The sequence below is a fragment of the Scyliorhinus canicula genome, chromosome 17 (assembly GCF_902713615.1).
Source record: "Scyliorhinus canicula chromosome 17, sScyCan1.1, whole genome shotgun sequence".
NCBI classification, from domain to species: domain Eukaryota; kingdom Metazoa; phylum Chordata; class Chondrichthyes; order Carcharhiniformes; family Scyliorhinidae; genus Scyliorhinus; species Scyliorhinus canicula.
Genome location: NC_052162.1, coordinates 24,293,906 through 24,582,263, shown reverse-complemented (window position 1 = coordinate 24,582,263; position 288,358 = coordinate 24,293,906). Strand labels below are relative to the sequence as shown.

Sequence of the window (288,358 nt, the reverse complement as noted above, 5' to 3'; positions counted from 1 at the left end):
GGGGGGGGGGGGGGGTGGACACGGTGAGACCTGGCTCTGCGGGCAGCCTGCAGATTCCTCGGGGGGGGGGGGGGTGGACACGGTGAGACCTGGCTCTGCGGGCAGCCTGCAGAGTCCTCGGGGGACATGGGGGGATCTGGCTCTGCGGGCAGCCTGCAGAGTCCTCGGGGACATGGGGGGATCTGGCCCTGGGGGTACCCCCACGGTTTTGTGGCCCGTGATCGGGGCCCATCGATCTGTGGGCGGGTCTGTGCCGTGGGGCCATTCTTTCCCTCCGCGCCGGCTGCTGTAATGGTCCGCCATGGCCAGCGCGGAGAAGAACCCCCCTGCGCATGCACTGGGATCATGCCAGTACACGCTGGCGCTCCCGCACATGCGCGAACTCGCGCCGGCCGGTGGAGGTCCTTCGGCACCGGTTGGCACGGCAGCAACCTCACCGGCGCCCTGAAGGTGAGGAGGATTCCGTACCTTCCAGGCGGCCCGATGCCAGAGTGGTTCACGCTACTCCTCGGCGCCGGTACGGCCCGCCCCGCTGGGTAGGGGAGAATCCCGCCCATGGGGTATGAGGGATTGGGACTGGTGGAGAGCCTAGGATGGGCAGTGGTGTTGATACTGGGAGAAATGGGGTATTAGGGATTGGGACTGGTGGAGGGCCTAGGAAGGGCAGTGGTGTTGATACTGGGAAAAGTTAGACAGCTTTGACAAAGAGTCATCGGACAAGGAACTTTAAATCTCTGCCTTCAGCTTCCAAGTCTTTCTGTGGAGCTTCACTTTGGTAATTTCCTTTCTGCGCCTGCACTTCTGGAGCTGCTTTTCAGATCAGACTGCTTTGCCGAACTCTCTCATTATTTCAGAATTTTAGGTTTTCCCTCTTCATATTCTGTGAGGTTTTGGCTTTTTCCACATGCTACCATTAAGGTGTTGGTTCGATAGGTCTGAAGAAGCCTTCATAGTCATAAGTATGTTAATTGTAAGTCTTTATTGACTCTGAGAACTATTTGCAACTATATAGTAAAGAATACAAGGAAGGATCTGCCAAGTACACCTTGCTGATGCGCATGGCTCTGTCCAACACTCAACTGACCCTGGGTGCGAGTCATGTGCTTTCTCACATCCCTGTGTGATTGCTGATGCACTCAGTTCCACATTAACCTGAAATGTGCCAGATCCTTATACTACAAATGTTACACATACCTGGCAGTCCATACATGCTTTCAAGCTCCAGAAGACCAATGCCTTCCCGAGCTTCCTTCATTATTCAGATCTTGAGCTGTTAGAATTTTTTTTTCTGAGAAGATGCACAGTCTATTACATCTTTGGTCTCTTGTCCTATGTGAGTTTACCCTTTAAACATAAGAGTTATTAAAATTAAATTGTCTGATTTAACTTCATCCCTGCAATCCATGACCTTTGCTATTCTCATATATGTAATGTGATTTGCACTGGCCTATTATTTAGAATTATATTATGTGCTGCAATATTTTTTCCCTGCAAGGTAAATGCTTCTTGGACAAAAGTAGAACAATTTCCACCTTCAACCTCTCTACGTATTTGCTTATATTTCCATGTTAAGAATGGCTGATTTAGCAGCTAGAAATTCATAAAATGTGCTGCGCAGTTGTTGTAGTTCTACATTGCCACCTTTAACAACTTGGAAAATATTAAGGTAGATAAGTCCCCAGGGCCTGACAGGATCTACCCCAGAATACTGAAGGAGGATAGAGGGGAAATTGCTGAGGCCTTGACAAAAATCTTTGGATCCTCACTGTCTTCAGGTGATGTCCCGGAGGACTGGAGAATAGCCAATGTTGTTCCTTTGTTTAAGAAGGGTTGCAAGGATAATCCAGGTAACTACAGGCCGGTGAGCCTTTCGTCAGTGGTCGGGAAATTTACTGGAGAGAATTCTTCGAGACAGGGTCTACTCCCATTTGGAAGCAAATGGACGTATTGGTGAGAGGCAGCACGGTTTTGTGAAGGGGAGGTCGTGTCTCACTAACTTGATAGAGTTTTTCAAAGAGGTCACAAAGATGATTGATGCAGGTAGGGCAGTGGATGTTGTCTATATGGACTTCAGTAGGCCTTTGACAAGGTCCCTCATGGTAAACTGGTACAAAAGGTGAAGTCACACGGGATCAGGGGTGAGCTGGCAAGATGGATACAGAACTGGCTAGGTCATAGAAGGCAGAGAGTAGCAATGGAAGGGTGCTTTTCTAATTGGAGGGATGTGACTAGTGGTGTTCTGCACGGATCGGTGCTGGGACCTTTGCTGTTCATAGTATATATAAATGATTTGGAGGAAAATGTAACTAGTCTGATTAGTAAGTTTGCAGACGACGCAAAGGTTGGTGGAATTGCGGATGGCGATGAGGACTGTCAGAGGATACAGCAGGATTTAGATCGTTTGGAGACTTGGGCGGAGAGATGGCAGATGGAGTTTAATCCGGACAAATGTGAGGTAATGCATTTTGGAAGGTCTAATGCAAGTAGGGAATATACAGTGAATGGTAGAACCCTCAAGAGTATTGAAAGTCAGAGAGATCTAGGTGTACAGGTCCACAGGTCATTGAAAGGGGCAACACAGGTGGCGAAGGTAGTCAAGAAGGCATACGGCATGCTTGCCTTCATTGGCCGGGGCATTGAGTATAAGAATTGGCAAGTCATGTTGCAGCTGTATAGAACCTTAGTTAGGCTACACTTGGAGTACAGTGTTCAATTCTGGTCGCCACACTACCAGAAGGATGTGGAGGCTTGAGAGGGTGCAGAAGAGATTTACTAGGATGTTGCCTGGTATGGAGGGCAATAGCTATGAGGAGCGGCTGAATAAACTCGGTTTATTTTCACTGGAACGACGGAGGTTGAGGGGTGACCTGATAGAGGTCTACAAAATTATGAGGGGCATAGACAGAGTGGATAGTCAGAGGCTTTTCCCCAGGGTAGAGGGGTCAATTACTAGGGGGCATAGGTTTAAGGTGCGAGGGGCAAGGTATAGAGTAGATGTACGAGGCAAGTTTTTTACACAGAGGGTAGTGGGTGCCTGGAACTCGCTATCGGAGGAGGTGGTGGAAGCAGGGACGATAGTGACATTTAAGGGGCATCTTTTTAAAAATAAATTTAGAATACCCAATTCATTTTTCCAATTAAGGGGCAATTTAGCACAGCCAATCCACCTACCCTGCACATCTTTGGGTTGTGGGGGCGAAACCCACGCAAACACGGGGAGAATGTGCAAACTTCACACGGACAGTGACCCAGAGCCGGGATCAAACCTGGGACCTCGGCGCCGTGAGGCAGCAGGGCTAACCCACTGCGCCACCGTGCTGCCCTTAAGGGGCATCTTGACAAATACATGAATAGGATGAGAATAGAGGGATACGGACCCCGGAAGTGTAGAAGATTGTAGTTTAGACGGGCAGCATGGCCGGCAGGGGCTTGGCGGGCCGAAGGGCCTGTTCCTGTGCTGTACTTTTCTTTGTTCTTTGTTCTTTGTAAAATCAACACCCATATATATCTTGTTCACCTGCAGAGCTGACCTTTCTGCCATGTTTTGATTGCTTGCAAGAGCTTTCTTCTGGGTCCTTTCCCAAGTCATCATGATAGTTGAGCTTTGGCAATTAATGATTTTTGCCACATTCTTTGGGATAAACTTTCACCTTCACTGCCTAGAATCAGGCCTGGGCAGATTGCCTGCCCCTTTAGGAAACCTGTCCAATTTTTATCTCATTACTTTCAGTGGAATTAAAGTCAGGCACGTTTGGCGCCTGGCAGACCATCAGCCTCCTTCAATAACCACTCAGACAAAGGTGAAAGTTTGCTTCTTTATTTCCCAGTTCAAGATTGTGGAATACCCCCAATTAGCTGAAACATGGCCCATAATTTCCGTGGAGTGGCAATAAGAGTCAGATTGTCATTCTGCTTTTATTTACTGTGGTGAATGTATTCACCTAAGTATGAACTGTCTGTATAGTGCTGTGACCTATGACCAGGAAATGATAATATGGTCTACTTCCAGGTACTGTTCTGGAACCCCGGTGGGCTCCGTCTCTGGCTCCACCCTCCCCGGGGCGATATATAGACCGGCCACCTGTGGGTGGCACTCATTTGTACAGTAGACACTGGCAGGAAAGTTCCTGGATAATAAAGCCTTATGTTCACTTGTTCTCACAGTCTTGCAGTGAATTGATGGTTAATCACCTACTGACCTGGAAAATAAAACTGCTCCTTTCCTGGACCTTTTGACTCAGGCTACGCAAGAATAGTGTAGTGCAGTGGGTTCCTGGAGTCCAGACAGGAATAATGTAGTGCAGTGGGTTCATGGGGCCTAGACAGGATTAGTGCAGTGCAGTCGATTCCTGGGGCCCATATGGATTGGATTGGATTTGTTTATTGTCACGTGTACCGAGGTACAGTGAAAAGTATTTTTTTGCAAGCAGCTCAACAGATCATTCAGTACATGGGAAGAAAAGGGAATTAAACATGCCCTGGGGCTGTGAGAAGTTGGAGAACTTTTGGGAGGCAGCGTTCTGGAACTTATTAAAGATTGTAGGGGCTAAGATGAAGCCAGACCCTATGTTGGCGATCTTTGCGGTGTCAAGGAGTTGCTGGAGGAGAAGGAGGCCGATATTGTGGCCTTCACCTCTCCGATTTCCCTGCGAAAGATACTTTTGAGTTGGAGGTCGGCCTCGCTGCTGGGGATTGCGGCATTGTTGGGAGACTTGTACGAGTTTTTCAGGTTGGAGAAAATCAAATTTGCCCTAAGGGGATCGGAGGAGGGCTTTGAGGTACAGTGAAGGCCTTTCATGGTTATATTTGAGGAGCTGTTGCGAGGTTGGGGGGTAGTAAATGGGGGAAAAATTGTACAAACTGTATACTCTGTTGTGTTATGTTGAATATGTTTGGAATAAAGTATCTTTAAAAAAAAAAATAGTAGTTAAGTGTACTGTTGCAATGTATTATAGTCTCTCTTATTGGTGTTTTATTTTAAGTTAATAAATATTCTTTACTAATTCACTACAAGGCTGTACTATTTCTTTTTTTAAAATGTATTTTATTACAGACAGGTTACAGCGAGCAAACACCCCAGGAAACATACTTCCCAATAATCAACTATACAGTCTGTACAGATTTTTCCTCTTTTTCACCCCCACTCCCCCGCGGCGAACAGCTCCTCAAACACGGTCACAAACATCCCCCACCTTTCCTCAAACTCCCTTGAAGATCCCCTTAACTTATACTTTATATTCTCTAATCGCAGGAAGTCACACAAGTCACCCAACCAAGCCGCTACCCCCAGTGGCGATGCCGACTGCCACTCCAGCAAAATTCGCCGCTGTGCAATCAGAGAGGCGAAGGTCAAGACATCAACCTTCCTCCTCTCCATGAGCTCCGGCTTCTCTGAGACCCCAAATATCGGCACCAAAGGGTTTGGGTCCATCTCCTCCTCCACTATCCTTGGCTATGACTGCGAACATTTCCGTCCAGAATCTTCCCAATTTTTCGCAACCCCAAAACATGTGCGTGTGATTCGCTGGCCCCCGCCCACACCTCTCACACTTATCTGCTACCCCCTGAAAGAACCCAATCATTCTCGCCCGAGTCAAATGCACCCTGTGCACCACCTTAAACTGTATCAGGCTCATCCTTGCACATGAGGAGGTCCCGTTTACCCTTCGTAGTACCTCACTGCATACTCTCCAATTGATCTCCATTCCCAACTCCGCTTCCCATTTCTTTTTGATCTTCACCACCCGCTAAGGCTGGACTATTTCTGACTGTTGTGCATATCTTTTCTCACATTATACCAAATTAACATAGTACATCACTAAGAACCGGTGTTCCAAGTTATACTTCTGGGTTTTGGGATACCCTTGCATTTAACATCAGTGAGGTTCAGAACAGTGGCACTAACTACTGTAAAACAGGTAAGTTTGAAGGTCCAGCCACTTCCAGAAGACTGGGAGAAGATAGGTTTGTAAGATGAATGGGTAGGAAGCGATCGAGTGGTGTCAGGTAGCCAGCGGGGTGGTCAGTGGAGGAGGTGGGTGGTGAATTGGGGGGTTCGGGTGGTCAGTTTGAGTGTTTGGCATGGACGCTTGCAGAGAAGGGAAGGCAGTTGGGGGGGGGGGGGGGGGGGGGTTGGGGTGGTAGTCAGGAGGTCCTCTGCTGGGGTCGGGGATTTCTGAGGGACCCAATAGAGAAAAGGGGTGGAGTTTGGGGAAATTGGGGGAGTCTCTTGGGGATCAGGGAGGTAGTCAGGGTGGGGGGCTACTGTGGGGGTTGGGACATTGTCAGGAGGTAGGGATTAGTTGGGGGGGGGCTGTAGTGGTGTGGGCTTAGTCGGGGGGCCCTGTAGGAGTTGCAGAGTTGAGGGGAGTCGCATGGGGGGGGGGGGGGGGGGATGTTGTCTGTACTATAGTGGCTCTAATTCTAAATTTCCCTGGGTAACTATTAATCTGAGACAGTCGGAAACATCCAAAATTTGCAATTTATATTGTACCTTTGGACGATTTCCATTTCAGGATAATTGGCCCACAGAGGTTTGAACCCTCTGGGCAATTGCCGTGTAATCCTTAACTGAGGGCTTTTGGTGCAGGCCGGGGTGGGCGCTCCCCAGTGTATCTTTGGCATATCCCGCAATTACGATGTCGCAGAGGTTGAGGCCCAGGATATACTTTCCATGATTCTGTCTGTTGAAACTTACAGATATTGAGCAGTGGAACAGGCTTCTGCAAGCCAGTTTCTTGATTCCTTTTACTGCATTTCACTGTTGGGTGCAAAAAAATGTCACCATCCGTAGCAGAATAAAATTGCTAATGAAATATCACGATTGGACAATTTTCTCTCATTCCACGTTAGCATGTGTACCATCCAGAGTCAAAGCATCTGTGCTGTCATTTCAATTTCATTTTATTAAATGCTGGAGCTAAGAAAATTTGACAATGCTCTTTGTGGAAACAAGGATCATGATGTATCATTACCCTCCCGCCAGTTCAAAATGATACAGGCAGCGCACAAACTTAGTGCAACCTGCTTATCTCCAGACTGCGCGGCATGTAGCCCAGTGCTGTTGACCGGCTGTGTGCTCAACAATGGGCCCAGGTTCATGCAGAGTTAGTATGAGTTAAAACGAGCCTGCATTTCCTCAGGTCAACAGAGGTGCATTCCAGCAACAACAAGTGACTCAACTATTTCCGAAAGGGTTTATCGTAAGGAATGAAGATTACCGATGGACAGAGGCGAGAGAACGGGTTTCCAAGTCCCCCCTTGCATGCGCTGTGGGAGAGATGTTGGGGGAAATTCTCTGGCCGCAATGCAGCTGGCGCACATCCTGTTTTGCAGGGAGAATAGCGGGCGAGCGCCTGAACGAGGTTTGCTCCCGGCTCGATGCAGCTGACGTAAATGGATTAGCGTGATCACGATCTCGCGCAATCAGATTAGCGGATTTAAATCACCATTTGAATAACCTTGGTCAATTCCAAGCCGGATTCTTCCAGCTCACCGTATTCTCCCCACCCCTTACCACCCCTGCATCACCCGCTGGCGCAGTGTGAGGCTGGTGGGAATCATTACTCTCCACCACTGTAGACCAGAAATGTTGACCATGCCGGGGGCTCAGAGGTAATTGGCATCCTCGTGACAAGGCCTTGGCACTGTCAGGGTGCCAGGTTGGCACTGCCAAGCGATGGGGCCATGAAGTGGGGTGACCCCATAGTGGGGTGTGGCTCACCTGGGAGGGGGAGCTTCTGGTGCTGGCGATTTTGATGGGGGGGGGCAGCCTGATGCGAGCTAGAAGGGTGGAGGGTGGGATCTGATGGGACATCCTTTGGGGAGGCCCTGATGCCAGCAATCCTTGGAGGGGGCAGGAAGAGGGCGTTGATGTCGGTGAGGATGGTGCTTGGGGTTAGTGGGAGGGGGTTCACTGAACCCCAGATGCCTGTGACGTTGGGGGGGGTGGGGGAGTCGGGTTCCACTCCTGACTCGAAAAATTGACTAAGCGTGGAAAGATCGTGATGGGAATCACGTTGGAACAACCAGCACAACTGGCACCTGTTTTCCCACCCAAAATTACACATAGTCATTTTTTGGGAGTATTCCGCTCATCATATTTCTGTAGGGACTCAGGAGACAGATATATAACATAGAACATACAGTGCAGAAGGAGGCCATTCGGCCCATCGAGTCTGCACCGACCCATTTAAACCCTTACATCCACCCTATCGCCATAACCCAATGCCCCCTCCTAACCTTTTTGGACACTAAGGGCAATTTATCATGGCCAATCCACCTAACCTGCACGTCTTTGGACTGTGGGAGGAAACCGGAGCACCCGGAGGAAACCCACACAGACACGGGCAGAACGTGCAGACTCCGCACAGACAGTGACCCAGCGGGGAATTGAACCTGGGACCCTTGTGCTGTGAAGCCACAGTGCTATCCACTCGTGCTACCGTGCTATACATGACAAAGAGAATGGGAACAGGGAGGCCTGGAGGGCTCTCCCTGCTGAACACATGGACATACGCATTGGGAGCAGGAGTAGGACATTCAGCCCCTCGAGCCTGCTCTGGTATTAGACAATATGATGGCTGATCTGATTGTAGCCTTAATGCCACTTTCCCGATATCTTCTCCCTCAAGGGGAACCCTCCTTTTGTCATCCATCCTGTCAATCCCTCTTAGTATCTTATGGGCGCGATTCACCCAAAAAATGACGAAGGGTGCAATTCAGCGGAGAAAAGTTAAAGTCGATTTTTGGATGTGTTTGGCAGAGTGTTTTTGGAGGCTGCAGCTCCAGGATTCACCCCACTATTCACCGGCACTTTGCCGTGTTTTTGCCCTTTGGGGAGTTTATCCCCACCGAGGCCAAACTTTAATCGATTTCGCTCGCCAGCAGGAACTCGCAGATCGGGGGTGTCGTTTTGTCCAGAAACCCATTCTCTTCACCCCTCCTTTCCGTTTCCCTGCTATATTGACTCCCCCTTAACCTTCCCAAACCTTGTCAAGCCCACTGGAAACCCCCTCATCCTCCAGTGGGCAAGGCACCCCCGTCCAGGCCTGACCCCTGGCAGTTCCAACCTGGCACCCGGGCACCCTGGTGCTGCCAGTACTTCCAGGGTGGCACCACCAGGTTGCATGGGTGGCACTGACAGGGTGCCAGGATGTCAATGCCAAGGTGTCGGAGTGCCGGGGAAGTGCCAGGGTACCACCCTGCCCTATCCCCCATGGCCGTTCACTCTCGGGCGCTGGTACATACAACCCCCGGGTATTTAAATGAGCTTAATGGCTCAGCTCATTTAAATTTTCAAATCTGGATCATGCTAGTGAGAGACATCCTGTGAGTGACCTTGCCAACAACAACAGTGGTTTGTGCCTTGTGGTAACATTACTGGATTTAAAAAAAGTTTCTATAAGGACTGTTGCCTAAAAAAGGTGTTTATTTGTTAGACCAAGTAATTATCTGTTGGGGAAATGTTGTGTAAGACTAATTTTTAACAATGTAAATATAATCTTGTGTGTTGAAATTTTCTTTTCTTTCATTAATAAATTACTTAATTTTCTATTTAAAATCTCCAAAAGGTGTAATTGGAATTTTTGATTCCTGAATTCAGCACAGATACACCTAACAGAGTACAAATTGAAAATTGTTGTGATAGCTTGCCAAGTTTCCGTTTGGGATTTTGTTGGCATGGCACATACCACCTGCCACATCATAACATGCTGACCATGTTGCAAAAATACAACTGGTTCAATAGTTCATAAATTCATAAGCTAGAGGTGCAGAATTAGGTCATTTGGCCCATCAAGTCTGCTCTGCCATTCGATCATGGCTGATCTCATCCTGGCTTTAACTCCACCTACCTGCCCATTCTCCATAACCCTTCAACCCATTACCAATTAAAAATCTAACTCCTCCTCAAATTTACTCACCGTCCCAACATTCACTGCACTCTGGGGTAGTAAATTCCACAGATTCATAACCTTTTAGGAGGCGTATTTTCTCCTCAACGCTGTTTTAAATTAGCTACCTCTTATCCTAAGACTATGACCTCTCATTCCAGAATGCCATCAAGAAGAAGCATCCGCTCCACGACTGCTTTATCCGTACCTCATATCATCTTGCATCCCTCAATAATGCCCTTTAGGGAAGGAAATCTGTCATCCGTTACCCGGTTGGGCCCACACGTGACTCCAGGCCCACAGCAAAGTGGCGGAATCTGAACTGCCCTCTGAAATGGCCGAGCAAGCCACTCAGTTCAATGGCAATTAGGGATGGGCAACAAATGCTGACCTTGTCAGTGGTACCCAGAACCCATGAATGAAGGGAAGGAAATGATGCTGCAAGATGATAACACCATCTCACGGAATTGGGTCAGAAGGTAAGTGTCCATGGCAACAGTTGAGTATAGTCTGTTGCAAACAGGAATGTTAGCCCTGCCTTGCAAGACAGAAACTTTTTGTCACACAGAACAGGTTAGTAATGCAACAGTAATGAGAGAGAGAGCTTTTAACACAGCATGGGTTGTTTTGTGGTACAATGAAGATTGGAACTATAAAGGGAACCTGCTGTGCCAAGCCGCACATAAACACTTTTCTCGCTCACTCTTGTTGTCACATTATGTTTGTGTCCATTTTTTGCACATAATATTTAAAAGTTTTCAGTTGGTGCCTCAAATCCTTTTGACTTGACTGCATTAGCTCTAACAAAGAAGCATCTGAAAGCATCCTAAGCTGATTGAATTTGAATGGATACTGCATTAACGCGGTATTACAGATTCTGAAGGGAGTACAGTAATAAAAACAAGCTGGTGCTGCTACCGATACCCACCTCTTAAGCTGAGTTATAGCATGGAATTTATTCACTCAAATATGCCTGTATTGGTGTTTATGTCCCATACAAACCCAGTGGACTAAGAAGGAAAGGCAGCACCGTTCTCGACCTGTAATGTCCCTGGACTCCAGATTATGCTGCTCACAGGTGGGATGTGCTTTCAGCCTGTCTATATTTTCTACATTGCTGGTCTGTGTGGACTATTCCCTCATAGCAGGAAAGGTTCATGGCAGAAAGTTGTCTTTTGAGACTTCTGAGTAACCGCACGTGAGCAGTTGTTTAAGTGGGGCCACCGGTGGAATTGGAGCATGATCAGACCCAACGCAGCATGAAACCACTTCCATTGTATCATTGGGGCATTCTAAAAAAGAACAGCGTGGTTCAGTGTCTGACCACTGTTGTGTTATGTACTCTTGGATAACACAGGCTGCAACTCGATGCAGCTTTGACCAAAAGATACTCCAGACTTTGAAGTAAGTTCAATGTGATTTATTGAACCATTAGCACAGTTCTCTATGAGTTCTACGCTCCTGCTAATCTTACTATAGTAACTCAGTCTAACTAACCAGTCTGCTCTTAGCCATGTGGTGGGTGTGATGCTTCTGATCTGCCCCTGTCCTACTCTCCGTCACCTGTTGAAAGAGACAGAGCATGTGTGCCCTGTCCTTATATATGGGTTGTACAATGCTCCCTTGTGGTAGTCGCACCTCTAGGTGTCTTGACTGCCCATTGGTCGTGTCCTATTCTATGTGTTCATTAGCTGTATGTCTGCATGTCATGGCGTCTCTGGTGCTCCCTCTAGTGTTTACTTAGTCGTAGTGTATTTACATTAACCCCTTGTGTATTTACAGTGATGCATATCACCACAACCATGAGTGTTCAGTGTCATGGACCCCCTGCCTCTTCTCAGCTTTCAGTCTGAGCCGGCTGAGTCATATAAGAGGAAGGTGACAGAAGTGTGTCACCTTGACGAGAGCAAGAAGGGAGTGTGTGTTTAGTAACCGAGGAAGCTAGCAGTGGTGGAACAAGGATTGAATTTAAACTATATACAATACTTTACTCACGGTGGTAACTGTCCGTAATCCAGTACCCATTGGAACAACCAACAACTCTGGGCCCTGCTTAGGCCGGCTTTATATGTTGGTCTAACGAGCTCCAGCTGGTTGGCCTCTGCCCCGTCTTCCTGGGAAGCTTGTATGCCACGGGTCCCATGGAGAGATCAACACTTGTTTCCCTGTAGTCCTCATGGTAGTTATGACACCCCTACCCCCGAAAGTCTGAAAGCCCCCCTTCAGCTGCCAATGGTGGGGGTCTCCTGCGCCACTTCGCCCGAGGCAGTGCTTCAGCTTGTTACGGTTCTGGGTCGGACGGTATATATAGGTTCATCGACTGCCTCTTCCTGGCTGATCTCCGAAGTGTTATCGGTGGGACCTTGATCCTGGACATAACGTCATCCATCTGCACGGATACTTTCGTGTCCATTTCCGAGCCGGAGTCTTTCTCCCCCTGCTGGTCCGGATGCTGGGATGTAGATGGCTGGATCCTTTGACTGAGGGATGGTTCCCAGCACGGAGGAGGCATCAACGCCGCCGGTTAGGTGTTGTCGAGTGTGGGCTCCCACTTCATGACGTGGTCCAAATATTCCCGCTGAATTCTCCCCTGAATTTTAATTTTGTAGGAGACTGGTCGTGCTCTCCCCAGCACGGCACCAGGGAGCCAAAGTGTCCCGGCTCCAAAGCTACGCATCCACTGAGTCAATCTGCTGCCCTGGCATCCTCCAATCATGGTGTCGCTTCTTCACCTCCCATTGCACTTCCACTGGAGCTGGTTTAGCACAGTGGGCTAAACAGCTGGCTTGTAATGCAGAACAAGGCCAGCAGCGGGGGTTCAATTCCCGTACCAGCCTCCTCAAACAGGCGCCGGAATGTGGCGACTAGGGGCTTTTCACAGTAACTTAATTGAAGCCTACTCGTGACAATAAGCAATTATTATTACTTTCCCACCGAGGTTCGGAAAAGTGAGGCTCAACCGGATTCTAAACCTTTGGCCCATCAGCACTTCTGAAGGGGCTACCCCCCTTCATCACGTCTGGCACTGTGCGGTAATCAAAAAGGAAGCGCACCAGTTATGTGTCCATGGAGCTCATGATTTGCTTTTTTAATGCCCCTACTTAAAGTCTGGGCCATTATTCCCGCCAGGGAGATGAGGGATGGTACGCAACAGTTTTGATGTGTCGGATGCCATTTTACAAACGTGACGAACTCCTCACCTGTGAAGGGCGTCCAATTGTCCGTCACCAGGACCGCAGGAATCCCGTGTGTGCTGAATGAGCACCTGAGCATTTCTACCATGGCCTTAGACGTGGTCGAGGCCATCCTTTGTACAACAAGCCACTTTGAGTGGGCGCCCACAATGACGAGGAACATGGACCCAATGAAAGGCCCTGTGAATTCCTTGTGCAGTCACACCCATGGGCATCCCAGCCATTCCCATCGAAGAAGGGAGACCGCTTGCGGAGGCTTCTGATGCTTGTGACACACTGGACAGCTGCATACGACCCTCAAAATGTCCCTATCTATGCCACCAGACATAACTGTGGGCCAGCATCTTTACTGTGTAAGTCCTTCAGAAGGAATGCTATCACTTCCTCCACCACTGACGGGGACAGGGAAATCATGGGTAATGGTAGAAGACTGAGAGCGTCGGCACAGGCAATCTGTGCGGGTGATGTTAAAACGGCAAAATCTGATGCAATGGATGGATTCCATTATCTTTCCTCTATGGCCCTGCCGAGTAGGGGCTTGTGTCAGTCACAATAGAGAAGTGCCTCCCATAAACACATTGGTGGAATTTCTCAACTCCAAATATTACCGGCAAGTTCTCCTTCTCGATTTGAACATATCGTCACTCAGCGTCCGGCAGGGTCCTCGAGGCGAAAGCGATGGGGTGTTCAGTGCCATAGTCCCATCTGTGGGCCAGCAACACCCCAATGTCATGAGGGAGGCATCACACCGAAGGATTAGCGGCTGAGTTGGATCATAGTAAGTGAGGAACAGTGAGGATGACAGACGTTCCTTTACCCCAGTGAATGCTTTGTCTTGTGAGGCACCCCAAAACCACCCTGGCCCTTTTTCAACATTGTGTGAAGCAGAGCCAATAAGGGTTGGCGATGAACTTTACATAATAATTTACCAGGCCTAGAAACCACCGGAGTTCTGTGGTTTTCTTCGGGGTCGGGGCTCTTTTTATGGCCTGAAATTTGTCCTCCACTGGGTGTAGACCATCCCTATCCACCCAATATCTGGGTGTAGACCATCCCTGTCCACCCTGTATCTGGGTGTAGACAATCCCTGTCCTCCCTGTATCTGGGTGTAGACCATCCCTGTCCACCCTGTATCTGGGTGTAGACAATCCCTGTCCACCCTGTATCTGGGTGTAGACAATCCCTGTCCACCCTGTATCTGGGAGTAGACCATCCCTGTCCACCCTGTATCTGGGTGTAGACCATCCCTGTCCACCCTGTATCTGGGTGTAGACCAACCTGTCCACCCTGTATCTGGGTGTAGACCACCCTGTCCACCCTGTATCTGGGGGTAGACCATCCCTGTCCACCCTGTATCTGGGGGTAAACCATCCCTGTCCACCCTGTATCTGTGGGTAGACCATCCCTGCCCACCCTGTATCTGGGGGTAAACCATCCCTGTCGACCCTATATCTGGATGTAGACCATCCCTGTCCACCCTGTATCTGGGTGTAGACCATCCCTGTCCACCCTGTATCTGAGGGTAGACCATCCCTGTCCACCCTGTATCTGGGTGTAGACCATCCCTGTCCACCCTGTATCTGGGTGTAGACCATCCCTGTCCACCCTGTATCTGGGGGTAAACCATCCCTGACCACCCTGTATCTGTGGGTAGACCATCCCTGTCCACCCTGTATCTGGGGGTAAACCATCCCTGTCCACCCACCCTGTATCTGTGGGTAGACCATCCCTGTCCACCCTGTATCTGGGTGTAGACCATCCCTGTCCACCCTGTATCTGGGGGTAAACCATCCCTGTCCACCCACCCTGTATCTGTGGGTAGACCATCCCTGTCCACCCTGTATCTGGGTGTAGACCATCCCTGTCCACCCTGTATCTGGGTGTAGACCATCCCTGTCCACCCTGTATCAGGGTGTAGACCATCCCTGTCCACCCTGTATCTGGATGTAGACCATCCCTGTCCACCCTGTACCTGGGTGTAGACCATCCCTGCCCACCCTGTATCTGAGGGTAGACCATCCCTGTCGACCCTGTATCTGGGTGTAGACCATCCCTGCCCACCCTGTATCTGAGGGTAGACCATCCCTGTCCACCCTGTATCTGGGGGTAAACCATCCCTGCCCACCCTGTATCTGGGGGTAAACCATCCCTGTCCACCCTGTATCTGGGTGTAGACCATCCCTGTCCACCCTGTATCTGGGTGAAGACCATCCCTGTCCACCCTGTATCTGGGTGTAGACCATCCCTGTCCACCCTGTATCTGGGTGTAGACCATCCCTGACCACCCTGTATCTGGGGGTAAACCATCCCTGTCCACCCTGTATCTGTGGGTAGACCATCCCTGTCCACCCTGTATCTGGGGGTAGACCATCCCTGTCCACCCTGTATCTGGGTGTAGACCATCCCTGTCCACCCTGTATCTGGGTGTAGACCATCCCTGTCCACCCTGTATCTGGATGTAGACCATCCCTGTCCACCCTGTATCTGGGTGTAGACCATCCCTGTCCACCCTGTATCTGGGTGTAGACCATCCCTGTCGACCCTGTATCTGGGTGTAGACCATCCCTGTCCACCCTGTATCTGGGGGTAGACTATCCCTGTCCACCCTGTATCTGGGTGTAGATCATCCCTGTCCACCCTGTATCTGGGTGAAGACCATCCCTGTCCACCCTGTATCTGGGTGAAGACCATCCCTGTCCACCCTGTATCTGGGTGTAGACCATCCTTGTCCACCCTGTATCTTGGTGTAGACCATCCCTGTCCACCCTGTATCTGGGGGTAGACCATCCCTGTCCACCCTGTATTGGGTGTAGACCATCCCTGTCCACCCTGTATTGGGTGTAGACCATCCCTGTCCACCCTGTATCTTGGTGTAGACCATCCCTGTCCACCCTGTATTGGGTGTAGACCTTCCCTGTCCACCCTGTATCTGGGTGTAGACCATCCCTGTCCACCCTGTATCTGGGTGTAGACCATCCCTGTCCACCCTGTATCTGGGTGTAGACCATCCCTGTCCACCCTGTATCTGGGTGTAGACCATCCCTGTCCACCCTGTATCTGGGTGTAGACCATCCCTGTCCACCCTGTATCTGGGTGTAGACCATCCCTGTCCACCCTGTATCTGGATGTAGACCATCCCTGTCCACCCTGTATCTGGGTGTAGACCATCCCTGTCCACCCTGTATCTGGGTGTAGACCATCCCTGTCCACCCTGTATCTGGGTGTAGACCATCCCTGTCCACCCTGTATCTGGATGTAGACCATCCCTGTCTACCCTGTATCCCAAATAAGTCACCGCTCTTGCTCGGAACACACAATTGGTCCTCTTCAGCCGAGCACCCATTTGGGAAAACCACCTGACCACTTCCTGCAGGTCGCCCATGATGAGCACATTATCAAGATAGACGGTCACCTTCAGCAGACCCTGGAGTATACTTTTTATTACTCGTTGGAAATTTGCCTGGGCCGATGAGACCCCAAACGGGAGGTGGGTGTATTCAAATAACCCTCTATGAGTGTTTATGATTGCAAATTTTCTGGATTCTGGATGCTGGATCTGGCTCCAGCTGTAAATAGGCATGGCTCATGTTGAGTTTCGTAAAGGAACACCTTCCAGCCAGTTTTGCACACAAATCTTACACTCTGGGCATCAGGTACTGGTCCCAGCAAGAAGCTCTGTTTACCAGGAGCATGTATTCCCGCAGAGTCAGACAGATTTGTTGGGCTTCATTACTGGTCCATGGGTGTAGCCACTTCGTAAATTGTACAGGGCGTATAATCCCCAGATCCTTCAGACACTGTTGTTCCACGTCAATGTTGGCAAGCAATGTGTAGGGGACTGGCCTTACTATAAAGTACCAGGTTTGAGCAACAGGATCCACGTAGATATGGGCTTGGCCCCTTTTATTCTACCTAGGCCCTCGTGGAACACTTCAGGGTATTTGCCCAGGATTTCACACAGACAACCAGTGCCCATCCAAAATCCTGTTGCTAGTTAAAATGGAGGCGTCACAACCAGTCACACCCCAGAACATTGGGCCTCGGTCCCCGTACCATAACCAAGGGGAGTTGGATTGACAGTTGTCCGTGTGTTACCGGAGCTACAGTGGTCCCCACAACAGTCTCAATGGCTCACCGGCATAGGTGGCCAACCTTGCCTTGATGAAGTGTAACATCTGTGGCATGATCCTGTGTGAAATTACCAAATGTCTGATGTTCCACGATGGAGATGGCAGCTCCAGTGACAATTTCCATCACTACAGAATGATCATTAACTTGTAACTTAACCCGGAAAGGTGCTACCTTCAGGGCCGTGACGCAGTTCAACTGCATCAGATAGTCCTCATCATCTAGGGTGGCCACGAGCAAGGCCCTGGCACGCAGCAATCTCGGCGGCTACTTTGGACAGCATTCACTGTGCCAAACCTGATGGCTGTGGTGCTCATGTGTCCTCCAACCACACATTTGGCAATGCGGCTGACTCTCACTTTTTTACTTTGTGGAGGTATCCCGCAGGTTTGCCGTGGCTCCCGAGTGCTTGGCCAGGCTGCGGAATTGTTTCTGGACCTGCCCTTTGGGAGGTGACTTGGCCTGGCCGGCATTGCCCTCTGATGCATTTGGAGTTTGAAACAGAGGACGGGCCAAACTATGGATGCCATAGTTCATGGACCCCTGCACCATGTTGTCTGTGTGTTCACGGGACAGTGACAGTTCAATGGCCCATTTTAAGTCTAAAGTAGGCTCGGCCACCAGCATCCTCTGAGTGGCTGTGTTGGTTATCCCACAAACCAGCCTATTCCTCAACATTTCACAGAGGGACGGACCGAACTCGCAATGTTCTGCCAGTCACCTGAATGAATCAAAAGGTGACTGATTCACCTGGAGACCACACCGCCATGTTAAACCTATACCGCTGCATGATAATGGGTCATAATGTTCAGGTACCAATGCAACCAGCTCATCAAACGATTTGGAGCCAGTGCAGCCGGGTAAATGAGACTCTTTACAATTCCAAAACTCGGGTCTGGAAGGGATACATCATGCATTCCGCGTACTGGCTCCAAGCTTCCAGGCCCACATCGAAGGCTTCTAGCTTACCAAACAGAAACATCTTGAACATTATATCCACCCATTCCGGGATAGTAATCGTGTTGGGCGGTTCCACAAACAAGTCCGGAGTCACTTTGTCCTCATTGCCAGTTTTGTAACTATACTCTGCCCATGGCAGTAACTCTCCACAATCCAGTCTCCATTGGGACAACCAATAACTCCAGGCTCTGCTTGGTCTGGCTTTTATTTGTAAGTGTAACAAGCGCTAGCTGGGTGCCTCTGCCCCCTACCGGGGAAGCTCGTACTCCACGAATCCCACGGGTAGATCGCCATTGGTTTCCCCATGGTCCTCCGGGGGTTTATAACAGTCGGGAATGTGGTTGAGCAGGAAAAAAAAAGTGAACCTGTTAATCTGGATGGTAACTTGTGTCTCCTCAAGGGTCAACTTGATTCAACAGGGTAACACCCTTGCCTTTAGACAAAAGGTCATAAAGCCCCACTGCAGAACTTAGACCCAAAATATAGGCTGATATTTCAGGACCGTACTGAGGAAGCATTGCCTCTACTTAGGTACTACCTTTCAGATGAATCTGGGTGCTCTCTCTATGCTTGCTGGCCATGATGTGGAGATGCCGGCGTTGGACTGGAAGTTGGACAGTAAGAAGTCTTACAACACCAAGTTCAAGTCCAACAGGTTTGTTTTGAATCGCCAGCTTTCGGAGCTAAGAAAGCTAGTGATTTGAAACAAACCAGTTGGACTTTAACCTGGTGTTGTAAGACTTCTTACTATGCTTGCTGGTACACATGGCTCTGTCCAACACTAGACTGACCCTGGGTGGGTTCATATGGTTTCTTTTTTAAAAAAAACATTTAAAGTACCCAATTCATATTTTTCCAATGGGGCAATTTAGCATGGCCAATTCACCTACCCTGCACATCTTTTGGGGTTGTGGGGGTGAGACCCATGCAAACACGGGAAGAATGTGCAAACTCCCCACGGACATTGACCCGGGCCGGGATCAAACCCGGGTCCTCAGCACCGTGAGGCAGCAATGCTAACCACTGCATCACCCACGGGTCGTATGGTTTCTTACATAATTTTGTGGGTGCCACTGTAGTCAGTCTCACATTAACCCTGTATGTGCCAAATCTTTATATTACACCTCCTCCAGGTCTTTATGCAATTTTAAGTGATTATAGTTGACCTTCTGTCTTACATTGTTATTACTATCATACATCAACCACAACCCCCCTCCCCAACCCCCACCTCTTCATGTCCTTGAATTCAAAGATTCAAGTTGCCAGGATGCTTTGTAACCTTTCCATATCTCGTTTGTACTATGGTTGCAGGAGTGGTAGATTCTGTTGCTGTTGGGTCTTCCTGTAGGTTTGGAGCTTGTTTTTATCCTTTTCTTCCATTCTTTTGTGTTGAACCACACTTGGTCGGCTCAGCTGTTGCACTGGTGGGTTGTCGCTGCCCTCACTTATTTCCTGCAGGTCAAACAAGCATTGTGTGAATCATCTCCTTGCCATTTCTTTTGCCACTGTCTAGGTTGTGGTGGAGGATCAGCATTCCTGTGATTAGAATGAGGTTTAGTGGTACACTCATCTCTGCGCTTCACTGTAGGACATGGACGTCTGCTACCAGGTTCCAGCAGCTTTTGTGGCTTTGGCATGCTGGCTGGAGTTGCAGTGCATATTGTGTCGTTGCAGCATTGACCTGTTGTACTGTCCTTGGAGCTGGAGCTTGAGGCTCATTGGAACCCTGCTCACTCTGTTTCATATCCTCCACTGGAGATGTTGTGGCTCCCTCCTGGGAAGTTGGCTAGTCTCAACATTCCAGAACCTGTAACAAGATTCATAGAATCATAGAATTTACAGTGCAGAAGGAGGCTATTTGGCCCATCGAGTCTGCACCGGCCCTTAGAAACAGCACCCTACTCAAGCCCACGTATCTACCCTAACCCCAGAACCCAGTAACCCCCACTTAACCTTTTTGGACACTAAGGGCAATTTATCATGGCCAATCCACCTAACCCGCACATCTTTGGATTGTGGGAGGAAACCGGAGCACCCGGAGGAAACCCACGCAGAGACGGGGAGAAGGTGCAGACTACGCACAGACTGTGACCCAGCTGGCAATCGAACCTGGGACCCTGGAGCTGTGAAGAAATTGTGCTAACCACTACGCTACCGTGCTGCCCTTGACTGCTCTGCAAAGAGAGAAGACAGTTTTGAACTGAAGTCTCGGTCAGAGTACTCTTTTTTGCTTGGGTACTTGGATACTTTCAGTTCTGTATGATTGAGCGAAGCACTGCATAGGGTCAACTCCACCTCCACGTGCGCAAGGCTCAGCCTGACGCAACTAAAAGTGGAACACAGAGCCCACTTAATAAGAACCCATATGAGTAGGTTCTTCCCGGAGGTGGAGGATAGATGTGAACGGTGCCAAGGAGGGCCAGCCAACCATGCCCACATGTTCTGGTCTTGCCCCAGACTTGTGGAGTACTGGACAGCCTTCTTCGAGACAATGTCCAAAGTGGTGGGGGTGAGGGTGGAGACATGCCCGATAGTGGCGGTCTTCGGGGTCTCGGACCAGCCAGATCTATTCCTGGGGAGGAGTGCGGACGCCCTTGCCTTTGCCTCCCTGATTGCCCGACGTAGAATCCTGTTTGGCTGGCGGTCAGCAGCACCGCCCAGAGCTGCAGACTGGCTGTCTGACCTCACGGAATCTCTCCAAATGGAGAAAATCAAATTTACCATCCGAGGGTCAGACTACGGCTTCCACAGAACGTGGGAGCCATTAACCCATTTGTTCCTGGACCTGTTTGTGGCCAACAAACAAGCAGAAGAATAGCCAGGTAGCCAAGAACCAGGGGAAAGTAGCCAAAGCATGAGAGGGAGAGCTAGACCAGGAGGGGAGGGGCAGCTAAATCTAAGAAGAAGGAAAGGTGAACCACGAGGGCGGGGGGGGGGGGGGGGGGGGGGGGGGGCAAGAGGGAAGAGACAGGGAACAACAGAGGAGAGCCAGGTAGGTGGTGGTGGGGGGGGGGGGGGGGGGCAGGGAACCATTAACAAACTTGGCATCCACAGGAACAGAGAAAAAGGAGAATACAGGCGGAAGACGGGAGGGCCGGCTGAAGCGGAAGTGACCACGAGATGACAACGGCAGCGAAATCCGTCTAGGAACATAGAACATAATCACCCTACTCAAACCCACGTATCCACCCTATACCCGTAACCCAACAACCCCCCCCTTAACCTTACTTTTATTAGGACACTACGGGCAATTTAGCATGGCCAATCCACCTAACCCGCACATCTTTGGACTGTGGGAGGAAACCGGAGCACCCAGAGGAAACCCACGAGGAAACGGAGGAGAAGCAATGAAAATGAAATGAAAATGGCTTATTGTCACAAGTAGGCTTCAAATGAAGTTACTGTGAAAAGCCCCTAGTCGCCACATTCCGGCACCTGTTCAGGGAGGCTGGTACGGGAATTGAACCGTGCTGCTGGTCTGCCTTGGTAGCCAGCGATTTAGCCCTGTGCTAAACAGCCCCCAGCAAGGGACAACACCGGCACCAGACCCATTCAAGTATTGCCCTCCGTAATTGTCTCTCCGACACCTAAATGTATATCTACCCCCCCCCCCCCCCTCCCGCAAACAGATTCCTACTTATGTGTGTAAATATGTTGCCAAGTGTACAGAGTTGCTGCAGTTGAGCGGGTGCATAATTGCCGACCAGTTATTTGATTTGATTTTGTATTTCTCTCGTGTTGTTACTTTTTTCCTCTTTTTTTTTTCCCCTTTGTGATTTGTGTGTGTGTGCCCTTCTCTTCCTATATATCATATCCTGCGTACATAATGGCAAATATACTTTGTTCAAAAACCCATTAAAAAACATTGTTTAAAAAAAAAGTTCTGTATGATTAGCAACAGGGGTTGTCTTGACATCATCTGTAGTTTTGAGGAGATCCAGGGCTATGCAGGAACCCTGCTCAAGAGAGGGAAAGGCTGGTTATGGATGGCGCAGATCAGCTCGAAGATTTGTTTGCTGTCATACCTCAGTGGTTCCAGGATCATACCCATGACTGGACGTTAGATCCTAAGAGCCCATAAAGTTGTATGGCTGTTGTTCAAAGCCTGAGGTCTTTTAGCCATGGTTCGTTGTCCAACAGGATTGTCAGGCAGGTTCCTGTGTCCAATTTGAAATTTGTTAAGTGCCCAGTGACTAAAATATCCTGTCCATGGCTAGAAAGTCAGAAGACGGAGCCATTGATTTTTGTTGGGAATTTCCATTCCCACCTGGAGAGTCCTGCCTGGCATGTTTCGGTGCCAACTTGAAGAATTGGGTTTTAACAATGTGTTTTTTCAAACAGCAGTTCTGACTCTGAATCATTAATGATTTCTCAGGACTTGTAGCCTGGAGTTTTAAAAGTTTTAGCTCACCTCTGCTTGGACTGCTGACTTGGCACACTGGGATTTTATGCTGGACTTACAAAAGAGATTCAATGGAGTCTTCTGCTGCAGTAAGGAATTTTAAATTTCTGCCTCCAGCTTCCAAGATTTTCTTTGGAACGTTTTCTGTCTGTTTTTCCGGTGTGACTGAAGTTATACACAAGTAAAAAAACGGCCAGTGAAGTGAGGTGTGTGCTGATTGTTCACAGCATTTACCGTAGGAGCCGTGCACTCCCTCTACATCCAATAAAGCGCAAATGTTTTTGTTTCTACCACTTGAAGTTGATGACAGTTATATTAATATTTGAATGATAAAGCATTTTCTGTAACTTTTTATGAAATATTTCGCGTATATTAAATGTATTTAATCTTATGCAAGGGTCATAGTTAGGGAACATGCCCAATTTCAACCTTGTTGCCCATTGAGATGAAAGAGGGCCACTCATGTGGCCCACTCACTACCCCACGTTGCCCATCATTGTTGTAGAGTGTTGGCTTGGTAGGTATGATTAGGTGGTGGTATAGTGATATTGTCACTGGGCTGGTAATCCAGAGACCCAGAATAATTCTCCAGTGACCTGGGCTCGAATCCCACCATGGCAGATGGTTAACTTTGAATTCAATAAAAACCTGGAATTAAAGATCTAATGATGACCATAAAACAATTGTCGTGAAAACCCATCTAGTTCACTGATGTCCTTTAGGAAAGGGATTCTATTTGGGGGCAGTGGAGGCGACACAGGGGGGAAGTGGGGGGCTCGGTGGAGGCCCTGCTGCGGGGGAACCACTGGTTTGTCCCAGGGAACATTGATGGCGGGTTCCTGGGGTGGCACAGGGCGGGCATTAGGAAGTTGGGAGACCTGTTCATTGACGGGAGGTTCGCGAGCCTGGGTGAGCTGGAGGAGAAGTTTGAGCTCCCCCCGGGGAATATGTTCAGGTACCTTCAGGTCAAGGCGTTTGCTAGGCGGCAGGTGGAGGCGTTCCCTTCGCTGCCCCCGCCGGGAGTAAGGGATAGGGTGCTTTCGGGGGTGTGGGTCAGGGATGGGAAGGTGTCTGACATCTACCAGGTGATGCAGGAGGTGGAGGAGGCGTCGGTAGAAGAGCTGAAGGCTAAGTGGGAAGTGGAGCTGGGGGAGCAGATTGAGGAGGGGACATGGGCGGATGCCCTGGAGAGGGTGAACTCCTCCTCTTCATGTGCGAGGCTTAGCCTCATCCAGTTCAAGGTACTGCACAGGGCTCATATGTCCGGGACGATGATGAGCAGGTTTTTTGGGGGTGAGGACAGGTGCATCAGGTGTTCGGGGAGCCCAGCGAACCATGCCCATATGTTTTGTGCATGCCTGGCACTGGAGGGATTCTGGAAGGGGGTAGCGAGGACAGTGTCGAGGGTGGTGGGATCCAGGGTCAAGCCAGGATGGGGACTCACGATATTTGGGATTGGGGTGGAGCCGGTAGTGCAGGAGGTGAAAGAGGCCGGTGTTTTGGCCTTTCCATCCCTAGTAGCCCGGCGGAGGATCGTGTTGCAATGGAAGGATGCGAGACCCCCAAGCATGGAGACCTGGATCAATGACATGGCGGGATTCATTAAGCTGGAGAAGGTCAAATTTGCCCTGAGGGGGTCGGTACAAGGGTTCTTTAGGCGGTGGCAGCCTTTCCTCGACTTTCTGTCTCAACGATAAGGAACTAGGTCAGCAGCAGCAGCAACCCGAGGGGAGGGGGGGAAAAGGGGGGGGGGGGGAGTATTGTTTATGTTAATTTAATTATTGATAAATTTTATTTTGTTGTTTATTGAGTTTGGGAGGGTGGGGGGGGGTTCGTTATATGCGGTGTTACGGGTGCTGGTGGGGTGTTTATTATTGTTATTATTATTATTGTTCTGTTATACATTTTCCAAAATTTTTAAATAAAAGTTATTTTTTTAAAAAAGCGATTATGGATGATCCCTAATTCCTTTTCGTCATTGTTTGTGTAAACATGCGGGCTAATGTTTGGGGTTTGGTGGGAGGATGGGATGGTTGTTTTTGATATGAGGATTGACATATTTGTTACTGATTATTGTTTATTGTTGGTGGGTGTAAATTTGGGAGAAAATGTGAAAAAGGAGGAGAATAAAGAAATAGTAAAAAAAAAAGGAAAGGGATTCTGCCATCTGGCCCCCATGTGACTCATAAGACCATAGACCATAAGACATAGGAGCGGAAGTAAGGCCATTCGGCCCATCGAGTCCACTCCACCATTCAATCATGGTTGATTTCAACTCCATTTACCCGCTCTCTCCCCATAGCCCTTAATTCCTCGAGAAATCAAGAATTTATCAATTTCTGTCTTAAAGACACTCAATGTCCTGGCCTCCACCGCCCTCTGTGGCAATGAATTCCACAGACCTACCACTCTCTGGCTGAAGAAATTTCTCCTCATCTCTGTTCTAAAGTGACTCCCTTTTATTCTAAGGCTGTGCCCCCGCGTCCTAGTCTCCCCTGCTAATGGAAACAACTTCCCTACGTCCATCCTATCCAAGCCATTCATTATCTTGTAAGTTTCTATTAGATCTCCCCTCAACCTCCTAAACTCCAATGAATATAATCCCACGATCCTCAGACGTTCATCGTATGTTAGGCCTACCATTCCTGGGATCATCCGTGTGAATCTCCGCTGGACCCGCTCCAGTGCCAGTATGTCCTTCCTGAGGTATGGGGCCCAAAATTGCTCACAGTATTCTAAATGGGGCCTAACTAGTGCTTTATAAAGCCTCAGAAGTACATCCCTGCTTTTATATTCCAAGCCTCTTGAGATAAATGACAACATTACATTTGCTTTCTTAATTACGGACTCAACCTGCAAGTTTACCTTTAGAGAATCCTGGACTAGGACTCCCAAGTCCCTTTGCACTTTAGCATTATGAATTTTGTCACCGTTTAGAAAATAGTCCATGCCTCTATTCTTTTTTCCAAAGTGCAAGACCTCGCACTTGCCCACGTTGAATTTCATCAGCCACTTCTTGGACCATTCTCCTAAACTGTCTAAATCTTTCTGCAGCCTCCCCACCTCCTCAATACTACCTGCCCCTCCACCTATCTCAAGATCCATAATAATGCAAACAGATACATGGAGACACCACCATCTGTATCTATCCCTCCAAGTCACAAACCATTCTGACTTGGAACTATATCACCGTTCCTTCATTGTCATTGGGTCAAAATCATGAAGCCCAATTTCTAACAGCGCTTTGGGTGTACCTACACCACATGGATTGCAGCAATTCAAGATGGCAGCTTGCCATTATCTTCCCAGAGTAATTAGGGATGGGCAATAAATGCTGAGCTTGTCACCGATTCTCCCATTGCATTAATGCAGAAAAATAAAATCTTAGTTTGTGTGATTAATCAATTAATGTAGGCTTCAGCTCTTTAAATTTCAAATGCACACCACCATCTCCATAACAATACTGGATTGCAGGCATGAAGATTCGATCTGTACTCCCAGTGTTGCTTTGGCACAAATGGCAGAATATATTTTGGGGGCTGTATAGAACTATATGGTGGATTTATTATTCCAGCAGAATCTCCATTCCACAAGTGGTAGGGTGAGCAGGGACTAAGGGGGCGATTCTCCGCACTCACGACGGTGCGGAGAATAGCGGGGGTCGTAAATTTTTACGGCCACGCTGGTCTGACGCCCTCCCGCTATTCTCCCCCCCCCCAACGCCCGCCTCCCGACACGAATCGCTGCCCGCCGTTTTTGTACGGCGAGCAGCGATTCTCAGCTGGCCGATGGGCCGAATTCCAAGCCCTTTACGACCGTTTTTAGGAACGTCAAACACACCTGGTCTGACCGTTCGTAAAAACGGCCGTAAAGTCGCGATCTGGGGAACCATGGCACCGATTGGCACGGCAGTACCACGGCCGTGCCAAGGGTGCCATGGGCCCGTGATCGGTGGGCACCGATCGTGGGCAGCGGGTACTTACCCCGCGCACTCTTTCTCCTTCCGCCACCCCGTTGTATCCATTCGCGGGGCGGCTGAGGGGCATACTGGCCCGCGCATGCGCGGGTTTCACGCAAATGCGTGATGACGTCATCCGCGCATGCGCGGGTTGGAGTCTTCCAATCCGCGCATGCGCGGCTGACGTCATGTGACGCGTCAGCCATCGCAAACTCTGGCAAGCGGGTTTAACGAAATTCATTAAGCCCGCGATGCCGGAGTTCACGGCCGCGGCATGCTAGCCCCGACCGGGGACCAGAATCGGTTCCCGGTCGGGGGGGAGGGGAGGCTGGCGTCAAACCCGCCAGTTTTTGACGCCAGCCTCACGATTTCTCCCGGGTTCGGAGAATCACGCCCTAAGTGTTTCCTGAAGAAACTTCTGTGTTCTTCTGTTCCAGTTACTTTGATGCCATAGCTCCAGTGAAAATCTAAGCTTTTCCATAAAATTGCTGAGTCGAGCAAAATGACTGCACACCAAAAGCACGATACTGCCGACACTGGAGATCTGACATCAAAACAGAGAGCCCTGGAAAAACTCAGCAGAAACAGAGAGACAGTGGGCGTGATTCTCTGGAAAGATTTACAAGTGTGGAAACTGCCGCTAGCTTCCCGGCGCTCGGCCCAGCGAGGTCAGCACACTATTCAACATTAATTTGTCCACTTAACGAGGCCCCACAGGCTTCTCACGCAAATGAAGGCTCGCCAGCCGGTTCGCTGGCACTGTGAATGTCAGACCCCCCGCTAACTTAAGCTGCACTTGCTCAGCCAACCCCGGTCAGCCGGCGAGGAGACCGGCTCCAAGATTAGGCAATGCGGATCTGGGGAGGTTCCTAGATGCAGTGGAGCCCAGGACAGATGTCCTGTCCCCATGAGGGTCCCAGAGGACGAGCCACAGGGCAGCCAGGGCTGTCCAGGATAAGGCGGCGGCGGCTGTAAGCTCCAGGAATGTAGCCAGGGGAACTGATCTCCAGTGCCGGAAAAAGGTCAACGACCTACACAGGGCAGCACGAGTGAGTAGACACCAATGCTCCCTCCCCCACCCCCGAGACCTTTTCGCCCCCACACAATCAACCCACCCCAACTCTCCATGAGGTCCCAACCCTCGCTTCACCCCCCCTGCCTTCAACCCTCCCTTCACCCCCCTCTCCCTTTAACCCCTCACATCTCTTCCTCCCCCCCACCCCAAACCCCTCCACTGTGAACCACGCATGTGGTTAATGATGCCCTCTCTGTGTCTCCTCAGGAAAAGCTCTCCAACAATCGGCGGGCGTGCCCAGACTCACGGAGGTGTGGCGGCATAAGAACCCTCACCTCCTTCGAGGAACAGGTGCTGGAGGTGGTGGTGTGGCCTAGGACAGGACGGCCACCCATGCAGAGGTTGGCAGAAGGTGCAGAGGTGAGGAACCACCAGGCTCCACCTACAGGACCTGTCAAACGTGAGTTGTTATTAACTGACTGACTGACCCATCCCTCCCACTGACCACATGTCCATTCTCCCACAGGTCCTCCAGCTGATGGCACCGGCCCATCCTGGGTGGTCCCCTCTCCAGCCTCCCAGGATGGAGAGCTCCGAGGAAGATACGATTGAGGCATCTCAGCTGTCATCCTCACCCTCCACCAGCGCGGACACATGCACCTCGGTGGGAAACGTTAGTGGTCAGGCTTCTGGGGTACAATCTGCTGAGCACCAGACTGCTGCTGATGTACATCTGGTGGAGGCAGGAACCCCCCCAGGCGAGACAGCAGTCAGACGTCTGCTCAATCCCAGCACACGGCTGGGTCCCAGCCTGATGCTGAGCCTCTGGTGCAGGGCTAACTGGAGCTGATGGAGATGTTAGAGTGCGGCTGGGACATATAGACGGAGATGTCAGTGATACTCCAGCAGGTCCATAGCCGCTTGGAGGAGTCCCAGAGGCTACGGGCGCAGGAGATGTCACCAGCAATGTGTGGCACTGAGGCCAACACTGCTGAAAATTGCTCTCCATTTTCTCATGGTCAATCCTTATGTACAAATTGCCAACCTTGCCTTTCTACAAACAGTTACTGCACAGCAGATGCAACCAATTAGTTGTCACTTCTTTTTGTACTTAGCTCTTGAAATGTGAATACCGCTGGAAAAGGTTGGCATTTATTGCTCATCTCTATTTGCTCTTGGGAAGCCTGTTGGTAAGCCTGCTCCTTGAAGTGCTATCTTGTGTGCCACCTTGTCCTCCAAGAGAGAGAGGACAGAATGTTAGCAATTGTGCAGCACTATGTTTGGTTAATGTGTCTGCCACAGTAATTTTAGAGTACCTAATTCATTTTTTTCCAATTAAGGGGCAATTTAGCATGGCCAATCCACCTACCCTGCACATCTTTGGGTTGTGGGGGCGAAACCAACGCAAACATGGAGAGAATGTGCAAACTCCACACGGGCAGTGACCCAGAGCCGGGATTGAACCTGGGACCTCGGCGCCGTGAGGCAGCAATGCTAACCACTGTGCCACCGTGCTGCCCGTGCCTGCCACAGCTGAATAGCTTGAAGTATTTGGAGACCGCAGGGTGTGAAGCTGGCAGGGTTGGTAGGTGTGTGAGTGTGAGTATTTGGGTGGTGCGTGTAAGTCCTGAGTGCTGTACACAATAAAAGAGAACATGGACAAGGTTGCTTGCAATTTCTGAACCATGTAGAGGAAACGACTTGCTGCATCATGGGGAAGCCAGTTGTGATGGGACTTGTGACATCTGACATTACTTTGAGAATATTGAGAATGGTGGTGCGATTCTGCCTTATGCCCCTCGTTGACCTCCAACGCACCATTCTCCTACTTGGCGTTTTTGGAACCCTTTTCCTTAAAAGGCAGTGAAATAGAGTCTGTGAATATATTCGAGGCAGAGGTAGATAGATTCTTGATAAACAAGAGGGTGAAGGGTTACTGGGGCTAGGCAGGAGATTACAGTTAGATTAGCCGTGATTTTATTGAATGGCGGAGCAGGCTGGAAGTGCCAAAAGGCCTACTCCAGCTACCAGCACGTATGTTCGCGTGATAAGCAAGTTGCAGATGGGGTGACCTTGGACTTCCCATTTCCAATTCAGTCGCCCCCGCTTCCCTCACACTAACCTGCCCCTTGTGGGTTTCTGCTCTCAACCACCCAGGAACTGTCATCTGCCCAACAACAGGAGCCTCAGAAAGAGAAAAGAGAACAAAAGCACGGTACTGATGAAAAGGCCCCTTCCATTGATCTGACACACGCAGCCACCAGCACAGATACTGGCTTTGTACATACCTCGGATCTGGAGCAAGAGTTGCGAAGAGGATGTGGTGAGGCATCTGGGCATGAATGGCCGGACGTGCTGTTGGGTCAGTTGTGGGGGTGTTGTACGTTGAGCAGCATGTGGGCTGATGAAGCGATGTGTAAGGTATTTCCTGCGACGATTAATTCACTGTAAGAAGTCTTACAACACCAGGTTAAAGTCCAACAGGTTTGTTTCAAACACGAACTTTCGGAGCGCAGCTCCTTCCTCGCCATTCACCTGAGGAAGGAGCTGCGCTCCGAAAGCTCGTGTTTGAAACAAACCATTTGGACTTTAACCTGGTGATGTAAGATTAATTCACTGACCTTGACCATGAACATGAGGTCATTTGACTTCTTGCGGCATTGTTGCCAGGTCCTTGGCATGAGACTTGAAGAGTTGATCTCCATGCCCAATAATCTCCATTGCTGCAGTTTGAAACCATCTGTCTGCCCTGGCATTGACTTTACAATAAATTACATAACAGCAACATTTTTGTTCAGTTTCCTTTGAGGTGCAGCCTACCTTTAATAAGAGCAGGCTGAACCACACCATCATCAAGCAGCACCTTCGGGCACCCTCGCGATGAGTAAAGGCAGCATGGGGCCTTGGAGGACAGAGTTGCAGTGGTGGAGCTGCTTATAGCAACACCACAATCAGGCAGATGAGGTGGGTACATGAAAATGGCGGAGCCCCCACCTCAATCTGCACATGCAGATGACTTGTGTCCTCCACACCCCAAAACGAGGGCAACTCAATCTTTAGTCCTGTGAATTAGGTGCCTACACTGTACAGTTCTAGACCAGGCACAAGAGAAGATTAAGTATTTCTCCTTGATGACTGCTGCACATCATCTGGTGATTGGTGTGAGTGTAAAATGGAAGCAGCCCACTCAATCAACTGGTAGAATCTTGATTTAATCAAATCGTGTAATGAGCCCCATGAGATCCACAGGGATACCCTGATGGTTCTCCCTGTTGGATTTGTGGAATATTCGCCTGCCTGCTCATGGGCGGAGGCCCACTCAGCTGGGGTTCATCAGAATAAAGGCCGGTCCGGACTGGTCTGGGACTGCGCTATGTAAATAGTTTGCTGCCGTGGGAAGACTTAATGTGATCTTGATTAAAACCTATGTTCACCTTACCGCTGGCTTCCTGGGTCTTAATACTGGCAACGAGGTAAAAGTAAATCTGGACATCCCTGTCACTCCGGATGTTTACCGTGCAGCAACGGGTAGAACCAACTTTTTTAAATGCCGCTTTTTGGGAAAACTGGAGGCCTTTGATGCAGGCTTCGAAAATTGGGCTCAATACATGAGAGTACTTTTTCCAGGCCAACGTCATCTTGCAAGAGGACCGACAGAAGGTAATCCTCCTGGCAACCTGTGGGGCTCCAACCTTCTGCATTATAAAAAGCCTCATGTACACAGCTGCTCTGGTTTCGAGATTGTTTGATGAATTAGTAGCGCTGGTATCGAACCATTATGATCCGAAACTGTCAATAATCATGCAACGGTACCGGTTCAACATTGCTGTTTGAACTCTGCGGGGAGTAGGTTAGGGATTTCTTGACTCGACTCCGATGACTGGCTGAGCATTGCGAGTTTGGGCCATCCCTCTCCGAGATGCTGAGGGATTGACTCGTGTGTGGAATTAATAACATGGCCACACAGAGGCCACACAGCAGAGCCTACGCTGGATTAAAAAGGGCCATTGGGCTAGAGCTGTCCAGCGAAAACACAGAAAAAGGGGTTCAGGAACTCTTAAGGTTCCATGGACTAAAGTGTCCATAGTTTTGCTCGACCTCCATAACGGACCTCAGTGGCATCTCAGGGCAGTGCCCAAACGGCCAGGTCACCAACACAACAGGCACCACTTATGTGGACCCAGAGACCAAACCCAGGTACATCAGGGCATGGCCAGTCCCATGTGCCTCGCTCACTCAGGTGGATGTCGGGTTGCAGCATCAAGTTTAGGCATAGAACATAGAACATAGAACAGTACAGCACAGAACAGGCCCTTCGGCCCTCGATGTTGTGCCGAACAATGATCACCCCACTTAAACCCACGTAACCCGTATACCTGTAACCCAACAATCCCCCCATTAACCTTACACTACGGGCAATTTAGCATGGCCAATCTACCTAACCCGCACATCTTTGGACTGTGGGAGGAAACCGGAGCACCCGGAGGAAACCCACGCACACACGGGGAGGACGTGCAGACTCCACACAGACAGTGACCCAGCCGGGAATCGAACCTGGGACCCTGGAGCTGTGAAGCATTGATGCTAACCACCATGCTACCGTGAGGCCCCCAAATACGTCATCATACGTATATTGCATCATACGTCCTGTGCAATTTGCAGAGTGGGCCATGCCTGTGTTCCCGGTGATGAAGCCGGACATGTCTATTTGCCTCCATAGGAACTATAAACTAACTGTAAACAGGTCATCCCATCTGGACCATTACCCTATGCCTCGTGTGGAGGACTTGAATGCAAAACTGGCTGGAGGATGCTTGTTCACCAAACTGGGCATGAGCCACACATACCTTCAGTTAGAATTGGACACTGCATTGTGGAAGTATATGACTATAAATAAACAGAGGGGCTAATTGAATACACTCGCCTTCCCTTTGGGGTCTCTTCCACCTGAGTAATTTTTCAGAGGGTGATGGAAGGTATTCTCCAGGGGCTACCCAATGTGGCGGTGTGTTTCGACGATGTACTCATCACGGAGACCACTGATGAGGAACACATGGACAAACTGGAAGAGGTCCTCAGACGACTTTCCCAAGCAGGCGTTCACCTGAAGAGAGATAAATGCATCTTCCAAGCAAGGCTGTGAGGTACTTGCGGTATAGGGTGGATAAGGACAGTTTGAACCCTCTGGCGGAGAAAGTTCAGGCCATAAAAGGGGCCCCTACGCGACAAAATGACACAGAATTGAGATCATTTCTGGGTCTTGAAATGTATTCCAAACGGGCCCACCTGCTGACACCACTTCACATTTGTTGAGGAAGAATAACCTTTTGTTGTCACAAGTATGAAGTTACTGGGAAAAGCCCCTCGTCGCCATATTCTGGTGCATGTTTGGGTAAGCTGGTACAGGAATTGAACCTGCGCTGCTGGCCTTGTTTGTCACAAACCAGCTGTTGAGTCCACTGAGCTAAACCAGCGACTGGGGCCTGGGGCACTCCAAAGGAGGCAGCATTCACAGGAGTGAAAGGGCGGCACGGTAGCACAGTGGTTAGCATTGTTGCTTCACAGCACCAAGGTCCCAGGTTCGATTCCCGGCTTGGGTCACTGTCTGTGCAGAGTCTGCACGTTCTCCCCATTTCTGTGTGGGTTTCCTCCGGGTGCTCTGGTTTCCACCCACAAGTCCTGAAAGACGTGTTGTTAGGTGAATTAAACATTCTAAATTCGCCCTCAGTGTACCCGAACAGGCGCTGGAATATGGCAACTAGGGGCTTTTCACAGTAACTTCATTGCAGTGTTAATGTAAGCCTACTTGCGACACTAATAAAGGTTAAAACAAGATTAATCAATGTACGTGGTGAGTGCCTACAAATCATGATATTAAACAGTAAAGGGCCTGATTCTCCGATTTTGAGGCTATGTCCGAAGCATGTGTCTAGTCTTCCGACCAAAAGGCTGGCGCGGCGTCTGCACCGATGCTCCGCCCCGGTGCGGGGCTAGCAGCCACGCCACGTAAAGCCCCCGGCTTTACTTGCAGATACGGACGGAGAATTGCCGGGTCCGTGACCTCGCACGTGCACGGCGGTGACCTGTAGTGGTCGGGCCGTACAACATGGCGCCGGCCACTCGCCGACCTATAATTGCAGTGGCAAAGTTGACCACCGCCTAAAAAAATTAACAACACAGGGACACACCTTGCAATCCAGTAAGTCTGCGTTGGTTTTTAACCTCTACATGAGCAATAGTCCTGATCTCAAATGTGCATTCTGTTCCCATATCTCTTTATTTCCCATTTCATTCAACCAACTGTTGTTACGAACCTCACGGATGTTAAAGGCAGGAATTTCCCAAACCCAGGAACGTAGCTTGGGACACCGATTCTTAATGGTTTATATTTTCAATTTGGTATAGTGTGAGAAAAGATGTGCAACCCAGGGAGGAACAGTCCTTGTTGTAATCAATTAATAAAGAACATTTATTAACTTAAAAGAAACACAAATCAAACAAGACTACAATACACCAGAACAGTACGCAAAGTACTTTAAGACAATTTGCTATGGTAATGCCACTACTTGTTACAGGTTTGGCTGCAGAAAACTGATTGCACTCTTATGGTCAGGCAAAATCCAATGAGAGAAAGGGGCCATGGTTGCTAGAATTACTTAGGAAATGGAATTAGTGCTGCTTTCCGACATGCATTCTGAACAGTTTTGGGGCATCCTTAATTGGCGTATTCTGTTCGCCCAACACAAAATGAGTGAGCGCCTGCTTCGTGACATATTGGAAACTTCACTGTTGTTTTTTATTCTTGCATGCCTTGTGTCACGGGTAAGGCCAGCATTTGTTGCCCATCCCCATTTTCCCTTGAACTGAATGGCTTGCCAGGCCATTTTGAGAGGGCAATTAAGACTTAATTGCATTGCTGTGAATTTGGAGTCATATGTAGGCCACTTAAGGACAGATTTCCTACCCTAAAGGGCATTAGTGAGCCCAATTAGTTTCTGAGACAATCAATGCTATTTTCATGGTCACCATTACTGAGACTGACCTTCAAGTCCAGATTTTTCATTCATCGAATATAAATCCCACCATCTGCCACAGTGGGATGTGAATATGTAACTCCAGAGCATTAGACTGGGATTACTAGTCCAGTGATTTTACTGCTAAACCACCACTCCCCATTTTGAGATGCACAATCCAATTTCTCGACCAATATGTGTAAGCTTTGGGCGAGGATAGGATCCTTCACAGATCCAGAACCTGCCAGTACTCCTGATTTATACTCGCACGATAAGAGTGGCCGATAGAGTGAAATACCAAGATGCTATCAGAGGCTACAGTGCCAGTATAAATCAATGCCCCGTGAATGGGGTATGGGGAAGGAAATCTGAAAATGTTTTGCTGCGGAGTGGGGGCCAGAACCTGATGGAATTATTCTGTGATCAAAAACTGGAAGAACAGTTCTCCATAATTAAGACCCAAATTGAAATGCCAAGAAATACGTGGCATTGAAAGGTTTGAAGAATAACTGATATTTTCCTGTAAGGTAAGAAACCTGAAATAGAGACAGTAAATATTGGAAGTATGTAAGGGGTACAGTCAGATAGGTAGTACTTAGACTGTAGACTCCTCAGTAGAATGCCCTATGTTTTTGATTAAAGGAGGGATGCCTCAATGAGAATGAAACTAACACCCACGAGACTCTATTAGGTATTTGATTGCATTTTGTGTGCGAGAGTGTAGGCTGCAAATTGCATGACTCACTCAACGAAATAGTTTCCTCAGACGTTGCTTTCTTTGCCCTTTCCCTTCAGATGTTGCTAAAATTGAAAGTTGCAAGAAAGGAAAATGAAAATAGCACGGCTTTGCTCTGTGCTGTTTCCGTTAGGTGTTTCTGTTCCTTTAAATGCAACAAAAATCACTCCTGTATCAAGAAACATCATTGAGCCTGAGACCAGGTGTGGAGGCATCTTGGTCTCTAAATAGTCTGCCGATTTTTGTTCAGTTCCTGAGAGAGAGAGGGAGAAAGAGCAGAGTGTGAGAGAAAGAAAGAAGAGTGAGAGCAAGCGTTTTGAAAATTTGAAACATTCTGCTGAGAATTTTTCACAAAATCTGCAGGACAGTTGCTGTTTTTTACTGAAACTGATCTGTCCCATCTTGGCAGTGATAAAAAAATATATGAACTAGCATTGGGTTAATTTATTAGATAAACTACATCCTCATAAACAGTCAGGTTTTGTTGTACATTCATTCAACAATTAGAGAGCCTGATTACATTTCATCACCAGTCTTCGATTTCATCCATTGATAACACACAAGGTACAGCAATAACGGGTGTCATTACAAATGGTTCTGTTGGCAAGTTCCTGATTTTGGTTATGTTGCTGTGCAGAGAAGTTGCTGTCTGCAGAGAAAACATTTGGAAGGAGAACTTCTCTCCAGAGTATGTTAGGGGTCAGCCCACAGTGCAACCCTAGATCCAGGTCCGTTGGACTAGTTTTTGTGCCAGAAGACCGCGGAAGACTGGTTTGGCTCATTTTCTTTTTCGTTGTTGATAGCAAGTGGAAGATTAAAAATTAGCATCCAGCAGGTTTACAGATTTAGTTTTAGCCTAAATCATGGCAATAGTTAAAGGGAGTTAACATTTTTTGAGACATGACCTGGATTGCAAGGCATTACACCGGGATGAGGGGTCACAGCAATGACATTTGCTGTTGTACTCCAGTGATGATCTGATTATAGTTTCTAGGGCCAGTGGAAAGGCACCTAATCTGGATGGAGAACGTAAACATAAGCACCACTATGGCCATGTTCCATGTGGTCAGTGATGTTCACAATTAGAGGGTAGGTTACAATTTCTCCATTAATCTTGACCATGTCCTCACTCCCACTCTGGGAGGTAAGAGCTAAGGTTGATGCATTTTAATGGAGTGGAGGCAAAGGCAGTAAGAACAGTCTGAATTTTTAAGACTTGCATTCAACCGTATCATAGACAAGTGACAAGTCTTCTATCAATTGTTAAGAATCCAAAATGAAATGAAATTGGGCATTCCAAACCTCGTCCCCAATTAGGATGAGTTCATTGTAAAATATTCATCATCTGGAAGTAATCAGCATTAACTTTGAAATCACCCTCCAAGACCCTTTAAGGAGTGGTTGGTGTGCAAAATTGACCTCCACTCTTGGCTTTAGGGCATCTTATAGAGGTGGAGTTCAAACTTCTAGTTGGGGCATTGTGAAATAAACTTTATTCTTCATCTCACAAATACCAAATGGGATTGTTTGATACTGTCAGTGCTTGCCCAGAATTGAAAGCATTCTATTTTCCAGTACTGACTTCAGGACTTTGAACAAAGCAAAAATTTTCCACCTATTAATTGGCAATATAATAAAATTAATTAAGCGATTAGTCAGTCATCACACTGCCTCGTTCCTGCTCACTGTTCGTGGTCCATTTGACAGTTATGGATTACTTAATGCCACAATGAGGCCCCGATTCCATTCCAGTCAGAATGGGGTTTGGACCTCATGCTTTTGGTGTTAATCTGATCCACATGCTAGCCATCTCACCATCTAGGCTAACCGGCTTGGTTTGGTCAGCAACATCAGGAAGAGAACTGTCATGGCCCAAAATGCTCCTCAAGCACTATCAATATTGACACCAGAGGTTATTGATAGCTTCACATATCTAGGCTCCACAATCACCAGCAATCTGTCACTTGATGCTGAAATAAACAAACACATCGCAAAAGCTGCAGCTGTTAAGTCCAAGCTGAGTAAGAGAGTGTGAAATAATAGCAACCTGACTGAGAATACCAAACTGCGAGTCTATAAAGCCTGCCTCTTCCTTCTGATCCTCTGTGGTGGTGAGACTTGAACAACATAATCTAGGCAGGAGAAAAAGCTGAACAGCTTCCACCTTCACCGTCTCAGATGCATCCTCAGCCAGGTTCATCGGATCAATGTCGGCCATATATCCAAAGACCATCTGTACGGTGAATAGGTCACTGGGTCATGACCTCCTGAGATACGAAGATGGCGGACATTGGCACTGACAACTGTGAGACTACTGCTGACGGCTGTGACCTCTGGGGTCTGACTATTTGGAAAGGCATTGGAAGAGGCGAGCAGAAATTAAAAGCTCACCTGGCCAAGAAGATGGCCAGGGAAAAAAAAAGAGGTCAGAGAATCGTGCACCTTTTTAGCCCACTGTCTTCCTCTGCCACTAATGAGGAAGAGACTGCCATGTCAGTGGGACTCCTGAGTCACACCAGGCGATGCCGAACAAAGTGTTGACCACTACAATACCAAGCATCATCTCATAAGATGGAAGGCAGCCACCACTGATGCCAAGATTGAGGGAGCTTCAGATATAGAATGAGTGGTTACAAGGAGGGATGGAGAGAGAAAATTCAGCTTTTCCAATCCCTTAAATTTCACTGCATCCTTGGGCCCAAGCTACCTCCTGTTGGTCTTGGATGATACCAACCACGTGGAGACACAACTGAGGAATGGAAAGACATTAATCTCAAAAGAGAGGTAATAGGCCTTCTTGAATTGTGAGCCATGTTTAGTATCTCATAAATTCCCACTATTAAAAACATATTTCACAGATTGTCCCAACCAAGCATGAACGTTTGATTGCAATAGGATCTTGCCCATTGGTCTTCTACTCACAGACACAATACAACACAGCACGGAAAATAAAGTAAATACAGTGGAGGTGAGTGATTTTTAAAAAATTTTCTTAGCACATGTATGTTGCTGGCAAGGCCAGCATTGTTGCCCACCGCTAACTTCCCACTGAGAAGGTAAAACAAGGACAAAAATTCATCGACACCACAAGAATTGAATTTGTTTCTCAGCACCATTGGTATCTCGATCACCTGACCTTGTTTTTCTTTGTATGATGGTGCCCAATGAAGTAAAAATGAATAAGAATTAGACATGGCGGGGTGAGGTGGCTAGCTCAGAAAACAATGAGAAGGTAGGCTGTCCTTTGAGAGGGGAGGTGGGTGGTAATTATGGTTCCTGGAGAGTTGGTTGAGCACTCATGCCCAGATGAATGTTTTTTAAAAGATAAATCATTTTCACCTCACTGCATGCTGATGGCAGATGCTCGGGGTCCTGAAGAAGCCTCACCTGGTAAGATCCCAGGAATTGTCAGCAGATTTGAAGAATGGGACATTCAGCAGGCCTTGGGCACCTAACTTATATATTGCAGGTATAATGTGATAACTCTGTTTGGTGACTAAGAGATCTGGAGGCCAGTACAGTTGAACACTTATTGGTAACCCATTACTAGACATCTCCAAGGTACGTTCCTGCCCAGGAGCTGTCTCCATGCTGGCTTCATCCAGACTCTCCAACACACAGTCTATCATCATGTGACTCTCTACACCATACCACAGACTGTTCCCAGTCCCACGGGCACTGTGGTTAGCACTGTTGTTATTAAGCTATTTTTCTGGTAGGAACAGCTGGTTTTCAAACAGTCGTGTCAGATTGGACCCGGGTTCGATTCCCGGCTTGGGTCACTGTCTGTGTGGAGTCTGCACATTCTGCCTGTGCCTGCGTGGGTTTCCTCCGGGTGCTCCAGTTTCCTCCCACAAGTCCCAAAAGACGTGCTGTTAGGTGAATTGGAGATTCTAAATTCTCCCTCAATGTACCCAAACAGGCGCTGGAATATGGAAACAAGGGGATATTCACAGTAACTTCATTGCACTGTTAATGTAAGCCTACTTGAAATTAAATGAAAAATGAAAATCGCTTATTGTCACAAGGGGGCTTCAAATGAAGTTACTGTGAAAAGCCCCTAGTCGCCACATTCCGGCGCCTGTTCGGGGAGGCTGGTATGGGAATTGAACCGTGCTGCTGGCCTGCCTTGGTCTGCTTTCAAAGCCAGCGATTTAGCCCTGTGTGCTAAACCAGCCCCTACTTGTGACACTTATAGGGTGATGGTTAGATTCTCTCTTTCATCATTAACTGGCACTAGTGTGCGACAAATGTTACTTGCCACTTGTCGCGCCAAGCCTGGATATTGTCCAGGTCTTGCTGCATTTGGATATGGGTGTGGGCTTAAAAGGGGTGCTATTTCCAAGGGCCGGGTGCAGACTCAATGGCCCGAATGGCTTCCTTCTGCACTGTAAATTCTATGATTCCATGAGTGACTCTGGTGGAACCCAAACTGAGCATCTTGAGCAGGTTATTGCTGAATAAATGCCGCTTGATAGCACTGTTGATGACCCCTTCCATTACTTTGCTGATGATCGGGAATATACTGATGAGACAGTAATTGGCCGGGTTGGATTTGTCCTGTTTTTTGTGTACAGGACATATCTGGGTAATTTTCCACATTGCTGGATAGATGCCAGTGTTATAGTTGTATTGGAGTGAATTGCATTGGCTGAAGACTGACATCTGTGATGTTGGGGACCTCTGGAGGAGGACGAGATGGATCATCCACTCAGCACTTCTGGATGAAGACTGTTGCGAATGCTTCAGCCTTATCTTTTGCACCAAGGTGCTGGGCTCCTCCATTGCTGAGGATGGATATATTTATGGAGCCTCCTCCACCAGTAAGTCTTTTAATTGTTCACCACCACTCATGGCTGGATATGGCAATACTGAAGAGCTTAGATCTGATCTGTTGGTGGGGAATTGCTTATCTCTGTCCATTACTTGCTGTTTATGCTGTTTGGCACACAAGTAGTTCTGTGTTGTAGCTTCACCAGGCTGACACCTCATTTTTAGGTATGCCTCGTGTTGCTCCAACATACCCTCCTGTACTGCTCATTGAACCAGTGTTGACTCCCTGGCTTGGTGGTAAAGGTAGACTGGGGGATATGCTGGGCCATGAGGTTGCAGATTGAGGTTGAGTACAATTCTGCTGCTGCTGATGGCCCACAGCACCTCATGGATGCCCAGTTTTGGGTTGTAAGATCTGTTTGAAGTCTATCCCATTTAGCACGGTGGTAGTGATGAATGACATCCTCAATGTGAAGGCGGTGGTCATTCAACAGATACTATCATGGACAGATGCATCTGTGGCAGTCAGGTTGGCAAGAATGAGATCAAGTATGTTTTTCCCCCTTGTTGGTTCCCTCACCACCTGCTGCAGTCCCAGCCTAGCAGCTATGTCCTTTAGGACCTGCCCAATTCAGTCTGTAGTGGTATTACTGAGCTATTATTGGTATTGGACATTGAAATGAAATGAAATGAAAATCGCTTATTGTCACGAGTAGGCTTCAAATGAAGTTACTTCATGAAAAGCCCCTAGTCGCCACATTCCGGCGCCTGTTCGGGGAGGCTGTTACGGGAATCGAACCGTGTTGCTGGCCTGCCTTGGTCTGCTTTCAAAGCCAGCGACTTAGCCCTGTGCTAAACAGCCCCTAAGTCCCCCACTCAGAGTATATTCTGCACCCTTGCCACCCTCAGCACTTCCTCCAAGTGGTGTTCAACATGAAGCAGTACTGATTCATCGGCTGAGAGGGAACGGTATGTGGTAATCAGCAGGACGTTTCCTTGCCCATGTTTGATCTGATGCTATGCGACTTCATGTTGATTCCCAGCTGTAGACCACTGTTCCACCACCGCTTCTCGGTCTGTCCTGCTGGTGAGACAGGACATACCCCAGGAATGGTGATGGTGGTGTCTGGGACATTATCTGTAAGGTATGATTCTGTGGCTATGACTATGTCAGGCTGTTGCTTGCTTAATCTGTGAGGCAGCTCTCCCAATTTTGGTACAAGGCCCTAGATGTTAGTGAACATAGAACATACAGTTCAGAAGGAGGCCATTCAGCCCATCGAGTCTGCACCGACCCACTTAAGTCCTCATTTCCACCCCATCCCCGCAACCCAATAACCCCTCCTAATCTTTTTGGACACTAAGGGCAATTTAGCATGGCCAATCCACGTAACCTGCACGTCTTTGGACTGTGGGAGGAAACCGGAGCACCCGGAGGAAACCCACGCAGACACGTGGAGAACGTGTGGAGTCTGCACAGACAGTGCCCCAGTGTGGAATCGAACCTGGGACCCTGGTGCTGTGAAGCCACAGTGCTAGCCACGTGTGCTACCGTGCAGCCCATAGTAAGGAGGATTTACAGGGTTGACAGGGCCGGGTTTGCCATCATCATTTCCGATGCCTAGGTTGATGCCAGGTGGTCCGTCTGGTTTCGTCCCATTCCCTTTGGAGACAATGTTCATGCCATTCATTCCTAGAATCTACATGGATTTAGTTTTTCCACAGGGTCCACCATGTTCTGCCTGGAAGTTGAGAATTCAAAAATCTAACTTTCATTTCCACTTGTGTCACAATTTTAGCCAAATATTTCTTTCCTCTCTTATTTTGAAAATATTTTTCAAGCTCAGTAACCAATCACTCAGCGAGTTCACTTGTCCTTGTTTCAGAGTTATCGGCCAAACTCTTATACAGTTTTAGCAACTTCACCTGGGCTTTCAGTTCCTTTTGGAGTCTTTCTTGCTTGATCACTGACTGCTCTTGCGACTCTTTCAATTCATTCATCAGCTCTTCAATACCAGGGTATTCATCGTGAACCTGTTGATGAGTTGTGTGTGTCCCTGTGTACTGACAGTAAGCAGATCCCGATAACGCAGAGATAGACTTAGACATACATTCTGCACCAACCAGATCACTGCGGAGGTGGGGTTTTGAGGTGCAGTTTGTTTCTTTCTGCTCTAATTACTGCTGCAGGATCGAAAGACTGAAAGTGAGGAAAGCCACAGAGTTGATGATATGGCCCTTTCGCATCGAGCATTTATGGAAATGTGGGCAATGCTTTTTTGTCTTTTGAAGAAAAGGAAATACTTCTTCTATTTGTTTTTGGCTTGTGCGTTGCCGCTTTCTTTGTCTGCCCAGCAACAAGGTGGCGTGACGTGAGTGTCCGAGCAATGGGAGAGCTGGAGGTTGTGCATTCATAGGCAAATAGGGGGCAGAACACAATCGTCTCAAGCTGGCTGTGCACAAGTTAACAAAGTTGGGCTCCGACAGTATTTGAAGCTCTGCTACCCGATGGCTTTTGCAAAGTAATAAACAAGCAAAGGCTCGAGGCTTAAATAGATATTTAAGCAGGCAGCCATTAACGTGAAACGGATTATCATGTGAATTCTCACACAGGCTAAACAGAAACGCTGAAAGGCTGGAGGAAGCTCCTATGTATTTGCATCCAGAAACGTGTGCAATCTGGGCACAAAATAAATGCACGGCCCAAGAGATCACAAATTTGTAAATGGATTATGTGCAAGGTGTGCTGCAAATTTACCAAAATCTCATCAACAAAATCTTGTCATCGCTTTTAAAACATCCCAAGGTGCCTCGAAATAGCATTGTTAAATAGGATTTGAAAAAGAGCTGCAAAATGAGACATTAGGACAGATGGACGAAAGCTTGCCAAAGGCATAGGTTTGAGATGTATCTTAAAGGAGGAAAGAGAGGTAGAGAGAGAGATGAAAAGTTTCAGGGAGGAGCTGAGGGCTTCCAATGGAACATTTAAAATCTGACATAGACAGAGAATTTACAGTGCAGAAGGAGGCCATCCGGCCCATCGAGTCTGCACTGGCCTTGGATAGAGTGAGGAAAGCCATTTAAGCCCACACCTCCGCCCCATACCTGTAACCGAATAACCCCACCCAACCCCTTTGAACACTCAGGGCAATTTGGCATGGCCAATCCACCTAATCTGCACATCTTTGGAATGTGGGAAGAAACCAGAGCACCCGGAGGAAACCCCCGAAGACACAGGAATGTGCAGACTATGCACAGACAGTGACCCAAGTTGGGAATCGAACCTGGGACCCTGGAGCTGTGAAGCGACATTGCTACCCACTGTGCTACCGTGCCGACATGCGCAAGAGGTCTGTCAGCCTTGTTGTTACGAGGGAAAGGGAAGGAGTTGGTTGATACCCAGGGAATCGTCTTTGTGACATGGGCCAAAGATGGTTTTGGTCCTCCCAACATTTAGAGAACTCCTACCCTGTACTGGGTGTCAGACAAGCACTATGACCATTTAGAGACAGTGGAGGTTGGAGAGAGGTGGTGGTGAGGGAGAGCTGTTCTGTGGAGCGTGTCAATCAATCCCTGCATCAAACACACCTCCAACTATAGAACAAACCCACTCTCAGATCACATCTGTGAGTTACCTGCATTTACATTCGTTCAGAGCCTCCCTTCAAATTGTGATCAGATTTTCACTGCGTAGATACCTGTAGTTAGCCGAAACAGAAGCATAACTGCTGTACTGTTATCATTCTGTTACTGCAGACAGACATTTTACAGCTAATTTCAGAAGAAAAAAATCTTTAGCGGGCATTAGTCCTGCTTTATATTATAAATGGAGGAGGAGGAGGAACAGGAGATAGAGAAATGGAAACAGGAGGCCCTGAGAGTGAAACACTGCCAGTGGAAGCAGTACCAAACAAGCAAGTACCTAGCCTGGAAGGTACAAAGACCTCGACTGACATTCCAGGAGATGTCTGACTGGCTGACTGTGCGATGACTGCCCTTTACAAATGAGGCTAGTGGTTGACTCTCAGACATACTCGCCATTGACTTCAAAATCCAATCCATAGCAGAGTCTTGACTGTAGAAATGAAGGTCACCACAATCCTCAACTTTTATGGATCTGGTCCATGGGGGATGTGCAGGATGGAATTGTATATGACAGATGATCGCACTGTAGGGCTGGAGATTAACTGTGCCCATAGAGAAGCGTTTCAACGGGCTTTTCGAGAGTGTTGTTCTTTAGAGGGAGTGCTGAGGGTTTTGGCAAAGGTTGGAATCATGACGGGTACAGACTTGGAGGGCTGAAGGGCCTGTTACTGTGCTGTATTGTTCTTAGTTGGCTGCAATTTGTTTCTTATTCATTCGATGTGGGTGTTTCTGGCTGGGCCAGCATTTATTTACCATCTCCAATTTTGAATTGGGGGGCTTGCTAGGCCATTTCAGAGGGCATTTAAGAGTGCTGCAGATCTGGAGTCACATATAGACCCGATCAGGTAAAGATGGCAGATTTCCTTCCCTAAAGGGATTAGTGAACCAGATGGATTGTTGCTCTGCTGGGATTCGAACCTGCCTTCTCAGATTATTGCCCTGGATCTCTGGATTACTAGTCCACTGATAATACCACCATACCACCGCCTCTCCCTAATTTGATGCAGTTAGATCTGGCATTGTCCTTGTAAAAAGATCCTGGATTGTGCCAGCTGGAATTTATGGAATCTAGGCAAGTGACGCATCTGCTTGTGGCATTGCATCAGAATGGAAATATGTTCTGTATTAGTGCATTATTGGGAATACTTAAGTGTAATTGTTATAAATGGTTTTTTATGTAGTCAGAAAAAGTTACACAATGTTCAACTATGCCAAGAGATTTCTACGGGACTTCAAAGGAGGTTCTATGCAGTTTTATGGCAAATTAAAAATTTCCGTAGAAATGTGAACAACAATTTACAATAAACCTTTATCAAACATTAGTCAATGTTAGGAATGATTGAAAATCCGAGTTAAAATATTGCAAACTTGATTGTGTTCCAATTATGTTCAAACTTCCATGACCATTTATGCTGATTTACGTCCACTTTGCTTTGGGCATACGTTCCTGAGATTGGCAGGGAACCTGAACATAAATTGACATCAACAAAATAGGCCCAGGACAGCGCAGGAATGGGTGCCTGGCAGGAAATTCCAGGACAAACTGGGCAATGTGAAGGTTGTTCATTCCAATGCAGGGCATCTGTGACTATTAAAGGTTCCTAAGTTTTCAGGAAGTGACTTAACCTTTTGTGACCCAAAATTGTAAAGTCCCAGGCTAGCAACCACTCGGACTGTAAGAAAACTCCAATTTATTATTACGCCTCCTACTCCCCGAAGGGTCTCCCGCGCTCGGCCCACACTTGGGCCGGGGTTTTATGTACCAGAGGCCCCTGGGTTAAGGGAGTGGGTCTGCCCCCTCACCTAGGGAGATGGTACACAGGTGAGGCCACAGGGACTCTGAAGTTGCAGATCTCTTGGCCCCCGGTCGGGTTATGACACCACCTCCCCCCCAAGTCCAATACATTCTCCCTCTCAATGGCAGGTGGTGGGGGGGGTCCTTTTGCCTGCTTTGCTTAAGGCTGTCTCTCGAACGCCCACTGTTCAGGATCCTGAGAGGTATAGCGAACTGGGGAGCGTCATTTGTGGGCCGAACGCCTGGGTGGTTCCACTATGCTCAGCCTGGTGGTCGCTGTCGGACCCGTTTCGACTGCTGTAGGCAAAGTCTACATGTCCGACACTGGGCTGGGCTGGATGAGTCAACCCCCTGTATCGCCACATCGAGGGGCTCATCGGCCTCACTGGGTATCAGAGCTGCCTGCTCCAGAGGAAGGAGTACCACCAGTCATGCGGGCTTTGGTGTGTCCCCGAGGATCTGCAAGGCTCAGCTGCGAGGTCGTTCGTGTGTCTGTATGATTCTTTACCTTGTACCCGCGCAGAATATGAGACCAGCCCTGATCACTTTACTGTGATCCCCAGGATCCAAAACGCCTTGTCGGCGAAATTCCAGACGTAGACGGCGTCACCCGGTACAAATTCCCTGGTTCACTGTGTCTCTACGTATTCCTGCTGGTCACGCGTCCTTCCCCGATATGTCTGGCAAGGCGGGGCTCAACCGCTTGTGCACAGCCAACGTCCCATTCACATTTTCGAGGGTTCCACTCCGGTGGTGGCATGTGATGTGGTTCTGTAGTAGAAAAGGAAAGGAAAGGAAAGGGACGAGGCAGGTCTCTGGGGAACCGGAGCTCTGTTTCCGCATGCCGAGCTTAAATGTTTGCACTGCCCGTTCGGCCAGACCGTTGGATGATGGGTCGTAAGGTGCATGACAGATCCCATTTTAGGAAGCCGACCAATTCCGTACTTGTAAAAGCGGTGCTTCGAGAAGTCTGAGGATACCAAAGGGTTGTCTGAGCCGCTCAGTGGTGGCTCGCGATGTCGTTGTGGTGATGGGGTGGGCGTCCATCCATTTTGAATGTACGTCTGTGGTAATTAGACACATTGCTCCTTAAAAAGGTCCCACAGAATCTACATGGAGGCGGGACCATGTTCGGCCCAGCCAATCCCATCCTTGTCGCCAGTGTAACATCCCAGGCAAGTGACCAATCGGAAGCGATGGCTGTAAGAAAACGCCAATTTATTATACTTATATTACAGCTTCTACACCCCAAACGGTCTCCTGCCCCAACCCACACATGGGCTGAGGTTTTTATGTCCCAGAGGCTAGGAGATCGTACTCAGGTGAGGCCACATGGTCTCTGAGGTTGCAGACCCCTTGTCCTCCAGTCAGATAATAACAATAATATTAAGATCTGCCAAGATTAGGTATGGAATAATGGATGCTCAGCAGCCAGTTACAGGCTGGATTCCCATCTTGAAATGCACGGCAAATTTTATAAAGCTGCTCTCCTGGTTTGGATCCTCAATAAACGAGACTATAGAAGTTGGTCCACTGGTGTTAGAACCCTATCTCCATCCCACACTTAGATCCAGTTAGTATCTACGCTTGAAGTCCTGCCTCACTATGATTCTCCTATAGAGTAATGGATTGGTGGGAGTGAACCACAGGTTGTAATCTAATTGAGGGAATCAGGGAATATGTTTATAGAATAATGGAAACTCTGGGATGAATATACACAGATGAAAATGATGGTCAGAAACAAAACAAGGTTTATCATGCCTTGTCCCAGACAACAACCTAATTTAAGCATTCTGATGGTGTACAATGGACTAATATGCAGCCCAGAGTGAGTTGTAGGCTGGAATCTAATTGAGACGGTCTGATAGATTACTTGCACACCCACACATTTTCCACATGCATCACAGAATTGGGTAGGTGGGTTCAAATGTCATGATTGCCGATCTCTTGATTCAGCATTGAAGGAATTTGTAAATGTTTTCAAGGCTTGAGAACATGCACAGCCCTCATTATGCATCTAATTCGAATAGAAATTAAGTCAAGTCGGCCTCACAAAGAACTCTCTGTACTTTCTGGCCTCCTCAGACTTTGTTTGCTGATTCTCGGCAGAAGATGCTTTCTGGTTTACATGCTGCTCGCTACTGAACTGCGATTCTCAAAGTTCAGACTGGAGTGCTTTGTGCAACTTGCATTTTGCTGCTCTTGTCAAAGTGTTGTTTCCGTGTAATTGCCTATGCAGCTACTTACCGCTGGAATTTTGCAATATCACAAGAACAGAAAATGCAAGAACATCCAACTTCTGTTGCACCTAATCTGTAGCAACAACATTTTTATTGACAAATTGAGCTCAGCGTGGGCATTCCATTGGAGCTACCAATGGTTGTCATGTACTTGGAGGGGGGGGGGGGGGGCGAAGAGGAGATCAAACAAAACAAAGAAAAGGTAGGGCTTGCACCCCCAGCATCTGGCACCCATTCGGCATCATTCCAGGGAGTAGGTTTTTCATCCTCATCACACCAACTGAGCCTTTCTGAGGATACCTGCCCTCAATGTCACTGCGTCACGGCGGGCTACTGCCAAGTTGTGTTATTTACTGGGGCCAAACTATAGGAAAAGGCTCAATTTAACCAGCGTGTTGCACCCGGCGAGGATCTGGGCACACCGGTTAAACAGTGGGAAAGGCCAAAATCGAGATTCGCGCCGGACGTGAATCAGTTTGTTATCTAACCAGCCCGCTCCGGATCACCCGCAAATACAGCAAGCATATCATTAACTCTCATTTGCATTAGTTTCCGTCTCATTAGCGAGATTGAAGTTGAATGCAACGGCCTCCCGGGAATTAACCAGCTCCCCAGGGAGAAATTACACGGGCAGCATTTAGAACTCCTTTTTAAAAACATGAAGCTGGCACAATGGCTGCTGAGGGCAACTGAGGAGGTGAGTAGGGTCCATTTTCCGGCATGCAGTTCAAGGACACTGAACTGAACTGGGTTGGGGTCATCTGTGAGGCCTTCAAGCCATCTTTAACTATTGTGGAGACCCATAACAGGGACAACTACAGCTGCTGCCTGTCAGTCCTACCAAACACTTCCAGGACACAGCCCTGCTCTTGGTTCTGTGCTGATGGTTACTTTAACTTCCTCTGACTGTGAGCAGCCTCTAACTTCACAGGTGAAGGCTATTGCTAATAAGGAATTGGCCTCGTTTGTTGTGAGAGCACTTCACAGCTATAGATTGGTGGAAGATGGGGATTACAGCTATGACGGGTCAATGGTGGTCTCTTGGGTGGCGGAGGGCGAGATCGACTCCGGATGGCCCGGCCCCATCAGATGAAGATCCTGCGAGATAATGTACATGTGGTCAGTGAGGGAGAAGGATCATTTGGTCTGACATGAGCAACTCACTTGAGACAGGTCAGCTGGACCAGGAGATCCCGCTTCTGGCCAATGGCATGCTCCCTCCACCACCGTGAAACACATGACAGGCAGGCTGTGGGATAATTCCCGCCCACTGGTTCAGTTCAATGACCTTTCATCAAGGCAGTTCATGACGAAAGGTCATGGACCTGAAATGTTAACTCTCCACAGATCACAGAATCCCTACAATACAGAATAACTTTAGCCGCTACGGGAATTGAACCTGCGCTGTTGGCCTCACTCTGCATCACAAACCAGCTGTCAGCCAACTGAGCTAAACTGGCTCCACCTCCTCACCTTGCCCCTCGCCTGAGATGTGGTGATCCTCAGGTTAAATCACCACCAGTCAGCTGTCTCTGTCAAAGGGGAAAACAGCCTATGGTCATCTGGGACTATGGTGACATTACTTTACTTACAGTGCAGAAGGAGGCCATTCAGCCCATCGAGTCTGCACTGACCCTCTGAAAGAGTACCGAACCCAAGGTCACTCCCCTGCCTTATTCCAATAATCTCTTAACCAAACCTACAGATCTTCTTTGGACTGCATAATTCTGGGCAGCACAATTTAAGAATGGTGTGAAGACATTAGAGTGGGTGGAAAAAGTTTTACAAGGTTGGCTGCAGGGTTTACGAAGTGCAGCTGCCAAGATAGAGAAGCTGGTTATAATAACTTACACGGGGCAGGTTCAATTGTTTTCCCCATGTGGCTGGCGGAGTATGAGCTAGCTCACTAACTACAGGGCTAATAATCATGTTGTATAAAAGGTCGGCCAGATAGGAACCAGCACAGAGAGAGAACCTGGTGAGGTTCAACCGGGCCCTTTGTAAATAGTACGTTTTTTAAATAAATGTCTTCTTTTGTTTACTGTTCTGACTCGCCTCACCGTCTGTGGTGATATGACTAGGAGGTTTATGGTACCCATCTGCCATTGGTGCAGAACAAGCGCTGCCCATTGGCTCAGGCCGGTCATGTGCCTCTCGGCTGGTTGGTTGAGACTAGTCATGTGACTGCTCACTGATTGGTTGGGAGGCAAGTAGTCCCGCCTACGAGGCGTGGTATAAGAACCCGTAGGACCTGGCAGTCGGCCTTTCTCTGTAAGTCAACTGCCGGGCACACAACTAGCCGATTAAAGCCTAATGTTTGGATCTTCATCTTGACTCGTGTCCAATTGATGGTACATCACCGTCATTAAAGGAACAGAAGGTTGAGAGGAGATTTTATTTAGGTGTTCAAAATCACAAGGTATCTGGCCAGAGTAGTTAGGAAGAATCTATTTCGGGACTTCCGGTTGCGGCTATGACCAGCTAAGTCGCACATTTGGCAGCTCCTGCGACAAAGGTGTTTAAGGGCCGATTGGAGGGCCCCGACGGTACTGTAAAGACGAATCCCGGTGGGGGAAGGCTCCCTGAGGAGAGTGAGACCAACTTTATGGTCGGTACTCGGAGTGGGGCGACAAAAAAAGCAGCAGCAGCTCCCCGAAAAAAGCGGGGGAAGAGGACCAAAATGGCGGCCGGTGGCGCGCTAGAAGATTGGAGAAAATGGGCGGAGGAGCAGCAGGCCGCTCTCCTCCGGTGTTTTACGGAGCTGAAAGTGGAACTCTTAGAGTCCATGAACGCGACGACCACAAGGCTGATGGGGGCCCAGGCGACCCAAGAGGCGTCGATAAGAGAGCTGCAGCAGGAGATGGCGGTGAGGGAGGAGGAAGCCACGGTCCTCGTGGGAAAGGTGGAGGTGCACGAGGCACTCCACCTGAAATGGCAGAGCCGCTTTGAGGAGCTGGACACTCGAATGAGGCGGAAGAACTTGAGGATCCTGGGCCTAGCAGAAGGCCTGGAGGGGCCTGATCTCCCGAAATATGTAGCGGAGATGCTGAGCTCCCTGATGGGAGAGGGGGCCGGTCCATCGCCCCTGGAGCTGGAAGAAGCATATCGGGTCATGGCTAGGCGGCCTAGGGCGAACGAGCCCCCGAGGGCGGTGCTGGTGCGATTCCAGCGTTTCTGTGATCGGGAGAAAGTGCTGAGGTGGGCCAAGAGGGAGAAAAGCAGCAAATGGGAGAATTCGACGGTGCGGATATATCAGGACTGGAGTGCGGAGGTGGCAAAGCGGCGGGCCCGGTTTAACCGGACGAAGGCGGTGCTGCACGCAAAGAGGATCAAGTTCGGAATGCTGCAGCCAGCGCGTTTGTGGGTCACCTACAAGGACCAGCACCATTACTTTGAGACCCCAGAGGAGGCATGGACTTTTGTTCGGGAGGAAAAGCTGGACCTGAACTAGAACTTGGGAACGCCGGCGGTCGAGGCCGCCCGAGTACCCTTGACTGATCAAGTGGCCCATGTGTTTCTCAGGCCAGGTCGGAACTTGGTTAAAGTTGATGGATCGTTTGGTTTCTTTGAAACTTGTGTTATGGGGGGTTTCTTTGTTCCTTTTTGTGTGTCTCTTCCCGTTGCCAACTTCCCTTAATTATTGTTGTTGTAGGGGGGGCTTTTTTTTTTTTTTTTTTTACTGCTTTTTGATCTGTTCTTTAAGGGTTATGGTTACTGTTCTGTTCGATGGAGGGTGATGGTTAAATACGTTATTATTGGGTAGTTATTTAGTTATGCAGGCATAGTTATGTATTTATGTATTTATTTGAGATTTGTTATTTATATTGTTATATTGTTAAGTTGGGGAGGCGGGACGGGGGGGGTGCAAGTTGGTTATGCGTGTTTTCTTTTTCTCTTTTCTCTTCCTCTCGTTTTAAGGGGGCTTTTTTATGGGCTTGGATGGGGACGGGGGTGGAATTGAAGATGGCGGGGTAGGGTGTGGCCGGGCGAAAGCGCGGGCTTTCCCCTGTTTCCCGCGCGCGGGACGGAGGAAGGGGGAGGAGAGAAGAGTGGGGTGTGGCCAGCAATGGCGGCTTTTCCCGCGCTGAAGCGGGGTCAGAGAGGGATGGCAAGGGGGGGGGAGGCCCCTCCCCCCCCACATCGGGAGGAGTCGGAGTGTGGCAGGGGCAGCCGGGTCAGCGAAAACCAGCTGACTCTCGGGAGTACGATGGTGGATACACCGCGGCTAGGAGGGGTCCTAGCCAGGGGGGGGGGGGGGGGGGGAAGGGGGGTTAGGGGGGGATACCGGGTTGCTGCTGGAAAGGCCGAGGACGGGAAGGGAAGAACGGGAGGAGAGTGGGGGAGGGGCCATCGCCATGGGGAACGGGTCAGAAGGGGAGGGTCGACCCGGGGCGAACAGGGGACAGGACATGGCTAACAGACAGGGGAAAGGGACGGGTCGCTCCGCGACCCGGTTGATTACTTGGAACGTGAGGGGGCTGAATGGGCCGGTCAAGAGATCAAGGGTTTTTTCACACCTAAAGGGACTGCAGGCGGATGTGGCAATGTTGCAGGAGACTCACTTGAGAGTAGTAGACCAGGTACGCCTGAGAAGGGGGTGGGTGGGACAGGTGTTCCACTCAGGCTTGGACGTAAAGAACCGGGGGGTGGCGATTTTGGTGGGAAAGAGGGTGTCGTTTGTGGCGGCGCAGGTGGTAGCAGATAAGGAGGGTAGGTACGTGATGGTGAAGGGTAGGCTGCAGGGAGAGAATGTGGTGCTGGTGAATGTGTATGCCCCGAATTGGGATGACGCGGGTTTTATGAGGCGCCTGTTGGGCCTCATTCCGGGTCTGGAGGCAGGGGGCCTGATCATGGGGGGGGACTTCAATACAGTGCTCGACCCTGGGCTGGACAGATCGAGTTCCAGGACGAATAGGAGGCCGGCAGCGGCAGAGGTGCTAAGGGAGTTCATGGAGCAGATGGGGGGGGTAGACCCTTGGAGATTTGGCAGGCCAAGGGCGAGGGAGTATTCTTTTTTCTCCCACGTCCACAGGGTGTACTCCAGAATAGACTTTTTTGTACTGAGCAGGGGGCTGATTTCGAGAGTGCAGGACACGGAGTACTCGGCCATTGCGATTTCGGACCATGCACCACACTGGGTAGAGGTAGAACTGGGGGAAGCACGGGACCAGCGCCCGTTGTGGCGCCTGGATGTGGGGCTGCTGGCGGACGATGAGGTGTGCGGAAGGGTCCGGAAGGGCATTGAGAGATATCTGGGCACGAACGACACGGGCGAGGTGAAGGTGGGGGTAGTCTGGGAGGCCCTGAAAGCAGTGATCAGAGGAGAGCTGATCTCCATAAGGGCACACAGAGAAAGGAAGGAGAGGCAGGAGAGGGAGAGACTGGTGGGGGAACTTATAGAAGTGGACAGGAGATATGCGGAGACACCAGAGGAGGGGCTGTTGAGGGAGCGGCGCAGTTTACAGGCCCAGTTTGACCTACTGACCACTAGGAAGGCGGAGACGCAATGGAGAAGGGCACAGGGCGCGGTCTATGAGTACGGGGAAAAGGCGAGCAGGATGCTGGCACACCAGCTGCGCAAGCGAGATGCAGCCAGAGAGATTGGGGGAGTGAGAGAGAAGGGAGGGAACGTAGTGCAGAAGGGGCAAGAGGTGAACGGGGTCTTCAGGGATTTCTACAGGGAATTGTACCGGTCTGAACCGCCCAGGAGGAGGGGGGGAATGGAGAACTTCCTCGATAGATTGGAGTTCCCAAAGGTCCAGGAGGAACGGGTGGAGGGGCTGGGGGCGCCGATAGAGCTGCAGGAGCTAGTTAAAGGGATAGGCCAGATGCAGGCGGGGAAGGCGCCGGGGCCGGATGGGTTCCCGGTGGAATTTTATAAGAAGTATGTGGACTTGGTGGGTCCAGTGCTGGTGCGAGCCTTCAATGAGGCGCGAGAGGGGGGGGGTTCTGCCCCCGACAATGTCACAGGCCCTGATCTCCTTGATCCTGAAGCGGGACAAAGACCCTGTACAGTGCGGGTCCTACAGGCCTATCTCCCTCTTGAATGTAGATGCCAAACTGTTGGCAAAGGTCCTGGCAACCAGAATAGAGGATTGTGTGCCAGGGGTAATCCATGAGGACCAGACGGGGTTCGTAAAGGGACGACAACTTAACACAAATGTCCGGAGACTGTTGAATGTGATTATGATGCCAGCAGTGGAGGGGGAGGCTGAGATAGTGGTAGCACTGGATGCGGAGAAGGCATTTGATAGGGTGGAGTGGGAATACCTGTGGGAGACGCTGGAACGGTTTGGGTTTGGGGAGGGATTTATCAAGTGGGTGAGGCTGCTGTATTCGGCCCCGATGGCGAGTGTGGTTACAAACGGGAGGAGGTCAGAGTATTTTGGGCTCCATCGAGGTACCAGGCAGGGATGCCCCCTATCCCCCTTACTATTTGCATTAGCGATCGAGCCGTTGGCGATGGCACTGAGGGGTTCAGGGGGGTGGAGAGGACTGACAAGGGGAGGGGAGGAACATCGGGTATCACTCTATGCGGATGATTTGTTGTTGTATGTGGCAGACCCGGAAGGGGGAATGTCGGAGGTAATGGAAATACTAGCGGAGTTTGGGGACTTTTCGGGATATAAATTAAATGTGGGTAAAAGTGAGGTCTTTGTGATACACCCGGGAGATCAGGGGGAGGGAATTGGGCGGCTCCCCTTTAAGAGAGCAGTAAAGAGCTTCAGGTACTTGGGGGTGCAGGTGGCAAGGAACTGGGGGACCCTCCACAAGCTGAACTTTTCAAGGCTGGTGGAGCAGATGGAGGAGGAGTTCAAGAGGTGGGACATGGTACCGCTGTCGCTAGCAGGGAGGGTGCAGTCAGTCAAAATGACGGTCCTCCCGAGGTTCTTGTTTCTGTTCCAGTGCTTGCCCATCTTTCTCCCCAGGGCCTTCTTCAAGAAGGTAACTAGCAGCATTATGGGCTATGTGTGGGCACATGGCACCCCTAGAGTGAGAAGGATTTTCTTGGAACGGAGTAGGGACAGTGGAGGATTAGCGCTACCCAATCTTTCCGGATACTACTGGGCGGCGAACGCATCGATGGTGCGCAAGTGGGTGATGGAGGGGGAGGGGGCAGCTTGGAAACGTATGGAAAGGGCGTCCTGCGGCAATACAAGCCTGGGGGCGCTAGTAACGGCACCATGGCCGCTCCCCCCCACAAGGTATACCACGAGTCCGGTAGTGGCGGCCACCCTTAAAATCTGGGGGCAGTGGAGGCGACACAGGGGGGAAGTGGGGGGTCTGATGGCGGCGCCACTGAGAGGGAACCACAGATTTGTCCCGGGGAACACTGGCGGGGGATTCCAGAGCTGGCACAGGGCGGGCATCAGGCAACTGAGGGACATGTTCATAGAGGGGAGGTTTGCGAGCCTGGGAGAGCTGGAGGAGAAATTTGAGCTCCCCCCGGGGAACACGTTTAGATACCTGCAGGTGAAGGCATTTGCCAGACGACAGGTGGAAGGATTTCCCTTGCTTCCCGATAGAGGGGTGAGTGATAGGGTGCTGTCAGGGGTCTGGGTCGGAGAAGGGAAGGTCTTGGACATCTACAAAATAATGCAGGAGGTGGAGGAGGTATCGATAGAGGAGCTGAAAGACAAGTGGGAAGCGGAGCTGGGAGAGCAGATAGAAGATGGGACATGGGCGGATGCCTTAGAGAGGGTCAATTCGTCGTCGTCGTGCGCAAGGTTGGGCCTCATCCAATTTAAGGTGCTGCACAGAGCCCATATGACGGGGACTAGGATGAGTCGGTTCTTCGGGGGTGAGGACAGGTGTGTTAGGTGTTCGGGAAGCCCTGCGAACCATGTACATATGTTCTGGATGTGCCCAGCACTGGAAGAGTTCTGGGAGGGGGTGGCGGGGACGGTATCGAGAGTGGTGGGAACCAGGGTCAAACCAGGGTGGGGGCTAGCGATTTTTGGGGTTGGGGTGGAGCCAGGAGTACAGGAGGCAGGGGAGGCCGGAATATTGGCCTTTGCGTCCTTGGTAGCTCGGAGAAGGATCTTGATTCAGTGGAGGGACACAAGGCCACCAAGTGTTAACACCTGGTTAAACGACATGGCAAGCTTCATCCAATTGGAAAGAATTAAATTCGCCCTGAGAGGGTCGGTACAGAGGTTCTTCCGGCGGTGGCAGCCCTTCCTTGACTTTCTGGATCAGAGATAGGAACTGGAGGCCGAAACAGCAGCAACCCGGGGAGAAAGGGGGGGGGGGGGGGGGAAGGGAGGGGGGGGGGATAGCAACGAAGGGAGCACGTCAGCGGGGGGTCGCGGGCAATGACTGCCCGAGGCCATCAGTAGAAAGGGAAAAACGGTTTGGTTGCTAGACTGGTAGCGCGGGGGGGGGGGGGGGGGGGGAGGGTGGGGGGGTGCGCGCGGGGGAGGGCGTGGGAGGATTTTCAAGGGGGATTTGTTGTGTTATAATTTAAAATGTAGTAGGGGTAAATGTTTGTATCAAAAAATTTCAAATCAACCAAAGGTGACAGAAGTCCCGAAAGACGTGCTTGTTAGGTGAAATTCTGAATTCTCCCTCAGTGTACCCGAACAGTTACTGTGTGGGGCCGGAGTGTGGGGATTTTCACAGTAACTTCATTGCAGTGTTAATGTAAGCCTACTTGTGACACTAATAATTATTGTTATTATTACGCAATGAAGAGTGAGGCGGAGGCAGATTCAATTTTGGATTTTACAAGGCATTGGATGATTACCTGAAGAGAAACAGAATTACAAGGCTACGCGGAAAAGGCAGGGAAGTGGGACTAGCTGAGTTGGTCTTCCAGAGAGTTGCCACTAACTGAATGGCCCCCTTCTGTGTTATAACCATTTTATGATTTGATGTCAGTGTTCCCTTGTGCCGGCTGACCTTCTTCTTCTCGGTGGCAGAGGTCATGGGTTTGAAAAGTGCTAAGAAACCTTGGCGAGTTGCTGCAGTGCATTTTGTAGATAGTACATACTGTAGCCATGGTGCTTTGGTGAAGAGGGAATGAATGCTTGCGGTGAATGGAATGTCAATCAAGCAGACTGCTTTATCCTGGATAGTATCAAGCTTCCTGTGTATTGTTGACATTGTACTCATCCAAGCAAGTGGGGATTATTCCATCACACTCTTGACTTCTGCCTTGTAGATAGTCGACAGGTTTTGAGGAGTCAGGAGGTGAACTACTCACCACATCATTTCCAGCCTCTGGCCTGCTCTTGCAGCCACAGTATTTATATGGCTGGTCCAATTCAACTTCTGCTCAACAGTGACCTCCAGGATTGAAGGTGGGGTTTTCAGTGATGGGAATGCCTTCACCAAATTTAAGGTGATCATTGCCTTGAGCTTGTGCGGCACCAATGTTACCTACCACTTCTCAGCCCAAGTCGGAGAGATGTCCCGGTTTTGCTGCATGTGAGAAATAATTTCAACACCTTTTTTCTGCCTGTTAGAATGTTTTTACTGACAGATTGCTATTACCAGGAGACTGTGTAGATCAAGTAGAATAATTCCTTTGTGTTGACTGCTTTCCGTAGATTGTGCCTTTTGAGTTATAATGCACTTTGCAATAATAACGCACGCAAGGCTTGAAAAATTCTACTCATGCCACATTGTCTAGCTGCAGTGTAGAAAATGTTAATTGCATGTATGACGCAAAAGGAAGGTTCTTCTCATAAACAAGAGGCTTTTCCACAAAAGCTACAAAGTGCAGCCTAATTCATCACCATTGTCATCGCCTGAACCGACCTCAAGAACTTGCTTTCATGTTCCACGAACAAACCTGCCTGGATAACAAAAGGGGCAATGGACTCTACTTACAGCATGCCCAGGACTAAATGCACTTTGCTACATATAAACAGGTCTTCTCGAAGTCTGCTTACAGACACAGGAAAGAGATAAGTGTTTACTTGCAAGCCTGTGCTTCGGTCAAATACTTGATAACAGATAAAGGCTGTTCACAGGCAATGGGAAATGGACAAACTATTTGAATACTGTGAATTGCAGAGTGACTATTATTCTCCACGTAAATCATCTTAATCCATCCATTAAGTCTGGGACTCTTGTTGGTTACCATTGTTCTTAATATAAACTATTTGAATACCTCAAATAGTTACAACCTATAACTCATTCCACAATCCTTTATTCCATTATAAAGAGAGTTGAACTTACGCATTTAATTCTAGTTTGCAACCTATTCCATTATTTTTTATATCAATTATTTGTACTTGTTCTTTTAGAGTTCAGTATCTGTTTCCCAGATATCGACAGTTCTCTACATAAACAATATTATTCCAGCCTGTACATTCCTGGGTATCGATTGTTCTTTTTAAGCTGAAAGTTACAATTATTTACATGAGCAGATGAAATGCTTAAGATGTTCCGATGACCTATTGCAGTGTATTATTTTAAACACGAGACGGGGGCTGGATTCTCCGTTGGCGGGATCCTATCTTTCGCCAGCAGTGCACTCACGCCCGTGGATTTCCCGATGGCGTGGGGGTGCCCACAATGGAAAACAATGGAGAATCCCGCTGCTAGCGGGGGCGCGCTGCCCCCGAAAACGGCGCGGAAGGACGGAGAATCCCGCCCAGGGATTCTCATCGAAACCCATTTGGTTATTTGTATGTCAATACGCCAACAATAACTTTTAGCCTTAAAAATTGCATCCAATGTCTGGCAAAGATTAAGACAGGGAACTCAAACGTCATTCAAACATTCGAATTAGAAGCAGCAGTAGGCCATTTGGCCATTCCCCCCCCCCCTCCGCAATTTAATAAGGTTGTGTCTGATTTAATAGTAACCTCAACTCTACATTCTGCCTACCTGCCCTAACCTTTGACTCCCTTGTCAGTCACAAATCTATCCCCACAGTGCAGAAGGAGGCCATTCATCCCATCAAGTTTGCACGACCCTGCAAATGAGAACTCTACATATTTACACTCCCCCGTCCACCCCGTCCTATCCCCCGTAACCCCAGAACCTAACCTGCACATCCCTGGCCATCAAAGGACAATTTAGCATGGCCAATCCACCTAACCCACACATCTTTGGACTGGGGAGGAAACCTGAGTCCCAGAGGAAGCCCACGCAGACACGGGGAGAACATGCAGACTCCGCACAGATAGTCACCCAAGGACAGAATTGAACCAGGGCCCCTGGCGCTGAGAGGCAGCAGTGTACACTCTCAATGCCGTACACTCTCAATACCATACACTCTCAACAGTGTACACTCTCAATGCCGTACACTCTCAACAGTGTACACTCTCAATGCCATACACTCTCAATGCCGTACACTCTCAATGCCGTACACTCTCAATGCCGTACACTCTCAATGCCGTACACTCTCAATGCCGTACACTCTCAATGCCGTACACTCTCAATGCCGTACACTCTCAACAGTGTACACTCTCAATGCCATACACTCTCAATGCCGTACACTCTCAATGCCGTACACTCTCAATGCCATACACTCTCAATGCCGTACACTCTCAATGCCGTACAATCTCAATGCCGTACACTCTCAATGCCGTACACTCTCAATGCCGTACACTCTCAATGCCATACACTCTCAATGCTGTACACTCTCAATGCCGTACACGCTCAACAGCGTACACTCTCAATGCCGTACACTCTCAATGCCGTACACTCTCAATGCCGTACACTCTCAATGCCGTACACTCTCAATGCCGCACACTCTCAATGCCGTACACTCTCAATGCCGCACACTCTCAATGCCGTACACTCTCAATGCCGTACACTCTCAATGCCGTACACTCTCAATGCCGTACACTCTCAATGCCGTACACTCTCAATGCCGTACACTCTCAATGCCGTACACTCTCAATGCCGTACACTCTCACTGGCGTACACTCTCAACGGCGTACACTCTCAATGCCATACACTCTCAATGCCGTACACTCTCAATGCCATACACTCTCAATGCCGTACACTCTCAATGCCGTACACTCTCAATGCCGTACACTCTCAATGCCGTACACTCTCAATGCCATACACTCTCAACGGCGTACACTCTCAACAGCGTACACTCTCAATGCCGTACACTCTCAATGCCGTACACTCTCAATGCCGTACACTCTCAATGCCATACACTCTCAATGCCATACACTCTCAATGCCGTACACTCTCAATGCCGTACACTCTCAATGCCGTACACTCTCAATGCCGTACACTCTCAATGCCGTACACTCTCCATGCCGTACACTCTCAATGCCGTACACTCTCAATGCCGTACACTCTCAATGCCATACACTCTCAATGCCGTACACTCTCAATGCCATACACTCTCACTGGCGTACACTCTCACTGGCGTACACTCTCAATGCCGTACACTCTCAATGCCGCACACTCTCAATGCCATACACTCTCAATGCCGTACACTCTCAATGCCGTACACTCTCAATGCCGTACACTCTCACTGGCGTACACTCTCAATGCCGTACACTCTCACTGGCGTACACTCTCAATGCCGTACACTCTCAATGCCGCACACTCTCAATGCCGTACACTCTCAATGCCGTACACTCTCAATGCCATACACTCTCAATGCCGTACACTCTCAACGGCGTAAACTCTCAATGCCGTACACTCTCAATGCCGTACACTCTCAATGCCGTACACTCTCAATGCCGTACACTCTCAATGCCGTACACTCTCAATGCCGTACACTCACAATGGTGTACACTCTCAATGCCATACACTCTCAATGCCGTACAACTCAATGCCGTACACTCTCAATGGTGTACACTCTCAATGCCGTACACTCTCAATGCCGTACACGCTCAACAGCGTACACTCTCAATGCCGTACACTCTCAATGCCGTACACTCTCAATGCCGTACACTCTCAATGCCGTACACTCTCAATGCCGTACACTCTCAATGCCGCACACTCTCAATGCCATACACTCTCAATGCCGTACACTCTCAATGCCGTACACTCTCAATGCCGTACACTCTCAACGGCGTAAACTCTCAATGCCGTACACTCTCAATGCCATACACTCTCAATGCCGTACACTCTCAATGCCGTACACTCTCAATGCCGTACACTCTCAATGCCGTACACTCTCAATGCCGTACACTCTCAACGGCGTAAACTCTCAATGCCGTACACTCTCAATGCCATACACTCTCAATGCCGTACACTCTCAATGCCGTACACTCTCAATGCCATACACTCTCAACGGCGTAAACTCTCAATGGCGTACACTCTCAATGGCGTACACTCTCAATGCCGTACACTCTCAATGCCGTACACTCTCAATGCCGTACACTCTCAATGCCATACACTCTCAACGGCGTAAACTCTCAATGGCGTACACTCTCAACAGCGTACACTCTCAATGCCGTACACTCTCAATGCCGTACACTCTCAATGCCGTACACTCTCAATGCCGTACACTCTCAATGCCGTACACTCTCAATGCCGTACACTCTCAATGCCGTACACTCTCAATGCCGTACACTCTCAACAGTGTACACTCTCAATGCCATACACTCTCAATGCCGTACACTCTCAATGCCGTACACTCTCAATGCCGTACACTCTCAATGCCATACACTCTCAATGCCGTACACTCTCAATGCCGTACACTCTCAATGCCGTACACTCTCAATGCCGTACACTCTCAATGCCGTACACTCTCAATGCCGTACACTCTCAATGCCGCACACTCTCAATGCCGTACACTCTCAATGCCGTACACTCTCAATGCCGCACACTCTCAATGCCGTACACTCTCAATGCCGTACACTCTCAATGCCGTACACTCTCAATGCCGTACACTCTCAATGCCGTACACTCTCACTGGCGTACACTCTCAACGGCGTACACTCTCAATGCCGTACACTCTCACTGGCGTACACGCTCAACAGCGTACACTCTCAATGCCGTACACTCTCAATGCCGTACACTCTCAATGCCGTACACTCTCAATGCCGTACACTCTCAATGCCATACACTCTCACTGGCGTACACTCTCAACAGCATACCCTCTCAACAGCGTACACTCTCAACAGCATACCCTCTCAACAGCGTACACTCTCAACAGCATACCTTCTCAACAGTGTACACTCTCAAAGCCGTACACTCGCAACGGCATACACTGAACAGCGTACACTCTCAACAGTGTACACTCTCAAAGCCGTACAATCGCAACGGCGTACACTCTCAATGGCGTACACTCTCAACAGCGTACACTCGCAACGGCGTACACTCTCAACGGCGTACACTCTCAACAGCATACACTGAACAGCGTACCCTCTCAACAGTGTACACTCTCAAAGCCGTACACTCGCAACGGCATACGCTCTCAACGGCGTACACTCTCAACGGCGTACACTCTCAAAGCCGTACAATCGCAACGGCGTACACTCTCAATGGCGTACACTCTCAAAGCTGTACACTCGCAACGGCGTACACTCTCAAAGCCGTACACTCTCAATGGCGTACACTCTCAACAGTGTACACTCGCAACGGCGTACACTCTCAACGGCGTACACTCTCAACAGCATACACTGAACAGCGTACCCTCTCAACAGTGTACACTCTCAAAGCCGTACACTCGCAACGGCGTACACTCTCAAAGCCGTACACTCTCAATGGCGTACACTCTCAACAGTGTACACTCGCAACGGCATACGCTCTAAACGGCGTACACTCTCAACAGCGTACACACTCAACAGTGTACACTCTCAACGGGGTAAACTCTCAACAGCGTACACTCTCAACAGTGTACACTCTCAAAGCCGTACACTCTCAACTGCGTACACTCTCAACAGCGTACACTCTCAACAGTATTAGATGTTGTGTTTAATGTCCTTTGCACCTATACTGTACTTCTAAATCCCTTTGCTCTTCCACAGCAGCAAGCCAAGTAACATTCCAAATATAATTATTGTTGTTATTTTCTTGACCAAAATGTATCGCTGACATTGACTTCCTTCCAATCCCCTATCTTATCAATAGCCCTTTGTGGCTACTATGTTTTTCTAAAGAAATAAGTACCCCTCCTATTTTGGCATTATATAAAAATGTTGACCCCATTTAGCCATCACACCTATATCTTCCTGTAACCCAAGACACTCAACCTCATAGTTAACCACCTGGCCAATCTTTGCATCATCCGCAAACTTACTGATCCTACCCCTAAATGGTCATCTTAAGACCATAAGACTTAGGAGCAATATTAGGCCATTCGGCCCATCGTGTATGCTCCGCCATTCAATCATGGCTGATATGTGTCTCATCCGTATTCTCCTGCCTTCTACACATAACCCCTGATCCTCTTATTAATCAAGAACCTACCTTTCTCTGTCTTAAAGACACTCAGTGATTTGGCCTCCACAGCCTTCTGTGGCAAAGAGTTCCACAGATTCACCACCTTCTGGCTGAAAAAAATCCTCCTCATCTCTGTTTTAAAGGATTGTTCCTTCATTCTGAGGATGTGGCCTCGGGTTCTAGTTTTTCCTACTAGTGGAAACATCCTTTCCATGTCCACACTATCCCGGCCTCGCAGAATCCTGTAAATTTCAATAAGGTCCCCCCTCATCCTTCTAAACTCCAACGAGTATAGACCCTGTGTCCTCAACTGCTCCTCCTAGTGCTAGCTGTTCATTCCAGGGATCATTCTTGTGAACCTCCTCTGGACCCTTTCCAAGGCCAGCACATCCTTCCTTAAATACAAGGCCCAAAACTGTTCACAATACTGTGACCAGAGCCTTATACAGCCTCAGAAGTACATCCCTGCTCTTGTATTCTAGCCCTCTCGACATGAATGCTAACATTACATTTGCCTTCCTAACTGCCGACTGAACCTGCACGTTAACATTAAGAGAATCTTGAACTTGGACTCCTAAGTCCTTTTGTGCCTCTGATTTCCTAAGCCTTTTCCCTGTAAATGACAAATAATAGGGTTCCCAGCACAAATTCCTATGGTGTGCCACTGGACGCTGGCTTCCAGTCACTAAAGCTGTCGTCTGTCATCACCCTCTGTCTCCTACAGCTAAGCAAATTTTGAATCCCCCTTATCAAATTACCCTGTATTCCATGTGCATTTGCCTTCTTTATAAGTCTCCCCTGTGAACCTTGTCAAAGGCTTTGCTGAAATCCATGTTAACTACATCAACTACACTACCCTCATCTACACACCTGATCACATGCTCAAAGAATTCAATCAAATTTGTTTTCCCTGATCTCCCTCTGTAAAATCCATGCTGACTATTCCTGATCAAACCTTGCCTGTCCATGTGGGTATAGATTCTCTCATTCAGAATTTTTTCCAATAGCTTCCCTACCACTGATGTGCAACTCACTGGTCTGTAGTTCACTGGCTTATCTCTACAAAAAATAGTGGGACCACATGAACTATTCTCCAGTCCTTTGGCACCTCCCCTGTGGCCAAAGAGGAATAAAAAATTTGGGTCAGAGCCTCTGCAATCTTCTCCCTCGCCTCCCACAGCATCCTGGGACACGATTCATCCGGACCTGGAGATTTGTCCACTTTGAACCTGCAGTTGATAGGACACAGGCGTGAGATTCAGGAGGGGATGACAGCAATATCCAGCGAGTGCATTGTCGATTGGGGGTGTCCCAAACGGTACAGGCTCTGGAGATGGCGCTGACACTGCATGGCACCTGAGGACAACACGGCTAGACTGGAGTGAAAACCTGGAGCGCGATGCCAGTGCCTTGAGTGTCTTCAGTCCGTGCCAACCTTGGCTGAGGCCTTGACATCAGGTCCCAGTCGTGGACGGACATGTTCCAGATGCAGGTGGACATTGCTGAGGCGCTGCAGAGCATGGCCCAATCACTGAGGAGCATCGCTGAGGGCGTCAACACCATGGTGCCGATACTGGCGCCTCCAGAACTTGCAGAGCCAGATGATGCAGAGACTTCTGGAGCTCACACCAGCTGTTCCTCCATCCATGGAGACTCCCAGGGCTCCATCAGGGAGGAAAAAGCACTGGAGGCCAACCAGTGGCCTGCCATGAAGGAGATGATGATGCTCTCTAGTTCTTCTGAATACCCCCCGCCCCTACCTCCTGACACCATTACATCTCAAGGTAGCGGGCAGAATAGGTTGGCAGGGTGATGCCAGTGACACTGGTAAGTCAGCTGGGGCCTCTTACATAAGAACATAAGAACATAAGAACTAGGAGCAGTAGGCCATCTGGCCCCTCGAGCCTGCTCCGCCATTTAATGAGATCATGGCTGATCTTTTGTGGACTCAGCTCCACTTTCCGGCCTGAACACCATAACCCTTAATCCCTTTATTCTTCAAAACACTATCTATCTACCTTAAAAACATTTAATGAAGGAGCCTCAACTGCTTCACTGGGCAAGGAATTCCATAGATTCACAACCCTTTGGGTGACGAAGTTCCTCCTAAACTCAATCCTAAATCTACTTCCCCTTATTTTGAGGCTCCAGGCCTTCCAGAAGACATCCGCCAACGGCATCAAAAGCTATAGAGCGTGTAAAGCAGATAATTTCCAACTCTGATGTGTATCCGGAGCACACCTACATGTAGTAGCAGACCACGAAAAATCAAGGAGAGGATCACTGACTGGGCACTGGTGGGTGAGGTGGGTAGACACTATCTGTACCTAGGGGGAAAGGAAATGTCAAATGTTCACAAGAAAGCATGTTATACTTGATATATGTGAAACCTCTGTCACGTTAACCTTCACAGCGGGCCTACCTGCACCCCCACCCCAGTTGCTTTCCGCTCCCCCCACCCCCGCCAACCCCGGGCACAGTGGCCCAAGATCGAAAGCCCCCAATGCCGTCCCCATTCAGAGAATAGGGGCGGGATTCTCCCAGCCTGGGGATGGGCCGGAGAATCCCTGCGACTGGGCCACGCCGCCCCGACGCCGGCACGTGATTCTCCGTTTGGCGCAGCGCCAGTCGCGGGCCGCTGTACGCAGCCGGCCCGCTGATTCTCCGGCACGGATGGGCCGAGCGGCTGCTCCAAAATGGCAGAGACCCGCCTGCGCGTTCACACCTGGTCGCAGCCAGCGGGAACTCTGCACGCAGCGTTGGGGGGCGGCCTGTGAGGGGGGAGGGGGCTCCATCCCCGGGGGGGGGGGGCTCCGATGGGGTCTCGCCTGCGATCGGGGCCCACCGATCGGCGGACCTGCCTCTCGCTCCCCGGACCTATTTTCCTGCGTGCCAGCCCTTGAATCCCTGCACCATGTTACGTCGGGGCCGGCATGTTGAGGGAGGCCACCACGCATGCGCGAGTTCCGGGGCGCCGGGATGGGAGGCTGGAGCGGCGTGAACTGCTCCAGCGCCGTGCTGGCCCCCTGTAGGGGCCAGAATCGGTGCTCCCAGCGGCGGCGTTTCCGATGGCATGAACAGTCTGCCGCCGAATGGGAGAATCCCACCCTGGGTGTGAGTGTGCTGTCGGCAGAAAGACAGGAGTCAGACTTTAGCAGAAACTGAGCAGCTCCAGAACTAACTTCACAACGAGTTATCATCATTCTCCTGCCTTGTATATTGACCCTCTGACAATGCTGACACAGGCCCATCAATCTGGGGTGATGTCACACAGGCACATGGAGGGTGGAACAAGGTAGTTGGCGCCGATCTTTGAGTCGTGGAACTCCACAGATTCTCCGTTCGCACCGGCACTTAGTCTCAGAAACGGAGAATCCAGCCCATAGTCTCCCAAATGGAAAATCCAGCCCAATATATTTATTTAAAATATGAATGCTCATTATATCATTAGCTCCGAGGCATCACTGACATTGAGTTTGATGAAAGTATTAGTGCATACGGGCAGCGATTTCATGCGCAAAGTTCACATATGACTGTTCAACACAGTTGTCCTTCTCAACCTGTCTGTAGCCTTTGATGTGGTTGACCACACCAGTCTCCTTCAATCCACTGTCGTCCAGTTGGGTGGACTGGTTCCATTTTTAACTATCTAATTACAGCTAGAGAATCACTTGCACCATTACCTCTGGTGTACCCCAAATATTTAGCCTGGGCCGCCTCCTATTTCTCATCTGCATGCTGCCCCTCGGTGATATAATCTGAAAGCACAGTGTTAGTTTTCACACATATACTGACCCCCGCTCTATCTCTCCACCACCACTCTAAACTCTTTTGCTGTTGCCAAATGATCAGATTGCTTATCCGATATCCGGTACTAGATGAGCAGAAATTCCCTCCAATTAAATATTGGGAAGACTGAATCCATTGTTCTTAGTCCCTGCTCCAAGCTCCGTTCCATGGTTGCTCGCTCCATCCATCCCCCTGGCAACAGTCTGAGATTCAGTCTGCTCGCAATCTTGGTCTTAGCATTGATATTGAGATGAAATTCTAAACCTCATCGTCATGCCACCACTAGGATTGCTTAAACCTCTGCAACATGCCCTGACTTCACTCTTGTCTCAGTTCATCTGCTCCTGAAACCCAAATTCACACCTTCATTATCTCCAGACTTGACTATTCCATTGGGCTCCTGTCTGCTCTCCCACATTCTACCCTCTGTTAACTTGAGGACATCCAAAACTTCGTTGACCCACATTGGCCCCCGGCCAAGCAGCATCTTGAATTTTTGAAATTCTCATCCTTTTCAAATCCCTCCAAGACCCGTCCTTCCCTACCTCTGGAATCTCCTCCAGCCCCACGAGCATTTGAGATCTCTGCCTCCTCTAATTCGGGCCTCTTGTGCAACTTCAATTTTAATCCCTTCACCAATGGTGGCAGCTCCTTCAGTTGCCGAGGTACCAACCTCTGGAATACTCTCCCTACACCTCTCCGCTTCCCTACCTTACTGCTTTCTTCAAGACACTCTTTAAAAGTTACCACTTGGACTAAACTTTCAGTCAGCTGACATAGTGTTGCTTTCTCTGGCTCCATGTCACACTTTTACTTTCTAATGCTTCTATGAAGCACCTTGGGAGGTTTCACTGTGTTAAAGGTGCTACATAAATATACTTTGTTGTTGTACTGTTCTCTTTGTTCACTCAAAGCAGCTAAACCGCCGTGTAAAAGAACTGTGTGCACAGGTATTCAGTACAACCACTATTATGTGCTCGTGTATGATTTCATTTGCTGAGCATAATTTTTACTCTATAAAGTTGGATTAAAGAGGCGGGTGAGATACCCAAAGGACCTCCACTGATATTAATCCATCTCCGTCACGTGTCTGTGTTCAGTAACTCCTTCCAGCTCACGCTGTGCTTTAATCACAGTCCAGCAGCCTGTGTGAGGAGCTGTACTTTACTGATATTAATCCATCTGTCTTAGTCTGTTGGGCTCAATTACCTCTCCCAGCCAGAAATTGGAATCCTATGTTAACGGCTGTTTCATACTGATTTTAGTGCATCCTGCTTGGGCTGTGAAGTTAGGGACTGATTCCAAACAATTCTCCCGACGGTTTTTTGTCATTATCCAAGGTATTATCCCCTTTAACACACCAGGAAGGCAGTTTTACCAACAGACCAAACCTCCTATGAATTGAAACTTCTGCCACCATCTTATAAATGGGATAGTATGCCACAGAGCTAACAATTGTTCTTCAATGATGGTATAACATGGAGATCATGTCGGGCACCCACTACCCTCTTTATGCCAGTCTAATATATTCAGGGTGAAACAGATACATTTATAAATAAAATAATTACACAGAAACAGAGAGACAGATGAAAATATTGAGGGGTGGAATACTTGGGAAAATAAAAAAGGATTGGCTCACTGCTCAAGGGCATGAATTATCATACTGAGAAAATGTTAGTCTAATCATCCTCAAGGTTTTTGGAGAAACAGCTTTCCTAAACGTTCTAACCTAATTTTTTTTGTATGAAACAATATTTCTGCCCAATGCAATTGCTGAAAAATAATTTGAAGACATTGAACATAAATCTGAAAGCGCCTTTGTGCGAAAATGCTTTTATGTCACAAGCAGTAAGCTTGGTACATTAACTGTCTTCCTTGCAAGACTGTCCTCTGATGAGTCAGCCACTGAATTTGCTAACACTAGCTGGTAATCACAAAAATTCTGAATAAGTGTTGGAAAGTAGTTGGATTTTACCGAGAACCACCCGCCTCCAAATGACCTCACTAAACTGGGCTCAGTGGTAGCAATCTCACCTATACATGGGAAGACTGGTGTGTTTGAGGTTCGTACCAGAGACTCAAGCACAAAGTCCGGGCTGACTGAGGGAACGCTGCATTGAAGGAGATGCCATCTTTCGGATGAGACATTAAAAGCCTGTCCTCTCAAGTGGATGTAAAAGATCTTATGGCACATCTTCAAAGATGAGCAGTCAATTCGCATTGCCCTGGCAAACATTAATCATAGAATCTCTACAGTGCGGAAAGAAGCCATTCAACCCATCGAGTCTGCACTGACCCTCCGAAAGAGTACCCCACCCAGGCCCAACCCCCCACCCTATCTCTGTAATCCTAACAAACCTCTGGACACTAAGGGGCAATTCAACAAGGCCAAGGCACCTAACCCCCGGACTGTGGGCGGAAACAGGAGAGAACCCGGGGGAAAGACACGAGGAGAATGTGCAAATTCCACCCAGACTGTCCTCCGAGGTCAGAATTGAACCCGGGACCCTGGTGCAGTGATGCAGCAGTGCTAACCACTGTGCCACCCCGCAACTAATATCACGATAACAGAGTACCTGGTCATTATTTCACTGCTCTTTGTGGGACCTTACTGTGTGCAAATTGGTTACAGTATTTCCTTCATTGCAACCTTGCACACACTTTCAAAGTATGTAATTGACTGTAAAGTGTTTAATTACATGTTGAAGCCATAAAAGGTGCAATATTAATGTACATTCCTTCTTTTTTCTTTCCACCAGGAATGGTAGGTTTTGGGATCACAGTGAGACACTCAGTCCAGTATCTACTATCCGCACAATGATTTCTCTCCGACAAATACATTCCTTTATTTTTGCATAATTTCCCATGGTGATTCATTAAAAGACATCGTAAACTTCACAGCATTACTCCCTTTACAAGCAGCCTGAACTACAGAACTGTGGTGAATGTAACTTGGGTTGGATTATGAGGAGAGGTTGAGTAGACTGGGACTGTACTCGTTGGAATTTAGAAGGATGAGGGGGGATCTTATAGAAACATTTAAAATTATGAAGGGAATAGATAGGATAGATGCGGGCAGGTTGTTTCCACTGGCGGGTGACAGCAGAACTAGGGGGCATAGCCTCAAAATAAGGGGAAGTAGATTTAGGACTGAGTTTAGGAGGAACTTCTTCACCCAAAGGGTTGTGAATCTATGGAATTCCTTGCCCAGTGAAGCAGTTGAGGCTCCTTCATTACATGTTTTTAAGGTAAAGATAGATAGTTTTTTGAAGAATAAAGGGATTAAGGGTTATGGTGTTCGGGCCGGAAAGTGGAGCTGAGTCCACAAAAGATCAGCCATGATCTCATTGAATGGCGGAGCAGGCTCGAGGGGCCAGATGGCCTACTCCTGCTCCTAGTTCTTATGTTCTTATGTTCTTATGTAATTCACACGGTATCTTTGTAAGTGCAGTAGCGCTATCCGACCACTAGGGGGAGTAGCTCTGGGAATGCTCAGGAGTTTGTACAGGGCTCCACCCTTGGCTCCGCCCACGACTCCTCCCCCTTGTGCTGCTGTATAAATACCCTTGTCCAGAGTCAGCCTGCAGTTCACCGAGAGTTCATCAACGGGTAACAGGCTGGCTCTATAGTAAGTAGATTAAAACCACTGTTCATATCGGAAAGCATGTGTCTGGTGAATTGATGGTCCCATCAAGAACTACATGCAGATTCTTTCTATGTACAAGCTGCATGTTGCCATTTGTCTGTTTTCCCAGTTACCTCCTTGATTCAGGGGAAGTACGTGTGGGTACGTGCATGTGCGTGTGTGCATGCGTATGTTTGTGCGTCAATCAAGGTCACCATGCACCTACTTTTGTAGAAGAAAAACGTATTAAGATGGGAACTGGAGGAGGTCCAGAAAGCAGCATACTCTCCTCGATTTTTGAAGAGCAAAAATACAAAGCATTTGAAGAACAGAAAACAGGCCATTTAGTCCAACAGTTCTATGCTGGAATTTATGCTCCACATGGATATCCTCCCACCGCTCTTCTTCTGACACCATCAGATAGCTCCTTTTATTTTCTTTCTCCTCTGCTTATCCAGCCGTCCTCTCAGTTTATTACCTCTTGCCCCTTGTGTCAATGAGTTTCACATCCTGACCACTCTCTCTGGGTCAAGCAGGATTTCCCAAACATTTTGAGCCGTGGAGCCCCGACTGACCTTCCAAGAGCTTTGGGGGACCCCAACCGTTCTCATAATGTCAATGCCCCTTTTGCCAATAAATAGTTGTGAACACAGAAATCAAATGAAAAAGTATTTTCTAGCTCTATCGAGTATAGGAATTATTAGGAGTATTAGGAATTAGGAAGAGGCACACAATCACAAATACATTCGCCAATGCCTTGACCCCTGGCCAAGCCACACTCCCATGGTACCTTAACACCGTGTTCTTCAAACTTTTTTTCCGGGGACCCATTTTTACCAACCAGCCAACCTTCGGGACCCAACCGGCCGACCTTCGCAACCCACGCCAGCCGACCTTCGCGACCCACGCCGGCCGACCTTCGCAACCCACGCCGACCGACCTGAGCGACCTATGCCGGCCGACCGGCGCGATCCACCATTTTGTCTTACCTTGTTTGCTGCTGACAAAAATGCAGGAAATGGTTTTGGGTCCCTTTAAAAATAAAATGAGTAAAATAATTGAAAAAAATGAATAAACCCCCTTCCGAAACTTGTAAAAAAAAAGAATAAAATAAATGAAAAAATGAATAAAACCCCCCCGAACGTGTAAAAAAAACTAAAATGAATAAAAGAAATGAATAAAAACCACTATAGAACCTAGAACATAGAAAAATACAGCACAGAACAGGCCCTTCGGCCCACGATGTTGTGCCGAACCTTTGTCCTAGATTAATCATAGATTATCATAGAATTTACAGTGCAGAAGGAGGCCATTCGGCCCATCGAGTCTGCACCGGCTCTTGGAAAGAGCACCCTACCCAAGGTCAATATCTCCACCCTATCCCCATAACCCAGTAACCACACCCAACACTAAGGGCAATTTTGGACACTAAGGGCAATTTATCATGGCCAATCCACCTAACGTGCACATCTTTGGACTGTGGGAGGAAACCTGAGCAGCTGGAGGAAACCCACACAAAAACGGGGAGGATGTGCAGACTCCGCACAGACAGTGACCCAAGTTGGAATCGAACCTGGGACCCTGGAGCTGTGAAGCGATTGTGCTATCCACAATGCTACTGTGCTGCCCTTAAGAACAAATTAATCTACACTCCATCATTCTACCGTAATCCATGTATCCTATCTGAAAGCTGCTTGAAGGTCCCTAATGTTTCCGACTCAACTACTTCCACAGGCAGTGCATTCCATGCCCCCACTGCTCTCTGGGTAAAGAACCTACCTATGACATTCCCCCTATATCTTCCATCATTCACCTTAAATTTTTGTCTCCTTGTAATGGTTTGTTCCACCCGTGGGAAAAGTCTCTGACTGTCTACTCTATCTATTCCCCTGATCATCTTATAAACCACTATCAAGTCGCCCCTCATCCTTCTCCGTTCTAATGAGAAAAGGCCTAGCACCCTCAACCTTTCCTCGTATGACCTACTCTCCATTCCAGGCAACATCCTGGTAAATCTCTTTTGTACCTTTTCCAAAGCTTCCACATCCTTCCTAAAATGAGGCGACCAGAACTGCACACAATACTCCAAATGTGGCCTTACCAAGGTTTTGTACAGCTGTATCATCACCTCACGGCTCTTAAATTCAATCCCTCTGCTAATGAACGCTAGCACACCATAGGCCTTCTTCACAGCTCTATCCACTTGAGTGGCAACTTTCAAAGATCTATGAACATAGACCCCAAGATCTCTCTGCTCCTCCACATTGCCAAGAACCCTACTGTTCACCCTGTATTCCGCATTCATATTTTTCCTTCCAAAATGGACAACCTCACCCTTTTCAGGGTTAAACTCCATCTGCCACTTCTCAGCCCAGCTCTGCATCCTATCTATGTCTCTTTGCAGCTGACAACAGCCCTCCTCACTATCCACAACTCCACCAATCTTCGTATTGTCTGCAAATTTACTGACCCACCCTTCAACTCCCTCATCCAAGTCATTAATGAATATCACAAACAGCAGAGGACCCAGAACTGATCCCTGCTGTATGCCACTGGTAACTGGGTTCCAGGCTGAATATTTGCCATCCACCACCACTCTCTGACTTCTATTGGTCAGCCAGTTCGTTATCCAACTGGCCAAATTTCCCACTATCCCATGCCTCCTTACTTTGTGCATAAGCCTACCATGGGGAACCTTATCAAATGCCTTACTAAAATCCATGTACACTACATCCACTGTTTTACCTTCATCCACATGCTTGGTCACCTCCTCAAAGAATTCAACAAGACTTGTAAGACAAGACCTACCCCTCACAAATCCGTGCTGACTATCCCTAATCAAGCGGTGTCTTTCCAGATGCTCAGAAATCCTATCCCTCAGTACCCTTTCCATTACTTTGCCTACCACCGAAGTAAGACTAACTGGCCTGTAATTCCCAGGGTTATCCCTATTCCCTTTTTTGAACAGGGGGACGATATTCGCCACTCTCCAATCCTCTGGTACCACCCCTGTTGACAGCGAGGACGAAAAGATCATTGCAAAACAAAAAGCTGCAACCGCTTAAAAAAATAGCGGCCGCACTGCGCATGCGGCCCGATCAGCGGGCACGCATGCGCAATGCGGCCAAATTTTGTTTTGTAACTTGTTCGCGGCCGCTTGCAGCTGGCGTTATGAAAAGCCGGCTGCTGCGTGGGGATTTGCGCGATTGGGAACGCCGCGGACAACGGCTCCGCGACCCTCCCGACACCCGCCGTGACCCACCCGCAGGTCGCAGCCCCAACTTTGAAGAACACTGTCTTAACATTGACCCTTGGAAGTGGCATTCAGTTTCAGAGTGAGTATTCTGGCAATAATTAAAAAGTTCTCTTATTAAAAAATATTTAAGTTTTACCTTTGCCATTTTTGATGGGAGGAATGATGCCTGAAAGCTGATTGTCATATTGGATACACGCACCTACCCTCTCCTTCACACACACATACACACGCACACACTCCCCTCTCTCTCACACAAACTGACCTCTCTCTCCCACATAGTCATCCATCCCGCTCACAGACACACCCCTCTCTATCTCTCACACACACACTCACCACTCTCACTCACACATCATCCCTCTCTCACCCACACACCCATCTCTCTCACTCACACAATCACCTCGCCCGCTCACATGCTCTTCCTCCCCCTCACCCCCTCTCTCTCAATCACGGACACTCACTCCTCACACTCACACACACATGCCTCTCTCTGAGGCCTGAAGCCACCCTGCTCCTTTGCCAAGGCCCTGCCACGACCCGTGGACCATGTTCCTGCTTCTTAATGTCACCACTCCTCTAGACATTGTAAGGATCCTTTCTGTTGATTCCCTTATTTCCTCTTTCTTTACTTTTGCTGTTATCATTTTGATCCATGGATATTTAATGTCCAGACATCCTTCAGCCAAGCAGCAGAGAGAATGAGGAATTCAAAAATTTGTAACATACTACATGGTGCTGGGTTTCCGAACAAGATAACTTAGACTTTTTGGTACCCAAGATATGGGATGGGACTGGGCTTGATTGGTTGGCTGGTAGTCAATGAATTGGCCAAAAGGCCGTATTCTGCCCGGTAACAGGTGGTGATTGGATCTTGCCTGAGTGGGTGATTTCCAGAGACGTACGGAAAGCAGAGTTGAGAGCTGGGCACTCAGGGGAAGGATCTACTCCTTCTCTCGACAGAAAGGCTGTGAGGTGATGCATTTCTGAATCTACGGAGACCTGAATGAATCTACAGTGAAAACCTCAAACTGAAATCAAAATCTGAAGAGGAGATAGGTGTTAGAAACATTCGTCTGCAACAAAGACTCTTATCTTTAGACTTTCATCCTTATTATTTTCACCCCACTCCTCCATTCTGTGTTTGTCTGCCTTTTGTGTGTGTGTGTGTGTGTGTGTGAGTGTGCGTGTGTGCGAGTATGTGTGAGTGTGTGTGAGTGTGTGTGTGAGTGTACGTGTGTGTGTGTGTGTGAGTGTGCGTGTGTGTGTGTGTGAGTATGTGTGTGTGAGTATGTGTGAATGTGTGTGAGTGTGTGTGTGAGTGTACGTGTGCGCAAGTATGTGTGAGTGTGTGTGAGTGTACGTGTGTGTGAGTGTGCGTGTGTGTGAGTGTGCGTGTGTGCGAGTATGTGTGAGTGTGTGTGAGTGTGTGTGTGAGTGTACGTGTGTGTGTGTGTGTGTGTGAGTGTGTGTGAGTATGTGTGTGTATGTGTGTAGAGGGTGGGAGCAAATTAAAGTGGGGGGACTAAGAATTAGATTATTGTTAACCAGTCGTATTTACTTCATATTTCATTATAGTTCTTATGATGATTACATTTACAAACCTGGTGACTGTAATTATTGGGCAGCCAAGGGCCAAAGAATTCCGATATTTTTTTGAGAATTATTGGTGAATTCAATTTTGTTGTGACTCCGGAGCAAGTGGGGCTGGAATTCACTGCGCTCTATCCCAGGGTGTCATAACAACAACTCCGCTGCTCCATGCTGCCTCCTTCTCGCCACTTCTCACTGCTTCTTTTTGCCGTGGGCGACTTCTTCAGGATCAATCCTTGCTGTTGGCCACAGGCTTTTCTGCCCAGCAGCAGTGAGATGGAATACATCAAATGGGCCAATCAAAGACAAGCCTCTCAGAGCACTGGATGCTGATAGGCTGACTAGTCTGTCTATCAGCATCCAGTGGCTCCAAGAGGCCTTGTTCTGATTGGTCTTTTTCACTGCTGTAATTACTGTTGAAATTGGTCAGTTGCCCCTTTTGAACCGATGTTTGTTGGTAATCTGATGGCCACCAGCTCCACGGATCCACTGGAGACCCTTCGCGGACCCCTGGGGGTCCACGGATACTGGTTTGGAAACCCCTGGGTAAAGAATTTCACCTGGATTCCATATTGTGGCTACTGGTGCCTATCTTATTCTTACATCTAATTTTGCCCACAGCTGGAAACATCTTCTCTGCATCAACACTATCAAACCCTTTCCTAAACTCGAAGGCCACTCAGCCTTCTTTCCAGAGAAAAGAACTCCAGTCAGTTTAATCTTTCCTCTTAGAGATATATAAATATATATAAATAATAGGGACATGACTTTGAAAAGGAAGCAAAAGATGGGGAGCAGGAAATCAGGCTGCACCTCAGGGTTACTCTCACACTCATTCTTCCAATAACACACTTACTGACACTATGGGAGCGAGTTACATTTTTAATGAACATTTCCTGAATGTATTAATACAAAAATACAAATCAAATAAACAACTGCCCCCCCCCCCCCAGATTTTAACAGTGACCAGTTCCTTGAAATACATGACAAATGGCTGCCACCCTGTGTCAAAACACCCAATCGACCCTCTCTATGTGTATTTAATTTTCTCAAGGTACAAATGGATGTCATCAAGTCCCCCAGCCACACCGAGGCACTGGGTGGAGAATCTCACCTCCACTCCAACAGAACTGGCCTGCGAGCAATCAGCGAGGCGAAGGCTAAGTCATCGGTCCCCGCATCGTCTGCAGCTCCAGCAGATATAGGAGCGATTTAACGGCCTCATCGCACCTGACTTAGTGACACGACGAGGCCTTTGCATCTTGCAAGGGGCCTTTATCAAGATTCACCGCGCTCGAAACAGAATCTTGCAAGACATCGTGATCTAGGTTTCACCCTTGCTGGGCAAGATCCAGATTGGTATACCAATACCAGGGTAGTAGTACTTCTGCAGGCACATGGGCACCTATGCATGGACAGGCCGCACCTTGGTCCTGGCACTCTGTCAGTGCCGCCCTGGCGCTGCCAGCGTGCTGGTGTGGCACTGCCAGGCTGGCTTTGGCGCTGCCAGGGTGCCAGGCTCGCAATGCCAAGATGCCTGAGTGCCAGGTTGCCTGTGCCAGGGATTGGGCCCGGGGGTCCATTGCCTTTAAGAGGTGAGGTGAGGGCCCCGTAGGAGGTATATTGGCTGCAGTGGTGGCTGGTGGGGGGCATCTCGAGGCTGCGCGTCCCGCTCTGCAAGCCATCTTCCTGCACTGGTGAGTTGGATGGACACGGAGCATCACTGCCGCAGCCGGAAAGGCAGCCATACAGCTGCGTATGCCGCTGACTGCCCACTGTGAACTTAGGGTCATGGGTCGTATAGGTGACCCCCAGACCAGCCCTCTAGGTGGCCTCTGACCCCGGCCAACTATCAGCTATACGGGCATGCTCCAGCACAACCAGTGCCATCTTGTTGGCTGTGATGTGTGTGAGTGGGGATTGTACTGTGTATATGAAGCTGCAGCTTGTCAGCCTCCCGAGTGTCAATCACGGAGCCGGAGAATCCTGCACCGTTTCTCATTGGTATAGATTGTGTTCCATGTGGCGCCGGTGGTAGCCCCTCAACAGCTGCTGAATCAATCCAGGTTCGACGCCAGTTTTGCTGTCGTGAATGTCCACAAATTCTACATCGGCGTCAACACTTTGTTTCAGAAACAAAGAAGCTCGCCCCATGTAGCTCATAGCACATTGCATTATTCATCCTCAACCCTGCGAGCCGTTAGAACCAGCCTTGGAAATTTAAGAAGTGAGCGTAAACAGAGTTCGCCGGGTGGAACACGGGCCATAGGTCGGGAGCAGGTGAACATGGAACTGGAGATTGAGACCACACCCATTGACAGTTAATGGAGGTAGCCCTCTGGGGCCCAGTTTTTAAATGAAGGGTAATTTCTGAACACAAAAGTTTGTTCATGTAATTGGGAATGTACTGGTCAGCTTTTATCATGTGGTTGGTGATTCCACAACCAGCTCGTAGGGTGTACTGATGCACGTATAGGACAATCGGTGTGCAATCAATCAGTCCCTGGAAATCCTGCTAGCTGATACCGTGCCCTCCTGCTGTTGTTCCTGTCATGTAGTTGCTTTCCATTGCTAGCAATGAATCATACATCTGCGGACTGGAGGCAGATGTTGCTGATATCACCACTGCTAAGTGCCAGAACCTGAGCTGAACATTTTAAGGATTATCATAACTTTTGCAGCGACTGGTCGTGCCACATCTGCTCTGGAATGCGGTTGGTGGACATTCTGAATTCATGGCACAACTCTTTCACTACCTTCCTGATGAGCTTTAGCCTTTGAGCGCATTGGTTCTTGCTGGGCATTAACTTTACTCTGGTGATGTAGCTTTGCTTCCCTGGCCTCTGCGCTGCCCTCCTCACCCTCTTCTTTTCTGAGAGACTGCCATTTGTTGAAGGAGTAGGAGAACCAAAGTGAAACTCCAAAACTGACCTGCAAGGCGCCATCTTTCACTAAGTTCCACTGACATGCAAGTAGTAAAGCTAATCGCTCTCGATAAAGACGGACGTACATTTTTACAGCGTAGAGTCTTTCATAATCTCTGCCCTTCACAGCCAGTGAAGGACATTTCAAGTGTAGGGACAGTAAGAAGTCTTACAACACCAGGTTAAAATCCAACAGGTTTGTTTCAAACACTAGCTTTCGGAGCGCAGCTCCTTCCTCAGGTGAATGAAGAGGTATGTTCCAGAAACATGTATATAGACAAAGTCAAAGCATTGTCTTGCATCTTTTACTTTGTCTATATATATGTTTCTGGATCATACCTCTTCATTCACCTGAGGAAGGAGCTGCGCTCCGAAAGCTAGTGATTTGAAACAAACCTATTGGACTTTAACCTGGTGTTGTAAGACTTCTTACCGTGCTCACCCCAGTCCAACGCCAGCATCTCCACATCAAGTGTAGGGAGTCTTACATGCACATTATTGCTGGCCCCTTTCATCGTCGAGGTAAAGGCTCAGCTTATGCAACCGTTGTTAACTGATCCGTTTAAGACAGGAGATTCCTCTACTTGGCTCCGGCCTCACCAGAAAACTGTGCCATGGGCAAAAAGGACAAAAATCCAGCATTAAAGAGCTCTGTCCCCTTTTCCATTCTGTTTTCCACCCAATGGTACACATGGGGTGTTAACGAGACTAAAATCCTCTCCAAAACCTTCACTAGCATGGCTTCCCACTGTTCAAGTAAACACGGTATAAAACATGGAATATGGAATCATGGAATAGAATAGAAACAATGCAGAAGGAGGCCATTCGTCCCATCAAGTCTGCATGGCCCTCTCTGTACCTAGGCCCACTCCCGTGCCCCATCCCCATAACTCCACCCAACCTTTTGGACACTAAGAGGCAATTTAGCATGGTCAATCCACCTAACCTGCGCACCTTTGGACTGTGGGAGGAAACTGGAGCACCTGGAGGAAACCCACGCAGACACGGGGAGAACATGCAAACTCCACACAGGCAGTCACTCGAGGCTGGAATTGAACCTGGGTCCATGACGCTGTGAGGCAGCTGTGCTAACCATCGTACCACCGTGCTGACCCAACTTGAAGAGCTTGAAAGAAAAACAGATCAGCCATGTTCTTAATGAATGGAGGAGCAGATTTGAGGGGCAGAATGGATTATTTATGTTTCTATTTCACATGTTCACATGCCATTGTGACACTTTGCCAGAATCTGAGTGACAATGAATGAAATATTTCATGTGCTGTGAAAAGAGGGGAAGTTGGCTTTAATAATAATAATCTTTTTTATTGTCACAAGTAGGCTTACATTGACACTGCAATGAAGTTACTGTGAAAATCCCCAAGTCGCAATACACCGGCGAGTGCTCGGGTACACTGAGGAAGAAATTCAGAATGTCTAATTCACCTAGCAAGCACGCCTTTCAAGACTTGTGGGAGGAAACCGGAGCATCCGGAGGAAATGCACGCCGACACGGGGAGAAAGTGCATATTCTGCACAGACAGTGACCCAAATCTGGGACCCTGGCGTGTGAAGCAACACTGCTAACCACTGTGCGTTAAATAACTGGCTCGATACCTGTCTGGAAATTCCTTCACCAGTTGGATTCACCAGCAGATTTGCATGTCGTATATAGCAGCATGATGCAAATCTCCTCTATGCACTTCATGGATGCTCAACTTTGCAACTTCAAGGTCAACGTAGGTGGCAGCCACTATTTCCACTTGAACATTGTGACACTAGATTTAATCTCCAGGCATGGAATGGACATGCAGTGGGTGGACAGACATGTTGAATAATTACTTTGCCTCAGTATTTAAAGTAGTCAATGACGATAGCTTGCCGGAAGTCCCGAGGACATTAATAGTAGTTCTGGGACAGGGGCTAAATAAAATTATCGTAAGTAAAACATCGATTCTGAGGAAATTAATGGGACTAAAGCGTAACAAATTCCCAGGACCTGACAGTTTCCATCCAAGGGTGTTAAATTAAGGAGGGGTGCACATTGTTAGGATGCCCTAACTATAACCTTTCAGAGTTCCCTAGATTCAGGAGTCGTCCCTCTGGACTGGAAAATTGCTCATGTCACTCTGCTTTTTAAGAAATACAGACCAGTTAGCCTAACATCTGTGGTGAGGAAATTGTTGGAGTCTATAATCAAGGATGGAGTAACTGAACACCTAAAAAACTTTCAGTTAATCAGGCAGACCCAGCATGGATTCATGAGGTGACTAAGGTAGTGGACAAGGGAATGTCTATGGATGTTATCCTTATGGATTCCAGAAGGCATTTGATGAAGCCCTATATAAAAGACTGTCAACTAAGGTAGGAGCCCACAGAATTGGGCTTCGACTGACAAGGCTCAACAATTGGTTGAGTGGCAGGTAGCAGAAAGTAGGGATAATGGGTAGTACTTAAATTGGCAGGATGTGACTAGTGATGTCCCACAGGGATCTGTGTTAGGGCCTCAGTTGTTTACATTATCACATGAACGACTTAGGTAATGGCAAAGAAAATCATATATCCAAATTTGCTGAATACACAAAGTTGGGTGGCATTGGGTGGCAGGGGTGCGCGACTGGCAGGAAATGTGAATTTCAATGACAGGAGAACTCTAGCCACTTTTTCCACTGGTTGGAGATACTAGAACTAGGGGGCATAGTCTAGAAGTTAGGGCCGGACTATTCAGGAGAGATGTTCAGGAGGCTCTTCTACACATAAAGGGTGGTAGAAGTTTGGAACGCGCTTCCACAAACGGCATCAATGCTAGATCAGTTGTTACTTTAAAATCTGCGATGGATAAATTTTTGTTAAGCAAAGATATTAACAGATGTTGGCCAAAGGCAGGCACATGGAGTTTGGCCACAGAATAGCCATGATCTCATTGAACGGCGGAGCAGGCTCAAGGTTGAATGGCCCAATCCTGTTCCTGTGTTCCGATGTTCCATTGCTGCTGGCAGAAGAGCTGGGCATCATAAGGACACTGTTAGCAAACAGCCCATCCTAGTGGACACCCCATGGCACCCTACGTTATAGGGATTCTATGAAATTAATAATAAGCTACACTGCAGTGCCAGAACAGAAGCTGTCTGCTATTTCACTTTGACCAGACAATTTTCATCCCATTTCTTTATGGTGCTTTTGGACCGAAGCCCTAGTTATGGAAGGTCAGCAGCATGTATTGCTCACTGCACTTTCAATCCCCTATATAACTTAGATACCAGAAAAGTGGCACAAGGTATTCCAAACAATTTGATTTAAAAGCAAACTGAGCTAGAGATTGTTAGTGAGGACGGGAATACTTTCAGGATTCTAGTGCAGTAGTAAAACCCTCTACGACAAAGTGAAGCTCAATGCAGAATACAGCTCCCTGTACTTATGTCCCAATCTCAGAAGTGCATCCCCTCATAGTACCAAATTAGAAGGTGTTTTATGGTGGAGGCCCAAGCCCACTATGAATTAGATAGCCTAAACTCATGTCCATAAGGCCCCTACAGTAAACCCATGGAGGAGAATTTAATCCAATTACCATGAGCTGGCTTGTAAACCTCCAGCTGAAAAGCTGGCACCTAACCCACCTTGTCCACCACCTTCCTCCACAATTTGCGATTTTTAAAAGGATCACTATTATTCAATTTTTAACTGCGTTCGTTCAGTCATAACATGAAAAATGTGAATTATTCGCTTGATGCCTAACACACACTTGGTAGCAGTAGTATCTTCTGAAAAAACTCTGCGAAAGAGTTTTTGAGAGGCAAACCTGTTTATGTATTTATGATGAAGAACATCTGATCTGTTTCCTACATCAGAAAGGCTGCCCAGAGAGTTTAATATTGTAGAATACCACAAGGAGGATTAGATTACACAGAGTTTTATCTATTTTGTGTATGAGTGAACCAGCAATAAAGAATGAACATTGTATCATGTAGCGATATTTTAGGAATGTGTTAGAGGGAACCTGAAGAAGCTTCCACAAATGGGATGGGAAACAATCGGCTTGTAAGCTTGTTTCTTACCCATTGAATTTTGTAGAATGCAAAACATGCAACCGATTCATCTATTTTACCCTAACTATCACCCAAGACTAATTTATATCCTGGCGTGGGTTATGAATGTGTGTGAGAGAGAGAGAGGAGTGTAGTTGAGAGCAAGGAAAAGATCTTCTGATTTCTATACCAAGCAGGTTCCAGAAACAGCATGTGTTCTACCCGGGAGTGCAATCAAGGGTCTGTTTCGAAAACAAGAGGTTTGTCAGATTTCTGCTGCAATAAAGGAGCCAACTGCAATACAAGCTTAGCCAAACACCATTCTGTAACCAGCCAGTGATACGTTGAGGTGGCCAGCAGGGAATTGTCTTTGTCTTGCTGCCCTTAGATACAAATTTTGTCCCTTCATTTTGTCCAAAATTGTGTTGTATGATAAAGAGAGAAGCTAGAAATGGTGTACCTTCCTCCTGGAGTGGAGTGTGATAAAATCATCCTCAAAAGGCCACCTCTGTCTGCCAGTATTCGCTGCCCAGTGTACAGAGAGTGAGTTATGCCAGCAGCTGTATTAGGAGGCACACTGTCGATGCGCTGACAACCCCTGCTGCCCTTAGCTCAGTCCCAAAGAGAATTGTTATGGACTGGGTTCATTCTGTGTCATTATAAGGGCCTATATTAGGAAACAGATGCTCGTTGACTGGTAGCACGCACACTCTCACACTTAGTTCCTTCATCACCCACATACTATTAATCAGTGAGCAGCTGTTTCCTCCGCCGAATTCAGCAAGCTGGATTCTGCTGGCAAAGTCTTGTGTTTCAGTTACTGGTTCTTCAGAAATCAGCCTTATTTGCTTTTGAGTATGAAGGGGTGCGTGATCATGTTCCTTCCCGTTGGCTCTGACAATGAGCTGTTACCAACCTTACCAGTGTGCCAACACTGCGAAAACCGCATTGCGATGGCACTCAGCCCCTTCGGAAGCGGTAGAGGGAAAGGAGAGATGAGAGTGATTGAAAATAACAAGTCCTCTGTTTCTTTAAAAATAAGGTGCATCTTCTGATCGTGTGAGCTCAGACCCCAGAGAAGCTTTTTAAAAATACAATTGCCAGTTTTTCTGCTCAGTTATCAATCATGTCAAAAATAAAGCCCAGTCCACAAACAATCAAGCACAGTCCTGTCATGGTAGAAGCTTTGCCATACAACAGCTGTTTATTAATCTACCAGAGGGTCTCACAAGAAATGTGTCTTCCACCACATTATCCCTCTGCAGCTTGAAGCTAAAACTCTGGTCTCACACCAAAAACAATAAATATTCTAATGAACAATTGAAGGGACTAACATAATTATCCTATAAAAAAATAAACATCCGAGCTTAGGCATCATCTATTATCAGGCTAGATTTGCTTCCATTTGACTTGTAATAATAATGTGGCTGTATTGGGAAAGGGTAGAGCGTGATAAACTATTTCCACTGGTTGGTCAATCTAGAATATAGGCCACAAATTATAGCCAGGCCTTTCAGTAGCAGAGTCAGAAAACAGTTCCACATGTAGGGGGTCTGAGAAGTTTAGAACTCTCTTCCTTGAATGGTAGTTGGAGTTGAGTCACATGTTAAGTTTAAAACTGAGGTTGGTAGAGTTACATTGATCAAAGGTATTAAGGGATATGGGGTAAAGATGGGCTTATGGAATTGGACTGCACGTCTGCCATGATATCAGTGAACGGTAGAACAAGTGGGAGGTATCACGAAAAGCAAGCTTGTAAGTACAGTAAGCGGTTAGGAAGGCAAATGGTATGTTGGCCTTCATTGCAAGAGGACTTGAGTACAGCAGCAAGGATATCTTACTGCAGTTATACAGGGCCTTGGTGAGACCACATCTGGAATGCAGTGTGCCGTTTTGGTCTTCTTACCTCAGAAATTATATACTTACCATGGATGGGGGGCAGCGTAGGTTCACCAGACTGAAGCATCAGATAGATTTCCAGACGCTAAAGGGGGCAAGTGATATTGGGAGAACAGGAATATTGGGTTGAGATCATGATGAATGGCGGAGCAGGCTTGATAGGCCGAATGGCCTACTCCTGCTCCTATTTCTATATTTCCTGTTCTTATGTTTCTATCTGAGGCTATGGACCATTCTGAATGTTTAAACCAATGTATCTATCCAATGGGATGGCGGGTGATTCTGGAGGTGCCCACAAAACTGGCCGGAATGGTGGGAACTCAAACCCAATTCCGCACTTGGTAATTCATTCATTATGCGCGGGTGAGTATTGGGCTGAATCACCTGGTGAGTTGGGAGATCATTCGGCCAGCCACCATCAGCTGGTGGGGTCAAAGGTCCAGGTTCCATATTTAAACGTCAGGGATGGTTCAAGGAAGCACACCAAGCTCACGACTCTGGACTGGGAGGTGGTTGAACAGGAGGCCAGTGTGGCTTAGCGTCCAAAGTGCCATTCAGTGCAGGAAGAGGATGAATGATCTCATCCGCCCTACCAGGGTAAGTCATCTTCAGTATCAAACTCTCATTGTTTCATGTACGTAAATGGCTACTGGATCTTCATGGATCTCACACATCCATTAGCAGGTGGCACAAAGTAACACTCATTCTATCGCAGAGACTTTCACATCACCAAGATCCCATCTATCATGTTGCTCACACTCCATCCTCTGGCCCTTCTGGGGGTTGGGGGACGGGGTGGGGGGATGGTCACCACACACAGGTGACATACACCTCACCCAACCTTTGCTCCATACCTCTGATCACATGCCTTCCTTTCAGACTAAGCTGACACACAACTAGTGCGAAGGAGCCCAGACGGGGTAGGGACGGCCGACATCATTTCCCTCACTCAGTTTCAGGATGCTGCACTTCAGCTGGCTGGGGAGGACACTGATTGCTGCTGTTAGATCGGCCTCTCCCAACAACCTTGTACAGATTACAGCTCCATCACTTCATCCATCCCTGGCAATCACAGTGAGCCGCAGGCAACCTTATACACCTCATCCTCACCAGCTGAAACCCTATTCTCTATTTTCTGGGCAACAGCACTTCAAGGTCCACAAGGCAGCAGTTTGAGCCCCAGGAACACAGCCGAGGAGGAAGCTCAGGAAGAACCACACAGCACTCACCTGCACCATCCTCCAGTGCAGAGACATACACCTCGGTGGAACAGAGCTCGAGATTAGACAAGGCCTCACTTTCTGGAGAACACCCTCAGTGACATGTCTTTGCAGCAATTTGAGGCTGGGGCAGTCCAAGTCTCTGGCACTTGGAGGGCTGCTGAAGAACTGCCATCCAATCAGTCCCAGTCAGATGATGACCCTCAGGAACTGGCGGCCAACTCAAAACGGGAGGTACAATGACAGCCAGAAGAACATCAGGCAGCGATTCGGACGTTACTCAGCAGATTGGAGCAAACGATGACAGAGTCCATTTGTGTTTTGTCTGATGTTGTGACTCCGATATGCAAACGACTGCAGGTCACCATGGGAAGGTCGTCAATCACATGGAGACCATAGTCCAGCAGACCCTGCTAGATTTACACCTGGCCTTGCACTCCACGGCCACACAGCCTAATGGAAGCCATCAGGAAGTGGGCGATAAGGGAAGAAGGCACCTTGACCTCCCTCGAGGCGCCCCATCTCTTGTAGGAATCAGCCTAGGGCCCTTGGATACCCAAGGGGCAGATACACATCAGCAGGGCCCCTGCATCAGCAGGGGCCTCCTCTCAGGATACTCTACGGTTGTGCAGCTGTTCACAGTCCCCTCTGCCTGTGACTGCATTCACTCCAACAGAGGTTGCTTCTGCCCCTGAGCACGAGACACTTATCAGGCCCTCCAGGCCTCGGCCCACCAGGGAACATCTGCCAAGGTCACCACAGACATCAGGATGCAGCAGTCAGAAGACTGCCTCTATCTCTGCTGAGGATGCCAGGGTGAATGTTTTGGTCAACTGAAGGCATTATGAGTTTGTCTAAGGATCCCCAAGTTTAAAACTAGATTTCCCTGAGTAATTCCTTTATTTTTTTTGTTATGCTGGCTTCTGCAATACTTCAACTGTTGAAAAAAATGAAAATGAAAATCGCTTATTGTCATGAGTAGGCTTCAATGAAGTTACTGTGAAAAGCCCCTAGTCGCCACATTCCGGCGCCTGTTCAGGGAGGCTGGTACGGGAATTGAACAGTGCTGCTGGCCTGCCTTGGTCTGCTTTAAAAGCCAGCGATTTAGCCCAGTGTGCTAAACAAGCCCCTGTTGCATTTAAACAAAGACCCCCCCCCCCCCCCCCACCGGTTTAAGGTGATAGTTGATCTGATCCAAGGACACCCCTGGTGTTTTGTGCTATTTAGTTTGGTCCAGTGATGACATATTATGATGGACTTGGCTGGAAGCCAATCGGCTACTTTCATTTCCCAGGACTGGTCTAGTTCTTGATCTTGATTGTTGTAGGGAGTTCCAGAAGACTCGGCAGGGAAGTACGGACTCCATTTTGAGTTAGTTTCATTGAACCAGAAGAGGGGAGGCACAGGTTTGAACTCTCTCTCTCATCTAATTCCTGATGATAAAGTCATGTGTCTCTAGCCAGCCTGTGGGAGTTTCACTTCTGATTAAAAGGCTGCAAACAGTACGGATTGTTTGAAAACCTTCTTTTAACTTGGAAGATCCAGGCCTGCAGCAGATAAGCGGAGTGGCCATAAAACCTTCTTTTAAATGCCAAGGTAGAGAACTCTAATGTTATCTCAAGGAGACTGAGAGTCAATCTGGAAAACGCATGTGAGAATTGAACAGACCTGAGGGGCATCTTCTATGTGAAAGCCTGGGTCAGTAAAAGTGAAAGTAATTCCCCAGAGGAAGCCTTACAGCTTGAGCGTTCTAACTGAAGGTTCCAGCCAGAAGTTCCAAACCAACAGGTGGTTTCAGCACTCCATGTCCTGAGAAGTTAGTCGGCTACATCAGCAACAAAAACATGTATCTCTTGTCTCTTTTAATCCCCATTATTTTGACCCTTTTCCTTCCCTCTGTGCTTGGGCAGAGGGTAAGATGGTAAAAGGGGAATAATAAGATTAGCAGGCCATTGTTCTAGTATCACTATTACATGTTTATCTCTGTTCTTGTTCTAAATAAAGTTATAACATTTTCCTCCTTTCTAATTAAGCTGACTCCTGGAGTGGAATTCTCCGCCCCCCCGCAGGGTCGGGGAATCGCCCGGAGCCTTCGTAAATCCCGCCCCCGCCGTGGCCGGAATTCTCCGCCACCCGGGAATTGGCGGGAGTGGGAATCGCTCCCCGCCGGTCGGCGGGCTCTCCGCTGCGATTCTCCGGCCCGCGATGGGCCGAAGTCCCGCCGCTGTCAGGCCTCTCCCGCCGACGTGGTTTAAACCACGTCTGTGCTGGCGGGAGCAGGCGGCGCGAGCGGGCCCCGGAGTCCTGGTGGTGGCGCGGGGTGATTGGAGCCCTGGGGGTGCCCCCACGGTAGCCTGGTCCACGATCGGGGCCCACCGATCGGCGGGCGGGCCTGTGCCGTGGGGACACTCTTTTTCTTCCGCCGCCGCCACGGCCTCCACCATGCCGACCGGCGAAGGCCTTTCGGCCAGCCCCGACGCCGGCCGGCGTGGTGCTAAAGGCCGTTGGTGACAGTCGGCGGAGCGGGAGCCACTCCGGCGTGGGCCTCAATTCCGCATCTTTCGGGCGGCCCGACGCCGGAGTGGTTGGCGCCACTCTGCTACGCCGGGACCCCCCCGCCCCGCCGGGTAGGGAAGAATACCGCCCCTGTTCACTGTCACAGCACCGACAAGCAAGAGGGTGCCCCCAGCATTGCACTCCTCCCACATTGCCGCAGACCCCTCCCAATCAGATTCACTGTTACTATCATTTTCAGCCAACATCATTATTGTGGTGCAGCATGATGGTGGATCTTCATCTTTATTTCCAGTTAGAATTTGACGCCTCCTCTCTCACTGTCAGTGTACCAGATATATACCCCAATTCTAACAACGTGAAGATAGAGCTCCCTCCTGTTGTTTTTCGGCCTCTCACAATAATACTGGATCCCATCGACGTTGTGGTAGACTTTCCTACATCCCCCCCAACCCAATATTCCCCAAGCCATCACTTGTGACGTTCCCATGACCCATGTGGACCTCTACCCATCCTATTTAGAGGGTGTGTGCATGGCCACCTACTGAGGTGAATCCCACGCCCCCCCCCTTTCCCCCCAGGAAAGCTTCACATCTCTGTCCCTTTTATGATGTGTTTCCAATCTACAGGCTACAGATGCCTCCAGTTACCATCACCATTCCACCTGCAGCTCAGTGCAGAGACAACCATGTCCAGGGACAGTATCGGTGCAACAGCCCTGCACACCAATCTGTGCATTTTCTCCTGTGGAGCACAAAGCTCTTGCCTCTCCTTGCTGCACCATGCTCCCATAGATTCCTCCTGCTGCGTGCCCACTGAACCCTTGGGCTGTCTCCTACCTCAGACGACGAGGTCCACAGATCCCCTGGATTGCCTGTTATCTGTGACTCCTTTCCACGGCGCCACAGGAGTCTCTGTACTCAGTGACTCCTGACTGCAAGCAACAGACTAAAGGCTTTGACTTTCAAACGTTCCCCACTGCCATGAGGGCTAAGGGCTACTGTGTCCCCTCCCAAACCAGACACACCAGCTCCCCCCCACCCCCCTGGCCCGAGTGTCTGTGCCACACAAACAACCCCCCCCCCCGCCACCCCTCCAATTCTAGAGTCTGCGTGCATCCATTTCCAGTCAAAGACAGTGGGCAATAGCTCCCAGGTGCATTCTCCATGTCAATAACTCAACCAATCAGAACAAACTGGTCAACCAATTAACCCTATTTCTCATGTAGTATAAATTATTACTTTGTTAGAAATTGATAATTATGCATCATTCTTGATGAATGAAAGATGTAAAAGATTCAACGGCATGTCTCTATTTTCAGCAATACCAAAGTTGTATTACCAAACAAAAGTTTGAATTTCCTCAACTCCACTATTTTCATGTGTTGGTGTTTAATGCTGAGATGCATTAAAGTACTTTTCATTTAGAGAAATTGCCATGATGTATATAAAACTGTATGAAAATGTGGTGAGACCTCTCTATTATGATTTGAACTGTGTAAATGTCAAGTGCTTTTTAATTTTGAAAATACGTCTCCTGCTTTTGAAAGTTAAAACAATCTAAATACCTGCTGCATTCCATCAATTAACAAGCAATCTGCATTGAAATGGAAAAGAAACATCATCTGGTCTTCCATTGTCTGTGAGCTGTAATGGTATGTCTTGATAATATTATTAATACTTGGCTGTGTTTCAAAAGCTACAGAACCATTAATCTCAGTCGAGTGCTCTATTCACTTTGACCAACAGTTTTAAGAGATTATAAAAGGATTATCTATCATCAACGTGGTAAGTAAATAAATGTTTGGCTATTTTCACAACAGATTGACCACTTGAGGGGATTTACATTTTTTAATGCATTTTTATGAATGAGAGTTTCTTTCAGTACGAAATGTGTTTGAATGACAGCTCTAACAGATAAAGGGAAGTTTAATGTCTAGTGTCTATTTCAAAGACATCCTAAGGTATCCTCATGTTTGATGCTGGGTGAGTGGCTGTGGTGGATATATGGGGAGCATGGGGGAGGCTTGGAGGCTATTAGTAGGCATGGAAAAGGCATGAGGGACATGAGGGGGCATGGAGAGAGCCATGGGGATATGAGGGCGGAAGAAGGGAGACTAGTCTCAGACTAGTTCGGCACAACATCGTGGGCCGAAGGGCCTGTACTGTGCTGTACAGTTCTATGTTCTATGAAGGGAGAATGAGGGGTGCATGAGGGTGAGGATTGAGAGTTTGGACGTATAAGAACAATATTGGAAGCTGGGCTATTGCCCTTACGATCTGAAGGGGGTCGTCCATTCTCTCCGCCTTCGCACCCACACTCCTCCGACACTGCATTGTGGCCTCACGAAACCCAAGCCCTCCCTTCCCTTTTCTGTTTGAGATAAAAATCTGGCGGGGATGGGGTTTGGAGACAGGCTCGGTTTCGGAAGTCAGAAACAGGCCTGACTGACATTTGCTTGACCCAAGACAAATATCCATGCCCTGTTCTACTATTTCCTTCTGCGACTCTGTGTCCAACCTTCTCTGACGAGGATCCTGTGAAAGCACCTTGGGATGTTTTACTGCATTCAAGGGGACACAGAAATGCGAGATGTTGCTGCAGTGGCAAAATCAGAGGTGCACTTTTTTCTGGGTAGTACTGTCACCTGCTCCCTTCATTGCGTAAGCTGGTAGGTCACGCAGAAAATACAAGGATTCTAATCCTTTAAAATGTAACAAGGAATTTCTCAATGATGCACATGACAAGAGTCCTGCACAGTGAGGAACAGATCTCAGTGGTCCCAAGTTTAAGTCCCAGTTTGTGTTGTGTTCAGCAGGGTGCCAGTCATTCAACATCACCCCGAGTTAAAGGCGAGGTTACATGTTATCCAAAGGTTCCTGCTGGAAATTGAGCATTGGAAGACAGGATTGAGTTAACCAAGCCCAAGTCAGCACCTTCAGGAACGGAGGGAGGTTTAGGGGGTTGTGGGTTGGGTATTAGGGGGGGGGGGGGTTGGATTGTGCGCAGAGGTGGTGCAGTGATACTTGGACGGGCAGAAAGAAAATGCTGACACACACACAAACAGGTGAGTTGTTTTTCGAGAATCTTGGCAAGCATCAATGAAAATAAGAGACAGCCTAAAGGTCTGGGAATTTTCCAGCACAAGGAAAGGTCAAAGTTTGAACTCACTCCCACTGAAAACAAAGGGAGCTTTAACTTTGACTGTTTCTCACTTATTATCTGATGATCCAGTGACCTTGTGTTTCCTTTATGTACAGCTGGCTGCACAGTGGAGATCTAGTGCATTACCACCAGTGAAATTTTACTTTGTTCTTTGATCTGGTTCACTGTATGTTAAATTGAAAAACAAGTCCTTTCCCATATACCAAACTCTTAAAGGCGTAATGCTCAACTAAGTAATTTTTCGAACATTGTGTCTGTTGTTGTGCCTGGTTTGGAAAATTCCATCTCAGAGGGACCCAAACTTCTACTGCCTTTTCATAGAATCATAGAATTTACAGTGCAGAAGGAGGCCATTCGGCCCATCGAGTCTGCACCGGCTCTTGGAAAGAGCACCCTACCCAAGGTCAACACCTCCACCCTATCCCCATAACCCAGTAACCCCACCCAACACTAAGGGCAATTTTGGACACTAATGGCAATTTAGCATGGCCAATCCACCTGACCTGCACATCTTTGGACTGTGGGAGAAAACTGGAGCACCCGGAGGAAACCCACGCACACCCGGGGAGGATGTGCAGACTCCGCACAGACAGTGACCCAAGCCGGAATTGAACCTGGGACCCTGGAGCTGTGAAGCGATTGTGCTATCCACAATGCTACCGTGCTGCCTTTTGGTGGAGTTGGGTTGCTATTGGGGTGAGTGGTGATGTTCCTTTGGGAGGGCTACAGATTGGGAGCCTCGGTTAGGTGGTATCCTCAGGGTGCTCAGGTCTCTTTTTATTCATTCATAGGATGTGAGCGTCACTGACGAGATCAGCATTTATTGCCCACTCCTAATTGCCCTTGAGAAGGTGGTGGTGAGCTGCCTTCTCCTACCGCTGCAGTGTATGTGGTGTAGGTCCATCCACAGTGCTGTAAGGGAGCGTGTTGCAGAATTATAACCCCAGCGGCAGTGAAGGAATGGCAATATATTTCCAAATCAGGATAGTGTGTGACTTGGAGGGAATCTACAGGTGGTGATGTTCCCATGGGCGGGATTTTCTGCCCCCCACCCACTCCCCCAGCGTGTTTTGCAGTTTGTAGGATGCACCTCGCCATTGGCCGGCAGTGGGACCTCCCGGTGCCGCCGATGTCAATGGCTCTTTCCGTTGCTTGCACCCTCCGCTGCCAGCGAACCCACAGCGCGGCGGGGGGGGGTGGGGTTGCTATCGGGGTTACAAAACGATCATCTTCTGTGAGGAAAGCATTCACCTGGAAAAAGGGACAATATTATTCTCCATTCTTTGGGTGGGCCTGTCAACAATGGTACATGGTGGCTGTCCAACACCACTCGTTCCTTCCACCAGCAACACTCGGAATTCTAACAGGAGTCATATGCTCACTACACACACTCTGCCTGAATTCTGCTTCCAGTTAAAATTCTCCCATGTGGATTTGTATACACTCAAAGTATGTTTATTTGTTGCTGACCATGTAAGTGTATATAGATAGATACAGGTGTGTGTGTGTGTTGTCTGCATGTGTGTGGGTGTGCATATTATGCCTGTGTCTGCATTTAGTTATATCTGTATATATGTCTCCATAATATTTGTTTATGTGTGGTCTGGGCAAGTACTTGCTTACAAGGACAAAAAAAGCCAAGTTCCTGTTTTATGATATTTGTATTTATATTTGCGAGGATTTGCATTTCTGCACGGCTGTACGCCACTAGCAACCACCCTTGGCAAAACACATTTTGCCCAAAATGAGAATTAAAAATAATGTACAGTCTGTTTTTTCAATACAAATGGCTTTGTTACTCCAGTATTGGCATGAGCGTTTCCCAGAATCAAGCTCACAAAATAAATATAAATCAAAATGGCCATTTATTTCATCCCAGCGACTTTATCTAGGGGCTGGTTTAGCATAGTGGGCTAAACAGCTGGCTTGTAATGCAGGACAAGACCAGCAGCGCGGGTTCAATTCCCGTAGCGGCCTCGCGAACAAGCGCTGGAATGTGGCTTTTCACAGTAACTTCATTGAAGCCTACTTGTGACAGTAGCAATTATTATTATTATCCACTGGGATAAAAATAATATTGTTACCATCGCTCTTATATTGATAACCCTCTTTGTTATTGGACTAGTGATCCCCGAGTGATCCCAAGATACTTGCTGAAAGAAACCAATTGGGTGAGTCGATCACTTCATATTGGGTGAACTGTTTAATGACTACCCCCATAGCTGGCCCTGGTCCTCCCTCTATCATTAAAACTACTTTTTCGACAAAGCTTTTGGTCATCCCTCCCAGTGTGGCTCAGTGTCAAATTTTATTTGAAAATACTTCTGTGAAGTGTCTTGGGACATTTTATTATAAAGGCACAATATAGATGCCTGCTGTTATTCAGAGCAGCTTTGTGCTATAAGCAGAGTACTTTGAGCAAGATGTTATTAACTCTTCACACACTCCAAACAGCGCCTCTATGTATCGATCACCAACCACCCGTGGTAATCTTTGTCAGTTAGATGGCACTGTTCTTCACCTGCCAGTTTTGTGAATACTTACTGCTATGTGCAAGATATTACTAAAATGTTGACCTTGTGAATGAGGGTTGTGATGCTATCTTTCTTGGAGTGCGGAACATTAGTACCTAGCTTTTGGGGCTGGTTTAGCACAGGACTAAATCGCTGGCTTTGAAAACAGACCAAGGCAGGCCAGCAGCACGGTTCAATTCCCGCACTAGCCTACCCGAACAGGCGCTGGATTGTGGCGACTAGGGGCTTTTCACAGTAACTTCACTTGAAGCCTACTTGTGACAATTAGCGATTTTCATTTCATTTCATTTCTATAGAGCAAGGTGCTGCATGTGTACAAAGGAGGGTAAGAGCAAATGTTTTGCTCACCAGAGAGTTCACTTACCCATCCCAAAGGCTCCACACATGCGCCTTGGAGCACAGCGTTAAAAGGTAGGTGACCTGCTGAATACCTGAGTCTCCCTCACTGCTACCATTGCATATGAAGAATCATAGAATCATTACAATGCAGAAGGAGGCCATTCAGCCCATCGCGTCTGCACCAACCCTTTGAAAGAGCACTCCCCGTGAGCCCACAATCCCACCCCATCCCTGTAACCCAATAACCCCACCTGACCTAACCTAAGGGGCAACTTAGTATGGCCAATCCACCTAACCTGTACATCTTTGGACTGTGGGAGGAAACCGGAGCACCTGGAGGAAACCCACGCAGACACGGGGAGAACGTGCAGACTCCACCCAGACAGTGACCCAAGGCTGGAATTGAACCCGGGTCCCTGGTGCTGTGGGGCACTGTGCCACCGTAGGGAACGGATCAGTGATCAATCTTCACCCCGCCTTTACCCAACAAGAGCTGCTGGCTTGATCAATTCTGAATCACCAGTTGGCCTCCCTGCACACTTTCCCTCTCTGGAACATATGGAAATTAAGAGAGAGGGTTTGTCTTACAGAATTCAATTAAGCCACCCATTGCTGCTGCCAACACTTCTGGCTGCCCACCCTTCCCAAACAAACAAATACAAAATCCCAAATCTCTTTTTCGTGCAGACAATTTCCCTTTAAATAAAATGTAGACTGGCCACTCCTTTCACCATTGTCATTCTTAATAGATGAAGTTTTTCTTCCCTAGGTCTCCAGGCATTTAATGGATATTGGCCTTCTCATTCAAGTCAAGGTTTTGCTTTATTTAAACAAATATAACACTTCAGCATCTGTGTACTGACTGATAAAAATCTTTATTGCTACCTTACATACAGATGGTTTTTATGACATTACACTCACGAAAACAATTCACTATCTGGGTGAGCCAAACATTTCTTGTTTAAATTGCAGTTAGAAGCAGTTCCCCTCATGTTCCTATACACAATACAATTGACGAACAGGTGGCATTATTTAAAAACCTTACCTCACAGTTCAATTGTCATCGCACTGAATGTAAACATTATATCAAGTAGATGATGGGAAAATAATTGGAAATCCTAAACACTTTCAGTAAGTGACACTGGAAAAGCCATTAATTCAGCAAAGAGATGCACATCAACCCAGTAAATACAGGTTTGATTAGTCTTACATATCCTCATCCTTATTTTCCATTTATCTTGTAGGCATGGTATTTTTATACTACACGCATGACGGGGAATCTTTCATCACTTCTTGCCCCTTGGAAAATGAGCTTATGTGACTATCTGAGCAAACTTAGCTCTAAATTGATTGACAAATTGCAAAGGGGATGGGGAGGTGGGGTGGAGGCAGAACTACCTCTCTCACTCACATCATAGGCATGTAGCCTGTTTCATATCAACCCAAAGTTCAGAGGCTGGGTCATAGAACCGTAGGCTCCATGCAGAAGGAAGCCAGTCGGCCTATCGAAACTGCTCCGAAACCTCCGAAAGACCACCCTACCCAGGCCTACTCTCCTGTCCACACCACCCCCTAATTTGCACCTCCCTTGACACTAAGAGGCAATTTAGTATGGCTAATCCACCTAACCTGCACATTTTTGGATTTTTGGAGGAAATCAGAGCACCTGAAGGAAACCCACACAGACACGGGGAGAACATGCAACCTCCACACAATCAAACCCAGATCCCTGGCACTGTGAGGCAGCAGTTCTAACCACAGTGCCACCGTGCCCTGTACCCTGTAAATTAGGACAACAATGAGAACGGAGGTGGGGTGCATCCCATTCTCATTGGACTTGAGTATCTCACTGGATTGCAATCCAGTTTTTAAAGTCCCAAACCTCCATGCCAGGGCCTGAAAATTCCTAACTTAGTTTTATAGGCTGCTCCTGGTTAAGTGGCGGACCATTCTGTCCTTACTGATCTTGTTCCAGATGGGATAGCTCATTTTAATCTACTCATCTCTCTCAATTCTCAAACCCTGCCTGTAGGAAGTGATGTGTGCCAAATCTAATACGATCTGAATGGAAGCAACATGTGCAAAGTTGGAGAAAGAACTGGACCCACTCCTTCTTGCTCAGATGTGACGGGTTCATTGAAAACAGGTCGAGAGAAATGATATATTCTGTGAGATTGTGATATTGTTTACTTCAAATGTAGGCCTTGAGCCTTTGTTGCACCCTGTGGTCCAGTCCTTGTTATCAACTAGTAGCAGGCAAGAACCTGACACCCTGATGGTCCATCTGTTGGCATGAGTCTGACTCCCTTTGACTACTAATGGGGATGTTTCTGAGCCAACAAGGCACACATTTTTTGTACAGGGGATTTAGGCATTCAGTGCACCTTACTGAGATCAGAGACAACTGAATAACAGCTGTTTCACTACCAGTGCAGTTTTTCATGCTGTCATATTTTGTCCCTGCTGCCCACAGCTATGATAGGTATACAGTATAATCAAGCCATGTAAATATGCACGCAGCAGATAAGGCACATGCGCAGAAGATGGTGCTGAGCTTAGGCTAAGTTAGCTTTTACCCAGTCTGCACTTTACCCAAATTTTATTTTTTAACAATATCCATGAACATGCAGCACGGTAGCATAGTGGGTAGCACAATTGCTTCACAGCTCCAGGGTCCCAGGTTCTATTCCGGCTTGGGTCACTGTCTGTGCGGAGTCTGCACATCCTCCCCGTGTGTGCGTGGGTTTCCTCCGGATGCTCCGGTTTCCTCCCACAGGCCAAAGACGTGCAGGTTAGGTGGATTGGCCATGATAAATTGCCCTTAGTGTCCAAAATTGCCTTTAGTGTTGGGTGGGGTTACTGGTTTACGGGGATAGGGTGGAGGTGTTGACCTTGGGTAGGGTGCCCTTTCCAAGAGCCGGTGCAGATGCGATGGGCCGAATGGCCTCCTTCTGCACTGTAAATTCTATGTTTCTATGAACATGAAACTCCAGAGCAACCGGGAAAATACACGGTCAACAAAAGGTTACATTTTCTTTTGTTATTCTTCCAGCTGTCTAGATACACATTAGCAGCTCTGCGCAGCAGGAGATTCTTCCACATATCCTGTCTTATTTGAACACAACACCATGACACATCCTGGCCAAGTGATTTTACAGTACGGTAAGCAGAGTTCCAATCAGTTTTCTATAAAGCAGCCACACAACCAGCTTGTTTAATCCTCCCAGGAGAAGAAAAGGCTTAGTCACGTAAACCTCTGTTCCCTATTCACTCCAACTAACAATATCAGTCTTTGTACTGCATCTAAACTGAAATTTTAAATTAATATTAAGGTCATCCCAATTAGGCATTGTTTACAATGTTCTGAATATCAAATGTGGGCAAATCAGGTACCGAGTAAAAACATGGTGGTGGTGGTGGGGCGGGGGAGGGGGTCAGATTGTAAAAACAGAACAATCAAGAGTGAAATTAGAAAATGCTGAGTGTGTTGAGAGTGCTATTTACAAGGTATCGGAGAGTGGGGTGTGCTCAAGTTAGGCGTGGAAGACTGAATGGCAAGGCAGAAATGGAAGTGGTTAATAACGCTAGTCATAAGATAGGGTGGCAAGATCAAAGCACGAAGCGGTGAGATTTGAAACAACATAGAGTGCAAGTCTAAGGACACGTAACAGAAGGGAGACCAGAGATTGACTGACAAAGGAAGGGGTTAGGATGGTCGAAAAAAAAAATTGCGGAACATTTTCTGCTTTTGTGTGGCTATTTTCTGCTTTACATTTTCTTGGTACATGATGGTCAAGAGACCATATTCTCATTGTAATATTAAAGCTGCAATAATCAGTAGTCATGTAGAAACTACTGTTTTCTCTCCAGGGCAAGAGCCACTAAACTTGTTGCACTCTGCACCAGCCAGTGGCAACTTTAATAAAGGCAGAGGGAGTCACAGAATCACAGAATTTACAGTGCAGAAGGAGGCCATTTGGACCATCGAGTCTGCACCGGCCCTAGGAAAGATCATCCCACCAAAGCCCACATCCCACCCTATCCCCCTCACCCTGCCTCACCTTTTTCTGGATATTAAGGACGATTTAACATGGCCAATCCACCTAACTTGCACATCTTTAGACTGTGGGAGGTGTTTTGTTATGCTCTTGACGTAGCATAAGCTGCTTCCTTGATGTGCTCTCTGACAAAGGCAGGTTCAGACTTGGAGATAGCTTTAACATATTTATTAAACTGTTAACCATTCTCCTACTTGGATTCGACTCTCCTGTTAATCCTGCTGTAGCTACTCAGACTATCTAACTAGTCTGCTACAATCCACGTGGTGGGTGTGATGTGTTTCAAATCAACCCTGTGTACTCATTGAGCGTCTCCACTGGAAAGAGGAAGATCATGCGTGCTGCGTCCTTGTATATGGGTTGTATAATGCCCCCCTGTGGTAGTGTCACCTCTCTATTGGTTGAATGTCTGTGTGTCATGTCTCTGGTGCTCCCTCTAGTGCAGGGGTGGGCAAACTTTTCCGTGCAAGGGCCACATTCAGAAATTCACAATTTTAAAGGGCCGCATAGTATATTAAGTAAAAATAATTACTTCACCCGGTTATGATTCTGGGTGCTTCATATAGAACATAGAACATAGAACAGTACAGCACAGAACAGGCCCTTCAGCCCTCGATGTTGAACCGAGCAATGATCACCCTACTCAAGTCAACGTATCCACCCTATACCAGTAAGTAACCCAACAGCCCCCCCCAATTAACCTTAAAAAAAAAAATTAAAACTTTTTTATTTTTTTATTTTTTTTAATGACTTGGTGGGCCGCATAAAGACCTTTGGCGGGCCGCATGCGGCCCGCGGGCCGTAGTTTGCCCACCCCTGCTCTAGTGTCTATCTAGTCTAAGTGTATTTACATTAACCCCTTGTGTATTTACAGTGATGCATATCACCACAGGAGGTAACCGGAACACCCGGAGAAAACTTACGCAGACACAGGGAGAATGGGCAGACTCCGTACAGGCAGTGACCCTAGCTGGAAATCGAACCTGGGACCCTGGAGCTGTGAAGCAACTGTGCTAACACTGTGCTACCATGCCATCCACAAAGTCAGACGAGTAACAATAAGATGTTTATTTATAATACTTCCTATTTACAAAGGGGCCCGGTTAGACTTCACCGGGTCCTCTCTCTCTGTTGGTCGCTTCCTATCTGACCTCATATACATCTAGTAATAGCCCCGTAGTTAGCCAACTGGAGGAAAACAATCAACCCAGCCCATGCGTTCTGTTACAGCAACATTTCACAATTCTTGAGGAAAGGTGAACTGGTACAAATTGGCAATCCTCATCATGGGAACCTGTCTTAAATGTTATGCTATCCTGATCACCACCAGGTTTTGCACTGTGCAAACCCACCTTCCAGCCACATCCCCAACAGAAAACATGCCAGAGGTTTTCCATTAGAAGTTGCTCAGAGTGATGCCAGTGGTGGTGTTGTCTGCAGTCAAGGTGTGGATGTTATTAATGTTTTGCAGTTCTGGAAAATAATGAATTGTATTTGTAAGATGTGACAGACTTTGATTTCAACAGTGGGAATGAAAATGGAAGGAAAAATGTGGAGATAAGAGTGTTATCTCAGGGAGATCAAGAGAGAGAAAAATCAGAAAAATAAGGGGAGGGATTCTCCGCCCCACCGCACCTGTTTTCTGGGGAATCCCCGGGCGTGGGTGGGCTGCTGCCGGAATGGAGAATCCCGACAGCGGAGAATCCAGCACAAGGACTATGGGCTGGATTCTCTGTCAGTGGGACCCTCCGTTTCACCGGCAGTGCACTCACGCCCATGTGGGGGGTGCCCACAACGGGAAACCCCATTGGCCGGCGACCGGGACGGAGGATCCCGCTGCAGGCGGGGGGGGGCGTGCCGCAGGAGAATAGGGGTTCGGCGGGACGGAGAATCCTGCCCTATATCAATAACATTGAGGGAAGAAAGTCTGATTTCAACAGAGGAGGAAACTCCCATAATAAACTGGAAATGTTGTTGTATCCTATTCAATGATGCTAATGAGGTACTGGAAGTATCTCCATGGACAGGAGAACAGTATTTAAGTCCTGGATGGAGTTGAGAGTGAAGAGTTGTTGAGGGGGGAAGAACGATACTGAGACTAGTAGCGGCATCTTTAGTAATGGAGGAAATATGAGAGTTTAATTTAAGATCAGGAAAGGTAACAAACCGTAAGAAACATTTGAGGCACTACCATTGAAGATGGAACCTGGTCTTATTCTTGGACAATAAGAAAAACACAATGATCAGGATTTTACCAGGAGCAACAGGTCCTGGTGTCAGAACCGAAAGTAGGTGGTATGGGTGTGCGACTTGGTGCCAAGTGCGAACTAAATATTTGTAGAGCTGACCAATTAGTGGCCAGGAGGAGGAGAGCCAGCTAATTAGATGGCCCAGGCAGATGCTGGCACCATCTTTAAAAGATAGCGAGCAGGACTTGTAAATGCTGCATCTCCACGGGGAGTAGCGAGGTGGGAGTGGATTAAGTCACACAAACAGGCTGTACACCAGATGATTGTCAGTAAGTTGCACAAATATCTGCTACCACCCCGAGAAAATCAGCCAGCCAGTCATGGATACAAGCTTAGGTGCAGTTCCTGCTCAGAAACACAAGGCAGGTAACCCATCAATTGTTGTGGTGGTGAGCAGATTGTTAACATCCATAAAGGACAATATTCACACACAGGGAGAGAAGCACTCTCCATTACATAGGGAACTTAACCTTTCATCTCTACTTGTGTGACTGCAGGTTTGAAGTGGTAACCGATCATTGGCCACTGGCAAAACCGGTTTAATAATCCACATCGCGAGCCACCTGCTTAAATAGACTGTCAGATACTCAAACTGCAAGTGTATGAGTTCCATATTGAGTAACAGCCAGACAAAATCAATCTAGTGGACTATCTTTCGCACCATCCATTGCCAACAATCAGTTCTACTAGTCACAAAGACAAGCTTGTTCAACAAATCTTTCAGCTCATGTGCACCACTTTGTTGGATTCATACAGAAGTTTGCACCTGTAATGGTGAATGTTTGCCACAGTTCTGGCTTAAACAGCAATGGAAGAGGGGAAAATGGGTTATTGTTGTAATAATATCAAGTGTCACCGGTGAAGTTGAAGATTCCCAGGTTATGTTTACGTTTACACTTTTGAAAACATACCACTGAAACAAATGGTCCATTTTGGAAGTCTGAATATTCTATTTATTGAACACAGTCAGAAGTCTTACAACACCAGGTTAAAGTCCAACATGTTTGTTTCAAACACTAGCTTTCGGAGCACTGCTCCTTCCTCAGTCCCAATGAGAAAAATGGAATGGGTCGGGGGGATTTCTGAATCATGCCACGCTCTTGGCGCTCATCCACTGATTCGCTCGCCCGGGGAAACTTAATCACTACAATCATTGGGGAGCTCCATGTAAACATTTCCCCAGCATTGCCCAGCATTGCCCAGCACGGCCCAGCATTGCCCAACACGGCCCAGCGCGGCCCAGCACGGCCCAGCACGGCCCAGCATGGCCCAGCATTGCCCAGCATGGCCCAGCATGGCCCAGCACGGCCCAGCACGGCCCAGCATGGCCCAGCACGGCCCAGCACGGCCCAGCATTGCCCAGCACGGCCCAGCATTGCCCAGCATTGCCCAGCATTGCCCAGCACGGCCCAGCATGGCCCAGCATTGCCCAGCACGGCCCAGCACGGCCCAGCATTGCCCAGCATGGCCCAGCATGGCCCAGCACGGCCCAGCATTGCCCAGCATGGCCCAGCACGGCCCAGCATGGCCCAGCATTGCCCAGCACGGCCCAGAATTGCCCAGCATGGCCCAGCATTGCCCAGCATTGCCCAGCACGGCCCAGCACGGCCCAGCATTGCCCAGCATTGCCCAGCATTGCCCAGCATTGCCCAGCACGGCCCAGCACGGCCCAGCACGGCCCAGCATGGCCCAGCATTGCCCAGCACGGCCCAGCATTGCCCAGCATGGCCCAGCATTGCCCAGCAAGGCCCAGCATTGCCCAGCACGGCCCAGCATTGCCCAGCATGGCCCAGCATTGCCCAGCACGGCCCAGCATTGCCCAGCACGGCCCAGCATGGCCCAGCATTGCCCAGCATGGCCCAGAACGGCCCAGCATTGCCCAGCATGGCCCAGCACGGCCCAGCATTGCCCAGCACGGCCCAGCATTGCCCAGCATGGCCCAGCATTGCCCAGCATGGCCCAGCATTGCCCAGCATTGCCCAGCATGGCCCAGCATTGCCCAGCACGGCCCAGCATTGCCCAGCACGGCCCAGCACGGCCCAGCATTGCCCAGCACGGCCCAGCATTGCTCAGCATTGCCCAGCACGGCCCAGCATTGCCCAGCATTGCCCAGCATTGCCCAGCACGGCCCAGCATTGCCCAGCATTGCCCAGCATGGCCCAGCACTGCCCAGCACTGCCCAGCATTGCCCAGCACGGCCCAGCACGGCCCAGCATTGCCCAGCATGGCCCAGCATTGCCCAGCACGGCCCAGCATTGCCCAGCACGGCCCAGCATTGCCCAGCATTCCCCAGGACGGCCCAGCATTGCCCAGCACGGCCCAGCACGGCCCAGCATGGCCCAGCACGGCCCAGCATTGCCCAGCACGGCCCAGCATGGCCCAGCATGGCCCAGCACGGCCCAGCATTGCCCAGCATTGCCCAGCATGGCCCAGCATGGCCCAGCATTGCCCAGCACGGCCCAGCCCAGCCCAGCATGGCCCAGCATGGCCCAGCATGGCCCAGCACGGCCCAGCACGGCCCAGCATTGCCCAGCATTGCCCAGTACGGCCCAGCACGGCCCACCACTTATTCCAGATCCATTGGAGGGGATGGCAACATGAAGGCCAACACTGCGTTGTGCAGAGGGAGTCCTGACCAGACTCCTGGATGGGGTGCAGCAGAGGCGGGAAGTCTTGTACCCACAATCCGGGAGGCGGCCCACCAGCAGGGTCACCACCCCTCACTGGGAGCCAATAGCTACCTTGGTGAGGGTCAGCACCCTCCAGAAGCTGACGGGGCAGCAGGGTAGGAAGAAGCTGAAAGATCTTCTTTGCCCGGCCAGGGTAGATCTGCCACCTCCAGTCTCTCCTTGCCCCCCCCCCCCCCCCCCCCCCTCACCCACTCTCGCACCTCCAAAGTGATCCATTGATCTTACGGGTTGCCCGCAGGTGACAAAGCCCTTCTCCATCCCCGTCCCCATGTCATAATATACATCCATGTATATGATGGAGTGCAGACAGGCAGTGATTGACACACAGGATGACCAGTAAGCTCACAGAACACAGCAGCCAATCACCAGACAGGACACGACCACTATAATGCCAGAGGGCACCAGTTTTCCCACTCTCTCAGGATCCAGCCTCTGAGACAGTCAGAGCTCGTGAGCATAGTCAGTGCAAACACCATGTGGTAGTCAGTAAGTCTGGTCAGGCTAGCCTCAGGTCTCCAGTCAAGTCAGCATAGTGTCAACCCACAGTTGAACATGTAAATTAGTTAGATGTTAAATAAAATCGTGTTGCATCTCATCAAGTGTTGGAAGTCTGTCTCTCTCTACACTGCATCAAACACAGTCCACATAGACCCAGCCTGCCTAACACATCATGGTACCAGGTTTGGATGCTGAAAATTGACGGACCTACCTTGAGCGAATTAGTGTTGACCAGCAAACAGCCATCCGGTGACATGGACAACGTCTGCCCTCCTCCGCAGCTCCGCATCGCCGGCAACCTCGGTGCAAATTGGAAGATCTTCAAACAGAAGTTCCAACTCTATCTCAAAGCCACCGACCTCGAGGCCGCATCGGATGCCAGGAAAATCGTACTATTCCTCTCCACAGCCGGGGACCACACCATCCACATCTACAACTCCCTTACATTCGCTGAAGGCGAAGACAAGACAAAGTTTAAAACAGTCCTGCTGAAGTTCGACAGCCACTGTGACATTGAGGTGAATGAGAGCTTTGAACGGTACGTTTTCCAGCAGAGGCTTCAGGGTAGGGATGAACCTTTTCAATCCTTTTGACCCATCTCTGCATCCTCGCGCAGTCATGTAACTATGACTCGACAGCTGATTCCATGATCAGGGATCAGATCATTTTCGGGGTCCACTCCGATTCCCTTTGCCAGCAGCTCCTGAAAGTCAAGCAGCTCACCCTCACCGTCGCCATCGAAACGTGCGTTCTCCACGAGCACGCTAACAACCGGTACTCCCACATCAGGGCGGCAGAAACGGCAAAGCTAACCCCCCACGAGGCAGAACGGGTGCAGGCCATCGCACAAATGCAGGGCCTGAGTCTTGATGAGAGTGGCCATTTCGCGCGCTATTGCCGGGCTCCAGCGCATGCGCGCCACGACCGAGGGGACGGCGAGACCGAGGACCAGCCTGCGCAGGTGCGTACATCATTCGACCGCACTGTGCATGCGCATTGGCGCACGGAACGCGCTGACGTTGGCGTCATGACATGTCCAAATTGTGGCTCTGGCCATTTAAAGCGGCAATGTCCGGCAAAATCACGACGGTGTCTACAGTGTGGCAAGCTTGGCCACTACGCAGCCCTTTGCAGATCTGCTCCACTGCCCAGCATCCAGCGATCCCAGCCACGGCGCAGAAGCAGCTGTTCGATACAGCAGGCCATGCCAGACTCCGACCCCGACAGCCCGCCAGATCCTGACGCTGAGTGCCTCAAATCCCCATTCCGGGTGGGCATTATTACTAAGCATGCGCTGCCTTTCTCAAAGATGGTGAAACAGCTCCCAATCCTAAGCGTGGATCCTGATGATGAGTGGTGTGCTGCCCTCACAGTTAACAAGGCTCGCATCCGTTTCAAGCTGGGCACCGGCGCATCAGCTAATCTCATTTTGAAATCCGATCTGAACACCATCTGCGTCAGACCAAGCATTCTTCCACCGGCCTGCCAGCTCCTTGACTACAATGGCAATGCCATTGCTGCCAGTGGCTCATGCCAACTCGGAGTTTCCAATAGCTCACGTAAAGCGATGCTGCGATTTGAGATCGTAGGACCTGACAGAGCATCCCTGTTCGGTGCTCGGGCCTGCAAACTCCTGAACCTGGTTCAGCGAGTCCACACCATGTCATCCTCACAGGCGACGACCTCACCTGATGAAAACTTCCGGGTTCAAATTGATGACATCATAGCACAGTACCATAGCGTGTTCGAAGGTATGGGCACACTCCCATACCGATACAAAATCCTGCTGAAACCAAACGCCACCCCTGTGGTTCACGCACCAGGTCGGGTGCCGACACCCCTCAAGGACCGCCTCAAGCAGCAATTACAGGGCCTCCAGGACCAAGGCATCATATCTAAGGTCACAGAATCCACGGACTGGGTCAGCTCCATGGTCTGCGTCAAGAAGCCGTCAGGGGAGCTTCGAATCTGTATCTACCCCAAAGATTTAAACAGCAACATCATGAGGGAACATTACCCGATACCAAAATGAGAAGAGTTGACCAGCGAGATGGCTCATGCCAAATTCTTTACGAAGCTGGACGCCTCCAAGGGGTTCTGGCAAATACAGCTGGACGTATCCAGTCGCAAGCTGTCCACATTCAATACCCCATTCGGTGGCTACTGCTACAACCGGATGCCTTTTGGCATCATCTCTGCCTCAGAGGTATTTCACCGCATAATGGAACAGATGATGGAGGGCATCGAGGGGGTGCGAGTGTACGTCGACGATGTCATAATCTGGTCCACAACTCCTCAAGAACACATCGATCGCCTCAAGTGGGTATTCCACAGGATCTACGAGCATGGCCTCCAACTCAACAGGGCCAAATGCTGATTCGGTCAATCAGAAATCAAACTCCTTGGCGACCACATCTCGCAGCAAGGCGTGCAGCCAGATGCTGACAAGGTTTCAGCGATCAACGCCATGAAAACCCCAGAGGACAAGAAGGCGGTCCTCCGCTTTCTAGGGATGGTCAACTTCCTTGGGAATTTCATTCCCAACATGGCCTCCCAAACCACAGCCCTCCACCATCTCATCAGAAAGTCGACGGAATTCCCGTGGCTGCCCACTCACGAGACAGAATGGCGTGAGCTGAGGGCAAAACTCACCAAAGCCCCGGCGCTGGCGTTTTCCGACCCCGCCAAGGAGACAGAAATATCCACTGGCGCGAGCCAGGGCGGTATTGGGGCGGCGCTCCTCCAACGGGATGAGTCCTCCTCCTGGGCCCCAGTTGCGTATGCCTCCAGAGCCATGACGCCCACTGAGCAACGGTATTCTCAGATTGAGAAGGAATGCCTGGGCCTCCTAACGGGAATCGACAAGTTCCACGACTATGTGTATGGCCTCCCTAAATTCACGGTTGAAACGGACCACAGGCCATTGGTCCACATCATCCAAAAAGACCTCAATGACATGACACCACGGTTACAACGCATCCTTCTCAAGCTCCGCCGCTACGATTTTGAACTGGTCTACACCCCAGTCAAAGAACTAATTGTTGCAGATGCCCTTTCCAGGTCTATCACCACACCGTGTGAGGAAACTGACATTGTATGTCAAATCGACACGCAGGTGCAATTCTGTGCCTCCAACTTTCCCGCCTCTGATGAGAGGGTCATTCAAATTCGTGAGGAAACGGCCAGGGATCCTCTGCTCCAGCGGGTGATGCAGCACCTCACGAATGGCTGGCAGAAGGGACAGTGTCCCCAGTTTTACAATGTCAAGGATGATCTGACGGTGATAGACGGCATTCTCATGAAGCTTGACAGAATTGTGATCCCGCATAGCATGCGAGCTATGGTGCTCGACCAAATCCACGAGGGTCACCTGGGGGTCGAGAAATGTCGACGCAGAGCTCAGGAGGCAGTCTACTGGCCGGGCATCAGCCAGGACGTTGCCAACACAGTCCTCAATTGTCGTACATGTCAAAAATATCAGCCAGCTCAACCTAAAGAAACTCTGCAGCAACATGAGATAGTGACCTCCCCATGATCCAAAGTCAGTGTCGACCTTTTCCACGCCAAGGGGCGCGACTTTGTCCTCCTAGTCGACTACTTCTCCAATTACCCCGAAGTGGTGAGACTGTCCGACCTCACGTTGGCGGCGGTGATTAAGGCTTGCAAAGAAACATTTGCCAGGCATGGGATACCACTCACGGTGAAGAGTGACAACGGCCCCTGTTTTTACAGCCAGGAAGGGTCTGATTTTGCCCGGCTATACAACTTTCGGCACGTCACATCCAGCCCCCACTACCCGCAGTCAAACGTGAAGGTCGAGAAAAGGGTCCACATCGTCAAAAGATTACAATGTAAGTCTGACTCAAGCTCCGAGTTCAACCTGGCGCTGTTGGCATACAGAGCGACCCCGCTGTCCACTGGGTTGTTTCCAGCACAGCTGCTCATGTACCGCACTCTGCGAACAACGGTTCCAGCCATCCACATACCAGACCTTGTGATGGAACCATCAATTCACCATACACGTGTTTTCCGATATGAATATAGGCTTTAATCTACTTACTACAGAGCCAGCCTGTTACCCATTGATGAACTCTCGGTGAACTGCAGGCTGACTCCGGACAAGGGTATTTATACAGCAGCACAAGGGGGAAGAGTCATGGGCGGAGCCAAGGGTGGAGCCCTGTACAAGCTCCTGAGCATTCCCAGAGCTACTCCCCCTAGTGGTCGGATGACGCTACTGCGCTTACAAAGATACAGTGTGAATTACCATGTTACATTCACCACACCTTGACAGCTTCTCGGTCATACAGAAGATGCAGAAGTCTCGGGCCCAACAGAAATCAGCACACGACGCTCATGCTACAGATCTCCCTGAGCTGGTCCCAACTGACCGAGTTTGTGTAAGCTGCCTGACGGCGGCTTGTCCGCCACAGCTGTGGTCATGCAAGCGGCCGCAAGATCGTTCCTCGTTCGCATGGCTGATTGCTCTTTCCTACGGCGCAACAGGCAGGCGCTGTGCAGACTTCCACGCCTGCCACCAAACCGTGATGTCCCACCTCACATACTGCTTCCTCCGGACGCGCCCTGCCACGAGGCCACTGATCTACCAGCAATCCTGCCGACCTCTCCGACCACCGCATTGAATTTCATAGAATTTACAGCGCAGGAGGCCATTCGGCCCATCGAGTCTGCACCGGCTCCTGGAAAGAGCACCCAACCCAAGGTCAACACCTCCACCCTATCCCCATAACCCAGTAACCCCACCCAACACTAAGGGCAATTTTGGACACTAAGGGCAATTTATCATGGCCAATCCACCTAACCCGCACATCTTTGGACTGTCAGAGGAAACCGGAGCACCCGGAGGAAACCCACGCAGACACGGGGAGGATGTGCAGACTCCGCACAGACAGTGACCCAAGACGGAATCAAACCTGGGACCCTGGAGCTGTGATGCAATTGTGCTATCCACAATGCTACCATGCTGCCCATCCAAGTGCAGGCGGCCCCTGCTCCACCCTTGAGGCGGTCCCAGATATGCCACTCCTCAACCATCTGAACTGGCAGGACCCTCCCCCACAATCTGTGTCTCTGCAGGACAAACTCGAACACAACTGGCGTGAGGGGGCACAGCCACCCGGAGTCATGCGGAAGCTTCTGAACATGACCCTACATGAGGAAGGGGTCCTTTAGCTGGCTGGGGTGGACTCTGGCTGTGCCTGTACTGATGGCGAATTGGGGGCACCATGCAGAAGTGAGAACCCGAAGGACAATCATTCTTTAAGCGTCACCTGAGTAAACATGTTGCATAATTTATCCCCCGTGATGCGCTAATGCCTGCCCCCTTCCCTTGCAGGGCAATCAGCGAGCAGCCCGGAACATCCTTGTGCCCCTTGTAATCACCAGACCGCGCAGTTCTGAGGGAGACTTAGAATCATAGAATCAATACAGTGCAGAAGGAGGCCATTTGGCCCATTGAGTCTGCAATGACCCTCTGAAAGAGTACCCTAATGACTTGGCTCATTGCCTTGCCCTATCCCGTTAACCTCATCTAACCGGCACATCTTTGGACGCTAAGGGGCAATTTAGTACGGCCAGTTTACCTAACCTGCACATCTTTGGACTGGGGGAGGAAACCAGAGCACCCGGAAGAAAACCACACTGACGAGGAGAGAAAGAGCAAACTCCACATAGAGTCACCCAAGGCAGGAATTGAACCCGGGTTCCTAGAGCAGTGAGGCAGCAGTGCTAACCACAGTGCCACCATGCTGCCCCTTCTTGGACTTCTTGAATATAACCATTGAAGAGGCAGCACATCTGCCACCTGCAGCCTCCACCAGCGTGGATACTCACCCCTCAGCGGGATTACCTGGTAGGCAAGCTTCTGGTTCAATCACTGGTCAGCACCTCACAGTTGATGATCCACAGCAGATGGAGGCAGGGAGTCCCCGGAATCTGGGGAGGGGTAGATGCTGGGGTCCTGGACACTGCGGAGCCCCGGGCTGGTGGAACCGCAAAGGTAGAGAATCAGGAAGAGATCTCAGCATCCCTCAGACTGCAAGGCCGACTGGAGGATTCCAATCACCTGCTATCCGAGGAGATGTTTTTTAAAATCTCATTTACGGCTGTGGGCATCGCTGGTTAGGCCAGCATTTATTGCTCGACCCGAGTTGCCCTTCAGAAGGTGGTGGTGAGTTGCCTTCTTGAATCGCTGCGGTCCTTGAAGTGTAGGTACACCAACCATGCTGTTAGGGAGGGAGTTCCAATATGTTGCCCCAATGTCAGTGAAGGAACGGTGATATATTTCCCAAGTCAGGCTGGTGAGTGACTTGAAGGGGAACCTTCAGGTGGTGGGGTTATGTGGTATCTGCTGCCCTTGTCCTTCACCGTCACTCCTACGCAATGAGGCCAACACTGCAAGGGTGGCGTCTGCAGTGGAGGCCTTGGTGCAGGACGTGTACTCGGTGGGGGGTTGTCCATTCCATGGCTGAGGGCTTCAGTTGCATGGTGCAGGTGCTAGTGAGAATCCACGAGTGTCAGAGAAGTAGACTGCGAGGCTTCAGGATCTCACTCCAGCTGCCCCTCTCTCCCATGGAGGAACACAGGGACCCCCCGGGCACCTAAAAGGAAGAAGATCAGTTGGAGCGTAGCCTGGCACCCTCCATCCAGGGAACTCTGGGATATCCAACCCATCTGACACCCTCCTGCCTGTGAGCGACACACCTCCAGCCCCGTACACCAAGCAGGGCAGCACTGCAACATCTCTGCTGCTCAAGAGTTTCCCAGACTCTCAACGCCCAGGCCGCCCAGGGGACACCCTCCAAATTCATCTCAGGCATAGGGTGTGAAAGGCCCACTGATAGGGTCCATGATTCTCCAAAATCATTTTCTGAAAAGCGAAGAAAAACAAAGTGAGCGGAGATGATTCCTGAGAAAGCACTGCCCCTCAACCCTCCACCATGCACTTCCCCCTTAGTGGTTGTCTCTCCACTATGTCTCACACCTTCCCCTCTCACACTGGGATATCCCCACTCCTGTCCCTCTTCAGTCCACGTGGATTACGCACCTGGACACTCGAGGGTCTGACTGATATTCATTGATAGTCAATAGAGCTCAACCCGTTGGCCCTCAGAGTGCTGCCTGAGTGTGAGATTATGCGCACAGTTCAGTTTTGCTTTACCAAGTGAGAGGTTTTTCATTATTCATGAGGGAGGGGGCTGCCAACGCAGCGATGGTGCGTAAGTGGGTAATGGACGGGGAAGGGGCAGCATGAAAGAGGATGGAGGTGGCGTCCTGTGTGGGCACGAGCCTGGAGACGCTGGTAACGGCGCCGTTGCCGCTCCCTCCAATGAGGTATACCACAAGCCCGGTGGTGGCGGCTACCCTCAAAATTTGGGGGCAATGGAGACGACATAGGGGAAAAGTGGGGGGCTCGATGGAGGCCCCGATACGGGGGAACCATCGGTTTGTCCCAGGGAGCATTGATGGCGGGTTTCTGGGCTGGCACAGGGCAGGGGTTAGGAGGTTGCGGGACCTGTTTGTGGAGGGGAGGTTCGCGAGCTTGGGGGAGTTAGAGGGGAAGTTTGGGCTCCCCCGGGGAACATGTTTAGGTACATGCAGGTGAGGGCGTTTGCCAGGCAGCAGGTGGAGGGGTTCCCCTTGCTGCCCCCATGAGGGGTGAGGGATCGGTTGCTCTCGGGGGTGTTGGTTGGAGGAGGGAGGATTTCGGACATATACCGGGTAATGCAGGAGGTAGACGAGGTCTCGGTGGAGGAACTGAAGGGTAAATGGGAAGAGTAGCTGGGTGAGGAGATTGAGGAAGGGACGTGGGCGGATGCCCTGGAGAGAGTGAATTCCTCCTCTTCCTGTGTGAGGCTTAGCCTCATACAGTTCAAGGTGCTGCATAGGGCCCACATGACTGGGACGAGGATGAGTAGGATTTTCGGGGGCGAGGACAGGTGTGCTAGGTGCTCGGGGAGCCCAGCGAACCACGGCCATATGTTTTGGGCGTGCCCAGCGCTAGGGGAGTTTTGGAAGGGGGTAGCAAGGACGGTGTCGAGGGTGGTGGGATCCAGGGTCAGGCCAGGCTGGGGACTCGCAATTTCTGGGGTTGTAGTGGAGCCGGGAGTGCAGGAGGCAAAAGAGGCCGGTGTTCTGGCCTTTGCGTCCCTAGTAGCCCAGCGGAGGATCTTGCTCCAATGGAAGGATGCGAGGCCCCCAAGCGTGGAGGCCTGGATCAATGATATGGCGGGGTTCATTAAATTGGAGAAGGTGAAATTTGCCCTGAGGGGATCAGTACAAGGGTTCTTTAGGCGGTGGCAGCCTTTCCTGGACTTCCTGGCGGAATGGTAGGAAATAGGCCGGCAGCAGCAGCAACCCGGGGGGGGGGGGGGGGGGGAGGAAGGCTGGGGGTTTGGATCGGTGGGAGGGAGAACTGTGTACATGGGGTTGTGGGATGTGGCGGGTGATATCTCTTTCTCTTGTTGTTTGGGTGTTCTTTTGTTTTTTTCTTTTGTTAGTAGTTGCTTTTGAAGTTGGGTGGGCATTGTTCTTGAGGTGTTACCATGGTTGTTTTGTTAATAGAGTTCAGATGTTTATATTTTGTAAAAATTTCAATAAAAGTTATAAAAAAAAAAAATTCATGAGGGAGGGATGCAACCCTTTCCTGAGGCACCCACTCTGCCCTTGCAGCTTGGTTTCTCATGGGACCCCACCCAGGAACCTCAGTTTCCCCCAATATCCCCCTCAGGGGTGAAGCGGCCAGATTCACACTTCTGTAAACCTGCTGTAAATGACGGCGGCGTGACGTGATGCTGGTGCCTGGTGAATATTCCATGAGGGGTGAAGATCTGGAGAGAATGCTCGCTGATGACATGCATTCATGAGCGAAGCATCTCAGGCTCCCCTTGTGGCATCTTTTGCCGCCATTTTACCACCCCTCCTGCCTCCCAGCCCGTCTCCAATGGGCTGTTAAAATCCCAGCCACTGTTTGAAGAATTAGTCATAACCCTGGTCCTCTGTTCACACTCTCTGCAGTCCCCCTGTCTGAACACATAAATAGGTGGCAACCCTATTGAACTTAATAATAATAATATACATATTGAACTGAATTTGTCCCTTTAGCAGATGAATCTTCATCTCAGATGAATGACCCAAGGACTACCTCTCTGGCAGACAAGATTCTCTTTGTGTGTTGTGCTTGGATGCAATAATGAAATCCTAGTCTGGTTCTCAAAGGCTTAGTAACCAGCTGAGCGCACACAGATGGATCCCATGTTTCAAACTCACTCCTTGACAGGAAACTGAACTTCTGACCAAAGCTGAGAGGTGAGAGCAGTGTTTGTATTCCTCAGCTGCAGCCTCAGGCTGCATGTTTCATTCCCTAATATCACCCTGATTGAATAAACAGTCCGCGGAAAAGATGAAAAGAAAAGCCTCTCAATCTTCGCTTTGCTTACTTCTGCCAAGACTGTTTGATGTTGTGAGCAGAGTTGTAATGAATTACTGGAGCTCTTGACTGTGATGCTTTTGGATGCTCCCAAGATCCTCGTTTAAAGCAGGGCCTCTTATTTATGGTTTGCAACAATAGAGTCTTATCGGGACCCTCAAAGATGAATTCCAAAATTCCAACTCGACCTGGGAAAAAAAAACATAAAACGCAAACGTTGTTTTCAAGCACAACTAATCCGTTGCAAGCTTGCCACAAACAAATAAAATGATCCATTGCATTTTGCCATACAGCAAATGGAGACCTCTCCACTTTGGCAAAAAATAGATTCTTACTGACTGATTCAATTAATCGTCCAATATCAGCACTCCCTTTCTTGACTTATTGCGATTTCTCAAAAAAAGCATTTATTTATTTTAAAAATCCAACTTTTGGCATGGATCAGAGTGCCTCCCTCTGGTTAGCTGCACAGCTGATTCACTTCTGGGTCTTTATGTGTCTGAATGGGGTGGATCCGAGATTAATAAATCTGGTTGAAAGCAGAATTAGTACTGTCACTGAAAGTGCGTTAAGACTGGTCCTTAGTTGAAAATTATATTTGAGGAACCTCATATGGCTTTCAGTGGCCACTTTATTTGCAGCACGTTTGTTACGATCCCAGCTGATGCTACCACTGGACAGTAATGGAAGCCTGGCTCAATCGATCGCAAATTCTAATTATTTGGAAACCTGGATGAACAGTCCCTGGGCTGCCAATTAACATTTAACAAAAGAATAAACTGTTTATTAAACAGGAAAAGCTTAACTGTAATACACTACTCTACTCACCTTCACAAGTATATGCAGATTGATAAGGATTATGGAAGTTACAAAATATCTCAAATTCTAATGTTCTCGGTTAGTACACAGTCCTTGTAAACCAATAGGCAAAATGTAGTCAGACACACCACGCTCTGAAATCAAGTGTCAGATGCCAGCCAATATAACTTCCACGGATTTCTCATCAGATCAGCGCCCCCCCCCCCCCCCTCCCTGCCCCCACCTCCCCCTGATGTTTATCATTCTGTGAGTCAACTGCTGAATCTGACTCCCAGACGAGAGTTTCCTAAATCCACTCTCAAAAAAACACACCTTGGAATAATTTCCCAAACAACGTTTCCTCTCAGACGCCTTCACCAAGGATCCACTTCCAGGATTTCAATCGCTCCTTTCAGCATTCCTCTGCCTTGGATTGCTATGTGCATTCAATCTTCCACACAATCTTTCCGGAACCCAACCATGCCGACAGAACACGACTGCTTCGCAGGCCGTATTAAGATGTCACCAAAATGTTGATTTACCCCTGATGTCTGACTTCTCACTTTAAATCTGGTTCCTACAGCTGTCTCCTTAGAGACACTTTCTCTGCCTTTTAGTTTAACTTTACCCAACAGAACCTTGTACAACTTCTTGTTCTTTGCTCCTTTAACAAATCTGCTCCCTTGTCCTGACCTAATTGTCCTGGGTCCAACTTAAAAATAAACTCAAAAGTTTTTTCTAACCTACGGCCGCCCCATTACTAACCAAGAACCCAGTTTTCCTATAAACCTTGGGCACGATCTAACGGAAACGTTTCTAAGTATGGTAGCAACCAGGCGCTGCCGCGAGCTTCCCAAGTGGTTGGCCCAGCAAGGCCGTCACTGGTATCAAACATTAATTGGTCCACAGGCCCCACAGGCATCACGCCACAAGTAACTGTCCCGCCGGCTGATGATTGGGGCTGCGCTCACCGCCCCCCCCCCCCCCCCCCCCCCCCGCTAACGAAGGGGAACAGCATTTAAACTGATCCCGCAGAGGTAATGCCACACAACAGGCAGCCATGCCACCAAGGAGACCGACTCCGAGCTTTGGGGAGTCCGACCAGGCCTCCAGCTGGATGCGGCAGAGTCGGAATGGGATACCCTGTTCCCCCGAGGGGCTTAGTGGGTCAGCCACAGGGCAGCCAGTGCTGGCTGGGAGGAAGTGGCGGCAGCCATCAGCGCAGGGAGCGCGACCCAGAGGACCGCTACACCGTGCCGCAAAAAGCTGAATGACATCCACCAGGAGGCCAATGGTTGAGTTGGCATCTGCTCCTGGCACCAGTCCTGCCTGTCAACCCACCACCTTTTTCTGACAACCATGCGCCTTGCACCGTCTCTACCCAGTACCATGCTGTGCCCACCCCATCCATGTCCAGCATTGATGCTTACCCATGCCACCCCCCCCCCCCCCCCCCCCCCCCCCCTTCCAGTGCCTGCTCTGTGCAGTCCATAATGCCCTCTGTGTCCCGCAGGAAAGACTGGCTCATAACAGATGGGAGAAGGCCCGGATGGGCGGCGGGGTGCCGGACATCAGAGTCCTCACCCCCTACGAGGAACGGGATTTGGAGGTTGTGGCGGTGGCCAGGAACGGATTGGTCACCAACGTTGAGATTGGTCTGCGCCGCAGAGGTGGGTAACCACTGGCCCCCACTCAGAAGACCAATCACATGTGAGTTGAACCTGCCAGCATGTTAATCCTTTCCCCCACTGACCACATGTCTATTCTCCCACAGGATCTCCATCTGCTATCGCTAGCCCAACCGGGGTGGTCCTCCCCATGGTCCTTTCCCAAGGGAAGACCACGGAGGAGAGCTCCGAGAATGACCACAATGGTCAAGGCACAACCATCACCCGCACCCTCCACCAGCGCAGAGACACGGTGGGGAAAAAGTAGTGGACAGGCTTCTGGGGCACATTCTGCACCACACAATTGTTGATGCTCATCGCATGCAGTCAGCTACCGTACACTGCACATTTGTTTGGGTTGTGGGGGTGAGACCCACGCAGACACGGGGAGAATGTGCAAACTTCACACGAGCAGTGATGTGGGGCCGAGATCAAACCCGGTCTTCAGCACCGTGAAGCAGCAGTGCTAACCACTGCGCCATTGAGCCCCCCCTTTCTTTCTGAATCCGAACACCGTCATTAATAACATCTGAGTTCTTTTTCCCATGAACTTTTTTCATAATTTTCCATGTAGTTGAACCCACCACGCTATGTGCTAACCTGCTTTATTTCCCATTAACCATTATACTTGCTGTAGTTTTACCCATCCCTTCCACCCACTTTCAAGTTTAAAGTCCTTGTGACCATCCTATTTATCCTTTCCACTGGAACACTGGTCCCAGATCGGTTCAGGTGGAGACCATCCCAACAGATCCCTCCTGTCCCAATACTGATGCCAGTGCCCCATGAAATGGAACCCCTCTTTCCCGCACCACTTCTTTAGCCACATGTTTACTTCCCTAATTTTCTCATCCCTATGCCAACTCGCACATGGCTCGGGTAGCAATCCAGAGATTATAACCTTTGAGGGCCTATTCTTTAATTTCATTCCTAGTGTCTGATAATCCTTCAATGGGTCCTCTTTCCTAGTCTTCCCCATATTGTTTATCCCAACATGGACCACAACAACTGGATCCTCCCCCTCGCACTCCGCATTGGTCAGCGGTTTCTGTACTGGCGTCTTTAGCCAGGTCCTAAGCGGGTACCCCTTATCACACAAGAGCCAACCAGTCACCGTGGCATGTCCCTTGAAGATGCTGGGGATCTCCAAGTGTCCCAGGATGTAGCTGCCATGCACATTTCCTGGGAAGCTTGCACACACAAGTCGCACACAAGTTGGACATTCAGGGGTTGGAACCCCTTCCTGTTGATACAGGGTGTTCCCTGATGCCCTGGTGCGCACACGGTGACATGCGTGCCACCTATTACTCCCAGGACCTGGGGCATCCCGGTGATGGTGGAGAATCCTGCTGCCCAGGCATCCTGTTGGGCTTGGTCAAGGTCAAAGTTTATATAGTCAGCTGCCCAGACAAACAGGCCATCCATGACTTTGCAGAAGCGCTTGTGGGCTGTTGGTTGGGATACACTGCTCAAGTCCTCGCTCGAACCCTGTAATGATCCTGAGGTGTAAAGGTTCAGGGCTGCGGTGACCTTGACGGCCACCAGGAGTGGGTATCCACCTCCTCCATGTGATGCCACATCTGTAACGACATGGCATAAGTGCCGCACCATCCCCTTGCTGAGGCAGAGCCTCCTGCAGTACACGCTGTCCGTCATCAGGGCAGCACGGTAGCTCAGTAGGTAGCACTATTGCTTCATAGTGCCAGAGTCGCAGGTTTGATTCCCAGCTTGGGTCACTGTGTGTGTGGAGTCTGCACGCTCTCCCCGTGTCTGCGTGGGTTTCCTCTGGGTGCTCCGGTTTCCTCCTCCTTGTCTCGAAAGACGTGCTGTTTGGTGAATTGGATATTCTGAATTCTCCCTCTGTGTAACCGAACAGTGCCAGAATATGGCGACTAGGGGCTTTTCACGGTAACTTCACTGCAGTGTTATGTCAGCCTACTTGTGACAATAAAGATTATGTTATTGTTATCTGACCGAATGACCAGTGATGCCTGTACACCTTGGGCTGCCTCTGGCCTCCCCCTCTGGGTCCCCCTCTGGCCTGATGGGTGGCCGGGTCCTCAGGATGTGGGGCAGGGCCCTGCACATGGGCCACCACCTGAAGCCTGTGCAGACGCTGCTGCTGCGGCCTTCTCCAGTGTCCGGACTGCCAGCAGCACCACGCGGGCGGCTTCCGCGGGGTCCGAGATATCATCCATCCCGCGTAATATCTGTAAGGTTTAGGAGAGGGTGTGAGACTGACAACCAGCGGTGTCTTCCACCCTGTGACCCTCCATTCTCCCTCATCTCAGCAACCCCCCCCCCCAGTCCCTGCCACCCGACACGCCCTGTTCACGCACCCCCGGCTGCAACAGGAGCCCCTGCTCACCGGACCCCACATCCTGTATCCCAGACACCTGCACGTAATTGTCCTGATCGGGCGCTAGTCCCCTCCCTTGTGCAGACACCCACCCTCTGGTCGCCACGATGACCCCGGTGGAGGGTCCAGCCCCTGGATATTCGGGTGTTGGCCGCTGTGTCTACGGTGTTGCCTTCCGCAATGTGCAGGCACAGTGTCCAGGTATCACGTTCTGACTGGGATGCTGGGCAATAACTCCCACTTGCTACATGGCACGCCTACCCAAGGGGATCCACTTGGGAGGTGTGAAGTGCTCACTTAACCACGATTGCCAATTCCCTGTTAGAAATAGCCTTCAGCTGCGCAGCCAGAGGCCTCCGGGGTCAGTGGGAGTTATTGGTGTGCGATGGGGCAGACAGGTAGAGGCTGGGATTGCCCCTGGAATGGGAGCACACGATCCAGGGGGTGGCATGGTGGACACGCGGGTGCTGAAACACCCACCTCCACCCCGCCCCCACCACCAACGGTGAGACACTCCAACCGAGACTGGCCCCTGATGGGCTGCTCCCCACCCTTAGCGCCGGGGCAGAAACCCCCAGTGCCCCCGGGCTCATTGCCCGGGAGTGAAGATGGTTATTCACCACCTTGGATCCCCACGCAGCCCGTCCGCCAACTTCATTTTTTCAGAGGGTTTACTAATTGGTGTCCGACCACTTGCTGGGGAGGCGGTTAGATCACGTGTACTCCTTAGATAGGGGGTGGCTCCCGTTAATTAGGCGTGGTTTATTTAAATGAGAACAAAGTACCACAGTGAGCAGGTTTAGCCACGTGTTTTGCCGGCACGCGCAGTGCTGAGATATACACGGCTATAAAACGTGACTCGTGTTTGATAAGGGGCTCAATGGAAAACACGCGGGCGAGGACGCACAGAGCCCCATTTGTACACTGACGAGCACCAGATCTCCGAGTCACCTCAAGCCCAAATGGACAATGGGAAGGTCCCCGCACCCCCACCTCATGCAGGGCATCTCTGGCCCAATCGCAACCGTGTAGAAAATGCCAGCTTCGTGCCTTGGCAGTGCCAACCTAGCACCCTGGCAGATCCCCTGCCAACTGGAAGTGCCCCCTGGTCATCTTGGTAGTGCCAGGCTGGCACCCAAGTGTCACTGCCAGCCTGCCAGGGTGCCAGACTAGCAGTACCAGGGTGCATAGGTGGCATCAGCAGTACCAGGATACCATCCTGCCCAAAGGGCATGCACGTGGCGGCCCCTGATCCCCTGGGTGACCCCCATGAGTGCCATTCCATCTGTTAAAAAGTGGTCCCACAATAGGCAGTATTTACATTGCAGAGTCTTGCGAGATCACGTTAGATCTCGCTCGGCATTTTGAGCTGGGTAGATCTCGAGAGCGGGTTCTCCCGGTTTCTATCAGCTTTGCTGTGCCATGGCAAGCTACTTTTCAGGAGCAGCGGGGCCGTTTTTGGCATCTCCCACAATCTACCGGCCTTGTCGGGCTCTCGCTTGAGCACAACGCGGCCATTAAATCATGCCCTAAGTGCAGGTTAAACCAATCAGAAACTCCCCAGGGCCCAAAAAAGTGACAAGTATAGTTAGATAGTGGTTAGGAACTCACCGACAGAGCCGAGATGAAACTCCCAGCCAAACCCACCTGAAATGACACGTAGAAATGTTTCCATTCGATCGCTCCCCTTAGATTACGTAAAAATACCTGTTTCCTGACAGAATCATAAAATCCAGTCATTGCCTCACTCCAACTTTAAACAATAAAGAGCTGTGTTACTTTAACCCATTATACTATTTCCTCTATTTTCCTATTATGAATTCTGTGTGAGGTGGAGGATATTAATACAGTGGAATAACAGACTCCACCTTAAACATCCAATGCCATCGTCAAGCCTTCCCTTCTTTACTCGATAGGGCTGCTTTATTGAATGTGTGCTCCCAGTAGGGAGTCTCACCACCCAATAGTGCCTATTGGGAAACCTCTCTTGATGGACAGAACATCAAGGGAAGGTATCAATATGGCCTGAGGAGTGCCCCGAATACAGATTCTGTTCGTCCCAACAACGTGCCTCAGTTGTAACTTCCAAAGAGCAATAGTACACCAGTGTGAAAGCGTTTCACCTTCTACTCTAACCACCCTGTGACATGCTTGGCAAAATCACTGATTTGCTGCAGGTTTGGTGCTATCGGTCTCAGAGCTTGACTGAAACCATTGAACTTATTTAATTTCATATCATCTATGACCCTTTCAGCCAGCGGACATTGGGGTCTTTAATTCTCTCATTCTAGGGTGGACTTGGATTGATGTTCCAGTGGCAGTATTTCACATTTAACCACAAAACCAATTTGCCAATGTATAAGCCAAATGTTGTGAATGCTGGAAGTCAAATGAAGTTTAAATTACTTGATGGATATTCTCATGGCTTCGATGAGTTCTGGCCAGTTCTGGTGATATTGAAAGCATAGCGGTTGTGCATTTCTATGATTACGTTCTTTGTGGATATGCAGAATAATGAATAGCTGAGTCCCAGGAAAACTAAACAAGTCCTTGTGTATTCTCCAACACCTACTGATTGCAACACAAAGGTAGCACTTAAGGGGAGGCGGTGGTGCAGTGGCATTTGTAATGTTTTTGTCAGATGGCCTGATTTATATTACAAGAACACTTGTAGCTAAAGCTGTAAACAATTTATTAACATGAACTGTGGGTCAACTATTTACAAAGCAACAGATGAATAACAGTATGAACATGCACAAACAATCTCTCTCTTCCTTGCTTTCCAGTCAGTCTGAGGTCACCTGATTCTAACATTCACTTATCACGCAGCACGATAGCACAGTGGTTAGCACAATTGCTTCACAGCTCCAGGGTCCCAGGTTCGATTCCCGGCTTGGGTCACTGTCTGTGCGGAGTCTGCACGTTCTCCCCGTGTCTGCGTGGGTTTCCTCCGGGTGCTCCGGTTTCCTCCCACAGTCCAAAGATGTGCAGGTTAGGTGGATTGGCCATGCTAAATTGCCCTGAGTGTCCAAAATTGCCCTTAATGTTGGGTGGGCTTACAGGGTTATGGGGATAGGGTGGGGGTGTGGGCTTGGGTAAGGTGCTCTTTCCAAGAGCCAGTGCGGACTCGATGCGCCAAATGGCCTGCTTCTGCACTGTACATTCTATGAAATAACTAGTGAGACTCCTAGTGGTCAGACGGTGAATTACAACACAACCATGATATCACTCCATCCCCTTTCCTTTGAAGGAATAAATTAATACATCACCATCAGTATATTTTCAGGTGATATCATGTGAGTCAAACAGTATTTTATTTTAATTTCTAAAACTGGTTTAACAAAATATATATATATATCATATATTACACAAGAACAGGAAGCATAGAATGTACAAATAGTCAAAATCTATAAATTGAGTCTATCAGGTTTTCTTCAGACTCTGGTTGATCTTCTCAAAGTTTGACCTTGCTGCTCAGAACTTGTAGATTCAATGTTCTCCACCACATTCACATGCTCAGGAACTGCTGAACTATCTGACACTGCAGCTGACATTGATTCTGACATAGATTCGTCATCCATCATGTTGTGAAAATCTTTTCTGGTTTTCAAGAGTGCGCAACGATTTCTTCTTAGAACTAACCCTTTGTGTCTGTATATTGTACCAACGAGGTGCTACATCTTCAAGTACATTGGCTTTTCTTGACCAAGTGCCTGAATCTTCTACGCTCACAATGCCATCACTGCTCAGAGGTGGTAAAGTTCTGGGCACTCTATCATAGAACTGCTTTTGGTTTGCTTTAATGTTTTGCAATTCCTGCAGTACCACTGCATTCTCCTCCTTTTGCCCCAAGTATGCAACTTCTATACATGAGTAACTCTGCTGGCGATCTACCATGTGACAATGGTAACACTTTGTAACGTGATTTCATGAGGTATGGATCAGATTGGCTTTCCATTTCTTTCTGTAATGTTTGTTTTACACTATGTACACTTTTTTCACAAGGATCTTTGGGATCCATGCCCATACGAGCATAATCATTTTTTGTTCCACACGTACCATGGGATTTACCCCATTGGTAGGTTCTTCTACCTTCTCGATAATTTATGGTTTTGGGTGGTAGGGTAGAAATGAGATTGACATGCAGATCTACATCTTCAGAAATTTCACTACTAATAGTTTGTATTGGTGCCTTAGTTAATGCATCTTCTTCAAATTGTATCTCATTGGCGAACGGTAGTGCACTAAAATCAGTGAACGCATGGTTGAATTTGCTGATCATATTCTCAGAATCATTCTGGTGAAGCCTTGTTGGGAAGAAACTGGGCCGGGATCTCCCCTACCCGGCGGGGCGGGGGGTCCCGGTGTGTTGGAGTGGCGTGAACCACTCCAGCACCTTTAGGGGCCAGGCCACCGCGGGGGCAACCCGAGGGGTCAGATCGCCCCACGACCCCCCCGCAGGACCCCGGCGCCTGCCCGCGCCGCCAATCCCGCCGGTAAGGTAGGTGGTTTAATCCACGCCGGCGGGAGAGGCTTGTCAGTGGCGGGACTTCGGCCCATCGCGGGCTGGACAATCGTCGTGGGGGGCCCACCAACCGGCGCGCCGCGATTCCCGCCCACACCGAATCTCGGGTGGCGGAGAATTCGGGACACGGCAGGGGCAGGATTGACGCCGGCCCCGGGCGATTCTCTGACCCTGCCGGGGAGGGGGGGGGGGGGGGGGGGGGGGGGGGGTCGGAGAAGCCCACCCCTGGTTCACAGCACTTAAATTAAACTGAAACATGTTTTTCTGCGCAAAGACAAAATTCACAATGCAGGATGATGTGATCACTGAGTATCCTCAGATGTTTGTTGAAATCGGCAACCGGATTCAAGGTCAAAGGGTTCAGAGGAGAGCAAGCTTACTGCAAGCTTTGTCCAGTAGCCTATGCTCAAAGGGTGGAAGTAGAACAAGAGTTTGTGGTGATCTCTGTGAGGGGTTTCCAGGATGGAATGTGTAGTGATTACAAAGATACACAAAGCTCTTTTGATGAGCTAAACTAATTTTATTAACGCTACTAAATTTACGTTCGACATTTATCTGCCAAATGTCTATCTGCAACCTGAGTTTGACAATGAGGCCAAGTCATATTTGACTATTTACAAACCCACGGATCTTTTTCAGTTTCTTTGGCTGCCATCTGGCTTTTCTTAAGCCCCCGGATGTTTTCAAGGGGTAATGAATCAAATTTTGCAAGGAATTCGGGGAGTAATTGTTGATTGGTTATTTTGGCTCCAAACAGGCAGACCCATGACGAGACCGAAAAAGTTGCCGCAACGTTTGGAACAGCATGGAGTTTGGGCGAAAGCACACAAATGTGAAATGCTACAGATCCCTGTAGAGTATATGGGTCACAGGGTAGGCAAGGGTGGGTTGCATCCTACCAAGAGTAAGGTTCAAGCAATGAGAATTATGCTACACCCTCAGGGTCTCTCTGAGTTCAGGGGCTGGATTCTCCGGTCCCCCAGCCGTGTGTTTCTCGGCGGCGCCCAGTTCTCTGGTGGCGGGTTCTCTCCTTCCGCCGCTTCTTAATGGGATTTCCCATCCAAGCCACTCCACACCACCGGGAAACCCATTGGCGGGGGTGCGCTGCCAGCGGGAAAAGAGAATCGCAATGGCCGAAGAATTCTGGCTCAGGTCTTTTTTTTTGCGTTTAGTAGATTTATACGGTAAATCCATACAATTGCATGCAATTGAGGAAAGGTGCTCCATAGAACCGGACAAGGGAGTGTGACAAAACCTCAGGTTGTGTGAAAGTCACTTTGTAGATGCTGGTATATTGCAAAAATATGAAGTTGTCATGTGATGCCTCTCCATATTGAATAGGTGCTGTGATCTCTCATGTGTTGGTCAATGGTGAGGAGAGACCAACTGCATTTGCCTCATGCCCCCGCAGTGTCGGTGAGGGGAATTTGATGGAATGTTAAACATTTGTCTTTGATTTTTGGAGTAAGAAGATTTCATAGAATCTCTACAGTGCAGAAGGAGGCCATTCAGCCCATCATGTCTGCACAAACCCTCTGAAAGAGCAGCCTAAATGGGTCCACTCCCCCTGCCCTATTACCGTAACCCCATCTAACCTGCACATCTTTGGACTTCGGGAGGAAACCGGAGCACCCGGAGGAAACCCACACAGACACGGGGAAAAAGTGCAAACTCCACACAGTCACCCAAGGCTGGAATTGAACCCGGACCCCTGGTGCTGTGAGGCAACAGTGCTAATCACTTGCCACATTGCAGCTCCCGAAAACTGTAGAGTCAAAGTTTCACAATCAAAATCGATCATGACCCGTTGACGGCTATTTTGAACCCATGTCTCCAGTATCCACTTTAGCTGCAGTCAGAATGTAGAAATGGGCATTGATTTTGTCTGCTCATCAGTAAGACATTAAGTGGAGACAATCAGAAGAGCATTGTAATTCTGATGTGATGTCCAAATTACCATCCCCATCAAAGGTACAGCCAACAGGGAGCTGTATTTTTCTTTTCATGCACAGACGAGTTGCCAGCCACAGAAGATTACATTGATAGAACAACTTGTAAGGCCCTATGTTGGCAAGGACATTTGACTACATTGCAAATGGGTGGCCAACACAGATACTGGATGTAGAAATCAGGTCTCATTAATGCAAAAGAATGAGTTGTCAGTTGATAAAGGTGGTATTTGGTGGGGAACCAGTGTTATTATTTCTGAAAGGTATTTATTACGGTTCGTAGAATCCCTACAGTGCAGAAAGAGGGCCATTCAGCCCATTGGGGCAGCACCAACCCTTTGAATGCGCACTCTACCCATCCACCCGCCCTAACTCCAAAACATAACCTGCACACGCCTGGGCACTAAGCGGCAATTGATGATGGCCAATCGGCCTAACCTGCACAACTTTGGACTGTGGGAGGGAACCGGAGCACCTCAAGGAAACCCATGCAGACATGAGGAGAACGTGCCAACTCCACATCGCCACCCAAGGCTGGAATTGAATCTGGGACACTGGCGCTGTGAGGCAGCAGTGCTAACCACTGTGAAATTGTGCCAACCTATGTTGTCTTCATGATCAACCCTTTGGATTAAACTTGACTAAGAGTACAGTGAGAGGCTGTCTTTGGTGGCCAGGGTTAGATAAGTCGATAGTGTGGAGTATGTTAAACAATAGAAAACAATCCACCATTAGTACCTTTGTTACCATGGAAATTACGAGCTGAAGTGTGGCACAGGCTGCACTTAGATTTTCAGAATTTGAAGGGAAACAATGATTCATTGTGATAGATAACTAATCAAAGTGGATCAAGGGGTTCTAATGAATTGAGCAACAAAGAGTAAAATTCTTGATATTTTGTGCAGCTTGTAGCTGCTTGTGACTTCTCAAAAGAGCAGAGCTCACAGTAAAACTGCTAAGAACGCCCTTGTTAAGAAAATGCTAGAAACATTATGGGGGAAACGTCTTACATCATTGAAACACCAACAGGCATTTTAGAAAGTTACGCTAAAACACCTCACACAGTAACGGTAGAATGCCAGCTGAATTGTGTCTTAGAAGAGAATCGAGAACAAGAGTTTTCATTGCTGAAGCCACATTCAGCACAGTCAGTGGAAGACATAACAATATCGGCAAAAAGAGAGTCATGGTACGGGTAGAGCTAAAGAAAGAGTGTCTGACGTTCAACCAGCAGGTTAGAGTGAAAGCTCATCATAAGTGGTTGAAGTGCCTACCAGGAAGATTCAGTCAGAGATGGACAGACATGTCTGATGAAGTGGAAAACCCAATTGAAAATCAGTCCATGTTGGAGATGACTTCTCCCTTCAGACTCAGGTCAAAATGAGTCAAGATTCTTTCCAAGCTCGGAATGTTTAGGTCAAGAAAGGAGATACCCTCTTTGGAGTAGGAAACCAGTGGTTAAGCTGAATTTATAAATAACTGAGAAACAAGAAATGTACATAAACTGTAGGGAATTTGAACTTTTGTATATGGTTGCATGATGTTTTATGTGCTTGCATGTTATTGTAGTCTAAAGGTCAACAGAGCAAGGGTTAATGTCGGACTGGAGAATAGCACCTGCCCACAGTATTATGTATAGAGTCACATGGTAATAGAATCAGAGAACATTCTAGAAACAGCCTGCATGGAGATCAACAGTATGACATTAACTTGGATCTGTAAATAGTTAAAGATTCATCATAAATGATTCATGTTTAAACATGTAAGTCTCAAGATCTCATCATTGAGACACCACAGCCAAACCTAAAACGGTGAAGCACCATCATGCAACAATGTAACTTTTTCATTATGGTGGAAGAGAACACTTTATATGTACGCTCTGCTGCTCCATTTGAAGCAGGATGATATGATGCATTTTGCCCCATTCATCCTCATGAATGTTGCTAATTATTCTGAACAGAACTGAGGTCTGTTGTCAAACACAGTTTCCTCTGGGAACTCATAAACAGCAAACAAAGTATACTAAATTTTGTTTGATTCATTGGAAACACCTCAACCCATATTGAATGGCTATATATCACAATGAACAGCCTCTGCCGCAATCTAGCTGGCTATTTCCATGTTGCAAAGATTCTGATCTTTTCTATTACTTGACGTACTCTACACCGTTTCACAGTGTCTTCTTGTGGACATTTGTGTATGAGTGTAAGTAGAAAAGAAACCAGAATAAACCAGGTTCAGTTGGTACTTGACACTTTTATGTGGCGCACTTTCTCTTCCATCCTGAAAGGATGTCACATCCGCGTGCTAAAGCAATCTCAGTGTTGCCTCCCAGGGAGAAGCGTTTTGACTAATTTGCAACTGCTCTTTATGAAGGAAAGAAAAGTACCTTGTATTACAAAATATGAACAGATGTCCGTGGAATAAATTACAGGCATATTGAGATCCCTACTGTGCAAAAAATCTCATCAACCATCGTCACAGTGTCACAGTGCAGATGGTGTAAATCAGCTAGAAGGATGGAAGACACTTTGCTATTAAGGGAGTTACACCATCAAGTCTTTTTAAGAATCAGTTTGAAAGAATTTAACTAACTGTTTTCCTATTGTACTACTCTTCCCAGATTTTTCCCACCTTTTTCATTTTATGATTTGATTTTTAAATTTTTAAAATTATTTTACATTTATTCACAACTGTGAACAAAATTAAGTCAGAAATTGAAACCAATGCAAGTTTTGATTGCTGTATAAACTCCCCTTAAACAAGGATAGACGTTGCAAAATAATCCTTTTCTTTCCTTTTACTGTCCCCTAGTGTTTACAGTTCATTATCACAATCAGCTAACAAAATACTCATTATTTGTACAATAATCTTCACATCTCAAGCTCAATAAAAATACATTGAAAGCCTAAAAATGATGTGTAACGATCCTCAGGTCTGTGGTTAATGCAATATAATATCCCTCCTGTAATATATTTTGTGTGAGATTGAGAGGAATGATTTATGTCAATTATTCTTATTAAATTAGCAGAGCAGAGGGTTATCATGACAAAAACACACCAATCTCTTCCTGCTTGAACTTTCCCCTCACTCAAAACCATCTGATTCTACAACGCCTGGAAAGATAACCAGTCCTGTAATAGGGTGACAGAACATTTGTTAGATTTACTTTAATTCGCTCCCTCTGCAACCCAATAGAGCTATCATTTTATTGCATTTCTTATGCACAGGCTACCTCACTTGGTTCTTCCATAACTTCAGCTCAGTGTCTGATCTCCCTTCTTCAAACCATCTTGCAGATGCACCCTTGTTAGCTGACCTCCCTCCCCCCCCAAAAAAAAACATATATATTGTGTAGGAGTTGCACAGCCCTGTTGGGCAAGGGGTGGCGGTGGTGTAGGAAAATAGCAGAGTGCTCTCCAATGCAGTCCTGTCACCGGTCAGCACTGTTTTCTAGTCCCAAGACCAGACGTAGAGCAGCCACCCACCACTGTTTGCCAGGCAGTCCATTTAAATACTTAAGGACCCTAGTCAGGTCGATTCTTCGGGCTCGCCCGCATTGAGCTGATGGTGCAGCACATCCCCCTGCCTGGGGAGGAAGCATGCTTCATGGAAGCAGCCTTCCTGCGGTCATCCACTAGGGGGCAGGGGAAGTCATCTAAACCGGCAGCTCCATGTCCCAAAGAGGCTCAACACAGAGAGACACCCTCTCGATCCTCTCGAGCCTGTCCCAGCAGCGGCCACCTCTCCAGGAGGAACAGCCAGCCCACTGATTCAGCGAGCAGCACTGGATGCCCGCTTGCCATTCTTAATTGAATGACAATCCCGGAGATGGCCCGTTCCGAGGCTTCCCCTGGTAAAATCATGAATCTGACCCCGTCCTGGCAAAAGTGACCTCCAAACAAAATCCTTACATTGTAGTCCTGAAATCCACTGGATAAATCTGGCCTATTGCATCAGTCTTTTATGTGGTTAAGGGGGGGGGGGGGGGGGGGGGGAGTGGGGTTGCATCTCCGTCACTCTCTAGATTTTGAGCTCCAGCACAGATTCTGCCAATTTGCCAAGGCACGAGACCAAAGTCAACATTATCTAGAAATTCTGAGGTTCGAACTCCTTTTACCTTTCGTTCCTCAAGATTTAAATCACAGTCAGCTGCGCAGTTGCAAAAAAGACTTTGCTAAATAGTTGCAGCTTGCAGGGCACGAAATCTACCAAATATTGGCAGTAATAGCCCGGCAAGTTCAGGCATGTTTTAGAGGCTTTAGAAATTGGTTTACAATCTCCTCTTGACTCTGCTCCAGGTTTGGCCAAGGTGTCGACAGACGGATGCATATTTGGTGCAAATGCTGGGGTTGTTTGTTCTGGTTCTTTGTCTTCCTTAGCCTTGTCCACGCCCAGAATGTCTTGACGAAGGGGCACACAGTGTGGTAAACCACTGGATTGCATTGTGTTGTGCTGTTAATGCCTGGGCTTGTCCAGGCTGGCTCCGCCTGTGGCTCCGCCTGTGACTCCTCCCCTCGGGCTCATGTATAATGGTGGCAAGTCTCCGCTTCTCCGACCCAGTTCGGGACCAGAGGCAGGAGGCTTGCTGTTTAGTGTATTAAAGCCTCAGTTACGTTCTTCGCTCATCGTGTGTTTATTGATGGTGTAGTAATCCACAGGAGGCAGGAGTTCCGTCACCACACCAATATTTATTTACAATAACGGTATTACAGGAGCAGCTACAAACAGTGCTGCTAGCAGCCCAGTCAACTTAAGACTGGCTCACAAAGCCTACACAGGTGATTATATGGGCCCCCTCAATGAGTTATCATTGAGGGAGCTCATACTCCAATTGGCCAACCAATAAAGCCAATTGGAGTTCATTACACCCCTCCCCCCAAGGTCCGAGGAATTCCTGCCAGCTGGCATTCCTCTGAGCTTCTTCCTGCTCCTCATGTCTGGGTCTGTCACCTCTGTGTCGTCCGCCGGGTCGTTCTCCGAAGTGGGCGAGGTGTACCTTATAGGTGCCCGTCTTTTCCTTGACGACCTCCTTGGAAGTTATTCTTCCTCTTCCTCGGGGAGAGGTGTCGCGGCGGCCTCGTCGAGTGTGTCCATCTCTGACTCTGATGACTGGATGACGGGGTCTGGAGAAATTGCTCGGGGCTGGGGTGTGGGTTTCCTTTCCGTCTGGGCTATCCCAGCTTGAGGCGGTCCTGCTTCGCCTGCCTCCAGGTGTGGTTCCGCTGCCCTTATTTGGTCTAGGTGTTTCTTCAGCACCTTACCTCCTATTGAAACCTCAGAGGATATGGGCCCTGTTTGGGACTCTAGCGTGCCTTTGACCCACGTTGGTCCATTCCCATAATTCTTGACCCAAACCGGTGCCCCCACCTGGAAATGTCTCTGCTGCCGACTATTATCATGCCCCCTGCGTTGGGCCTCCTGATGTTTCTCCACTTTCCCCGTTAAATTTGGGAAAAGGAGACTCAGCCTCATTCGCAGCCGCCTTCCCATTAAAAGTTCAGCTGGCGGTATGCCCATTGTGGAATGCGGTGTGGTGCTGTAATCAAACAGCCAGCGGGAGAGCTTTGTGTCTATTGACGCTGCCGGCTGCTTCTTGAGTCCCGCTTTAAGTGTCTGGACCGCTCTCTCTGCCAGGCCGTTGGTCGCTGGATGGTAAGGGGCCGTTTTGATGTGACGGACTCCGTTTTCCTTCAGGAATTTTCCAAATTCCCCACTTGTGAATGCCGTTCCATTGTCCGACACCGATACCTCCGGAAGTCCCTGTGTTGCAAACGAGGCCCTGAGCTTTTCCATTGTCGATGCTGTGCTTGCCGTGTTTACCCGGTGGACGTCCAGCCATTTGAAGTGGGCGTCCACTATCACCAAAAACATTGGGCCCATGAAAAGGGCCGGCATGGTCAATATGCAGGTGGGTCCACGGTCTGCCTGGCCATTCCCACGGGTGCAATGGCGCCGCTGGTGGCACACTTTGCCCCTGTTGGCACTCCTGGCACTGACGTACCAAGGCTGCTATGTCTGTGTCCAAACCTGGCCACCAAACGTAGCTTCGAGGTAGCATCTTCGTTTTAGACACCCCTGGGTGTCCGTGATGTAACTTAGTTAAGATTGCCTAACGGCCCTGAGCTGGGATGATTACCCGGGCTCCCCATAATAGGATACCATCTTCTACGGTTATTTGGTCCCTCCTGCTCCAGTATGGGTGCATCTGGGGCTCCACTAGTCTTTCTAGTTCCCCTGTTAGCAGTAAATGCTTCATCTTGGCTAAAACTGGGTCTTTTTGCGTCCACAACCGAATATGTTGTGTGTCTACTGGTAGGGTGTCCAAAAAATTTAGAGTCATTACTGGCTCCTCTACTTTTGGTATTTGCGGCGGAGTGTCCGGGAGGGGAAGTCTGCTCAAAGCATCTGCATGTGCTACTCGCGTTCCCGGTCTGTGCTCCAGAACGTATCTGTATGCCGCCAGTAGCAACGCCCAGCGTTGGATTCTAGCTGATGCAATCGGGGGTATTGACTTGTCTTCTTTTAATAACCCTAATAACGGCTTATGGTCCGTCACTATGGTGAATTTCCGCCCATACAGATACTGGTGAAATTTTTTTACTGCGAATATCACCGCCAGTCCTTCCTTCTCGATTTGGGCGTACTTCCTCTCAGCCATCGCCAAGGTCCTCGAAGCATAGGCTATTGGCTGTTCTTCCCCATTCCTTCCTCTATGGGCTAAGACGGCTCCTACCCCGTATGGGGATGCATCACAAGTGACCACCAACTCCTTCCTTGGGTCATAATGCTCTAGGACATTTTCGGATGACAGCTGTTCCTTAATGTCCCTAAATGCTCGGTTTTGGCGGGTGGACCATTTCCATTCTTGCCCCTTTTTTAGTAGCTGGTGGAGGGGTTCTAGGATGGACGCCCTATTTTCAATAAATTTTCCATAATAGGTTATCAACCCTAGAAATGATTGTAACACCTGGACCGTGGTGGGAGCTGGGGCTTCTTTTATTGCCCTTACTCTGTCTTCTAATGGATGTAAGCCTGACTCGTCTACTTTATATCCCAGGTACGTCACTTGTGGGGCCAGAAAAACACATTTTTCCCTTTTTAGCCGTACTCCTGCCTTTGCGAAACACCTGAGCACTTCCTCCAGGTTCCTTAAGTGTTCCCTGTTTGTCCTACCCGTGATTAAGACATCGTCCAAATAAATCGCCACCTGCGGTAGTCCCTGCAGAATATTTCCCATCGTATGCTGGAATATAGCGCAGGCTGATGACACTTCAAAAGGTAGCCTAGTATAACGAAAAAGGCCCTTCAGGGTGTTGATCGTAGCGAACTTTTGGGAGCCCTTGTCCAGTTTTAACTGCAGGTAGGCATGGCTCATGTCTAGTTTTGTGAACAAAAGCCCACCTGCCAATTTGGCATACAGGTCGTCTATTTTCGGGATTGGGTAGTTGTCCAGCAGTGCATATTTGTTTACTGTCTGATTGAAATCTCCACAAAGACGTATCGAGCTGTCTGGCTTCAAAATTGGTACCACCGGCACTGCCCATTCCGAGAATTGTACTGGTCTGATAATGCCGTCGCGCCGTAACCTTTCTATTTCGTCATCTACTTTCTTTCTTAATGCAAAAGGTACCGGCCTGGCCTTACAAAATTTCGGAAGGGCTTCTGGGTCTACGTGCAAAGTTGCTTTGGCGCCTATGATTTCCCCCAAACCTTCCTGGAAGACCTCCGGGTATTTTTGGAGTACTCCACTCAACTGCCCACTTCAACTCTGGAAAATTTTTCATCCAATCTAATTTTAGGTCTTTCAGCCAGTTCTGTCCAATTAAGCTCGGTCCGGAGCCCTCTACCTCAACGGTAGTCTGAGCAATTGTTTCTCATATTCCACAGGTACATGAGTCGTGCCTAGAACTTCCAGGGGTTCCCCCGTGTAGGTTTTAAGTTTTGTCGATGTTTTTGCTAGGGTTAGTGGCTGGAGTCCATCTTTGATTTTTCTAAATGCTGCCACTCCCATTACTGATACGGCCGCACCCGTGCCTATTTCCATTATTGTCGGCCGCCCATTCACCCGTGGGGTAATCCTAATGGGTTCTGCTTTCTTCGTTGTAATATTATATAACTGTTCCCCTTCGGAGGAGGATGGGGCGTCTAGGTTGTGTACTTCCCTGCGTCCCCACCTGCTATTCCTCTTTTGCCACCTCCTTCTAGGGTTTCTGTCGTTGTTACCCCACTCTGTCTGGTGCCAGAAACGGTCCTTCTCTGTTGGGGGAGCCTCAGCCGGTACTTCCCTCTGTCTCCAGTTAGTCATGGCAGACTTGGGGGCAGTTCTGGGGTTTTCCTTTTTCCCTCTATTCCTCAGGTTTTTCCTGAGAGCGGCTATCTGGTAGCAGGACCCGTTGTGGTAGTCCCTCTTACAGGTATCTACCTCCATTGGCGTGCCCTGTAGTTCCTGCGCCCCATTTGCTGCCTTTTCTAGGGACAGTGCGAGCTGTAACGCTTGCCTGCAGTCTAGCTCCGTTTCCGCCAACAGGCGTTTCTGTATTGTGAGGTCGTTTATACCACACACTAACCGGTCCCGAAGCATTTCATTTAGCGTCGGGCCGAACTCACATTTTTCCGCCAGCCTTCTCAGGCGGGTCAAGAAATTCGTGACTGACTCCCTGTCTTCCCGCTTCGCTGTGTAGAATCTGTACCTACGCAAAATAAGGGGTGGTTTTGGGTCATAGTGCTCTTTCACCAATTCCGTTACTTCTTGGAAAGTTTTCGTGTCTGGCGCATCGGGATAAGTCAGACTACGTATAATGGCGAAAGCGGAGGGTCCACACGCCGACAGCAGGATAAGCCGTCTCCTTTCGTCCATCAGTATATCATTTGCCCGGAAGAAGTAACACATTCTCTCCACATACTGGGACCAGTCCTCAATAGCCGGGTCGAATGCCTCTAACCTCCCAAAAAACGGCATTTTTAAAATGGCAAGGCTTACCCTCCGAGTGCGGCAGCTGGTCTCCGCAAAATTCGTAGTTTACCTCGTCGCCACTGTAGTAATCCACGGGAGGCAGGAGTTCCGTCACCACACCAATATTTATTTACAATAACGATATTACAGGAGCAGCTACAAACAGTGCTGCTAGCAGTCCAGTCAACTTAAGACTGGCTCACAAAGCCTACACAGGTGATTATATGGGCTATCATTGAGGGAGCTCATACTCCAATTGGCCAACCAATAAAGCCACTTGGAGTTCATTACAGATGGCATATCACACAATCTCTGCCAGTCTGATAAAAACCCTCCACAGCCATTGACACAGGAGGGACTGCAGGATGTAGCGGATGGAGGAAAACAATATTCTCATTTAATTTGCTACGGTTCCTTTCTCTTGGATGATCTGGGTGATTATTGTGGGTGCCCCTTTAAAAGGGGGCCAGTGAAAAGGGTAGCAATCTGGTTAGTAATTCATGTCCTGATCTCTGACCCATGTGGGGACTGAGGAACAGTGGTTGTTTGTGCTGTTGGGAATGAATCCGTTTGAGACTGTGTGGACTGAAGAAGAGAGAGGAAATAGGGGGAAAAAGAATACCAGACACTCACCTGGCACCATTTATTCTTGCTTTGCAGGAAAACTGACATCCCCAGGCCAAAAGATGTTAAAAGTACATCACCGTCCTCCTAAAAATAAAATAAAACGTATTGATTGTTGTGGTGAAATATAAACCTACTAATTCACACTGTGTTCCAGTATATGTATTGTGTCCTTGTGGGCTCTGTATGTGAGCCGTTGCGCGGCTCTGCCCATAGGGGGAGATGAGGAGTTTGAACTTGGCTCCATCCTTGGCTCCGCCCATGGCTCCTCCCACTAACCGGAAGTATAAAGCTTTGCAGTCGTGAGCCTGCTGCCAGTTCATCTTGTCACGTCCTCCCCGACGCGCTCCATGCTATTAGGTCCCTCCTATGCACAGCCACCAACCAGACCCCTCACGAACGGCTATTTGTTGTTTCTAGGGGCACTACCACGGGGGTTTCGCTCCCAGCATGGTTGAAGACACCAAGTCTGGTTCTCCTCCGGTAGCACATCCGGGCACACAAAACTGACCCACTCATAGAAAGAGTGCTCCTATTCCACTCCAACCCCCAATACGCTTTCATCGAATACCCTGACGGCCGTCAGGACACTGTTTCCCTCCGGGACCTTGCGCCTGCAGGATCCAATCCCACCACTACTACCGCCGAGGTACCCCTCACACTACACCCCGCACAACACTCCGCGCCCTGCACCCCCACTCCTACAGGTTCACTGCCCGTGCTCCGCGCCCCCGCGTGTATGGGTTTCCGGTGCTCCCCGTCGCCAGTCGAACCAGTCGGGTATGAAGCTCGGACCGAATCACCCCCGGAGTCCACTATCGTACCCTCACCGACCGCCCCCACCCAGCCACCCGAAAAGGCTGCAACCCCGGTGCTTCGCCGATCGCAAAGGACGACTTAGCCGCTGGACCGGCTCAATTTGTAGACCCATCACCCCCGCCGGAGTTGATTTTTTTAATAGGGGATGAATGTGGTGAATTATAAACCTACTAATTCACACTGTGTTCCAGTATATGTATTGTGTCCTTGTGGGCTCTGTATCCGAGCCGTTGCGCGGCTCTGCCCATAGGGGGAGATGAGGAGTTTGTACTGGGCTCCACCCTTGGCTCCGCCCATGGCTCCACCCATAGCTCCTCCCACTAACCAGAAGTATAAAGCTTTGCAGTTGTGAGCCTGCTGCCAGTTCATCCCGTCGCAGGCAGACTCTGTTGTAAGATTATTAAAACCACTGTTCACTTCCAATCACGTGTCTTGTGAATTGATGGTCACATCAATTTAATAATCTTAGGAAACTTAAAGAAAACTACTATGGAATCAGCCCTCAAACCTGATCGACTAGATCTCGACCTGCAGGCTGCAGAGGCGAAATAAATCTTTCTACACTGGCTCAGATGTTTCAAGGCCTACCTGGCTGAATCAAGCACTTCAGAAACTACGGAGGAGCAGAAACTCAGACTACTGCACGCAAGGGTGAGCCACCGTATCTGTACTCAACTTAACAGTACTTCCTCGTATATGGAGGCCCTGGCCATGCTCGATCGAATGTACGTGAGGCCCATCAACGAGGTCTACGCGCGCCACATTTTTACGACCCGCCGCCAGTGCCCCGCGGAGTCGCTGGAAGAATTCCTGCGCGATTTAAAAGCCTTAGCTCGGGACTGCAATTATCAAGCTGTATCAGCCGCCCAACATATGGAGCTCGCTGTCCGAGATGTGTACGTGGCAGGGTTCAGGTCAAACTATGTGCGCCAGCGGTTGCTTGAAAAAGGGGCCCAGAACTTGGAGGACACTGTAGAGTTAGCTACAATCATGGAGGTCTCGTTCCGCAGCCTCACCTCGTTCCCCGCGGACCAAGCAACCCCATCATGGGCCCCCGACCAGCGACTGCCCCAGGCCTGCGCCGTGCGGCCACCCACCCACTACGCAGCTCCAGTGTGCCATTTCTGTGGGCAGCCCCAACACCCACGGCAGCACTGCCCGGCCCGCAACGCGACCTGAAGCAGCTGCGGTCGCAAAGGACACTATGTCCGGGTCTGCCTGCCGAAGAAATCCCCCACTCCAAACTCTCCCGCAGCCCAGAGCACTCGCTTCCAAAACTCTCAGGCCCGCAGGCCCCGAAATGCTGCGGCCTGAATGCCGACTCCGCCCCCACCCGACACATGCGACTCATGGGGGCCGCCATCTTGGCAACCCTCCTCCACGCGGCCGGCCATGTGTGACTCATGGGGGCGACCATCTTGGACGCCATCTTCCTCGCCGCCCGCCACGTGCGATTCACGGGGCGGCCATCTTGGGATCCAGCCTCTTCAAACACTGAAATTCATCTCAACGACTACGACCTCAGCTGACAGTCATCACGGGGCCACTCCAGCACAGCTGATCGAGCCGCCAACTACCCACAACTCAGCGTGGTTACGTTGGACCAGTCACGTCCGAAACACCTCCGCAACTCGATGATGACCTTTAAAATCAATGGGTACTGTACACCGTACCTTTTCGACTCCGGGAGCACAGAGAGCTTCGTACACCCAGATCTGGTAAGATGCTGTTCGCTCCCTATCTTCCATGCACGGCAAACTATCTCCCTCGCTTTGGGCTCACACTCTGTTCACCTCCAAGGGCGCACCGTCGCGACCCTAACGATTCAGGGCGCCAGCTACTCAAACTTCCAGCTATACGTACTCCCCGAACACTGCGCCCCACTCTTACTGGGACTCGACATCCAGTGTAACCTCAAAAGCCTCACACTCAGCTTCGGCGGGCCCCTACCTCCACTCACTATCTGCAGTCTAGCGACGCTAAAAATCGACCCCCCTCCACTCTTTGCCAATCTCACTCCGGACTGCAAACCCGTAGCCACTCGCAGCAGGCGGTACAGCCTGCAGGACAGTGTGTTTATCAGAACCGAAGTCCATAGGCTCCTACGTGAGGGGATCATAGAGGCCAGTAATAGCCCCTGGAGAGCTCAGGTGGTAGTCATCAAGACCAGGGAAAAATTCCGAATGGTAGTGGACTATAGCCAAACCATTAACCGGTTCACGCTCCTTGATGCGTACCCCCTCCCCAGGATTGCAGACATGGTGAATCAGATCGGCCAGTATCGTATCTTCTCCACGGTGGATCTGAAGTTTGCATACCGCCAGCTCACAATCCGCCCGGAGGACCGCCACTACACGGCGTTCGAGGCAGATGGCCGCCTCTTCCATTTCCTCCGGGTTCCCTTTGGCGTCACGAATGGGGTCTCGGTGTTCCAATGAGCAATGGACCGAATGGTGGACCAGTACGGGCTGCGGGCCACGTTTCCGTACTTGGACATCTGCGGCCATGATCAGCAGGACCACGACGCTAATCTCCATCGATTTCTCCAGACTGCCCAGAAACTCAACCTCACGTATAACACGGAGAAATGCGTTTTCCGCACGACCAGGCTAGCCATCCTCGGCTATGTCGTGGAAAACGGAGTCCTGGGCCCAGACCCGGAACGTATTTGTCTCCCTCTCCCTCATTGTCCCAGGGCCCTCAAAAGATGCCTGGGATTTTTCTCATATTATGCCCAGTGGGTCCCTCATTATGGGGACAAAGCCCGCTCACTATTTAAGGCCACACTCTTTCCTCTGTCAGATGAGGCTCGCCAGGCCTTCACCTGCATCAAGGTGGACATCGCCAAAGCGGCCATGCGGGCGGTGGATGAATCCGTCACCTTTCAGGTAGAGAGCGATGCCTCAGAGGTCGCTCTCGCCGCCACTCTAAATCAGGCAGGGAGACCAGTCGCCTTTTTCTCCCGAGCCCTCTCCGCTTCGGAACTTCGACACTCCTCAGTTGAAAAGGAAGCACAAGCCATCGTGGAAGCTATACGACACAGGAGGCACTACCTCGCAGGTAGGAGGTTCACCCTCATCACCGACCAAAGATCAGTTGCCTTCATGTTTGACAACTCACAAAGGGGCAAAATTAAAAATGATAAGATCCTACGGTGGAGGATCGAACTCTCCACCTACAAATACGATATTATGTATCGACCGGGTAAGTTCAACGAGCCCCAGATGCCCTGTCCCGCGGCACGTGCGCCAGCGCGCAAGACGACCGCCTGAAAGCTATCCACAATGACCTCTGCCATCCGGGGGTCACCCGGCTCGCCCACTACAACAGAGCCTGAAATCTGCCTTACTCCACCGAGGAGGTAAAAGCCATCACCAGAGATTGCCTGATCTGTGCGGAGTGCAAACCGCACTTCTATAGACCAGACAGGGCCCACCTGGTAAAGGCCACCCGGCCCTTTGAACGCCTGAGCATCAATTTCAAAGGGCCACTCCCCTCGACCAATCGGAATGTGTACTTCCTGAACGTCATCGACGGGTTCCCCGCTTCCCCTTTGCCATCCCGTGCCCCGATATGACCTCCCACACAGTCATCAGAGCCCTGCACAGTATCTTCACCCTGTTCGGGTTCCCCAGCTACGTGCACAGCGATAGGGGTTTGTCCTTTATGAGCGACGAGCTGCGTCAGTACCTGCTCCACAAGGGCATCGCCTCGAGCAGGACTACCAGCTACAACCCCAGGGGGAACGGGCAGGTGGAGAGGGAGAACGCGACGGTCTGGAAGACCGTCCTACTGACCCTCCGGTCCAGGAATCTCCCGACCTCCCATTGGCAGGGAGTCCTCCCTGACGCGCTCCATGCTATTAGGTCCCTCCTATGCACAGCCACCAACCAGACCCCTCACGAACGGCTATTTGTTTTTTCTAGGGGCACTACCACAGGGGTTTCACTCCCAGCATGGTTGAAGACACCAAGTCCGGTTCTCCTCCGGTAGCACATCCGGGCACACAAAACTGACCCACTCGTAGAAAGAGTGCTCCTAACCCACTCCAACCCCCAATACGCTTTCATCGAATACCCTGACGGCCGTCAGGACACTGTTTCCCTCCGGGACCTTGCGCCTGCAGGATCCAATCCCAGCACTACTACCGCCGAGGTACCCCTCACACTACACCCCGCACAACACTCCGCGCCCTGCACCCCCACTCCTACAAGTTCACTGCCCGTGCTCTGCGCCCCCGCGTGTATGGGTTTCCGGCGCTCCCCGTCGCCAGTCGAACCAGTCGGGTACGAAGCTCGGACCGAATCACCCCCGGAGTCCACTATCGTACCCTCACCGACCGCCGCCACCCAGCCACCCAAAAAGGCTGCAACCCCGGTGCTTCGCCGATCGCAAAGGACGACTTAGCCGCTGGACCGGCTCAATTTGTAGACCCATCACCCCCGCCGGACTTGATTTTTTTACAGGGGGTGAATGTGGTGAATTATAAACCTACTAATTCACACTGTGTTCCAGTATATGTATTGTGTCCTTGTGGGCTCTGTATCCGAGCTGTTGTGCGGCTCTGCCCATAGGGGGAGATGAGGAGTTTGTACTGGGCTCCACCCTTGGCTCCACCCACGGCTCCACCCATAGCTCCTCCCACTAACCAGAAGTATAAAGCTTTGCAGTTGTGAGCCTGCTGCCAGTTCATCTCGTCGCAGGCAGACTCTGTTGTAAGATTATTAAAACCACTGTTCACTTCCAATCACGTGTTTTGTGAATTGATGGTCACATCAATTGTTTTCAGAACAAATTCTATTGGGAAATGTTTTTGCGAAGTTCATTCAAATGGTTAAGAAGAAAAATCACAGAACATTATTTAACCCAGAAAGACATTAAAGTTGGTCATTCCAAATAAATTATTTAGTAACAATTATTTAAAGGTGGGAAAATACCGATCACATGAATGGGTTTGATCAACAGATAGAAGTTAAAATAGGATATCATTGCTCTCCCTCTACACCAATTATAGCAGCCATAAGTACAGTTAAGTTGGGAGTGCTGTAGAATTAATTTTATTTAGATTATTACCTGCTCTTACGAGTTCAATTTCCCCTGTTTTAAAAAAAATCTTAGTACCTGGCTGGTAATCTTCTTTCCAAACTCTCAGAAATAAAGGGCGTGTTTCTCCATCGGCCGACGCCGGAATCGGGAAACACAATTGGGCGGAGAATTCGCCCGTGGCTACTGAGGGTAGGGGAGGGGGTACAAACAATGTCCAACATCGCTAGAGTGTGCTGATAATTGTGCCGCTGGCCGGGTTGGCGGGGGGGGGGGGGTCTGCCAGGGTTGGGGGGAGTAGCGGGAGCCGGCTCGGAGGTGGGTGGTGGGATCGGGGAGGCCGAGCACAGACCGCCATTGCCACAGCCTGCAAGGCAGCCATGCGACTGCGCACGCCGCTGACTGCCCACTGAGAACTTAGCGCCATGGGTGGCCCACCCACGTCACCCCCTAGGTACTCTCTGGCCCTAGCCGACCCATCAACGGGATGGGTGTGCTCCAGTGCAACCAGTGCCATCACCTTAGCTGGGATGAGGGCATGCATCGGAATTGCGCAAGTTCTTCATGGCGCTGGTGCTAGCCCATTAATGGAACCTTAATTGCTCCGGGACCGTCACTGCTTTCTTCCGATCGGAACAATCGCGATTCAGTCTCAGCGTCAGCACTTAATTTCTCAAATGGAGACTTTGGCACCAAGTCTTTGTTCCATAAATCTTTTCTCACATTTAAGAACCTATAAGAAATCCTTGAACAGCTGTACTGATAATTCACAATGAATTCATCAGCGTTAAATATCTTGCCAATAGATTACTATATTCCAAGCACCGATTTAAGACAATTGACAACAGAAGCAATGTGACACAAGAAAATTCTTTTTTACACAGTGAGTGGTTATGATCTGGAATGCACTGCCTGAGAGTGTCGTGGAGGCAGATTCTCTTTCAAAAGAGATAAAGAACCAGGATAAGCAGAGGAAAGGTTTGCAGGGGTATGGGGGGGAAATGGAAAGTGGTGTTTGAGCAGATTGTCACTGGACTACGAATCGAGAGGCCTAGTTTAATGCTCAGGGAAATGGGGTCAAATCCTACCAGGGCAGCTGATAGATCTAAAATTCAATTAGTAACAAAAAAAATAATCTGGAACTGAAAGCTTGTCTCAATAAGGGTGGTCATTAATCCCGGAGGACAGAATCAGAAGCCTTGGGGTGGGAGATCGGATATCGTTGGGATGGGGAGGTGGGATGTTGGAGGGCTTGGCAGAGAGTGGGAAGGAGATTGGGAGGGTGTTGTCCAGTCACAGACGGTTGTGACGTTGGATTCTACAGGAAAGACATGTAACCCCTGGATGCGGAAGATCTTGGCTCCAAGTAACTGCAAGTATGGGAAATCAAGCCAGCAAGAGTTAAATTTAAAGTGGTCCATAGGTATGAGGCATGTAGACTTGTTCTATTATTTAAATGATCAACCTGCCTCCTGGGAGCAGGCCAACTTTCCAAGCAGCTCCTAACCCCACCTCTTTTAAAAATGGAGATTGCAATTGTAATCCAGATTTCACAGAATCACAAAATAGTTACATCACAGAAGGAGGTCACTGTGCCTGCACCAACTCCCCGAATGAGCAATCCCCTTAGCACTATTCTCCCACCTTCTCCTCTTCATCCTGCACATTCTTCCTTTTTAAATAAGTCGATTGAAACAGCCTTCACCGCACTCAGGCATTCCAGATACCAACCACTCGCTGCACAAAAAAATGTCGCATTTGCTTCGTTTGGCAATTACTTTAAATCAGTGCCCTGTCTTTTATTATTCTTTCACAAGTGGGAACAGTTTCTCGAAGAAAAGCAGTCCTAACTTCTCCAATCTGTTCTATCTAACACTCTAACCTCCCTCTTGATTTGAACTTTCCTGTTTTTGCATTAATTTATAGAAATTCTCATACAAATGTAAGTTGTTCTCCTACCCCAACGTATCATAACATAGAACATACAGTGCAGAAGGAGGCCATTCAGCTCATCAAGTCTGCTCCGACCCACTTAAGCCTTCACTTCCACCCTATCCATGTCACCCAATAACCCCTCCTAACCTTTTTGGTCACGAAGGGCAATTTAGCATGGCCAATCCACCTAACCTGCACGTCTTTGGACTGTGGGAGGAAACTGGAGCACCCGGAGGAAACCCACACAAACAAGGGGAGAACGTGCAGACTCCGCACAGACAGTGACCCGGCGGGGAAATCGAACCTGTGACCCTGGCGTTGTGAAGCCACAGTGCTATCCACTTGTGCTACCGTGCTGCCCTAAATTGTCGATTCATGGCTAACAGTTGTATTGCTAAGGGGCAGGAGGATACATTGTTCGCTTGCTCATCCATAAAGCAATACAATTTGGTATCTTCTATCACTTATATTTGGAGCTGTATTGAGGATGTGCAAGGAGTTATAGGTACAACAGCTCATTTTCTTTTTACCTCAGTAATACAGTAAAATATGTTTTGCTAAAAGTGTGGACTTGTGATTTCCGAACTAGAAACAACAGTGCTAGAAAGTTGAACAAATGTTTAACCTCTGCCATACTTCTTTCCCGATTCTGGCCTGGACTTCCCAGAGCTAGTTACAGACGTTTCGTCCACTGTAACCCTTGCAGTTCCTTTCCCCTTTTTCGTTTGCTGAAGAAAGAGAATAAAATAGTTTAGAGTTTTTTCTACGCGAATCTCGTGGAACTATTACTAGACTTTCCAGCCTCTAAAGCAACTCCCCAACCCTCACCCACAAAGCCCAACCATTTCTCTACAAAAAATGGAAAATTCTGCAGATGCTGGAAAACTGAAATAATGAAATGAAATGAAAATCGCTTCTTGTCACAAGTAGGCTTCAAATGAAGTTACTGTGAAAAGACCCGAGTCGCCACATTCCAGCCCCTGTTCAGGGAGGCCGGTACTGGAATTGAACCCGCGCTGCTGGCCTGCCTTGGTCTGCTTCAAAAGTCAGCGATTTAGCCCTGTGCTAAACCAGCCCCTAAAAACAGAGACTGGGATTTTCTGCCGGCACAAAAGCCATTTGGACACTCACGTTGGATTCCTCACCCCCTCCAGTTTTCCCGCCCACAGAATACCCCCCTCCCCCTCTCCAGGCCCCCCCTGCCCTCCCCTTTGTTTCTCTCTCCACAGATCCAGCCTATTTGCATGATCCCACCAAGGAAGCCTGGTAATGAGTTTCCCAAGGATGATGAAAGCTGCCCCAAGCTCTAATCTTCCTTTCTGCCTTCACTTTGGAAAAGCTTTGGACTCGGGTTGTGAGGACTCAGTCAGCAACCAATATCGCATCAGTGAGTGGTATTGCTCCATCAACATTCCCTTTATATCTGGTCAAACGTTTACGGAATTCTCTGGTCATTGGGATTCCCTGTTCCCGCCGGCAGCACGCACCCCCGCCCGTGGGCTTCCTGGCATCGCGCAGTGCCTTCCATTGACAGCAGCGGGAACAGAGAATCCTGCCGCCAACAAATGGCGCGTCACCGAGAAACACTTAGCTGTGGGTCCGGAGAATCCAGCCCATTAGATTATTTAGCAAGGAGAGAGGCAATGAGTAGGAAACTATAGACCGGTTAGCTTGACCTCTGTGGTGGTGATGTTGTTGGAATCAATCATTAGAGTGGAGAAAATTTGGAAAGACAAAGCTCAATCCACCATTGTCAGCATGATTTTACAAAGGGAAAGTCAAGGGTTGGACGTCAGGTTAGGCTTGTGTCCACTGGAGTGTGGAAGAGTGAGAGGTAACTTGATTGAAACCTGTAAGATCCTGAGGGTGGATGTGGAGAGGATGTTTCTTCTTTCATAGAATTTACAGTGCAGAAGGAGGCCATTCGGCCCATCGAGTCTGCACCGGCTCTTGGAAAGAGCACCCTACCCAAGGTCAACACCTCCACCCTATCCCCATAACCCAGTAACCCCACCCAACACTAAGGGCAATTTTGGATACTAAGGCAATTTATCATGGCCAATCCACCTAACCTGCACATCTTTGGACTGTGGAAGGAAACCGGAGAACCAGCAGAGGGCAGCAGAGCAGAGCTACTGATCAGCTGTTCTGGGGAAATTTGCATACGTGCAGTGCGGTCAGCCTAAGTTGAAGGTGGTTTGTGGAGGGGCTGTTGGCAAGTGACAGTTAAACCCGAAACACTTTGTGAGTGTTTCCCACCCTACCTCCTCCTCTAACCAACCCCCCCACCCCACGGTGGTTGGGAAGCGGGAGCAGGGGCCTGTCGTGAAGGTGAGTGAGTGCCTTTAAATTTGCTTACCTTTCAGCGGGATCAGGGTTTGAGGTAATATCAGGTAAGCTCTTCCGTTCTTTTTCTTTTTCTTGTTTTTTTTTAATCTAGAGGGGATGTCAGGGAAGGCAGTACAATGCTCCTCCTGCAGAATGTTTGAGGTGAGGGACGCCGTCAGTGTCCCTGCTGATTTCATCTGTGGGAAGTGCACCCAACTCCAGCTCCTCAAAAACCGTGTTAGGGACCTGGAGCTTGAGCTGGATGAACTTCGGATCATTCGGGAGGCAGAGGGGGTCATAGATAGGAGCTTCAGGGAAGTAGTTACACCAAAGACTGGAGATAGATGGGTAACTGTAAGAGGGATTGGGAAGAAGCAGTCAGTGCAGGGACCCCCTGCGGTCGTTCCCCTGAGTAACAAGTATACCGTTTTGGATACTTGTGGGGGGGACGACTTACCAGGGGTAAGCCATGGGGTACGGGCCTCTGGCACGGAGTCTGTCCCTGTTGCTCAGAAGGGAAGGGGGGAAAGGAGTAGAACATTAGTAATTGGGGACTCAATAGTCAGGGGCACAGATAGGAGATTTTGTGGGAGCGAGAGAGACTCACGTTTGGTATGTTGCCTCCCAGGTGCAAGGGTACGTGATGTCTCGGATCGTGTTTTCCGGGTCCTTAAGGGGGAGGGGGAGCAGCCCCAAGTCGTAGTCCACATTGGCACTAACGACATAGGTAGGAAAGGGGACAAGGATGTCAGGCAGGCCTTTAGGGAGCTAGGGTGGAAGCTCAGAGCGAGAACAAACAGAGTTGTTATCTCTGGGTTGTTGCCCGTGCCACGTGATAGTGAGATGAGGAATAGGGAGAGAGAGCAATTAAACACGTGGCTACAGGGATGGTGCAGGCGGGAGGGATTCAGATTTCTGGATAACTGGGGCTCTTTCTGGGGAAGGTGGGACCTCTATAGACAGGATGGTCTACATCTGAACCTGAGGGGCACCAATATCCTGGGGGGGAGATTTGTTAGTACTCTTTGGGGGGGTTTAAACTAATTCAGCAGGGGCATGGGAACCTGGATTGTAGTTTTGGGGTGCGAGAGATTGAGAGTAGAGAGGTCAGGAGCACAGTTTTGACTTCGCAAGAGGGCGACAGTGTTCAGGTCTGTGGTTTGAAGTGTGTCTATTTCAATGCCAGGAGTATACGAAATAAGGTAGGGGAACTGGCAGCATGGGTTGGTACCTGGGACTTCGATGTTGTGGCCATTTCAGAGACATGGATAGAGCAGGGACAGGAATGGTTGTTGCAGGTTCCGGGGTTTAGGTGCTTTAGTAAGGTCAGAGAAGGGGGCAAAAGAGGGGGAGGTGTGGCGCTGCTAGTCAAGGACAGTATTACGGTGGTAGAAAGGATGCAAGATGGGGACTCTTCTTCCGAGGTAGTATGGGCTGAGGTTAGAAACAGGAAAGGAGAGGTCACCCTGTTGGGAGTTTTCTATAGGCCACCTAATAGTTCGAGAGATGTAGAGGAAAGGATGGCGAAGATGATTCTGGAAAAGAGCGAAAGTAACAGGGTAGTTGTTATGGGAGACTTTAACTTTCCTAATATTGACTGGAAAAGATATAGTTCGAGTACATTGGATGGGTCGTTCTTTGTACAATGTGTGCAGGAGGGTTTTCTGACACAATATGTTGACAGGCCAACAAGAGGTGAGGCCACTTTGGATTTGGTTTTGGGTAATGAACCAGGCCAGGTGTTAGATCTGGAGGTAGGTGAACACTTTGGAGACAGTGACCACAATTCGGTGACCTTTACGTTAGTGATGGAAAGGGATAAGTATACCCCGCAGAGCAAGAGTTATAGCTGGGGGAAGGGCAATTATGATGCCATTAGACATGACTTAGGATGTGTTGGTTGGAGAAGTAGGCTGCAAGGGTTGGGCACACTGGATATGTGGAGCTTGTTCAAGGAACAGCTATTGCATGTTCTTGATAAGTACGTACCAGTCAGGCAGGGAGGAAGGGGTCGAGCGAGGGAACCGTGGTTTACCAAAGAAGTGGAATCTCTTGTTAAGAGGAAGAAGGAGGCCTATGTGAAGATGAGGCGTGAAGTTTCAGTTGGGGCGCTTGATAGTTACAAGGAAGCGAGGAAGGATCTAAAGAGAGAGCTGAGACGAGCAAGGAGGGGACATGAGAAGTCTTTGGCAGGTAGGATCAAGGAAAACCCAAAAGCTTTCTATAGGTATGTCAGGAATAAAAGAATGACTAAGGTAAGAGTAGGGCCAGTCAAGGACAGTGGTGGGAAGTTGTGTGTGGAGGCTGAGGAGATAAGCGAGATACTAAATGAATACTTTTCGTCAGTATTCACTCAAGAAAAAGATAATATTGTGGAGGAGAATGCTGAGACCCAGGCTATTAGAATAGATGGCATTGAGGTGCGTAGGGAAGAAGTGTTGGCAATTCTGGACAAGGTGAAAATAGATAAGTCCCCGGGGCCGGATGGGATTTATCCTAGGATTCTCTGGGAAGCCAGGGAAGAGATTGCTGAGCCTTTGGCTTTGATTTTTAGGTCATCATTGGCTACAGGAATAGTGCCAGAGGACTGGAGGATAGCAAATGTGGTCCCTTTGTTCAAGAAGGGGAGTAGAGATAACCCCGGTAACTATAGGCCGGTGAGCCTAACGTCTGTGGTGGGTAAAGTCTTGGAGAGGATTATAAAAGATACGATTTATAATCATCTAGATAGGAATAATATGATTAGGGATAGTCAGCATGGTTTTGTGAAGGGTAGGTCATGCCTCACAAACCTTATCGAGTTCTTTGAGAAGGTGACTGAACAGGTAGACGAGGGTAGAGCAGTTGATGTGGTGTATATGGACTTCAGTAAAGCGTTTGATAAGGTTCCCCACGGTCGGCTATTGCAGAAAATACGGAGGCTGGGGATTGAGGGTGATTTAGAGATGTGGATCAGAAATTGGCTAGTTGAAAGAAGACAGAGAGTGGTAGTTGATGGGAAATGTTCAGAATGGAGTTCAGTTACGAGTGGCGTACCACAAGGATCTGTTCTGGGGCCGTTGCTGTTTGTCATTTTTATAAATGACCTAGAGGAGGGCGCAGAAGGATGGGTGAGTAAATTTGCAGACGACACTAAAGTCGGTGGAGTTGTAGACAGTGCGGAAGGATGTTGCAGGTTACAGAGGGACATAGATAAGCTGCAGAGCTGGGCTGAGAGGTGGCAAATGGAGTTTAATGTGGAGAAGTGTGAGGTGATTCACTTTGGAAAGAATAACAGAAATGCGGAATATTTGGCTAATGGTAAAATTCTTGGTAGTGTGGATGAGCAGAGGGATCTCGGTGTCCATGTACATAGATCCCTGAAAGTTGCCACCCAGGTTGATAGGGTTGTGAAGAAGGCCTATGGTGTGTTGGCCTTTATTGGTAGAGGGATTGAGTTCCGGAGCCATGAGGTCATGATGCAGCTGTACCAAACTCTGGTACGGCCGCATTTGGAGTATTGCGTACAGTTCTGGTCGCCTCATTATAGGAAGGACGTGGAAGCTTTGGAACGGGTGCAGAGGAGATTTACCAGGATGTTGCCTGGTATGGAGGGAAAATCTTATGAGGAAAGGCTGATGGACTTGAGGTTGTTTTCGTTAGAGAGAAGAAGGTTAAGAGGTGACTTAATAGAGGCATACAAAATGATCAGAGGGTTAGATAGGGTGGACAGCGAGAGCCTTCTCCCGCGGATGGAGGTGGCTAGCACGAGGGGACATAGCCTTAAATTGAGGGGTAATAGATATAGGACAGAGGTCAGAGGTGGGTTTTTTACGCAAAGAGTGGTGAGGCCGTGGAATGCCCTACCTGCAACAGTAGTGAACTCGCCAACATTGAGGGCATTTAAAAATTTATTGGATAAGCATATGGATGATAAGGGCATAGTGTAGGTTAGATGGCCTTTAGTTTTTTTTTCCATGTCGGTGCAACATCGAGGGCCGAAGGGCCTGTACTGCGCTGTATCGTTCTATGTTCTATGTTCTATGTTCTATGACCCGGAGGAAACCCACGCACACATGGGCAGGATGTGCAGACTCCGCACAGACAGTGACCCAAGCCGGAATCAAACCTGGGACCCTGGAGCTGTGAAGCATTTGTGCTATCCACAATGCTACCGTGCTGCCCCCTGGGAGAATTAAAACTAGGGGTCAGTGTTTAAAAGTAAGGGCACAGTAAGAAGTCTTACAGCACCAGGTTAAAGTCCATCAGGTTTATTTGGTATCATTAGCTTTCAGAGCGCAGCTCCATCAGGTGAGGCTCCAGTCCAACGCCGGCATCTCCACATCATTAAAGGTAAGGGGTCACCCATTTAAAATGGAGGTGAGGCAATGTTCTTCTCTCAGAGGGTTGAGAGTCTTTGGAACTCTCTTCCTGACAAGGTAGTGGAAGCAGAGGCTTTGAATATTTTTAAGGCCGAGGTGGATAGTGACTTGGTAAACAAGGGGGTGTTAGGTTATCAGGGGTGGGCGGGATGCAGATATGAGCTTACTATCAGATCAGCCATGATCTTATTAAATGGCGGAGCTGGCTAGAGGGGCCTACTCTTGCTCCTTGTACAAAGTATGTAAGCCCCAAATACAGATAGCGCGCCTGAGGAGGCCCAGCCCATTTTAGTTTATCGTAAATTGTCTCCAATGTGCACCCAGACTGAGGCCAGCAGGTGGGATAGGGAATTCAACAACACCAGGCCTCAGCGAAGGCCCACAGGATTTCTCCCAGCAGTCAATGACACTGGGGGATGGTGGAATGTTGGGGGGGTTGGAGGTCGCGTCGGGCTCAATCAGAAGCTGTGAGGGGGTGGGGGGGGGGGGGGGAGGGGGGGGGGGGGTACCAGAGGCTTTTGACTTCCTTGTAAGGCCCAGAATATCCTTGAAGAAAATGTATCAATTGACCTTGCTGCCCAGCTTTTGAACGACAGCCTAACTCCTGACAGGTTACTCCTGACAGGGAAAGCATTGATGCTTGCCTTCCCAGGCCTCCAATTAAAAATGCAGAACAGGTCCCAACAACAACATAGGCCCTGATCTCCGGATTTAAAAAGGGTCCCACTGCCTTCCTCAGGGTGTCAGGCTCACTGAAGAGAAGGTTAAGATCAGACACAGTAAAAAGGCAGCAAGCTCAGAGTGAGTAAAGTTCCCGCCAGGCAGAGGGAGTTAAAATCGGGGCCCGAGCAACTGCAGGGATGGTCTGAGGAATGAACACATCGCCTTGAAGCAACGAAGATACTCTTGTGAAAATGATTGCCTCATGAGCAACCGGGGGGTGGGGGGGGGGGGGTTTGTTTTACGTCACACCCATGCTGAACCTGACCCGAGGGTGTGAAACACTGACGCAGAGAACAAGAATAGCGGTGAGTGCAGCTGTAAAGCAGCAAAATTGCAAAATGCACATCAAATCATTACTGTAAAAACAAATTGTTTATCTTCTTGAACCACTATTAACAAATCCGATCCACTTGTTCATGGTGACTCATCTAATGTGCTGATTTCGAAAAGTTAATGGATATAATGCAGAAAACGTCATCCTGCTGGTTATGTTCAGAACATAATGGGGAATTTTCCAATGCTATTGTCCCATCTGGGTGCTTGCCATCAAACACAGGGCTGTAACATCGATTTACCAACTATCTGATCCCAGCAGGCATAAATCCTCATTGGAAACTCAAAACCATGTCCATTCCAGACGGCACTTAAAGATAAATCCACCAATGTAAAATAGATTACACTGGACATTGAAAGTGTAATAAACCTACTGAAAAAATAGTTAATAACAAACCTTTCACATCATTTTAAAACTTTTAGAAATAAAAGTTAGTATTAAATAACTTTAGGGGCTGGTTTAGCTCACTGGGCTAAATCGCTGGCTTTTAAAGCCGACCAAGCAGGCCAGCAGCACGGTTCGATTCCCGTACCAGCCTCCCCAAACAGGCGCAGGATTGTGGCGACTAGGGGCTTTTCACAGTAACTTCATTGAAGCCTACTCGTGACAATAAGCGATTTTCATTTCATTTTTCATTTTCATAAACAAAGGAACTCAAAAGAATACAAAAAGATTCAATCTTACATAAAAACATCTTTCATATAATTTTAAAGGTTTAGAAATAAAAGGAAATTTATTTAAAATAAACAAATCATATATGTGTAATAAAATATATTTCAATTATACCTTCGACTATTTTATAGCATCTGCACAGAAACTACAATATAAAGTACAAGGATTGCTGAAAAAAGGGACATGTTGAAGTTTGCCATCTTGCACAGCCATTTGCTGACTCATTCCTCAGGTACAATTAGGGTCATGCTGCCTGGTTTAAATTTCAAACAATGCTTGTCAGTTAACTATCAGTTAGTATCAACTGATGCATCCTCCATAACAATGTCTCTACTAATCAGAGTTAACTTGCCAACCAATCAGCATTCTCTTCTCACACAGTATAAATTGTTGTTTTCCCCTTATATTGAGATACTTGTAAAGTGGCCTGATGAGTAAAAGACAAAAAGTTTCAACATGCCCCTCTTTTCAGCAATACAGTACTCACATCCTGTACTACCAATTGACTATAAATATAAGCAGTTGATGTAACAACTATCATTTTTTAATTGAATCGCAGAGGGGCTGCAGGATTTAATGCCCATCACAGTTCACTTCCATTGCAGAAAATCCATTAGAGAATTCCACTATGGGGAATCTGGTGGGATATATGCTAACTCTTGGCAAATGGTAGAATTTAAAAACTCAATAAAATATCTGGAATTAAGTCTTATGATGACCATGAAACCATTGTCGATTGTCGTAAAAATGACCATCTGGTTCACTAATGTCCTTCAGGGAAGGAAATCTGCCATCATTACCGGATCTGGTCTACATGTGACTCCAGACACAGCAATGTTTTGACTCTTAAATACCCTCTGAAATGGCTGAACAAGTCACTCAGTTGTGTCAAAACCACTATGAATGGAACACAAAGGAATAAAACTAAATGAACCGCTCGGCATCAACCTTGGAACCGAAACAACGATACAAATCCCAGCTCTGTCAACCCTGCAAATTCCTCCTTATTAGCAGCTGGGAGCTTGTGTCAAAATTGGGAGAGCTGTCTCCCAGACTAGTCATTCAACAGCCTGATGCAGAATCATACCTTACAGATAAAGTCCCAGACATCACCATCACCTATCCTGCGTATGTCCTGTGCCGTCGGCAGGACAGAGCCAGCAGAGATGGCAACACAGTGGTATACAGATGGGATGGAGATGCCCCGGGAGTCCTGAACATCAACTCTAGATCCTATGAAGTCTCAGGTCAAACATGGGCAAGGGAACCGCCATTGTCCCCCTTCAGCTGATGAATCTGTACTCCTCCTGCAGGAGGCACTGAGGGTGGCAAGTGCACCGAGTGTACTCCAGATGGGGAACGTCAATGTCCATCACCAACAGTGGCTCAGTAGTACCACCACAGGCTGAGTTAGCCAGGTAAAGGACATTGCTGCTAGAATGGGACTATGGGTGAAGGAACAAACAAAAGGGAAAAACATACTAGACCGCATCCTCGCCAACCTGCCTGCCACAAATGTATCTGTCCATGACTGTATCGGTAGCAGCGACCACCACACAGTCCTTGTGGAGACAAAGTCCCGTCTTCACTTTGAGGATATCGTCTATCGTGTTGTCTGACACTACCACCGTGCTAAATGGGATAGACATCAAACAGATCTAACAACTCAAAGCAGGGCATCAGCATGGTTCGGCGCGGTAGCGGGAGTTTCACCCAGCGCTGCTGCTAGCTCCCCACTGGTCCTGCAATTGTTGAGGGGCTGGTGCTGATTTTTCCATCGCAAACCTCCCGCAAATTTTCTGTTTGAGCCGGCACTTAGCCCAGCCCACGCTATTTTATAGGTTGTCATGTAAAAACGATACAATAGCTAATATGATTCAGCAAGAATGACTTAGGGTGAGATTCTCCATTTGGGAGACAAAGGACGCGATTCTCCGGTCTCGTTGCGTCTCGCTCGAGTAAATCTAGTCCATTGAATAACAGGAGAGGCCGAAAACGAGAATCGCGCCAGGCGGCAGTTTGCAATGCAACCGGCCAACTCCCCTAAGCGAAATCGGGATCTCGCCGCAGCATGGCGAGAAACCAATTATCACCACTTAAACCCTATTTCCATACAATTAATGGGAGCGACCCCACATCAAATGGCCTCCAGTCATTCATCGGCCTCCCCAACACGTGGTCACGCTGGCACCGATTAGTACTCCTTTTGAAAAACGTGAATCTGGCGGAAGGGCTTCTATGGGGGGGGGGGGCCGAGGAGGTGAGTAGCCCACAGGCAAAGCGCCCGGGTTGCTGGGCTTGCCAATGCTCGTACGGGTGTGGGGGACCCTCAGCTGGGGGTTGGGGGTCCCTCCGCAGGGGAGGGCCACCATGGAAGTGTAGGGGTGAGGCAATGGGGGGGGTCAACCACACGCGGCCCCACCGTGCCAATCCCTGGATCACGTGTACCCGTTCCTGGGGCAACCCTTGACGCTGCCCCACTGACCACCCATTATCCCCTCCAACTGACGAGGCCTCTAGCCGTGCAGCTGAAGGCTATTGCAACTCCACAAACGCAGCAGCCAACGTCTGTACACCCAGGGGATAGGACACAGCTCCGGGGACATGTCCACAGTTAGAGGGTGGGTGAGTGGCAAGGGGAGAGGACCAGTGCCCAGTCCAGATGCCGTTATGAGCGGGTGTCCGGGTACAGGGTCTGAGGTCCAGTGAGGGGCGCCGTTTTTTTGCGCCAGTCTTCTGGTGCCAACCGCTCCGGTGCGGGGCTGTCTCCCAAAGGTGGGGAGAATTATGCCTGGGCATAACGTGCTGGGTGTGAGGGAGGGGGGGGGGGGACATCAATGGGGGAATGGAGGGTCCTGGGGTGGGAGCCACCACTGTCTGTCAGCAAATACCCTCTCCCAATGCCTTACAGATATTGAACGCCATGGCAGGGATTTCAGACCCAGAACTTGCCCTAGTGGTGCTGCTGCTGGGCTGGACAGCCAGAAGTCGGAGATGGCAGCAGCGTCTGCAGATGCTCGAGGTGGCAGACCATGTGCTGGACCCCACCCCACACCCCGAGGACCTGGACACCCATCAGGCCAGGGTGAGACCCAGTGGGGGAGTCCCGCGACGGCCCAGGCTGTACGGGCGTCGCTGGTCATTTGAAAAAAAGACATGCAGAATATGCCGCAAGAGAATCCACCTCAACAAGGAGGTGGTGTGGCATCTGTGCCATGCCCTCGCCGACATGATACCACATAAAGGAGGAGGATACCCACTCCCGGTGGCCGTCAAGGTCACTGCAGCTCTGAACAGGGCTCGAGTGGGGACCTGTGTGGTATCTCACAGGCCACACCCATAGGTGCATCCAGCAAGTCACAGATACCCTGTTTGCCCGGGCGGAAATTGACATCATCTTTGACATGGACCAAGCCCACGAAGATCTCTGGGCAGCAGGTTTCTCCGCCATCGCCAGGATGCCCCTTGTCCGGGAGCAATAGATGGAACGTATGTTGCCCCGTGCTCACTGGGCCATCTGGGAATGCCCGACGTTAACAGAAAGGGGTTCCACTCCCTCAGCATTCAGCTTGTGTGCAACAACCAGATGACGATAATGCATGTGTGTGCATACTTCCCAGAGAGAATCCACAACAATTACATCGTCGGGCAGTCAGACAACAGCTGGAGGTGTTTGTCACCTCCTCACTGGCGTCATCAGCCTGCGAGATGCCACACTTGAGTGGGTACCCTTCACAGAGAAGGGAGCTTCAGATGGGCTGAACAGCCCCAGGTTCCCTTGGATGGAGGGCCCTGGGCTGTGCTCCTGCCAATCCTCACCCCTTTGGGTGCCCAGGGGCCACTATGCTCCTCCCCGAGAAGTCAACCCTCCAGCCACTGTTCTCCCTCAAATACATCTGGAATCTCAGAGCACCCCAAGATGTAACTGTCATGGCGCTCCCCGGGAAACGGGCGCACACCTGCATTATGCGCATCATGTGGTCACAAATGAGTTGGACATTGAGGAAGTGGAATTCCTTGCAAAAGTCATCCCATACGGTTCATAAATGGCGTTGCATGATGCCATGGAGACCGCAGCGCCATGTAGGTGCAGTCTATCAAACCCTGCACCTGGGGAATGCCTGCTGAGCGGGCGAAGCCCATGGCACTGCCGTCCTGGTTCACCTGGTCCTGGTTCAAGTTTACATGAACGTGGGCACTCGCACAAAACGCATCTGTAATCAAAGGGCATTTGTGTGCAGCTGACTGGGAACTGACGCACAGATCAGTGAGGGGAGAAGGTCCGGACTGAGTGCACATTAATGACACATTAATATATTAAAATTGGGTCCCGGGCTCCTGCGATGGGTTTCGTGAGGGGGGCAGAAAATCAGAAATCCCAATCATGCCGGAGCGAATCGTGGTTTTCCGATACCCTCCGGATTCTGAGCCCTTTCTCACTGATGGTTAGTACGGGTTAAAATTGCCTCCGATGTTTAAAGCAGAGATTGATAGATTTCTGATTAACAATAACATAAAGGGTTATGGGGATAGTGGGTGTAAAGGGCATTGAAGCCATGATCGGATTGAATGGCGGAGAGGCCCGAGGGGCTGAATGGCCTACTCCTGTTCCTATGTTCCTCTGTGTTTGTGGCCCTCTGAGGTAATGTAGCTTGTCAACACTCACTATCAACATTCAGACATTAAAAAAGACTATTTGAATAGCTCCTATACTCCAGCATAACTATGTGATCTTCAGGAACGGGAAAGCAAGACCATAAAACAGATTAGAAAATGTCATTATTACAGGTATCAAAGACATCTTCCTGGTGACCCTTTTCTGTTTTGGATGTTCCAAAGTGACACACTGAATCTGAAGAGCATCTGTCAACAAAAGACAATACACAGTTAAGAGACTACAATCTGACGTGACACATCCATCAATTGTTAGAAATAGGAGCAGAATTAAGCTATTGAGCCCCTCGAACCTGCTCCAACATTCAATAAAATCATGGCTGATCTGACTGTGACCTTAACTCCACTTTCCTGCCTGTCTCCCCCACATTCCACCTCTTCCCGCTCCCCCCTCCCCCCATTATCTTAACCCCCTTATAGATCGGCCAACTCAGCTTTGATTATATTCATTGGCACAGCCTCCACTGTTCTCTGGGGTCGTGAATTCCAAAGATTAACAGCCCTTTGAGAGAAAAAAAATCCTCCTCCTCTCCAACTTAAACGGGCAATCCCTTATTTTGAAACTGTGCACCCTCATGAAGGAAGTCCCTTACAGCTAGTTGAACTGTCAATGGATAAACATTGCTTCTGCGCGTGCTCTTTCAACATCAAGCAGCTTCAGGCCTTCATGCAAAGGAGCAAATATTTCCAGCAAGTTTCATTCTTTATGCTGTATGAATGAAGGCTGGAGGCCCAGTTGCAGACATCACTGCCCTGAGGCAGGACACCGTGGATTTTGACAATGTTATCAAGGCTTCCCTGACACCTATTTTAGCCTGAAGCAAAACTTAGTAATAGAAAGTTCACGTGTTAACCAAAGGTCACAGTTGAGGGAATCAGTTGAATTATTTTTAACCAACCTATATCGCCAAGCTAGCTCTTGAAGACAGGACACTGAAGGAGGAGCTCATCCATGATTGCATAATCATGGGCAACCGAGATGAAAAACTCTCTGACTTTCTGCACATCACCTTACTTTAGACTAAGCGGTCCAGTGTGCAAGGCAGGCTGAGTTCAGGGAACTAAACTGGCCTACAATTCGATTAACTCCGAACCTTCACATGACTCAGTTGACTGGGCAGGTGCATGGATCGTGACCCCCCCCCCCCCCCCCCCCCCCCTCACCCACATGAAAGCTTACCAAATTGGGCAAACGGGTAGGAAACTCCGCAGTGCCAGTTATTTTGAGATGCTTACGTTGAAGAGCAACATAGGCGCCCAGCAAGGGGTGCGGAATGGTTCCAGTACAGGAAGACTGGACATTTCTAGCATTTCTATAAATCCAACGACTTCAACCGAGGTAGAAGAGAAGGAAATATTTCTGAAACACAGTCCATCCAAGGAATTGGATATCAAGGCAACGATGAAAGTTTCTAGGGGAAGTTAATAGTCTTAGTCAAGCCCATTGGTCAGTTACAGTGCAAGTTAAAGGCATCAATACAACCTTTAAAATGGATACTGGAGCTGGCATCAACATACTGACAAATGATCTCGACTGACTCCAGTCTAATTACAAGGCCCAAAACGGCCAATAAAAGGCAGGCTAATCGTTCTCTTCATTACAAGGGGCGACAGATCATTGATTCTTATTATGTTGTCCATAATCAACAGACATCCTTATTGAGTGGACTTGTTGGCATACTTCTAGAAATTCTGGGAAAATCAGATGATGATTGATGTTTGAGCAATTCAATGGGCAGGATTCCCCCTTCTGGGGACTAAGACCCCACGCCAGCGGGAAAACCGGCAACCGCTCCGGCGTCAACAGCCCCCGAAAGTGAGGAATTCTTCAAGTTTTCGGGGGCTAGTTTGATGCCGGAGGGGTTGGCGCCATTCCAGCCGGCGCCGAAGGCAGTGGGGAGTTTGGGGCGGGGCTTCAGCGGACTAGGATTGTACCAACAGAGAGGAAGTGGGGGGATTGGACCAAGAGAGGGGTGGTTTGGGCAGGGAGAAATGGGGCGGGAGTTGGTGGTCTTGCACCGGTGGGGAGGGTATGTCCAGTGTCTGGCTTGGGTGTGTGCTTGGTTGGCAAAGTGTGGGGGTCCCTTGGGGGATTGTGGTTGTGCCGTGCGGGACCGGCCTGGCTTTGACAAATGCTTACCATCGAGTTAGAAGGGCTTTTCTCATTCTAACTATTTCAGAGTAACGATCAGGGTAAAACTAGCAGAACCATCTTAATGTAATCGCTTTGTCAGATGGTCCCCAGCCCAGCGCAGTCGTTATGGGGATGTTAGCCCATCAGGACAATTGGCAGGTTTTGTAACGGGCAACAAAACAAGTCCACACCCAGTTGTAGAGAAAAACAAAAATTATTTTATTTAACTCATTAACTATTATGGCCGGCACGGTGGTGAAATGGTTAGCACTGCTGCCTCATGGTGCCGAGGACAATCCCGGCCCTGGGTCACTCTCCGTGTGGAATTTGCACATTCTCCCCGTGTCTGCGTGGGTCTCACCCCTACAAATCCAAAGATGTGCAGGGTAGGTGGATTGGCCACAATAAATTGTCCCTTAATTGGAATTTAAACCAAACTATTATCATAGAATCCATACGGGTAGCACGGTGGCCTAGTGGTTAGCACAACCGCCTCACGGCGCTGAGGTCCCAGGTTCGATCCCGGCTCTGGGTCACTGTCCGTGTGGAGTTTGCACATTCTCCCCGTGTCTGCGTGGGTTTCGCCCCCACAACCCAAAAATGTGCACAGTAGGTGGATTGGCCACGCTAAATTGCCCCTTAATTGGAAAAAATAATTGGGTATTCTAAATTTATAAAAAAAAAATAAAAAAATTATAGAATCCATACAGTGCAGAAGGAGGCCATTCAGCCCATCGAGTCTGCACTGCGGAAACAATGCGCGGAGTCGCTTTATCCTCTCTGAAAAGTCTGAGTAAGGGTTTATGATCTGAAACCAACGTAAAATGGCGGCTGTAGACATACTGATGAAAGTGTTTCCCGGCAAACATCATCACCAGGCCTTCCTTCTCTACTTGCTTGTATTTTTTTTCCTCTGCAGCCAACATATTTGAGGCAAAAGCTATTGGCCGTTCCCTTCCGTCCTCCATTTGACGCGACACAGTATCATAGGGGGAAGTGTCAAATGCGTTAAACAAGGGATTGGCAGGATCAAAATGGGTGAGTACCCCGGAAGGCAACTTACCTCTTACCTGCCGGAAAGCAGCTTCCTGAGGCCGGTCCAAAGTCCAAATGTGATCCTTTTTCAAAAGGAGGTGCAAGGGAGCCAATGTGGTGGCCAAGTTTGAAAGGAACTTCCCGTAAAACTAATGAGACTGAGGAAAGATCGAAGCTCCGAGGCATTCATCGGGGTGGCGTCCTGCTGGATGGCATGGACCTTCTCTGCCACGATCCACCCGATGGCCAAGGTAGACCACCACCTTTGCATTAAACATACACTTGGCTCTCTGTGGGCTCTGTGGGCAGACACCAGCTTCAGCAAACTGCTTGAACACAGCCTCCAGGCTACCCAAGCGGTTCTCTTCAGAAGCACCCATGACCAGCATGTCATCTAAATGAGCAGCTACGGACGGGAGCCCCCTCAGGGTGCCCCCCCATCATGCATTGAAATATAGTGCAGGTGGAAGACACTCAGAAAGGTAGCCGTGTATATTCGTATAGGTCCCAGTGTGTGTTGATGATGATATACTTGCGAGAGGCAGGATCCAACTCAAGCTGCAAAGAGGCATGGCTCATGTCAGGCTTCATGATCAAATGGCCCCAGAGAGCTTGGTGTAGAGGTCCTCAATGCAGTGAATGGGGTAGCGGCCTTACCGCAAAACCGCGTTTACTGTTAACTTGTAGTCTCCGCAAAAATGAACCATTTTGTCCAGCTTCATGACTGGTATCGCCAGCGCTGCCCAATCAGTGAAACAGAAGGCCTGATGATACCCAAGGCCTCCAACCAACTGAGCTCTGTCTCCGCCGTTTTGAGCAAGGCACCGGGGGCCGGGCGAGCCCGGAAATATCGAGGGTCTTCTGGGTCGACGTGTAAGTGGGTCATGGCCCCGTTTATCCTCCCCAATCTGTGCTTGAACACTTTGGGGTATTTCCCCAACACCTCGGCCAAACCACTGGAATCTGTCTGAAGAATGTGCTGCCACTGCAGCTGGAGGTGACACAGCCAGTCACAGCCCAACACGTTGGGCCCATGCCCTTTTACCAAGATGAGTGAGACGCGCCGATTGGTGCCCATAAACCATTGGAGTCAGAGTAATATCCAACAGCTCGCCTGTGTACGTAGCCAATCTGGCCTGGGTACTTGCCAAATCCAGGCTCTGAACTCCCATCTCAATGCAGTCAAACGTCTGCTAGCTGATCTCGGAAACAGCTGAGCCGGCGTCCAACTCCAAGTCTAGCAGGTGTCCATTCACACGGACCGCAATCTTAATGGGGGTTCATCTAAGTGAAAAGTATGGGTCCTGGGCTGGTGGCGGCTTCTGCCGTGGCATCAGCCACACCGGGATCGGCAAACACAATTCCCACAGTGACCTGGCTCCCCGCTATGTACTCCGGGGAAGACTCAATCTTTGGCCAGTAGGACGGGCCTTTACGATATTCGGCCCAGAGAAAGGTGGCGGGACAGGGAGGGACCCCAGGCAGGGAGAGGGTGTGTCCTCAGGCATTCAACTCGATCCCTTGCATGTCCTGCACTCCTCGTTCCACGTTTTCGCAGGTGAGCACAATCTGCCCAGCATGCTGCAAAATTAGGGAAGGTTGGGCCAGCAGCTTCTTCTGTGAGATCGCATTGAATATGTCACAAACCAAGCGGTCATGCAGCATTTCAGATAAGGTGGCACCATTGTGCAGAACTGAGCAATTTTTCACAGCCTCGATTAAAAACACGGTGATGGACTCACCAGGGGTCCTTACAGCGATGTTACACTGGTACCAGTGTACTATTACCGACAGGATTGGATTAAAATGTTGCCCCACTCACTCCACAAGCTCATCAAAAATGTCTGAGGCCGCTGGTTAGGGAAGGTTCCATATCACTCTGAACGTATGTGCGCCATAGACAGTAAGTAAAATGACTACCTGACGGTCTGGCAATATTATTGGCCTTGAGAAAGTACCGCATTCTCTGTGCGTACTGATTCCAATCTTCCAGTCCGGCATCAAACACATCCAAATGTCCAAAAAGAGGCACGATGAAAGAAAATTTCCAACCTGTACCCAAGAAAAAAAGGGAGGTGGCTCAGAGCGCCAATAGCGAACCAGTCTTCAACCTCATCGCCAGTTTTGCAACGGGTGCCAAGTTGCAGAGAAAAACAAAAACTTATTTGATTTCATGCACTAACTATTATGTACAGCTCCAGTAGTTCCTGCCTGGGTCTTCTCTAATCAGTGCCTGACTGACTGACTCTATATTTATACAAAGGAACATGAGCTTTGTTAAGGGCCTCCCCTTATTAGGGAGCTCGTATTCTGTAAACTCCACGGGGTATAGATCACCTCTACGTTATAAGACCCGTCAGGGTTATAACAGTGGGTAAACCCTTTTGTCGGAACTTCCTTGAGGGATACCCCAGCGCATCATTAGTACCTCCCAAATGTGACACCGGGGAGCCAGGAAGATATAGGACATATCGTAAGGGGCGTGACAGGGTAAATACTGAGAGGATGTTTCCCCCTCATGGCAGAGTCTAGGACCAGAGGGTATAGTCTCAGAATAAACGGAATGATGAGGAATTTCTTCTCTTAGCACCACGTCCGTAAGTCTTTGGAACCTTAGTCAGAGAGCTGTGAGGGCAGAATTCCTGTGTATATTTAAGGCTGAGGTAGCTAGATTCTTGATGAGTAAGGGAATCAAGGATTACGAAACAAAGGCAGGAAAGTGCACGTGAGAAATGTTGGATCAGCCATGATCCCATTGAGTGGCAGAGTAGGCAACTCCTGTTTCTATTTCTTATGGTCTATGGTCTTATCATTTCATATTGTTGTTAAAAAGCAGATAATATGCATGCGGAAAGGTGTAGAGTAAGGGATAATAGAATGGACAAAAAGAATCAATTACATAGATGATGTCTTACTCAGTCAGTTTACTCTAATATTTTTGGATGTCGTATGAACTAAACCTGTTCTAAGCAATTTCTTATGAGGAGAGGTTGAGTATGTTGGGCCTGTACTCATTGGAGTTTAGAAGAATGAGAGGTGACCTTATTGGGACATATCAGATTCTCAGGGGGCTTGACAGGGTAGATGCAGGAAGATGTTTCCTCGTGTGAGAGAGTCTAGAACCAGAGGACATTATCTCAGAGTAAGGTTAAAACAGAAATGAAGAGAAATTTTCTTCTCTCAGAGATAGTGAATTTGTGGAATTCTTTACTGTAGAGAGCTGCAGAGTCTGGGTTGTTAAGTATGTTCAAATTTGAGATAGACAGGTCATTAATCAGTAAAGGAATTAAGGGTTATGGAGATAAGGCAGGAAAGTGGAGTAGATTGGATTATATTGGGGATGGTTCTCTATTGCCCGATGCTGGTAGCGGATTTCCTGATACAGCGGAGAGTAGCCCCCCCCCCCCCCCCCCCCCCCCCCCCCCGCTGGCCATGCGCTGATCCCTACAGTGGGAAATCCTCATGATGGGATTTGGTGCAAGCGTGGCCCTGATGCAGTGGACCCCATGGTGGGTAAATGGGGTCAATGCATAACTGCAGTGCCCGCCCCAACAAATCCATTTGAAGGCTACCCTTCCCCCCAAATCTCAAATCCTGCCCCCAAGCCGACCCCACCAAAGACCCCCAAGCCCCAATCAGATGCCCCCCCCCATCAGGATCCCTATCAGACCCCCCATCAGAGACCCCCCAAAAGGGACCCCCTCTGTTGGGGATCTCTGATTGGGGTCTGATGGGGGGGAGGGCTTGATTGGGTGGGGAGGGGGGGTTTCTGAGTGGGGTTGAAGGCTGCCAGACCTCGGTATTGAGGCACCTGCTCGAAATGACAGCCAGATACTGAGAAACCGACAGTTTTCTCCGGCAAACTTTCCTCCAAGCATAATTCAGCATAGTAAAGTAAAGGGAATCACACCTGGGCACCTCTCCTATTACCAGCAGAGACCAGTATCCGCTGGTGGGAGCATTTCCCGTTCTCCAGAACGGGAAGTCCAGCCCCAGATCATAGAACATAGAACATAGAACAGTACAGCACAGAACAGGCCCTTCGGCCCTCAATGTTGTGCCGAGCCATGATCACCCTACTCAAACCCACGTATCCACCCTATACCCGTAACCCAACAACTCCCCCCTTAACTCTGGGCCTCACGGTAGCATGGTGGTTAGCATCAATGCTTCACAGCTCCAGGGTCCCAGGTTCGATTCCCGGCTGGGTCACTGTCTGTGTGGAGTCTGCACATCCTCCCCGTGTGTGCGTGGGTTTCCTCCGGGTGCTCCGGTTTCCTCCCACAGTCCAAAGATGTGCGGGTTAGGTGGATTGGCCATGCTAAATTGCCCGTAGTGTAAGGTTAATGGGGGGATTGTTGGGTTACGGGTTACGTGGGTTTAAGTAGGGTGATCATTGCTCGGCACAACATCGAGGGCCGAAGGGCCTGTTCTGTGCTGTACTGTTCTATGTTCTATGTTCTATGTAACCTTACTTTTATTAGGACACTACGGGCAATTTAGCATGGCCAATCCACCTAACCCGCACATCTTTGGACTGTGGGAGGAAACCGGAGCACCCGGAGGAAACCCACGCACACAGGGGGAGGATGTGCAGACTCCACGCAGACAGTGACCCAGCCGGGAATCGAACCTGGGACCCTGGAGCTGTGAAGCATTTATGCTAACCACCATGCTACCCTGCTGCCCCAATCATCAATCAGCCATGATCTCATTGAATGGTGGAGCAGACTCGATGGGCCGAGTGACCAATATCTGCTCCAATGTCATAAGGCCTTGTGGTCAACATGCCAGAATATGACGACTGTTTGTCTAAGGGAAGATAGATCACGTATACCAATAAACCAAGATCCACCCCAAGAGTCCACAGATCAGGGGGAACCATCCTAAACACAGTCATGTGCTTAGAAATCAATGTATTCACATTAGGAACTTAGGATCAAATTGAATATGAAAAATAAGGTGAGTCCTCTTTAATGTTAACTTTTAATTCTGATTTATTTTAACTGTACCCATTGGGTCTCAATGTATATTCTCCAGCAGGAAACGGAATTATGTAGCACCGGAAAGTTTGATGTTTGAACTTTGCTCAGAGCTGAGTGCACTGATCTCGCCAAAGCAGCAATGGCGATGCCACCTCTGAACTAGGGAGAAGAGAAATAAACCAGTTAGGATTTCTGCTCTCGGCTGCCATTCAATGGTAAATGCTTTTGCACAGAGCATCAGGTGAGGAGTAGGTCAGACTGGATGTGATGCCTACTTATGAAGTAATGTCGTGCAGGCTCATCGTGCCTATGCTCAAACATGAACGTGACCATTTCAGTGAGGGGACTGGAGAGCACCTGCCACTGGCAAAGCTGCAATCCAGCACCTTGATGTCTGCGGTTTATATACAATATCTAAACTTGAATGTAGGAGGGTTGGTGGGGTGGAAATAGTGAGGAGGGTAGACTCAGATTACAGGAGGATATAGACGGGCTGGTCAGATGGGCGGATCAGTGTCAAACAGAATTCAATCCGGATTAAGCGTGAGGTGGTGCACTTGGGAGGACAAACAAGTCAAGGGAATACATATTAAACAGCAGGACCCTGGGAAGCACCAAGGATCAGAGGGACCTAGGTGTGCCTGTGCACCCATCCCTTAAGGAGGCAAGGCAGGTGAATAATGTGGTTAGGAAGGCATATGGTATAGAACATAGAATTTACAGTGCAGAAGGAGGCCATTCGGCCCATCGAGTCTGCACCAGCTCCTGGAAAGAGCACCCTACCCAAGGTTAACACCTCCACCCTATCCCCATAACCCAGTAACCCCACCCAACACTAAGGGCAATTTTGGACATTAAGGGCAATTTATCATGGCCAATCCACCTAACCTGCACATCTTTGGACCGTGGGAGGAAACCGGAGCACCCGGAGGAAACCCACGCACACACGGGGAGGACGTGCAGACTCCACACAGACAGTGACCGAAGCCGGAATCGAACCTGGGACCCTGGAGCTGTGAAGCGATTGTGCTATCCACAATGCTGCCGTGCTGCCTTTATTAGCTGAAGCATAGAGTAAGAGCAGGGTGGTTATGCTGGAACTGTGGAGAACGTGATTGGGCCACAGTTAGAGTATTGTGTGCAGTTCTGGAATCCACATTATAGGAGGGATAAGATAGCAATGGAAAGGTTGCAGAGGAGATTCACCAGGATGTTGCCTGGGCTGGAGAGTTTTAGCTAGGAAGAGAGATTGGATTGACAGGGTTGTTTCCCTTGGAGCAGTGGAAACTGAGGGAGGATATGATTGAGATGTATAAAATTGAGAGGTATAGATAGAGTAGACAGAGCAAACGTTTCCCCTTGGTGGAGGGATCAATGCCCGGGGGTACAGATTTAAGGTAATGGGCAGGAGGTTTACAGCGAATGTGAGGAAAAATATTTTCACCCAAAGGGTGGTGGGGGTCTGGAATTCACTGCCTGAAAGGGTGGTGGAGGCAGAGAGTCTCATAACATTTAAGAAGGCTTACAAGGCCAAGTACTGGAAAATGGGATTAGAATAGTTAGGTGGTTGTTTTTGCCCAGCACAGAGGTGACGGGCCGAAGGGCCTTTTCTGTTCTGCAGAAGTCAATGCTTTAATGAGAGGAAAGAGCCGACGAAACATTATTGGCAAGAACTTGGGCTCAATATACAAGTGTTGTTAGGGATTTAAAATGTTCTCCATGACAGGTGTGCTGGTATGAAGCACACTTGATGCTATCTTGCAAAGCTGTTTGTGCATAAGCAGCCAATGTTTACTGGAGCGATGCAGAGTAGGCAGTCCATGATGTCAATGCTGCTTTTTCACAGCTCCAAACTCCAGCCAATGCCTTGTCTTAACCTAGCGCAGCTAAATAAACATTAGGGAGAATGAAGAAGCCCACTCCAGCACTATTTAAAAGCAACAACTTAGAGTTAGATTGCAGGGTGATTTCTTCACCTAATTGATACAGTTCTACCCAGTTTTGATACATTCCGTCCTTGTTTCAAAACTCGACAGGGGGTGGGGGTGGCAGGTGCGGAATTACCTTTTGCTGACTGCAAGTCCTCTGCACACATCAGTTGCTCCTAAAACTGGGTGCAGGAGCAGGACCTTTCCTTGAAATGCAGAATGGCCTGGAGAATGTGCAAAGGGTAGAGCAGGCCAAGCTTCAGGAGAGGGAGTGGTGGGGTGAGGTCAGATCTCCGACCTGAACCACAGTGACAAAATGTGAAATGGCCATGCTTCAGTAAGGAGGTCCTCCCTGAAATTTTGGCATCTGTAGCAGCCGCAAAAAGAACCTCAAGAGTAAGGCAAGGAAAACATTTTAGTTAAAACATTTACAGTGGCTGTGGCTATTAATTTATATACATGTGTTTCCTTCAGGGCTGCCAGCAGAGATTTTTTCTTTTTTCCAATGAAGGGGCAATCAATGTATCCAACTTCTCGCTCTGCATGCCCATTAATGTTCCCCCGCATTTGGGTGCATCTGAGTGCTCTGCAACGTTACCTGTCCACTATCTCACCAACTGGTGAGCAGGTAACCAAACTATCCTTTACCCCTGGCCTGGTTACAGATCACTCATGCCCGAATGACTCATCCAAGTGCAAATCTCAACTCTGGTGTCAGTATCTGAGACGGTGGCTGTGTTAAATCGGCTCCCTCTCTTCTTCCTGAGGCTCTTGTGGTTGCAGGTCAAGTAGCAGGAACCCATATGCGAAGGTTACTGTGAGGGTCGGGTTTGAGGTGGCAATCAAGAGGGCCCTGGTCACACCACGCCCGTTCATCGTGATAAATAGTAGGATGAGGATGTGCCGGGAATTGATTAATTCACCGGGAACATGCTGAGATTGGCACCGTTCTGAGCCAAGTCGGATCCCATAGGCACTGATGCTGCTGGCACTATGCAATAACTAGATCCTCCACAAAGCTCAGGGGGTGCTGTCACTCTTGCCCCCTGTCATAATGTGCACTCAGGCACATGATGAGATGCAGACAGGCGGTGACATACATCCAGTGCAGCCAATCAACACACAGGACAGGGCACGACCAATCACCAGACAGAACACTTGGAGGGGGTTTCCCACTATGAAACACGCGAGGCATCAGCACTCGATCTCTTTCCACTGGTGACAACTGTAGTGACAGTCAGGGTGTATATATCAGTTAGCACCTTCTACACGTGGCTCAGAGCTAGTCTGGTCTAGTTAGGTATAGTTAGTACACTAAGAGTAGTAGAGTGTCAACCCACAGCCAACTGTGTGCACTGATCCAGTTCAATAAATCTTATTGAACCAACGTCTAAGTTTGCTGTCTGCTTTCCAGTACGACTGCATCCAGTTGCAGTCCGTGTTACCCCAGGGTGAATAACACGACATCCCCCAGCAGTTCGCCACTGCTACTCTCTATTCTGTACTGCCTTGCCCTGCAACAGACAGGGAAGAATGTAGGTGATTGTGTAACAATGTGTTTGGGTGATGTAACTACCGTAGTTGAACAGCTGGAGGTGCGGGACAGCTGCGGGAGATGGGTGCAGGACTGGCAGCATTGGTAGGTGTGTGAAATTGAGGTTGTGTATCTGGATTTAAAGTGTGAGTCCTGAGTGCTAGGGCCTGTTGGGGCAAAGGTTAGTCGTAGGCCAGGAGAGTGGGATAGATTCAGAATGAAGGAAAGGTGGGGTAAAAAAATAATCAGCAAGGAGAATACAGACTCTGAAGGCAAGCTGGAGAAAAACAGACAATTAGAGTTTTTCCAAGTACATTAAAGGGAAGGGAGAAGTAAAAGCAAGCATTGACGACTTAGAGAATGAAACTGGGGAAGTAATAATGCGGAACAAAGAAGTGGCAGAGGAATTCAATAGATATAATGCATCAGTTGTTGCTGTAGAGGATACCACACGCATCCTAGAATTAGTAAACAAATGTAGGGAGTGAGGGGAATTAGGTACAGTCACCATCAACAGATAATTCCGGCTTTTAGGCAAACCAATGGGGTTAAAGGCTGTCAAGTCCCCTGGACTTGATGGTTTGCACCAGGATCATAAAGGAGGTAGCTACAGAGATCATGGATGCATTGGTAGTCATTTCCTTAAAACCCTTTGATTCTGGAACTGTGCCAAATGATTGGAAAACTGCCAATGAGGTATTCTTGTTCAAAAAGGGAAGGAGGCAAAATATGGGAAACAACAGGCCAGTTAGTCCAACTTCAGTTATTGGAAAAATATTAGAATCAATTTGTTGCGAGAACAGCAGTGCATTTGGAAAGTCTAATCTGATCAAGCAAAGTCAGAATGGTTTCGTGCCGTACAAATTTACTTGAGCTCTTTGAGGAGGTATCAGCTAGAGTAGATAGAGGTGAGGTTATCCATTTTGGTAGGAATAACAGCAAATAAGATTATTATTTAAATAATAAAATATTAAAGCATGCTGCTGTGCAGAGAGACCTGGGTGTGCTAGTGCATGAGTCACAGATGGTTGGTTTACAAGTGCAACAGGTGATTAAGAAGGCAAATGGAATTTTGTCCTTTATTGCTAGAGGGATGGAGTTTAAGACTAGGGAGGTTATGCTGCAATTGTATAAAGTGTTAGTGAGGCCACACCTGGAGTATTGTGTTCAGTTTTGGTCTCCTTATTTGAGAAAGGACATACTGGCACTGGAGGGTGTGCAGGGGAGATTCACGAGGTTAATCCCAGAGCTGAAGGGGTTGGATTACGAGGAGAGGTTGAGTAGACTGGGACTGTACTCGTTGGAATTTAGAAGGATAAGGGGGGATCTTATCGAAACATTAAAAATTATGAAGGGAATAGATAGGATAGATGCGGGCAGGTTGTTTCCACTGGCGGGTGAAAGCAGAACTAGGGGGCATAGCCTCAAAATAAGGGGAAGTAGATTTAGGACTGAGTTTAGGAGGAACTTCTTCACCCAAAGGGTTGTGAATCTATGGAATTCCTTGCCCAGTGAAGCAGTTGAGGCTCCTTCATTACATGTTTTTAAGGTAAAGATAGATAGTTTTTTGAAGAAAAAAGGGATTAAGGGTTATGGTGTTCGGGCCGGAAAGTGGAGCTGAGTCCACAAAAGATCAGCCATGATCTCATTGGATGGCGGAGCAGGCTCGAGGGGCCAGATGGCCTACTCCTGCTCCTAGTTCTTATGTTCTTATGTAACCAGTCGATGTTGTACATTTGAATTTTCAAAAGGAACCACACGAAAGACTACAAGATAGGATCTTATAGTAATGGAGGTAATAGTCTGGCATGGTTAGAGGATTGGCTACCTAACAGGAAGCAGCGAGTAGCGATAAGTGGGTCTTGCTCAGGTTGGAGGGCAGTAACCAGTGGATTGCCTCAGGGATCAGTGCTGGGATTGCAGCTCTTCACAATATATATTGATGATTTGGAGGAGGGAAGAGAGTGTACTGTGGCAACATTTTCAGATGACACAAAGGTGGGAGAGTGGCCATGTTGTAAGGAGGATATAAGTAGTTTACAGAGAGATATTGACAGGTTAAGTCAGTGGACAGAACATTGGAAAATGGAATTCAATGTGGGAATATACGCGATTGTTCAATTTGGAAGAAAGAATGAGAAAGAGGAGTATTATTTAAATGGAGAGAGATTGCAGAAAGCTGCAGCACAGAGGAGCTTGGGGGTCCTTGTTCATGAAACCCAGAGAGCTATCATACAGGTGCAGAAGGTAATAGGGAAGGCAAGTGGAATGCTGGCTTTTATTTCAAGGAGGCTGGAGTATAAAAGTAGAGGTGTTGCTGCAATTATACAAGGTACTAGTGAGGCCACATTTAGTATACTGAGTACAGTTTTGGTCCACTTATTCAAGGAAAGATGTATTATCATTGGAGGCAGTACAGAGGAGGTTTACCAGGATGATCCCGGATACAGAGGGACTGCCATATGAAGAAAGATTAAACAGGTTGGGTTTGTAATCCTTAAGAGTTCAGAAGAGTGAGAGGTGTAATGATCGGAACATATAAGATCCTTAAGGGGTTTGACAGCGTAAATGATGGGAGGATGTTTCCACTCACAGACGAGTGCAGGGCCAGAGTGTACAGTTGCTGAATAGGAGGGTGCACAATTCCCCCCACAGTCCAAAGATGTGCAAGTTAGGTGGATTAGCCATGCTAAATTGCCCAAAAGGCAGTGTCCAAAAGGTTAGGTGGGGTTATGGGGTTACGGGGGTAGGGTGGGGGTATGGGCTTAAGTAGGGTGCTCTTCCGGTTGGTCGATGTAGACTCGATGGGCCAAATGGTCTCCTTCTGCACTGTAGGGATTCTATGAATTCTATGGAAAGGATATATTTGGAATTTATTTTTAAAAACGCATGGACTGACTGGGCCAACGAGTCTTTATATTACCAATTTCTAAGTAATTCTAAAAAAAACGAGCCAAGGGCCAAGGAGAGGAGAAATCACAACAGGGTTGATCCTGCTCGTCCTGGCATTAAAAAAGACGTGTTCATTATTTTCTTTCAACGCTTCAATTAGTTATCAAAACATTGAGGATTGGAAGAAAAGGCTGTTTCACTGACTGCGAAGGATCACTCAAAGCAGCCCACTGATCAGCACCGCATCCACCAGCTTAAACGTTTACCCCCTCCACTATCAACACACAGTGAGAGAGGTACGTACCATATACAGCGTGCACTTCAGCAACTCGCCAAGCCTCCCACAACAGCACCTTCCTAGCCCACAACCTCTACCCTCTCGAAGGACAGGGGCAGCAGATGCTTTGGAACATCACAATCTACAAGTAACCCTCCAAGTCACACACCACCCTGACTTGGAATTATAACACCGCTGTTCCTTCATTGTTGCTGGGTCGAAGTCCTGCAACTCCCTCCCTAACAAAACTAGTGGGTCTTACTACACCACGTGGATTGCAGCGGTTCAAGAAGGCAGCTCACCACCACCTTCTCAAGGGCAACTAGGGGATGTTGGTTCTGCCAGTGATACTCACATCCTTTGAAAGAATACCTTTTTGAAATATCCAGTTGGGTAATGAAGCGTCTTTTCGCTTTCCAGTTGGACGTGGGAAGGCAGGATGTTATGAGGATGGATGTGCTGGGTGGTCAATGGCAGAAGAGTGGGGTGGAGCAGTTGGAGATGGAAGGTCATCTCCAGGGATAGATCCAGTCAAAGTTGGTAACCCCCCCACCGGGCCTGCTCAAGAAAGTTTGATGTATGTCACAATGCCAGCATCCTTTACCCTTTGTTAGGAAATAATGATTACTGTACCTATTGATTCTGCTTTTGCATTGTTGTCAAGTGGAACAACCGATTTAAAGGAATTGTCTTCTTCGTTTCCTGTAACAAGACAGACAAAGTTCATTTTCTTCTTTATTGATTTATTCTCTAACTGAAGGTGCTGAATTTTATTGATGTACGGCTCCACGAGTTTGATCACCTCATCCTACTTGCCATTATTCTCATATGTGAAGTTAGCAAATGTAACATCATTTGATCGTGCGAGATAATGTAGGCCAGCACAATTTTGTCCTCACTTGACACAAATGTGCATGTTGCTATTTAAGAGGGGTGTGTGCGCTGACAGATTTTTATGCTCTGTGCCACAGGGCTGCTGGGACTGATTGTAAAGCCATTATTCTCGAGTTTAACATGGGACTTTGCTCATCTCTATGGTTTAGCATCACATCAGGCTCTGCATGTGTTTACCAAGCCATCAAAGGAGTTGGATGTCTTTCAGTCTCTGCAAATCAAGGCAAGCTTGCGAGGAACTGAGAGATTTAAATATTATCTGTTCTTTTCAAATGCAACAATGGAGCCAATTTTCATTCTTGGTGCACATAACTGGCCAGGTAAAGGGCAAGGAACATCGTGAAACCTGCCTGATATCCTCAGTGGACAATCTCATTCACATCTGATTGATGAGCTGCAAGGGCTGAACCAGACCTCGTGGAGAGCTTACTGGTTGGGTAGGGACAAGGTGAGCGGAGGGGCTGTGGTACCTGGTAGCCTCTCTTTGGAGCCAAGGGGGAAGTTACAACTTAATGAAGGCATGAGGAAATTGGGTGGAGGACACAAAGTGAGCCAGAGGATGTTTGCAGGACCAAGAAAAACATTCCGCAGAAATAATTTCAAAACCTTACCTGCGCTGTTCCCAGAGTGCCCGACAGTGGTCGCTGCCCACTGGTGTTCAGATATTCCAGTGACAGCCAATGAGCAGCATCAGACCCATGGTTTGCATGCCTGACTGAGGTGCACAGCTGAGCCAGGCAAATACTCTGGCCGCCCATTTCCAGGACCAGTTGGAAATAATGATAAGTGGGTCAAGAATGCTGCTGAGATTTTAATAGCGTTTATCACCATATTTCCATCTGTCCAAGGGAGTGCAAATCGCCCCAATGTGGTATCTGCTCAACTCTGGGACCATGTTGGATTGATAGGACGATGTTTTGTTCTGCGAACTACAGGATGTTGAAGGTGAAAAACATCTTTACCATTTGACAAGAAACTGGCCAACTAGCGGAAATTAGCAGAAAGGATAAATAGGGTGGTCACAAGGACTATAAACTAGCAAATGCGAGGGAAGGGAATGGTAAACTACAAGAAGTACAATAGTTAATGGGAACCAGAGCAACAGGTCAGCATGTGAGGAGAAGGTAAAAGGTTAATAGAATGAACAGGCCGGTGTATGATAACGTAAAAGAAACAAATGTGAGGTGACTGGGTGAGTGAAAGTTCATAGAATCATAGAATTTACAGTGCAGTAGGAGGCCATTTGGCCCATCGAATCTGCACCAGCTCAAGGAAAGAGCACCCTACCCAAGGTCCACACCTCCACCCTATCCCCATAACCCAGTAACCCCACCCAACACTAAGGGCAATTTTGGACAATATGGGCAATTTAGCATGACCAATCCACCTAACCCGCATAGCTTTGGACTGTGGGAGGAAACCAGAGCTCCCGGAGAAAACCCACGCATACATGGGAAGAATGTGCAGACTCCGCACAGACAGTGACCTAAGCCGGGAATCGAACCTGGGACCCTGGAGCTGTGAAGCAATTGTGCTATCCACAATGCTACCGTGCTGCATGGTAGAGGATAATCAAAATTTTCCAAGAACTTCAATTAATGCAGAGGAATTTAGTGCAATAACCACCACTAGGGAGAAGATAGTGAATAAACTAATGGAACTAAAGGCAGATAAGTCTTTGGGGCCTGATGGACCGCACCCTAGGATATTAAAGGAGGTGACAGCAGAGATGGTGGATGCATTGGTTATATATTTCAAAATTCCCTCGATTCTGGAAAGGTCCTGATGGATTGGAAATACGCTAATGTAACTCCCCTATTCAGAAAGGGAGAGAGGCAAAAAGTAGGAAACTATAGACCGTTTAGCTTGACCTCTGTGGTGGGGAAGTTGCTGAAATCAACCATTAAGGAGGAGATGGCTGAACATTTGGAAAGACAAGCTCAGTCCACCATTGTCAATATGATTTTATGAAGGTTAAGTCATACTTGACAAACGTGCTTGAGTTCTTTGAGGACATAACCAGCAAGGTTTGACAATAATAATAATAATAATAATAATAGCTTATTGTCACAAGTAAGCTTCAATGAAGTTACTGTGAAAAGCCCCTAGTCGCCACATTCCAGCGCCTGTTCGGGGACGCTGGTACGGGAATTGAACCCGTGCTGCTGCCTTGTTCTGCATTACAAGCCAGCTATTTAGCCCAGTGTGCTAAACAAGGTGCCGTATAAAAGATTGATCCAGAAGGTGAGATCGCAGGGGGTTGGGGGTAGATACTAGATCGGATTGAGGATTGGCTGACTTACAGAAAGAAGAGGGTTGGGTAAATGGGTCCTTCTCTGGCTGGTGAACTGTAACTAGTGGGGTGCCGCAGTGTCCAGTCCTCGGAACTTAACTGTTTACAATCTATCGAAATGATCTGCAAGCAGGGATCAAGTGTAACATAGCAACATTTGCAGATGATAAACTAAAATAGGTGGGAAAGTAGGCAGTGAAGAGGAGATACAGATTTTACAGACAGATATAAGTAGACTAGGAGATTGGGCCAAAATTTGGCAGATGGAGTTTAATGTGGATAAGGGTGAGATTATCCATTTTGGCTGAAACAATAGTAAGGCAAATTATTATCTAAATGGAAAGCCGATTCATAATGCGTCTGGGCAGAAGTATCTAGCTGTCTTTGTTCATGAATCGCAGAAAGTCTGTATGCAAAATATAATAAGAAAGGCAAATGGAATGTTAGCATTTATTGCAAAAGGACTAGAGTATAAAAGTAGAGAAGTATTGTTGCAATTGTATAGGGTGTTGGTGGGACCACATCTGGAATATTGTGTCCAGTTTTGATCTCCTTATTTGAGGAAGGATGTGGTGGCATTGGAGGCAGTTCAAAGGCAGTTCGCCAGATTGATTCCGGTGATGAATGCATTGACATATGAGGAGAGATTAAACAGTTTGGGCTTATACTCGCTGGAGTTTAGAAGGATGAGAGGGAATCTGATCGAGGTATATAAAATACTAAAAGGGATTGATTGTGGGGCAATCTAAAACAAGAGGTCACAGATGTAGGTTGAGAGACGGTAGATTTAGAACTGAGATGAGGAGGAACTACTTCTCGCAGAGGGTGGAGAATTTGTGGAACTCGCTGCCCCATAGTGCAGTGGAGTCCAAATCATGAAACGGTTTCAAGAGGGAGATAGATATGTTTCTGATTTTTAAAAATGGGTTAAAGGGATATGGGGAACAGGAAGGAAGTTGGCTTTGAGACTAGCTATGATCTGATTGAATGGTGGAGCAGGCTCGAAGGGCTGAATTGCCTCCTTCTGCTCCTAATTCCTTTGTTCCAACTCTCCCAGGGCAAATACAAGAATGGCTGATGTGGAAAATAGTGACATACTGATACAGTGGAACCCAACCCTGATTAAGGTACATTATTGCTGTGGGAGGGAAAGATTTTTTTTTCTTGCATAGAACCCATGATTAATGGAATATCGACAGCAGGTGTCAAAAGTGTTCCATTAACCAGCAACATTACCCATCCCTTTACTGAATAGGTAAAAGCTCTTCAAATAAAAGCCAGAATGAAACCTAGGAATCCTTACGTTCGATTTTGCATGCATAGTATGTTCCTCTTGGCTCAAACAGGCTTTCAAGATTTTCATTTTGATCCTTCATTCGGAACAGTAACTTCATATTCATCTGGTCATCATACAAGTCCACTGTGTCTACAGAGAAAAAAGGTTTGGATTACGAGCCTGAAGGTTCAAACTCCAATAGATCCAGCTGCTCAGCTAAGAACAAAGAAAGACTTGCATTCCACTGCACCTTTCAACCTCTCAGGAGGTCGCAGAATGATTTACAGCCAATTAAGTACCTTTGAAGTGCTGTCACTGATGTTATGTAGGAATCGTGACAGCCAATTTGCACGAAAAGCGGATAATGAGTTAATGACGAGATAATAGAAGCAAAATATTGCAGATATGGAAAATCTGAAATAAAAACAGAACAAGCTGGATAAACGCAGCAAGACTCTGTGGAGAGAGGCAGAGCTAAGGGGCAGGAATTTCCATGAGTATTGTGGCGGCAGAGGTGGGCACTAGGTTCCAGAGGCCAGGGTTGCAAAGAAGCTGAAGATCTGCTTGGATAGACACTGTTTCTGGGTGTAACTTGTGTCTGGTAGGACAGTGGGAAGAGCGCTGAGGAGGGAACCTGGTTGTCAGCGCTCTATAGTTTTAACGTCAAGTTAGGGAAAGCACTCTTACTCCTTTTGGTTTCACATTCTGCTATGTAAATATTTTTAATTACCTTTTTCCGTGCAACATCCTTGAAAGATCTAAGAAAATGTATTTCATTTGCATTGACATTTGGCCTGATGCCTGCTCCAGGTCAATAATCTCGATGACAACAGTTTGTCCTGACCAATAATGGTGTGCGGTTCACATGCAGCATGAAATGTGGGTCTGTAAACTGCACCTTATTCTGGACCCTTTAGCGCCTGCGTTTGTCTGATCAAATTTCTAGGCTGCTGCAACAATGCCAACTCGGCATCTTATGAATCAGGCAAACACTTTAAGAATTCAAGAAATTTGGCATAAAAATCATGAGTTGCTATTTTTGTTAAATATAAACAAGTATAGATTGATAGTTGTTTCAGAAATCTGTTTGGAGCTAATTTAACCTCTAACAAGTCAGGATTCTTTCAAATAGCTCTACCACCTTGTTTGGGTGTAACAAGGTTTAATTTCAGTGTCCAACGTCCTTCGCCCTGAGGTTACCTGAAGAACATGATGACTCTCATTCTTAATAGAGCAGCCAGACAATACATACTGGACCAAAGTAGCCTTAGGGCACGATTCTCTGGCCGTCTTGTGCTCGAGCAAGATCACAATGTGGCCGGAGAATCCCGGTGAAGCCCTCCCGCGGTCTTCCCGGCAGCCGCGGGGCTTTGGAGATGGAACTCTGCCCAAAAGGGGCGGGACAAAATGTACCTCACTAAAGTAGATCATAAACCTACTTAAGGCCTTCCTATCTTGGACCTACCTGCCTCCCTTGATTCACTGGCCTCCCCAGGGAGGGCCAATCAATGGTGGTCCACAAGAACATGGACCAGGCAGGAAGGCACCTGGGGGCCTCGCGGGCCACCGGTGGTCAGGGTCAATTCAGGGTGGCTCCCTGGCCCTCCCTCCTGGAACATGGGCACCTTAGCATGGTCACCCTGGCACTGCCAATGTGCCTAGATGGCACTGCCAAGCTGGCAGGAGCTCTGCTTGGGTGCCGGACTGGCAGTGCAAGGGTGCCCAGGTGCCAGGGTGGCACTGCCAAGGGTCAAGGGCCGAGGGGACCATGCCCATGAAAGGATGGTGAAGGGAGGGGGGGTTTGCAGGTGGGGGTGTGCAGGGCAGATAAGTAGTTGCCTCCGGGAGGTGGGGGGGGGGGGTGGGTGACGGGTGGGGGTCCTGGAATGGGGGGTGCTTTAAGGGGACCTGAGAGGGCAGCCTGTCAAAATGGCAGCCCAATCTCTGAGTCCAGCTCCCAAGTGCTGAAAAAATTCTTGTCAGGATTCTCCGTTCCAGAGCCGAAGTGTTGACGCCAGCGCAGGATTCGTGGAGTTCCACGACAGCAAAACCGGTGCCGGACCTGGACCGATTCAGCGACTGTTAAGTTACTAGCACCAGCGCCACGTGGAAAACAATCGATTCCACTGAGAAACGTTGCGGGATTCACCGGCTTTGTGATTGACACTCGGGAGGCTGACAAGCTCCAGCCGCATATGCACACTTCACTCCTCACACACACCATCCCAGCAACAAGCTGGCAGCAAGGAGAGCGGCCTCGAGATCAATGGAGGCTGGGTGGAGTGTGCAGCAAGATGGCTGACTTGCAGGTTGCAGAAATGGTGGTCCTTGCCTCGGCACCACTCCAGACCCGCAGAGGGTCACTCCGGCCACATGGCCTGTTCCCCCATCACCCCCCCCCCCCCCCCCTCCCCCCCCCCCACCCCCTGGCAGGGCCCCCCTCACCCCAGTCAGCCCGACCAGTGTCAGGACCGGCAGCCCACATTCGCCCCTCTCCGTGTCCTACACCCCCCACCCTCTGGCAGGGCCCCCCTCACCCCAGTCAGCCCGACCAGCGTCAGGACCGGCAGCCCACATTCGCCCCTCTCCGTGTCCTACACACCCCCCCCCCCCCCCCCCCCCTCATCAGCTACGATGCCAGTTTCACACTTTTGAAAAGCACAAGTGAACCGCACTGTTGGGAACTCGGTCCATCGGAGGCGGAGGGTCCAGAGAATACTGGGTCGGGCCCACTAATGATATGTAAACGGTGTTTGTTGCACGTGTATTCCGGAATGCATTGACGTCGCTGTCAAGGTGACAGAGACTTGCGATCTGGCATCAAATAGGCGCCTGCTGCATTTTCATGTTTCCCAATTTTGCCGTTGGTCAATGGAGAATACCGCCCGCAGTCTTCGGAGACTTTTCACATTCCTATACTTCCTTGCATGTTCTTAAGGCAGGTTATAGCATTGCCCAGGCAATCTTGATAGACCACTTGCTTACTGCAACCTGATTAGTAAACCAATGTACCTCATCATTCACTGATTCGATATGGCCAGCAGGCAATAGGTTTTCATTGTGACCTTCCAGAACAGTAATGGACAACCGAGGTTAGCGAATAGGCCATATGAGCCCTCCGACATCTCAGTGGGCCACAAGACTGAAATCTGGCTTGTTCACTAACCATGACTCCATGAATAAGATGAAATACATTTAATACACACCGGATATTACATTTTTTTTTAAAATTCCGATTAAGGGGCAATTTGGTGTAGCCAATCCAACCATCCTGCACATCTTTGGGTTGTGGGGACACAGACCCATGCAGACACCGGGAGAATGTGAAAACTCCACACGGACAGTGACCCAGGACCGGGATCGATCCCGGGTCCTTGGCGCCATGAGGCAGCAGTGCTAACCACTCCGCCACCACGCCGCCCCACAACGAATATTTCATAACGAGTTACAGAAAATGCTTAATCATTTATATGCTACTGGAACTACCAACTTATATGGTAAAAACAAAATAATTATTTACACTTTGGATGCAGAGGGAGCTCTCACAGTCAATGTTGCCTGCAATCGGTATCCATCTCACTTCACTTGCCCCACCTTTATGTGCCTAACACTTCAGTCATATCGGTAGGAAAAGAATGAGGCAACCCTGCGCGTGGGCAACAGTCAACAAAATGTCTTGTGGGCCGCGCTCAGAACACATGTGACCCCTGGGCAGCAGGTTGTCCACCATTGTTCTAGAACGTTCCTTAATGCCTTACTCTCATTGGTGACTATTAGGTTCTGTGTTGTGGGCATGGTAAAGATTTACATCTAGTTCTTTGACCAGTAAGATAGTCTATGAACAAAATTATCATGTGGAAAGATAACTAAAGAACTAATAATAATAATCTTTATTGTCACAAGCAGGCTTACATTAACACTGCAATGAAGTTACTGTGAAAAGCCCCCTGTTGCCACATTCCGGTACCTGTTCGGGTACACAGAGGGAGAATTCAGAATACTTAATAGCACGTCTCTCGGAACTTGTGGGAGTAAACCCACGCAGACACGGGGAGAACGTGCAGACTCCGCACAGACAGTGACCCAAGCCGGGAATCGAACCTGGGACTCTGGTGCTGTGAAGCCATGACGCTAACCACTATGCTACTGTGCTGCCCCTATACAAACGGTAACGAATAATTAAATTCTCCTGGAGCTACTTCTAATGCGACTGTCCTCTAGTACGACTTACTACCAACTGCCTGACCTGTGGATGCAAATGGTGGATCACTGTCCCCACCTGCTGGTCGCAGGTTGTACATCTAAACTATATACATCGCTCTGCTTATACATATCACCACAGTGACAACAAATAGGGGATAGTGGTCACCAGGCTGCCAGGTGACACCAACATGGTGAAATGCCCGCAGCTCCTCACCGCCTAGCCAGCCCCTGGCAACATGAAGCTTGAAACTCCCAATTGCAGGCTTCAGCTGCCAGGTATCCAATTCCTTGGATTTTCTAAGGTTTGTGCCAGATTCCTGGTATGCTGTGCAATGCATTGAGTACAGCACCACTGTGGAGACATTTGATTTACATTTTATAAAAGCAGCTTTATACATAAATTCAAGTCTTTTTCTTCCATTTATAAAATGGAAATGGATTTAAACAGAAACAATCAGCTACCGACAGTTAAAGTGAAAATTCACTCGTGTAGGTTCGCATGAAGTTACCAAGTTGTTCTTTATTCTCAATTACCTCTACTCCAACTTTTTTCAAGGCGGGTTACTCACGTGCTGTCAGCCTAATTAGGTTGGCAAGGTCACTAACTGTAGCTGTAATCTACATGTAGTTCAGGATGGATTCTTCCTTTCAAAGAGGACAAGCATAAAGCTCTATGTATTTTGACAAACAGAGAGTGTCTTCAGCATCTTCCTCGGAAGAGTGTTGACTTGATACGACACCTCCTGCCATGCCCAATGCACATTGTGGTGCAGAGGGGGCTACATGTAGCCACTAGCATGACTTTCCTCCTATGTCACACCTCATCCAACACAGTATCCAAAGTTTCTTCACACAAATGGTCCGGACATTTGCTGTCCATCTTCCACCATTGATTTGGTTCATTTCCTGAAGTCAATAAAACACAAGTTGGTGTGAAGCAGGAGTAGCAACCCAAGAGAGAGAGAGAGAATTCTCTGTCTCTGTGCAACTCTCTTGCTCCGAGGAACTATAGTCGATTCTGTCTTGTGACAAACACAAAGGGAACTTATTGCATGATATGTTTGAGCTGATCACACTAAATTCAATCAATTTAGCTCCCCATTCCTGAACATTCCCAGCATCCTTTCAGCCAGATTTCTATCCTCTCCTCCCATCTTTGCCCCATTACAACCTTTCTGTGGGCTGAGGCCTGGAGTTGGTGATGTGAAGTGATTACTTTGTAGGGGTCTCCAAGAGGTTGGTCAGGACCACTTGATATTTTCCAGGTATTGGTTAGAAGCTGGACATCGTTGGTTCCCACAGACACATCTCCCAAAAGCTGTTTTCTCCAAGTATTCGCGGTGAGTTTTAACCAGAGCAGAGCGCCTGAGAACAGTTTAACTCTGAAGACAGGCTGCATAGGCTGGACATCACAGAAAATTAAAGTGTGACCTAATTGGGATGTTCAAGACGTTTAAAGGATTTGGTAGAGTAGATTGAATTTCTCTGGGGGGAGTGGGGGTGGGGGGGGGGGGGTGGGGGGTGGGGGGGGGGGGGTGTGGGGGGGGGGGGTGGGGGGGGGGGGGGCTGAAAGAAGGACACATAGTTTTAAAATTAGGGCTGTGCCGTGAGGTGAGGAAGCATTTCTGGAAATTTGTAACCCTCGCCCCAAAATCGTGTTGTGGCTGGGTCAATTGGAAATTCCCAAACTCAGATTGCTAGATTTTTGTTAAGCAAAGGTGATAAGATTTGCTTGGACTCCCATCAGTGCAGAAGGAGGCCATTCAGCCCATCGAGTCTGCACTGACCCTTGGAAAGAGCAAACTACCTCGACCCACGCCTCCACCCTATCCCCGTTTGGACACTAAGTGTGGCCAATCCACCAAACCTGCACATCTTTGGACTGTGCGAGAAAAGCGGAGCACCGGGAGGAAACCCACCCAGACACGGGGAGAAAAGTGCAAACTCCACACAGCCACCCGAGGCCGGAATTGGACCTGGGACCCTGGCGCTGTGAGGCAGCAGTGCTAACCACTGTGCCGCCCACATGTATAATTTTGAATGGTGGCTTAAGATCTGCTCCTGTTCTATGTTTCTAGACTTACGGTAATGGGGCTGGGGACAGGGGCAGGGGCGATTGGATGGTCGCATGAGGCTCAGTTCACCAAAGGTGGTTAGGAAGGATAGTTAGATTTGTACGGTTAGATTGACTTCGCCTACCACCAGCATCTATAGGAAGATGTTCCTGCTTCAGTCATCCTGTCACCATCCCAGTGTGCATTAGGACCACTAAAGTACCCCTTAACATATTTACTCTAATGGTAAATCCTGGCAATGTTCCCATAGTTACACTCATAATGTCTAATTAATTTCATCCAATTACCTGGATGCTGAATGTTCAGTTTTTCCTGCAAGTAATTCCGGAAAATTATGAGACTACAGTTAGGGTTAGCAAGAAAATGCTGGTCATCTGGAATCAGAAAAATAAAAATGTCAAAATATATGCAGCAGAGTAATGCCCTCCAATAAAATTCAATTACAAAAGCTCAATTTTCAAACCTGGACAGAAATTGCCTGGGCAGCAAGCTTTCATGACTATTCCAGTGTGAGCTCTGGACAGGCTTAATCCCCAAGCCTCAGTGGAATGTGATGCACGGCAAAGTCGGGAAACACATCCTCAAGAGGCAGGAATCCTGGGATGTGTGGCGGCATCCCGTGTTGACTGATCAGTGAAGAATACTGCAAGACTTTTTAAAAGGCTTGATGAGTCATAGAGCTGGTCAACACAGTGAGGGGCAGGAGGTTCCAGCTCTTCCTTCAAATCCTTCAAAGCTAGGGGCTGGTTTAGCACAGTGGGCTGAACAACTGGCTTATAATGCAGAACAAGGCCAGCAATGTGGGTTCAATTCCTGTACCGGCCTCCCCGAACAGGCGCTGGAATGTGGCGACTAGGGGCTTTTCACAGTAACTTCATTGAAGCCTACTTGTGACAATAAGTGATTATTATAAATCCGCAAGCACTTGCCCAAGGCAGTGATGAAGCAGCCCTGGACAGCATTGGCAGTCTGCTTTAGCTGTTCAAAATTCATTCAGGAGATGCGGACATGGCTGGCTGGGCCGTCACTTATTGCAGCAATGGTTTCAGAGCCATCATGGGACTTTTAATTTCAGATATTTATTGATTTCAGGTTTCACCATCTGCTGAGACAGGATTTGAACCCGAGTCCACAGAGCATTACCCTGGGTCTCTGGATTATTAGTCCAGTGACAATATAGGCGCAGGAGTGTGGTGACTAAGGGATTTTCACAGTAACTCCATTGCTGATGTAAGCCTACTTGTGAAACTAATAAAGATTATTATTAATACCATTACGCCACCACCTCGCCCAATGATGACAGCTGCTGAAGCTGCATTCAGTACAGGAAAGGATTGAAATGTCTGACTGGAGCAGCAAGAGTGGGTACAGCCATTCAGCTCACCATTCCCTCTCACGGGCACCTCTCAAAAGCCGCCTTACCTACTGCCTGAACACTGAATGATTCCCTCCGCTTCACCACATCTTTCAGTATACAATCATAAAGTCACCCTTGCACAAACATTTCACTTTCATATTCACTCACCTCTCTTCACACAACGCACGAACAGCATTCTCGTCTCATACACTATCATTTACACAACACGCAATTACTCCCATCACTTCTTCTTCACAGCGTAACCTTTGGGCGGAATCTTACCAGAATATGGCAACGTGTCAGGCTCACACGGAAAAATGGTGTGGGACTTTCCAGTTCCACAGATCAGTTTAATCACGGAATCTTGAGCCTCTTTGATGAAAAAAACTGAATGGGCGTAGTTAACACCGTCGCTCTGGCGAGGCAGGGCCTCTTGGAGCCGGGAACCGTCTCCAAAGAGATCGGAGGGCCATTTGCAAAGAGTGCCCTGACCAGCTCTGCAGCCAAATTGCCCTCAGCACATATCACAGTGTTTGGGGGCTCTCCCCCCCCAATCAACCCCTCACCATTCATTGCTGGCGTACCTCTTCCCACCACCGCCCCACAACATTCACCGCCGGTATTCCCCACCCCCATCTCTGACATCCCCATGCCCACTACACATCAAAGAAGCCTGCCTGTGGCATTGCCCCTGGTACAGGTTGGCACCGTGCGGGTACAGCCTCAAGATTCCCCCCTTAATGTTAATTACCTCCCTAATCTCAGTCCAACGTTGGTTGATCGTTTCCCAGACATCGTACGATCGTTAGATTGTAACCATCTTTTTGCCATGGCAGAGGTGCCTAAGACCAGAGGGGTAAATGGTGTAAAGGGAACCTGAGGAAACATTTGTTCGCTCAGAGGCTGGTGGAAATATGGAATGTGCAGCCTGGGAGGGTGGTGGAGACAAATACTCTCGCAACATTTAAGAAGCATCTGGACGAGCACTTAGATTGTCAAGGCAGAGTAGGCTACGGACCAAGTGGTGGTAAATGGCATTAGTAAAGATTGACATTTGATGGTCGGCATAGACGTGGTGGGTCCTCCGTAACCACTCCACATCTAGTTTAAATACTCCCCACGATGCTATCTATACATCTTGCTAACACATCTACCACTTTCTTGTTTAGCTGCAGCCAGTAACATCTATAAATCCCGGCCTCTCAAAATGGATACCTTTATTTGGGCTTTTTTTCTGTATTCTTACATGGATGTGGGCCCATCTCTAATTACACTTGAACTGAGTGGTCTGCTGGGCCATTGCAGACAAGTTAAGAAGCAGATAATGATTGTTGTCATGGTCACCAATATATGCCAGGTTTCATGAATCAAATTTAAAATTACATCAGGTCTCAGGGTGGGATTTGAACCCAAGCCTCCAGGGTATTAACCTAGATCTCTGGATCACGACTCCAGTAACATAAGGATGACGCCACCGTCTCCCCATTGTGCTACAACACCAGGGGGAGCATTTTCTGCTCATGTACAGATGCAGCCTGTGAGGTGATTGACATTAAAAGAGAGAGAAATGATGAGCAGGAAGGAAGCGGGATGCATGGGTTGGGGATGCCAGGGTAGCAGTGAAGAGAACACGAGGAACCAGCCAGTGGGTGGGAGTGAGTGGACACTGGGGAGGAATCAAGGGCACACTGGGCACACAATGATGGCGTAAGCGGTTACAGAAACTGTGCAAGTTGGCGTTCCGATGTTGTCTTCCTGTTTGGTGGTGGCAGAAGTTACAGTGGTTCCCGTACCAGCCTCCCCGGACAGGCGCCGGAATGTGGCGACTAGGGGCTTTTCACAGTAACTTCATTGAAGCCTACTCGTGACAATAAAGCGATTTTCATTTAATTTAATTTCATTTCAAATAGTATTCCACCGTTCGAGGATGTGAAACCTGATTTCTACAGAAAGTACTTAGCCACACACTACGTGCTGTCTTTTCTAACTAACATGTGGTGATCCTTCCCCTCCCCCATCAGGCCATCTGTCACTTGTTCTCAAGTTTTGCTTTCACTGAGCACTGAACTTTATTCTCCCATTAACACAGTCTGATATCCTGCCTTTATGCAACTATTGGCACCCCCTCCACCCATTAATGCTTCCTCTGTCTAGTGCCCTCCACACCTTTGTTGCACTCTCTCCAGAGTGGAGCTTCTACTCCGCTCCACCTGCTCCTATACAGTATGCAACCCATCACATTTCTACCTTTCTTTAGCTCAGAGGAAGTCACATGGACTCGAAAGATGAACTCTATTTACTCTCTCCAGATGTGCTGGGCTTTCCCAGCATTTTCTGTTTTGCAACATGTGGCATGGGTTGCATTTCAGAAAATGCTGCACTTGAGGTCCTTTCCTTAGCATTCTTCCTAATTGCCTAAATTTAGCATGATGGATCTTTGGTCTCTTTCTATCGGTGTTGGATTGTCGATATCAGCTGTATCTGACCATGTCTTCCATCTCCTTAGTTCATCATACTGACACTGCTATGGTTGGCATTTTTGCGCACATTTGGCATTTATTGTGGCGTTCTTTGGTGCAGGCAGTGTTGCATTGTTAGTGCTGTACATCCGCTCTGTTGTAGCTCTAGCTGGTTTTAAACTACATTCCCATGAACTGAATTGAATTATTGCACAAGGCATGAGCTTTCTTCAATCATTAGAACCTTATTGGCAGCTTTGCAAATTCAGAGTCCTTTAATACAATTCTGAGGGTCTGCTGGGCAGAACCTGTACTGCTGAAGCTTAGCTTGGTGATCCATGGTTATCGTGAGGTAGAGGCCACAAAATGTTGGAGGTCCACTTTTCCTAAAATGGTAAGTCTCTGAGGTTTCTCGTGTCCCTGAAGGAAGCGCTGTTCTCCACTGGGCTCCGGAAGAATAATGCTGCCATTCTGGACAATCCCCAGCCTCAACTCAATGGCCTTCCCTTGACCTAATTCCCTCTGCCAGTTGTGTTGACCTTGGAACCAGTCAATACTGCACTGGCCCAGAGATGATAAGGAGTTGGGTCTCTCACTGGCTGGTACTGGTTGGAGTTCTTTACTCCAAAGCTTATTTACAACCATTTTCATCCTTTAGCATAACCTAGTACCTGGACTTCTGTTCGCAGTCGTCCAACATATTCGGCACCCTTCCACCTGGCCGGATGGTCGGCTCCCCTTTTCCGTTCCCAGCTGAACTTGTCCCGGTGTTCCTGGTTTGCTGCTGGCACGACAGAAACACAGCCATTTACCTTTGCTGAGCCATGTTTTACATCTCGGACGAGTATTAGACCCAACTGAAATCATTCCTCTCATAAATACCACCACCATCAATCCCCTGAACACACTGTTTATTTAGAGGGACAGTGAGTTAGAGGAATGGTTGTTTACAGGAATGATTGTACATCTTGTGTTTTTAATTCATTCAAGGGACATGGGCTTTACTGGCTAAGCCAGCGTTTATTGCCTTTGAGAAAGTGGTGGTGAGCTGTCTTCTTGAACCTCTATCGTCCAGGTGGTATAGATACACCCACAGTGCTGTTAGGAAGGGAGTTTCAGGATTTTGACCCAGTGACTGTGAAGGAATGACGATATATCTCTAAGTCCAGATGGTGAATGATTTGGAAGGGAACTTCCAGGCGCTGGCGTTCCCATGTGTCTGCTGCCCTTGATCTCCTGGATGGTAGTGGTCATGGGTTGGGAAGGTTCTGCTTAAGGATCCTTGGTGAGTTCCTTCCAAATTCCAGAGCATTACCTTCTATATGATCAACTTTCATCAGACTCCTCTGTACGTTTCTTATGCTAAACAGTATTTCCAAAGTCTAATTTGATGTTTTAACACAGTAGCACATTGTATTTCACTGGTTAACAAGCAGTAACTGATTATACACAAAAATACAGCAATTTAAACAAATAATTAATCGATAATCAGAATTATTATAATTTATATTCCCTTAAAAACAACCATGTGAAGGTGGCCAAGCTAGTTGACCTCTGCAGTTACTTATTAATTTATCCTCAGCTTCTGAACAGTATTCAAATCTTTTATTATGGATTAAGCATCTGCAATGCCTGCTTTATTTGTCACATTAAGTATTGGTGTGCTTGTCATTTTGAAATGTAAATGATACTTTTTCCCTCCACAGACATGCACAATGCTAGATCAGCTCACCTCCATACTTGATGTAGATGAACATATCCTCTTGCTAAGCCTCCTCTTCGGGATCAAATTTCTGTTTCCTTCTGTTTTATCTGACATCAAAAGCTTTGTGACATCAAGGAGCCTGATGAAGTCATTGGATAACAAATATGTTAACATAATGTTAACAAGTTGGATGAGAACTTAAGGGCGAGAACTTATACAATAGTTTTCTCAAATACTTTCTGTGGGACTCCTTCAAGCATATAGAATGAAAGAATTGTCTATGCACTAATATAGTCCAGAAAAAGTAAGCAGTAGCAGCATTGCAATTAAAATATAAACTTGCTGGAAACACTCAGCAGATCAGGCGCCATTCAATTGACTCATCCTTTAGAATTGGATTGACCTCAGCATCAGTTCATTCCATTGATCATTATCTGCTGGGGAAGTGTTCTTTTATTTCATTGCTGTTAAGAGGAAATTCCACATTTCATAAAATCATTGCACTTTTGTCAAGCAAATGCAAACTAGGAGTAGATCACTCACACCTAAAATCGAAATTCAAGATGGCCTCAAAGCACAAACTAAATGAAAATCACTTTTGGAAATGAAACAACACGGGCCGATAGTTCACAATCTTGATTTCTAAAGGAAACTGGATGGCACTTGAGAAAAATAAACTCGCAGACCAATGGGGATAGAGTGAGGGGGAATGGGACTGATTGTTCTATGGAGAGCAGGCATGGACTTGATGGGACAAATGGTTTTCTTCTGCGCCAATCCAACTATGACTTCTGGATCTTTGAAGCAAACAAATGCAGTCAGACACCAAATGATGTTAAGCCTCGTGAATATTGTGCATGTTCAGGGCAGCATTCAGAGTCGGTAGATGATACAGAAAGTAACAAGCAGGATGGGCAGATGGTGGAGAATGTGTACTTCATGAGCAGAGCAGGAGGGAGTGATTATTGAAGGGGCAAATTTGGTCACAGCCTCGTGACATTGTGCTGGATTTAATGTGCCCCTCCCCCATCAATGGGCTTGAAGGCAAGGGGTCTTATTATATTGTTTAGCCCAATGGTCACGCCCATCCACTGCACACCTGCCTGCCTGTCCCTCCACTCACAGAAATTATACCAGTGGTGGGTGTTGTGTTGGCTTGTGTAGGCTTGAGAGATGAACAGACACTTCCAACACAGATGAAGGTTCAACTCAATTTTATTAACTACTTCTAACTTATTAACACACGAAGACTGTGGGTCTAAATAATGCTAACTTAAACTAGAGACCTAAGCCTTGTCTGAACCAGTTGATTCTTTCAGAACGTGTTGTGAGTCCGTGCTGGGCTGGATGAGTTCCTGTTACACTGAGAGGCAGCACCCAGAATGAGCGGGAACCGTGGTGCCCTCTGCCTTTATAGTGTGTGTATTCTAACTGGTGATTGGCTGCGGTGTTTGTACATGTTGATTGGTCCCTGTGTGTGTCCATCAGTGTGTGTCTGCACCGTGATATACTGGTGTATATTATGACAGTGGGAGCTGCATCATTGAGGTCCTGAAATGGATGATGAATGACCACTGAGGAGCCTCATCCCAGCGCTGCCTGGATTTAACCAGCGGCTGGAGCAGTCCACGCCAAGCAGCATGACTGGCAGTTATCCTTTGGAGGATGGTGGGCAGGGTGGAGATTCCCTCATTAAAGGTACCCTTGCTCCCATTGGATCCCCCCCCCCTCCCCTCCCCCCCTCCAAGGTTTTTATCATCTCCAGGTTGCCCTCCAGGAACTTGCAGGCGATGCTGCTCCCATGTGCAAGATGCACTTGTCCTTTTAGGTAGTAACGGTCAATGAGTTGGGAGAAGATTATTGGGGAGTAAATGCCATTTGATAACACTGAAAATAATACCTTCCATCATAGAGTCATAGAATCCCTATAGCACAGAAAGAAGCCATTTGACCCATCGAGTCTGCACCGGCTCTTGGAAAGAGCACCCTACTTAAGCCTCCACCCTATCCCCGTCACCCCACCTATCCTTTTGGACACCAAGGGGAAATTTAGCTTGGCCAACCCACCTAACCTGCACATCTTTGGACTGTGGGAGGAAACCGGAGCACCCGGAGGAAACGCACGCAGACACGGGGAGAAAGAGCAAACTCCACACAGGCAGTCACCCAAGGCCAGATTTGAACCTGGGTCCTTGGAGCTGTGAGGCAGCAGTGCTAACCACTGTGCCACCATACTGCTGACTTTGCTAACGGTTGAGCACAGGCTATTGGGACAGTAATTGGCTGGATTGAATTTGCCCTGCTTTTAATGGATGGTCAACAAAATGTGGACGGTCACTCTGTGGGCGGCCGTTAGCGAATAAGGTAATACCTTATTTACTTAAATACGGAAAATATATTTACAGGAAACTATTTACAGGGCACAGGAACAACAATCCATACTCATACTATACTTCTAGTCTAGACAGAAAACTGCAGCTTTAAAGCCTGTGCTCTCCTTTAAACTGCGATTGTTTCCATCCTATTGGACGAGAAGTTACATAGTCTCTGAGAATAGCAGCGACATCCTTCCCCCTTCAGTTCCCCCATTTCCTCGGGATGTCAATATCAATATCCCAGTCTATTGGGCGACTTCCTTCTATATTGAGAGAGATGAAATATCATTGGTTGGGGTTTCTCCTCGGAGGTTGTCTCGCTCGGGCCAGCCACTCCATTTGTTTCACCTGGTACCAGTACATCCTCCGCTGATGTCTCTTCAGCTCGCACAGCAACAGGCTCTGGGTTCACGATGGTGTTTTAGTTCTCTCAACATTTTGATCGTACTAGTGGCTGGCATATCTGGGATTGGTGACACTACCAGCTCTGTTGGAGGCTCTTTTTTGCTCAAATGGTCTAAATATTCCCTCAAGATCCTGGGTTCTTACCTTGTGTAATAACAGCCCAGTCTTTGCTATGACGATCCCGGAGACCCAGCTAGGATCACCTCCAAAGTTTTTTTTTCGAAAACTGAGTCGTTCATCTCAAATGCTCTCTCTGCCTTTGACGAATCATGATTTCTGTTTTGAATATCGTGACCTGGGTTCTATCCTTCCCTCCAAATTTGGAAATATTGGGCTCAGCCTGGTGTGCAACTGTTGTTCCATTAGCAGTTCTGCCAGGGGTATGCTGGTTGTTGAGTGTAGGTGGTCCCATAGGCTAATAAAAGTCACGCAATCTTGGTGTCTATGGATACTGGCAACTGCTTCTTCAATCCTAGCTTGAAAATTATTACAACCTGTTCCACCAATCCATTTAACGATGGGTGGCATGGTTCTAATGTATTTAATGCCATTGAAGGCCATGAAGTTATCTGAAACCAGTACCTCTGGTACTCCATGGATGCAGAAACACTGACGCAAATTTTCAACTGTTGCATATGAGGTAGTTGACTTCATCTGGTATACATCTATCCACTTAGAGCGTGCGTTCACCAATAAAATAAACATTGAGCCCATGAAAGGGCCTACAAAGTCAATGTGAACTATTAGCCAAGGCCTACTAGGCCATTCCCATGTGTGTAGAGCGGAAGCAGTGGGTAAGTTCCGCTGTTTTTGACATTAGTCACATTGCTTAACTATCTCCGTTATATCGGCGTCAATGCCAGGTCACCACACGTAGCTTCATGCCAACATTTTTGATATGCTCAGGTAGGCACAATGCAATCCTTCCAACAATAATCATCTCCCGGGATTGGGAAGAATTACTCGTGACCCCCAGAGGATTACACCGTCTTCAAAGCTTAGCTCAACTTTTCGAGCCAAGTAGGGTTTTGAGGCCTCGGAAGCTTGAACATTGAGACTCCACCTCATTATCGTATTCTTGATTTTGGTAGCATAGGGTCCCTTTGCATCCGTGTTCTGAATTGTTTCACGGATACTGGCAGCACCTCTAAGAAGTTTACAGTCATTACAATTCCTCCTGGCACTGGTGTGGGTGCTGAACCTATGGGTATTGGGACACGGCTTAAAGCATCAGTGTTAGCTATCCAGGGTCTGTGTCAATGCTCCAAGGTATATTAGTACGCCGAGAGTGTTAATGCCCAATGTTGAATCTGGGCAGAGGTGATGGGAGGGATCACCTTATCTTTAAGTAACCCAAATAACAGTTTATGCTCCGTCACTATTGTGAAATGCCTTCTATAACTGTATTGGTGGAATTTCCTGATGTCAAAAGGCACTGCTAACCCTTATTTTTCAATCTGGGAGTATCCCTTTTCTGCTTCTGAGAGGGTCCTTGATACGTAGGCTATCAGTTTCTCAGCCCCATCTTTCGATATGTGCGAAAGTATGGCTTCAATTCCACATGGAGAAGGATTGCAGGTAAGGACAAGTTAAAATGAACCCGTGGATTTATCGACAGAAGTTGTGCTTCACCTGATGGAAGGCCTCACTTTGAGGCACGTTCCAAAGCCACCTTTGGCGTTTTCTGCAGAGGTGCTATAAAGTGGCCAAGTTTGGAATGAACCTACCATAGTAGTTCACCATACCGAGGAAAGATTTCAGCTCCGTAGTATTCCAAGGAGCGGATGCTTCCTTTATGGCCTTCACTTTTTCCTCCAAGGGTTGCTGCCCTGTTGTGTCTACTTTGTAACCCAAATAGGTTACCTCACTGGCCTAAAAATTTCCCCTTCTCTTTTTGTAAGCTTGCTCTGGCATTTGTGAATCTCTTCCAAATCACCCAAGCACTCCTCTTCTGTGGAACAGGTAATCAACACATCATCCAGATAAACTGCAACCCTAGGTAATCCTTGTAACTAATTTTCCACTGTGCGCACACCAGCGATATTCCTAAGGGTAAATGGGTATACTTGTGTGTCTGCGTTGATAGTCACACGCACTCAGGATGATTAATCTGACTCAAGTTGTAAGTAAACATGACTCATGCCGAGTTTAACAAACGTCAATCCACCAGCAAGTTTGACATATAGATCCTCGATCTTGGGTACTGGACACCTGTTCAATTTGGCCACTTGACTGACAGTCAGTTTGTAATTCCCCACAAATGTGAACTGTCTTGTCTGGTTTGACAACCGCAACAGTAGGTTCAGCCCATTCCAGAAACTAGGCCCAAAACATTAAATCAAGTAACCTTAATACAGTACAGGTTACGTGGGCACAGATATTGTTTACATTTGGTCATATCTGTTTTAAAGTTTACATTGAACAAGTTGCATATGTATACCCAGGCAGAATGAGTGTATTTACCTTTATCTACTCTTCATTTTTCTATGGATTCCTCCCCTATTTCCCTACCTGGGGCAGGATTCTCCGACCCCACGCAGGGTCGGAGAATCGGCCGGCAGCGGCATTATTCCCGCTCCCGCAGGGTTTTTAAATCTCTGACCAGCCAAAAACGGGCGCTGTGCAAATCCCGCCGGCAGCCTCTGAAAACAGCTGGCGCCGGCGGGATTTCATTTTTTTTTTAAGATTCCACAAATCTCCAGCCCGGATGGGCCGAAGTCCTGCCGACGTGGCCACGGGTCACGTCGGCGAAAATCACAGTTGCTTTAAAACGGCGTCAACCATTGATGATGGTTGACGCCGTTCAGTGTCGGGTGGTGGGTTGCGGCATCGGGGGGGCGGGGTTGCGGCTTCGGGGGGGGGTTGCGGCATCGGGGGGGGTGGGTTGCGGCATCGGGGGGGTGGGTTGCGGCATCGGGGGGGTGTGTTGCGGCATCGGGGGGGTGGGTTGCGGCATCGGGGGGGTGGGTTGCGGCATCCGGGGGGGCATGGGGGGCATCGGGGGGGTTGCGGCATCGGGGGGTGGTTTGCGGCATCGGGGGGGGTGGGTTGCGGCATCCGGGGGGTTGCGGCATCGGGGGGGGCATCGGGTGGGGTTGCGGCATCGGGGGGTGGGTTGCGGCATCGGGAGGGGGCATCGGGGGGGGTTGCGGTATCGGGGGGGGGGATTTGGGGGCAGCGGCGTGCAGAGAGGGGGGGGCTACGGATGCCCTGGGCCAACGCACCGTCGCCCCCCCCCCCTGTACGCCGCTGCCCCCTACCCCAACCACCCCCCCTCACCACCCCTACCCCCTTCACCACCCCTACCCCCCTCCAACGCCGCACCCCCCACCCCCCACTAACGCCGCACCCCCCCCCCCCCACTAACGGAGGAAGGAAGGGGGGGAGGAGGAAGGAAGGGGGGGAGGAGGAAGGAAGGGGGGGAGGAGGAAGGAAGGGGGGGAGGAGGAAGGAAGGGGGGGAGGAGGAAGGAAGGGGGAGGAGGAAGGAAGGGGGGAGGAGGAAGGAAGGGGGGGGGAGGAGGAAGGAAGGGGGAGGAGGAAGGAGGGGGGAGGAGGAAGGAGGGGGGAGGAGGAAGGAAGGGGGGGAGGAGGAGAGGGGGGGGGGTGTGTGGGTACCGGCCTTCAGAGGGAGGGGGACGGGGTGTGGGTACTGGCGTTGAGGGGGGGGGGACCCGGCATTGAGAGGGGGGGACCCGGCGTTGAGAGGGGGGGGTTGCGGCGATGAGGGGGGGTTGCGGCGTTGAGGATGGGGGGTTGCGGAGTTGCGAGAGATGGGGGGCGGCGTTGGAGGGGGGTAGGGGTGGTGGGGAGGGAGGTAGGGGTGGTGGGGAGGGAGGTAGGGGTGGTGGGGAGGGAGGTAGGGGTGGTGAGGGGGGGGTGGTTGGGGTAGGGGGCAGCGGCGTTCAGAGGGGGGGCGACGGTGCGTTGGCCCCGGGCATCCGTCGCCCCCCCTTCTCTGCACGCCGCTGCCCCCAAACCCCCCCCCGATGCCGCAACCCCCCCCCCCCCCCCCCCCCCGATGCCGCAACCCCCCCCCCCCCCCCGGTGCCGCAACCCCCCCCCCCCCCCCCAGATGCCGGAACCCCCCCCCCCCCCAAATGCCGGAACCCCCCCCCCCCCCCCCCAAATGCCGGGTCTGTCTCTCTCCTCCTCCTCCAAAAAACGCCGGGTCTCACCACTTCCGCAGCTGGTGAAACTGACGCGTATCGCGTCAGTCAGCTGCTGGCCCCTCCGGGAACGGAGAATAGCGGCCTAAAAGAAGGCCCCGACGCCGGAGTCATGTACACCGATTTTTCTCGCCGGAAATCGGCGTTACGACGGTCTGCGGAGAATCCCGCCCCAGGTGTGAGATTCAATAGATGTGCCTGGTTCTTAGGTTGAGTTAGGAAAACATGTTGTTAACTTTTATCCTGACTACTTATAGATTATGCTTTAAGAACAAGCTGCTAAGGTCACTGAGAACTAGTTAAAGTGGAAGCATATTGCTTGACCCTTATGCTGACTGCTACAGATGGTGCCATGTCAGCTTTTAGTTGGCATCTTGGACAATTTTCCTTTACTGCTCTAGTATACTATATAAATTCAAAAATTCCTGAAAAATAATTGTTGATTGCCCTAATTGATTGTTGTTTGTAAACCCTAATCATTTGTCTCTCCATGATACAGGCCTTTGGGCCAGCTTGTCTCTTCCCCCAAGCATCCTTTACATTCATTCCAGAGGCAATAACCCTCCCAGGTCACATTAGGAAAATATTGTTACTCCACACCCAACCTGGGAGTGAAAAGCCAGGCCTTAAAACAAACTTCACGATCGTCCAGACTGCCCGGAAGCTGTGAAGCACTACAGACATTCAAAGTTTTTTTCTAACTTAATTCCACAGCTATAGCATTTTTAAAAATGGAAACGTTTACTATTTTATTTTATGCTCTTTATAATTTTTCATTGGAAAACAGGCCTAAGGAGAGAAAAATAACATTAATCTCCGAACCTGTGCTTCAGCTGGTAAAGCCTATTCTCAACTTGACAGCGTGACTTCAATTAAATCTCCATTAAAGAATAATAGTTCAGCCTTGAAATAAGACATGCTAGCTGAGACAAGCTTTGCCGTTTCATTTTAACTTCATCCGGTCACACAACAGAGTGTGCTTACAGTTCCTCTTGCTCAGCTGCTATAGAATAATCTGCATTGAACAACAAATCTCCCTTAATGATCACAGTGACACCAATGGATAGATTGTGATCAAGCAATTAAATAGCCCTTGCATTCACAGCCAGGTAGGTTGAAAATACTTCTTATTGTCCATAAATTCACAAAATCGATTTGTGCCACATCACCTTAATGTTCAGTAAGTACATTTGACTTTTCTTGTCCAATTTCTCTTCCTCCTTACCTCCTCCCTTGAATTTTCTTTGGAATGGAATTGGCAGCCCTCCAGGTCCTCACCGAAGTGATCGTTATAAATTGATGAGAGTGGTCAGAGCTGCAGGTCATTCAACCATGAAGGGCATCACAGGCTAGCTGAATTCACTGGTATTCACCTGTCGTGAGGTAAACCACAATGTGGAAGCTAGATTAGATTCCCAGAATAATACGGTCTGGTGACTGTGCTGGAATAATGACCCGTTCCTCTATTCATTGCAGTGTTAATGTAAGCCTACTTGTGACACTAATAAAGATGATATTGTATAATAAATATTCTTCTACAGTTTTCTGACAATGGATGTTCCCCACTGCCTCTCCTAACACCAATGAAGCTTTCCTTTGCGGCACTTAAAATTAAATCAAACAAAGTTAAATTACACTTAAGCGGTGAGTGTGATGACCCCCTTCCCTCCATTTCAAATCCCAGAATTGCTGCTGAGATCTCCCCTTTTGAGTTGTTGGGTCTCTGAACTGCGAGATCTAAAAGGCCATGAATGCGTCAGGCAAGCTCTAGAATTGTATATGGTTTGGGCACCTTAATGGCAGACACATGGGGAACATGTTTGTTTTTCCATTGCTTGAATTCAGGTGTGTACCTGACCCCGTCATGCCAACGACAGCCACTAAACGCGCCAAGGTCAGAATCGGAATCCTTTGAACTTCATGTTTGTCAAATTCTTAACATCTGATTTCATATTCCAAGGCCAGAATCCCACACTAACCGACCAGCAGGTATTTAGGTGGGAGGGGGCACGTGAAATTAAGGAAAAGGTTTCCCTCCGGATTCCCACACACTCTGCAGTGATTTTACGCTGGGGTGGGTAAGGCCTTGGATTGGAATCCCACCTTTGCCTCAGTTGAGACCTTTCGATGGCCATTATTGGCCACTCAATGTCCGTTTTACACTTAGCCTCAGTTTTGAGGCAGGAGGACTTACCCGGCCTGGGGGAGGCTGGAAAAAGCATGGGCCTAGATCTCAGGCGGGTAGTGGGGTGGGGTGTGGGGGCACGTCCATCAGAAGCCCCATTCAGACGAGGAGCGCATTTCCTTAAGGTCCAGTGACCATTGGAGCTCCACATGCCTAGCCACCCCCACCCCGACCTCACCACAATACCCTGATCACCTCCTTTGCAGCCCCCTCCCCCCAGCCCCAGATATTCCCTACCCCCCAACCCTGGAAGCCCTCAAACTTACCTTGTCCTCCTGTCCCAGGACTTAGGCTCAAGCATGTTGTTGCATTTCCTCTTCAGTCCACTGCACATCATGTTGCAGCAGGGACAGGTGAGTTACCAGACAATACGATTGACCAGCAGCTCTCTAAAATGGGACTTCCACCCAAGCGAGGGGCGGAAGTGTCACCTGCAGCTACTTAACACTCATTCAAGGCTCTTGGAGGTGGCAGGGATATAGAACATAGAACATAGAACAGTACAGCACAGAACAGGCCCTTCGGCCCTCAATGTTGTGCTGAGCCACGATCACCCTACTCAAACCCACATATCCACCCTATACCCGTAACCCAACAACCCCCCCCTTAACCTTACTTTTATTAGGACACTACGGGCAATTTAGCATGGCCAATCCACCTAACCCACACATCTTTGGACTGTGGGAGGAAACCGGAGCACCCGGAGGAAACCCACGCACACAGGGGGAGGACGTGCAGACTCCACACAGACAGTGACCCAGCCGGGAATCGAACCTGGGACCCTGGAGCTGTGAAGCATTTATGCTAACCACCATGCTACCCTGCTGCCCTGCTGTTCCCCTCCGACTTTGGATGGCAGGAAAGGATCGGGGCCACGCTATCTGAAAACTTGAGGCCCACATATAAACTCCTTTTAACCATGTGTGACTATACTCGGAGTACAATTGTTGGTGGCAAATTTCAAAGAAGAACATTTTTACCAATTAATATCCTCTTGTCCATAGAATCCCTTGACCAATGGTCAGAGCTGATGCTGATGGGATGTGATTTACCATCGCTCCCACTTCCAAATGATAGTGTGGTTCATCATCTGTCTGTCTACTTCGTTCTGAAGGTCTCAACCTCAATTTAGTTGAGGCAGGCTGGCGGAATTCTCCCAAAAAGCATCGAAGGCCAGGATCCTCTGGGGCCGCCTGTACGCCGCAGGATTCGCAATGGCCCACTGAATCCTACGTCGGGCCAAAATTAGGATATGCGCCAGGTGTCAGATTTGTCGCAAGTCTCCCGGCCCACCCCTCCAGCCATAACAGATTTACCGTCCCGCAGCGGTGGGAACATACAAAGTGCTCATCAGCATTTGTTTGAATGCTATTGTTGGGTTGGAAGCCTAGCTCAAGTGCTGCCTGTGTTGCTCCTGCCCCACCCCCAGATGGGAGTTATGCAGGCATGATTTGGTGCAAGTATCCGAAGTTCCGGTACCAGCCTCCCCGGACAGGCGCCGGAATGTGGCGACTAGGGGCTTTTCACAGTATCATTGAATCCTACTCGTGACAATAAGCGATTTTCAAGTATTTTAAAAGGTGGCCTGCAGTCTGAGGGGTGGCAAGGTGGTGAGAACCCTCCCTACAGTTCTCTCCCAAGGTGCCGAGGGGGCCTCTCATGGGAGGTGGGGAATCGGGGGGCTTGAGCTGCCAGAAGGGCTCAGATCGGGGGTCTTTCCTGAGATGGGGCAATTTGGCTGCTCTTCCCATCTGCCGCCTTTAAACCCTTTAAACAGTCAGTCAGTATCTAGAAATTAATGTTCTCTCATACTAAAGTGAAAGTCTTCCCATCTGTAGCCCTAAATCCTTTAAACATTCAGTCGGTATGTAAAGTTCAAAGATCTGTGGGATGAAGGTGAAAGTGGCACAGTGGTTAGCACTGGTGCCTCACAGCGCCAGGGACCCAGGCTCGATTCCGACCTCAGGTGACTGTCTGTGTGGAGTTTGCACATTCTCTCCATGTCTGTGTGGGTTTCCTCCGGGTGCTCCAGTTTCCTCCCACATTCCAAAGATGTGCAGACTAGGTGGATTGGCCATGCTAAATTGACACTCCTTGTCTAAATGTTAGGTGGGGTTACGGTGGGTTTAGCAGGGTTTTGGGACTAGATTGGGCGCTCTTTCGGAGGGCGGTGTAGACTCGATAGACTGAATGGCCTTCTTCTGCACTGTAGGGATTTTACTCCATTAATGTTGTGTAAACATTTGAAGTGGTTTTCTCACAGTCGATTTCATTGCCCAGGTATTGATATCTGTTTTTATGTCTAGAAGACTAAAAGCTTTGAACTGCATTATTTACATTCAATATCACATACCATTGCCTCCCAAAAGCTTTTGATTGAGAGGTCAAGGCAGCTTCAAAGGGGGAATAAGACTGCTTATTTATATAGCTCTGCAGGGATCTATCAACTCAGGGGAGGAGATGGTTTTCTAACCAGTTTTTTAAATGAGGCTGCCTCTTTTAGTGCTTCCTAGAAAGAGCAGATGTTGAGGACAGCAAGCTGCCAGGTTGGCACTGCCAATGCATGGGACCTGAAGGGGGGGTTGAGGGGTGGGGGGAACTGGGGCTGAGGGCAGTGGGGGTAGGGGCTGAAGGGGGACCATGGGGGGTGAAGGGGGGTTACTGAGGGAGGGGTGTGCCTTTTTCAGAAATTGGGGGGGGTGGTCCTGCCAGTGATCCGGCGATGGGGGGAGCTGCAGCAGCATTTTGATATCAAGGCCCTGTCTCTGACGAGTGGGACCTGTCAGCAAGATCAGGTGTCACCCCTCTCGGATCCAGCGAGAACCACCTAGATGTGCCACTGAATGGCATTGGAAACCCAAATAAGGGAAAACTAAATTCTAAGTGCCATTGAATGGCACATCAGGATCATTCCCAGTGCCAGTGGGAATCACTCTTGTTTTCTTGCTGCCGAGTGCACTTAGTCGCCATTTGGAAACATTGCGTCTTAAGTGTACTTTCGGGCAGGAAAACTGACGTGAATCCTGCCGACTGTCCCCGCGCAATTCCCACTGCAATTCTCCTACACTTAGTCTCTTTTCTGGAGCTTGGGGAGATGCCCACTGGGAAATATATGTGCAGGGCCTAAAGATTACAGCCATGCCCCCCACCTTCGCTGGTACCGGCACCCTCTCCCTCCCACCACCCCCGCAAGTGATCGAGACCCCACTTTGGGTTTGTCAAAGGCCTTCCCACCCTTTAAGGCCTACCCTCTGAGGACCCTCTCCCACCCTTTCAGGCTCTCTCTCCTTTCACCCCAAGTCACCCTTCGGCCCCTCCCCTACATGCCCTTTCCAGTACTAGCCCTTCATGGCGATGCCCTTCTCAGGCCCTGCCCCTTGATATTGCCCCTTGGTTCACTGGAAATGTCCTTGGCACCCTGGCAATGCCAATCTACTGGTGACACTGCCAGGGAGCCTGGGTGCCAGGGCATTTCCCTGCCCTGACCTCCGAACTGCCCCATCCCTCCTACCGGGTGTGGTCATCATCCCTGGTCTCCGTTGACGGAAACCAGGAGTGATTCCCGCCAGCCTCACGCTGAGTCGGTGGGAACAGGGATTCGCGGGATCTGGGAGACTCCAGCTAAAACCCGGAAATGCATATTTAAGTGAGTTTAAATACTCAAATAAATCTGCAAACTTGGTTCACGCCCAGTGAGGGCATGTACCAGATTGCGTCGGGTGCTGCGGGTCGGGAACACCGCACCCCGTTTGGTACACGGCATGAACCCCATTTAGGTGCTCTTTCAATATTGTCCGGAAATAGTGTGTGGTTCACTGGGCGCAACACGTGGGTGGTGATGGGGGGTGCAGAATCGCCCCTTGGCACTCTGCCACAAATCTTGACACAAATACAAACAACATCATTGACTGTCATAGTTAGTGAGATTGATAATCTGCCATTGTAAATATTGAAGATCCTTTAAAAACACAACAATTTAAAAAAATTATTTTATCAAGTAAAAAATATTTACAGGTCTATGGTGAAAAAAGAGGCGTTTGTGACCACCTGGATATCTCCAAGACAAAAATCTTGCACAGGCATGATGGGTGAAATGACCTCCTTTGCTTTGATTTGGTTCTTCCATAGTGATAAGTGATAGGTCACATTGATGAGTCACAGAAGGTTGGTTTACAAGTGCAACAGGTGATTAAGGCGGCAAATGGAATTTTGTCCTTCATTGCTAGAGGGATGGAGTTTAAGACTAGGGAGGTTATGCTGCAATTGTATAAGGTGTTAGTGAGGCCACTCCTGGAGTATTGTGTTCAGTTTTGGTCTCCTTACTTGAGAAAGGACGTACTGGCACTGGAGAGTGTGCAGAGGAGATTCACGAGGTTAATCCCAGAGCTGAAGGGGTTGGATTACGAGGAGAGGTTGAGTAGACTGGGACTGTAGTCGTTGGAATTTAGAAGAATGAGGGGGGATCTTATAGAAACATTTAAAATTATGAAGGGAATAGATAGGATAGATGCGGGCAGGTTGTTTCCACTGGCGGGTGAAAGCAGAACTCGGGGACATAGCCTCAAAATAAGGGGAAGTAGATTTAGGACTGAGTTTAGGAGGAACTTCTTCACCCAAAGGGTTGTGAATCTATGGAATTCCTTTCCAGTGAAGTAAATGGTTTTAAGGTAAAAATAGATAGTTTTTTGAAGAATAAAGGGATTAAGGGTTTTGGTGTTCGGGCCGGAAAGTGGAGCTGAGTCCACAAAAGATCAGCTATTATCTCATTGAATGGCGGAGCAGGCTTGAGGGGCCAGATGGCCTACTCCTGTTCCTAGTTCTTATGTTCTTATGATAAGATTTCTTTATATGTTTACTGTAGCAGCAAAATTATAAAAAAGGTTTTAAAGAATGGGCCCACAATTTCACTACAAAGAGCCTGGAAAGGAACGTTCCCCAGACTGAAAAAGGTTTGTTGAATGCTTTTTCATTAAAAGGTTGCCTTTACACTCCAGCAGTGACACCAGTTTCAAAATACTCTCTTTAAAACACATTAAAATGCCCTGAGGTTGTAAAAGGCGCTATATAAATGCAAGTCTTTCTTTTTTAATAGCTTTACATTACTTATTGCCTTTCCAAAAGTAATGAATATGTTTAAAAGTAGGCAGCTAAATTTGACGTCTCCGAATTCTAATCAAAATATATTTATAGGCAAAAGGTAGGATTGTGGTGGAACATTCTCCACTTGCTTGGTTGAGTGTAGTTCCAAAAACAATTAAGAAGCTCAATACCATCCTGAACAATGCATTTCACTTTATTGGCACCAGTCCACCATCTTCAACATTCACTCCCTCCACCACTGATGCACAGTGGCCGCAATTTACAAGATTCGCAGCAGGAATTAACCAATGCTCCTTTAGAACATAGAACATAAAACAGTACAGCACAGAACAGGCCCTTCGGCCCTCGATGTTGTGCCGAGCCATGATCACCCTACTCAAACCCACGTAACCACCCTATACCCGTAACCCAATAACCCCCCCTTAACCTTACTTTATTAGGACACTACGGGCAATTTAGCATGGCCAATCCGCCTAACCCGCACATCTTTGGACTGTGGGAGGAAACCGGAGCACCCGGAGGAAACCCACGCACACACGGGGAGGACGTGCAGACTCCGCACAGACAGTGACCCAGCCGGGAATCGAACCTGGGACCCTGGAGCTGTGAAGCATTTATGCTAACCACATGCTACCGTGCTGCCTTTGCCCTTGCCCTTTGACAGCATCTTTCAAAGCTGTGGCCTGTAACAGCTAGAAGGACAAGGACAGCAGTTGCGAGGAAACACCACCACCTGCAAGATCCCTTCCTTCACCGTCGTAGGGTCAGCTTCCTGGAATTCCCACCGACAGCCCAATGGGTGTACCTGTGGCACACGGGGCAGGAATTCCTGGCTCTTCCTGCTGGCAGGATCTTCTGGTCCGCTGAAGGTGACCGCCCGCCCGCTGGGAGTTCCTGTGCGACAGGATGGAACGGCCATGTAAAATGCCAGAGACATCGGCGGGGCTGGAAGATCTTGCCAACGGCGAGGTGCCTCCTCCGCCGAGAATCACACCACGGGCGGGGACGGAAAGTCCAGCTGAACTGCAGTAGCCCAAGAAGGCGGGTCACCACGGCCTTCTCAAGGGGAATTTGGAGTGGGCAATAAATGCTGGCTGAGCCAGCGGCACTCATATCCGACGGAGATACGAGAGAAAAAGAAATTCCAACTCACACATGACAACAGAGAGAGAAATTAGCGGAACTAGGGGCCAGCCTTGCTGTAACAGCAAAATTATGTGTGACATATAATGAAAGAGGAAGGTGACTGTATATAAAGATTGCATTTAGAAATGCGTGTGTGAAAATGGCTTGGAAATGCATCCTGAGAACACCAACACTCCTGAAGCAGATTAATCTCTTATGGTTAATTGTATTCAACAGTGGGGAAGCACATACACAATCAAATGGTAAGCAATTTGAAATGTTCCTTTTGCTATTTTATTTTTTTAATCTCCAATTCCCCCCCCACCCCCCGCCCCCTCAACAGCACCATTGGCTGATGACAAAAATGTAATTTGGCTTGAGCAACACACACTCACAGATACACACTCCGGCTATTTGATAACTGACCCGACTGGCAAAGTTTCGATGAAGGATCGTGAATCCCAGAAATATTAACATATCTCTATCTTTTGGTTAGTAACCAAATTACACCCTTCCAGCATATTCTTTCTTCGGTTCTGATTTTCATCATTTACAGTTCCGCTTGTCACCTGAAAAGTTAAGCAATGAATTTGTAGCAATCAATATTTTTAAATAAAGCTACAGCTCAGAAATGACTGCTGCCAATGATGCTTGACGTGTATAGAGAGAGGCTTTTCTCTTCTATTTTAGGCGATGCTGAAAATGAAATGGCCGCTTTAAAATAATGAGCTTAAGAATGCCATAAAAGAAAAAGGTTGGGCAAAATCACAGGCGGTAACTTTCAGGTTCTCATGGCCAAGAAATCTCAAGGTATTGTTTAATTTTCATTGCTGATTAACTATTGTGATCATTGGTTCCATTTTATCACTGCATGATCTCATTGTCTTAAGTAATGAAAACATTTGAGGGCTTTGAAAAAAAAAATAACAGCACCTCAACGTCATTGATTCAGTATTAATTAAACTTTTTACAAGATATCAGATTGAGTATTGTGGATCTGGAGTTATAGGTTATCCAATTGCAGGGTCCAGAAGGTTGATGACTAAGATAATAGGAACACGAGAGTGAATTGGAGACTTGATTCGGATGGCGTCTGTCTCAAATATTGGGTGAATGGAAGTAAGCTGCAGGTTGGAATCTAACTGAAGAACTTAGATGATTTATGCATATAATGTTGGGTATCTGGGAGTGAGTATTAGGTTGATGGCGGGGTTTCAACTGCCTCCCTTGACACAGTGGAGTCATTATTATATATATTGTCTTCCTGTGTTCTATCATTCTCTTTGTTAACTATGGACTCATATTATTGCTGGGTAATGGCTGTCATGTAAGGTTGTCAATGATGCTGACGTTATTCTTTGTATCTAAATCAGCCAAACATGGCATTATTTCATAGCATCAAATTAAAATATTAGTCACAAATTAACTGCATAACTCCTATTTGCATCATGTATTATAATGCTTTAAATACCAATGTCTATCCCAGACAAATTGAGCATTGTAATATTTTTTAGTGGCAGCGCAGAGGCAGTGGGAAAAGGGTGACGGGAGACAGAAATTGCAGGAGTCCTCCACGTATTAGATCAAGTTTATTTTGGTGGCTCCAAATTTCCATAAAACTCAGTTTCCTGCAACCCTTCGGTTCATTTCAGCTGGTCTCCAAAGGACTCACCATCACGGAATGTGAAAGGACAAAGATACTGTGGTTTAAACAGAAGTGGCACAAAGTCAGATTATTACCTTCTGCAATTGTAATGAATTTACCCGCAATAGTTTTGCTGAATTGCAGAGCACAGAAAAAGTCAGTTCTGCTCACCGTGACTGCATTGGCACTTTTTAGATCTGGAGCGAAATTCTGGTGCAACGGAGAATCAGATAATGGGTAAAAAGAGGGCGCCGATCCATTTGCGATATTCTGGCCCATCCCCACGCACAGCGGAATTGGGGTTCTCACTTGCTCACCAGCAGAGGTACGCAAGTGGATGCAAACGGGTCTTAATGACCCATTTACATCCACTTAGTGGGCCCGGCATCATATTCTCCGGGCCCTTGTGATTCACCGGTCCTCTGGGTCAGGAATCACGCGGCCGTGGAATATTACTGATATTACCTGACGTGATGGAACTCATGGTGGGCCAAGGAGGTAATCCCGTATGGGAGTTTCCCCCAAAGTCCATCAGAGGGCCACCCTCACCTCCCCCCCCCCTCAATACCAGACCTACCCAAACCACCCCCACCAGACCACCCCTACATCCTCCTTAAGACCCCCTAAATAAGGAGACCCCAGAGACCCCTAAATAAAGATACCCCCCCCCAGAGACACCCTAGATAAGAATACCCCAGACCCCACAGAAAAGAAACCCCTATCAGGAAGTCTCCCAGAAAAGAGAAACCTGCAGGATGCCCCCCAGTAAAGAGAGGTGCATGCAGGAGTACGGGAGATATGAAGCGGCATGGATAAGGCATGGGGGCAATGTGTGGTGAGGGCTGAGGTCTTAATAGCCATGACTACAACTGGGCTAATGCCCCAGTAAATGGAGGCAGGCCTTCATCCTGCCAACCTTGCCATCCACTCACATACATTGCCATCTCAGGCCTGCCTATAAGGGTACCAGGACCAACTCCATCCTGCCCCCGTCTCTCCAGAATGAAAATTTGGTGGGCTGGGGCCTCCTAACAGTGATGGGTTTGTGGAGTTTGTATCTGTCTCCTTGATGAATATCTGTTAAGATCCCTGACCACACCCCAACAGTTCTTAGGATACGTGACAAGAAACCCAAGAACTTAAAAAAAAAATTGAACTGTGAGGAAAGGATACTCTGCTCCAGCAGTGATTCCACTGATCAATATATTAAAACAAACTCTATTCTTAACACAGGATTAAACACGTTAACATCACAGAAAATATCTTTTAATTAACAGTTAATCAATTCTTAACAATAAAAAGAGACGCATTAACTTCCCGCTGATACTCTCTCTATTTCTAATCAAGCAAAACCCATCACAAGTCAAAAGCCACTTATAAATAAAGTGAACAAACACAGGGCCTTCCCCCCCACTCTGGATAGAGATTTCTTGAAAGACTCTTTGAAGAGAGAGAGAGATTCTGTCAGGAAACAGAATGAAGATTTGTGTCTGTATCAGACTACTGCTAAACCTGACAGCCTTTGCAAAAGCTATTCCTCAGCTCAAAGTTCCCAGCAAAACTAAAAGTAAAAACTGTGATGTACGATCAATTGCCCAAAAGACTCAGATTGGTACAACTGTGGCTTTATTACAGTCAGATGCGTGGCCTCCTACTGCAGCTGGCGAAATGGCTGATCAAGAGGGGGGACACGCATATTTATATGGCTCCTTGTGGGCGGAGCTAGCCGGCAAGGGCTACCGGCGAACCTGTAGTGCAGGTCCTACCGTACATCCCCTAATACAGGTGTAACAGTGGATCACCACATTCAGCCCCTGTTAAAAATGAGTCCGGCGGGGGTGGCATGGAACTATATACAGTTTTGCAAATAATGTACAGTGGGGAGGGGAAAAAAATGTCCATTTTGATAGTCCGGTGCCCGTCAGAGGTTAAGTCGATCCGGTGCTTTGAGGGTTCGCTGGGAGCGACCTAACGGTGGCGGCGATGTCGGTGCTGGTGGTGCTGGTGTCGCCGACGTCAGTACTGGCGGTGTTGGTGCTTCCAGTAGTTGGATGACTCCGGGAGCGTGCCGAAATCTTCCTCGTCCTCTAGCGTGGGCAGGGGAAGGAGGGATGGACCTGGTGGGGCTAATGTTGAGAGCGCCGGGGGAGGGGAGGGTGGCGCGTGGGTGGGGGAGTGTGTTGGAATGGAACCTGATGGTGCCAGGTCCACGAGGGAGACAATATCTTGGCGGTCGTTGGGGAACTCCACGTAGGCATACTGAGGGTTGGCGTGGAGCAAGTGTACCCTGTCCACCAAGGGGTCCGCCTTGTGGAGTCGGATGTGCCTACATAGAAGGACCGGTCCTGGAGCTGCGAGCCACGTCGGGAGCGACACCCCGGATGTGGACTTCCTGGGGAAGGTAAAAACACGTTCATGGGGTGTGTTATTTGTAGCGGTGCACAGTAGTGACCGTATGGAGTGTAGTGCATCAGGGAGGACCTCCTGCCAGTGAGCGGCTGGGAGGTTTCTGGACCGTAGGCCAGCTGGACGGCCCTCCAAACCGTCCCATTCTCCCTCTCTACCTGCCCGTTTCCCCGGGGATTATAGCTGGTCGTCCTGCTGGAGGCGATACCCCTGCTGAGCGGGAACTGATGCAGCTCATCACTCATGAATGAGGATCCCCTGTCACTGTGGATGTAGGCGGGGAATCCGAACAGAGCGAAGATTGTGTTGAGGGCCTTGCTGACGGTGGCAGACGTCATATCGGGGCATGGGATGGCGATGGGGAACCTGGAGTATTCATTGACCACACTGTGGATATATGTGTTGCGGTCGGTGAAGGGGAGGGGCCCTTTGAAATCCACGCTGAGGCGTTCAAAGGGGCGGGACGCTTTCAATAGGCGCGCGTGGTCTGGCCGGTAGAAGTGCGGCTTGCACTCCGCACAGACCAGGCAGTCTCTGGTGACTGCCCGTACGTCCTCGACGGAGTAGGGCAGATTGCGAGCTTTGACGGGGTGGTACAGTCATGTGACCCCCGGGTGACAAAGGCTGTCATGTAGGGCCTGGAGTCGGTCTACTTGTGCGCTGGCACATGTACCTCGGGATAGGGCGTCTGGGGGTTCGTTGAGCTTGCCGGGGCGATACAAAATCTCGTAATTATAGGTGGAGAGCTCGATTCTCCACCGCAAGATTTTATCATTTTTGATCTTGCCCCGCTGCGTGTTGTTAAACATGAAAGCTACCGACCGTTCGTCCGTGAGGAGAGTGAATCTCCTGCCAGCCAGGTAATGCCACCAATGCCGCACAGCTTCAACGATAGCCTGGGCCTCTTTTTCAACAGATGATTGCCGAATTTCAGAGGCATGAAGGGTGCGGGAAAAGAATGTCACGGGTCTGCCTGCCTGGTTTAGAGTGGCGGCGAGGGCGACGTCTGAAGCATGGCTTTCAACATGAAAGGGGAGTGCCTCGTCCACTGTATGCATTCCGGCCTTGGCTATATCGGCTCTGATCTGGGCGAAGGCGTGTTGTGCCTCGGCCGCAAGGAGGAAATGAGTGAACTGTATGAGTGGGCGCTGTACCGTCTGCTCCTGGCGGCGACGGGCTTGCAACCTGCAGTCAGATTGGCAAAGAGGGAGGGGGGGGGGGGGGTCGACCTTGAGGGTCGCGAGGCCACAAACGGTGAGTGGAGGTAGGGGCCCGCCAAATTTGAGGGTGAGTCTCTGGAGTTGCACTGAAAATCCAGGCCCAGCAATAGTGCAGCACAGAGGTTGGGGAGGACTTAGAGGCGGAGACTGCTGAATTCTATACCCTGGAGATAGAATTGAAATTAATCAATTCTATGAGATTGACCACGCACAACCCTCGGATCAGGACAGAGTGGGATCCGGAGGCCAGGGAGATCCGTTGGTTGGCGGGGTGGACCGTGAGGGAGCAGCGCCTTACCATGTCTGGGTGTATGAAGCTTTCGGTGCTCCCGGTGTCCAGCAGGCAAGAGGTCACGTGGCCGTTGATTTTCACCGTCGTTGAAGTGGTGGCCAGGTTGTGAGGATAAGACTGGTCCAGTGTCATCGAGGCGAGCTGCGGGTGGTCGCCCGAGGTTTCAGATGTAGAGCGTCGGCGACCGAGATCTGGCGTTCGAGCCCCGTGGGGGAGACAAAAATGGCGGCGTCCGGGGGTCCTGTAGGGAACAAAATGGCGGCGCCCATGGAGCGCATGTTGTGGGGGCGGGGAAAGATGGCAGCGTCCATGGGCTGCACGTGGAGTGAGGGGGGATGGCGGCGCCCAGTGGGCGCACCTGGCCCTGGGGGGAGAAGATGGCGGCGCCCATTGTGCGTTCGGCATGGGGAGGGGGCGATTGCGGGCACGATAGTGGCGACTGCGCGGGCCTGGCACACAGCTGCAAAGTGGCCCTTTTTACTGCAGGACTTGCAAGTGGCGGCGCGGGCTGGGCAGCGTTGGCGGGGGTGCTTCTGCTGACCGCAGAAGTAGCAGCGGGAACCCCCAGGGTGCGTGGATTGGCGAGCGGCGCAGGCATATTGACTAGGCAGGGCCCCAGACGGGGGGGGGGGGTCGTTTGCGAGGTCCAGGAAGGGTAGGACGGTGGGCCGCACGGAGAGCGAGGTAGGCCTGGACGTTTCGAGATGCGACTGTCATGGAGAGCGCTAAGGCTTTCGTCTCCGTTAGGTCGAGTGTGGCCCCTTCGAGCAGTCGTTGTCGGATGGGGTCCGACGTAATCCCCGTTACTAATGCATCGCGCATGAGGAGATTGGAATGTTCTGTGGCCGTGAAAGCCTGATAGTCACAGTCCCGTACGAGTGGGATTAGAGCCCGCCAGACGTCTTATATAGACTCACCAGGGAGTTGAGTGCGAGTGGCGAGTACGTGCCTGGCAAAGAGCGGGTTTGCTTTCTGTGCGTAGTTCTCTTTTAGGAATGCCATCGCTTCCGCGTAACTCGGGGTGTCTTGGATCAACGGGAACACGCTGGAGCTCAACCTGGAGTATAGAACCTGAATCCTCTGAGCTTCCGTCAGCGTGGGGTTTGCAGCGTTGATGTAGGCCTCAAAACAAGCTAGCCAGTGATTAAAGTCCTTTCTGGCGTCAGGCGAGTGCGGATCCAGCTGCAGGCAATCTGGTTTGATTCTAATATCCATCTCTTAGTAAATCTGACTGTAATAAATTGATGCACGATCAATTGCACGAAAAACTCAGATTGGTACAACTGTGGCTTTATTACAGTCAGATGCGAGGCCTCCTACTGCAGCTTGCGAAATGGCTGATCTGGAGGAGGACACGCATACTTTTACGGCTCCTTGTGGGCGGAGCTAGTCGGCAGGGGCTACCAGCGAACCTGTAGTGTAGGTCCTACCGTACATCCCCTAATACAGGTGCAAAGTGGTTCACCACAAACTGCTCGCTGCAGACCTGGCTCCTCCCATTAATCATAACATATGTATCCCACTAACGGGGTTATGGCCATCATACTAAGGCTAACCATAACCCCTTAATTATCTAAACCCCTGGGAACATTATTTCTATTATTAAAATTCCGTTTGCCCTATACAGGTAAACAATATACATAGTTGCAATGAATGATGATCTCACTTTTATGACATCACAATTGCACAGTGACCAATAGCCGGGATAGAACCTGGGACCTCGGCGCAGTGAGGCAGCAGGGCTAATCCACTGCGCCACCGTGCTGCCTTAACAGCTTTAAATAGTTGCTGTTCCAAGCACTGACCATGACATTTCTAGCTGGAGGCTGTCGACATTCATTAGTTGGAAGACCCAGACTAGAAAATAAAAGTGTTAATGTGACCGTGGCTGTGCCTTGGCATCTAGCGTGCTGCAGGATTCATGGCAAAATGCTAATATGATTCCACAGACCCAGAGGCCCTTTGCACAGTGTTGAGTTGCTTCAACCAATTACTGTAATTGAATGGTGAACAGGGGGGGACTGTATATGTGTGTTTGTGTGTTGTGTGTGTTGTGTGTGTGGTCAACATACGTGAGCTTGGGTGTTACCTCATAGAATTATACAGCACAGAAGTTCATTCAGCCAATCAGCCTGGCTCTTTGACAGGGCTGCCTTATTAATCTCACTCTCCTGCTCTTTCCCTATTATTGTTGGATTTTACTTTTCAAATATATATATATATATAGATCCCCTTTTTAAAGTTATTTTTGAATCTGTTTCATTTTAGTCTGTACTTTTCCAAACGAGATTCACTGACAATGTAATCAGCACTCCATATTTAATGAAAAAAACTGAGTGGGAGATCAGGGCAAAAATGCTTTGATTTTAACATTTAAACATGAAAAGATATTATGGCGGGGGGGGGGGGGTTGAACTACTTTTGGCCCCAGGCACTGAATCACATTGGCCCATTGATGTTGGTGTGAGAGCAAACACAGGGTTGGCACCCTATGAGAGCCTCCCGGCCCGGCCCGACCCACCGGCTCTGATGAGGTTCTCGCCCAGATCGGGCGGCACCATGTAAACGCCCATTAACTTTCATATGGATGTAATTAGCGGGCAGGAAGCCTGATTTACCTGCCTCCTGGGATGCTCCAGCAGCCCCCCCCCCCCCCCCCCCCCCCACCCCGCAGCTGGGCATCCCGCTAGCACGAATTGTGCAAATCCTGACAAGCGGGGATCTGGCGCCTTGCAATCCGAGGAGGGGCAAGGAGTGAGTTCCCTCCCTACACTGGAGGGACTCAGGTCAGCATTGGCGTTGGGGGGGGGGGGGTGGAATGGAGGGGTTCTTTCCAGGGATGGGGGTCATTTCACAGGTCTTCCCAAATGTAGCCTTGAAAATCATGAAACCATCTCCTAGCATGTCAAGGTCCAAGATCTGTGAGAAGAAAGTGAAAGTGTTATTTCTGTAGCCTTAAAACCTTTAAATTCTATCCCAGCACATCAAGGTCAAAGATCTGTGACATAAAGGTAACGTGGTGGAAATCTTTGAAGTGCTTTTTTCATAGTCATTTTCATTGCCCTTTAACTTTTTAAAGCCTCTGTGCATGCTTAGAAACTTAAATATTTGAAATGCATTGTTTGCCTCTTGATTGACAGGTCCAGGCAATTTCAAAGGAAGGTTTACAGTTGTTCATTTATATTGCTCTACAGGGGTCCATTAACTCTGAAGTACTTCCTCTTCTGAGCAGCTGTTCTTTCTAACCCAAGTTTTTTTAAAAAAAAGAGTCTTGGTTCTAATGAGCTTCCTAGAAAGACCAGGCGCGGGGCAGCACTCAGAGAGAGTCCTTTAAAAATGGCACCCCGATCTCGGAGGAGCTGGACCTGCAGCAGGAACTGCTCTGCATTTCCCGCCAGGTTCTACACTTAGATATTTTTTGGGGAGAATTGCGCCCATTGACGCTATTCCTGTCTCCACAGATGCTGCCAGACCTGCTGAGTAATTCCAGCACTTTCTGTTTTTGGTTCAAGTTTCCAACACCCCCAGCATTTTACTTTTGTAACGGTGTGATTTGCTTTACCTCTAGATGTAGATTGCATTGTCTACAATGAGGAATTTATGGAGTGTACATGGATTCACAGTGAAGGGAAACCAAACTACACATTGTATCACTGGTGAGTCTGCTGATCAGGTGGAGTGGTGAGTTTCTTGAATTTGTTCTGAAAGAACTTGATTCAACATAGCAGTAACTCTCATGAGTATCAGATCACTTTGCAGATCAGCTAATTAAGAACGTTTTTCGAAATGCTTGACTGGTAAGTACTGGTATCCTGAGCTGTGCGGAGAGCAAAGGTCTCACTCAGTCTACCATCCCTGCTTAGTGTTCAGTGAACCGATCTCGACAGAAGAGAAATAGGATGGGGTGTGCAGATGGGAGGGGTTAATTCCTGGTAATTACTTATCAAGTTCAAACAAGGTGGTGTCACTGCCCCCACATTCTTCTCCATTTTCCTCGTTGCAATGTTATACTTTTCCTCTGACAAATGACCCACAGGGGTGGAGATAATCCAGAGAACAAGATGGGAAACTGTTCAACGTGGACTGCTTTCAATCCAAAATCAAAACCACTCCAACCTCAGTCATTGAACTTCAGGGTATAGATGACCCTTGGTTTGCGTTCACTTGGAAACTGGGGCGGAATTCTCCGACCCCCGCAGGGTCGGGGCATCGTTTGGGGCCGGCGTAATTCCCGCCCCCGCTGTGGCCGGAATTCTCCACCACCCGGGAATCGGCGGGAGCGGGAATCACACCGCCGCCGATCGGCGTGCCCCTAGTGCTGATCGGCGCGCCCCTCGCGGCGATTCTCCGGCCCGCAATGGACCAAAGTCCCGCCGCTGACAGGCCTCTCCCGCCGGCGGGAATTGGAGCACCTCTGGTGCTGGCGGGCTTGGAGGCATGCGCGGACCGGCGAAGACCTTTTGGCCAGCCCCGACGCCGGGCGCCAAAGGCCGTTGGCGCCGGTTTTGGCGCTTGCCGGCGGAGCGGAAACCACTCCGGCGCAGGCCTAGCCCCTAAAGGTGCCGAGACCCCTCGCCCCGCCAGGTAAGGGAGAATCCCGGCCCAGGTCTTAAAACACTCAGAAAACTAAGGTCCTCTTCCAACCAGCTCGCATAGAAAAAGACACCCTCCCCCCACCCCTCATCAATTAGATTCTTTGTATCTTGGGAGCCTCCTCTCAATGGAGGCAAACATAGATGAGGAAATTCATTATTGCCTCCAGTGTACCAGTTCGGCCTTCAGGTGAACTGAGGAAAGGAATATTTGAGAACCAGGATCTTAAATCCAAGATTAAGAACATGGTTACATGCAGCAAATCCTGCACTCTGATAACCTTCCATGCAGGCACCTCAAAACACTGCAGAAGTACCACCAACACCATCTTTGTAAGGTCCTCCAGATCTAGTGGCAAGAAATAGGGTCAAACAGCAGCATCTTCTCCTTGGCCAACTTGCCCAGCATCAAGGCACCAATCACTCAAAACTAGCTCTACTCGGTGGGGCATGTAGTTTGTATGACTGACACCGGACACTCAAAGCAATTTCTACTCTACTCAGAGCTCGATCACAGCAGAAGTGCTTTCGGAATGTCCTCAAAGCATCTCTGAAGAGATCAAACATGCCCGCCATCTCAAGGAGACCCTAACTTGTGACCAACTAAAATGGAGAAGACACCCATTAGAGATGGCACCTGGCACATTGAGATAGCTCATCGGGAACATGCAGAGGGGAAGTTGAAACATTGAAAGAAGAGCATAAATCTCTAGACACCCATCTACCCAACCCTCCAAGCACCACATAGTATGCCGATCAAAGGTTGGTCTTAGCAGCCATTTTGGAGCTCATCAAAGCAGAGTGGAAGCAAGTTATGTTGATCCAGAGGGCCTGCCTAGGAAGGGGCACTTATCAAGTTATCATTTCTTTTAATAAATAAAGATAAGAACCAGCCTATGATCATAATAGTAATCACAGGAAACAGGAACAGGAGTAGGCCGTAGGCTCCCCAGGAAACAGGAACAGGAGTAGACTGTAGGTTCCCCAGGAAACAGGAACAGGAGTAGGCCATAGGTTCCCCAGGAAACAGGAACAGGAGTAGGCCGTAGGTTCCCCAGGCAACAGGAACAGGAGTTGACTGTAGGTTCCGCAGGAAACAGGAACAGGAGCAGGAGTAGGCTGTCGGTTCCCAGAGGACATGTAATTCACACATGTAAACACTGTGATCACGGACAAGAATAAATTACAAAAATTCTGTCCATGATAGAAGAATATAACACAAAATTGTCGAGGATTCCTCTGTCAATAACTTAGTTTGTATTTTGATGACATTGCAATTTTAATACTGACCTATTTCCAATTGGATAGTGAGAGATGAACTGATAATGACCTTAAAGTGCAGGTTTTGATAGAATAGATGTAGAAAAGATTCTTCCATTCATCGGACATGCAAATCATTAATATGAGATAGTTACTGATAAATACAACAGCAAATTCAAGAGAAATGTATTACCCAGAGAATGACCAGACTATAGAAGTTGCTACTTCCTGGAGTAGTTGAGGTAGGTAACATGGGGGTCACCATGAACCTCTCAGCCAAAAAAACTGATAGAAGGTGGAAAGATCGAAGTAGTGTCATTAAGATTAAAAAAGACAAAATATGAATTCCTGATAGTCATTTCAAACATCTAATTTGCAAATTGACGTTGCCTCATGTGACACTCCATGTGCAAAGGTTCCACTGCTTGGAATCTTAATGTAAGGCAAAGAATCGCAAAGGACCCATTTTTGGATGTAATGTCTGCTCTCTCAGTTGGGCATATAGGATTCCATACTATATTGAAGAGGTCGCAGGTTACTTTTCCCTGGTGACCTGGCCAATAATTATCCCTCAATCCAAATCTCTAGAGAGTTTGCTGTGTGATTATTGGTTGTTGTATTTCCAATATTACAACAGTGACTGCACTTCAAAAGGTACCTAATTGGCCCCGAGACCATGAAAGGCACCAGCTAAATCCAAGTCTGTTTTTCTTTAAATTATTTTCAAAAATATTCAGCTTTCCAATTGATATTGAACTTCAGCTGATAAAACAGGTACTATAAATGAAATAACAATTATTTCTCAATCCTTACAGGTATTCCTCACAGCCAGCAAAGGAATGTGGAAATTACATCCAGCAGAACGGTTATAACGTTGGCTGCAATTTCTCAAAAAGTGAGATTATCCAGTTTCGAGAATTTTCTGTTTACAGAAATGGGTCCAGTGACTCAGGAAATGAGTTACCACTGACTCGAAATTTTCAGCTGCAGGACCAAGGTAATAAAAATGAGTAAACCATTCACTGGATTCAACCAGCGATGCCAGTATGCACTGACCCTTGAAATAATATTCTCACAGTGGGAAGGATGGGGGAGGAAGCAGGGTCATGGCTTTTTGGTGAGTGTATTACTTGATTGGGAGTTAGGACAGCAAAGGAGGCAACATGGACCTTGTTATACCAGGTCTCCACCTTGGTCTCCAGCCTCCACACTGGCGTCATCAGCCAGGATCTCAGCAGGTACACCTTATCCCCTAAGAGCCACCCCGGCATCCTGGGGTGGTCCTCGAAGATGCCGGGAATTTCCGGGTGTCCCAGGATGCAGCTGTCCTGCACTCTCCCTGGGAAGCATGCGCACACATGTATGATCCTGAGGTGGTGATCGCACATGAGTTGAACATTTAGGGAGTGGAACCCCTTCCTGTTAATGAAGGGCACTCCCTGACATCTCGGTGCGTGCACGGCGACATGCGTGTGATCAACTACTCCCTAGACTTGTGACATCCCAGTGATGGCAAATCCTGAAGTCCGGGTGTCTTGGTGGGCTTGGTCCAACTCAAAGTTGATAGTCAGCTGCCCAGGCATACAGGGCATCCGTGACCTCATGGATGCAATTGCGGGCTGCAAAACTCTCCGCTAGAGCCCTGGAATGAACCAATGACATAAAGATTCAGGGCTGCAATGACCTTCCCAGCATTGGGAGGGTGTGTCCTCCTCCACGGGGTGCTAAATCTGTGAGGACACCGTATTGTCTCTTTGTTGAGACAGAGTCTCCTGCAGCACATGCTGTCTGTCAGACCCTTGAAAGACCTCTGCGTCTGTACACCTTGGGCTGTCGCCGCCGTCCCCCTCTGGGTTCCTCCCCGGCCTGATGGGCAGCCGAATATTCAGGGAGTGCAGCGATCTCCTGCACATGGAGTCAAAGCTGCTGCGTTCCCCGGTGTCTTCCTGCCTGGACTGCCATCAGCACCGCAAGGGCATCCTCTGCAGGATCGACACCACCATCCATTTTGGTATCTGTAAGGAACTGGAGAATGATGGAGACCAACAATCAGTTAGGACAAGATTGAATGGCGGAGCAGACTCGATGGGCTGAATGGCCTAAACCTGCTCCTATGTTTTATGGTCTTCTGTTCTTCCACTCTGGGACCCTCAATTCCCCCAAGCTTCCTCTGCCCCTACATAGAAATAGAACAGTACAGCACAGAACAGGCCCTTCGGCCCTCGATGTTGTGCCGAGCAATGATCACCCCACTTAAACCCACATACCCGTAACCCAACAATCCCCCCATTAACCTTACACTACGGGCAATTTAGCATGGCCAATCCACCTAACCCGCACATCTTTGGACTGTGGGAGGAAACCGGAGCACCCGGAGGAAACCCACGCACACACGGGGAGGACGTGCAGACTCCACACAGACAGTGACCCAGCCGGGAATCGAACCTGGGACCCTGGAGCTGTGAAGCATTTATGCTAACCACCATTGTGGAGAAGGTGTTGTTGTTTATTCTTACTGATTATGGTCTGTGGGTTCGAAAGTCGAGGATCCAGTTGCAGGGTGGGGAGCCAAGAGTGAGGAGTCAGAGTGTTTGTTTATAATAAAGCATAGATTAGTATTTAGACATACGAGTGGTCAGCATGGTGTGTATATGTTCTGTCTTCTCTCAGAGTGTCATCCACCCAGCCAATTGAGCTGGGAAAGGTCACTCTGCACTCACCCCCAGCCACAACGGGAGCTCCTAGACCCCAGATCCTGGCTGGAAACATTAAGGAGACCATCTCTTGATCACAGACTGACTCTATAGTTGCGAAAATATCCCCAGTGCTGAAGCCCAGGAGTGTTTAATTGTTGGCTGCTGCCTCAATGGTGTTGATGCCTCTTGAGTTCAGGCAAAAGTGTTCAGGCTTCAAGGTTTGATCAAAATGCAATGCAATAATCATCGTCTGAGACATGACATGTGGACCCACTAGAAGCCAGCTGAGAGCTCTGAAGGGCCCACATAATTAACAAGGTTAATTCATTATTAGCAATAGTCTTTAGCTGTGAAGCTGGAGGCTGCTGACAGTCAGAGGGAGTTTGGCCTTTTGACTAAGATCAAGCATCAGGTCAAGCCAAGATGAGGTGCAATGCCTTTACTTGTCAGACTGGATCTTGTGTGTCTCTCTTGTGGAGACCATGAATTGGCTTCAATTTGAATTTAAATTAGTTTTTGGAGCAAGCAATGAGATGGATTAAGGGTTTGTCTTGTTCACCCTGTGCCTTGGCTCCTCCTCCAACACGGTGGCTGAATCGAGCCTGATGTCTGCAGTCTGTCTAAGAATCAAGTCCCAATGCCGAGAGTCCAAAATAGAAGGACACACATGAGAACACCAAAATTGCATCCTTTGTAAATGTGACAAAGGTAATTCCTTCGCAACCTGTGCAGCCTTTGACATAATTAACCACATCGTCCTCCCCCAACAACTCTTCATCATTATACAGATAACTGCAACTGCACTCACCTGGTTTCATTCTTATCCATCCAGTCACAGCCATTTCTGGCACCTGTTCCAGCCAGAGTGCGGTTCCCCTTTAAACGGTGCAGGCTGGCTTTAAGAAGTGCCGGCTGTCCCTGTATGAACCTGGGCTCCTTGCCGAGAGTGTATCCATCCACCCAGCACAGGGGTGCATGTCATAATCATGGATGTGAGCAGGCAGCACAATGATGCTATCTGCATTGTTTCCCACGGGTGTGGGGTAATCGAGCATTGGAACCCCTGAGCCACTGCTCGAAAGGTCTGCACCTGCTGAGTAAAATTAGGCATCAGAGCATTAAGGGGAAAGGAAAGATGAATGAATGTGGCAGTGAGAACTTATATCATTATATTTTAGCATAAAGCATAGGGCACAATTTACCTTTAGGATTAGCGGGTGCAATAAAGCAAATCAATGCTTTACCTGAGAGATTAGCAGATACTGTGGAGCAGTGAGAGCTTTACCTTAAAGATTAAAGGTGCAGTTGAGCAATGAGTACTTTTCCCCTCACTTGTTTGAATTAATGTTGCACTTAAAATAACTCGAAATCTCCATTGCACGAAAGCTGCTGTGTCATTTTAAAATGTTACATTGCTGGAAAATTGAGCATGTGGTAAAAGAACCTCCAATGTTAAATGAAGGTTATTTCAGTCATGGAAATGGTTTGTTCAAACATGCATGCAACGTAACGATGACAAAAGAGAATTTAACCTCAATTGGGAAAATGTGTACAATTGTAAAGTGAAGATGTTTATGTTTTGTGTATGGGATGGAAAATTCCTCTCGCTAACAAGTCGGGATAATTGCTATTCAGCATTAACTGCTGGAAAACAAAACACCTCAGCAGCTTGTGAGTATATCAGAATGTTATAAACCCCCCTCGAGACCCACCCGATTAATCTCCCCGTGAGCTTCGTGGAGTATGAGCTCCACCGCTAAAGGGCGGAAGCGGGATCATTAACTCAGGTACTTAAAAGCCGACCCAGTTAGGAACCAATCTGCAGAGTAATCCCAAACTGGGACTGTACTTGGAAATACTTTACTTTTTGATGATGGACCATTTGTTTGATTCTCCGTTCCGGACTCCTCTGTGACTACTAACCGGAGTATTTATCTACCGCATCCCTTCCTCTGTCCCCAATCCCTCGGTGTATTATTTGCCCCTCTTGTCCAAAGTGATATTATCCACTATCTGGTGCTTTTCACTACACTCTTATCCTTGGATTTCAATTCCAGCTCAATTTACCCTTAATTTTGGATACTCTTAATGTTCCTTTCTTCACTGTATTGGGGAACCAGAGCTGTCTAGGGATTTTGTTGCAGCTCTTTCCAAGCCCAAGTAACAGCCATTACAAAGCGGCGAGTTATGTTCTCTCTTGTATGGTGTTTGAAAATGAACACAATAACAATAATAATCTTTATTGGTGTCACAAGTAGGCTTACATTAACCCTGCAATGATGCTACTGTGAAAATCTCCCAAGTCGCCACACTCCGGTGCCTGTTCGGGTACACTGAGGGAAAATTCAGAATGTCCAAATTGCCTAACAAGCACGTCTTTCGGGACTTGTGGGAGGAAACCGGCGCACCCGGCAGAAACCCAGGCAGACACGGGGAGAACGTGCTGACTCCGCACCCGAGTGACCCAAGCTGGGAATCGGAACTTGGGATCCTAGCGCTGTGAAATAACAGTGCTAACCACTGTGCTAAATTCCACCCTTAGTAGCCACACAAAAGCAGCTTGAATGAAGGAGCTCAATTCGCTGTCGCTGTGTTGTATGTTTAACTAAATTCCTCTCTCACACAAGATGCATTCTATGACATGTGAAAGTGTGCTGTGATGTATAAAAGCATTAATTGCTGCTCCTGCACCCACTTCCACCAGTCCTCGGGTGTTCCGCCGGCCGCCATTTTGTCCTTCTTCCCCCGCTTTTTTTGGGTAGCTGCTGCAGCTTTTTCCTTTGCCCCACTCCGGGTGAGCACCATAAATTATGGGGAATGCTCCTCTAGACACCTTCCCCCACCGGGATTTGTCGAGACAGCGCCGTTTGGGGCCCTCAAATCGGCCCAAAAGTCCTTAAGTAGCGGGAGCTGCGGTGCGGCTTAGCTCCGCATAGCCGCAACCGGAAGTTTCCAAAGCCGATTTTCTGACCGCTCCACTCCTAGTCCAGGCCATCCACCGGTGGAGAATCTGAGAAGGAGTGTTCCCACACGGGGAAAAGTCCAAACAGCACCACTACGAGCCCTTAAAAGAGCCCCAAAGTCCGAAAATAGCGGGAGCCACTGAACGTGCGGCTTAGCTCCGCATCACCACTACCGGAAGTCCGTCCCCGCTTCTTCAATGGCCTTGGTGAGATCTTTTCACAGTTCTTCCCTCTGCTGCTAGAATTCAGCTTTCATAAAGGCCCTCAGGTCAGCTTGAGGCCTCTAAGCTGGCCCTTCCCTCGCCTGCATGCTTGCAGAGGCTTTTGTCTGCTGCTGCTTCAGCCCAATCTTACACTGTTTCTGAGGGTCTGATAACCAAGAAACATACTGGGCGAAATTCTCCGACCCCCACGACGGGTCGGAGAATAGCGGGAGGGCCTTCCCGACATTTTTCCCGCCCTCCCGCTATTCTCCCCCACCCCCCGCCCAACTCCCGACCCGAATCGCTGCCGCCATTTTTTTACGGCCGGCAGCGATTCACAGCTGTTCGATGGGCCGAAGTCCCAGCCCTTTACGCCGTTTTTACGAACGGCAAACACACCTGGTCTGGCCGTTCGTAAAAACGGCGTCACAAACTCGCTTTTCATAACCATGGCACCGATTGGCACGGCAGTACCACGGCCCGATGCCCGCGCACTCGTTCTCCTTCCGCCGCCCCACAGTATCCATTCGCGGGGCGGCTGAGGGGCAACCCGGCCCGCGCATGCGCGGGTTTCGCGCAAATACGCGATGACGTCATCCGCGCATGCGCGGGTTGGAGTCTTCCAATCCGCGCATGCGCGGCTGACGTCATATGACGCGTCAGCCGGCGCTAACTCCGGCAAGCGGGCTTAACGATATTCGTTAAGCCCGTCATGCCGGAGCCTACGGCGTCGGGCTGCTAGCCCCGACCGGGGACCAGAATCGGTTCCCGGTCGGGAAGGGGCGCACTGGCGTCAAACCCGCCCGGGTTTGACGCCAGCTTTACGATTTCTCCCGTTTTGGGAGAATCGCGTCCACTATTCCTGGGGGAAAGTACTCCTTGAATATTCACTTACGCCTTTTCATCGAAATTCCAACCCGTGCCGCCCAAAAAAGAGCTCTTTTCTGTAACCTTGGGCAGGAGCTGCCTCTGTGTGATCACTCACTCCATGGTGCACACCGGAAGTCCTATAAAAGCATTAATATTGACGTTGACTATGATGCAATCATAGAAGAATTTTAGGATTTGAAAGCAATGTGTGTTTTATAAAAATGGTAATTCTGCAGTATAACAATAACAACATGTATATATATCTATAACCTAATAAAACACCCCAAGGCCCTTCACAGAACTGTTATGAAGCAAAACTGGAAACCGAGCTACAAAAGGGTATGCTCAAAAGCTTGATTCATGAGTTAGGTTTTAAGGAGCGCGTAAAGGAGGAAAGTGAGGTAGAGGGCTGGATTCTCTGCCGGCGGGATGCTCCATTTTGCCGGCAGCTCGGGAGTTTCCCGATGGCGTAGGGCTGCCCCACAATGGGAAACCCATTATCCAGCCGGCGAAACGGAGCATTTCGCCGACGTGCTGAACCAGAAATCTGGCACGGCAGGATGGAGAAACCCGCCCAGAGAGTCAAAAGGGGTTTAAGACTTTGACAACTGAAGGCTCAGCCACCAATAGTAGAAGAGTAAAAAAAAAAATCAGTGATGCTCTAGAGGCCAGAATTAGAGGAGCACAGATATATTGGAGGGTTGTAGGCGATTACAGAGGTAGGAATTGATGAGATCATGGAGGGATGGGAAGCAACATTGATAATCTTAAAATCGAAGCACTGCTTAATCTGGAACCAATGTAGATCAGCGAGCACAGGGGTAATGGATGAACTTGGTGAGTAAGGACATGGGCAGTAGAGATCTGGATAACCACAAATGGAGGGTGGTATGTGGGAGGCATCTACTGCCCTTGTCCTTTTAGATGGTAGTGGTCATGGGTTCAGAAGGTGCTACTTAAGGATCCTTGGTGAGTTCCTGCAGCACATCTTGTGGTGGAGGGGGTGAATGTTTGTGGAAAGGGTGCCAATCAAGCGGGCTGCTTTGTCCTGGATGGTGTTGAGCTTCTTGAGTGTTGTTGGAGCTGTACTCATCCAGGCAAGTGGAGAGTATTCCATTACACTCCTGACTTGTGCCTTGTAGATGGTGGACAGGCTTTGGGGATTCAGGAGTTGAGTTACTTGTTGCAGGATTCCTAGTCTCTGACCTATCTTGCAGCCACAGTATTCATATGGCTAGTCTAGTTCAGTTTCTGATCAATGTTAACACCCAGGATATAAATAGTGGAGGATTCAGTGATGGTAATGTCATTGAATGTCAAGAGGCGATGGTTTCATTCTTTCTTATTGGAGATGGTCATTGCCTGGATCTTGTGTGGTGCGACTGTTACTTGCGACTTGTCAACTCAAACCTGGATATTGTCCAAGTCTTGCATTTTCACGTGGACTGTTTCTGTGTTTGAGGAGTCGTGAATGGTGCTGAACATCGTGTAATCATCAGCAAACATCCCTACATCTGATCTTTTGTTGGAATTGGTGATTGATGAAACAGCTGAAGATGGTTGGGCCTGGGACACTATCCTGAGAAATTCCTGCAGTGATATCCAGGGATTGAGATGACTGACCTTCAACAGCCACTACCATTTTCCCATGTGACAGGTATGACTCCAACTAGTTGAAAGTTTCCCCCTTGATTCCCATTGATTCCTGCTTTGCTAGGGTTCCTTGATGTCGATCAAATGCTGCGTTGATGTCAAGGGCAGTCACTTTCACTTCACCTCTGGCATTCAGCTCTTGTGTCCATGTTTAAACCAAGGCTGTAATGAGGTCAGGAGCTGACTGACTGGCGGAACCCAAACTGAGCATCAATAAGCAGTGCCATTTGATAGCACTGTTGATGACCCCTTCCATCACTTTGCTGGTGATTGAGAGTAGACTGATAGGGCCAGGTTGGATTTTTCCTGCTTTTTGTGTACAGGACACACCTGGGCAATTCTCCACATTGCCCAGCAGATGCCAGTGTTGTAGTTTTACTGGAGCAACTTGGCAAGGGGCACTTAAAGTTCTGCAGAACAAGTCTTCTATTGTCAGGATATTGTCAGGGCCCATAGCTTTTGCACATTCAGTGCCTTTACCCGTTTCTCTGTCACGTGGGGTGAATTGAATTGGCTGGAGACTGGCATCTGTGATGCTAGAGATGACTGGAGGAGACCGAGATGAATCATCCACTCGGCACTTTTGGCTGAAGATTATTGCAAATGCTTCAGCCTTGTTTTTTGCACTGTTGTACTGGGTTCCTCCATCATTGAGGATGGGGATATTCAGGGCCGGCTCAAGGTACCGGCAACTCGGGCAGTCGCCCGGGGCGCCATGTGCTAGGGGGCGCCATCAAGGAGTGCGTGACCGGTGTCAGAGACCAGCGTAAAAACTCGGGTCCCGCGCATGCGCAGTTGGGCTGGTGTCAACCAGCGCATGCGCGGTGGCCGCCCTCCCCCAGGCCGCCCCGCACAAACATGGCGGATGGATCCAGGCTCGGCGGTGGAAGGAAGGAGGCCTGCCGACAGAGAGACCGGCCCGCCGATCGGTGGGTCCCATGTACCAGGTCACTCCGCCCCCCCCCCCCCGGTGAACGACGGAGCCCCCCCCCCCCCCCCCCCCCCGGTGAATGGAGCCCCCCTCCCCCGAAGGGCGCCAAAGTTCAGCTTGCCCGGGGCACCAGCAACCCTAGGGCCGTTTCTGGGGATATTTGTAGAGTCTCCTGCTCCAAGTGATTAGTTTAATTATCCACCACCATTCACGTCTGGATGTGGCAGGATTGCAGAGCCTAGATCTAATCTGTTGGCTGTGTGACCGCTTAGTTGTGTCTATCACTTGCTGCTAATGTTGTCCTGTGTGAGAACCCGGGTTCGATCCCGGCTCCAAGTCAATGTCCTTGTGGGGTTTGCACATTCTTCCTGTGTCCCCTTGGGTCTCACCCCCACAACCCAAAGATGTGCAGGTAGGTGGATTGGCAACTCTAAATTGTCCCTTAATTGGAATGTTTAAAAAGAAAATGTTGTCCTGTGTTGCAGCTTCACCAGGTTGACACCTCATTTTTTTGGTATGGCTGGAGTTGCTCCTTGAATGCCCTCCTGTATTCTTCATTGAACCAGGGTTGATCCCTGGCTTGGTGGTAATGATAGAGTGGGGGATATGCTGGAGCATGAGATTACAGATTGTGGTTGGGTACAATTCTGCTCCTGCTGATGGCTCACAGAGCCTAATGGATGCCCAGTCTTGGGCTGCTAAGTCTGTTCTGAATCAATCCCATTTAGAATGGTGGTAGTGTCACACAGCATGATGGAGGGTATCCTCAAGTGAAAATGGGACTTCATCTCCACAAGGACTATGTGGTGGTCACTCCCACTGATACTGCGGCAGGCAGGTTGATGAGGTCTAGCATGTTTCTCCCCCTTGTTGGGTCGCTCACCACATGTCACAGACTCAGTCTAGCAGTTATATCCTTTAGTGCTCGACCAGCTTGGTCAGTATTGGTGCTACCTATGGGGCACCCAGGGGGGCACTCTTGCCACCCTCAGTGATATTCATCAGCTGACAGTGGTAATCAGCAGGCGGTTTCCTTGCCCATGTTTGACCTGAAGCCATGAGACTTAATGGGGATCCAGAGTCAATGTTGATGACTCCCACGGCAACTCCCTCCCGACTGTATACCACTGTGCCCCCACCTCTGCTGATAATAGCGTCACATTGCTGTGAATCTGTAGTCACGTGTGGGCCAGACCAGGTATGGATGGCAGATTTTGTTCCCCTAAAGGGCATTAGTCAATCAGCTGGGTTGGTTTTACAACATTGTCGATGGCTTCATGGTCACCATTAGGCTTTTAATTCCAGATATTTTAATTTGATTCAATTTCCGCCATCTGCCATGGTGGCATTCCAACCCAGGTTGCCAGCGCATTACCCTGAGTCTCTGTATCACCAGCCCAGTGACAATGCCACTGTGCCACTGCCTTCCCTACAACCTCTGACCAATATGTGGGAAAGATTGATAGCCACGACTTGAAGTCAAACCTTTGGGGCGGTGGCAGAGTGGTGGGAATGGACATCAGTACAAAGAATAGCCTCTGTGAAATGTTGCGAGCAGTTGATTCCAAGGTTTAGATCTCTGAGCAAAGGAGGGAGGTTAAGAAACAAGCTGAACCTTATTAAAAGATTAAGAAGGGCCACAATCCCAAGTTTTAATAAAAAATAATATAATTGATAATTTTGATATGGGTATACTTTGCAAGATGGCAGAACCAGGGAGAATGATGTTTCAGCTAAATAAATCAAGAGTTGGATAGTCTTTCCATTACGCCCGTTGCTACATAGCTAGTCCAAAGAGAAATACATGGATTACTCATTCAGTAAAGCGATATGCAAGAAAAAAAAGTCAAGAATTGCTTTCATTTTTAATAGGTTTACCATTAAACTATGATGCTGATGTTCCTCAAAACATGATTGTATATTTGTGGCATATTGCTTGACATTCAGCCTCTTGCAGTCATTAACAAAGATCAAATGGTTCATTTCACAATTTTTAAAACATTCTATTGGTTGTTTTATGTATCGTCAATGGCAACTTAACATGCAAAAAAAAATCCACAGCGAGCTTTATTGTATGAGTGGTGTGCAGATAATTCCCTTCATCGAGTCAGTTTGGTCGAAATGCTTGACATGATCTTCTCTAGTAACAGGGCAAAAACCCAATTTATACCTTTCAGTGAAACTCAATCCTCCTGAAAACCTGACACTGAATATGACGGACAGGAACGAGCTCATTTTCAGCTGGGGTGTAGCAGAGAAGTCACTGAAATGTCGAATGTATGAGGTCAGGTACCGGAGCGATAAGGATAAAAACTGGCAGGTACAGTGTGACAATAAAACTTTTCCCCTTTTTTTACCCAATTAATATTTTCCAACTTGGGGGAAATTTAGTATGCCCACTCCACCTAACCTGCACTTCTTTGCTTTCTGGGGATGAAACCCACACAAACAGGGGGAGAATGTACAAACTCCACACGGACAGTGACCCGGGATTGAACCTGGGAGGTCGGGGCGGTGAGGCAGCAATGCTAACCACTGCGCCACTGTTCTGCCCTAGCTTTTCCCTTATAAACAGAGAATAGGAACTAACTTTTAGAAACTGAATTGTGTTGCATATTGTCACTGGGAATTTGGATGAAGATCTATCCTTTACTCGCTGGCTTGGATTAGTCAGCTCTTGTAGGTTTCACCAGACTGAAGGCAACTATTTGTCATAAAGATTACGATAAAATTCTGAGGTTCAGCATGGTGACTGCTTGGGGCTGTTAGCTGGAGGAAGGTAGGATGACATGTTCATATACCTGTGGCTTGATGCCTTCCTTAACTGGCTTGCAAAAAATCAGTAGTTACAGTCCATCAGAAGTAGCAAAGGAGTTATTAGTTTTCATGGAACAGATGAGGGAGATTGACCCGTGGAGTTTAGGATAAGGAGTTTTCTTTGTTTCCCAAATGTCCATCGTGTCTATTCCCTGATTGACGTCATTTTGGTGGGTGGGTCTCTTCAACCCAGGGTGAGGGGATGGGGTCCTCGACGATTGTTATTCATGAAGGTTATTCATGAAGCCTTCTCAACCTTGCCCCGTGCCTGAGGTATGGTGGTCCTCAGAGTAAATCACCACCAGTCAGCTCTCTCCTTCAAAGGGGAAAGCAGCCAATGGTCATCTGGGACTATGCTGACTTTACCTTTACCATTACTCGGCGATCGTTATCTTGGATCATACTCCGCATTTTGTGGACTTGATGACGGAGTGGACAGCTCTCAGCGACCCCTGTGAAGAGCATTGCTCATGGATAAAAGATTTTGTGAGCGTATATCCTCAACCATTGGGGAGTATGTTGAGCTTAACAGGAATGACACAGTCTCGCCTTCCACGCTCTGTAGGTGGTCATTAGGGGGGGAGATAATCTCTTACAAGGCGCATAGGGATAAATCTGGAAGGTCAGAGAAGCAGAGGCTGGTGGGCTCCATTCTCGAGGTGGACCATCAGTACTTGATTGCCCCGACACCGGAGTTGTTGGCAGGTAGCAAGAAATTACAGATGGAATTCAAGTTGTTGTCAACGGGCAAGGCAGTGAACCAGCTGCGACGCACTAGAGCGGCCTTTTATGAATATGGTGAGAAGGCCAGCCATCTGTTAGCGCACCAGCTGAGATGGCAGGCTGCCTCCCGGGAGATAGTGCAGATCAGGGACTCGGTTGGAAGGTTGGGTTTTGCCCCAGAGAAGGTTAATGAGGTGTTTGAGGCCTTGTACCGAGAGCTGTATAAGAGAGCCCCCAGATGAAAGATCGTCAATGATGCAATTTTGGATGGTTTGACCTTCCCGGGGGAGGAGCAGGAGAGAAGGCAGGAGTTGAAGGGGTTGATAGGTCCGGAGGAGGTGATGAACTGTATTAGGTTAATGCAGATGTAAAACACTGGGCCAGGAAGGATCCCTATCGAACTTTTGCAGGTCTGTTGATCCAACTTCTGTTGGATATGTTGAATGATTCCGTGTCCCAGCGGGGTGTTGCCGGCCACCTTGGTGCAAGCATCGATTTTCTTGATCCTGAAGAAGGACAAGGATCCCACGGAATGTGGGTAGTATCGACCTATTTAGTTGTTTAATGCTAAGTTGTTGGCTAAGGGGTTGGCAACACGTTTGGAGCCTTGCCTTCCTGGGCTGATTTCGGAGGAGCAGACTGGTTTAGTTAAGGACCGGCAGTTGTGGGCCAACATTCGGAGATTGTTAAATATTGTGTTGTCGCCCTCCTTGGGGCCTGATCCAGAGGTGATTATTTTAGTAGATGCTGTGAAAGTGTCTGATAGGGTTGAGTGGGATTACCTCTTTGAACTCCTTGGAAGGTTTGGTTTTGGGCCAAAATGTCTACCATAGATTAAGCTTTTGTACAGGGCACCCACCACGAGTGTGTCAGAGCTTGGGTTATTTTCAACTGAATAAGGGTACAAGGCAGGGGTGTCCATTGCCCCCGCGTTTGTTTACCTTAGCAGTTGAGCCATTAGCCATTGCGTTGAGGTTGTCCACCAAATGGAGGGGATAAAGCATGGGGGGAGGGAGCATAGCACGTCCTTATATGCGGGTGATTTAATAATAATCGCTTATTGTCACAAGTAGGCTTCAATGAAGTTACTGTGAAAAGTCCCTAGTTGCCACATTCCGGCGCCTGTTCGGGGAGGCCGGTACAGGAATTGAACCCACGCTGCTGGCATTGTTCTCCATTGTTCTGCATTACAAGCCAGCTGTTTAGCCCACTGTGCTAAACCAGCTCTTATATACCATGGACCCACTCTCCAATGTGGAGGGGATAATGAAGCTGCTCAGAAATTTTGGCCCCTTCTCTGGGAGTACAAGCTGACTCAGGGCAAAAGTGAATATTTTCCGTTCAACCACCAGAAGTGGGGAGCTGATGTGGGGGGTTTTGTTGTTTCGCCCAGACAGGACTGGCTTCCGTTATCTGGGAATCCAGGTGGCCTATGGTTGAGCCTCGCTCCATAAATGTAACTTCGCTAGCCTGGTGGAAGGGGTGAAGGCCGACTTGAAAAGGTGAAACGCCCTCCCTCTGACTTAGCAGGAAGGGTACAGATGGTGAAGATTAATATTCTCCCGAGGTTTTTGTTTTTGTTCCAGTGTCTCCCAGTCTTTCTTCTCAAAGCTTTCTTTTGCAAGGTCAATAACTTGATATCTACTTTTGTTTGGACTGGTAATACTCTACGGGTTCAAAGGTCGTTTCTGCAAAGGGATAGGCAGTTGGGGAACCCTAATCTGTTACGTTACAATTGGGTGATAAATATTGATCAGGGGCGGGGAGTGGCTCAGGAATCAGGATTCTATGTGGGGGGCAAATGGAGAAGGGTTCGTGGATAGGATCCAGTCTGAAGACCCTGGTTACTGCCACACTGACTATTTCCCTTGCGAGATTCTCATCGAGCCCGGTTTTGATAGCCACTTTGAGGTTCTGGACTCAGTTTAGGCAACATTTTAAACTGGGCTTCATGTTTCTGTTCGCTCCGGTACCTTCTTGAAAGTAGGTTTGCAGGTTTGGATGAATATTAGAGACGTTCCAGCTCCCAAGTGTGAACGTATTCAGGTATTTGCAGCTTTGCGACTTTCTGCATAAGGAGTTTCCTTCATTTTTCTCAAGGTACCAGGGTGGCACTGCAGAGCTGAAGGAGCACTGCCAGGGTAGCAGTGTCAGGGTGCCTGGGTAGCAATGCCAAGGGTCAGGGCCTGAGAGGGGGGCGGGGGGGGAAGCCCATGAAAGGAGGGTGGAGAAGGGGAATGAAGGGTGAGGGGGGGGGGGGGGGGTGCAGGGCAGATTTGAAGGGGCTACCGGAAGGTTGGGGTGGGGGGTGAAGGGTGGAAAGGCCTGAAAATGGGAGGCGCTCCGTGACTCCACAGCAGGAATCATTTTGGGGAGAGGGGGTAGTGCCTATGTGTGTGGGGGTGACACTGCCCATGGGTGGGGGTTTGGGGACCCACAAGCCCGCTCCAAGATCAAGGCACCCTTTCCAAATGGTGGCCCGATCTCTGAGGAGCCGGTCTGGCCAGCGGGTTCAGCTCCCAGTGATAAAAACATGTGGGCTTGACCAGAGAGAAACTCCTCAAGGCCCAAACAAGTGACTAAGTGCAGTGGGGACTCGCTGACAGAGCCAGAGTGAAACTCGCAGCCAAACCTGTTGGATCGCGCCTGGCATATTTATTCACACTCTCTATTTCTTGTGCTGGAAATAATCCTCAAACAATGCTAAAAGAATATCCACCATCCCATGACTGTAATTTTGTTGCGTCTTATCAAATGATTTTTGAAAATCCAAATATACTACAGCCACTCATTCCTCCTTTTCCATTCTACTAATTGTCATAATATACACCAGTATATCACGGTGCAGACACACACACTGATGGACACACAGTAGGACCAATCAACATGCACAACACCGCAGCCAATCACCAGTTAGAGCACACTCACTATAAAGACAGAGGGCATCAGTTTTCCCGCTCATTCGGGATGCAGCCTCTCAGAAGGACAGAGCTTACAGCTTACAGCACAGATCTTCACCGTGTGCTGAGTGCATAGATTGGTTAGGATAGGCAGAGGTCTTTAGTTTAAACTAACATCGTGTTAACCCACAGTGAAAGTATGTTCAACAGTTTCTAGCTTAATAAAATAGTGTTGTACTATTTTAAGTGTTGGTAGCCTGTATGTGTTCCACAGATCCAGAGCACCCAACACATCATGGTACCAGTAGTGAGGGATGTTAGAACTTCTTAGACCTGCCTGCAAGTGATCTGCCTTCCACCAGCATACAGCCATCCTGCAACATGGACAGCGTCCGCCCACCACCGCCGCTCCGCCTCACCGGCAACCTGGGGTCCAACTGGAAGATCTTCAAACAACACTTCCAGCTCTACCTTGAAGCCACAGACCTGGAAGCTGCTTTAGACGCCAGGACGATCGCTCTCTTCCTCTCCACGGCTGGGGACCACGCCATCCATATCTTCAATTCTCTCACCTTTGCCGATAGTGAAGATAAATCAAAATTCAAGACGGTCCTCCTCAAGTTTGACAGTCACTGCGACATCGAGGTGAATGAAAGTTTCGAGCGCTATGTCTTCCAACAGCGTTTGCAGGGTAAGGATGAACCTATCCAGTCCTTTCTCACCCACCTCCGCATCCTTGCGCAGTCCTGTAATTACGGGTCCACCTCCGACTCCATAGCGATTGCCATCGAGACCTGCCTGCTACATGAACACGCCACTAGTCGGTATGCCCACATCCAAGCGGCTGAAACGGCGCGGCAAGGTCCCCACGAGGCAGAACGGGTCCAAGCAATCAAGCAACTCCAGGGCCTCAGCGTGGATGAGGGCGGCCATTTTGCGGACTCCCACGCTTGTGCGCACCGAACGAGGGGACGGTGACGTCGACGAACGTACTGCGCAGGAACGCACCACGTATGATCGCACCACGCATGCGCAGTGGTGCAGCGAGCGTACTGACGCTACAACGTGCGGCAACTGTGGCTCCGCCCATTTAAAGCGGCAATGTCCTGCCAAATCCCGATGATGCCTGCAATGTGGCAAACTTGGCCACTTTGCTGCTTTATGCAGATCAGCTCAGCCTGCCAACTCTCGTCGCTCCAGCCAGCCTCGCGAGGATGTCCGGGCCATTCAACCCACGATCACCGAGCCAGATTCGGTACCCGATATTGATACCGAGGACCCAAAGGTACTTTTTTGAGTTGGTATCATTACGAAAAACAGGGTGTCCCCGAAGCAAAGAATCCAGCCTCTACCGGTACACAGCATTGATCCAGACAATGAGTGGTGTGCCACCCTTACGGTCAACCGGTCCCAAATACGATTCCGCCTGGACACCGGTGCCTCCGCCAATCTCATTGCGTGATCTGACCTCCAAAGCCTTTGTGTCAAACCAGCCATCCTGCCATCAGCATGCCAATTACTAGATTACAATGGGAATATCATTTCTGCCAGCGGCTCATGCCAACTTGAAGTGACGCACCGGTCACGCAAAGCCATCCTTCCTTTTGAAATCATGGGCTCCTCGAAAGACTCCCTGCTTGGCGTGCAGGCATGCAAGCTGTTGAACCTAGTTCAGAGAGTTCACTCTCTCTCTCCTGCTGACGCGTCTGCCTATCCGGACACTGACATCAGGGCGCAGCTCGATGCCATTATCAACCAGTATCACAACGTCTTCGAGGGCATGGGCACGCTGCCGTACACCTACAAGATTTTATTAAAACCGAATGCCACGCCTGTGGTGCACGCACCTCGCAGGGTCCCAGCACCCCTTAAGGACCGCCTCAAGCAGCAGCTGCAGGGCCTCCAGGACCAAGGAGTGATTTCCAGAGTCACGGAACCGACCGACTGGGTCAGATCCATGATATGTGTAAAAAAGCCTTCCGGCGAATTGAGAATTTGATCCCCAGGATCTCAATCGCAACATTATGAGGGAGCACTATCCAATTCCTAAGCGCGAAGAGCTCACATGTGAGATGTCTCGTGCCAAGCTCTTTGCCAAGCTCGATGCCTCAAAAGGATTCTGGCAAATCCAGCTCGATGAATCCAGCAGGAAACTCTGCACATTTAATACCCCCTTTGGAAGATATTGCTACAGCAGGATGCCATTTGGGATCATCTCTGCATCAGAAGTGTTCCATAGGATTGTGGAACAAATGATGGAAGGGATTGAAGGTGTTCGCGTCTATGTCGATGACATAATCATCTGGTCCACCACCCCACAGGAGCATGTTAATTGCCTCCAGCACGTAGTCAGACATGTACATGAGCATGGCCTCCGCTTCAACAGGGCCAAGTGCTCTTTTGGTCAGACAGAAATTAAGTTTGACCGATGCCAGTCAGTCCGGCATTGGAGCTGTGCTCCTTCAACGTGATGAGGCCTCATCATGGGCCCCTGTTGCATATGCGCCGCGTGCGATGATCCCCACGGAGCCGCGCTACGCACAGATAGGAAAGGAGTGCCTGGGCCTTCTGACTGGTGTTGTTAAATTTCACGATTATGTCTACGGGCTTCCTCAATTCACCATCGAGACCGACCATCGCCCGCTGGTCAATATAACACAGAAAGACTTGAACGACATGACGCCTCACCTCCACCGTATTCTTCTCCGTATCGCTCCGGCGATACGACTTCCAGCTGGTATACACCCCAGGCAAGGACCTCATCGTTGCGGACGCTCTCTCCAGGTCAGTCAACACTCCATATGACCCAGTGGGATTTGTCTGCCAGATTGACGCCCAGGTAGCATTCGTGGCCTCCAATCTACCTGCCTCGGATGAAAGCCTCGTTCAAATTCGCCGCGAAACGGCGGCTGACCCCCTGCTGCAGCGTGTCATGTGCCACCTAATGGAGGGTATCTCAATGGCCAATGCCCTCAATTCTATAATGTCAGAGATGATTTGGCAGTAGTAGACGGGGTTCTTCTAAAACTGGACCGCATTGTCATCCTGTATAGCATGCACCAGCTTGTCCTGGAACAACTACAAGAGGGCCACCTGGGCGTGGAGAAGTGTCGCCGATGGGCCTGAGAGGCTGTGTACCGGCCTGGCATTAATGACGACATAGCCAACACAGAGCTCAACTGCCCCACTTGTCAGCGCTTCCAGCCGGCCCAACCATGTGAGACCCTGCCGCCCCATGAGCTGGTCACGTCACCATGGACCAAGGTGGGCATCGACTTGTTCCACGCGCTGGGTAGAGACTATGTCCTGATCGTGGACTACTTTTCGAATTACCCGGAGGTGATACGGCTGCACGACCTCACCTTGTCTGCAGTCAGTCATGCATGTAAAGAAACCGTTGCTCGACACGGCATCCCGCTCACGGTTATGTCGGACAATGGCCCCTACTTCACCAGCCAAGAATGGTCCAACTTTGCCGGGCGGTACAATTTGCCCATGTAATGTCCAGTCCCCTGTACCCCCAATCCAACAGCAAAGCAGAGAAGGGAGTACATATTGTCAAGAGGCTCCTATGCTAGGCTGCTGATGCTGGGTCTGATTTTTACCTTGCCTTGCTGGCTTATCGCTCTGCCCCACTGTCCACTGGCCTGTCGCCAGCCCAACTACTCATGAATTGCACCCTGAGGACGGCGGTGCCGTCCATCCATGTCCCAGACCTCGACCACGTTCCGGTTTTTCACCGGATGCAGCTGTCTCGTGCACAGCACAAGGCGGCCCATGACTCCCGTGCAGCTGATCTCCCTGCTCTCGCTCCAGATGACAATGTCCGCGTCCATCTCCCAGATGGTGGCTGGTCTGCAACCGCTGTTGTCCTTCGGCAGGTGCCCCCCCCCCCCCCGCTCGTTCCTGGTTCGTCTACCGGATGGCTCTATTCTGCGCCGCAATCGACGCGCCTTTTGCCTCGTTCCACGCTCGCCACGAGATCCTGCGGTGTTGCCTCGCCCTCTTGCTGACCCTGCCATGGACTATGCAGAGCTCCCTGTCACTCTGCCTCCCCCTGACTGATGCAGTCCAGCCCGCTCCTGAACCGGCGGCTCTCGACCCACCCTTGAGGCGGTCAACCAAAATTCGTCGCCCACCTCAGAGACTAAATTTGTGAACTTTTCGAATTTATGGACTCTCTGAATTGTTTCGTTGCTTTGTTAGATCGTTTTCCTGGTTTGTATATAATGTTGATCTTGTTACTCTTGTTGCAAACTGCTTCTCTACACCAGGCACCTTCCCATGTAAATAGCTTCGTTTTCATGTACATAGTCCTGTAAATATGTCTTCGCACCCCACACGTAGTTAGGAACATTATCACCACACATTATTTATTGCCACAAACATACATTTTTTTATAAAAGGGCGGATGTCATAATATACACCAGTATATCATGGTGCAGACACACACACTGATGGACACACAGTAGGACCAATCAACACGCACAACACCGCAGCCAATCACCAGTTAGAGCACACTCACTATAAAGACAGAGGGCATCAGTTTTCCCCCTCATTCGGGATGCAGCCTCTCAGAAGGACAGAGCTTACAGCTTACAGCACAGATCCTCACCATGTGCTGAGTGATTAGACTGGTTAGAATAGACATAGGTCTTTAGTTTAATCTAACATCGTGTTAACCCACAGTGAAAGTATGTTTAACAATTTCCAGCTTAATAAAATAGTGTTGTACTATTTTAAGTGTTGGTAGCTTGTGTGTGTTCCAGGGATCCAGAGCACCCAACACATCACTAATTACATTGTTCCATAGTAACAGTTTGTTAGTTGTAAAGAAAGGGATAAAATGTGGATCAAGATGAATTACCAAGATGCCTAGGTGGATCAGGGGATCAGGCCCAGGGTGCTGTACAGGGGGGTGGGGGGGGGGGGGGGGGGTTATGATCCCTTATTGTTAAGTTGTGATGTTGAGGGGGTCCGGTGGCCACGGAGGGGGGGGGCTGGGTCTGGCGATCGTGCCACCATTTATAAATGGCGCCCCAATCTCTTCCTGCATTACATATTGCAAGATTAAGCATTAATGTGTGGGGGCGGAGTGGGGGGAGCTGGGGAGCATGATGGTACCTCGTTAAATCCGATCTATTATCATAGAATCATAGAATGTACAGTGCAGAAGGAGGCCATTCGGCCCATCGAGTCTGCACCGGCTCTTGGAAAGAGCACCCTAACCAAGCCCACACCTCCACCCTATCCCCATAACCCAGTAACCCCACCCAACACTAAGGGCAATTTTGGACACTAAGGGCAATTTATCATAGCCAATCCACCTAACCTGCACATCTTTGGACTGTGGGAGAAACCGGAGCACCCGGAGGAAACCCACGCAGACACGGGGAGAACGTGCAGACTCCACACAGACAGTGACCCAAGCCGGGAATCGAACCTGGGACCCTGGAGCTGTGAAGCAATTGAGCTAACCACTATGCTACCGTGCTGCCCTATGCTATTGTTTACAATACTGTGCTATTGTTTACCTCCGTCATGAGATTTTAATATTATACGTTAATATTACCTGCTACTTTTTCTTGGTTTGTTCACATAGGTACATACAATTAATTCGCAAAGAAAGTACTATTTGGCAAGTACGGATCCAAAAAAACTTTATACATTTGAAGTACGAAGTAAGATTAATGAGTATTGTGCCACAACTGTTCTCTGGAGTGAATGGAGCTCATCTGTTCAGTGGGGGGAAAATTACACAGGTAAATAAAATGTTTTTGTTGAATATTCATGGAATCTTCCAGCATGGAAGAAGAGCATACAGTCTGTAATGGTTCTTTCAAAGCGCTATTTACATTTGGGCCTATAAAGGTGCTCCTTTTCCATAGCCTTTCAATTTTCTCCCTTCAAGAATTTATTCAATTTCCTTTTGAAAGTTACAATAGAGCCTGCTTTCGCCAGCCTTTTCGGCAGATTGTGACAACTAATTGCGTCTTCTCAACTGTGACACCTTGGCCAATTACTGTGCCCCCTCTGCCAGGGGAACCGCTTTCTCCCATTATATTCGATCAAAACCCTTCTTGATTTGGTACACCTGAATTAAATATCTCCTTAACCTGTTCTGTTCTAAGAAGAAAAAGCCTAACTTGTCTACCTATGTATCTGTAATTTCTTGATCCATGGTAGCATTATAGTAAGCCTCCTCCGCAGCCCTCCGCCCTCCTCATTGGCATTTGATCACAGCACTCCAGCTGAGATCTGCTCAGTGACCTATGAAGGTTGAGCATATCTTCCTTGCTATCATTCTTGCCCCAGGACCAGAGGACCAAAAATAGAGAGGCTGGGCAGCGTGTCATTTCTGAGTTCCATCCCATGGACACAGAAAGGGAAGATGGAGCAAGAGCTGTACTCGCCCACACGTGGCAGATGGCTCACTATGAGCTGCATATTGCCAATTGTAGGAGGCCGTCCTGTGTTTTCCAGTTAGCCTTCAGGCTCCTGAAAGCACCGTAAGAATAGGTGAACTGCCTTGAAGCAGCTTTCCGGTGGGAGATCGGACAGCCACTGCTCCATGATGGTACGCGGCACTCCTTCCCTGCCTGGATGAAATGAAAATCGCTTATTGTCACGAGTAGGCTTCAATCAAGTTACTGTGAAAAGCCCCTAGTTGCCACATTCCGATGTAGGAAAGGCCAGCCTACAGAGGGGCCTGTCGAGGGACTCCCCCTTCCCCCCCCACTCCCCTCCCCTCCCCCCCGCCCCGTCAATCTCTCTCCACCTTCCCCGCCCCCCCCCCCCCCCAACCAACGCGGAGACCGGACCGCAAAGGCCATTTTTAAATTTAATTTTTGAAACACCATTTTGAATCACCCTCTCCTTCGTATGCCTCCCATCGCCGCCATCCGCTGCTTTCAGACTGGAAAGCTGCTGACTCATTGTTGGTTTCGAGAGCCCACCCACTGTCCTCAATTGGCCTCTCTGAGATAAATTACATCGAGTGACTGTTACCCACACAGTGCGAGCTTCTGGGGCAGAATCCTGTTGAGGCTCCGATAGGTTGGGGGGGGGTGAGGGGGGTCTCACCTGCTGGCTGGAGAGCTGATGAGAAACAGCGGAGCCAGTGCGAAAAAATCCCTTTGGCCTCCGCGGCCTGTGAGTCGAGTTCTAGTCGGTCAGGTTTGAGGGCAGATTCCATAGTGCTGTTGTAGTCGATTAAATTGATGGGAGGATCAATTCACGCGAAACAGAACGTAGATATAACCTGTGGCTTTAATCGACTAGAATAGTGCCTGCCTGCGATTGCTCTGCTACTGAGAGCCGCCTACAGGGCTACTGATCTTTATACCTCCCCTCAAAGGGTGGAGCCAGGGGCGGAGCCCACAAAGGCACCAATATGATACATCACAGGTAATACCTTACAATGGTCTATAGGTGGAGCCCTCATGGGCAACAGCGTGGTACAGTTACATACATGGTGAATGGTTACTGCAATATGTTCACCACATTCACCTTGCTGAGCACACCAAAAAAACCCACAAAACATTAACAAGGCCACTCCCCTCCCCTCTGCCAAACAAATGCAAGGAAAAACTGGATTCTGGACTCTATAAAGCTGCTAAAACATTTTCAGTGCTTAACTAAAGAATGCTGCTTTCTCTATCACTTTAGCTGGCAGAACTCCTGCCATGATGCCAAGGCAGAAAGGGTCCAGAACGGTCTCTGGTTCTATTCCTGGTCTGCATTGAGTTAGTTGATCTCAGCCAGGGGCTAAAGTTATCCCTCTGGGTTACAACAATGAAGAGATTCGTTCTCCTGATGGAAAATGGATGAACGGGATCAGGGGGTTGACTGTTAAGCAGATCATTAAATTGTTCTCCACATGAATACCTGTACCTGCGGGATTGCACCCCAACATAAATTGGTGCTTTTTGGGAGACTGAGGCGTAACAATAAGGAGGAAAAAGGGGGAAGAAATAATTGATCATTGTTTTTTTTCCAGGGATAGCACAAAGGAACTTTCATGCATTGCTGTTATTTTCTATTGTGACACTTTTGGGTTTATTGATAATTGTGGTGTTCCAGCTGACGGGTAAAAGGTGAGCAGAATGCTGTTTTGATTTAGTTGCTATGACGACATGAACTATGCAATAAACTGTTCTATTTCTCCATATGTTAAGTAGCTCTAGTCAGTGAAGCGGAGCTGATGGATATGATAGCCAAATTCCCTTCGCTTGTACAATAATCATAGACGAGCTTCACCACATCCGCCTGGCCTGCATTTAGAACATAAATATTGCCTGAATTGATCAGATCACACTGAGTTGCGAACAATTTTCTAGGCCCGTTCGCCACAGGTGAAAATCCCGTTATGGCTGCTGGCTCTCGCAGGAGGGCCAGAACGGGATTTGCGGCAGTGAATCTCATTATGGAGGTGGGGACAGCCCCCATGTGGGTGGTGAGAGATATGGCTGGAGAGTGCTCCGGCACCCTGGCATTCCTCCCCAGGCAGTGACAACCTGTGCTGGGGGTAGTGCTGGATCAGCATTGCCGGGGCCGGGTTTGGGGGGGGAGGGGCGCGGGGGGGGGGGGGGGGGGGGCAGGGACAGAACCAGGGACACAGCCAAAGATGGTGGAGCCTTGCCGGAACACTATTGGGAGTTTATGTGGGGGTAGGGACGATGGTGGAGGGAGGCGAAGTCCTAGAATGGCGGGTTGCCCCGATGTTGACGAGGGGGTCCGATCACTCTGTTGCCTGCTTGGTGTCGGGGGAGGTGGGGGTGGAGGGGAGGTTGGAAGGGGTTCCCTTGTCTGCCGGGGTCCAATGTCCAGGGTTTGGGGAGGGGGGGGGGGACCTTTTCTTGCCTGATCCAGCACTGTGCAATTTTTGGAAAATTCCACGCCCTCTGCCAACATTATTCAGAAATGAAAAGGGGAAATGTTGATAACAAAGGATTAAAACAAGTACCCTGACATCCCCCTCTTGCTTTTATATCGTATCAAAGAACAGTGAATAATAGCCTCCCACAATCCAGACACCCTTGGGGCCCCGAGCTTCTGATACACTCGAAAGGGTTCTGAAGATTTGAAGATAGATGGTGCGATTTAATCAAAAGGGAACAGAGTCCAGTAACGAGCACGTTTAACCGGGTGTTTCCCCACTCAAAGCCGCACTATCTACCGAGACTCTGGTTCTATTTGCAGCCTGAGTGACGAATGGCCTGCCAAGGTCGCACTGATTCCATTTCCTGTACCGGGGAGCTCCGCTCGCTGGAACTCAGTGCAGGAGGAGAGCGGGACAGTATTAATAAATGGCATCTCAATCTCTCGACCACCCCAACATGACCCCCGAACCCCCCCAAAACCCAACTCGCGTATAAGGGGATCCTTGCCCCCTCCCCCCCCCCCCCAACCACATCGCATGGCACCCCAGACGGGAAAAATGCCAGCTTGGCACCTTGGCACTGCCAGAGTGGCAGCCGGTCAGTGCCAAAGTGCCGTGTTTGTCCTGGGCAACTGGGCAGTGCCAGGATGGTACAAAGAGTTTAAGCACCTGGGGCCTCCGATCCCCTGGAAGATTCCCCACGCATGCTGTTCCAAATTGGTCCCCATTTGTGGAGATCAGGAATGAACGGCGCTCGCCCGAGGTCTCCGGGGCGAAGGGGTGAAATCCCAACACCTTGGGTAGGTTATGGGAGGGTCTATTAGAGTCAGACTAGCTGTCTGTGCAGATTTTCAAAATAGTGCCCCCCCCCTCCCCCCCTCAATGAGCGGGATTCGGATCGCGACATCTTTCGAGATAGCCTTAGATCCCAGGAGACGCGGCGAGCCAGGTGGATCCCGGAAGAGGGATCTCCCGGCATCCACTGGTCACATTGCCTTTCTGGTGCCACGCATCTTTGTGTTTTTCATTCAATCCAGATGGTTTTTATGAACAGTGACATAGCCTAAAGCCGTTTTGGAGAGCATCCATGTTAATTACACAGAGAGGCGGTGCTCCCATAGCAGGATCAAATTGTGGACGAGAAAAAGGAAAGTGTGGAGTGAGAAAAAAATGCACGTGGTGCATTGAGTCCTTTCCATTTACTCCTTGTTATTCTGGAAAACTTAAACAACAATGGAAAATATTGGAAATGCTGAGTATTTCAGTTAACATCTTTGAAGAGAGCAGGTGAAGGAACATGACTCTTGTACACTCTTTGGTGGATAGTCTTCTACCTTAGCCTTTATGGGCAATATGCAATACCCAATGCACTCAATCTCCTGGGAGAGTCTGCCGAATACAACACGACCAAGTGGATAAAAGGTTATGGGCTAAATTTGACATTGGAGGGTTTGGGTGGGGGGGCGAGTGGGATTCTTGGCCCCCCAGCGTTAAAGTCAATGGCGAGCCCACCTGTGTTTGACCAGCTGACTCTGCAGCCATTTTACTGCCATCGGTATTATGTCGGGCTTTTCACCCCCATCGGAGAGGGCAGGTCCCCTCACCTTGAGGTGGTCCAGGTGCTTCCGCACGGTTCGTTCCCTCCTCCTAAATGTGTAAGACACAGGCCTTGTTTTCTCCACTATGGTACCTAGGACCCATTGAGCTCCTTCCCCGAAACTCCGAACATGAACAACATCCCCTGGTTTAAAACCTCTGTCACGTGTTCAGTGATCATGGTACTTCTTCTAGAGGATCTGCTTCATTTCTACCTGCCCGTCAAGACACAGGAATGTTCAACTCTAACGGGTAAAGAAGCATCGGGCCATTAGTAATTCTGTTGGCGCGGTCCTGGTTGTGATGTGCAGTGTTCTTTGGTTGTTGAATAAGAACATCGCCAACTTTGTTTCCAGGGAACAAATGTTCTGTTTAAATGTTTGGACTGCCAGCTCAGCTCACTTGTGAATGGATGGTGTGGGACAGTTCGGGCGTGTTTCACCCCATTTATGTGCATTAACATCTGGAACTATGCGCTGGTGACAGGAATTCCGTTGTCTGTGATAAGCACCTCTGGATCCCATGGGTGCTGAATCATTGGCACAATTTTTCCATGGCGATTCATGAGGTGGTGAAGACATTCGGTGCATGTCCATCCATTTTGAGAGGGCATCGAGAAGAAGCAGAAACATTCACCCCATAAAGGGCCCAGCATGATCGGTATGCAAGCACACCCAGGGACGTCCTGGCCATCCCCAAGGGTGGAGCTTCTGCTGTTCCTGGCAAGCTGCACATTGCTGCACCATTTGCTCGATGCTGCCATCGAGTCCTGGCCACCAGGCACAGCTCCTCTCGTGCATTTTTATCTTAGGAACACCCAGGTGTCTCTGTAAATCTTGTAGGATCGTGCGCCGAGCCAGCCATGGGACGACCACGTGAGTTCCCCACAGGGTGATGCCATCCTCCTGCTGATTTACAAGATAGGCAATAACTCCTCTGGGAGTTTTCCTTGTAGCCCACCGTGCAGGATGACATGGCATAATTTTGCCAGCACAGTGTCCCTTTGGGTCCACCTGCAGATCTGTGCAGCCGTCATGGGTAGAGTGTCCATGAAATCCAATGTCAATACGACCTCGTCCTGGAGGGGACGGGGGACAGGTGGGGGGAGGGGGGTTTACAAGCAGTGGGAGATGGCTGAGGGTATCCGCCTGCACGATCTGTATACGCCACCAACAGCAGTGCCCAGCGCTGGATTTGGTCAGAGGCTATCGGAGGAACCATCTTGTCCTCCTTAAAGAGGCCGAGCACGGACTTGTGAAAATTCTTTACTACGTATATGACGGCCAGGCCTTCCATTTCCATTTCCATTTCCGGAACGGCACCTCTGCATCGGCTAGGCTTCTGGATTCATAAGCAAATGAATGTTCCGTCCCATTGTCAGCCGGTGGCATAACACTGTTCTGGTGCCATGTGGGGAGGCGTCACATGAGGATGATTGGTCTCGATGGATCGCAGTGCGTCAATACTTTAGCTGACGTTTCACTATGATGAAAGCTTCCTCCTGCGGTGCTTTGCATGCCCATTTTTGTTTTTTCTTCAAGACGACGTGCAGGGGGGCCAACAAGGTAACCAGGTTCAGGATAAACTTCTCATAATAATTGATGAGACCCAAAAACGACCTCAGCTCTTTCGTGTTTTCAAGTATCGGGGCTCCCCGATAGCCTGGACCATCTCCTCCACCAGGTGCAAACCGTCCTTATCGATGCAGACCCAAGGTACGTGACCTCTTTCGTCTGGAATATGCACTTTCCCCTCTTCAGACCGACGCCCACATCAGAGAACCATCAGAGAACTTTTGCCAAGTTGTCCAGATGCTCCTTCCGGTGGTTTCTGCAATGAGCACATCGCCCAGTTAGACATGCATCCTGGGAAGCCTTTGGATGATGTCTCCCATCACCCATTGAAAAATAGCATATGCTGATGACACCCCGAAGAGACGCCGGGTGTCCTCGTCCAATCCTCTGTGGGTGTTGATGGTAACACGCTGCTATTGTGCCATGTCTAATTCCAACTGGGAGACGCATGGCTCATGTCCAGATTCGCGAATGAGTGACACCCGGCCATCTTTGCGTACAGATCTACGCCTGGCATGGGGTGCCAGTCCAGGCAGCAGGCCCCGTTTACTGTCACCTTTTAATCGTCACACAGGCAGATAGACTTGTCTGGTTTCAGCACCAGGACTATTGATGCTGCCCATTCTGCGAACTGGACCAGGCATATGACGCCCAAGTTCGTTTGCTACCTCAATTTGTCGTCTAATTTTGTAAGCAGGGCGTTTTAAAAAAACATTCGTTCATGGCATATGGGCATTACCGGCTGGGTCAGCATTTATTGCAGTAGATCTGGAGTGACACTTCAGTCAGACCAGGGGAGGACGACAGATTTCTTTCCCTAAAGGCCATTAGTGAACCAAATGGGTTTTTACAACAATCGACAATGGTTTCATGATCATCTTTAGACTTTTTTAATTCCAGATTTTTTAAAAATTGAATTCAAATTTCACCATCTGTCATGGCGGGATTTGAACCAGGGTACCCAAAACATGACTCTGGGTCTCTGGATTACTAGTCCAGCGACAATTTTGGAAGGTCTAATACAGGAAGGTCTCATATAGTCAATGGTAGAGCCTCAAGAGTATTGACAGTCAGAGAGGTCTAGGTGTACAGGTCCACAGGTCACTGAAAGTGGCAACACAGGTGGAGAAGGTAGTCAAGAAGGCATACGGCATGCTTGCCTTCATTAGCTGGGGCATTGAGTATAAAAATTGGCAAGTCATATTGAAGCTGTATAGAACCTTAGTTAGGCCACACTTGGAATATAGTGTTCAATTCTGGTCGCCACACTACCAGAAGGATGTGGAGGCTTTAGAGAGGGTGCAGAAGAGATTTATCAGGATGTTGCCTGGTATGGAGGGCATTAGCTATGAGGAGAGGTTGAATAAACTCGGTTTGTTCTCACTGGAACGATGGAGGTTGAGGAGCGACCTGATAGAGATCTACAAAATTATGAGGGGCATCGACAGAGTGGATAGTCAGAGGCAATTACTAGGGGGCATATGTTTAAGGTGCGAGAGGCAAGGTTTAGAGGAGATGTATGAGGAAAGGGTTTTACGCAGAGGGTAGTGGGTGCCTGGAACTTGCTGCCGGAGGAGGTGGTGTAAGCAGGGACGATAGTGACGTTAAGGGACATCTTGACAAATACATGAATAGGATGGGAATAGAGGGATACGGACCCCGGAAGTGGAGAAGATTTTAGTTTAGACGGGCAGCATGGTCGGCGCAGGCTTGGAGGGCCGAAGGGCCTGTTCCTGTGCTGCACTTTTCTTTGTTTTTTGTTCTTTGTTCTTAATACCACTGCACCACTGCCTCCTCTAAATGGGGCCAGTTAGGCTCTGAAGTATTTAGGCTGGGTCTCTGAGTCAACATGAATTTTTGCACTGGCCCCCTTTATCTTTCCCAGGCCCCCAAGGAGAGCTTCCAGATAACTTCCGAGGACATCATACAGGCCACCAGCACCCATCCAGAAGATTAGTTGCCAGAGCCGGCAGTGTCTTTCTAACTAATCGCAGCCTCAAAAGTTCTGGTCCTTGCACATTACCAGTGGTAGCCTATTATGTATGAGTGACTCTGGTCCCAAAGATCATCAACGACTCCCTGGTATATGTTGCCAGCCACCCCTTGGTATCACTCAAGTCTGGGGCCAAACCCTATACAAATCCTACGGAAGGTTTGTTGCCCGATAATAGAGACAGCAGCCCCTGTGTCGATATACATGTTCAGAGGGGTGACCGTTGACTTGACGAAGATGCTGGCATGCAGTTTAGTCTGATGGCCAGGCATTGAAGAACTAATAGAAAAGTGCCACTCTTGCCAATCTTTGCCGCCTTCCTCCACTCTTCCTCCCTGGGAATGGCAAAGTCGCCTACGGGCCAGGGTCCATGTTGATTATGCAGGCCCATTACTGGGCAAGATGTTTTTGATGCTGGTAGATGTCCACTCAAAGCGGTTATCCGTTCAAGAGTTGGGGACCGCTGCCTCGGCTGCCAGGGTGGACGCCTTGCGCGAGTGTTTGCCATTCATGGACTTCCCGAGTCAATTGTTTCGGACAATAGCATCCCCCTTACTGGCGATGATTTACAGGTTTACCTGCAAGCAAATTGTATACGACACATGAGGATGGCCTCCTACCACCCAGCGTCGAACAGCCTGGCTGAGCCGGCAGTTCAGACTTTCAAGAATGGAATGAGAAAACAATTTAATAAACCACTTCACCAGCGGTTGGCTAAATTTTTGTTGTTGTACAAATTAACCCTTCACCCCCCTCGGGGGTCTCACCTGCTGATCTGCTCATGGACAAGTGGTTGAGAACTCGGTTCGATCTTGTGATTCCAAATTTGGCGGGGAGAGTGGAGGCACGTTACGCCTCCCAGAAGAATCAGTGGGGGGGAGGGGGGGACGGATCATCCTGGGTGGGAGACCCAGTTTTGGTCCGTAATTGTGCTTCAAGTCCACGTTGGTTAGCAGGACGGGTTGTGGTTCAGTCAGGACCAGTATCATACGTGGTCAATGTTAGTGGGAAGACCTCCAGAAAGTACGGTGAACATTTGAGGAGCCGAGGCCTGGCGACTCCCAACTTGGAGCTGATAAGTCCCACCAGCATCGTGAGCACTCATGTAACTTTATCTGATCGAGGAGAGAAAGGGGCTCGTGAATCTGCTCAGCCAGCTGCACCCGTCGAGGACGGTGAGGCCAGTTCGCCTGTCGTTGAAGTGGTGCCTCCTGAGGTGACACCGACTGCTCACAACTCGATTGCCCAGAAGTGCCGAAACTTCTGGCCGGACTACGGAGGTCTGGGAGGACCCGGAGGTCTCCAGACTGATTGACTTTTTAATGGACTCTCTTTCCCCGGTTGTCTCTATTCATGTTTGTAACTTCTGTCTGTAGTTTTTGGAGTCATTGGAATAAGGGATTTAAGGGCGGCACAGTGGTTAGCACTGTTGTTTCACAGCGCCGGGGTCCCAGATTCGATTTCTGGCTTGGGTCACTGTCTGTGCGGAGTCTGCACGTTCTCCCCGTGTCTGCGTGGGTTTCCTCCGGGTGCTCTGAGTCTGCACCGGCTCTTGGAAAGAGCACCCTACCCAAGGTCAACACCTCCACCCTATCCCCATAACCCAGTAACCCCACCCAACACTAAGGGCAATTTTGTACACTAAGGGCAATTTATCATGGCCAATCCACCTAACCTGCTCTGCCCCCATTAACTTTTACAAGGCCCTGGTCTGACAGATGTGACTCCTTCAGAGGAGCTTTTCTGGTAATGCACTTCACGGTCCATTAACTCTGAAGTGCTGCTTAGAATGCATACCTGTTTCGTCTGATCTCATTTGTTTCAAATGGGGTTTCTATCTATTATGTGTAAACTGCATGATGTTCCTAGAAACTAATTTTCACCATGCAAGCAGGTGGCACAATTCAGAAATTATAATGCAGAGATTTCCTCAATGAGGACTGTGGTGATATGCATCACTGTAAATACACAAGGGGTTAATGTAAATACACGTAGACTAGACAGACACTAGAGGGAGCACCAGAGACATGACACACAGACATTCAACCAATATGCCAGTAAGATAGGACACGACCAATAGGCATTCAAGATATACACAGAGGTGACACTACCACAGGGGGGCATTACACCAACCCATATAAAAGGACACAGCACACATGATCTTCCTCTTTCCAGTGGAGACACTCAGTGTGTACACAGGGTTGATTCAACACGTCATACCCACCACCTGGATTGTAGCAGACTGGTTCGTCAGTCTGAGTAGCTATAGCAGGATTAACAGGAGAGTCGAATCCAAGTAGGAGAATTGTTAACAGTAAAATAAATGTGTTAAAGCTATCTCCAAGTCTGAACCTTCCTTTGTCAGAGAGCACATCAAGGAAGCAGCTTACGCTACGTCAAGAGCATAACAAAACAAGGACCGTCTCACAGCCACTGTTATTCTCTACATAAGCGCCAGAGGGCTGGTGGATCATTCTCCCACATGTTGCTGGCAAAGGCCTGGGGGATGAGCGCTCCTGATCTGGGCATGAAGGAGTCTAAAGACTGAAAACTGCCAGCAGCAGGGGCTAGCTGCATGTCACTCAGAGAGAGAGAGAGAGAGAGAGAAGGCAGGACAGGAGGGGCAATATTTGACTCCCCACTGGGATTTAAGTCATAGGTCATGCACTAGCTGCTCAGGTGCATTGAGTGTCGCATGACAGCAGTAAGATGACAAGATGTATCCACGATGCATATTGGTCTGGTCCTTGTCTGCCTCTGCAAGGGTGTGTGCCCTCTCACATTGCTGAGTGATGTGTTATGTACTCTGGGATAAGACAGGCTGCAACTGGATGCAGCTTTGATCGAAAGATACCCCAGACCTTGAAGTGAGTTCAATCTGATTTATTGAACCTGTCACACAGTTAGCACAGTTCTCTATGAGTTCGACTCTCTGCTAACCTAAGTGTGGTTACTCTGTCTGACTGGACCAGATATCCTTTCATGTGGCGTGGGTGACACCGACAAGTTCAGCATTTATTGCCAATCCCTAATTACACTTGAGAAGGGGGTGATGGTGAGCAGCCTTCTTGAAGCACCACAGTCCACGTGGTGCTTTGTATACTTTGTCAAAGCTGTTAGCAGAAATCAGTGCCTGAATTAGCCCATTTCAAATGGCAACTAAGAGCCAATTATAATGCTGTGTATTTGAAGTCGTGAGACTGAATAGGTAAGGAGAGTCATAGATGTTTACAGCATGGAAACAGGCCCTTCGGCCCAGCTTGTTCATGCCGTCCAGTTTCTATCACTAAGCTAGTCCCACTTGCCTGCATTTGGCCCATATCCCTCTATACCCAACCTGCCCATGTAACTGTTAAACTGATTTTTAAAGGAAAAAATTGTACCCGCCTCTACCACTGCCTCTGGCAGCTCACCACCCTCTGTGTGAAAAATTTCCCCTCTGGTCTCTTTTGTATCTCTCCCCTCTCACCTTAAACCTCTAGTTAGACTCCTCTACCTTTGGGAAAAGATGTTGGGCGCGATTCTCCGCTCCCCACGCCGGGTGGGGGAATCGCTGGAGGGCCCCCAACTAATTTCACGACTCCCTGGTGCCCCCCGCGATTCTCCCACCCCCCGCTCGGAAGAATCGGCGCTCGCCGTTTTTCACGGTGACCGGCGATTCTCCGACCCGGATGGGCCGAGCGGCCTGCCGTTCACGACCGGTTCACGACGGCAGCAACCACACCTGGTCGCTGCCGTCGTGAACTCGTCGTGAGGTGCTCGTTTTGGGGCTTGTAGGGGGCCTGGTGGGGAATGAGCACCACGACTGTGCTTGGGAGGGGACAGGCCCGCGATCGGTGTCCACATTCTCAATCGGACGCACTATTTCCCCTCCGCCGCCCCACAAGATCAAGCCGCCACGTCTTGCGGGGCGGCTGAGGGGAAGACGGCTACCGCGCATGCACTGGTTTGAGCTGTCAGCCGTCGAGACGTCAGCCGCGCATGCGCCAACCTGCGCATGCGCGGCTGACGTCACATAGGCGCCGCCGTCGCGTCACTCTCGGCGCACCGCCCGTCGGCCGAGAGTTACGGAGCGCCGCTCCTAGCCCCGCCGGGAGGGGAGAATAGGGGTCGAGGAGCGGCCTCCAAGGCCGTCGTGAAACTCAGCCGAGTTCACGACGGCCCTCCTGATTTTTCCCAGGAGCGGAGAATTCCGCCCGTTGACTATCTGCCTTAACATATGCTCCTCATTATGTTATAGACCTCTATGAGATCACTCCTAAGCCTCCAGGGAACAAAGTCCCAGCCTATCCAGCCTCTCCTTATAACTCAGACCATCAAGTCCTGGTAGCATCCTCGTAAATCTCTTCTGCACTCTTTCTAGTTTAACAATATCCTTCCTATAATAGGGTGACCAGAACTGAACACAGTATTCCATGCGTGGTCTTACCAATGTCTTGTACAACTTCAACAAGGCGGCCCAACTCCTGTATTCAATATTCTGACCAATAAAACCTTGCATGCTGAATGTCTTCTTCACCACCCTGTCCACCTGCAACTCCACCTTCAAGGAGCTATGAACCTGACCCCTAGATAGCTTTGTTCTCTAACTCTCCCCAACTCCCTACCATTAACTGAGTAGGTCCTGCTCTGATTTGATCTACCAAAATGCATCACCTCACATTGATCTAAATTAAACTCCATCTGCCATTCATTGGCCCACTGGCCTAATTGGTCAAGATCCTGTTGCAATCTTATATAACCTTCTTCACTATCCACTATGCCACCAATCTTGGTGTCATCTGCAAACTTACTAACCATGCCTCCGACATTCTCATCCAAATCATTAATATATATAACAAATAACAGTGGACCCAGCACCGATCCCTGAGGCACACCACTGGTCACAGGCCTCCAGTTTGAAATACAACCCTCCACAACCACCCTTTGGCTTTGGTCGCCAAGCCAATTTTCTTTCCAGTTGGCTACATCACCCTGGATTCCGTGAGATTTAACCTTTTGCAACAACCTATCATGTGGTGCCTTGTCAAAGGCCTTGCTAAAGTCCATGTAGACAACGTCAACTGTACTGCCCTCATCTACCTTCTTGCTTACCCTTGAAAAAACTCAATCAAACTCGTAAGACATGACTTTCCCCTTACAAAGCCATACTGACTTTCCCTAATAAGCCCTTGCCTGTCTAAATGCCTGTAGATCCTGACACACAGAATAATGTCTAACAACTTACCCAATACAGAAGTAAGGCTAACCGGTCTGTAGTTCCCAGGCTTATTCCTACAGCCCTTATTAAACAAGGGCACAACATTTGCTACCCTCCAATCTTTAGCCACCTTCTGTGGCTGTCGATGATTCAAATATTTCAGCTAGGGGGCCCGCAATTTCCTCTCTATCCTCCCACAACATCCTGGGATACATTTCATCTGGTCCCAGGGATTTATCTATCTTGATGCGCTTTAATACCTCCTGCACCTCCTTCTCTGTAATATGTACACTCCTCAAGATATCACTTTTTATTTCCCCAATTTCCCTAAAATTTGTGCCTTTCTCAACAGTAAATACTGACGAGAAATATTAATTTATGACCTTTCCCATCCCTTACGGTTCTGCACATAGATGACACTGTTTATCCTCGAGCCGATTTCCTTTCCTAAAGGATATTAGTAAACCATATGATACCTTCATGCCCATTACTGATGCGACTTTTTAAATTCCTAATTTATTTAAATAACTGAATTCAAATTCCCCCACCTCTGCGGTGGGATTCGAACCCATATCTCTGGATAATTAGTCCAAGCCTCTGGGTTACCAGTTCCAGTAGCAAAATCACGTTGTTACCGTACCCCAAGCACAAGTGTAGCAAGTACAAGATGAATCCTTTCCTTTCTGTCTCCCTCTCCCAGCTTATACATATTGTTCTGTTGCGGTCCCAATAACACCTGCTGGAATTAGAAATTTGCACAGATAGATTTGGCAGTTAGACCATAATGTTCTGCCGATGCAGTTATGGGCAGTGTTCAAGAGTCCCGGAGATGGATTACACACCCCACTCTGCCGAAGAACAAAAATGTTAGCGGATGAAAAAGAATTTTTTCTAAAATGACCTTTAATTTGAAGGTAAATCATCTGCAAGAGGGGGTTAACAAACAAGTTAGCACCTTGGAACCTCAGAATCATCACTAAGATAATAGTAATGGTGTAATTTGTGATTTGTGAATAAGGTTGGTATTTTTAAAAACAATTGTATATCATTTTTCACAGGGAAACTACAAAATGAAAACATCTCACCGTTGAGGATTCCCTGTCCAGCAAATCGCTTCAGCACGTTTCCAGCGAAAAATGGATGATTTTGTTAAGGGGCAACATTTTGTCAGGGAATCTTGTTTCTTCGGAGGGACAATTGTTTGCGACTGAAAAGCAGCAGCGACAGGAAAATGGTAGCATCCTGAAAACACCCTTTCAACCATCACAATCACGCATTCTCGAGGTTTACTGTGCATTTTAATCACTGCTTGCCAGGCGCACTACCATTCTGGCCCAGCAGGGCAGGGCAGGTGTAAAGCTCCCACACGGATCGTTTAGCAGATTATTGTCTACCTAAATTTTCAATGATGTTACCCAAATCAAATAGCTAACTTAAATAAAAGGATGCTGTCCTATGCACGCCAGCTTACGCAATAGCTTTGTGGCCATTACTGATACTGTTCATTTTATTTCAGATGTTTTTGAATAATTGCATTTAAGTTCCATAATTTCCATGATCGATTAATTAGTCCAAATAGTGTTTCATAACACGATTGCAAAATGACAAACAGATGCATTCATTTAGCAATCAGCCAATAAAAGAATTTAATACTAATTTTTTAAAATGTTGATTTCCTTAATACTGTTGAGTTGTTTTTTCTGAGTTTGCTTCCATTTACAGAAGCGCCGTCTATTTCCAGCTCTTCCCTGCATGCTTTACGAGCTCATCAAACTATGTACCACTCTCACTCGTGTTTTCCCAGCTCCTAGACAAACTTTGGGGCTCTTTCCTTCACCCTGTTTTCCCTTCCTATAATTTATACACTTTTTAAAACCAGCTTTGCTATCAACTAATCACTGCATCTCGAGTATCCTCCTCTGAGCTCGCAAGTTTTTCAGTGTGGGTGAAATACTGCAGGAATGCGGTTCAGGCCAGCATGCACACAATGTAAAAAGTCTCTGGATGTGTGTGGGAAGGTCCTTCGACGACTGATGTCGTGACAGTGCCCTTGGTCATATTTGACATCCTGAACCCCATATTCCTTTCTCATTTTCATTTTACATGCTTATTTTAAAATGTTTAATTTTAAATCTGAGATAGATAGATTTTTGTTGAGCATAGATATCAAAGGGTTATGGGTCAAATGAAACGAAAATCGCTTATTGTCACAAGTAGGCTTCAAATGAAGTTACTGTGAAAAGCCCCTAGTCGCCACATTCCGGCGCCTGTTCGGGGAGGCTGGTACGGGAATTGAACCTGCGCTGCTGGCCTTGTTCTGCTTTACAAACCAGCTGTTCAGCCCACTGTGCTAAACCAGCTCCTTAAGGCAGGTAAATGGTGTTAGGCCTCCGATCAGCCCATGGTCTCGTTAAATGGAGGGACAGGCTCAAGGGGATGAATGGCCTACTCCTGTTCCTATGATCCTCTATTCATTTTATGAGCCCAAGGCCGCGTTCTTTTCATAGAATCATAGAATTTACAGTGCACAAGGAGGCCATTTGGCCCATCGAGTCTGCACCGGCCCATGGAAAAGCAACCCTGCTTAAGCCCACACCTCCACACTATCCCCGTAACCCAGTAACCGCACCCAACCTTTTTGGACCCTAAGGGTAATTTAACATGGCCAACCCACCTAACCTATACATCTTTGGACTGTGGGAGGAAACCGGAGCACCCGGAGGAAATCCACGGGGAGAACGTGCAGACTGGGCACAGACAGTGACCCAAGCTGGGAATCGAACCTGGGACCCTGGAGCTGTGAAGCAACAGTGCTAACCACTGTGCTATCGTGCCTCCCATCATCAGTTATTTAAGCAGGATCTATTGTGTCCAACGCATGTTTACAAGAATAAACCATTTTTTATTGTCCAAAATATTGCCCCGCTGCTTGATTTTTCCCACTGTTTGCGTGTTACATTACAGTTTGTTTTCCTGATCTCACCATCACCAGTCCTGAGGAAGTGATTCCTGTAAACACAATCCCAAATTAGAAATACAAGAATAAATTAATTGTACTGAAGGTTATTGTCTCAGTACTGTATGGATGGTGGCTTCCTTTTTGTCTGAAATCAGGGGTGGGATTCTCCTGTACCCGGGAGGACGGGGGGTCCTGGCGGGATGGAGTGGCGTGAACCACTCCGGCATCGGCCCGCCCCAAAAGTGCGGAATCCTCCGCACCTTCAGGGGCTAGGCCGGCGCCGGAGTGGTTTGCGCCCTGCCGGCCGGCGTGGAAGGCCTTTGGCGTCGCGCCAACCTAGGCCGAAGGGACTACGCCGGCTGGCACGGGCCCGCGCATGCGTGGGAGCGTCAGCAGCTGCTGTGTCATTCCCGTGCATGTGCGGGGGGGGTTCACCTACACGTCGGCTATCGCGGAGGCTGACATGGCCGACGCGTAGGAAAAGAGTGCCCCCATGGCACAGGCCCGCCTGCAGATCGGTGGGCCCCGATCGCGGGCCAAGCCACCGTGGTGGCACCCCCCGGGGCCAGATCGCACCGCGCCCCCCCCAGGACCCCGGAGCTCGCCCACGCCGCCAGGTCCCGCCGGTAAGGGACCTAGTCTAATCTACGCCGGCGGGACTGGCAAAGAACCAGAGGGACTTCGGCCCATCGCGGGCTGGAGAATCGCTGCGGGGGGGGGGGGGGGGGGGGGGGGGGGGGGGCTGCTGCGAGCAGCCGCCGACAGGCGCTGCGTGATTCCCGCCCCCACCGAATCTCCAGTGCTGGAGAATTCAGCTTTGGCGGGATTCACGCGATTCGCCGACCAAGCGGGGGATCGGAGAATTCTCCGTTCCGCCAGTTCCTCGGTGACGTGCCCTTCGCCGGCAGTGGGATTCTCAGTTCCCGCCGCGTGCCAATGGGATTTCGCATTGTGGCCGCCCCACGACGCCGGGAAACCCGCAGGCCTGGCTGCACTGCCGGCGGAACGAAGAATCCAGCCCCTACGTTTGGCTTCAATTAAGACATTCGCTATGTTAAACCTACTTTCACCTCGTTATTCTCAGAAGCAATTTCATTGCCTGACCAGCAAGTGGCAGCAACTACAAATTACATTTATTTTCTGGGCATCATTTTAGGAACAGGAGAGAAATTTACTGGTGTCATTGCAATGACACTTTACCTCGTTTTATGCTTTAGAACCACTTCTGAAAAAATCTTTTTCAGGATATGGGCATCATTGGGTCTGGAGTGACGTGTAAGGGCAGCAGAATGAGGTTTTTAATGACAATGAACGATGGTTTCATCACTATTATTAGACTTTTAATTCCAGGCTTGTTTGATTGAATTCAACTTTCACCATCTGCTGTGGCGGGATTCAGACCTGGGTCCTCAGAGCATTACCCTGGCTCTCTGGATTCCCTAGTCTAGTAATCATGCCACTGAGCCACTGCATCCCCTGGGGCAGGCTGACAGCAGGCGTTTTGCGCACTGCCATGTGTTATACCCTGCTCCGAGGGTACGGTTTTAAGAATTTCCAAAGCAGAAAACAATGTAAGAAGGGGTGAGCGGGTGACAGTAATCAGTATTTAAATATCTAAGATTGTGGACCGATTAATTGAGTGCACTACATTTCCTGAGCTGCAGCCTTTAAATAAATCCTCTTCACGCAATCTATTGGGAACAGGATTACGTGCACGAAACCTGTGGTGAGAATTGAGCACGACTGCAAAAAAATGAAATGTAATCAGACTATTTTTGAGGTTTCCTGTTTGTTGACAAAGTGTGTCATGATGGAAAAACAAGATTTCAAATGAGGCTTAAGTTCTAACCTTCCCCTAACCACCATTCACCCTAGTTTCAAAACGTTGGTAAATAAACTTCTGTTGGGTGAAATTCAGGAGGACAAATAGTTCTGAGGGTGAAAAAGATCCAGGCGCAGAGTGGAACGCACCGCCAGTTATTATTTCCCCACTGATTTGGAAATTAGGCCCAAACCTAAAGACGATTACTCGGGTCTGATTTTTAAAAAGCAATTTATGAGATGTAGGTCTCGTTGGGCAGATCAGCTTTTATTGCCTATCCCTAGTCGCCCATGAGAAGTTGGTGGTGAGTTGCCTTCTTGAACCGCTGCAGTCCATGTGGCGTAGGTATACCCACAGTGCTGTTAAGGAGGGAGTTCCAGGATTTTGAGCCAGCGACAGTGAAAGAACGTTGGTATATTTCCAAGTCCGGATGGTGAGTGACCGGAGGGGAACCTCCAGGTGGTGGTATTCCCATGTATCTGCTGCCCTTGTCCTTCTAGTTGATTCCGATCATGTGTTTGAAAGGTGCTGTCTTAGGAGCCTTGGTGAGTTCCTGCAGTGCATCTTGTAGATGGTACACACTGCTGCTACTATTCGTCGGCGGTGGAGAGATTGAATGTTTGTGGAAGGGGGGAGCAATCAAGCAGAAGCTTTGTCTTGGTTGCTGTTGAGCTGCTTGATTGTTGTTGGAGCTGCACTCATCTGGACAAGTGGAGAGTATTCCATTACAATCCTGACTTGTGCCTTGTAGATGGTGATGGGCTTTGGGAGTCAGAAGATGAGTTACTCACCTTAGGATTCTTGGCCTCTGACCTGCTCTTGTAGCCACGTTATTAACACGGCTGGTCCAGTTCGCTTTCTGGTCAATAGCAACCCCCATGATGTTGATAGTGGGGGATTCAGCGATGGTAATGCCATTGAATGTCAAGGGGAAATGATTAGATTCTCCCTTTGGTGGAGATGGTCATTGCCTGGCACTTGAATGGACAAATGTTACTTGTCGCATATCAGCCCAAACCTGGATATTGTCCTGGTCTTGCAGCATTTGATGTGGAGATGTTGGCGTTGGGCTGGACACACTAATAAGCCTTATAAGACCAGGTTAAAGACCAACAGGTTTGTTTGGAATCACTAGGTTTTGCAGCGCAGCCCCATAGGACTTATTACCTTGCAGCATTTGGACATGGACTGCTTCAGTACCTGCTCCATTCCCAACGCAAAAGCCTGGATGAGAGTCAGTGAACAGGATATTTAGTTTCCTAACTAACCGGATCACTGGGAGAGATGTGAAGCAGAAACAGTCACAAGTTAACGAAAAGGGAAAGGTCTGTCTTCTTGAAGTTGGAGTTGCCTAGTTTTAGAGACGTGATCGTCTATACAGGAAATTTAGCCCATTGATAGGAATGTAAGCAAGATTTCAGCCAAACCTCTGGTGAAATCACAGCAGCTATGAGGTAATGCCCAGATGTTTGAATCAAAGGTATCTACAAGATATATTGAGATAGCGGGGTGGGGGGAAAGATTCATATCCAAAGTACCACTTGAGACAACTATAGAAACCGATCGTCCACCTGATGGGGAGGGAGGGGCTTGTTGTTCCACTAGCTACTTCTAGCACAGCCCACCTTGAGCCCACTCCCAACATCACCTTGAGAAGGAAGCGAGTGCCAGATGCAATGGAGATGGTTATATCCTAATGCCACACAGCCCTACTACAGATGGGATCTATCTTTCAACTTTGAGAGAAAGCATTTAGCTGCGAGGGGCCAGCACTATTATCATTTTAAGGACTGACCCCCACGTTTTGCAGGTGAGGTAACTTTGAAGAACCTCTGCTCTCAGAGTTTTCTGGAGTGTGTTCGGAGTTGGCCTTTTGAGAGCTGGAGGGAGGGTAAAAGAATTCTGACCCATGTATGGGGCCTTTGATGGCAGCCCCTCCTAGTCTGTAACATGACCATAAATTGGAATAGTGAATGCAGAGAGGGGAATCTCTATAAAGAGGGAGGAGCAATGGGAGGAGGAATTCTGGAGACCTTATTACAAGACAGCAAGTCAGAGAGCAGCTTAGAAGACCCCGTTTTCAGTCACACCACTTCTCCAAAATGGACTCACTATTCGTTACCCTCATATCCAGCTGAAATGCTGCATTGGAATATCCCCCCTAGCCACCAGCCAACAGTAAATGTCATCGGTAGCACAGTGGTTAGAACTGCTGTCTCAGCGCCGGGGGCCCGGGTTCGATCCGGACCTTGGGTCACTGTCTATGTGGAGTTTGCACGTTCTCCCTGTATCTGCGTGGGTTTCTTCCGAGTGCTCCAGCTTCCTCCCACAGTCCAAAAATGTGCAGATTAGGTGGATTGCCCGTGCTAAATTGCCCCTGAGTGTCCAGAGGGTTAGGTGGCGTTACTGGGTAACAGAGATGGGGTGAGGACGTGGGCCTAGGTAGGGTGCTCTTTCGGAGGGTCGCTGCACCCATGATGGGTTGAATGGCCTCCTTCGGCACTATAGTGATTCTTTGATAAAAGCATTTGCATCAGAAGCAGATTCAAAACGAAACACACCATGCGTGGGCACAGGGCCGCCGAATGACAGGTTACTGACAGCCAATCAGGGACAGAACTATTTTGAAATCTTTTCCAGAATTCCAGAAATGCGCATCAATCACACTGACAGGGGAAGAGTCAGCTCTTTCCTGTCACAATCACTGGTCGGAACCACATTACCTATGTAGTTTGTGGCGCTGCACAGTGAGGAGCAGCAGTCTGAAATTAGGGAAGATCCAGTGCACGGTGCCTGCTGGGAGCTGTTGTTCTGATGCGGGCAGTCGCAGTTGGCAACCAGTGTTCCAGAGTTCGAATTTGAGAAAGCTCGAGCCCTAACAGCTGTTACAAGGAAGGGCTGGAATTGGAGGTGTACACCTGTAAATCCACACCCCTGTTGGCAGTAGCCAGGATTGCAACTGTTACACCCCCTCATCCTGTCTCCCCTTCTCCTGTCTCTCACCCCATTTCCCTCCACCACCCTCTAATCCTTCCTCCCTGACCCCCTTCCTGCTCCCTTACCCCTTCCCTAAATGATTTATTTCCCCCTCCCTCACCCCTGTGGTGATATGATTTGCATAGCTGTCTGCCATTGGGCAGAACACCGGCTTACCATTGGCCCTGGTCGGTCATGTGCCTCTCGACCGATTGGTTGAGACCAGTCATGTGACAGCTCTCCGATTGGTCGAGAGGCTGAATTAACCATGCCTCCTTACCGAGGTATAAATAGTCGAATCGCCCGGCGGTCGTCCATTTTATTGTAGACAACCGCAGGGCTAAGTTCTAGCTTATTAAAGCCTAACTTTTGTATAGCAACTCGTCTCTCGCGCAATTGATGGCTCATCAACCCGCATCCCTTATCCACTCTCCCTCACATCCCCATCCACACCTCCCTCATCTCCAACAGCCCTCAGCCCCACCCTCCCTCATTCTACCTTCCACACCCCCTCCTCACTCTCTCATTCTGCCCTCCTTGACCTGGGCTGAAACGTCTTTCAGCTTCCCAATCTAATAAATCAAATTATATAATTTAATTAAATAATTACTTAAAACACATGCAGGATAGAAGGACTAGGTGATGTGTCAAGGCTGCAGCATGTGGATACTCCTGGATAACATTGTGATCCAGGGCAAGGACATCCACAGTAAGTGTTTGCGGCATGAGGAACTTCGGCTTAGAGGCATTGATCTGGAGGCTGAGCTGCAGACACTGCAACACATCAGAGAAAGAGGGAGTTACCTGGATGCTTTGTATCAGGAGGTGGTCACACCCCTTAGGGGTCTTCCAGTTTAAAAGTGGTCAGGGAAGGGGTTGCAGGAAATGGGACCCAGAGGGCAGGAGTGTCATCCTCCGCAATTGCCCAACTGGCCTGAGGTTCTCTCAGCTTGTTTGACTGTGAGTGGGGGCTTCAGGGTGGATGAGTTGACTGGTCCTGGCACCGTGAACCAGGAAGCCATTTAAGTAGGCGGGGCTGGAATTGGAGGAACGCACCTTTGAACCCAACCGTGGGCAGCACGGTAGCATTGTGGATAGCACAATGGCTTCACAGCTCCAGGGTCCCAGGTTCGATTCCGGCTTGGGTCACTGTCTGTGCGGAGTCTGCACATCCTCCCTGTGTGTGCGTGGGTTTCCTCCGGGTGCTCCGGTTTCCTCCCACAGTCCAAAGATGTGCAGGTTAGGTGGATTGGCCATGATAAATTGCCCTTAGTGTCCAAAATTGCCCTTAGTGTTGGGTGGGGTTACTGGGTTATGGGGATAGGGTGGAGTTGTTGACCTTGGGTAGGGTGCTCTTTCCAGGAGCTGGTGCAGACCCGATGGGCCGAATGGCCTCCTTCTGCATTGTAAATTCTATGATAAACCCCAGGCAGCAGGGACCAGGATTCTAGGAATGTAGTGGTAGTAGGAGACAATATAGTGAGGGCATTGAAAGAGCCAGAGTCCAGACAGCTATGTTGCCAGCCCAGTGTCAGGGTTTGGCACATCTGCTCTGGGCTGGGGAAGATCTTGTAGTGGGTCCTGTTGTCGTGGTCCATGTAGGCACCAATGACATAGGTAGAATGAGGAAAGAGGCTCTGCATTGAGGAGCGAGACACAAAATGAAACAACAAAATCTATAAGGTTAAAATCTTTGGATTATTACCTGGGCAGTGTGTAAATTGGCATAGGGAAAATTAAATTGGAGAGATGAATATGTGGCTCAAAGACGTTTGTGGGAAGGGGTGGGATTTGGGTTGTGGAGCGCTGGCATCGGTACTGGGGAAAGTGGGCGCTGTGCCACAGGGCTGGCCAACATCTGAACCATGCTGGGATGGTGTTCTTGCAAACTGCACAATTAGGGAAGTATAGCCGGCTTTAAACTAAATAGAGGAGGGTGGGTAGTTCTGGAGGGGGGATACATAGGGTTACAAAGCAAAATGATATGACAGCATTGCAAGGCAGCGATTTAGGTAATGGCATCCAGACTGTGACAGGAAGGGTCAGCGTGTACAATCATAAAAAAAACAGCAAAGATGGTCAAACGGGGAAAGAATGGTAAAAAGGCTAAAGTTATTTGTTCTTTTCTTAAATGCATATAGTATTCAGCAGAAAATAAATGAATTAATAGCACAAATTGAGGTTGATGGGTATGATCTAGAATGAAGATGGGTGAGGGTCTGAAATAACAATGGGAAGAACACACTGATGGGAATTGTCTATAGGCCCCCTAAAGTGGCCATGCTGTAGGACAGAGAATCAATCAGGAGAGAATGAGGACATTGAAAAAAAGAGTACTTTAAACATGGGTGACTTTAATCTTCACGTGAATTGGAAAAATCAAATTGGCAGAGTTAGCCTTGATGAAGAATTCCTGGAGTGTATTCGGGACAGTTCCTAGAATAAAATGTTGTGGATCCAACTGGGGATTCGACTATTTTGGATCTGTTAATCTGTACGAAGGCAGGTTTAATAAACTATCTTCGAGTAAAATACCCGCTGTGAAACAATGGCCATAATATGGCACGATTTAGTATTCAGAGTGAAAAACCTGAGTCAGAAACAAATTTAAATAAAGATAATTACGAAGGAACGAGAACAGAGTTAGCTTGTGTGTGCTGGAAAAGGAGCTGAGCAGAAAAGACACTTGATCAGCAATGGCAGGTATTTATGGAAATAATTAATGACTCACAACAAAGATATATCTCAACGAGGAAGAAGGGTTGTAGCAAGGAGATAAATCAACCATGGTTAACCAAGGAAGTCAAGAATGGCATTAAACTGAAAGGAAAAACATACAACATGGAAAAGATCAGTGGTAAGCTAGAAGATAGGGAAGGTTTTAAAAGCCAACAAAAGATGACCAAAAAATAAAAGAGAAGCTGGGCTATATGGGTAAACTAGCAAGCAAATAAAAACAGACAGTAAAAATTCTGTATATATATCTAATATAGTATCTGCTCTGCCTTTTGGCTCAGATCTGGTATGTCTGTCTTGTGGCGCCCATGAATTGGATTCAATTTGAATTGGTTTTTGGAGCAGGCAAGGAGCCGGATTAGGGGTTCGCCCCTGTCCATGCGCTGAGCCCTGGCTTTGTAACTCAGAAAAAGTAAAAAGGAAGGGAGAGGCCAAAATGAACATAGGCCCCTGAAAGAATGAGACAGGGGAATAATCATGGGGAACCAGGAAATGGAAGAGGAGTGAAATAAATATGCAGTATCAGTCTTTTTTGAAATGTTTTTATTGTTTTTCACAACTTTTATGATATGTATTTAAATTTGCATGATTAGTTTACAGGTTTCATAATTACACAGTGTTTGGCAAGGCAGCTAAGAAAAGCTTGACATTGCACGACAAATGTAGATTAAAGTACAATGAGAGAACATACAAACAAATACAGATCACTGTACGTATTTACAACTACTTATTCCTCCCCTTTCCCTGGCCGTAGGCCCCCTAGAGTGAGTTGTCCCGTGTGTTGCTGTTCCCCTTCGCTCTCCACTTGCCCACAGGCACCATCCCCTGAGCTTGTGCCCATGGCTGTTCTTCTTCTCCGCGCCTTTGTTCCCCCACCCCCTTCCCCCTCCTTTAATGCTCTATGTCTCTACTGTGCCTTTCTCCCGCTTACTCTCCCTCCCCTCTCTGCTTGACTGGTTGCTAGCTGCGAACAGGTCTTGGAACAAGTTGGTGAACAGCTTCCATGTCTTGTAGATGCTCTCCTTTGACCCATGGATGGTGAATTTTATCTTCTCCAGTTGGAGGAATTCCGACAGGTCGGCCAGCCAGTTTTCAGCATTGGGTGGTGAGGCCAATCACCAGCTGAGCAGGATTCTTCGGCAGAGTGATTAGGGAGGTAAAGGCTAGGGCGCGGCTCCCTCCCCATAAAGAGTTCTGGCTGGTCTGAAAACTCGAAGACTGCCACTTTTGGGCATGGCTCCATGCTCACCCCCACCACCTTGGACATGGCCTCAAAAAAGTTTGTCCAGAACCCCACCAGTCCAGGACAAGCCCAGGACATGTGGGTGTGGTTGGCCAGGCCTCCATGGCATCATTCGCATTTGTCCTCCTCCAGGAAGAACCTGTTCATTCAGGATCTGGTTAGAACCTTTAGCTGCACCAGGCTCAGCTCTCCGCAAATGGAGGTGGAGTTGGCCCTATTCTAAATGGTGAGCAGGGATTCTCACTCTCTGACTCCGATGCAGATTTAGGTGGGTGCTATTCAGGTCGAACTATATTTTCAAGTTATCCCCCAATATAACCCATATCTTCATAAAAGAATTTTACCTACTTACCACTTAGTAGCATCGATGTCCTGGGTACTATGTTACTAAATAAGTAAAGTAGGCTTAGGAATAACCACTGTTTCAGGTTAAAACTTTAAAGTTATTTTATTATTATATTTTTTCTTATAAAAGCTGCAATCACTGTCTTTACAGAAAGGTAAAAAGATATTGGGCGTGATTCTCCGCAAATGCGGAGAGTCGTGAAGGCTGCCGTGAAACTGGCCGTGTTTCACGGCAGCCTCCGCGCCCCCTCCCGGGACCCGATTCTGCTCCCTGGTCGGGGCTAGCAGCGGGGCCCCGTGAACCTCGGCATCGCAGGCTTAGCGAACTTTGCTAAGCCCGCGCACCACGGTTAACGGCAGCTGACGCAAACGATGATGTCAGCCACGCATGCGCGGATTGGACGGCTCCAATCCGCGCATGCGCGGATGACGTCATCACGCATATGCGTGAAACCCGAGCATGCGCGGTCCGTTATGCCCCTCAGCCGCCCCGCGGACTGATCCAGCGGGGCGGCGGAGGAACAAAGAGTGCGCAGGGTTCGGACCCGCTGCCCGCGATCGGTGCCCACCGATCGCAGGCCCATGCCACGCCCGGCCGTGCCAATCGGTGGCATGGTTCTCCAGAATGGCACTTTGCGGCTGTTTTCACGAACTGTGAGAGCAGGTGTGTTGGAGTCGTGAAAACGGCCGTAAAGGCCTGGGAAATTGGCCCATCGGCTAGTAGAGAATCGCTGCTCGCCGTAAAAAACGGCGAGCAGCGATTCGTGTCGTGGGGCGGCCGTGGGGGGGGGGGGAGAATAGCGGGAGGTCGGGAAAAATGTCGGGAAGGCCCTCCTGCTATTCTCTGACCCGTCGTGGGGGGCGGAGAATCGCGCCCATTGCTTCTGGAGCCTCCTGGTTGGTTGAAGGGACCTTCAGGCCCACCTTGACAATCAATCTTCTTTAAAGTCTGGTCTTCTTTAGATGTATTCACTGGTTAACCCGGTTGCTATGTCTTGTCAATCCCATGTACCGAGCTATGAGAGCTGGCTCTGCTGGCTGACTCTGCCGCCTCTTTTTAGCTTTTGGAGGTCTTTCTCAGATGGATTCACTGTTCTGCTCGGCTGCTTTTCCCTTTCCCATGACCGAGCTATGAGAGCTGACTCTGAGCTGACTCTGATTCCTTCTCTGCCCCTTTCTCGGGGTTTATATATTTTTCTAACAGTTATTAAGTTTTTATGACTTTATTGTAAAGTTATTTTTATTTCGCTTGGATTATAAAAGCTACCTTTAATCTAAATTTTTTGAACACGACTAAGTATTCATTTTGGGCATGACCTCAGCCCATAGATCTGATTACATTGTGTCCTTTGTGATGTTCAAAAGGCTTTGATTTCAATAGGGGTGTGAATTTTGGTTCCTGTAATTCCTCTAGTTTTATTATCGAATTGTCTTCCCAGCTCATAATTTTGACTTTGATTTGGGTCTAATTTGTGTTCTTGTAGACAGGTTGTCTCCAGTTTTCTTTAATTTACCTGATGTCAGCAGAGCTTCACACCTATACATTGTCACCTAATTCAACTGAAAACCTCATCCATTCCTTTCCATCTGCTTACTAAAATAGTTAATTTCAATGACGGTGTGAAACATTGCTTTTAGCTGTATGCTAAAAGCCACTTGGTTATGACTTGAAAGATCTGCCTGTTTTAAACATTTGTCACCTAATTCAACTGAAAATTTTATCCATTCTTTTCCAGCTGCTTAAAAATAATTAACATCAATTCAGGTGTGAAATATTATTTAGCTGTATGCTAAAATCCTGTTTTGTTTTGTTTGCTAAGCCTGCTTGACTAAGGCTATCTGCATTTTACAATCCTTTCCTGGCAGCTGCTGTTAACCCTTCATGGGATTTTCCCCTACATTCTCTCATGTTTCTTAAATCAGGTATTACCAGACTTCCATGTTTCAGATGACACATCTTTCCATATTTTCAATTACATGTCTCATTTGACGTTTGGAGTGTGGCCACTAACACTGGGCTCCTTGAGTATTTGGTTGGAGGGGATGGGAGTGCAATCATGACTAGTACTCAGAGGCAGCTCCCTATGCAGGAACTCTCCTCCAGCATCACCCATTCCATCTCCAGCTCCTTCATCCAACCCCTTACTCTTTCTGCCAGACCTCCCATACTTCCTTTCCTTTGTGGGACCCTTTTCTGGATCCTGGGATGCTTACCCCTCACACAAACGGCATTATTAGTTTGTCCACCATATAAAAGAAGGCCTTGGGGATGTAGATTGGAAGGGATCTGAACAAGGTGAACCTGGGCAGTACATTCAGTTTGATCGTCTGCACTGTCCCTGCCAGCGAGAGTGGGAGTGTGTCCCACCATTGCAGGTCCTTTTAAAATTCCTCCACTAGACTTGTCAGGTTCCCACAGCATCAGTCTCCATGGTAGCAGCCGCTAATAGCCTTCAAAAAATATTAAATAATCACGGGGCAAAATGGGGAGAGGAAATAAATTCAAAGAGCTGGATTTTCCGTCAGCGGGATCCTCCGCTTCGCCGGCAGCGCACTCACAGATTTCCCGACTTCGTGGGGGTGCCCATAATGGGAAACCCCATTGGTCGGCTGCAGGGACGGAGGATTCCGCTCCTGTTGGGGGCACGCTACGCCGGAAAACGTGTGCAGCGGGACAGAGAATCCTGCCCAATAACTATCACTAGAGAAAAAGTATTAAAGAAATTAATGGGGCTAAAAGTCAATAGGTCAACTGGATCTGATGGGTTTCATCCGATGATTCTAACGGAATTAGCTAGAGAAATAGTGGATGCACTGGTAATAATCTTCCAAGAATCCTTAAATACTGGAAAAGCCCTAGAAGTTTATCAAACTGCCTTATTCAGAAAGGGAGGGAGACAAGAAAACAGGTAACAATAGGCCAGTTAGCTTAACACCTGTCATTGAAATGAAATGAAAAAATGAAAATCGCTTATTGTCACGAGTAGGCTTCAATGAAGTTACTGTGAAAAGCCCCTAGTCGCCACATTCCGGCGCCTGTCCGGGGAGGCTGGTACGGGAATCGAACCGTGCTGCTGGCCTGCTTGGTCTGCGTTAAAAGCCAGCGATTTAGCCTGGTGAGCTAAACCAGCCCCATTGGGGAGATGTTAAGAGCCCATTATAAAGGAGGCAATAGCAGAGCATTTAGGAATACATAATATAATCAAGAGAGTTGGCATGGCATTACGAAGGAAAAATCATGCCTGACAAATTTATCAGAATTCTTTGAGGTGGTAACAAGCAGGATAGGTGAAGGGGAACCAGTAGATGTAATACACTTGGATTTCCAAAAAGCATTCAATAAGGTGCCGCACAAAAGGCTGCTTAATAAGGTGAGAACCCATGGTGTTGGGGCTGGTATATTAGCATGGATAGAGGATTAGCTAACTAGTAGAAGACAGAGAGTTGGGAAAAGAGGGACCTTTTCATGATGTCAAGCTACAAGTAGTGGAATGCTAAAGGGACCAATGCTTGGGTCAGAGTTAGGTACAGTGCACCCCGTTACTGCTGCTAGTGAGAACAGAGATTTTGGCACTCAGCCGGAGAATCCCGTCAGCATGAATCATAGAATCATATCATAGAATCTACAGTGCAGAAGGAGGCCATTCGGCCCTTCAAGTCTGCACCGGCCCTTACAAAGAGCAACCCACTCAAGCCCATTTATCTACCCTATCCCCGCAACCCCCACTTAACCTTTTTGGACACTAAGGGCAATTTATCATGGCCAATCCACCTAACCCGCGCACCTTTGGACTGTGGAAGAAAACCAGAGCACCCGGAGGAAACCCACGCAGACACGGGAGAACGTGCAGATTCCGCACAGACAGTAGTCGGGAATCGAACCTGGGACCCTGGAACTGTGAAGCAATTGCGCTAACCACTATGCTACCGTGCTGACTTGGATGAGGGAAGTGAATGAACTATTGCCAAGTTTGTAGATGACACAAAAATAGGCGGGAAGGTAAGTGGCGAAGATGACACATAGAGTCTACAGAGGGATTATAGATAGGTTGAGTGGTATCAGGTGTAAATATAAACTGAACCAACTTAATATCTTCTCATATGTCAGTCCCACCATTCCAGGGATCAGTCTGGTAGATTTTCGCTGCATTCCCTCGATAGCAAGAACAACCTTCCTCAGATAAGGAGTAGTCTCACCAAGGCCTTGTATAATTACAGCAAGTTATCCCTGCTCCTGTACTTGAATCCTTTCACTATGATGGCCAACATAACATTTGCCTTCTTTACCGCCTGCTGCACCAACATGCTTACCTCCAGCAACTGGTGTATAAGGACACCATATCGCATATCATCAGAGTAGCACGGCTACTGATTACATCCGTACAAGGACGCCCAGGTCTCATTATACCTCCCCCTCTATCAATTTATAGTCACTCGGATAATAATCTTCCTTCCTGTTTTTACTACCAAAGTGGTTAACCTCACATTTATCCACATTATACTGCACCTGCTATGCAATTGCTCACTCACTCAGCCTGTCCACATCAAACAGAAGCATCTCTGCGTCCTCCTCACAGCTCACCCTCTCATCCAGCTTTGTATCATCTGCAAATTTAGAGATATTACATTTAGTTCCCTCATCTAAATCATTAATATATATTGTCAATAGCTGGGTTTCCAGCATTGATCCCTGTGGTACCCCCCTAATTACAAAATACTAGCATGAAAGTTCAGCAGGTGAAAGGGAAGGTGATTGGAATGTTTGCCTTTATTTCAAAGGGAATGGAGAATAGAAATAGGGAAGACTTGCTGAAACTGTACGAGGCACTATCTTTCCTTATCTAAGGAAAAATATACTGGCATTGGAGGCAGTCCAGAGAAGGTTCACTGGTTGATCCCGGGTGTGAAGGAATTTTCTTATGAGGACAGGTTGATTAGGTTGGGCCTGTACTCATTGGAGTTTAGAAGCATGAGAGGCGACCTTATTGAGACGTACCGGATTCCCAGGAGGTTTGACAGGATCGATGCTGAGAGGTTATTTCCCTTTGTGGGAGAGTCTGGAATCTGAGCACGTAGGGCGGGGTTCTCCCAGCCCTGGGCCGGACCGGAGAATCCCCGCCACTGGGCCACGCCGCCCCGATGCCAGCACGCGATTCTGCGCTGGGCAGATAATCGCTGCCATTGGCGCCGGCGTGGTTGGCACGGCGCCGGTCACTGGCCGCTCTACGTGGCCGGCCCACCGATTCTCCGGCCTGGATGGGGGATAACTGTGAATGAGTGGGCGGGCCTTGTCCACATAGTTAGGGACCCCTGGGCATAGTATGAGAAGAACCCCAGGCATCGTTTGAGGCCCTTGGGGCAGTGGGGGAGGGGAGTTCCATGAGGGGGCGCATGCGATCGAGGTCGGGCTCAAGGACTCCATTTTGCACCACATAGTCAAAGATGGCTAAGCGGTTGGTGCTGAACACACACTTCTCCTTATTATATGTTAAGTTCAGGAGTTTGGTGGTGTGGAGAAATTTGAAAAGGTTAGCGTCATGGTCCTGCTGGTCGTGGCCGCAGATGGTGATGTTATACAGGTACGGGAAGGTGGCCCGCAGTCCGTACCGGTCAACCATTCAGTCCATCTCCCTTTGGGAGACCGAGACCCCATTAGTGACGCCGAAGGGAACCCTAAAGAAGTGGAAAAGGCGGCCATCGGCTTTGAACGCCGTATATTGGCGGTCTGCCTTGCAGATGGGGAGCTGGTGGTAGGCAGATTTCAGGTCCACTGTGGAGAAGACCCGGTACTGTGCAATCTGATTGACCATATCAGATATGCGTGGGAGGGGGTATGCGTCGAGCTGCGTGTACCGATTGATGGTCTGACTGCAGTCAATGACCATCCTGTGTCTCTCCCCAGTCTTTACAACTACCACTTGGGCTCTCCAGGGGCTGTTGCTGGCCTCGATAATGCCTTCCTGCAGCAGCTGCTGGACCTCCGACCTCATGAAGGTCCTGTCCTGGGCGCTGTACCATCTGCTCCTGGTGGCTACGGGTTTGCAATCTGGGGTGAGGTTCGCAAACAGGGAAGGTGGGTCGACCTTAAGGGTCGTGAGGCCACATACAGTAAGGGGTGATAGGGATCCGCCGAATTTCAAGGTCGAGTAGCAAGGCAGCGCAGAGGTTGGGGAGGATGTAGAGCCAGAAGTTGCTGAACTCTACGCCCTGGATGGTGAGGGTGGTGGTGCAGTACCCCCCGGATCACCAGGGAGTGGGATCCGGAGGCCAGGGAGATGCGTTGGGTTATGGGGTGTACTGCGAGGGAGCAGCGCCTTCCCGTATCGGGCTGGATGAAGCTCTCCTTGCTCCCGGAGTTGAGAAGGCAAGATGTCTTGTGGCCATTGACTTTCACCGTCGTTGTCGCGGTTGCGAGGTTGTGTGGCCGGGACTTGTCGAGCGTGATGGAGGCGAGCTGCGGCTGGTGTTGGTGGGCCCCGGGCTGGTCGGCGGCGGTTGCGGACGATGAGTGGCCCGATGAGGTGCCCGACGAGCAGGGGTCCTGAGGCGCCGTCCAAAATGGAGCCGAAGATGGTGGCATTAAAGATGGCGGCACCCACGGGCCGCACAAGGTCTGATGAGGGCAAGATGGCGGCGCCCACGGGCCGCATGTGGGTCGCGGGGGCGAAAATGGCGGTGCCCACAGGTCGCACGTGGGGGGGGTGCAGGAACAATGAGGCTTGTTACAGCGGCGATCGACCGGGCCTGGCACACCGCAGCGAAATGTCCTTTCTTCCCGCAGGCCTTGCAGAGTGCGCTCCACGCCGGGCAGCGCTGGCGGAGGTGATTTGTCTGCCCGCAGAAGTAGCACTTAGGCCCCCCCGGGGTTGGCTGGCTGCCGCACAGCGCAGACTTGGGGTTGGCTGGGGTCGGTCGCTGGTGGGGTCCACGATGTCCAGGGGGGGATCGCCGTGCGGTCGGGGACGTACGCTTGCACATTACGGAAGGCAGCCATTAGCGAGGTAGCGAGTATCTTGATCACCGCAAGATCGAGCGTACCCCCTTCTAAGAGGCGCTGGCAGATGTATGCCGACCCTCTGCCCGTAACTAAAGTGCCCCTGATTAAGAGTTCGGAATGCTGAATGGTGGAAACTGCCTGCCAATCGCAGTTGATCACCAGGGCGTGCAGGGCGCGCCAGAAATCTTCCAATGACTCACCGGGGAGTTGGTGCCGCATGGACAGGAGGTGCCTGGCATAGTGTAGTTGGGCGCGTCCCGGATAAGAGGAAAAATATCGGAGCTCAACCGTCTGTACAGGATCTGTAGTTTCTGTGCCTCTGAGGGTGGTTATTTGGCTGATCCGATGTAGGCTTCAATGCAAGCTAGCCAGTGGTCGAAGGCCGACGTGGCGTTGTCTGCTTGAGGGTGCAGCTGCAGGCGATCTGGCTTGATGGGAAGGTCCATCCCTGTAAAATCTCTGCGTAATAAATTGATGCACTATCAATTACAACGAGACGAGAGTTGAGTGTAATCGAGGCTTTGTTATGCAGAGATGTGTAGCCTCCCGCAGCTGATGCCAAAATGGTTGCAGCTCGGGTGAGCACACACATTTATACTCCGCCTACTGGGCGGAGCCAGCAGGCAGGGATCTACCCCCATACCTTACCGTATTACATCTCATACGTGCACTATGTACAACAGTGGTGACTACCACAAGTGTGTGTGTGGGAGGGGTGGGGAGGAAAGGAGAGTGTGTGTGAGGGGTGGGGAGGAGGAGCGAGAGTGTGTGCGAGGGGTGGGGAGGATGCGAGAGTGGGTGTGAGGGGTGGGGAGGAGAATGTGTGTGAGGGGTGGGGAGGAAAGGAGAGTGTGTGTGAGGGGTTGGGGAAGAGTGTGTGTGTGTGAGGGGTGGGAGGAGGAGCGAATGTGACTCGAGCAGGTTGCGAATAGTAATCTCCACATCTGAAAAAGCGGGAAAATCCAATTTTTAGCTCAGTAAATGTCAGAACAGCTAAATGGCGCCTAAGTATTGGGTTGGAAAGATAAGCTCTTAAACCTCATTCACTTATAAGGATGGCCAGTGACACAATAACCCATGAGAATATTTAAGCAGCTCAAGAAGACCTGTCAGCAAGCAGCCAGTTCCAGAGATGTACCATCCACCCTCCACTCCAAATACCCACATGCCCTCCTTTCAACCATCTATAACCAGTAATATCTGTGTATTGAGTCATCTTTTTCTTCCTTTTTACCTTTTAGTTCTTAACCCTTTCCTCCTTCAGCCTCACAAGCCTGTCAATGGAGGTTTTTTCTAAATCAATAAAGACTTTTGTTCTGCCTTTAAGTGTCCATATGCCATTGAACTTCACCTTTTCACAAGCTTACAGGTCCACCACTGAGTTCTCATAGAATCATAGAATTTACAGTGCAGAAGGAGGCCATTCGGCCCATCGAGTCTGCACCAGCCCTTGGAAAGAGCACCCTACCCAAGCCCACATCTCCACCCTATCCCTGTAACCCAGTAACCCCACCTAACCTTTTTGGACACAAAGGGCAATTTAGCATGGCTAATCCACCTAACCTGCACATCTTTAGACTGTAGGAGGAAACCGGAGCACCCGGAGGAAACCCACACAGACATGGGGAGAAAGTGCAAACTCCACACAGACAGTGACACTGAACCTGGAGCTGTGAAGCAACTGTGCTAACCACTGTGCTACCGTGCCTCTATTTCTGCGCTCTGTTGAAATAAAGACCAATTAACTGTTTTATGAAAACAAAAACTATCAGATATTTTACAATCTTTTTTTTAACTGTCTAAAATCTTTCAAATTCTAAATTCTGTATCCCCCAATGACAACTGGCTCCTTTACCTGAGTTCAATTTGACCCTCATGTGACCTCACCTATGGGCTTTGATTCTTCACCTACCCTTCTCAATAAAAAAATACACACAACCACAGACAAAACTGGACACACACAAGCATGTGGTTAGCATTTAAAGGATCTCTGTAAGGGGAAACTGGAGAGATCAGGCAGCTACCTGAGTTCCTACCCTTCAAATTGTGAGAAAGATTTGACCAGAAACTTTGGACAAGAAATGCCAAAAATCTATTTAATTAATCTTCTTTGACATCCCACGCGTGCAACATTTTCACAACAAATTAAGGAGATTCAATGTTTATGTCAGCCTGTTTCTATGTTTTTCAGACAAATAAGGAAGGGCCTTTTTCTGTAAAGGTCCCCACCGACTACCTCCCCATCCCCAGCCTTTCACCCTTGCAGTTTTTGTTAAATAACTGATACACAAAGTGCTTGACTATGTGTAAATATATACAATGCAGATCAAAAGCATTGTGCAATGCTTAACTCAATAAAGGCGATGACATCTTACGTGGAACTAGCTTGGAGAAAGGGCCTGAAGGCATGATGGCGCTCAGCTAACGTCGTTAGGGATGCATGAAGGAACACAGGAATCACCTTACAAAATGATCAAGCATACCACAGGACACAATGGGCAGACTCTTATCATAAAATGGCAGACTGCCAATCCCCGGGCAGAAAAGTGGGGAATTTTGAGCCTCTTAGAAAAACAACAAATGAGAGAGCATAGTAAATGCCAAAATCTGGCCAGGAACAGGCTTCAAACCAATTGGGACACCATCTTTAAAGGGAGCCCTGATCAGTGCTGCAGCCAAACGGCACCCATGCCACATCTCACATGTCTTGATGCTCCAGCCATTGCCCCCCCCCCCCCCCCCCCCCCCCCCCGGGCCAGTCATCACCGGAACCCTCCCACCCCCCCCCTCCTCCCCCAAATATCCATTCTCTCCCCCCTGCCAGCCCACCATACATATACGCACTTCCCCAAGTGGCTCGCACTATGGTCCTGCCCTGGAATTGGCCCCTGTGGCAGTGCCAACCTGTGGCAGGCAGACCCCCAGGGGAATATACTTATCTCGGCACCCCCAGAGGGATCCCTCAACTGCCTCACACCTGTCCATGGTGTAAATGATGTGTGCCTGACCGTCACACTGACGACGAGTCGATTCCATGAACGGGGGAAGGTCTGGAGAGAGTTTTTCGATTCTCTCCGGATTTTTATCCCACGCCGCGTTTCTCACAGACAGAGAGGGCTCAAAATGACCCCCCTTGATTGCTTTTGGGATCAAGCAGGTTTTATGGAGGCCAAAAAAGGTTCAGTGGGGTTACTGGGTTACGGGGATCGGGTGGTGGGTGCTATTTCCATGGGCCGGTGCAGATTCGATGGGCTGAATGGCCTCTGTCTGCACTGTAATTTCTATGAAAATATGCCAAGTTTGGAAAATGGGATGAGGGAATGTAGATACACTGAAAGTATTCCTGATTAGAAGGGCAGGTTATTTTGTGTGGATTCCTGTACGGAAATTAAATATTTTATTGGATCTTTGATTGATTTTTTTCCATGCAATTTACATACAATACTAATGTCCATGATCACATTTATTACAATTGCGAGATTCAAATGCATCAGTACATATGGATTACTGATTTTTATTTGTTGTGGGAGTGAGATCGTAAGCATTTGCATGAAAGTTGACTCGAATCGAGGGAGAGAAAAGGAGAGAGAAAAAGAGAAATATGTGAGTCTTGATCTATCGATAAGAAAGAAAGCTGGGAAGCTGAATCCTCATGTTATTCACTGGGAGAGTGCTGATTTAATAAACAGAACAAGAAGGACAAATAATTAAAGAAGAACAGAATATTTGGTAATATATTATCAGTGAGAATTTCTATCATGGAGATATTTTTTTCACTTGAACCAAAGTTTTGCCGAGTTGATTTGTATCTCTGGGATATTGCAAGTCTAAGCCAGTTGATTTATGCTCTGAAGCAGTTTTTGGATTGACCAAATGTACGTTACAGGAATTTCTGGCACGGGTATTTGTGAATTTATATGAAACACTTGTCAAACGAAGATGGCAATTGATTGGAGTGAAATTGAATTATAAGTGCGGCATTTTGTAAACTATCTTCAATTTTCACATCTTAAAACAAATCAATAATGGGTCAATGATTTTAAGTAGCTTGTGCCTGCACAAATTTGTGTAGCTTTCTTCTGTAATAGAAGAATAGGGTGGGTTTTTCATTTGCGGTGTGCCCATGCATTGTTACATTAGGTTATATGCAGCAAGCAGATAGAATTATACACAGTTAATAATTTGTAAACCAGCAAACTCTATCTCAATTCATACAAGATTCCTGTGCAAATTGAACCATTTTTCAACACTTTTTCTATCTGTTCATTCCAATTTAAAAATTCATCAATCAGAATATCTAGGATTGCAGTAGAATCATAGACTCCCTACAGTGCAGAAGGAGGCTATTCGGCGCATCGAGTCTGCACTGACCCTTCGAAAGACCACCCTACACAGGCCCAAACCCCACCCTACTCCTACAACCCTATTCTAAGGGGCGATTTAGCATGGCCAGCTGGCCGACTCTGCACATCTTTGGGCTGTGGGAGGAAACCGGAGCACCTGGAGGAATCCCCTGCAGATACGGGGAGAATGTGAAAACTCCCCACAGTCAGAGGAATTGAACCTGAGTCCCTGGTGCTGTGAGGCAGCAGTGCTAACCACTCTTTGTTCCCTCAATATCTACTACATTTATCTTTATTCCAAATTAAGAATCATTCAGTAATATTTTTTTAGATTTGTAGTGTACATAATTTGAATTTCGGGATGACCTGTTACTGTCAAACCGAGCAGACAATTTTGACAGCACACAATTTGAAATGAAGGGAAGTCCCTCTATACTGGAACATGATTTCAATCATAAGCAAAGGGAACATAACATTTTATTGATGTGCATAATAATAAATGGTCGGGTATCAAGAATGGAGCCCTGTGGTACCCCTGCACGCGATATGTCAGAACAAATCTGAATCTAGACATGGAAATTGCTTTCCATTTATAAGGTAGCTATGGAACACTGTGAGAGCAGTTCTGCAATATTGTAACTTAGAAAGCAGGATAGAATGATCCTGCACATCAAAGGCTTGAGGGAGATCCATGAAAAGCCCTGCTACATGTCCTTTCTGTGCTAAAGCATTTGAGATCATATCAAGCGTATCAGCAAGAGCTAAGTCAGTGGAATGATGCAGTGTGAAAGCGTACTGAAATCAGTAGAGTGGGGTCAACGATAGGGCAGAGGCTTTCGGCTGAGTAGCATTTTCTTGTTCCAGCCTTTCATTTTTCCAAGTTGCTGGCTAGCAGCTGGATTAACGACAGCAGAAGTCGCGGAGGTAATCGTTGAGAAGAAATTGTGAAACTGCGATGGAGCTAAATTAAGAACATTATTGGATATAGTCATTAATCTGAACCTTGATTAAACATAGTTACTGAAGCCCGCAGTATGAAGGAACGGAATTAACATCCAGCACCGATAACACCTGTCACATCTCAAGCTGAAAGAACAACACCCAAAGTCACAGATTTAATTGCAAGAATAACAACATTTAATCTACCATGCTGGCTAACTCCCTAACATGCGCTATCTGACCTTCAACGCCCACCCACCCCCACCTTCACCCCAAGGTCAGGTAACCTCATCAATATCTGAGTACCGTATAGTATCTAATACTCAAACCCACACACACAATAAGCTGTCATCATCACATCCCTCCCTTGTTCGGCCAAAAACATGTCCATAATTTTTCTGTTTGGTGTATGTAGTTTAGACTCCATTCCTTACTAAATATACTGCACTAAACTTTCAAACAAACTTAACAATATTTATTTCCCTAATCCACTGGGTGAATTAATTTCTTCAATTATGAAGGCTGGGTAATTTCCGTGCATCACAGCCCATTGTCATTTTGGTTTTTTGTTCAGTATTTAATTTTCTGGAACTCTTATTTCTCTTTTCTATAACTGTGGCATCTCTGGTGAGAATTACTATTGTGTAATTCAATGTTCCTCAATGATCCATTCCTATTGCTTCATCGTGTACTTGTAAACATCACAAACAGGAAACCCAAAATCACAAGAGCAACATTCTGTGTTTTGTTTTGAACATAATCATAACACACGAATGTCACATCTAGGCGCACACTTTGTTTCAAGATTTCATGTTTTTCAACTTAAAATCACATTGTTTTAGATCACAAACTGTTGCTCCAAACTGATTTCCAATTTCATGCCCCTTGCTAAATCACACAAAATCTTCATATTGCTTTGGTGGTCTCCTCTCGCACCTCTGGTCTGTCACTCTGGGACTGATGATTTTCCCTCTGGGTATCTATCTGTCTGCCTGCTATCAGCTGGCCTGGACTTCTGGAATGCCGGTAGCTAGCTTCACCTCAGACCCTACCCCGGCTCACCTGCTGTTGTGCCTTTGTCAACATGTTACCGTTTTAAAATTGTTTTTCCCAATTAAGGGGCAATTTAGCGTGCCCAATCCACCTACCCTACATAAAATTGTGCTGTGGGGATTAGACCCATGCAGGCACGGGGAGAATGTGCAAACTCCACACAGACAGTGACCCGGGGCCGGGATCGAACCCGGGTCCTTGGCACCACAAGGCAACAGTGCTAACCACTGCACCACCATTCCGCACGAACATGTTGCCTTTTTGACACACTAAGAATTTTTGTCATGCAGTACTCCCTTGGGAGACTGTACAGCCACATTGTTTACTTTCTTGGCCATGACATAGGCTGGGACTTTTTTCCCTGGAGTGTAGGAGGCTTCGGGTTGATCTTATAGAGGTCAATGAGGACATCAAGAACATCTTTTCCCAAAGGTAGAGGAGTCTAGAATTAGAGGGCATAGGTTTAAGGTGAGAGCAGAGAGATACAAAAGAGACCAGAGGGGAAATTTCTTCACACAGAGAGTGGTAAGCATCTGGAACGGGCTGCCAGAGACAGTGGTAGATGCGGGTACAATTTTTCCTTTAAAATGCAGTTAGACAGTTACATGGGCAGGGTGGGTATAGAGGGATATGGGCCAAATGTGGGCAAGTGGGACTAGCTTAGTGATAGAAACTGGGCGGCATGGACAAGCTGGGCCGAAGGGCCTGTTTCCATGCTGTAAACATCTATGACTCTAGTTATCTATGACAGGTAACCCCTTGGGGTAGAATGGTGTATTAATTTAAATCAGACTATCCTGTCTTCATCACCTGGCAACCCATCAGACTGTCCTGCTCCCCTTCTGTGGTCACCATCAAACCTTGCAGCATCCTTTTTCTTAACATCATGACCTCGACCCTCCAGATCAACACTGATGTCCCTCAGCTCCGGCATTGTGTATCCAAATAGTGACTCAGTTGGGCTCCTCGCTGTCGTAGTGCATGGAGTTGCTCTATACATAACCACACGGGACAGCACCACGTCCTTCCAATCTTTATCCTCAGCCTGAAATATCATCATCTGACTCTCTGAGGATTGATTTGCTGTTCCACTTCCCAATTTGTCAGTGGCCATTTAGGAGTCATTCTGTGATGGTACATGTGACTTGCATGTAATCTGCAAAGGTCTGTGAGATCAATTGTGCCTGTTGTATGAACACAAAGTGATTGGTAAACCGTAGCCACATAGCAACATAGCAACAGCTACCACCCCAACGATTCTCTAGTTGGAAGTGGGTGAGATGCCACATCTTCCCATGGTGCAGCCAGCAACACTGTGCTGCGTACTGGTTCTGGTGGATTGGTTCTGCTGACAAGTGGGAATCCATGACATGTTCCACATCTTGCTCCATCCCTAGCCACCATTCTTTGGTTCGTAAGTTTTGCTTAGTACAAGCCACTCCAAGTGACCCTCATGAGCTGTTGTCACCAGTCTAGGCTTAAGCTTTTGTGGTACAAGTCTGCTGCCTCTGAGAATGCATTTCCAGTTGTGCACAGTTTATCTCGTGTGGCGATGTGCACCTTCAATGGGCAATTATCCCAGTTTCCAGCTTGTATTCTGAGGCACCCTCAATTACGATGCGAGAGCGAGGTCGGTAATCAAAAGGCTTTAATCTACAGAGAACAGGACAGCATTCGAGAGAAGTGTGCTCGCCACATGGAGCCTTATCCTGTATACCGTTTCCTGGGGGAGTAGCCAGAGGCGGAGTCCCCCAGGGTTCCAAGCCTCTTAAAGGGGCAAGGTATTAAAGGTCAGGTACCGTTTATGGCAGTTATTAATACCGTTCATCACATATTCCTTGTTGGATGTTATCCAATTCTGAATCTTTGACTCTCTTTCAATCTCTCTGGTTGCCATTGCTCTGGGCATAGTATGAACTACCTCAAACCGCACGACTGATTCAGCTTCCTTCTCAAGTGAGGATTTCTTTTTCTTTTCGTTTGCGGGATATGGGCGTTGCTGGGCAGCATTTGTTTTTTTTTCATGTTTTTTATTGGATTTTTGAACAAGGTATAATTACCGTTATGTACATAAGATAAAATATATATATATATATACACCTATCTAGAAGAGAATGGCTCACCCCAACATACCAAGGAGAAGAAAATGGTACTTAGTAAAAGGGGGGGGGGGGGGGGGGGGGGAAGGGGAGAATTTGAGTGCTGGAGAGATAATTACAGTGTGCGATACTTGGCTGTGTTTCGTGTTTTTGTCGCCTGCTTCTCCCGGACGGATCTCGCTGCTGTCCTGCGCTTGCCTCCGCTTCTGCTGCTCCTCCCGTCTTCCGTCTTTATTTTCCTCGTTCCCCGCTCCTAGAGATGTCATGCACGTTTTGGTTTCCCGTGCCTTCCTTCTGGCTCCCATTTCCCCGTCGCCCCCCCCCCCCCCCCCCCCCCCCCCAACTTCCCACCTCGCTGGTTCTCCTCTCTTGATCCCCCCTCCACGGTTCGCCTTTCTTTCCTCAGGTTTAACCGTCGTCGTCGTCCCCTCCCTCCCTCCCAGTCTATCTCTCCCTTTCATGCCTTGGCTACTTTCCCCTGATTCTTGACTAATTTCCCCTGATTCTTGGCTGCCTGGCTATTCTTCCTCTTATTCGTTGGCCACAAACAGGTCCCGGAACAGTTGCGTGAATGGCTCCCACGTTCTGTGGAAGCCGTTGTCTGACCCTCGGATGGTGAATTTGATTTTCTCCATTTGGAGAGATTCTGAGAGGTCGGACAGCCAGTCTGCAGCTCTGGGCGGTGCTGCTGACCGCCAGCCAAACAGGATTCTACGGCAGGCGATCAGGGAGGCAAAGGCAAGGGCGTCCGCCCTCCTCCCCAGGAATAGATCTGGCTGGTCCGAGACCCCGAAGACCGCCACTTTCGGGCATGGCTCCACCCTCACCCCCACCACTTTGGACATTGCCTCGAAGAAGGCTGTCCAGTACTCCACAAGTCTGGGGCAAGACCAGAACATGTGGGCGTAGTTGGCCGGGCCTACTTGGCACCGTTCACATCTATCCTCCACCTCCGGGAAGAACCTACTCATACGAGTTCTTGTTAAGTGGGCTCTATGTACCACTTTTAGCTGCGTCAGGCTGAGCCTTGCGCGCGTGGCAGTGGAGTTGACTCTATGCAGTGTTTCGCTCCAGAGTCCCCACCCTATCTCAATCCCCAGGTCATCCTCCCATTTATTTCTTGTTGCGTCCAGTACGGTGTCGGCCCTTTCTGTCAGTCGGTCATACATGTCACTACAGTTTCCCTTGTCTAGTATGCTTGCGTCCAGTAGTTCTTCCAGTAGTGTCTGTCGTGGTGGTTGTGGGTACGTCCCTGTCTCCTTTTGTAAGAAGTTTTTAAGCTGCAGATACCTTAGCTTGTTCCCCCTGGCTAGCTGAAATTTCTCTGTCAGTTTGTCCAGTGTTGCGATCCTGCCGTCCGTGTATAGGTCCCTGACTGTCAGTGTCCCCCCGCCCTGCCTCCAACTTTTGAAGGTGGCGTCAGTCAGTGCTGGTGTGAACCTATGGTTGTTGCAGATGGGAGCCTTGTCCAACATTTTGGTCAGGCCAAATTGCTGCCGCAGTTGGTTCCAGGATTGGAGGGTGGCTATCACCACCGGGCTGCTGGAGTGTTTTTTGGGCGGGGATGGGAGTGCTGCCATGGCGAGGGCCCGGAGGGAAGTCCCCACGCAGGAGGCCTCCTCCGCACGCACCCACTCGGCTTCTGGCTCCTTAACCATCCCCTTATTCGCTCGGCTTTGCCGCCCAGTGGTAGAATTGTAGGTTTGGGAGGGCTAGCCCCCCCACTGGATTTTGTTTTTTGTAGGACCTTCTTTGGGACCCTAGCATGTCCCCCCCCCCCCCCCCCCCCCGCCCCCCCACCCCATACGAATGCCATGATTAGTTTGTCCAGCTCTTTGAAAAAGGCCTTGGGGATGTAGATCGGAATGGATCTAAACAGGAAGAGGAACCTGGGCAGTACGTTCATTTTGATCATCTAGAGTCTAGACTCTCCCCGCGAGGGTGGGAGGGTGTTCCATCTTTGCAGGTCCTTTTTTACTTCCTCCATCAGACTGGTGAGGTTCCATTTGTGGATCCCTTTCCAGTCATGGGCTATTTGGATCCCCAGGTAGCGGAATTTGTGTCGGGCTTGTTTGAACGGCAGCCCCTTTAGTGCTGCCCACCCCCCCCCCCCCCCCCCCCCCCCCCCCACCCCTTTGCGGGTGTACTGGGAAGATCTTCCTTTTGCTCATGTTGAGTTTGTAGCCCGAGAAGGCTCCAAACTCTTTCAGGAGCGCAATGATCCCGTCCAAGCTGCTCTGTGGGTCCGAAATGTCGAGGAGCAGGTCATCTGCATAGAGTGAGACACTGTGCTCTCTGCCACCCCTTCGAATCCCCCTCCAGCCTTTTGCTGCACTGAGCGCGATTGCTAGTGGTTCGGTCTGGTGCCCCTGTGCAGTTGGAAGTATTGGGAGTTGGTATTGTTGGTCCGTATGCTCGCCATGGGAGCGTTGTTTAGGAGCTTTACCCAAGCGGTGAACCCTGTTCCAAGCCCGAACCGCTCCAGTACCTCTGATGTTCGAGGTTAGCTGTCTACCTTTGACGAAGCCCGTCTGGTCCTCTGTGACCACCTCAGGTACACAGTCTTCTAGCCTCTTGGCTAGGATTTTGGCCAGTATTTTGGCGTCTGCGTTCAGCAGTGAGATGGGTCTGTATGACCCACATTCCGTTGGGTCTTTGTCTTTCTTAGGTATCAGCAAGATTGAGGCCTGTGCTAACGTGGGTGGCAGTGTGCCCCTAGCTAGCGAGTCTGTGAACATCTCCCGCAGGTGCGGGGCCAGCGCTGTCGCAAATTTTTTGTAGAGGTCTGCCGGGAATCTGTCTGGTCCCTGCGCCTTCCCCGCCTGCATGGAGCTAATGCTCTCCATGATCTCTCCCAGTGCTAGTGATGCTTCCAAGCCCTGTTTTCTGCCCTCCCCCACGACTGGAATGTCCAGTCCATCAAGGAACTGTTTCATGCCAGACTCCCCCCTTGGGGGCTCTGAGGTGTACAGCTCTTGGTAGAAGGCCTTGAAGGTTTCGTTAATCTTTTCTGGTTCTGTTTCCCACGTGCCTCTGGTACCCCTGATTTGTGCAATTTCTCTGCTGGCTGCCTGCTTTCTCAGCTGGTGTGCCAACAGGCGGCTGGCTTTGTCTCCGTGTTCATACAGGGTCCCGCGTGCCTGGCGGAGTTGGTGCACTCCTTTCCTGGTGGAGAGCAGGTCAAAGTTCCTTTGTAGTTCTTTCCTCTCCGCCAGGAGCTCTACGGTCGGGGCCTCGGAGTATTTACGGTCTACCTCCAGTATGGAGTCGACCAGCTTCTGCCTAGCCACCCTTTCCTCCCTATCTCTTCGCGCTTTGAAAGCGATTATTTCCCCTCTTAGTACGGCCTTTAGCGCTTCCCAGAACGTGGAGGGTGAGACCTCCCCGTTTTGGTTGTTCTCCGTGTACTCTGCTATGGCCCGCGCTATCCTTTCGCTGAAGGCCTTGTCAGCTAGTAAGGCACTGTCCAACCTCCATGTGGGGCGCTGGGCCCTTCCCGTCTCTATCCGCACGTCCATGTAATGTGGAGCGTGGTCTGATATCACAATTGCGGAGTATTCCAGTTTGTCTATCCCTGGAAGCACTGTTTTTCCCACCACAAAGAAGTCAATTCTGGTGTATACATTGTGTACTGGGGAGAAGAAGGAGAATTCCTTCTCCCCTGGGTGGGCGAACCTCCAGGGGTCCACCGCTCCCATCTGCTCCATAAAGTGACTGAGTTCCCTTGCCATGCTTGAGGTTTTCCCCGTTTTGGGATTTGATCTGTCCGTCTTTGGATCCTGTTCACAGTTGAAGATCCCCCCATGATTAGTCGATGCGTTGCTATGTCTGGGCTTTCTGCCATGGTCTTCTTGATGAAGCTCGTGTCGTCCCAGTTGGGAGCGTACATGTTAACTAGTACCACCGGTGCCCCATCCAGGGGCCCGCTGACCATGACGTAACGTCCCCCCGGGTCCGTAACCATCTTTGTCACCCTAAACATCGTCCTCTTGCCGATCAATATCGCCACCCCCCTGGCCCTTAACCCATAGCAGGAATGGTAGGTTTGTCCCACCCAGCCCTTTCTTACCCGCAGTCGGTCCTGCTCTCTCATGTCCGCCCTCATATTTCTTACGTGGGTGAGGACTCTGGATCTCTTCACTGGGCCGTTGAGTCCTCTTATGTTCCAGGTGACTATCCTGGTGGGGGGCTTCTGCCCCCTCGCTCCTGTGGGATTAACCATACTTATCTGGTGGACGCCCCCCTGCCCTCCGGGGTTTCCCTTTGTTAGGGAGCCGTCCAGGATGGCCGCTGTCGCTGCTCTCCCCATGCGGTTGGGTCCCTGCGCTCTGGGGTTTCCCTTTGTCCCAGGGGCACCCGCCATGGCCGCCCACTGTGTGTCCACCACGCGGGTAGTCCCCTGCACTCTGGGGTCTCCCTTCGCCCAGAAACCGTACTGGGTGGGTGCTTGCAGCTGTTCCTTGTGTCGAGCCCTTGGTCTGGGCAGCATTTTTTGCCCATCCCTGATGGCATTTAAGAATCAACCATATTGCTGTGGGTCTTGAGTCACATTTGGGCCAGACCAGATAAGGATGACAGATGTTCTTCCCTAAAGGACATTAGTGACCCAGATAGATTTTGACAACAATCGACAATGGTTTCACGGTCGTTATGACTTTTAATTCCAGATTTTGTTTTATTGAATCTGCCCTGGTGGGATTCAAACCCACATCTCCAAAGCATTACCCTGGGTCTCTGGATTACTAGTCCAGTAACAGTACCACTGAGCCACTGCCTCCCCTAGTATCTGTGTGCTTGATTCTCCTTCAGTAGTTGTGACAGTGGATTGGCGATGTTCATATTCCCTGCAAGGTCAATCACCTCGTACTTGTGTCTCAAAACCCATCTTTTGATTCTGGCACATGGTTGGATCTGGGAGAATAAATCATCTCCAATGGCTTGTGGTCTGTCACTAATTCAAACACAATGCCAGACAAGTATGCATGGAATCTTTCACATCCCCGCACCGATCCTAGGGTTTCTTCCTCCATCCGAGACTATCTCCTCTTCACATCTCTCACATCGGTGATGAATCTCAAGCCTTCAGCCTGCATTTGCAGCAGCATGTCTCCTATAGAATCCTCCTGGGCTAGCATTTGCTTTGATCCTTGTTGGCGCATTTTGATTATTGTATCCCAGGGTTCTAACCCTTGACAAGCTGTCTTTCAAAGTTTTTAAGGCAACTTTCAGTTCTTCATCAAATCCAAACCATGTTGATGTATTTTTTAACAATATTTTTGGGGGATTATTTTGGTATTCTGCATAGGTAAAGAAAGCTGTACGTGTGTGTGTTTCTAAGGTTAATTAAACAGGGGAAGGTTATTGAAAGGGAAGTGAAAGTTGCCATGGTCCCCGAGGACCATGGGCTGTCCCCCCCTTTTGAGGGAGAGCTGACTGGTGGTGATTTGGATTGGATTGGATTTGTTTATTGTCGCGCGTACCGAGGTACAGTGAAAAGTATTTTTCTGCGTGCAGCTCCAACAGATCATTTAGTGTGTGAAAAGAAAAAGAAAATATATAATAGGGCAACACAGCACACCTCAGATGAGGGACAAGACTGAGAAGGCATGGATAACCTCAGCCGGTACGGGAATTGACCTTGTGCTGCTGGCATGGCAGCATCTGTTAAATAAAGCCATTTGCACAATAGTGCACAGCACATTTGTGATAATGGGCCACTGCTATTTTGGGTAGGATTGGGTGACTGGCTGAGGTTGGTGGAGTTATCTCACCATGTTTACGTTTTCCCATTTTGGGGTTCAGTGACGATAAAGCCTAATAGGAGGCAGCGTGTGTTGTCACAATGCCAATTTTGTGGAAAGAGGCTATCGGAGAGGACTTTGCAATTGCCTAAAATGGCCAGATGAAGCCATTTGATACAAATGAGCAACAGAGGTGGGGAGTGGGCGGCAATGAACGAAGAAACTCCTCTGTGGGGATTTAACGCTGTTTTGTGAGGCAGTGGCATGCGATGGCTTTGAACAAGGTAGGAGATTGTTATCGACTCAAAGCTGCAGCTAATTGTGTTCCTGTGTGACAGGATATGGACTTTGTGGTTAGCTGCACGGGAAAAGCTGTTAGTGGCTTTGAGGCTTAAGTAGAAGGGCTGGAATAGCAGTCTGCATTCATTTTATGACGTTTGTTAGATTGTAACCTTTCTACAAACTACTATGATCCTTGATACACGTGTAGCATGGACAGCAAAGCTTGAAAGCAAGTCTGATTGCACAACAGTTCTACTGCCTGAAGCAGTCTTAATAAGGTGGAAGACACATTGGTCACATGGAATGTCCGCCATATTGGATGGTAAGCCACCTATTTTGCATTGGAAAAACAGGCATGTCTCCAACTAATTTCTTGAGCTTTCTTTCTGCGCCTCCGCCAATCTCAGAAGGGCACACCTTTACTGCGCGTAGATTTCCACTTCATCACCAACTCATCACCAGCGGATTGTCACTCAGTAGCGACTTCCCTTTGCTGGAATTCCAAAGCCCCTGTCTCGCCCGACACCTTCCTCGCCCGGGTCGCGTCTGACAGGAATAGCAAAGCAGCTCCGGGCCCCCAAAGTGAGGTCAAAACGGAGCACAGTGGAACAGAACGCACCCCCTTTTTGTGTTAAAGCAGGTGAGTTTAAAGGGACCACTGAAAGAGAGAAGGTAAGTTAATGGGATGTGGGGAGAGGGGTAGGGGTTTCAGAGAGAGGTGGGTGTGGGTTCCCCTCTGTGAGGTGTGAGGTGTCATTGACAAGGCCAGTATTTATTGCTCTTTCCTAATTGCTTCTGGCATGGTTAGGGTGAGGCACTGCTATGGCCTGGACCACTCTGAAGGAGCCCTGCAAAACTTAAAGTGTTTGTCAAGATTCGTGGGTACGTTGCACAAGCTTGTCATCATATGAGCACAGCCCTTGTCACCAACAATATGGCAACCACTTAGGAAGGGCAGTCGGAGGAAGAGAAGGATGAGAAAGGGAAGACATAACCAACAAGGTCCCTTTCTGGCTCTCTTACTTCAGGAGGAATATACTTGTATAGGAAGCAGTTCAGAGAATGTTCATTAAGTTGATGCCTGGGAGGAAGGAATTGTCTTATTGGGAAAGGTTGAGCAGTTTGAGCCTATACTCAATGGTTTCGAATAATGAGAGGTAGATCCTATTGGAACATCTAAAAATCTAAGATTCTGAGAGGGTATGACAGGTTAGTTGCTGAGAAGTTGTTTCCCCTGATGGGGAAATCTAGAACTAGGGACCACAGTTTCTGAACAAGAAGTGGAGACGAATAGGATTTTCTCTCTCAAAGCGGTGTTACTCTTTGGAATTCTCTCCACAGGGAGCAGTAGAGACTGGATCATTGAACATTTTTAAGGCTGGGTTAGGCCGATTTTTGATCGACAAGGGAGTTAGGGTTACAGGAAATAAAGTTGAGTTAATCTGATCTGACATAGAATCCATTGAATCCCTACAATCTCTCAGCTCATTGAGACTGCACCAGCCCTCTGAAAGAGCACCCTATCTAGGCCCACTCTGCCGACCTATCCCCCTAACCTCACCCAATCTGCTCATCTTTGGACACTAAGGCAATTTAGCATGGCTAATCCACCTAACCCGCACATCTTTGGACTGTGGGAAGAAACTGGAGCACCTGGAGGAAACCCACACAGACACAGGGAGCAAGTCCACACAGGCAGTCACCCAAGGCTGAAATCAAACCTGGATCCCTGGCGCTGTGAGACAGCAGTGCTAACCACTGTGCCACTGTGCCCCATGATCTTATTGATTGGTGGAGCACGCTTGATGGGTCACGTGGCCTACTCCTGCTCCTATTTCTCATGATCTTGGGTGCCTGAAAAGAGAAAGAGACAAGGATAGCATTGTGGAGAGGGGTGAGGTTAAGAGTAGGTGCATGTTTGCGCCCTATGTAGCTTGTAAATCAGGAGAGATTGTGGAATGATGCGAAAGTGGGATGTGAGAAGGTGCAGGCATAAGGGCACGGTCACCTTCAATGATTTCAGTCCTGCAACTGGGGGATGAGGCCTTTAAAGTGGGCATTAATGCCTCCTTTAAGGGATCAATTGGTCCACTGGTGGGTGGGCATTCCTCAGCCACTCCTGCCATTGGTGAAATTGCGGTGGGAGGCAGGAGCAGGTGACAGGCAGGCCACCCGATGGATTTTACCTGCCTGTCCCTACCTTCAAACCCCAAGTATGGCAGCAGTAAATCGAGCTCAGAGTACCGAAACACAGCCAGTGTTCTTACTTATTGGAAAGTGAGAACAGCGGAAACTGAGTTGGTAGGCCCGTGGTCATGCCCATGGTGGCTGTAATGCCCAATGAATTTACTCATTGAGAAAGATCACGTGGGTGGGCTACCAAAGGATGTGGGTGCCCATTGAACCATACTGTATTCCAGCGAAAGGTAGCACCTACAGTAATAGCCAGGAAGAGAGAACAATGGGAGGAAAAATACCATTTTAAACAAGGAAAGGAAGTTGCAGCTTTATTTACCAATACGGTGGGGTTGTGAGATCTCCTGTTGATTCAACAACTATGAACAAGAACTGAAGCACCTCAAACTTCCTGTGGCTTCAAGTTAAATCAGCAGTTGTCCCGGTCTGACGAACGTAATCTTAGAACAAAACAGGTCGTGGATTCAGTAGCGCAGTGATAAAATTCTACACCCACCTCTTATCAGTCAGCTATTCTGCGTGGGAGTTGATATCTGTGATCTCATTTCTTTGCATTTAGCCTCTGTACTAATTTGTCAGAACATTTCTTTAAAAGGGAGCTGTTACTTTCTAAATTGTCACAAAATTCTGAGAGTTCCAAAAGGAAATGACCCTCTTTCCATTGATGAATGAAAATGAGATGAAAATCGCTTATTGTCACAAGTAGGCTTCAAATGAAGTTACTGTGAAAAGGCCCTAATGAAAATTATGAGGTGTCCATAACATGGGCCCAAACAATTAATTGAAAAATTTAACTCCGATTTTCTCACCTTTGTTACTGGGGACAGAATGTTCCCTAAATGCGTTTTTAGGAAAATCCGCGTGGCAAACATTGCGCCCAGTTCAAGCGTAGGACTGTTTATTATTCCTGAAATCTTGTAACTGCATAGGAACATGAACAGGAGTGGGCCATTCAACCACCCGAGGCTGCTCTACCATATAGTTAAGTCGTGGTTGATCTTTACTTTGACTTCATCTTACCTGTCTTGATTTTACAGCCCTTAATACTATTGCCGTGCAAGGAATTATCAACTGACCAAGCCAGGCTCATCAAAGTTTGGGGAGTTCCCTATTTCTACTAGAAGCAAGAGAGAGAGAGAATATGTGTGTGTGTGTGTGTGTTGCTTTAAGCAGCTATAATTCAGTAGGTTAACACTATTATTACTGAATTGGCTGTAAAGTGCTTTGGGACTTCCTGGGTCAATCAAAGACACTGCGTTAAATGCAAGTCTTTCCTTTCTAAAACCGTAAGAAGTCTTACAACACCAGGTTAAAGTCAAACAGGTTTGTTTCAAATCACTAGCTTTCCGAGAGCAGCTCCTTCATCAGGTGAGTGAAGAGGTGAGTTCCACACCACATATATAGACAAAGTCAATCATGCAAGATGATACTTTGAATGTGAGTCTTTGCAGGTAATTAAGTCTTTACAGGTCCAGACAGAGCCACTAGAGAGAGGGATAATCACAGATTAAAGAGGTGTGAATTGTCTCAAGCCAGGACAGTTGGTAGGATTTTGCAAGCCCAGGCCAGATGTTGGGGGGGGGGGGGGGGGGGTGAATGTAATGAGACACAAGTCCAAGGTCATGGTTGAGGCGATACTTACACTTTCGGAACTTGGCTATCAGTTTCTAACACTGGTGGTGATCTGACAATTGCCTTGATCACGGAAGGTGCGGACCTAGGGCAGTGTTTTCCAAACTTTTTTGCCCAGGACCCATTTTTGCCAATCATCCTTCCTTCGGCACCCATGCCAGCCAGCCAACCTTTGAGACCCACGCTGGCCGACCTTTCCGACCCACGGCAGCCTGCCTTCGAGACCCACACTGCCCGAACTTCATGACTAACATTTTTTCTACCTTTAATGCAACAGGTAGGCCCGCATGATCCTCACGATCTTACTGACTTTGTCATTCAATGTTACATTTCTGCTAAGGGCTTCATCTGATAATTTAAGTTTGCGCTGCATCCTTTGTGAAAAATCAAGAGGTTTGTCCTCGAACTCACCATGCTTAGTCTTCAAATGCTTTTGAAATTTTGAGGGTTTAAACATCAATTTGCCAGTACTTCCCTGCATATAATGCACATGGGCTTTGCATCCTGATTTTCACTGATACAATTAATAAAGTCAGACCTCAAGTAATCACCTTTATACTGCTTTGTTTCCGATTTCAGCGTCTTCTTAATGTATTGTTCATCAGAGGCCCTGGAGCTCATATCAACACTTCTTTGTCCCGCCTTGGACTCTCCTGAGCAGCTCTCTCCACCAGATTCAGTTGTGAGATCCTGGCCTGTTTGTGTCTTTGGCCCTCGCTTCCTTATTACAAACTGATCCATCTTCAGTTCTTCACACATTCCTGTTGCTTGCTTGCTGGCAGCTACAAAATGAAGGAATCTCGCCTCCATGATTTCAAGGCCAAAACATGGATCACGTGATGTCAGTGTACGTGCCGGGTGCGTGATGTGCTCTCTGCCGCTGCTACTGGTGGGAAGGCTCTGCCGCTTTTAGAAACATATTTGGTCCTGGGACAGCATGCTGACATCAGGAGACGGTACTGTAACAGCACGCTGATGTGAGGAGGCGACGGTACTGGGACAGCACCCTGACGTCAGGAGGAGATGGTACTGGGACAGCACGCTGATGTCAGAGGAGACGGTACTGGGACAGCACCCTGACATCAGATGGGATTGTACTGGAACAGCACGCTGATGTGAGGAGGAGATGGTACTGGGACAGCGCGTTGATGTCAGGTGGAGACGGTACTGAGACAGTGCACTGACAGCAAGATGAGACGATATTGGGATGTGCGCTGACGTCAGGAGGAGATGGTACTGGGACAGCATGTTGACGCCAGGTGGAGACGGTACTGGGGCAGCATGTTGACGCCAGGTGGAGACGGTACTGGGACAACGTGCTGACATCAGGAGGAGACGGTACTGGGACAGCGTGCTGACATCAGGTGGAGACGGTACTGGGGCAGCATGTTAACGCCAGGTGGAGACGGTACTGGGACAACGTGCTGACATCAGGTGGAGACGGTACTGGGGCAGCATGTTGACGCCAGGTGGAGACGGTACTGGGACAACGTGCTGACATCAGGAGGAGACGGTACTGGGACAGCATGTTAACGCCAGGTGGAGACGGTACTGGGACAGCATGTTAACGCCAGGTGGAGACGGTACTGGGATAGCATGTTAACGCCAGGTGGAGACGGTACTGGGACAGCATGTTAACGCCAGGTGGAGACGGTACTGGGACAGCATGTTAACGCCAGGTGGAGACGGTACTGGGACAGCGCGCTGACGTCAGGAGGAGACGGTACTGGGACAGCATGTTAACGCAAGGTGGAGATGGTCTTGGGACAGCGCGCTGACGTCAGGAGGAGACGGTACTGGGACAGCATGTTAACGGCAGGTGGAGACGGTACTGGGACAGCATGTTAACGGCAGGTGGAGACGGTACTGGGACAGCATGTTAACGCCAGGTGGAGACGGTACTGGGACAGCACACTGACGTCAGGAGGAGACGGTACTGGGACAGCATGTTAACGCCAGGTGGAGACGGTACTGGGACAGCACACTGACGTCAGGAGGAGACGGTACTGGGACAGCACACTGACGTCAGGAGGAGACGGTACTGGGACAACGTGCTGACATCAGGAGGAGACGGTACTGGGACAGCATGCTGACATCAGGTGGAGACGGTACTGGGGCAGCATGTTGACGCCAGGTGGAGACGGTACTGGGACAACGTGCTGACATCAGGAGGAGACGGTACTGGGACAGCATGTTAACGCCAGGTGGAGACGGTACTGGGACAGCATGTTAACGCCAGGTGGAGACGGTACTGGGACAGCATGTTAACGCCAGGTGGAGACGGTACTGGGACAGCATGTTAACGCCAGGTGGAGACGGTACTGGGACAGCATGTTAACGCCAGGTGGAGACGGTACTGGGACAGCATGTTAACGCCAGGTGGAGACGGTACTGGGACAGCGCGCTGACGTCAGGAGGAGACGGTACTGGGACAGCATGTTAACGCCAGGTGGAGACGGTACTGGGACAGCACACTGACGTCAGGAGGAGACGGTACTGGGACAGCATGTTAACGCCAGGTGGAGACGGTACTGGGACAGCACACTGACGTCAGGAGGAGACGGTACTGGGACAGCATGTTAACGCCAGGTGGAGACGGTACTGGGACAGCATGTTAACGCCAGGTGGAGACGGTACTGGGACAGCATGTTAACGCCAGGTGGAGACGGTACTGGGACAGCATGTTAACGCCAGGTGGAGACGGTACTGGGACAGCACACTGACGTCAGGTGGAGACGGTACTGGGACAGCACACTGACGTCAGGAGGAGACGGTACTGGGACAGCATGTTAACGCCAGGTGGAGACGGTACTGGGACAACGCGCTGACGTCAGGAGGAGACGGTACTGGGACAACGCGCTGACATCAGGAGGAGACGGTACTGGGACAGCGCGCTGACGTCAGGAGGAGACGGTACTGGGACAGCGCGCTGACGTCAGGAGGAGACGGTACTGGGACAACGCGCTGACATCAGGAGGAGACGGTACTGGGACAGCGCGCTGACGTCAGGAGGAGACGGTACTGGGACAGCATGTTAACGCCAGGTGGAGACGGTACTGGGACAGCATGTTAACGCCAGGTGGAGACGGTACTGGGACAGCGCGCTGACGTCAGGAGGAGACGGTACTGGGGCAGCATGTTAACGCCAGGTGGAGACGGTACTGGGACAGCATGTTAACGCCAGGTGGAGACGGTACTGGGACAGCATGTTAACGCCAGGTGGAGACGGTACTGGGACAGCGCGCTGATGTCAGGAGGAGACGGTACTGGGACAGCATGTTAACGTCAGGTGGAGACGGTACTGGGACAGCATGTTAACGCCAGGTGGAGACGGTACTGGGACAGCACACTGACGTCAGGAGGAGACGGTACTGGGACAGCACACTGACGTCAGGAGGAGACGGTACTGGGACAGCATGTTAACGCCAGGTGGAGACGGTACTGGGACAGCGTGCTGACATCAGGAGGAGACGGTACTGGGACAGCACACTGACGTCAGGAGGAGACGGTACTGGGACAGCATG

At 48.9% G+C, this 288,358-nt stretch overlaps 2 protein-coding genes across 9 annotated transcripts; one reads left to right on the top strand and one right to left on the bottom strand.

The window, feature by feature from the left end:
• Positions 1–112,757: 112,757 nt before the first annotated feature.
• c17hxorf65 (chromosome 17 CXorf65 homolog) lies at positions 112,758–194,019 on the bottom strand. 4 transcript variants are annotated; one of them, XM_038776003.1, is made up of 10 exons: positions 193,872–194,019; positions 185,726–185,837; positions 180,465–180,551; positions 173,927–174,049; positions 170,070–170,138; positions 154,764–154,840; positions 142,185–142,287; positions 133,772–133,849; positions 127,243–127,316; positions 112,758–113,072 (listed from the first exon to the last, which is right to left on the bottom strand). In XM_038776003.1, exons 2-8 carry the CDS (start codon positions 185,748–185,750, stop codon positions 133,839–133,841), a joined length of 495 nt encoding a protein of 164 aa, XP_038631931.1. In that variant the 5' UTR covers positions 185,751–185,837; positions 193,872–194,019; the 3' UTR covers positions 112,758–113,072; positions 127,243–127,316; positions 133,772–133,838. The 4 variants fall into 4 exon arrangements, with proteins under 4 accessions (XP_038631931.1, XP_038631930.1, XP_038631929.1 ...); XM_038776002.1 differs by lacking the exon at positions 127,243–127,316 and adding an exon at positions 119,356–119,422; XM_038776001.1 differs by lacking the exon at positions 127,243–127,316.
• LOC119952328 (interleukin-13 receptor subunit alpha-2-like) lies at positions 193,962–249,127 on the top strand. 5 transcript variants are annotated; one of them, XM_038775998.1, is made up of 7 exons: positions 193,962–194,029; positions 210,188–210,275; positions 213,287–213,468; positions 223,965–224,107; positions 233,830–233,989; positions 236,227–236,323; positions 248,530–249,127. In XM_038775998.1, exons 2-7 carry the CDS (start codon positions 210,220–210,222, stop codon positions 248,543–248,545), a joined length of 654 nt encoding a protein of 217 aa, XP_038631926.1. In that variant the 5' UTR covers positions 193,962–194,029; positions 210,188–210,219; the 3' UTR covers positions 248,546–249,127. The 5 variants fall into 5 exon arrangements, with proteins under 5 accessions (XP_038631926.1, XP_038631922.1, XP_038631925.1 ...); XM_038775994.1 differs by lacking the exon at positions 193,962–194,029 and adding an exon at positions 201,123–201,319; XM_038775997.1 differs by lacking the exon at positions 193,962–194,029 and adding an exon at positions 201,123–201,319 and having other exon boundaries at positions 210,188–210,300.
• Positions 249,128–288,358: the final 39,231 nt, after the last annotated feature.

Coding starts and splice junctions, on each gene's coding strand:
- LOC119952328 (XM_038775994.1), top strand. CDS start 201,217: ATGGCTTGGAAATGCATCCTGAGAACACCAACACTCCTGAAGCAGATT. Junction 201,320..210,187: donor AGCACATACACAATCAAATG/GTAAGCAATTTG, acceptor CTTTACCTCTAG/ATGTAGATTGCATTGTCTAC. Junction 213,469..223,964: donor TTTTCAGCTGCAGGACCAAG/GTAATAAAAATG, acceptor TATACCTTTCAG/TGAAACTCAATCCTCCTGAA.
- c17hxorf65 (XM_038776003.1), bottom strand. CDS start 185,750: ATGTTCATCTACATCAAGTATGGAG. Junction 170,139..173,926: donor CTATGCATGCAAAATCGAAC/GTAAGGATTCCT, acceptor GTCTTGTTACAG/GAAACGAAGAAGACAATTCC. Junction 154,841..170,069: donor TGCAAAAGCAGAATCAATAG/GTACAGTAATCA, acceptor TTTTGTTGACAG/ATGCTCTTCAGATTCAGTGT.